The 230,000-nt window shown below is 44.6% G+C and overlaps 2 protein-coding genes across 3 annotated transcripts in view; one reads left to right on the forward strand and one right to left on the reverse strand.

Moving 5' to 3' along the window:
- The window catches only part of SCAMP1 (secretory carrier membrane protein 1), a 71,262-nt gene extending 43,870 nt beyond the window's left edge, over window positions 1-27,392 (forward strand). Inside the window, exons 2-9 of the mRNA XM_075325655.1 lie at window positions 3,088-3,165; window positions 4,106-4,207; window positions 6,815-6,926; window positions 8,616-8,744; window positions 13,200-13,359; window positions 14,925-15,026; window positions 16,272-16,389; window positions 22,133-27,392. Of these exons, the coding sequence (XP_075181770.1) occupies window positions 3,088-3,165; window positions 4,106-4,207; window positions 6,815-6,926; window positions 8,616-8,744; window positions 13,200-13,359; window positions 14,925-15,026; window positions 16,272-16,389; window positions 22,133-22,297 (966 nt within the window). The 3' untranslated portion in view covers window positions 22,298-27,392. The remainder of the gene's footprint in view (window positions 1-3,087; window positions 3,166-4,105; window positions 4,208-6,814; window positions 6,927-8,615; window positions 8,745-13,199; window positions 13,360-14,924; window positions 15,027-16,271; window positions 16,390-22,132) is intronic.
- A 31,278-nt stretch (window positions 27,393-58,670) lies between these two features.
- Window positions 58,671-200,330, reverse strand: LHFPL2 (LHFPL tetraspan subfamily member 2). Of its 2 annotated transcripts, XM_075325670.1 has the most exons (5): window positions 200,138-200,330; window positions 198,992-199,102; window positions 183,715-183,782; window positions 112,613-113,288; window positions 58,671-64,116 (listed from the first exon to the last, which is right to left on the reverse strand). In XM_075325670.1, the coding sequence occupies exons 4-5, from the start codon at window positions 113,043-113,045 to the stop codon at window positions 63,860-63,862; spliced, it is 690 nt and encodes a 229-aa protein (XP_075181785.1). In that variant the 5' UTR covers window positions 113,046-113,288; window positions 183,715-183,782; window positions 198,992-199,102; window positions 200,138-200,330; the 3' UTR covers window positions 58,671-63,859. The 2 variants fall into 2 exon arrangements, with proteins under 2 accessions (XP_075181785.1, XP_075181781.1); XM_075325666.1 differs by lacking the exon at window positions 198,992-199,102.
- Window positions 200,331-230,000: the final 29,670 nt, after the last annotated feature.

Consider the following 230,000-nt stretch of genomic DNA (forward strand, 5'->3'; position numbering starts at 1 on the left):
GCTGCATAGAGACTGCTTGGAGCACCTTGTTTACTCCTAATTCTGTGTAGTTACAGTCCCACCATGGTGCTCTGATACTGCAGAGACCAAGAGCTGTCTCATATATACCTGAATCAATCAGGAGCGCACTGCCCCCGGCAATCAGGAAGGCAGGAGGCTGGGGAGCTGTGTGCTCCAGAAGAGAGCATGGGGCAAACCACTTCAGGTAATCCGTACCTCACTGTTAAAGGAGTTGTCTGACATTAGCTTACCAAACATTTTTCAGTTTCTGTGCTGTATTGTCATATAAATCACCCCTACATTGTTAGTTTTTGTTTTCTAACTGTTGTTCCTCTTGAATTATCCCTTTATTCTCTGCAGATCTTTGTTTACATTCAGCTCCAGCAAACTGACCTCTTCCTGTGCCACTCCTCCCGGTCAGAGCTGGCACCGCCCGGCCTCAGTGTCTAGCCTCGCCCCCTGCCCGCCCCCTGCACACACACCTTCCCTGTCAGTATTCTGCCCCAGCACCTGACCTGTTATCACTCTAGCATTGGAAATAGCAGCCCCACATCGGCCTCTGCAACCCCCCCTCACATCGGCCTCTGCAACCCCCCCCCCACATCGGCCTCTGCAACCCCCCCCCCCCCACATCGGCCTCTGCAACTCCCCCCCCCCCCCCCACATCGGCCTCTGCAACCCCCCCCCCCCCCACATCGGCCTCTGCAACCCCCCCCCCCCACATCGGCCTCTGCAACCCCCCCCCCCCACATCGGCCTCTGCAACCCCCCCCCCCACATCGGCCTCTGCAACCCCCCCCACACATCGGCCTCTGCAACCCCCCCCCCCCCCACATCGGCCTCTGCAACCCCCCCCCACACATCGGCCTCTGCAACCCCCCCACACACATCGGCCTCTGCATCCCCCCCCCCCCCACACACACACACCTACACACACACACACACAGCGCTCTGTACCGAGCCCCCACTACCACCATCGTTCTGTACCGACCCCTACCCCCATAGGGAACACATGTAGGCTACGTTCACATGACCGTTCCGTTTTTGAGGTCCGCAAAAAAAGGTCCGTTTTTTTTTCACGTATGCATCCGTGTGCCTTCCGGGTTTTTTTGCGGACCGCAAAAAACGGAAGCAGCAAATAAGATAAATAGATGAGTAGATATATAGATAGATATAGAGACAGAGAGAGGGATGAATGAATGAATAGAGGAATAGATAGACAGACAGATAATGGATAGATAGATCCCCCTGCATATTCTAAGCTGGCACACTTTAGTGACTTTCATGTGGCACTAAAGGGTGCTTAGCCTTGTATTTAGCCAAAAAATAATTTTAAAAAAATGACGTGGGGTCTCCCCTTTCTTTTGTAGCCAGCTAGGGTAAAGCAGACGGCTGCAGCCTACAAACCACAGCTGGCAGCTTCACCTTGGCTGGTAATCCAAAACAGAGGGCACCTCACTCTGTTATTTTAAATTATATAAATAATTTAAAACAAAAAATGTGGGTCCCCCCCAAATTGGATCACCAGCCAAGGTAAAGCGGACAGCTGTGGTCTGGTATTCTCAGACTAGGGAGGTCCACTGTTATTTAACACTCCCCAGCCTAAAAATAGCAGGCTACAGCTGCCCCAGAAGTGGTGCATCCATTGGATGTGCCAATCCTGGCGCTTCGCCCCAACTCATCCCGTGCCCTGGTGCGGTGGCAAACGGGGTAATAAATAGGGTTGATGCCAGATGTGTAATGTCACCTGGCATTAAGCCCTGGCATTAGTGATGTCAAGCGTCTATCAGATACCTGACATCACCAACCCAGTTAGTAATAATAAAAAAAAAAAAAAAAATAGTCAACAAGAAAGTTTTATTTGAAAAAACACTCCCCAAAACATTCCCTCTTTCACCAATTTATTGAAAAGAACAATAAAATCAGGGTCCGGCGTAATCCAATAAGGGGGTCCCACGACATTCATACCATAGTCAATGTCCCAGTCAATGAAGAACAGAATGTTCCCCATTGTCTGGGAGAGTAATGCAGTGACCTGAGCTAACATCAATAGGTCAGCCCAGGTCACTGCAGGGGATGACGAGCACTGACGTCAGGAGGTTAGATGAGATCATTACCTACTGTGACGATCTCCTGCACTGCTGACGTCAGCGCCGTCACTGCCTTCTATGCCCGCTGCGTTCTCAGCAGTATCACGAGAGCCCGTGACGTCACCGCTAGTGACAGTCTCGGACTGCCCGCGAGACGTGGCGTGAGAACGCGGCGGGCATAGAAGGCAGTGACAGCGGTGACGTCGGCAGAGGAAGAGATCGTCACCGCAGGTAATTATTTCATCTAACTTCCTGCCAGCAGCGCTCGTCATCCCCGCGGCTGCACGCACTGTGAGAAGCTGCTGATATACTGCAGTGCGAGCAGCCGTGGGGCTAGAGTGGGACACAGACTGCACGGGCACTCCTGCTATCCTAAGCACTGTAAGCAGGGGGCCCGGTGTTGGCGGGGAGAGTACGGGGTGCGGGGGAATGTTTGGGAGGGTGCGGAGAATGGGGGTGGTGACTCCACGCACTGTACAGCCCAGCAGGGCGGCAACATGCTGTTCCAGATTTGCATGTCAACATGGTCCTGCCCATGTTGACATGAAATGACCGGAAGCAGCAAAATCACGGCAGGAGCTGTCACATGACCACTCTGAGCCGGGGGAGAGGGGCTGACAGCAGCGCAGGTAAGTGGTCTCTATTTACTTACCTGCCCCAATGTAGCCCAATAGGGAAATAATAAAAAAAGGTCAAAATAAGCCGGATAACCCCTTTAACTGGGAGTTATTTTTTTTTGTTTTGTTTTTGTTTTTTCCATCAGCCTCTATTGAGTACAAACAAAATTCCTGATTCTGCTTTTTCCTGATGACTTGGCAGACTGATACCCGCACTGCTAGCCGGAGCGACTGCTGGAGAATACGTTTATGGCTTCTACTAGTGATGTGCCAATTAATTTACCCGGCATGGGAATATAAATTCACTTCTGATAACTGCCTTGTATCGTTTTACCAAGATTGACATCCAGTGTATCACACTTTTTTTTTTATTTTTTACAGGATCCATCCGTCACACAGGTGACCAGAAATGCACCCCCCGGGTTAGAAGAATATAATCCCTTCTCAGACTCCAAAACAGTAAGTGTTTCCCTGGTATAGAATATGTAAAGCATTTATATTATTATATTTGGACATAAAAGAAATTTTTTTAAAGGGGTAGTCCATATTAGAAAATCCATATTCACAAAGGCCCGGTATAAGAAGTCTAAGGGGTACTTTGCACACTAGGACATCGCAAGCCGATGCTGCGATGCCGAGCTCGATAGTCCCCGCCCCCGTCGCACATGCGATCTCTTGTGATAGCTGCCGTAGCAAACATTATCGCTACGGTAGCTTCACATGCACTTACCTGCCTTGCGACGTCGTCCTGGCCGGCGACCCGCCTCCTTCCTAAGGGGGCGGGTTGTGCGCCGTCACAGCAACGTCACACGGCAGGCGGCCAATAGAAGCGGAGGGGCGGAGATGAGCGTGACGTAAACATCCCACCCATCTCCATCCTTCCGCATAGCCTCCGTGAGCCGCGGTAACGCAGGTAAGCTGATGTTCCTCGCTCCTGCGGCTTCATACACAGCGATGTGTGCTGCCGCAGGAACGAGGAACAACATCGTACCTGTCGCTGCAGCGAAATTATGGAAATGTTGGACACTACACCAATGATACGATTACGACGCTTTTGCACTCGTTAATCGTTTCAAAAAGGATTCACATACTCCGATATTGACAGCGAGGCCGGATGTGCATCACTTTCGATTTGACCCCACCGACATCGCACCTGCGATGTCATAGTGTGGAAAGTGCCCCTAAGGATAGCCCCATTGATGTGAATAGGCATTAATTTCTCCTGTTGGAGGCGCTGCAGGCAGATGAAACACTGGGTCCCAGGGTGCGCCCCACCTTGTGCAATCTTTATGTTGAATATACTGTGTTGACTTACGGTATATTGTTTTGTTGGCATAATTTAGACTTTAGGGCAGTTTTTTGGGGAAAAACTTCTTTGTCTTTTTTTTTTTTTCTTCAGCCGCAACCAGCAAAAGCGAAAATGCCGACGACTGCTCCCAGCACACAGCCGGCCATAATGAAGCCAACAGAGGAACCTCCTGCTTACACACAGATTGCAAAGGTAGTATGTGCTCTAATGAGGCAGGGAAATGTCAGCGCTCCTAGTAAATAATGCTGAAATAGCAAAGAGCCATGTGACTCTCTCGTGATCTATTATGTATGTATGTGAGCAGGCTAACCATGTCCGAGCGCAAACATCAACGGGCCCTTATATTACAAACACATAAAATAAATATAACTAAAATACAACATTGATCTCTGCGTTTGGACACTTTGTTCACTTTTCGAGGCGCAAACAAATGGAATTATGTCAACAACAGATCCATTGCGTAACTGATACAGAGAGACCCCACTGATTGTTGTGGGGTCCGTCTAGATTACATTATGACTGCTTTTATAACAGAGATAGAAAGCGAGCACATAAAGCAGAATTTTCTCTTCCATTTGAAAACTGACCCATATCAAAGCCTAGACATCCCCTGCCGTTATCAGTGTCGCTCCTCTGCTTTTGTTTGCATTAGTTATGTAGAATATCCTATGGGATATTTATTTTTTCTGCTCCTTAAAATAGAAAATAAATGGAGTATCTGAATGTAAGTCATGTATAGGAAACTTGTGGGTGACGTCAGATGGTGTGTGTTGAGCGCGCCCAGATCGACTAAAGTTAGTTGAACCCTCCAATTTCAGGCTATTGTCTATGGGGGCATCCTGACCCTAACCAACAGATGATGTTGGGAGACAAGAATCTGTCATGTTAGATTTCCAATAAACGATTATTTTCTCTGGGAGATAAACCAAGTGCTCCTGTCAATGGAGGAGTCAGGAAAGATGGCTGACGGCTGAACAATGGCTTATTATTACAGCAATCCAGGGCCGGCTCCAGGCTTTCATGGGCCCCAGGTGGCAGAGTCTCAGTGGGCCCCATGTACACACATTCACAAACATGTACACATACAGGCATATGTACATATTTGAAGACAAATTCACAAAAATAAATATAAACAGACAAATCCATACACAGGCATATACACTGACCTACATAGATTCACACGTCATACACAGACACATTAGAGATATTTTAATATGGGGAAGCCGGCAGCAGGCTCACTCACATCCTCGCTTGTTTCCCATTCAGCTCCCGCCAGGCATGTGACTGGTGTGTGTGTGTGTGTGTGTCTGTGTGTGTGTGTCTGTGTGTGTGTGTGTCTGTGTGTGTGTGTCTGTGTGTGTGTGTCTGTGTGTGTGTGTGTGTGTGTGTGTAATAAATTAAATAAATAAATAAATATATATATATATATATATATATATATATATATATATTATAATTTTTATTTATATGTTTGAGGTATATAGATATTTTTTTTAGGTAGATAGGGGATTAGATAGAGATATAGATGTATATATCTATCTATATCTATCTCTATCACAGGGGAGGCTGGGGGCATAGACATTACCGATGGTGCATACAGCACTGGAGGACACTGGCTGGCACTGTATCTCCTCTTTTCCTCTCTGTGCCAGGAGCACATCGCTCACTAAGGTTATGTGCGCACGTTGCGTAAATTCATGCAGTTACGCTGCGCTTTGCAGCGCAGCGTAACTGCATGCGTCCTGCGTCCCCTGCACAGTCTATGGAGATTGTGCAGGGGCCGTGCGCACGTGGCGTCTCAGAGCGCAGCGCTTCGGCTACTGCCGAAGCGCTGCGCAAAAAGAAGTGACATGTCACTTCTTCCGTGCGCTTTGCCGGCAGCTCCTGCTCTGTCTATGGGAGGAGCTGCAGGCAGAGCGCACGTTCTCGCCGGCACCATGCGCTTCAGAACGGAGCTTTTCAGCTGCGCTCTGAAGCGCACCTTACGGTGCTGGGCTAGTACGCAACGTGCGCACATACCCTAACTCTGGCCACAAGTGATCACCATCCCTCAGTGCATGTGCACGTAGTGTTCAGCAGTGTAAGTTTAATGTGTCGGCAGCCAGCAAAGGCCCGAGCACTGTGGTCTTTGGAAATCAGCTCTGGGGCCACAGAATAGATCAGCACCCTTTATGATGGCGAGTGGGCCTCCCCCATCTGTCCTGGGCTCCTGCACTTGCCCGGGTGCGGACGTCGGCCCTGCAGCTTTCGAATGTGTTTGGGGGCTTAAAATTTGTCCAGCATACATTTGAATTTGGTCTCTTGCATATGAATATACTCTGGACTAATTTGAAACCGTACAAGAGACGAGACTCCATAGATATGGATGACTCCTCCTCAGGCATTAGGGCAACCTCAGGGAGGTGCCATATTATCAGTATAGCCCCAAATTTTAATTGCTAAATTTGCTGCTGTCACTCGCCCACCGACACCCTGCAGCTTAGTCTGTGACTCCTATACGTTCTCTAAAGTGTGTACATGCAGGTAAATGTATAAATGCTACATAAAGGAAAATCCTATCTCTGTTGGTTCCTATTGCCATGTTTTTCGTTGTGGCTGAGTAACAACCACAAAATGTAATGTTGCGTGACCTCCACTCTTCCAGTCCATACACAGAGGTCTGTAGATGCTATAATGGTGACATTAATCGTTGCTGTCCTGTTTTATTAGTACAGAGACTTCTTAGATCATCTTTGGTGAAAGATTATGAAAGAGCAAATTTCATTAACTTTTTGTTTCTTAAATTCCATTTTTCTTAAGGAACATGCGATCACCCAGGCCGAGCTTCTGAAGCGCCAGGAAGAACTGGAAAGGAAAGCAGCAGAACTAGACCGCAGGGAGCGGGAGATTCAGAGCCTGAACCAGCCAGGAGGCGAGTGACCCTTATGGATGCCCACGTAGGGTTTTTGGTTAAAGAGCTTGTTCAGGATCAGAAAAATTATAGCTGAATTCTTGCCAAAATAGTGCCACACTTATCGTTGGGTGATGTCTGGTATCCCATGTAGCCTCCTTTCTTCTCATTGCAGCCAAACTGCTGTATGAGACACAACCCCTGGACCAGTGTGGCACGATCGCCAGAGAGCGGCCATGTTTTCTAATCCTGGTCAACTTTTTTTATTTCTATCATGACTGCTGATTGTACGTAAGGCACAAGTATCACAGAAAAAAGTAATATTATGGTTTTGCCAGGAGAACTATATGAATTTAGCTAAAAAGGTACAATCAAACCAAAAATTGGCAACTAGAATATTAAAACTACTGACAGAAAAAGTGAATAACATTAAAGGGATTATCTGGGACTTTAAACATTGCTGACCTGTCCTTAGGATAGATAATCAATGTCTGATTGGAGAAGGTGCTGCCCTTGGCACGCCGATCAGCTGGTCCTGGAGCTTCCGCCTCCAGCTGTAACTGCTCAGTTGTGGAGATGCTTCGTCGTCTGTATAGTGGCCTCGAGTGCTGCTTCACCCCCCCCAAATCAAATTAATAGGGGGTGGATGTGCAGTACTTGGTTGTGGCCACCATTCTGTCGATGCTGTATAGCTCCACATCCAAGTAGTTCAGGCCGACGGCGGTGGTGCCTGGTGTTACAACCTCATAGGTCATGCATTGATGACCTATCCTAACTACATACTGGACCTAAAATTAATTTTGCAAATTAGTTTGTGTGTCAAGTCTACTTACAAGGTAAGTTGGGGGCAAGTGAGAGCAGTGATGTGTCACATAGCCTGGTAATTTCATAGATTCCCTGTGTGATTGCACAAAGGTTCTAGCTTAAAGGGAACCTGTGAGATTTGGCGACTATAACCTGCGGCCACCAGCAGTGAGCTCTTATATACAGCATTGTAGAATACTTTATATAAGAGCCCAGGCCGCTCCTGTAGAATGTAAAAATCACTTTTATTATGCTCAACTAGGGGTGGTCTGATGGGCGTTGCTGCTCTCTGATCCGGCGCCTCCTCTCTGCAGCGATCGCCATCCACCTTCTTGGCAACCCAGTGTGGATGATATGTCCTACATCATCCACACAGGCCGGCATTGTGGTCCTGCGCATGCTCTCTTTGATCTCCCCTGCTCAGCGCAGATCAAAGTACTGTAATGCACAGGTGGGAGGTAAGGTTAAAGACCGCCCACACATGCGCATTACAATTCTTGAGAAGGGCAAATCCAAATGCACCTGCACAGGACTGCAATGCCAGCCTGTGTGGATGATGGAAGACACGTCATCCATACTGGGCTGGGTAGGAGGACGACGGCGATCACCGCAGAGCGGAGGCGCCGGACCGGAGAGCAGTGACACTCATCAGACCGGAGGTGAGTATAATAAAAGTGATTTTTGTGTTCTACAGCGCAGCCTGGTCTCTTATATAGAGTATTCTGGAATGCTGTATATAAGAGCTCACTGGTGGTGGCCGTAGTTTATAGTCGCCAAATCTAGTGACAGGTTCCCTTTAATCCACGGTTTGGAGACTCACTGTTTTCATGATCACATTAATCTCATTGCAGCTTTACTGAATATCAAATAACATCTTGTTTGTTCCTGTATTTTTTTATATTCCAGGAAGAAAGAACAATTGGCCTCCCCTACCGGCAAATTTTCCTGTTGGTCCATGTTTTTACCAAGATTTCTCAGTGGATATTCCTGTGGAATTTCAGAAAACTGTAAAGATTATGTACTATCTATGGATGTGTAAGTGCTGGCATGATACGGACACCCGCTAGTATGTCTCCTACAAACAATAGACACGAAGTTTTTCTAAAGTGGGTCTCCCGCCGAGATATATTGTTACACGCAGAATCCGATCTGAAAATAGAACAGTGCACCGAGGGGAATATTGGATGCTATAGACTATTAGATTAGGTAGAAACGCTTTGTCATTTCCAGTGGTATCTTTTTCATTTGGTAAACCCTAACATATAGTAACGTACAGAACTTTCTCATATTACAATGTTCAGTTCAGGACCATCATTTCCAATTGGAATTATAAGGGTATGTTCACACTGCAGAAAGTTGTAGTCAAATTTTAGCATGAATTTTGCGCAGACATGCACGTAACTACCATAGACCTTTCTATTTTGATATTGCCGTTCACTAAGTGGAGGCTTACAGTAAAATCCGTAGGAAAAAAAAAAGTAGTCACTTTTAAGATGAGAAAAGGTGTCAGATGCCCAATGAAATTGGGTTAATCTTCATGCAGATCTATGGCTTTTCAATATGCACATCCATGGCTCAAGTCTGAGCGCCCCTAGACACATTAGATAGCTGTCGTTTTGGCTGCCGGCTGCCTCCCCTGACTCTCCTATACACAGGAACGCTCACCTTGACTGAATACTCCTCTGTTTCTCCGGATGCCTCAGGCTTTTCTTCCAGAGAATTAAAGGAATGGCCACTAGAAACTCAACAAGACAGATTCTTTCCCTTCCGAGAATGTGTTGGAGAAGAGTCGGGAGACTTCAATACACATTAGACCGTGGCCAATGCTGCCGATATCCGTTGACTTTAGTATATGGGGACCTTTAGACTCTACCTCAGATTTCTGCTTTGGATGCTATGGAAAAACTGGTGTGTGAGATTTCTGTTTCGCCCCCTGTGAATTTTGTAAATCATTTCCTTTGTTGAGGACTACAGAGTCTTTAGGGTTAGGTACAGGACACAGTGTATCAGAGGACTTTCAAATGTAAAGACACATTTTATCTCCAGATATTGTGGCATATCACTTGTTTTTATCGTATGATTATAGGAAAGGTCCAACCACTGAGATCTCCACAGGTTAGGAGAATTGCTTCAGAAATTGTCTTTTGGATCCCCTCCTACAAACCCCCTCCACTCCTACATTTTCTGATGAGCACTAGATAATTTTTAACTTTTTGACTTTTATATGTTAAAAATTATTTGGAACCCTTGATGATCTCTAAGCTTACACTCAGATTATGTAAGGTGCTTAAAGTCCTGAACTTTTCTGAGGCATCGCAGGGTGCATTATTTACTGTTTTCCGTATTTTGGATGAGACTCACCCGTTCAAGTGTATAAGTGCACACAAAAAATCGGATCCTATACTGCATCCGATTGTCAGATACATTTCCACTACCTGGACAACCCCTCCTCATTCCCCATGTTTGCTCCTTTTAAAATAAAAAAAGCTTATAGTGCCCTCTGCTGGCGGCACAGTTCCAGTAGTCCCAGCACACATGTTCCCAGGGCTCACGTGAGGTTGTTACATCCCAGTCACTGCCGGCTTCTCTCTGTCCACCTTTAGATGTATGAGTAATCAACAAGAAATGAGATCTGCGGCTGCTGCTCACTAACTGTTGATTACCCATCTGTCCAAAGGTGGGGGAGAGATGCTGCAGTGGTTGGCCACAGGGCTCGCTTGATGTTGTAACCTCACGTGAGTCCTAGGAACGTGCGCACAGGGACTACTGGAACCACGCCGGAAGCAGAGCGAAGTACAGTGGAACCTTGGTTTACGAGAACAATCCGTTCTGGGAGTGTGCTTGTTTACCAAGTTACTCGTCTAGCAAAGCAAAATTTCCATAGGAAACCATGCAAGCTCAGACAATTCGTTCCACAACTTGTTCAGTGTCCTAGCCTGGTCCCCTATTGTGCCATTCCACACATTCACAAACACAAAGAAACACGTGTGTACACACACACACACACACACACACTATGCTCACCTTACCTTCCGTTCCATCGCCGGCCTCATGGTTCTTGTAGTTCGCCGGTACAGGATGTGTATCGGGTAACCATCGCACCCGATGCCGGAGCTTACGCTGCCAGAGCTTACGCTGCCAGAGCGCTGACGTCAAAGGCAGGAGCCGCTTGCCTCTGATTGTCCAGCGCACTGCCTTTGAGTAGCGACTGACAGCGGAAGTTCCTCCATCGTCGCGATGGTTACACGATACACATCCTGTACCTGCGAACTACAAGAACCATGAGGCCGGCGATAGAACGGAAGGTTAAGGTGAGCATAATATGTGTTTGTGCAGACTGCAAGAGCGAGTCAGAGCGCGGTTAAAGTACGGAACCGGAAGTGCGTGTCCGGTGAGTATTTGCTCGTACGGCAAAGCATTCTTCGTAAACGGAGTTACAAATTTACAACCAGCTCTGCTCGTATGGTGAAATACTCCTAAACCGAGGTTCCACTGTAGAAGGTTTTTTTATACTTGAGGCCATAGATGAGGGATGAGAAGGGATTGGACAACCCATTTAACGGAGAACATAGTGTTTTTTGTTTTTGTATAATTTGTTTTTTATTATTTAAAAATGGATATCACACAGATGTAAAAAATTAATGACAATACAGATTAACCCCTTAACGACCGCGGACCGTAAAATTACGTCCTAGCAGTCATAATGTTACTGCCCGCGGTCTGCCGGCAGCAGCATGCCGCGATCGGCGCACATCTCAGCTGATTTTCACAGCTGAGATGTGTGCCTGCTAGGCACGAGCAGAATCGTTATCTGCTCGTGCCGTTTAACCCCTTAAATGGCGCTGTCAATATGCGACAGCGCCATTATAAGCGCGATCGTGGTAAACTTTTACTTACCGCCCGATACCGGAAGTCACGTGACGCGATCACTTGACTTCCGATAGTTGTCATGGTAGCACAGGGTCATGTGATGACTCCTGTACTACACATGAATTGCTTTCGCTTTCGCTGTGCTAGCGGCACAGCAAAAGAGAAAGAGAGCGTATCTGCTGTTTACAGCTGTATAGCTGTGATCAGCAGATAGTGCAGAAATATCGGAATGCTGATCGCAATAGCCCCCTAAGGGGACTAGTAAAATAAAAAAAAAAAGTTAAAAAAAAAGTTTTAAATTAAAGAAAAACAAAAAAACCTAAAAGTTCAAATCACCCCCCATTCGCCCCATTGAAAATTAAAGGGTTAAAAAAATAAAAAATATACACACATTTGGTATTGCCGCGTTCAGAAACGCCCGATCTATCAAAATATAAAATCAATTAATCTGATCAGTATACGGCGTAGCGGCAAAAAATTCCAAACGCCAAAACGACGTTTTTTTCGTCGCCACAACTTTTGCGCAAAATGCTATAAGAGGCAATCAAAACGTAGCATCTGCGCAAAAATGGTACCGTTAAAAAGTCAGCTCGAGACGCAAAAAATTAGCCGTCACTGAGCCATAGATCCCGAAAAATGAGAACGCTACGAGTCACGGAATATGGTGTAAAACGTGCGCCACTTTTTTCGGTCAAACTTTCGTTTTTTTTTTAACCCCTTATATAAAAGTAAACCTATACATGTTTGGTGTCTACGAACTTGCACTAACCTGAGGCATCACACCCACACATCAGTTTTACCATATAGTGAACACAGTGAATAAAATATCTCAAAAACAATAGTGCTATCGCACTTTTTTTGAAATTTTTCTGCATTTGGATTTTTTTTGCCGTTTTCCAGTACACTATATGGTAAAACTTATGGTTTCATTTAAAAGTACAGCTCATTCCGCAAAAAATGAGACCTCACATGACCATATTGACTCAAAAATAAAAAAGTTACGTGTCTCAGAAAAAGAATGGCAAAAAAAAAAAAAACGGAAATCGAAAAATCGGCCGGTCGTGAAGGGGTTAAAAATAATCTGGTTTTTTTTCTTGATAAGAATCGGACTAGTTTTTGTATGCTCGTGTGAGCTTCGCCATGACAGGAGAGCTTCGCAGTGCCTGTGTATGAGTATAGGATCCTCCAAACGCCATTCAGTCTGTCTATGAATGTAGATGACGTGTATTGCTCTTCTTTCGAGGTGTTCCTGCTTTCAGAGCCCATATTACGGCACATTTTTAGGCATTTTTGAGCCAAGTCTAACACGTTTTATGGAGAATCCCGATCGTACAGATGGTTTGCATATGACTTTTTGCTCTGCCTTTGACTCATAAAAGTACATTTTTGGACCTTTTCATTTTGATTTAGTGATGTGTGTGTGTGTGTATATAAGAATAAAGCCTTTTGGCATACAGGGACTCAGCACATTTTTTAACTTTTGCCAAAGATGCCCATCTCTTAAAAATGTATTTTTTATTATACCATTCTTACATCTGGATGTAAAACGGCATGAAGTCGCCCTTGGCTAGAGTTAGTTCCTACCATCTTATATATTAACCCTGTTCTCTTTTCCCGCAGTCCATACGGTCACCCTCTTTGTAAATATCTTTGGCTGTCTGGCGTGGTTCTGCGTCGATACAAGTCGAGGCGTTGACTTTGGATTGGCCATCCTGTGGTTTTTGCTTTTCACACCATGCTCCTTTGTTTGCTGGTACAGACCACTATATGGAGCCTTCAGGTAACATCATGTTTTCTGCTGCTTGTTATAGGGGTTTTTCAAGATAACAAAAAAGCTGCATACAAGTAATAATTCAAAGGGTTGTCCAGTCTTCTGATAAGTCTTCAAGTCACTCTATTTGCCTGCAGATTTTTGGATTTGGATAGTATCCAGTGTGCACACTGTCAGGATTCACCTGAATTGCCGGAGACCACGTGGACTATCACGTGATCACACGTAACCAATTAGTCACATTCCAACTAGACATGACATGCTAGGCTTCTCATACTTCATTTATATTGAGATAAGCCAGGCACGTCTAGTCAGAATATGACCAGAATAATGCAAATTGTGGTCACGTGCCTGCCCACTCACTCACTGGCAATACAGGTGAATCCTGACAGTGTACGATGTGCACATAGAATAACTGTAGACTTATCAGAATATGGACAACTCCTTTAATAATCTTCTTTATACTTACAGTTTATCTCTGTGATTTCAGTGTTGCCTGCTAGGCTCCAGCCTTGATTGTGGAGGTTATGTCCCAAAAAACCCTTCATGACTGCTGCAGACAATCACTGGCCACAGCGCTTTTGTGCGTTGTAATACTTAGGGCAATGATTGGTTCCAGTGGTCCCTTGAGGTATACGAGATGTGTACTCAGAAATGAAGGCGTACTGGAGGGGAGCACTAGGGATACAGAGATACAGAGGGAAAGGAGAATACATATGTAATCTACATCTATGGCTGCCAGTGTGCAGCTTTTTTGCTCTTTTGGAAAGTTTTATCACTTTTTATTTCAATTTTTTTTTATAGTCACATCTGTCTATAAATCGGTTGCTTCCTTTGAGTAAATCTCGTGCTCAGCGTTAGTAGATGATTTCCAGTTCTGCCCATACCGCAGACAGACGGCACGCTGCCTTCAAACTGAAAACACATTTATTTTTTTCTTGGCTTGTGAATGTGATACATTTTTTTGCTTTATCACATGGCACAAATCCATGTATATACAGTGTTAAGGTTTCTGCATATATAGCAGAATATACTCTAGGGCTGCGCAATTTCTGGCTTCTTTAATATGGGCTGTGAGATTTACTAAACTTAAAGGGCTTCTCCTTTTTAGTAAATGCGTCCAATTATATAAGATTGTACTAGTAGCATCCATGATGTGCCCTGACGAAATTCTACCTCGCCAATAGGCCACTATGTTAAAGGCATGTTCCATATTGGCAAAGTCGTCATCGGTTTTCTATACAGCAAAAAATGACACCGACCGAGGCCAAAATGACAATCTTATCCCCTCAGTCAGGTTTTTTGACTGCATTTTGCATAAACTCATTTGTAGTGGCATTGCATTTTTGTTACTTGACTGCCCGGCTGGATATTTGCGCCTTAGGACTGGAGCTAAAAGATTTTGTTTTTATCATCATGACTTTGTGGCTGGATAGTCTACTCCTGTATCGTGGAAGGGAGGGCAGACTGGGAGGGGAAATGTTGACGGATTATCCCGTTCTCTTCTATGCACTCTTTGACGTTGAATTTTTTTTTTGTCGTGCTAATGGTCATATACTTGCTTGTTTTTACAGGAGCGACAGTTCCTTCAGGTTCTTTGTGTTCTTCTTTGTGTACATCTGTCAGTTTGCTGTGCACGTCCTACAGGCGGCGGGGTTTAAAGGATGGGGTAACTGGTAAGAAACACACTTTTTGTTCTGATTTATACAGATTAGTCCGATCTGATGTTGATGTGACCTGACACCCGGCGCTCTCAATGATCAGCTGATATCCGATCCAGAAATTCTATGAAGCAGAAGCAGCGCAGCTCCATACACCGTGTAATGACGCGAATTGCCGTTCTCGAAAAATGGACACTATACAGTGTATGGCTCTTTTACATCCAGTTGCTACTGGTGATCCCCAGCAATCGGATACTGGTGATCCCCAGCAATCGGATACTGGTGATCCCCAGCAATCGGATACTGGTGATCCCCAGCAATCGGATACTGGTGATCCCCAGCAATCGGATACTGGTGATCCCCAGCAATCGGATACTGGTGATCCCCAGCAATCGGATACTGGTGATCCCCAGCAATCGGATACTGGTGATCCCCAGCAATCGGATACTGGTGATCCCCAGCAATCGGATACTGGTGATCCCCAGCAATCGGATACTGGTGATCCCCAGCAATCGGATACTGGTGATCCCCAGCAATCGGATACTGGTGATCCCCAGCAATCGGATACTGGTGATCCCCAGCAATCGGATACTGGTGATCCCCAGCAATCGGATACTGGTGATCCCCAGCAATCGGATACTGGTGATCCCCAGCAATCGGATACTGGTGATCCCCAGCAATCGGATACTGGTGATCCCCAGCAATCGGATACTGGTGATCCCCAGCAATCGGATACTGGTGATCCCCAGCAATCGGATACTGGTGATCCCCAGCAATCGGATACTGGTGATCCCCAGCAATCGGATACTGGTGATCCCCAGCAATCGGATACTGGTGATCCCCAGCAATCGGATACTGGTGATCCCCAGCAATCGGATACTGGTGATCCCCAGCAATCGGATACTGGTGATCCCCAGCAATCGGATACTGGTGATCCCCAGCAATCGGATACTGGTGATCCCCAGCAATCGGATACTGGTGAACATCATAAAGGAATAACCTGAAATGCAGGATGACTTTTAGAGCTCTGTCTTTTATATCTGGCGCATACAGGTGCCGAGTATTGACCATCGACCTGTGTAAGATTAATGTAGTTGGGGAGAATTACAATAATTGTAATTCCCAATGTGAATATTTACTTCTCCGTTCATCTGATACGCCCTGGTTAGCGAGTAGATCAATAATGTCAGTAGAGCAGTGCCATTTCTAGCGGTGTAATGTGATGACTGGCGGCCTAATCGCTGCTGTTGTGTTTTGCAGCGGATGGATTTCTGCACTAACGGCTCTAAATGAAAATATTCCCGTGGGGATCATGATGATTCTGATTGCCGCCCTTTTCACGGGTTCTGCAGTAGTATCACTAGCGATGTTTAAAAAGGTATGTGTGCGACATAAAGGAATATGAATATACTTAACAAAATATTTCTGTATTAATCTACTTTTAAAAATTTGTTGCACTCACAAGGAATAAAAAGGATATTTCTTTGTCGCTCCATTGGGAGACCCAGACAATTGGGTGTATAGCTTCTGCCTCCGGAGGCCACACAAAGTATTACACTTAAAAGTGTAAAGCCCCTCCCCTTCTGCCTATACACCCCCCGTGCATCACGGGCTCCTCAGTTTTTATGCTTTGTGCGAAGGAGGCTGACATCCACGCATAGCTCCACATCTTAGTCAGCAGCAGCTGCTGACTATGTCGGATGGAAGAAAAGAGGGCCCATAACAGGGCCCCCAGCATGCTCCCTTCTCACCCCACTCTGGTCGGCGGTGCTGTTAAGGTTGAGGTACCCATTGCGGGTACATAGGCAGGAGCCACATGCTGTTTTCCTTCCCCATCCCTTAATGGGCAGTGGGTGAAGTGGGATCCTAATCGGTCTCAAGGCACTGGGACCGTGCTCCCTCCGCAGCCCCTGGGGAATCTGCTGGACAGGAGCCGGGTATCGTCAGGGACAAGGCCCTGCTACTGTGAGGTACTCTGTGTCCCCGTGGGGACCGCGCATGGAGCGCTTGTGCCATATACACTGCAGCACTGCTGGGTGTGTTAGTGCGCCGGGGACTACCGCGCCGGCCGCGCTTATATGCCGGCCGCGCTTCTAACTTTAGTCCCCGGCTTTTGCGGCCTAGTATCGCATATTCCCGCCCCCAGGCCTGTCAGTCAGGGGAAGGGCAGGACGCTGCACAGGACGTCAGCGCTGAGGGCTGGAGCATACTTTGTATCCTCCTCCCCCCTCACTGAGCACAGTGGGGCTCCAGATTCCCGCACTTTCTAGGGCACGCCCACGGCCCCCTCCTCCCCACAGAACACCGGCAGCCATTCCTGTCAGCACTTCTGACGCTGGAGAGGAGAGACAACAGGCTCTGGGAGGCCCAGGCAGGGAATCTGGTGATCACACAACCGCTTTGAGCGGTCGGTAAGCAGCACCTGAGGTGCTGGCCCCACTGAGTGACGGAGTGTTCATATATATATATGCTTATATGCTATACATTTACACTGTACGGTCGCACTGTTGATTTTTGGCTATATACCCTCCTGGATTGTACTCAGAGGAGACAACAGCATGTCGTCCGCAAAAAGCAAGGGTGCCAAAGCACAGGCTTACTTTGCAACCTGTACCTCATGTGCGGCTATACTACAGGCAGGTTCCACTGACCCTCATTGTGTGCAATGCTCGGCCCCTGTGGCACTTACTCAGCCGGAGCCTCTGCTACTGGTGGCCCAGGTGGAACCACCTGCTACCACTGTCCAGGTGACAGGGACGGAGTTTGCAGTGTTTGCTGACAAACTGTCTGAGAGTATGGATAAATGGTCTGCTAGGATACTAGAAGCCTTACAGTCCAGACCGGTGACTCAGGCCCCGGGCACTGTTCAATCATTGACCCCAGGCCCCCCTCAATTGGAGCAGCAAAGTGCTCCTGGGGTGACCCATGGGTCCCAGGGTGAGGTCTCTGACATGGACCGCAGTCCCAGGCCGCCTAAGCGGGCTCGCTGGGAAATTCACTCGACTTCATTACACTGTTCAGGGTCTCAGCAGGAGGACTCTCTGGATGATGAAGCGGAGGTAGCAGATCAGGATTCTGATCCTGAGACCGCTCTCAACCTGGATACACCTGATGGTGACGCCATAGTGAATGACCTTATAGCAACCATCAATCAGGTGTTGGATATTTCTCCACCAGCTCCTACAATTGAGGAGTCAGCTTCTCAGCAGGAGAAATTCCGTTTCAGGTCTCCCAAGCGTACATTGAGTATGTTTCTGGATCACTCTGACTTCAGAGAGGCAGTCCAGAAACACCGAGCTTGTCCAGATAAGCGTTTTTCCAAGCGCCTTAAGGATACACGTTATCCCTTCCCCCCTGACGTTGTCAAGGGCTGGGCTCAGTGTCCCAAGGTGGATCCTCCAGTCGCCAGACTGGCGGCTAGATCCATAGTAGCAGTGGAAGATGGGGCTTCACTCAAGGATGCCACTGACAGACAGATGGAGCTATGGTTGAAATCCATCTATGAAGCTATCGGCGCGTCTTTTGCTCCAGCATTTGCAGCCGTCTGGGCACTCCAAGCTATCTCAGCTTGTCATGCGCAGATTAATGCAGTCACACGTACATCTGCTCCGCAAGTGGTGTCCTTAACCTCTCAGGCGTCGGCGTTTGCGTCCTACGCCATTAATGCTGTCCTGGACTCTACGAGCCGTACGGCGGTAGCATCCGCCAATTCGGTGGCAGTCCGCAGGGCCATGTGGCTACGTGAATGGAAAGCAGACTCCGCTTCCAAAAAGTTCTTAACCGGTTTGCCATTTTCTGGCGACCGCCTGTTTGGTGAGCGATTGGATGAAATCATTAAACAATCCAAGGGAAAGGACTCATCCTTACCCCAGTCCAAACCAAACAGACCTCAACCACGGAAGGTACAATCGAGGTTTCGGTACTTTCGGCCCGCGGGAAGGTCTCAGTTCTCCTCGTCCAAAAGGCCTCAAAAGGATCAGAGGAACTCAGATTCATGGCGGTCTAAGTCACGTCCTAAAAAGACCGCCGGAGGAACCGCTCCCAAGGCGGCCTCCTCATGACTTTCGGCCTCCTCACACCGCATCCTCGGTCGGTGGCAGGCTTTCCCGCTTTTGCGACGCCTGGCTGCCACAGGTAAAAGACCGATGGGTGAGAGACATTCTATCCCACGGTTACAGGATAGAGTTCAGCTCTCGTCCTCCGACTCGATTTTTCAGAACATCTCCGCCCCCCGAGAGAGCCGATGCTCTTCTTCAGGCGGTGTGCACTCTGAAGGCGGAAGGAGTGGTGATCCCTGTTCCTCTTCAGCAACAGGGTCACGGTTTTTACTCCAACTTGTTTGTGGTACCGAAAAAGGACGGATCCTTCCGTCCTGTTCTGGACCTAAAACTGCTCACATAGTCCCTCCTTACAAGCGGCCGTTAGAACCCTGGGATCTGAACAGGGTGCTGATGGCTCTTCAGAAACCACCTTTCGAGCCAATGAAGGATATTTCTCTCTCACGCCTTTCGCAGAAAGTGGTCTTCCTAGTAGCAGTCACATCACTTCGGAGAGTGTCTGAGCTAGCGGCGCTGTCATGCAAAGCCCCCTTCCTGGTGTTTCACCAGGACAAGGTGGTTCTGCGTCCGGTTCCGGAATTTCTCCCTAAGGTGGTATCCCCCTTTCATCTCAATCAGGATATCTCCTTACCCTCTTTTTGTCCTCATCCAGTTCACCAGTGTGAAAAGGATTTGCACTTGTTAGATCTGGTGAGAGCACCCAGACTCTACATTTCTCGTACGGCGCCCCTGCGCCGCTCGGATGCACTCTTTGTCCTTGTCGCTGGCCAGCGTAAAGGGTCACAAGCTTCCAAATCAACCCTGGCTCGGTGGATCAAGGAACCAATTCTCGAAGCTTACCGATCTTCTGGGCTTCCGGTTCCCTCAGGGCTGAAAGCCCATTCTACCAGAGCCGTGGGTGCGTCCTGGGCTTTGCGGCACCAGGCTACGGCTCAGTAGGTGTGTCAGGCGGCTACCTGGTCGAGCCTGCACACTTTCACGAAACACTATCGGGTGCATACCTATGCTTCGGCGGATGCCATCCTAGGTAGGCAAGTCCTTCAGGCGGCGGTTGCCCACCTGTAGGAAAGGGACGTTTTACGGTTCTATTACGAGGTATTATTTTACCCACCCAGGGACTGCTTTTGGACGTCCCAATTGTCTGGTCTCCCAATGGAGCGACAAAGAAGAAGGGAATTTTGTTAACTTACCGTAAATTCCTTTTCTTCTAGCTCCAATTGGGAGACCCAGCACCCGCCCCTGTTCCCTTCGGGCTGTTGTTCTTTGTGTACACATGTTGTTCATGTTGAATGGTTTCAGTTCTCCGAAATTCCTTCGGATTGAATTTACTTTAAACCAATTTATAACTTTTCCTCCTTCTTGCTTTTGCACCAAAACTGAGGAGCCCGTGATGCACGGGGGGTGTATAGGCAGAAGGGGAGGGGCTTTACACTTTTAAGTGTAATACTTTGTGTGGCCTCCGGAGGCAGAAGCTATACACCCAATTGTCTGGGTCTCCCAATTGGAGCTAGAAGAAAAGGAATTTACGGTAAGTAAACAAAATTCCCTTCTTAGATATTAAAGTAGAATATCCGTAAGGATCAATATAACAGTTATGATGTCCTGTGGAATATATTTTCCTACAGGGTCCCATTAATACCCTAAGGACTGTTCCTGCCTCGCCGCGGAGGTTGGTACCCTAGTAGTGAACACAAATGGTGCCCCCGCTGGATGTCGGCTTTCCCTGGTTGACCCTGATAAACCCTGTCCTATAAGATAACCAGAAAGAGATTATTATTATTATGTTCTATTGGGATCACATTATATCCATAGAGATATCATACTAGTAGCTGTGTGTAATCATACAGTCTAACTGCAATTTATATGACTTCGTTTTCTTCGTCCATGAATATTTTCTAAGATGTATTAAAGTGGTTGTCCACTACTTTTAAATTGATAGGCTATCAATGTCAGATCGGCCGGGGTCTGACACCCCGGAACCCCCCCCCCTCCCCGATCAGCTGTTCTCGGTCCCGGCAGCAGGTAGCCTAGCCGGAAATGCTCAGTTCTGGAGCTGCTCCATCTTCTCATAGTGGCCATGGCCGGGTACTGCACATCCGCCTCCCATTTTAATCAATAGGGGGCAACTGTGCAGCACCCAGCCTCTATCAAAAGACGGAGCAGTACCGTAACTGAGCATTTCAGACTGCTGATCAGAACAGCTGATCAGTGGGGTGCGGGGTGTCGGACCCCGGCCGATCAGTCATTGATGACCTTTCCCAAGGATAGGCCATCATTGTAAAAGTAGTGGATAACTCCTTTAAATATCATGAACAATTGATTCACCTCTTACATTAGAGATTCCTCAGGAGTATGCCATGATAGTATGGTTGTATTCTATATCTGTAAAAGATGGAATAATAGAGCTTATTTCTCCTTTGTGATTATTAAAGGGAACCTGTCAAATAACACTTTTTTAACCTGCAGATATGGAGTTAATCTGCAGGTTAATAGGGTTCTGAAATTGTGCGGCCACGGCATTAAGAGCCCGGCCACCAGAAGGAAATGACCTTTATTCCTCCCAGCAGCCTACAGCATTCATAGAGGCGCAGCCGGAGCAGTTTCAGTTACCGCTCGTGGCGGCTGTAACTGCGCCCCGGCAGTGACTGACCGCCCACTCGGCAGTGCATCAGTACAGTGCCGGCTGTCAGTGAGTAATGGAGCGTGGTTACACGTACCACTCATTATGGATGGAAGCCGCACCTCCATGACTGAAAACAGGAATCTGTAAATATTCTCCCGGTAGCTGAACTTCAGAGTGGCGTCCGCCCGGCTAGAGAATGCTATTAACCTGCAATTTAACTTTAATATCCACAGGTTAATAGCAGCTTTTGACATGACCAGTTCACTTTAAAATGTGATACAAAGTTCCCTATGACGGTTGTGTAATAGATTCCAAGATCTTGGCCCTGCGCATTCCGGTCCCGTGCGGATTCACTGATTTCTGTTCTGAATGAATCCTCTTCTGTTGAATCTAACATCGTTTCCTAATTCTGACTCTCATGGCGTGGTTATGTCTTCCAGGTGCATGGACTGTACCGGACTACGGGTGCCAGCTTTGAGAAGGCCCAACAAGAGTTTGCTACAGGCGTGATGTCTAACAAAACCGTGCAGACTGCTGCAGCCAACGCGGCCTCGACAGCTGCCAGCAGCGCTGCCCAGAACGCCTTCAAGGGTAACCAGATGTAAAGGCTCCCGCTGAAGGCAACCATTCCCACCGCCATCTTCAGTCACGCTCTATTCCTCCAGCCGTGTTTGCAACACCCACTAAAGACTTTAAATTGCACTTGCCATGTGTATCTGTTACATTGAGCCCACTCTGTGCCAGGAATAAAAAACAAAACACAAAGGTTCTCCAGGCACGGTGTGGGTCTACTGGTTGTGCATGGTGAAAATAATGAAGCTGTTACTGGATCTCTTGTGCACTCCGGCCCCTTCTTCCCGGCCCTCCCCGTCCTTGAGCTCAGAATTCTCCGACCCAAACCCCGTCTAGATAAGTGGTGGGTAACCGTAGTGTGAGTTTGGCGTAACTAGATTGCAGTCGTCTTCAGGTTGTAAATGCAGAAAGTATTTGCGAACTCTTAATGCACATTTTTCCGTATTTTCGGATCCACTTTTTGTTGGTACTTTAGTCTCGTTAGTATAAAACACGGCATTAATCTCAGTCTGTGGACGCGCTCGCTCGGGACGCAGACGAGCTGGTGACCACCATCCATACCTGCACATAGTAAGTTGTTGGTGTCTGATTTTTTTTTTTTTTTTTTTTTTTTAAATGTCCATTTTTATGGATCAAGCACAAATGTTACCGTCATCTGATATAGTCCATAGATGTGACGCTGAAGGGGTGTTTTAACCCTTTATTCCTGGGGTGGTATCTAATCGGAGGATTGGTGTGTACTTTGCTTGGGGCTGATGAGAAGGGAGCTGTATCAGTGTTTGTGCTGTCTTCATAGCCTTTGTGTTGTGTGTTTGTGACGTTTCATCTCTATTTTGCGGTTTTGTTATTTAATGCAGTGCATTGTTCCTTTGCTTGGATATTTTTTGAAGTAACTTCTAGTAGAAGTCCATTTTTCTCTTTCACATTAGGAATCGGTCTTCACTGGAGCCAAGACTGTCTCTGATGGTGCAATTAATGTATTAGCCTGGCCGTCTGACTCTCTGTATTCCCGTGTCAGCAGGCTGGGCACATTAAGTCGCTTTTAATTGCATTAGGCTTTTTTCTTCCCTAAGTCGCTGTGCAGTAATGCACAGAATATTTTTAACTCTAAAGGTCACTACTGATAACAATGGGATCGGCGACCATCTGATATGTATGAGCGGGGGTCTCCCGACTTAACCCAACAGATGATGGGGATGATGAGGACCACGAAGTCTATATTTAAAGACCCTGATGCTTTTTAGGGTACGTGCCCATGATGAGGGTTCACAGCGTTTTGGACACAGCATGTTTCAGCTGTGTCCACAATGATGTTGTACAGCACGAGCACATTGGATGGATTTATAGAAATCCCATGCCCACTGTGCGTGTACAGCCCGCTGCGTAAACTGACCTGCGGTGCGGCTTTCCGAGCTGCACTATGTCAATTCTTTGCTCCTGAGTCGCAAGCGTCTTCCATCGGGAGAAGAGCGGGGAACCGCAACTGCCTGAGCCCGGATAGTGGGCACGGCAGCTGTAGTCTCCTGCAGAGGACACTCTCAGCTCCGCAGGTCAGGACTTAGCGGGTCCTGATTGTGTGCAAATACCCTTATTCTCCAGGAGGCATGTCACCTCCAAGATACTCTGATATTCCACTCTCCCCATTGAGAACACATGACCGCCCTCCTGAGCCAAATGTTGACCTTGTATTCGGGGAGTCGAGAGGGATAGAGACTTGTGTATGGCCAGTTTTAGGCTTGTATCCTGGACTTCCAATGGAAGACTTCGCTGACCTATTCGTAGGCAGGCCTGGAGGGACCCAGTTTTTAGCTGAAAGAGCAGCTAGGTTGGGACACCTTACACATGTAGGCAAGAAAATGGGGGGCACATGGTACAAAGTGCAGATGTTTTCACGTCCTTTCTGACCTGATTTTCTACCTAAAGTTAGTCGTAGAATTAGGAGAACATGAAGATGAGCATTTGACTATCCCGATACCCCCCGGCACCATGCAAGGTTGGCTACAATACACAGAGGCTGTGTAATGGGGAAGGGGGAGACAAGCAGTGCCCAAGGGGGTCTGCCAACCTATGTATACAGGATAAGCAGAGTCGTCCGGAATACATATATCCATGGCAGCCCTTGGGTGACTGATACATTTTATGGGTCTCAGCAAAAATGTAATGTTGAGCTTTTAGCTTCAGTTCCTTCCTTTATAGAAGGAGGTGTGGTATAACCTAGGGTGGGGTTATCCCAAAACCTAAATTTTACTAATTGTATTATTTGCAGTGATACGTATAGATGTAAAATGTCATGCTATAGGTACCATTTAGTTCGGAGTTAGGTCCTGTTAAGTCTTGGCTCCAATCTTGCGTATTATATATGAGCAGTGCCAGGAGGAAAGATTGCAGAACATAAAGGTAGGCGTACTAGATGAATATGGTGCCAGTCATTAGACGTGTGGAGTCATTGCTCTACTGTTTGCGGTGAGGGCTGCACCTTGGTGTATACAGTATGTATTGTATCTTAGCTGCCGTGAATGTGTAGAGGCAGACGGCCTGATGTGTGCAGGATCACTGAATCTAATATGACTCTGGTCATTTCTAAAGCCCTAGGTAGCCCTTATAATGCACTGCAGGAGGAATGCATTATAACATCCCATGTCATCCGCACATTATGTCCTGCTGCGGAGGCAAGGCTCAAAATGCGTGGGCAGGACAGACCCTGTGATGACGAATGCATGAATTGTTATGAAGTTCCAATTTTATTTTTTTCCCCAATTTTGGAACCACCCATGGACATAGTCATAAGATTTTCCAGGTCATTGCAAACCCATTGAACAACTATGCAAAGTATGCGCAACAATGTAGGATACACTGCACTCTGCAATGACTCCGGTGCAGTCGCATGCTCTTCATTTTCAGCTTGAATTTCATTAGGTTTATCTCCAAGGTCAGCTGAGCCCCACATGAGTGATATTGGGAGCATTTCATGGGCATTGTGCTGGGCCCGGTCATCGTCCTCATTAAAGGGAAATATGAATTTTATTAAAGTGACTGTCAGGGCAAAAGCTGCAAATTCCCCTCATTAAGCTCCCCAATAACTCACAGATCTGTGGAGCGCTTTTTATGGGGAGTAAAAGTCCCAGATCTCTAAACCGAAGTTATTTTGGACTTCCGTTTGCTCCATATTAGCTGGGATCCCGAGGGCAATCACTACAAATGCTCCAAGACGGTGCTGGCTGTGGTGGTACTGCCGGGTGATTTGCTTTATATACTGTGCTGAATACGAAGCATAATTCAGACTTATCATATTTGAGCTGCTTCGAAACGCGTCAGTTCAGCTGCAGCTGCCCATAAATATGATTTATCCATTGAGAACATTCAAGATCAAAAAAGTCCACAAAGTATACGGGGCTAAGGGCCCATAAGTTAATGCTTACAACTGTCATGTCTCACAAAAGTTAATTATGGGTCATCCCCTGTAATGCGGCCAATGCACATGTGGCTGATATGAGGACAGATTGGACTATTAATCTCTAAAAATATTCATACTAATCTGGTCCAGCCTCCAGTTCACTCCTCTGAGGAGTGTAAATATCGGTGCCAGCAATCTTCTGCCCAGCATCCTGGGTGCCTTTGCTGTTTACTAGGCCCCCACTCTGTCATGCCATCATAGCCAGGGTGCCATGTAGTGCATTACTTGTGCCAAGGTTCGCACTGCCCTGGTCTGACTGCCACAGGGAACCAAACTGGATGCCAGATCAGGGTAACTGGAATCTTTTTGCTATATTCTAGATCAGTGATGGCCAACCTCGGTGTGTCAAAATTTGTTTAAAAAAAAAAAGCATCACTTGGGTGGTGTCATTTATATAATTATTATATAATAATTCTTTACATTTTTGTTGTGAATTTCATTGGCTTAATTTTCAATTGAAGGTTGGTATTTTGTACACTGCAAGCCACCTCCCTCCCCCTAGCAGTCATTATCTCCTCCCCCCTTCCTCTCAGCAGTCATTATCTCCTCTCCTCCCTCCCCCTAGCAGTCATTATCTCCTCCCCCCTTCCTCTCAGCAGTCATTATCTCTTCTCTCCCACCCTTCCTCCCAGAAGTCATTATCTCCTCTCCTCCCTTCCTCTCAGCAGTCATTATCTCCTCTCCTCCTCCATTCCCCTCCTCAGCAGTCATTATCGCTTCCCACTAGCAGTCATTATCTCCTCCCTCTCTTCCTCTCAGCAGTCATTATCTCCTCCCCCCCCCCTTAGCAGTCATCCCCTCTCCCCCTCCCTTCCTCTCAGCAGTCATGATCTCCTTTCTCTCTATGCAGTTTTAGTTAAATCCCCAGCAGCTGCAGCTTGTCTTATAGATCGGGATGCTGCCGCCTACCCCTGCCGCATATTTCAGCAAAAATGGCTCGGCGTGTCCCCTCTGACACACACGTTATAGGTTAGCCATCACTGATCTAGATTCAATGTTATGTACCATGTGTTGTACTTGGCTACATTGGCTAAAAGGATCGTTTTAATTTTGCTTCATCTACTATGCTTCCTCCATAATGCATGATCATCTATCGAAATCTGAGGTTCCCGTGTTGAGATGACATCGGAGAGACCTCTCCACCCAATCCTACATTCTGCAATTCACAACTGACTGCTTGAATCAATGACTCATTAGTTGCATTGGAAGATTTTGGTTTTCTGCACTGAATGTTTATATTCTCCGTGTTACAGCGGCCCCCTGATTGCACACGGCGGCTGTCGCCTTTTAATGAATGGAGCCAATGTTGCCGAGTCGCTACCAATCACTACCACGGAAACTAGTGACACCGGTGCATTGGTTTTGTAGATAAGACGGCTGCTGTTGGGCAAATGGCGGGTCTCCTGTACACGACAACGATCCAATCTAAACACTGGAATGTCGGCACCCTCCAAAATGTCTGTATTGTAAAGCTTGGATTTTATTTATCTGAAGGATGTTTGTATATTTTGTAAATGACTAATATTGCGCCTCTCCCATCACAGTTAAATAAACCATCACCCTGTACAAACGTCCGCGCTCCCACTCTGTGTTGCATGTCTGAGTAGTTCAGATGTTTTGTATATTTATTGTATTAACACAGAGTGTCATAGAATAAAATGAATATTTACCAACCTGCGTCCTGTCTGCAGCGGAGCCGCACCACCATCCCCGGGCATTAAAAGCATTTGCTTTATCCCTTTAAGCAGGATCTGACCACCCTCCTGTTTATATCGAAGACATTCCATGCTGGGGCATCTTTTTTGGAACTCCTTTACGGTGTTCCTCTTTTACTGTTCTGGGAAATGTATGAATAAAGGTGGCGTTTTCTGGGAAATGTAAATTATTACTAAAAGACGTAGCAAAACTGTTGTGTGACTGTGAGCATTAACATCGTATCGTGTTGTAAATTGGAATTGCCTGCTTAATATGCTGTCCTGTGGAGGCCTGTTTCACACATCCGGCATTTCTCCGAATGTCGGATCTGGCACGCATGCAGTACAGTCCATTCATTTACAGCGGAAGCGCGACACCATGCGGACAAATTTGGTTGTACATGAAGCACACAAACGCATGGTGTCGCACTTCCACTGTAAATGAATGGACTGTACTGCATGCGTGTCTGATCCGACATACGGAGAAATGCTGGATGTGTGAAACGGGCCTTAAAGGGAACCTGTCAGCAGAAATTTTGCTCTAAACCTAAAAGTTTCCCCTTCTGCAGCTCCTGCGCTGCATTCTAGCAAGGTTCCTATAGTTTTGTGCCCCCTTTTAGACCAAATTAAATACTTTATAAAGTTGTACCTTTTTGGTATGCAAATCTTCTAAATTATCCATGGGGGCGGGCTGTCTGTTGTCCGTTACTGTCCCTCCTGCTGATTTTCGCCGTCCCTCCAACGCTCCATTTCATACCTCAGAACGCCACCCAGTGCGCCCTAGGTCCCGCGCATGCGCCGTGCGACTGTACCGGGACTGTGCACAGTGTGACCGCTGGTGACGTGTTGCTCGGGCATGAGATTATGGATGGCGCTGTGATTGTCATCAGCACAAGCGCTGGCCAGAACACCTGACGTCACCTCTCGTAACCGGTGGTGTCCTGCTCCGCACCTCCCATCTATTTCCTGCTCCAGGGCAAGATGGGAAAGCGGTGACGTCGGGTCTTCTGGCCAGCTCTTGTGCAGAACGCTGGAGGCAGAGGGGAAAGCGTGGGCACGAGATTATGGGCAGGCACTTGCTGATGACAATCACAGCGCCGCCCATAATCTCGTGCCTGCGCAACACGTCAAAAGGTACAACTTTATAAAGTATTTAATTTGGTCTAAAAGGGGGCACGAAAACTATAGGAACCTTGCTAGAATGCAGCCCAGGAGCTGCAGAAAGGGAATCTTTTAGGTTTAGTGCAAAATTTCTGCTGACAGGTTCCCTTTAATGAGACGTCTGTACTCCTAGTAGACAAAACAGCACAAAAAATAGCTAGTCGCCTTAGTCTACGAGAAGCACTGAAAACATACCCGTCGCATACATCGGACACCTAGTTTAGGAGTCTGGTGTATTCAGAACTAGAGGGGTTCCTCTGCCCTCCTCTTCACATTGATTGATGGGCCTCATGCAACCGGTTTTCAGTCCATGCACTCGGGATGGGGAGTACTCTCCTTATGAATACTAGGACTACACAGTATAGGAGTCTGTGTATTTGATTTATTGGGAGAGCGCTCCCCACAGTCCCTGAGGACATTTAATGGCTTCTGTGGATCTACACACACAACAGACCATCAGTCACTGTGAAGAAGGCTGGGGGAGGATGCCCTCATGAATATCCCGGACTCATAAGCTATGTTTCCACAGTATTCTTTGCAATCCTGGAAGCCGAACAAAACTTTTCTTGTGCCTGGTTATTAGATGTACAGACAGTACCGGCACCACGTTAAGCTGACAGACACCATTTTTTTCCTAATTTGCTTTTTGTAAATTTCTTTATCGCTCCTAATTGGGAGACCCAGACAATTGGGTGTATAGCTACTGCCTCCGGAGGCCACACAAAGCAGTACACTTAAAAGTGTAAGGCCCCTCCCCTTCTGCCTATACACCCCCCGTGGGATCACGGGCTCCTCAGTTTTCATGCTTTGTGCGAAGGAGGTCAGACATCCACGCATAGCTCCACTGTTTAGTCAGCAGCAGCTGCTGACTATGTCGGATGGAAGAAAAGAGGGCCCATACTAGGGCCCCCAGCATGCTCCCTTCTCACCCCACTTTATGTCGGCGGTGTTTGTTAAGGTTGAGGTACCCATTGCGGGTACGGAGGCTGGAGCCCACATGCTGCTTCCTTCCCCATCCCCCTTAGGGCTCTGGGTGAAGTGGGATTTTACCGGTCTCCAGGCACTGAGACCGTGCTCCATCCACAGCCGCTGAGGAATCTGCTGGATATGGAGCTGAGTATCGTCAGGGACATGGCCCTGCTACGTCAAGGTACTCTGTGTCCCCGTACAGACCGCGCGCAGACACACTGCAGCATTGCTGGGTGTGTTAGTGCGCCGGGGACAATAGCGCTGCGCGCTTGTGCCACTACTCACTACAGCTCTGCTGAGTGAGTTAATGTATTGTGAACTGCCGCGCCGGCCGCTGCTGTCAGTTTACACTGCGGCGCGGCTGGGACTTGTGGTGCGCCGGGGACTTCCGCGCTGGCCGTGCATATATGACGGCCGCGCTTATTACTCGAGTCCCCGGCTTTTGCGGCCTAGTTTCGCTTCGTTCCCGCCCCCAGGCCTGCCAGTCAGGGGAAGGGCGGGACGCTGTACAGAACATCAGCGCAGGGGGCTGGAGTCTATTTTACATACTCCAGCCCTCACACTGGACACAGTGGGACGCCAGTTTCCCGCACTTTGTCTGAGGCACGCCCACGGTCCGCCCCTCTTCACAGAACGCCGGCAGCCATTCCTGTATGCAGTCTGAGCTGGAGAGGGGAGACAAGTTCTGGCAGACCCAGACACGGGATTCTGGCGACCACACAGGGCGGTAAGCGGCACCTCTGGTGCTGACCCCACTAGTGCCGAAGTGTACATTTGTATTTTTATGCTTGCATGCTATACATTGCACTGTACGGTCGCTGGTGATTCTTGGCTATATACCCTATTAACCTACAATTTGGCCACCAACCAAAACAAGCCAGTACACATGCCAGTATAACCAGGTAAAATTTTTAACAACAATAAAATTTATATATTTCTACATACTTTTTTGTGTTTCTTTCTGGGTAGTAGTTTAGGTTTAAATATATACCCTCCTAGATTACTCAGAGGAGACAACAGCATGTCATCCGCAAAAAGCAAGGGTGCCAAGGCACAGGCTTTCTATGCTGCTTGTACCGCATGTGAGGCTACTCTACCTGCAGGTTCCACTGACCCCCATTGTGTGCAGTGCTCAGCCCCTGTGGCACTTGCTCAGCCGGGGCCTCTGCTAGAGGTGACCCAGGGAGAACCACCTGTGAATACTGTCCAGGTGACGGGGACGGAGTTTGCAGTTTTTGCGGATAGATTGTCTGTGACTATGACTAAAATTCTAGAAACTTTGCAGTCTAGACCAGTAACTCAGACCAGGGGCACTGTTGAATCATTGCTCCCTGGTCCCCCTCAGTTGGAACAGCTCCGGGCTCCGGGGGTGTCCCATGCATCCCAGGGTGAAGGCTCTGACACGGACGACAGTCCCAGACAGCCTAAGCGAGCTCGCTATGAGCGGCCCTCGACTTCATCACACTGGTCAGGGTCACAGCAGGAGGACTCTCTGTGTGATGAGGCGGAGGTAGCTGATCAGGATTCTGATCCTGAGACCGCTCTCAATCTGGATACTCCTGATGGTGACGCCATAGTGAATGATCTTATAGCGTCCATCAATAGAATGTTCGATATTTCTCCCCCAGCTCCTCCAGTGGAGGAGTCAGCTTCACAGCAGGAGAAATTCCATTTCAGGTATCCCAAGCGTAAATTGAGTACTTTTCTGGACCACTCTGACTTCAGAGAGTCAGTCCAGAAACACCACGCTTATCCAGATAAGCGTTTATCCAAACGGCTTAAGGATACACGTTATCCCTTTCCCCCTGACGTGGTCAAGGGCTGGACCCAGTGTCCCAAGGTGGATCCTCCAATCTCCAGGCTTGCGGCTAGATCCATAGTTGCAGTGGAAGATGGGGCTGCACTTAAAGATGCCACTGACAGACAGATGGAGCTCTGGTTGAAATCCATCTATGAAGCTATCGGCGCGTCGTTTGCTCCAGCATTCGCAGCCGTATGGGCACTCCAAGCTAATTCAGCTGGTCTTACACAGATTGACACGGTCACACGTACATCTGTTCCGCAGGTGGCATCCTTAACCTCTCAAATGTCTGCATTTGCGTCTTACGCGATTAATGCTGTCCTGGACTCTACGGGCCGTACGGCAGTGGCGTCAGCCAACTCCGTGGTTTTACGCAGAGCCTTGTGGTTAAGGGAATGGAAGGCAGATTCTGCTTCCAAAAAGTGCTTAACCAGTTTGCCATTCTCTGGTGACCGACTGTTTGGTGAGCGTTTGGATGAAATCATTAAACAGTCCAAGGGTAAGGATTCATCCTTACCTCAGCCCAGACAAAACAAACCCCAACAGAGGAGGGGACAGTCGGGGTTTCGGTCCTTTCGAGGCTCGGGCAGGTCCCGATTCTCCTCGTCCAAAAGGACTCAAAAGGATCAGAGGAGCTCAGATTCTTGGCGGGCTCAGTCACGCCCAAAAAAGACAGCCGGAAGACCCGCTACCAAGGCGGCTTCCTCATGACTTTCGGCCTCCTCTCTCCGCATCCTCGGTCGGTGGCAGGCTCTCCCGCTTTGGCGACATTTGGCTGCCACAGGTCAAAGACCGTTGGGTGAGAGACATTCTGTCTCACGGGTACAGGATAGAGTTCAGTTCTCGTCCTCCAACTCGATTCTTCAGAACTTCTCCACCTCCCGACCGAGCCGATGCTCTTCTGCAAGTGGTGTGCACTCTAAAGGCAGAAGGAGTGGTGACCCCTGTTCCTCTTCAGGAGCAAGGTCACGGTTTTTACTCCAATTTGTTTGTGGTGCCAAAAAAGGACGGGTCTTTCCGTCCCGTTCTGGATCTAAAACTGCTCAACAAGCACGTGAAAACCAGGCGGTTCCGGATGGAATCCCTCCGCTCCGTCATCGCCTCAATGTCTCAAGGAGATTTCCTAGCATCAATAGACATCAAGGATGCTTATCTCCACGTGCCGATTGCTCCAGAGCATCAGCGTTTTCTACGCTTCGTTATAGGAGACGAACACCTTCAGTTCGTAGCTCTGCCTTTCGGGCTGGCGACAGCCCCACGGGTCTTCACCAAGGTCATGGCAGCAGTAGTAGCAGTCCTGCACTCTCAAGGTCACTCTGTGATCCCGTATTTGGACGATCTACTGGTCAAGGCACCCTCTCAAGAGGCATGCCAACACAGCCTGAACGTTGCGCTGGAGACTCTCCAGAGTTTCGGGTGGATCATCAACTTTTCAAAGTCAAATCTGACCCCGACCCAATCGCTAACATATCTTGGCATGGAGTTTCATACTCTCTCAGCGATAGTGAAGCTTCCGCTGGACAAACAGCGTTCACTACAGACAGGGGTGCAATCTCTCCTTCAAGGCCAGTCACACCCCTTGAGACGCCTCATGCACTTCCTAGGGAAGATGGTAGCAACAATGGAGGCAGTCCCTTTCGCGCAGTTTCATCTGCGTCCACTACAATGGGACATTCTCCGCCAATGGGACGGGAAGTCGACGTCCCTCGACAGGAACGTCTCTCTTTCTCAGGCGGCCAAGGAATCTCTTCGGTGGTGGCTTCTTCCCACCTCATTGTCAAAAGGAAGGTTCTTTCTACCCCCATCCTGGGCGGTGGTTACGACAGACGCGAGTCTTTCAGGGTGGGGAGCAGTTTTTCTCCACCACAGGGCTCAAGGTACGTGGACTCAGCAAGAGTCCACCCTTCAGATCAATGTTCTGGAAATCAGAGCAGTGTATCTTGCCCTACAAGCCTTCCAGCAGTGGCTGGAAGGCAAGCAAATCCGAATTCAGTCGGACAACTCCACAGCGGTGGCATACATCAACCACCAAGGAGGAACACGCAGTCGGCAAGCCTTCCAGGAAGTCCGGCGGATTCTGACGTGGGTGGAAGACATGACATCCACCATATCCGCAGTTCACATCCCAGGCGTGGAAAACTGGGAAGCAGACTTCCTCAGTCGCCAGGGTATGGACGCAGGGGAATGGTCTCTTCACCCGGAGGTGTTTCAGGAGATCTGTCACCGCTGGGGGATGCCGGACGTCGACCTAATGGCGTCCCAGCACAACAACAAGGTCCCGGCTTTCATGGCACGCTCTCACGATCACCGAGCTCTGGCGGCGGACGCCTTAGTTCAAGATTGGTCGCAGTTCCGGCTACCTTATGTGTTCCCACCTCTGGCACTGTTGCCCAGAGTGCTACGCAAGATTAGGTCCGACTGCCGCCGCGCCATCCTCGTCGCTCCAGACTGGCCGAGGAGGTCGTGGTACCCGGATCTCTGGCACCTCACGGTAGGCCAACCGTGGGCACTTCCAGACCGACCAGACTTGTTGTCCCAAGGGCCGTTTTTCCATCAGAATTCTGCGGCCCTGAACCTGACTGTGTGGCCATTGAGTCCTGGATCCTAGCGTCTTCAGGATTATCTCAAGAGGTCATTGCCACCATGAGACAGGCTAGAAAACCATCTTCCGCCAAGATCTACCACAGGACGTGGAAGATTTTCTTATCTTGGTGCTCTGCTCAGGGAGTCTCTCCCTGGCCATTTGCATTGCCTACTCTTCTTTCCTTCCTGCAATCCGGTTTGGAATAAGGTTTGTCGCTAGGCTCTCTTAAAGGACAAGTCTCAGCGCTGTCTGTATTTTTTCAGAAACGCCTAGCACGACTTCCTCAGGTACGCACGTTCCTGCAAGGGGTTTGTCATATCGTCCCTCCTTACAAGCGGCCGTTAGAGCCCTGGGATCTGAACAAGGTTCTAATTGCTCTCCAGAAGCCGCCTTTCGAGCCTATGAGGGATGTTCCCCTTTCTCGCTTGTCACAGAAAGTGGTTTTTCTAGTAGCGGTCACGTCTCTTCGGAGAGTGTCCGAGCTAGCAGCGCTGTCATGCAAATCTCCCTTCCTGGTGTTCCACCAGGATAAGGTGGTTCTGCGCCCAATTCCGGAGTTTCTCCCTAAGGTGGTATCCCCCTTTCATCTCAATCAGGATATCGTCTTACCTTCTTTGTGTCCTCATCCAGTTCATCAATGTGAAAAGGATTTGCATTTGTTGGATCTGGTGAGAGCACTCAGAATCTACATTTCCCGCACGGCGCCTCTGCGCCGCTCGGATGCACTCTTTGTCCTTGTCGCTGGTCAGCGTAAAGGGTTGCAAGCTTCCAAATCCACCCTGGCTCGGTGGATCAAGGAACCAATTCTTGAAGCCTACCGTTCTGCTGGGATTCCGGTTCCCTCAGGGCTGAAGGCCCATTCTACCAGAGCCGTGGGTGCGTCCTGGGCATTACGGCACCAGGCTACGGCTCAGCAGGTGTGCCAGGCGGCTACCTGGTCGAGTCTGCACACTTTTACCAAGCATTATCAGGTGCATACCTACGCTTCGGCGGACGCCAGGCTAGGTAGACAAGTCCTTCAGGCGGCGGTTGCCCACCTGTAGGAAAGGGCTGTTTTTACGGCCCTATCACGAGGTGTTATTTTACCCACCCAGGGACTGCTTTTGGACGTCCCAATTGTCTGGGTCTCCCAATTAGGAGCGATAAAGAAGAAGGGAATTTTGTTTACTTACCGTAAATTCCTTTTCTTCTAGCTCCAATTGGGAGACCCAGCACCCGCCCTGTTTTCTTAGGGATTTTTGTTTTTTCGGGTACACATGTTGTTTCATGTTGAATGGTTTCAGTTCTCCGATGTTCCGTCGGATCGAATTTGTTTTTTAAACCAGTTATTGGCTTTCCTCCTTCTTGCTTTTGCACTAAAACTGAGGAGCCCGTGATCCCACGGGGGGTGTATAGGCAGAAGGGGAGGGGCCTTACACTTTTAAGTGTACTGCTTTGTGTGGCCTCCGGAGGCAGTAGCTATACACCCAATTGTCTGGGTCTCCCAATTGGAGCTAGAAGAAAAGGAATTTTCGGTAAGTAAACAAAATTCTCTTCTTTTGAAGGTACTCTCTAGCTTGGCCTTTGAATATTTACTACATTTGTAATATGTAGTCACCACCTGGTGCCCACTATGTGCCTCCCACTGCCTACTTCTCGAGCCTGGTGTTCCTGACCTCTTGCATCGTAGATAGCCCCTTATTGGGGAGTCTGAACCTAGGCTCTAGAGTGCAGTTCAGACTTACCAGTGCTCCCTATGCCTCTGCTTTTGATCACAAGAGGGCTGGAAATCTCTTCTCTGATTATATTGATCTGTTTATGACCTCACATAAACTTCTGAGTTAGCAGCTTGCCCAAAATACACAGGAAACTGCCAATTGACAGTGGGGGCGGGGTTACACGGATTAGCCTGACTGCAGTGCATGTGAGACCTAGTCCTCTAGTGATCATCTCCTGCTATTAAAAAAACTGCATTGAAACTACAATACCTCCTAATAAGTGACACATTCCTGGAATCAGGCTTTCTGACCCTATATTATAGTGCTCCCAGAAGGAAATAGTAAATATCTGCTGACAGATTCCCTATGGGACTTTTTTTTTTTTATTTCATGACTGTTTTGTGTATTGCAGTTGACCTCCACTAGGGACCGCTGCAGCGCACGGCTCAATCTTCTTTACATCTTGATAACATGAGTTGAATGTTTTTAGCTGCTCCCAGAAAAAGGGTGAAAAAAAAAAAAAACACAAACCAGAAACTAAAGTAGAAACTATTCTTGCACATCTGCAAATCTATTTTGACAAGTAATAAAATGTGAACAAAAATACAATTCTAAAGATGCCCATATATTAGGGCAAAGTCAGCAGACCCCGGTAATTTAGTGTGCACTGGCGAGGATGCTACAATTCAATGCCTGTTCCCTTTGCGTCATGTTTGATTGGAAACTCAACTCCTACATGTCCAGGTTCACCACAGTCCATTCTGTATCAGGTGGATTCTTTTGCGAAATTATGTTATGGACACAACCTCAATGGAAGGATATTTGAGAAATCATGACTCCTAGCTGAACTTTGTAAACTCATACGGTGGAAAATATAGGCTTCAGTTCTTACAAGTGTTGTGCTGCAAGGGCCATACCACCATCGATGAGAGCAATCATGTCGGAATTGCAATTTTTTTTTCTCTCTCCACCATTTCACTGCATGTTTTTGTTTTGTGAGGTTTTTTTTTTTTCCCCATTTTATTGAATTAATCGAAAAAGATCATTTGAAAGTACAACTTGTAACTCAGAAAAACAAGTCCTCATACGGCGGTGTCAAGAAAAAAAATTAAAGACCTATCAGTCTATGCTATGACAACAAAAGCAAGATTAAGCAATTGTGCAGGAACACAGGGGACTGCAGTGGCACAGAGCTGTTGTGGTTGTCGGCCACTATGTAACTCCTATATGTGACCACAGCCGCACAATGAGGCTAAGGCTGGACTCACACAAACGTATGTAAAAAAAATTGTCCCATTCTCGTCCAGGAGAGTAGGACGATTTTTTTCTCACTTGTCAACTGTGTGCAATCCATTTATTTCTCAGCTGCTATTAGTGATTTACAGGAGCATTTACAGTGTTCTGTGCTACATGATAGAATTGTATCCATAAAAATGGACATTATGAGGGTGGTCCGTGTGACGTCAGGTTTTTTTTTTCTTTCGCACCCATTGGCTTGTATTGGCGAGTCTCGAATATATTCTGGATCAAATCGCATGTTGCAACTTTTCTATCATCCAGATTCTGATGACTAACTGCTCTACCTCATTGACTATCATTGGTCAGAGTGTAATGTGAGATTTTCTCGCATTGCACTCGTCCGTTTTCATCCCTCGTGTGAGTGTAGCCTAAGAAGCTAAATCAGCAATTCTCACAAGCCCCTGCTCCGGCGCACGTATGACAGACCACCGCAATGACGTCACAATTACAAGGCACTGCAGAGAATCGCTGGGCTCAGCAACTCGCATCGTTTACATCAACATTATTGGCTGCAGCGCTTACATGAGCTATGGATGTGGTGTCACCGCTGCAATCTGTCAAACTCCAAAATCAAATATCAGGCTGTTGAGTATAGGAGGTCCAAGTGATAAAACAAATTATCGATGGGGAAAACTCTAAGTAAACAAGACAACCCAATGTTGGAGACAGTTGAGCTTTCTATAGGCTTCGCAATACTGGTCTTGTAGCTAGCTTGATAATATTTCACACCCATAAAGAGATTATACGGGAATCTTCACATTCTCCACACTCGGGGACGTTGTTTGCTTTCTGGGTTTGAACACAATCTTATCTATAGTGAATTAATCTCTCCTACCTGACAAAGAAAACATTGTTGTTTCTCGTACGTGTCATCCGTACATGTCGTCATCCGGATTTTCCAGCTTCTGTTTCACACCATCAGCCTCTCTGTGCAGAAACAGGATCAATAGATTTGGACTTTCTCAATTAGGCCAATTTCACAAGTCTGGTGTTTTGGGTGTTTTTGTATATGTGAAAAATTGAACTGCTTTTATCAATTTCCCGGTCCAGATTTTCAGTAGTGTTGGCCCGTGTGTCAGTTTTCATCATCAAAATTTTATCAGTTTTTCTTGTATAAAAAAAAAAAAACAAAAACCTGATGGCAGATTCATAAACATCTCGTGGCAAGTTGTCGGTTAAAAATGTACAGCACGTGCGTGGTCTGACTTATTTACAGATGAAGACTTGCATTGTGAGTTTCATCTGTGACTTAGAACAAAAACTGACATCATGTGAACAGTCCCCTATACTGTAATGGGGACATATTCCAGCAATGGAAAGCAAAGCTCTGTTGGGACTTGTGAGAAAATCAGATAGTTTAAGGGACCTAAATCAGGGGGGGGCTCATATAGAATTAGGATAAGATTTTGTTAAATATTATTGTATTAATATTAAAATATAGATTTAAAAAAACCTAGGTACACTGCATTAGTTATCATCTCTGACCTCGGTGCACATAGTGGCTGTTCAAAAGATAGAACACAAAAACAGACAGTATGCACTCTGAAAGGGTAAAGTATGAAAACCATGATTGTGTGAATATAGACACGCATCAATGTTAAGAGAAATCTAAGAAAAGTGAGATTAAGCATACAAAAATAGCATATATATATATATATATATATATATATATATATAAATTAATCAGGGTCCTACTTGCCCATACACAGGAGGCTTTTAAACCCCAGAGAGAGGCTTCAATATGGAGTAGGTACCCAGTTATGAGATGTGACGTGGCGACTGGGCAGCAGGTCTGTATTCACACAATCATGATTTTCATACTTCAGCATTTCAGAGTGCAAACTGTCCTTGTCTTTTTATGTCATGTTCAGTTATGCACCTGTTCACATTTCAGTTTGGTGAGTGCCGTCAGTCTTTTTTGTCTATATTCAAAAGATAGAGCAGACATAAGTTGACTCATAAACGCCCATACACATTAGATGGCTGTCAACCAAATGATGCTTTGGCCAATATCTTGGCCGTCTCTCCCATATTCAGGAGAACTCGCTCTGGCATTCTCTATAAATAAATAAATCTTTATTTTTATATAGCGCTAACATATTCTGCAGCGCTTTACATTCATCAAGAACACTGTCCCTGTTGGGGCGCACAATCTAAATTCCCTATCTGTATGTCTTTGGAGTGTGGGAGGAAACCGGAGAAAACCCACGCAAACACGGGGAGAACATACAAACTCCTTGTAGATGGTGTCCTTGGGGGGGATTTGAACCCAGGACCCCAGCGCTGCAAGGCTGCAGTGCTAACCACTGAGCCACCATGCCGCCCTTTCTATAAGAAAGCTGTCTGCAATCATTTCTGCTGGAGGATTATCTCAAGGCTACTGGTGGACACAGACAGAAGAGTACCCCTATGCATGAACAATATAGGGGCCCTTTGGAACTCAAGAGCGCATCAAAATACACAACTGCACCTGCTTTGGAGGTAAAAATTGGTCCCCTTACCTCTTTGTCGCTGCACCAATAGTATGTCCACCCTGCTCCAGGTGATCCAAGGAATCTGCATTGCGAAGTCAGACATACCAGATCAATATCACCCGGTGCCCCCATATACATTAGGGTGTTGGCTGAACCTATAAATATAGCCTAAAAGGGGCAAAACTTGTTGAATTTCTGAGAGGCATTTATAGACGTTTCTGTATGTACTCATGTTATATACCGATGGAAAGAAAGATTCCAGAACTTCAGATATCCCTAGAGCGATAGTTATAAAAAAAAAAATAAAATTGATAACTCATAACATCATCAAAAACCTTACATTATATATCTGGACCAGATGCAGACCCAGCAATCCTGAGTTTGATCTTTTGTTTTACCTTTTCTAGACACTTTTATACATAATCTGCAAGAACTATATACACAGCAGTGGCGTAATGGAACTGGTGCAAAGGGTGGAAAAGGCAGATGCCTTAAGTGCAAAATTTAAAAAAAAAAAAGACGCTGATGGCGTCGCTAGTAGAGATGATCGGTTCCATGGAGGATCAGTTTGCTAGCAGCCAAGGTTCCGAACCTCCACTGGTTCCAGCTTAACCTGAACCCCGGAGCAAGTAACTGGCAGTTAGAGTCTCCGACCACATACAGCCAGCCATAAGCAGATCACTTCCGGGGAAGGTGGGCTGGACTTTTTTCCCCAAAAAATTTTTGGGGTTGCACGCTACATCTAATCACGCTGTTGTTACCCCCAGTGTGAGCCATTCAAACACTGCAAGTGACTCACACTGGGCCGAGCGTATACCCGAGGACAGTGATGTTCACATGAGTGAAGTTCTCACGTAAAGCATTCGAACCTTGATTTTTTTTTTTAAGTTGGTGTTCAATTTGAAAACTGAACCTCAGGTTCGCTCATCTCTAGTCGCTAGTGCTGAAAATCTGGGGTAGAGCACTCTTTATACTGTATTGGCATGAAATTGTGGCTCCTGCCGTGGAGCATTAAGCCATAGACTCCCTGAATCACCACTCACCATTCTGTGATCCTCACTGTAGGCCTATAACACAATGGCGTTAAAGCCGGGCCACTCTGTGTGCAGAAGAGAATAGGATGTAGTTGTTTTCATTGGATGAGATTATATATATATATATATATATATATATATATATATATATATATATATATATATATATATTATATATATACAGCTCTGGCAAACATTAAGAGACCACTGCAACATTTTCAGTTTTTCTGATTTTTCTCTTTATAGGTATATTTTTGAGTGAAATGTAAATTGTTCTTTTATTCTATAAACTACTGACAACATGTCTTCAAATTTCCAAGCAATAAATTTTGTATTTATGTTCTGAAAATGAGAAAGGTCAAAATACAGAAATGCATTGCTTTCAGATCTCAAATAATGCAAAGAAAACAAGTTCATAATTATTTAGAAACAACAATACTAATGTTTTAATTCAGGAGGAGTTCAAAAATCAATATTTTGTGGAATAACCCTGATTTTTAATCACAGCTTTCATGCTTTCCACCAGTCTTTCACACTGCTTTTGGGTGACCGTATGCCACTCCTGGTGCAAAAATGTAAGCAATTCTTCTTTGTTTGATGGCTTGTGACTATCCATCTTCCTTTTGATTACATTCCAGAGGTTTTTAATGGGGTTCAGGTCTGGAGATTGGGCTGGCCATGACAGGGTTTTGTTGTGGTGGTTCTTCATCCACACATTGATTGACCTAGCTGTGTGGCATGGTGCATTGTCCTGCTGGAAAAAACAATCCTCAGAGTTGGGGAACATTGCCTGAGCAGAAGGAAGCAACTATTTTTTCAGAATAACCTTGTATGTGGCTTGATTCATACATCCTTCACAGTTTAATCTGTCCAATTCCAGCCTTGCTGAAACATCCCCAGATCATCACCGATTCTCCATCAAATTTCACAGTGGGTGCAAGACACTGGCTTGTAAACCTCTCCAGGTCTCCGTCTAACCATTAGACGATCAGGTGTTGGGCAAAGCTGAAAACTAGACTTATCAGAGTAGATTACCTTACTCCAAAAATTGGGCAGAATAAACTTTGCGAAGGACATATGAATCAAGCCGCATACAAGTTTATCCTGGAAAAACAGTTGCTTCCTTCTGCTCAGGCAATGTTCATCAACTCTGTTTTTTCCAGCAGGACAATGCACCATGCCACACAGCTAGGTCAATCAATTTGTGGATGAATGACCACCACATCAAAACCCTGTCATGGCCAGCTCAATCTCCAGACCTGAACCCCATTGAAAACCTCTGGAATAGAATCAAGAGGAAGATGGATAGTCACAAGCCATCAAAGAATAACTGCTTAAAGTTTTACACCAGGAGGGGCACAAGGTCACTCAAAAGCAGTGTGAAAGACTGGTGGAAAGCATGTCAAGACGCATGAAAACTGTGATTAAAAATCATGGTTATTCCACAAAATATTGATTTCTGAACTCTTCCTGAGTTAAAACATTAGTATTGTTGTTTCTAAATGATTCTGAACTTGTTTTCTTTGCATTATGTGAGGTCTGAGCAATGCATTTATTTGTTATTTTGACCATTTCTCATTTTCAGAAAATAAATGCAAAATGTATTGCTTGGAAATTCAGAGACATGTTGTCAGTAGTTTATAGAATAAAAGAACAACTTACATTTTATTCAAAAATATACCTATAAAGAGAAAAATCAGAAAAACTGAAAATTTTGCAGTGGTCACTTAATTTTTGCCAGAGCTGTATATATCACTTTTGGGGGGGGGGGGGGTGTCATGGTGACATTATTACTTTTGGAGGAGGCACTGAGGGTGCTTAATTACGTTTCTAGGGGGTATTAATAGATTGTACCAGTTTCACTTTTTTTTAAGGGGACATTATTATCGGCTTTGGGAGTGTAATACTTTCTTGCCCTGGACTCCAGCACCTCACTCTATATCGCAGCCTCCACCTAATCTAATCAACACAACTGAATAATAAACTCTTATTGTAAAGTGGTGTCCATGTCTCATGGTGTCACAGCTTGTAGATATTGCAGCGTGTGACCAGCTGGTACTGCTGTGAATTGTAGAGTACCACATTCTGAGAGTTTTATACCCATAAATGGCCTATAGGTGTCAGTGTTGTGCACTGCATTAGTGTTGTTCCATATGGTTCATTTTGCCCTAGTCTGCTTATCCAGATCCTCCTGGTGAAACTGCCACATTGCAAACCCATTATTTTATTTCAGCCACTTTAATGTAGATACTTTTATGCCCAAAAAGACATTTTGATGCAATAATTACATAAACATATACAGTAACTCCATGTACCATTGATACTTATTGTATAATCTGAATATTTATGTTCACCTCCATACACTGCAAAAATAATATTGCGCATAGGCGCAATACCTGAGTGTATACCAACATACTGGGGCCAAATAACCGCACCGTACACATACGATTGTCCCAGTGCTGTATCATGAACATCAACATATGTGGTGGTCACAATATTCGGGTACCAGGTGTCGATGGTGCGCCTTCAGTTGCCTTTTGATCACAGAGCCAGCATTGCTAATAGTAAATGAAATATAGTAATGTATAACAACATATGACATACTGGTAAGTCATATGCCACATCCCTGGCTTTGATGCAGAATCGCAAGCCGAGGCTGCATCTGTGCCAGCAGATGATGGCCGTGATATCCAGCCATCATCTGCCTTTAACATCCACGTGTGGAGAAGAGCTCTGCCCCCAGCTGTTAAATTTCTAACAGGCATTTATAGCGTGCCAGCAGGAGGGCTCGTTGTACTCTGCACCCATCGGCATGCCCCTGAAGTGATCACAGGTTTCCCATGATGGGTTGCCATGACAGACACGGGGGTCTTCAGACCCCCGTGTCTGTGATCACAGTACTCCTATGCAAACCAGCCTGTGACTACTGTTCTTAAGAAACCATGACTTTTCCTATATACAGCAAAGCTATGGTATTGCTGTATATAGCACAACGATCAAATTATGGCAGGTTCAAGTCCCCTAAGGGACTAACAAATACAGTAAAAAGTAAAAAAATAAAAAGTTTTAAAACAAATATATACCGTAAGTTCAAATCAACCCTCCTTTTCCCCCATTACAGTGCATTGCGAAAGTATTCGGCCCTCTTGAATTTTTCAACCTTTTCCCACATTTCAGGCTTCAAACATAAAAAATGTTAATGTTATGGTGAAGAATCAACAACAAGTGGGACACAATTGTGAAGGTGAATGAAATTTATTGCTTATTTTAAACTTTTTAAAAAAATAAATAACTGCAAAGTGGGGCGTGCAATATTATTCATCCCCTTTACTTTCAGTGCAGCAAACTCACTCCAGAAGGTCATTGAGGGTTTCTGACTGATCCAATGTTGTCCTAAATGACTGATGATGATAAATATAAGCCCCCTGTGTGTAATGAAGTCTCCGTATAAAGGCACCTGCTCTGTGATAGTCTGAGTGTACCCACGGATATTACCACAGGTTTCCCGCAGAAGCTCCGCGGAATCCGCAGATATACATAGCGGCAGGATTCCAGCGAAATATCTGCGGAAAACATGCGGACATTCATGCGACTTAGCTGCAAATTTCCACAGCAATAATTGACATGCAGTTACGTGCGGCTGCGGGATATCCGCAGCATGTTCCACAGCCACACATACCGCAGCGTGGACACAGACACTCCCCATGTCCCATAGGATAACATGGCGAGTGTCTGTACTTGCTGAAACTTGCGGATTTATCTAGAAAATCCAGATAAATGCGGAGGTTTTCCGCAGCAAAATCCATGGGTACAGAGTCCCGTGGGCACATAGCCTTAAAGTGCAGATCGCATCATGAAGACCAAGAAACACAACAGGCAGGTCCATGATGCTGTTGTGGAGAAGTTTAAAGCTGGATTTGGTTGCAAAAAGATTTTCAAAACTTTAACCCCTTCAGCCCCCAGCCTATTTTGACCCTAAAGACCAGGCCACTTTTTGCAATTTTGACCAGTGTCACTTTATGAGGTTATAACTCTGGAACGCTTCAACGAATCCCGGTGATTCTAAGATTGTTTTTTCATGACATATTGGGCTTCATGTTAGTGGTAAATTTAGGCCGATATTTTTTGCGTTTCTTTGTGAAAAAAACGGAAATTTCGCGGAAATTTTGTAATTTTCAATTTTGAATTTTTATGCTCTAAAACCAACGAGCCATATGACACAAAATAATTAATAAATAACATTTCCCACATGTCTACTTTACATCAGAACAATTTTGAAAGAGAAAAAAAATTAAGGAAGTTATAGGGGTTCAAAGTTTATAATCAATTTCTCATTTTTACAACAAAATATACAAAGCCACTTTTTTTAGGGACCACATCACATTTGAAGCGATTTTGAGAGGTCTACATGACACAAAACAACCAAAAGTGACACCATTCCAAAAACGGCACCCCTCAGGCTACTCAAAACCACATTCAAGAAGGTTATGAACCCTTCAGGTGCTTCACAGTAACTAAAGCAATGTGGAAGGAAAAAATGAACATTTTACTTTTTGCAACATAAATGTTAATTTAGCCTCAAATATTGCATATCACAAGGGTAGCAGGATTAAATGAACCCCCAAAATTTGTTGGGCAATTTCTTCTGAGCACGCAGATACCTCATATGTGGCGGAAAACTACTGTTTGGGCGCACGGCAGGACTTGGAAGGGAAGGAGCGTCATTTGACTTTTTGAACAGAAAATTAGCTGGAATCGTTAGCAGAACCATGTTGCGTTTGGAGAGCCCCTGAGGTGCCGAAACAGTGGAGCTCCCCCAAATGTGACCCCATTTTGGAAACTAGACCCTTCATGGAATTTATCTAGATGTTTATTGAGCACTTTCAACCTCTGGGGTCTTCACAAAAGTTAATAAAGTTGAGCCGTGAAAATAAAAAAAAAGGCGCATGCACGGATGTGCTGCAAAAAGGTGGGGACTAGGTGGGATGGAAAAAAGAAGTCCTGTCCAAAGTCGAGTACGGCTGCAGGACGCTTGCTGATTAGGTACCTAATTGTTCAAGTTTTGTATTTTTTTTTTATTTGGGGTGCACAAAAAAAAAGGAAAAACTCGAGCAACAATTACGTACCTGATCAGCCAATCACGTAGCTGATCAGCACTTGGCGGCAAGCTGGGTGGTGGGGGGGGGTTGGGTGGAAATAGGGAGTGGGAGTTGGGATTGGGGATAGTTAGAAAAGAGCCATGAACAATACTTACAGGATGGATCAGAACAGCAGCAGGATCACAGGAGAGATGGCAGCAGATGGGGGGGCAGCGGCAGATAAAGGGAGCATCGGTGGATGTGAGACGGCGGCGGCTGGGAGAGGGTGCTGCGGATGGGAGAGGGCGCAGTGAATGCAGGAGCAGCAGAGGATGGGGGGAAAAGGGGGGGACAGGGGGAAGGGGAGTGGGAGGTGAGATTGGGGATAGTTACCTTACAGGATGAATCTAGGCAGCAGGATCACAGGAGATGAAGGAGGCAGCAGATCGGGGAGGGGGCAGGAGATCATGAGGGTGAGAGGTGGGGAGAGAACGTACAGCAGATCACTGTGGTGAGAGGTGGGGAGAGAACGGACAGCAGATCACGGGGGTGAGAGGTGGGGAGAGAACGGACAGCAGATCACTGTGGTGAGAGGTGGGGAGAGAGCGGACAGCAGATCACAGGGGTGAGAGGTGGAAGGGGAGCGGGCAGCAGATCACGGAGGTGAGAGGGAGGGGTCAGGCAGCCGATCACGGAGGTGAGTGGTGAGGGAGCGGGCAGCCGATCACGGGGGTGAGAGGTGAGGGGGCAGGCAGCTGATCATGGAGGTGAGGGGGAGGGGGCGGGCAGCTGATCACGGAGGTGAGCTGGGGGAGGGTGATCCAGCTGAGGTCACCCAGCTCCAGCCAATGACCAGTGCTACAGCTGCACTGATTATGGCTGGATTTCAATGTTTCAACCATTTTCAATGGTTAAAACATTACAGTGGCTGTGATTGGCTGAGCGGCGTTCGTCAGCCAATCCCAGCCTCCGTAGGTCTGGGGTGGAGGCACCACCCTTCCTGAGGTCAGGCACAGGTCCCCTCCTTCCCGAATCTGCGGTTTGTGTGAAACGATCGCAGTCACCGGGGCTCCGGTGCTGCGATTTCGCCATGGGTCTTTAAGTACCAGGGCACCATGACGGATGTATATGTCAAAGGTCGTGAAGGGGTTAAACATCACAAGGAGCACTGTGCAAGTGATCATATTGAAATGGAAGAAGGATCATACCACTGCAAATCTACCAAGACCCGGCCGTACATCCAAACTTTCATCTCAAACAAGGAGAAGACTGATCAGAGATGTAGCCAAGAGGCCCATGATCACTCTGGATGAACTGCAGAGATCTACAGCTGAGGTGGGAGAGTCTGTTCATATTACAACAATCAGTCGTACACTGCACAAATCTGGCCTTTATGGAAGAGTGGCAAGGAGAAAGCAATTTCTCAAAGATATCCATAAAAAGTGTTGTTTAAAGTTTGCCACAAGCCACCTGGGAGACACCAAACATATGGAAGAAGGTGCTCTGGCCAGATGAAACCAAAATCAAACTATTTGGGCACAATGCCAAATGATATGTTTGGCTTAAAAGCTACACAGCTCATCACTCTGAACACACCATCCCCACTGTCAAACATGGTGGTGGCAGCATCATGGTTTGGGCCTGCTTTTCTTCAGCAGGGACAGGGAAGATGGTGAAAATTGATTGGAAGATGGATGGAGCCAAATACTGGACCATTCTTGAAGAAAACTTGTTGGAGTCTGCAAAAGACTTGAGACTGGGACGGAGATTTGTCTTCCAACAAGACAATGATCCCAAACATAAAGCAAAATCTACAATGGAATGGCTTACAAATAAAAGTATCCAGGTGTTAGGGGTACTTTGCACACTGCGACATCGCTAGCCGATGATAGCGATGCCGAGCGCGATAGCACCCGCCCCCATCGCACATGCGATATCTTGTGATAGCTGCCGTAGCGAACATTATTGCTATGGCAGCTTCACACGCACTTTCCTGCTTCACACGCTCTGGGCGGCGACCCGCCTCCTTCCTAAGGGGGAGGGTCGTGCGGCGTCACAGCGACGTCACACGGCAGGCGGCCAATAGAAGCGGAGGGGCGGAGATGAGTGGGACGTAAACATCCCACCCACCTCCTTCCTTCCGCATAGCCAGTGGAGGCAGGTAAGGAGAAGTTCCTCACTCCTGCGGCTTCACACATAGCGATGTGTGCTGCTGCAGAAACGAGGAACAACATCGTACCTGTCGCTGCAGCGAAATTATGAAAATGACCGACACTACACAGATCACCGATTTACGACGCTTTTGCGATCGTTTATCGGTGCTTCTAGGCTTTACATGTTGCAACGTCGTTACTGGCGCCGGATATGCGTCACTTTCGATTTCACCCCGACGACATAGCAGTAGCGATGTCACAACGTGCAAAGTACCCCTTAGAATGGCCAGTTCAAAGTCCAGACCTGAATCCAATCGAGAATCTGTGGAAAGAGCTGAAAACTGCTGTTCACAAACGCTCTCCATCCAACCTCACTCAGTTCCAGCTATTTGCAAAGGAAGAATGGGAAAGAATTTCAGTCTCTCGATGTTCAAAACTGATAGACACATACACCATTTATTTTTACACCACGATAGTGACCCGCAGACAGGGTCTGTGATTGTAAGCAGCCAGATGCTGTCACACAGGCTGGGGGCGGGTCTGACGGTAACCAATCACAGACGCCAGGACTGCCAGTGGGTGGGGAAAGCAGTGCATATGGATTAGCGATAATAAGCGGCCCCGGAAGAATGAGCAGTCGCAGGAGCAGTTACACCTGCGTCAGAGACTTGGTAAGTATAGCGCACTTGCTTCGTTCTTATTTTTTTTATTTTTCCTTTATTTTTTTTTCTTGCCGGATCCAGATCATTACCCGGAATTCCAGCACTTAAGTACATTTGAAACTGCGTGGATCTGGACTTTTACAGTTTGGGTCCGCTCATCACTAATCTCTATCGACTAAAAGAAAAAAAAGGAACATAGATCTTGAATCGCTATGAGAAGCCCACTAGGTCGGTTCTGCTATAGTGGCACATAAAAGTACACAAACATACACACAAAAAATAAATAAAATAAAATTACAATAAATTGAATTGATTATTTCCAAGCCCCGAGGTTGGTCAAAAAATGTAGGCCACTGCAAAGTGTTGTCTATCAGTGATTTGGGGCTCACCACCGGTCACCACTACTTTTCATGGAGGAAATATGAAGGCTACCTTGGTCCATGTCCCATTTACCTTCTCTGTTAACAATGGAGCACATTCAGTGCAGGACAACAAAGGTGCTTTCACTAATTACTACTGGGAGCATCGATGTGCTGGAACCAGAGTGAACTTTTGACTGTATAATTTTGGCTTCCACTATGGCCAAGAAAGGAAAATCTTAGCCCATTGTAGAATATAAAAGAGCAGAAGCGGATTACAAGAAAGATCTAATTATACTCCATACAAAGACGTCTTACTAGGACTTACAAGAAAGCCAAGCATTGTGATACAAATGAGTCTTTGTTGGAAAGCCCCACATAAAGGACCGATGATGTAATGAGAAGACGAAAAATATAATTCCACCAGTAGATGCCAATAATCAGTAATGAGACATTTTTACTTCCAGCAGTTTTAGTTTAGATGTGAGACATGCACAGTAATGCAGAAAAGAGCCATTAACCGTAGCACCCATGTGAGAAGGGTCACTTAAAGGAGTCATCCATGTTTGGTGTGGATTCAATCTCCAGGATCCCTGGTGATCAGTACATTGGAGGGGATCAACCATGGTGTCTTTATTGGGCCGATTGCTGGGTTTGGCCTTTCTCCTGATCAAGCATTGGTTACCTATCCTAAGTCCCCCAAATTTCAGGAACTGTTACGCCACCTCTGTTGGATTTTATACATGTGGATGTAGAGTTGCTTTACTTTTAGATCCTAATTTTAAAAATTAACCCAATGATATTGAATTTTACAAACACCTAAACAGCCTCGTCACCGCTCCTCGTTTGCCTATTTTAGTACATTCATTCTTGTAATCCCAATGAAATTCCAATTCTTGCCCTCTAGATTTTGCTGTCCCTCTGTTATTCATCCTGGAAATATTTAAATAAACTGGGTGTTACATTTGTTGAAACGGGAATGTCACAACACAGTCTGATGCTGATTGGACAGAGCATGTGTGGACACACCTACAACCGCTAACCCTCAACTGTCAATGATCTCAGGAGGATTTAGGGGGGACATAATGAGTACAGGGGGCTTGTGGAAGTAAACCCAATGCTCCATTACAGTATGCTACACAGGCCAGTGAGGGTCTATCATGCCTGCTGCCGGAGATTGATCTGATAAGCAGGATACTCGGAGGAGACCGGTGATGATCCATTCACTGAACCTGTAAATATTTGATTATTTTAGTATTGCAGTATAAATTATAATTACTGATCTCCCATGAAGCTCAGCCAAAGGTTTGATTTCATAGGAGCACCTAGATAGGGGCAAAGAGGGGTCTGATGAAGTGCTGGTTGTTTAATAGTCGTCAACTGCTGGTCTCCTCGATTAATAGCATTCTAAAGATGCTAGGCCACCGCACTCAAAGCCCGGCTACTGGGAGGAAATGAACCTTATCCCTCCCTGTAACCTCCAGCTTTTATGCACAGAGGCACGCCAAATGCGGCTTGAGTCACTGCTCAGTACATAGTGACATAGTGAGCAGTGGCTGTAACCGCGCCCCAGCACTGACTGACAACTCAGCACTGATACACTGCTGAGCCGGCTGTCAGCAAGTGTCGCTGCGTGGTTACAGCCGCCACTCACTATGTCACTATGTACTGAGCGGTGACTGAAGCCAAATCACCCATTATTACTGGAAGCCTAAAGCTGCTGGGAGGAATAAAGTTAATTTCCTCTCCGCAGCTGGGCTTTCAGTGCATTGGCTGTGCGTGCCATTTCTAATTACATTTCAAACTGAGGAAAGGGCAACATGAAAATACTTTCCTATCTTTTTATAACCATCTCCTGCTTTGTGGGCCTCTACCATTTTCATTTTCAGAGTGCTAGGCAGCTGCTTAGAAGAACCCATGGCTGGAGGAGGCTGGGTTTTTAAAAAGATGTAAAATGTTTTACATTGGCCCATTTTCCTTTTTGTAATTAGTGAGGTGAGGGACATCATACTTTGTATAGGGGAACGCAGGAGACATTATTAAATGTTAAGTGGGCAGTTAAGAACCATCGTTATAGGGGCACTCAGGGTATTGTGACCGTCAAAGGTGCACATGGGGCATTATAACTTTCTAAGAGCAAAATGTTGACACTTTTCTACGGCACTTGCAGAGGGCATTAATATTTTCTAGTGGGCAATTTTACCATCTAGAGGACACAAAGGATGCATTATTACTATGTAAGGGGCCCAGTGGTGGCATTATTATATGGGGCAGTAGGAGGAGCCCTGTTATTGTGCCACACAGCAGGTGCAGTAATAGGGACACATACAGCAGCAGGGGTTCAATATTGGGATGACAACAGGATGATGAGTTTGTGCAGATTAGGACCAAATGGCATTGGAGCTAGAAATGTGAGAAGTTAAATGTGTCTTTGTTGTAATCTCTCTAGAGGACTCATAGCTGGAGAAGTTGTCATGTTGGTCTGGGTGAGAAGGAAAGGATGTGAAAGTGAAGGACTCCATCAGAAAGAACGTCAGCTATAAGTCACCACCTATAACTGTACTGTAATTTCTTATATGTTATGCAGGACTGGCATCTACCACTATATAGTCACCATATAGCGGTAATATCGGTATTGGCCTCTGTATAGAGATTTATTTCTTGTAACAGCCTAGTTATTTGTACCCACGATTAGGCTGCGCCACCATAGTTGTTAACACGGTTACCTGCTTAGGAGCCCACGCAGAGGTTTTGCTCCTCCTCTGAGCTGAACCCCTACCCATGCCTCTGCCTGGACTACTTTGGACCTGCATGGGTGTTTTCTTTGTTTTGTAATAATTTAGTAAACCAGGGAAAGAGCTGGGAAGTGTTTTTTTTCATTAAAACATTTTGTGTTCTTTTTTCTCTTTTTACTTACTGGGTTAGTAATGGAGGTGTCTGATAGATGTCTCTCTATTACTAACCCCAGGGCTTGATGCCAGTTGACACTGCACAGCTGAAATCAACCCTATAAACCATTACCTTGATTGCTACCGCACCAGGGCAATCGTGAAGAGCCAGGTGAAGCGCCAGAATTAGCGCATCTAATGTGGTATGCCACTTCTGGGGTGGCTGATGGCTGGTATATTCAGGCTGGGAAGAGCCCAATAACCATGGACCTTTCCAGCCTGATAATATCAGCCCCCAGCTGTCTACTTTATCTTTTGTTAGTTATCAAAAATAGAGGGAACCCCATGTCATTTGTAAAATTATTTATTTATATGTCAAACCAGGCTAAACACCCTTTAGTGCCACATTAAAGGGACTAATAGGTGCAAGTATATAATATGTAGGGGGGAATTATATAGCTGCAGAATATCTATCAATCTAGTTTGTCTATGTAATATCTATCTATAGCTTTGTCTATATATTATTTCCTTAGAGATGTGTGTATAAACATTGGACACCACACGCATAGTCCATATGTTGTCCATCTTTTTTCGCACCCATTGATTTGCATTGGCGAGTATCATACAATATACGCGGTCAATTACAGCATGCTGCGATTTTTTTTCCCTCAATCAGATTATAGCAGAGGAAAAACTGACCGGCATCATTGACTAACATTGGTCAGAGTGCAATGTGATGTTTTCTTGCATTGCACTCCTCCATATTATACGCCAATGTGAGTGAGCCCTAATAGGGGGGAAATTCAGTAGCCATATACATCAACAAGGGGAATGCCAACACAGATGAATGAGGTCTCAGCAAGTCAGGCCAAAGGTTGCATGGACTTGACAAGTGACAACCACTTTTGGACACCAGATACGCTCTCAGTGTTGCTGATCCAGTGTCATTGACTATTTGCATCAGTCTTGCCGATAATATTGTAGCAGACATAACATCTTAACCACTGTGCCATGTGATCCCTATAACATGATATGGATTTCCAGTAAACCACATATCACTTTAACTATCTGACAGGCCCCGCTGTTCCTATTGACTGTATGAACAACATGACAAATGCTATAACATGGCACATTGATTAGTTTCCTGGAGGATTAAACAGATACGTTTGAGCTCCCAATTTCCACATTCCAGCCCGGAACTTTCTTTCCAGCCCATTGCTCAGCTGCACTACTCCAATCCCACCACCACCAGCGTCAATGGGCTGCACAAAGACCTCCACTACGACGAGGCACCGGAGCCCCACAGGAAACAGAAATCTAAGCTTTCGATTTTTCTACTTTACCACTTGGAAAACTGGAGGAAAGTATTAATATCTGCAGCGCTAGGATCACCGTCTGTTATAAATCACTGCCACATTGTATATGGATGACAAGCACTTCTCACAGACCTTTACCCCAAAGGGAAACTCTATCCGGTTACTCTTCAATTTAACCAAAACTGATGTGAGTGATGAGTAGCTCCGCCATTACATATATACTATTTGCTTCTAGACTCAAATATTTGCCATAAACAGAAATGTGGATGACATCTATCAGACACTTAAGGGTACGTTACCAGCAAAGCATCTCCCAGACTGTAAAAGAAATCATCACACTTTCCATTCTCCATGCTCGAGCTGTAAAATGAATTTCTCAGATTAAAGCCACAGCTGGACACGGCGGTGAGAGACTGGGGAAAGAATTTGAGGCGGACTGGTTAACCACAAACTCACAGAACATTAGGGGAAAAGTTTGTTTTTTCTTTTACATTAGAGTGAATGTGATAATAGGGCTGGAGACTGGAGGAAGTCGGCTTTTTAGGATTGGGACATTATAAAGCTGAGGACAAAGAGCGCAAAATACGGTCTTATCAGGTATTAAAGTTCAGTGTGCACTAAATAAAACTCTCCTATTGGGGTTGTGAGAGTCACAACCCCTATGAGGGCTTGAGATAATGGCGGCTGCCGCAGCACCGCGTATGTTCACCTTCAGTGCTGGAGAGGTCATGAGCAGGGCAGATTAAAGTGCGCCTGCACAGGACTTCAGTGCCGGCGAGTGTGTATGACGTAGGACGCGTCATGCTCACCGGCTTCAGAAGAAGGAAGAGCAAGATGGCCAAAAGAGGAGGTGCCGATCCTGGAGAACGTCGCCACCCATCTGACTGTTGTGCACCGGAGCGACCTTCTAGGTGAGTATTATAAAGTGTTTATTTATGTTCTACAGCACGACCTGCGCACTTATAAACAGCATGTTAGATTGCTGTATATAAGAGCCCAGTGGAGATGGCCGCAGATTATTGGCCCCAAAACTGTTGACAGGTTCCCTTCAATGCTGAGCTGCTGCCGCGTGAATAACCTGTTGATTATTAAAATATTCTTCTTTTATTTCATAGGTCTACGCGTTTCAAGGATCAAGTCCCTTTCTTCAGGACAAAGGAAGCAAATCAACAATACATATAATGCACTGAAGGATTGGGACATTGACATATCTAATATTTAAAGCTCAGTGTGTATGTGTGTGTGTGTTGTATGTTGTATGCATGCGTGTGTGTGTGTATGTATGTATGTATGTATGTATGTATGTATGTATGTGTGTGTGTGTGTGTGTGTGTGTGTGTGTATGTCCGCTAAAGGATTCTGTACCGTCGCATTTACAATCACGAAATTTTGCACAGATGCCTCATTTGACTCAGGGAACATCATAGACTATGTTTTGAGGGGAAAATTTAACTCAGAGAAAGAGGCAGACAGGAAAAGAGACAGACAGAGAGATAGGGAAAGAGACAGATAGGTAAAGAGATAGACAGAGACAGGGAGAGACACAGACAGGGAAAGATACAGACTGTGGCAGACAGGGAAAGAGACAGACAGAGAAAGAGACAGACGAGGAATGAAACAAACCGAGACAGACAGACATAGGCAGACAGGGAAAGAGACAGGAAGACAGGGAAAGAGGCAGACAGACAAAGACAGAGAAGGAAAGAGACAGACAGAGGCAGACAGGGAAAGAGACGAACCGGGAAAGAGACAGACAGGGAAAGAGGCAGACAGGCAAAGAGGCAGACAGGCAAAGAGGCAGACAGTGAAAGAGACAGACAGAGACAGATAAACAGGGAAAGAGACAGACAGGCAGAGACAGACAGGGAAAAATATAGACAAAGAGAAACACACACAGACAGGAAGACAGAGATATAGAGATAGACATAGAGACAGATACAGAGACATGGAGATAGAGAGACAGACAGGCAGAGACAGACACTCACATAGACAGACTGACAAAGACAGATACAGAAAGAGTAAGAGAGACAAAGAGATAGAAAGATAGACAGACACAGATAGGGAAAGAGACAGACAGACAAAGACAGACACACAGACAGACACAGATAGACAGAGACAGACAAAGACAGAGGCAGACAGGGAAAGAGACACAAACAGGGAAAGAGACAGACAGGTAAAGACAAGGAAAGATACAGATAGAGACAGACAGAGGCAGACAGAGAAAAAGACAGACACAGGAAAAGAGGCAGAGAGGGAAAGAGACAGACAGGGGAAGAGACAGCCAGAGACAGACAAAGACAGATAGAGACAGACAGGGAAAGATACAGACAGAGACAGACAAAGACAGACAGATAGAGACAGGCAGGGAAAGAGACAGAGAGAGAAAGACAGAGAGACAGAGAGATAGAGACAGACAGAGAGACAGATACAGAGAGAGATAGAGAGACAGACAGGCAGAGACAGACACACAGAAACAGACTGACAAAGGCAGAGACAGACAGACAAAGAGATAGAGAGACAGAGAAACAGACTGGGAAAGGAAAGAGACACAGAGACACAGACAGGTGAAGATAGACAGACAGACAAAGAGACAGACGGAGACAGCCAAAGAGACAGGGAGATAGAGAAGAGAGGCCTACAGAGAGTGGGAGACAGTTACTATCTTGGGCAACATCGGGTACTACAGCTAGTACATTATAATATAATATTCACTTATATAGCACAATTAAATCCATAGCGCTTTACATTTGTAACATATATTATTATATAACATATACAATGTGTCCACCCATATCCTGTCCACCGCCATTAACTTCAGAACGGCGGCAGCAATAGGCATAAAAGTGGTGCCTAGGTATAGTAAAGTAGCCATGCAATAAAACCACTTATAGCGCCACCTGGTGGAAAACAACGGTCGGGGTCCAGAAGTGTGAGTGTGCAAAATTTTGTGGATGTAGCTGCGACGGTGCAGATGCCAATCCCGGACATACATACATACATACACACATTCAGCTTTATATATTAGGTAACATTAATGCAGTTTAAATTTCAGATATTCTATGTCTGCATGTGTCTTAGCTCTTACAGACTGTTGCTGTATCCTTTTCGTTGTTTTGTGTAGCTATAGCAGCTGGTACCTGTTCACACTTGCGATGTTTTATTTATAGATGCCGTTTTTGATTTTTGCAATATATATTAGAGGTGTAGACAGCCTCCTATTCTGACTGTGATCTCAACCCATCAGCCACAGGGTGATTTTAATTAATGCCAAACCCTACATGCCCACAAATTTGTAGGCTTTTAGTCCAGGAAAGGCAGGACAATAGGATAGGGTCCCATCAAAGAAAAGTCACCTTGACGCGGTGGATGGGCTTACATGAATTGGCTACTATTTAAGATAAGAACTTTCATTTTTCTACGTAGATTCTATATAGCATTAATGCAGTTTCAATTTCATGTGTTCTATGTTTGCATATGTCTTGGTGCATACAGAGGGCTGCTGTATCCTCTTGTTTGTGTTTCGTGTAGTTATAGCAGCTGCACCTGTTCACACTTGCTATATTTTATTTCGAGATGCAGTCATTTGGATTTTTTTGCAATATATATTGGAGGTATAAACAGCCTTCTATTCTCTGCACTCTCCGTCAATCAGCCACAGAGTTGGTTTTAATTAACTGTGCCAGATCCTATTTGCCCATATACAGGGGAGAGGTGGGTGGGGGAGAGTATTTAGTTAGACACCAATTGTGCAAGTTCTCCCTCTTAAAAAGATGAGAGAGGCCTGTAATTGACATCATAGGGAGACCACAACTATGAGAGACAAAATGAGAAAACAAATCCAGAAAATCACCTTGAATGATTTTGCAAGATTTCATTTGCAAATTATGGTGGAAAATAAGTATGTCACCTAAAAACATGCAAGATTTCTGGCTCTTACAGACCTGTAACTTCTTCTTTAAGAGGCTCCTCTGTCCTCATTACCTGTAGTAATGGCACCTTTTTGAACTTGTTAACAGTATAAAAGACACCTGTCCACAACCTCAAACAGTCACACTCCAAACTCCACTATGGTGAAGACCAAAGAGCTGTCGAAGGACTCCAGAAACAAAATTGTAGCCCTTCACCAGGCTGGTAAGACTGATTCTGCAATAGGCAAGCAGCTTGGTGTGAGGAAGTCAACTGTGGGAGCAATAATAAGAAAAAGGAAGACATACAAGACCACTGAGAATCTCCCTCAATCTGAGGCTCCACGAAAATGATCACAAGAACGGTGAGCAAAATCCCAGAACCACACGGGGGACCTAGAGAATGACCTACATAGAGCTGGGACCACTGTAACAAAGGCTACCATCAGTGACACACGCCGCCAGGGACTCAGATCCTGCAGTGCCAGACGTGTTTTCCTCTGCTTAAGCCAGTACATGTCCGGGCCCGTCTGAAGTTTGCTAGAGAGCATTTGGATTATCCAGAAGAGTATTGGGAGAATGTCATATGGTCTGATGAAACCAAAGTAGAACTGTTTGGTAGAAACACAACTCGTGTTTGGAGGAGACAGAATGCAAAGCTGCATCCAAAAAACACAATACCTACTGTGAAGCATAGGGAGGTGGCAACACATGCTTTGGGGCTGTTTCTCTGCAAAGGGACCAGGACGTGTGATGCATGTACATGAAAGAATGAATGGGGGGCCATGTATTGTGAGATTTTGAGTGCAAACTTCCTATCAGCAAGGGCATTGAAGATGAAACGTGACTGGGTCTTTCAGCATGATAATGATCCCAAACACACCACCAAGGCAACAAAGGAGTGGCTTCGTAAGAAGCATATGAAGGTCCTGGTCTGGCCTAGTCAGTCTCCAGATCTCAACCCCATAGAAAACCTTTGGACGTAGTTGAAAGTCTGTGTTGCCCAGTAATAGGCCCAAAACACCACTGCTCTAGAGGAGATCTGCATGGAGGAATGGGCCAACATACCACCAACAGTGTGTGTCAAACTTGTGACCTCTGTCATTGCCAACAAAGGATATATAACAAAATATTCTTATTGACCAAATACTTATTTTCCACCATAATTTGCAAGTAAAATCTTGCAAAATCAGAGGTGATTTTTCTGGATTTGTTTTCTCATTTTGCCTCTCATATTTGTGGTCTACCTATGATGTCAATTACAGGCCTCTCTCATCTTTTTAGATGGGAAAACTTGCACAATTGGTGGCTGACTAAATACTTTTTGTCCCCACTGTATTTCTAGACTTTTAGTCCAGGAGAGGCATAACATTAGGATAGGGTCCCATCAAAGAAAAGTCATCTTGACGTGGTTGATGTGCACACAAGAATTGGCCAATTTTTGCACTAAGAACTTCCATTTTTCTAAGTATATTCTATATAGCATTAATGCAGTTGGAATTTTATATATTCTATGTTTGTATAAGTCTTGGGTCTTACAGAGTGCTGCTATATCATTTTCTTTGTGTTTTGTGTAGTTATAACAGCTGGCACCTGGTCACACTTGCGATGTTTTATTTGGAGATGTAGGGGTTTTTTTTATAGTAGATCAAGCCTAACAATTTTGGCAATTCCAGACCACCACCTAATGTGCGGGGGCCTCCTAACTTTAGGAGATAGGGGTCCTAATTTATTCATCAGCAGCGATTCACCTGACAGCAGCATTCTCACTCTCCATTGAGAACACATGACTGCTCTACCGAGTTATCTACAATATACGTGCACCTTCACAGCATCTTATCCATGAACTGATGAAATAAAGCCCAAACGCATACAAATGCGATCAACACTGATTTTTATTTGACACTTTTTTATTATTATTTTCTATTGTAAAGAGTCTCATTTTGCGTATTTCCAAGGACCCCAAACTCACAGTATCAAAAGCATAACATTTTGGTTGTGGCATTTTATAAAATGTTACAGGGTATGTACAAAAGTTTGTATTGAGCTTCTTAAAGGGGTTCTCTAGGAAGAAAGGAAGGAAAGAAGGAGACAGAAAGCAAAAAGGGACCCATTACTCTGACAGAAATCTGTCCTAGAATGTAATTCAGAAAGGAAAATGTGAGCATTTGCAAAGGAGGATCTGTTGTTATAACCTGCAGATGACCGTATGTTCTGTAGGATGTCTTCGGGTCACAGCAGCGGAGCGCCCTACTACACATGCTCATTGGCACCAACAGGTTTCTGTCAGAGTAACAATATGGCGGCCATCTTAATTCTATACTGATATCTTTATTTCTATTCATAGAGAACTCCTTCAAGAATGTTAAGGAACCTGTGTCAGAGGCATAGTAGAGGTGGCACGGGTGTGGGTCAGACCCTCTTCATAAGAATATATGGTATGAATATAAGCCAGGCATCACCAATGCCTTACAGTACAACATGGAGGCTTCTACTGTATTTAGGCCTTATGTGAACACTGAAGCCTGTCACTGCATAATACGGACTTCATACTGTATTGCACGTTCTTACACAAACCTAAACCTTTTCCTTTTAAATATGCTACAGATTAGTTAGAACAAGAAATCTTCTGGCACCAGACAATACATGGCTTGTGTACACAGATTCTCCAGACCACAGACATCCTGATAAACAGTTCCACAGTATAAGAACAAGCCTTTGGTCTGTTTAATGGCTTCATACTTTATTAAATGGGACAATTCACAGGGGATTAGATTGATCTGGAGATGACTGATAAGACAATACCATCAGAGATGGCGAGACTCGATGGTCATGTTTCATGATGCAATAGAGACACATTTGAGGTAACGGAAGATGAATACAGAAGCTCTAAAACCATGTAATTAATGGACCTCCTAGTCTGTAACTCTCTATATGACATATGAACATTGACAACTCCGTACAACTTAGACGTTGTATTGGGTTGTACCATAGCACCTCCATATACCAGAGCTTGCATTTCTCAGACATTGTATGAATTGGACAGAAAAAAAAAAAAATTGTATAAGTGTTGTAGCTCTTCAACGATGTTCCATAACACTTAACCATGGCTAAAGTGAACCTGTCAGGTGCAATATGCACCCAGAACCATGAGCAGTTCTGAGTGCATACTTCTAATCCCTGCCAAACTGCCCCTGTATCTAGTAGCATAGATAAAGGGATCTTTAGAAAAAGTATTTCTAAAGATCCCATATAATATGCTAATGAGGCCAGCGACTAGTCACAAAGGAGTTAGTTCCCTTAGCTAGTTGGCCCCCTTAGCATGTATGCTCGCCCCTGTGGGCGTGCTAACATGCTAATGAATGCTCAGTGTCAGAGGCATGATCACTCTCACCTCTGCTGCCATCGCTGGACTTTGGCTCAGTGCGCATGATTCTGGACTTCCGGTCATGCGTACTACATGAATTTGAAGCCAGGACGTGTACATCCGGTATCATAGTGCACATGACTGAAATCCTGGATCATGCGCACTGATCCAAAGTCCAGGAGTCGGATGCGATGGCCGACTAGCCAAGGGAACTAACGGCCTTGCGACTAGTCCCTGGCCTCATTAGCATATCATATGGGATCTTTCGAAATACGGTACTTTTTCTAAAGGTCCCTTTAAAGATCCCCTTTATCTATGCTACTTTAGGCTGGGACTGTTAGGCAGAGATTAGCAATATGCAACCAGAACTGCTCGTGGTTCTGGGTGCATATTACACCTGACAGGTTCCCTTTAAGGTGTTATGCTGAAATACATAGGTTTTTGCCTGTTGGTGTGGTGTTTGTAACCATGTTTTAATTAATTTGCTAGGATAAAAGTGAAGTTTTATGGAGAATCACTGGAGACTTACAACATTACAAGCTCAGGTCTCGGCAGCAGCACTTGACAGAGGCACCTCCGCGAGATATTCTAACACTCAAGCTGTGATACTTTATTCCATTATAGATAGAGAAAAAGAAAAGGGAGGAATCGGCTCAATCTATAAAAGAAAAAATGGTGGCATGTTCCACTGGCTGGCATGTGATGCAGATATCTACAGACCTAGTTGTGCTTTAGTCTATAGCAATATGGAATAATAATAATTGAAGGCCACAAAATATCAAAGTAAACATTTACAAGATTTGGCACATAACATTGTAAGCATTGAAGCCCATTATCTTACTTTTCTGTAACAGACAGGTTAATTTTATGATGTGTTTTATTATTTGGTTTCTTGTTCATTTTTCTTTTCTTGATTGAGTGGATAACCTTTAAAGGGGTGGCTCACCTCTTTTCATTATTGGCCACATCGATATTATGTTGAGAAACAAGGTTTCTCTCAAATACCTTGCATTGGCAATAGTGCCTGTGAGTGGACCTATTGCGGACTGCTGGACTGCTCTTCCTCATCGCGTGATCACCAGGGCTCCGGTGATGTCACGTCAACTTCCTGTTCAACTGACATCACTGCAGCCGGCCCCAGTCTCCGTGAGTGACTGGACTGTAGGTGGCATTTCATCGCTCGTCACAGCCCAGCATCTCCCTGCTCACTCCTCCCTCACTGCAGAGCGCTGTTGGACTGTGACGAGCGGTGAAACTCCGCCTACAGCCCAGTGACTCACGGAGACTAGGGCCGGCTGCGGTGATGTCAGATGAACAGGAAGTTGACGTGACCTTAACGCAACCTTGAGGTCACAGAGCCCAGAGGGGTCAGGCGATGGGGAAGAGTGGTCTGCAATAGCGCCGTTCACAAGCACTATTGCCAACGCAAGGTATTTGAGAGAAACATTGTATCTCAAGGTTATATGGATCTAGCAAATAATGAAAATGGGTGAACCACTCAAGGTTTGCATCTGCATACAAGTGGGGATGGGGACATCACATCTGATAAATGCCGGGTCATGTGTGTTTAATTGACATGAAGGGAAGTACTTAATGCTTCTGCATACTGAGACACTGGGCAACTGTAGCTTCGAACTTTGAGTGTACAGTTTGGGGAAGGTTCTATTCGATTCTCAATAACTGTTAACCAATGCACAAAGCAAGGTCAATAAAGACATGGTTGGGGAAGTTTAGTGTGAAAGAACAGAGCGCAGACCTCAACACCACCCAACACCTTTATGATGAACAAGAAAGGAGACAATAATCTAATCCCTCGCCAACATCAGTGTCTAACCTCAGTATTCTCTTCTGGATGTAAGACCAAATATTCCCAAAGACACCGCCAAAATCTTAGCCCTGAATGTGAGGACCAACTCCATAGTAATATCAATGGATTTAAAATGGGAGAACATAAAATCTCCTGTAGGTGAATATCATGAGATTTTCATGACATTAAAAAGATGCCATACTAGCTTATGAATGGCAGATGCCATTATTAGTTACCCACAGACTCCTCCATCTACCATATATTTCATGAAAAGCTATTAAAAAGCTTATGATGTATATACTTAAAGTGATACCTGTATAGGAGGGAGTACGACTGAATTGGACATGATAGTGAAGGTTACTTTATGGGAAAATGTGTGAAGGCTCAATCCTGTGTAAATGGTTGGTTATCGTTGCCCCCTAAACAGTGGAAAACTGTTGCCATTATCAGGGTCTTTTGCAAGAATGTATGTATATATGATTGTAAAAATCATGGTCAATGTAACATGACACTACGGTATTACTGTATGTGGTGAAGTCTAATGCCAAATGATAAATCCCAATGTGGTTTACAGCTCTGATATATTAAGACTGGCACCACAAACTCAGTTTTGAGGAAATTCTACTATGGTGAGGAGCCACATATAATCATTTCACAATGTAGTATAAATTACGGGCAGTTATTGGAAATATAAAGCACCACATATTTGGTCCCTGATAACACAATGGAAATATATGACGTGTGCTTTTAGGACCCACAGCGAATGAACCACATAACCATATACAATCATAGTTGGGAGTCCATCTCGTGCTGTTAGCATGGGTCAACGTTGTGCTGCTTTTATAGCTTAAGATGTGAACATATATATCGTAATGTAAGTACATTCATTAAAGTCTAAGTGATTTTATTTATGGCTGAACATACAGACCAGAAGCTGAGGTTCCTGCAGCCCATTATGGCCAATTCACTGAGACTATGGTGATCATGGCCATGGCACTTTGATGGATCCAAACGGACCTTACTGACGTTCAAGGTGGTCTGTCTGGGTTCTATCCAAGCCTTATGACTTCTAATGGCATTTTGCAGTTGAAAATTATGGTAAACCCTGCTGAGGCTTTGAAGAACAAGGACATGCTGTAATGGTTAATTCTAGACAACCTAGAGAAACAGGATAGCAAATTCAACCTCCTAAGACCTGTAGATGGTCTACCAATAGCTTAAGATGTACCAAATGATTTAGTAATATAAACTGAAGCGATGACTGATCTGCTGGATACTGCAGCAAAGGATAATATCCTTAGAGTGTTGTCACTACCCCAAGACTCTTAAAAGTCATTTCAAAATGGCTGTAATCAAATTATTAATGCAGTGGTTCTTTCCATACCTAACAATATTAATCCTATATGTATCTAAACATTCATTTGCACCACATAAGAACCACACGAGAAAAGTACAATGTTCCAGTTTACAATCACCAAGATTAGTGGCACGCACAATTCAACAAGCAGTGGCTTCAAATTAGAAAAACTGGAAATGATAAAAAAAAATCCTACTATATTAAAAAAAAAAAAATAGAAAAAAAATACAAGGTTAGCTTTCTAATATGTGAAAGGAGAAGATACAGTTTTAAAGTGACTTTCAGAAACTGATGGATCAGGACATTTGTACTGTACTCAAATCTTTGCACTTCATTTCCACGTGCCGAGAAGTACAATCACAACTCCCGGCTCATCTCCTGGTTTAGGATCCCTGTCCACAGGATGGAAAAAGAGGAAGATGCTGGAGCATGACAATACGTGTATCGTCCGATCATGCAAAAAGGAGGCCGTGTAAACATGATGATCCCTTAACGAAGTCTTTAAAGTGTTTGATGGCCATTCAATCTTTGCTCATTAAAGCAAACATATGAGGTTCTTCCCCTCTTCTATTTCTTCCTGAACTTTGTCACTAGAGGTGGCAATTTCGGCCTGTGCTGAGAAGACTGCGCAAATAAAGGTAAGGACGGTGCCTCCGATGGCTGTGTAGAAAGCCCACCCCAAGGAACACTCCCCAAGTTTGTATGCAGAGGCATAATGTCCACAGTAACCGATCACTTTCTGAGATCCCCATCCAGCAGGGTATAAGATTAGGCCAAGTATAAGAAAAAGACCTAGAAAACAAGAGCAAAGAAACAATTAGTATGAAGGAGAACCAACATTATAAACTTAAAACTAACACATATGTGACCTGAAAGTACTAATCAACCCTGGAAATGTCCTGCAAAGGTATACCAACATCTACTTAAAAGAGTAAGTACACTTTTGTATATTCTTTTACGTGTTTCAGGCCCTTTAATTCAAAGCAGATCAGTGGGGTCTGGGGTCCTGAGACCCCCACCAGTGGCTCAAAAGACCTTTAAGAAGTGCGTAGCTCAGAAGGCAGGGTCAACAACTCCTGCCTGAGAGCTTACACAGAGTGCGAGTCTTAGAATTCATACCCCCACTGATTGGATGAGAATTAAGTGAGCAAAACACATATATATATATGTACATACACACACACACACACACACACACACACACACACACATACATACATACATACATGTATATATATAAAAACGAAAATACAAATCCTTTTTTTAACCCGGTGGAAATGCCACTGTTCTCTTTAGGGTATGCTCAACACGAGCTTATTAATCGGACGAGTGCAATGTGAGAAAATCTTACATTGCACTCGGATTAATGTTATTCAAAGAGGGAGAGCGGATGGTAATCTTCTCTCTCATTCAGATTCTGGTTGAGCGAAAAGTCGCAGCATGCTGCGATTGTCAGCGATAGACATGTCACTCACACCCATACAAATCTATGGGTGCGAGTGAAACACTGGACTGCACTCAGATGACATCTGAGTGCAGGGCAATAATCGCATCAACTGATAATTGAGGAGATGGGGAGATGAACCCCTCCCTCTCCTGCGCAGCTGTGATCCGATCGCAGGATCAGATCACAGTTGCATGACACTTGGCTCAAGATGGCAGCAAAGCGGGAGCCGAGGGTCATTAGCATATCGCATCCGATGCACTCGCACTGGATGCTATATGATTGTTCATCTTTTGTCTCTGTGCCTCCCTGTTCCAGAGATATGGCCATCTCTTTCTTGTATAACAAACTGGGTGTGGTTCTTAAAAAATACTACCAGAGAGATGAGTTGAGAACCACTCCCACTTTGCTTAAAAAAAAATAAAATAAATAAAAAAACACTAATTTTACATAAGGGGATATCTCAGGAAAGGAGAGGCGCAGGAACAACACAAGGCCAGATTCTGAAGAACAGAGGCATTTACACAAAAAAATGACATCTTTAGTAAGGGATAGTTCATCTTTAAAAAAATGACTATAACCGTGAACTCTGCAGAGTAAATGTGGCAGGGCACAATTTCTAATAGTTTAACATAATGCTATATTTTTTGTCTTGTATATGTGATATATAAAAACATTTCATTTTGACAAGTTATGAACTCGATATTTGCAGCTAAAATATGGAGACAAACAACTTTCTGAGTATTAGTGTTTTTTCCGTCTGAATAAAGCCAAGACCATTGCTGTAGTCCCTGACCTCTCGGTTGGTTGACGCGCCCGGCCGGGGGTGGAACAGAGACAAACACTCAACTGTCCTAATGACACAAAGTTGGATTTCTTCCAATTTAATGCACACAGCGATTACATTGTCTCCCATTATACTGTAAAATCAGCCTTGCAGCCGTATATACATGTGGGGGAAAGAAATGTGTGCACACATGGGTCCTGAGATCTTAGGTGACTGAATGCAGCTGATAAGTGGCACTATATTTTAATACGTTAACATTCAAAGAGGACCAACCACCTGGATTTTCCTATATAAACTAAGCCAGTGCTATACTGACACTATCATGCTGATTCTATACATACCTTTAGTTGTGAGATCGGATGTATACTTTCTGAAATATCGGCAAGTAAAGTTTGTGAAATGCACAGTTACTTGATTGATAGGTGCTGCAGAAAATCTAACAGGTAGGTTAGGTTTCGCTAGTTATTCCCTCCCTTGTCTGTCCTTCCTCCCTCCTTCCTCCTCCTGTAATAGCAGAGACAGCGGGAGGAAGGACGGGCAGGAAGACAGGGGAGGGAATAACTAGCAAAACCCGATCCACCTATTAGATACTTTGTAGCACCTATCAATGAAGAAACAGTGCATTTCACAAATTTTACTTGCCTGTATTTCAGAAAGTATACATCCAATCTAACAACTACAGGTATGTATAGATTCAGCGTGATAGTGCCAGTACAGCACTGGCTTTAGTTTATATAGGAAAATCCTGGTTGTTGGTTCCCTTTAAATGGTTATACAAGCCTAGATGATCACAAAGGTGCACATTTACTCAGATTGAATTGCAAAAACAGATTTTTTGGGGGGACAGGGACCATAAATACAAAATCCAAACCCAGTCTGCTGTATAACTATAAGACAGAATACACATTTTTGGAAAATGATGGGAGAATTGACTATAAATGCAAATAGTAACTCAATACGTACTCTCCAGACAGCGGCATAACTTGAAACAGGTGGGCACAAAGTTCATATAAGATCAACTGAATTTGATGGAGTGAGATCAAGAACCTTTCTGCCCCTCTGTTGACTTAAATTTGGTCCTTTGATGCAAATATACATGAGCCATGATGCTTTTTGCGCTCATCATGAGAATGTGATAGTTGAATACCAATTGGTTAAAAGCCATTTCCCTTGACTTCACCATACACGTGTATACCAAGTGGATTGTACAGGTTTATTTCAATAGAAACAGGGGTCAAAACTGCTGGAAAAAACTGGTAGCACTGATTATTCAACATGCCCAGTCTTTCTTTCCCATGACGTCCACTGTCAGAGAATAGTCAGGCCACCTTCATATGCAAAAGACTTATCTAATGTGGGTGATCTGCTCTACTGTTGACAACTCAAATTGACCCACAGACAATCTCAACCCTTCCTGGCCCATAATCTTCACCCCTTCTGCACGAATATCTTATTTTTTTTCTTACTACGATATTTTTTTTTTTTAATAAGATTTCCATTTGGAAAAATCTGGTTCCAACAGAAAAAGTCATAAAAAGATAAGACCAAAAAAAGTACCTGGTAAATCTGGTTCCACCAAAAAAATGGTCTTAAACAAATAGAGGAAAAAAAAAGTACCTCAGTAAAGTTTGCTTTCTGGTCATTTTCCAAGGCTGCAAAATGGAAGTGAAACTGTGGAAATCATCTTTTGTTACACTTTCAGTGAGGTTTATTAGTCACAGATCCCCATGTAATTCTCTCCACAAGACCAGATGTCATTGGGCGGACTTCCAGTAATGAATAATCGCTTCTGAAATGTGACCTTTAATAAACACTGAACAATTGGGAGGCTGCAGTTACCCCCTTCTCTATGTGCCATAGGGAACAATATCAGATAATACAGAGAATAAACCAGCCATAAGACTGAGCACACACAGCGAGTAATACGGAGCGAGTGGAATGCGATAAAAAAATCCACTCGGACCAATGTTACTCTATGGGGCCGCTCCCATGAGAGATTGTTTTCTCAGCCCTAATCAGACCGAGAAAAGCATCGCAGCATGCTGCGGGTGCAACGCGACCCTGTTTCACTCACACCGATTCAAGTCTGTGGGGCGAGAGAAACATCGCATTGCACTCGCATTACAGTGGAGTGGAATGCGATTCTCAAATCGGCCGGCAACGGAGGAGATGGGAGATAAATCCCTCCCTCTCGCCGCAGCACCGGCCCTCCCCTCCGCAACTGTGGTCTAGTCGCACGATCGGACCACAGTCGCATGACACTCGGCTCCCGCTGTGCTGCGAGCATGTGCAGAGTGTCATGCGAGGACTCGCACTAATTCCCGTGTGGCCTCAGCCTAATTTCTTAACTACAATGTTTATTAATTCTGGAAAAAGAAGGTCTCTGGCAGCCAGAATCACACAGCACAATACCGTATTCTAAACCTGATGGACCAACAATAAGTCAAGAAGACTCATATCAATCTGCTGCAGAATGGCTGAGCCATGGCTCTGGTGAAAATGGACGTCATGACAGCAGTCAGGGCTGCCACCAGGAATTTAAGGGCTCCATACTGGGAAAATGTTTGGTCCCCATTGAGGCATTTCATACATTGTTCCATGGTTGTAGCTATACAACCCCAACCACATGAGCATACTATTCTACTGTAGTCTGTAACCGCACTGGTTAGACCCTACTGCGCCCGTCTCTCCTCCACTCATATTCTCGGCCTTCCAGTCTTGTCGGTTTTAGTGAATACTTGCATTCTCCCTAATATAGCATTACGGGAGCAGATTTTCTTAAATATCCGTATTGTGCATTCCTCTGGTTATTCCTCCTAAAAATCTATGAATAAATTGAAAACAGGGTGTGATTACGGTATTTGTGGCTTTATTTCTATCCTATCTCACATGGTCTAATCTGAAAGCATGAAACTGAATGGGGACATGACCCTCTGACAAATAACACCCAGTTGTCAATTTATTCATAAATGTATGGACATAGGAAATAACAGAGGAATGGCACAATCCAGAGATCTGACAAAAGATGATCTATGATTGCCATTTCATGACGAATACAATTCTTTAGATGTCAGGACAGTTGCTGGTTCTCTATAGGCAATAACTTGGCTATTTATGTTATGTAAGCAATTTTGGGATATTGTATATATTCATATAATAAAAAACAAAAAGAAAAGCTAATGTATAGAATGAGAGAATGTAAACATCTGGCACTTCTGAAGTGTATGCATTATCCTGAATCCTCCCTCTTATCTTCTCTTCCTGTAATCCCGCCATACTTAACTAGTCAGCACATTACTTTATAGCATCTTTAATGCAGATGCAGCAAATCCAGACACCGGCTCTACCTCTTCTGCGGATCAGATTTCACCATCGCTCTGAAACCTCTTGGACAAATGCTATTAAATCTCAGTATTTCTTAATGGGATGTCATTTTAAATTTATAGATCTACGTAGTATCATATAATTATAGATCATAATAGATAAACAGACTATTACTGCATCTGAGTTAAAAGTCCTAGAATCAATAATTGGTACATATCCGGTGTCTGACTGCTGGTAAGCTCTATTAAAAAAAAAAAAAAAAAAAAGGAAAAATCTTGTGCTTTAAAGGGATATTCCCATCTCCAAGATCCTATCCCAATATGTATTAGGGATAATAATAATAGCAAATACCTCCAATTATAAATGTAGTATTGTTCTCCTAATATACCGTATTTTTCGGATTATAAGATGCACTTTTTCCCCAAAAAATTTGGGAGGAAATGAGGGGTGCGTCTTCAAATCCGAATATAGTTTACCTGTTTGTTCTGCAATTGGGTGCGTTCGGGTGCCTGTGGCTGCGTGCGGGCAGCCGGGTGCCTGTCGGTGGTGGCTGCCTCTCTGTCCTGGAGGCCGGCTGGCTCTCTATGCGGGTGGGCGGCCTGCTGGCTGCTGGGCTGACACTCTGTGCGCGCGGGCGGGTGGCTGTGCGGCAGGTGTCCCAGTGTGTCCGCGGACCCAGTTTCAAATGATGGTGCTAGGAGTCAGTGCGTTCACAGATGGAGCCCTTTGATGAGAGCTCCATCTGCGCATGCGCCGCTCCAGGCGCCATCATTTGAACCGGGACTGCGGACAGACTGGGACACTCACCGCACCGGTCTGCTCCACCACTGACCCGCCGACCCGGAACTGCCACTACTGACCCACTGCTGCTAACGCCACGGACCCGCTGCCGCTGCCACCACGGACCCGTCACGACTGCCAGCACAACCTCTGCCTCCTGTGACCTCCCTTCACCACCACTGCTGCCCCCCTCCAATAAGACAACACCGGAGTATAAGGTGGAGCCCATTTTTAATTTTTTTTACCTTTTTTTCATCCCTAAATTTGTGGTGCATCTTATAATCCGGTGCGTCTTATAAAACGAAAGATATGGGAATCATGTTTCTTACCTCATGTGCAGGGCATTACAGCTTAGGTGTCCATGGTTACATCCACTGATATAATGCCACTTAGACCCCTTTCACACATCAGTTTTTTGCCATCAGTCACAATTTGTTTTCTCGACTGATCCGTCGCAGATTGTGGCTAAACTGCTGCGATGGATCCGACTAGCTGGGGGCTAAATAATAAATTGGAGCACGCTTAGTTAAAAAAAAAAATGGAATCCGTCACCGGATTCCATCATTTGCCGGATGATAACAGATCCTGTCCCCATAGGCTTCCATTCTACCAAATGACAGACGGCAACGGCTCCGTCACTGTCCATTTTTTCGACGTACACAAAAAAAGTTACTGTGGCTGTAGTCTCCGTCCGACGGACAAATATTTTTCGACCGATCCGTCAAACGATGGATAAAATGTGAGGCCATCTGTCGCAATCCGTCGTTAATACAAGTCTAAGAGAAAAAAAACAGATCTAGCGGCATCAGTTGCCGGATCCGTTTTTTTTTTTTTCGAAATTCGACGGACTGTGAATGATGGCAAAAAAGTGGTGTGAAAGGGGCCTTAGTTGCTGATAAATTGTAACCATGGATATCTGAGCTGCGATGCCCTGCACATGAGGCAAGAGACATGGCTATGTCATCAGAACTCTACTACATTTCTAATGGAAGGTATTTGCCAATATTATTACTACTACACCTACTACATATTAGAATAGAATCTTGGAGATGGGAATACCCCTTTAAGTATCCACTGAGCCTTCAAATTTGCGAGTGGTGGCTACCATTTTGGATTATGTTCCATTGAGGTCTACAAATAATTTTAATAAAAATACAGTTAAAAAAAAATTCTGCTAAAGGTCAGTAGTTGTATCTGTCCGTAGCGGCCATGGGGCCAAGTTTACTCCAACCCACCCATTTGGGGAGTTGGTGCCAGTGACTAAAACCTTGGGTCACTTTCAATTGTGAGCAATAAAATAAAAAAGGAGAAAAAAAATGGCAACAAGCCACCCCCAGATGAAAGGCGTGTTAGGACTGTCATCATTCCAGCAGGGGAGGACTATAATGGGCATGTGTACATCAATACACTTGTATATCTATTTTGGTTGTATCTTTTGTCATTAATTCATTATTTGCCTTTGTATATTATTTTATGCATACTAGATGTCCTCTCCTGTTGTGCCTGACACATTTTTGTATTGCTGTATTTATGCTTTGACATATACTGTTTTTATGTAATAACGTTCCCTTTTTTATATTATTATTATTATTATTATTATTAATTATTATTAATATCATCATAGGCTCATTCTCTTCATTTATTGTTTGTTTTTTGGTTTGTGCTATATTTAGTCCCTTACTAATTTAGTAATTTACCAATTACAATTTGATTATTCGTTACATACCACACACAATCTTCTTTATAGGCCATTTCTCCAGTGACGTTATTGGATTATTCACTTACAAACATGGCAGAATTAAAATAGCGGATTTACAGTTCTACCCTCTTTTTATTGTTAGCTTAATTGATCTGTGTAAAAATCTGAGGATGATAATGATGCTTTTTGTATTTCATTTGCAAACATCTTAATGAGTTTTATACTAGATTTCTCCCTTGCCAATGTATGTAAAGCGCTGTGGGATTAATAGCGCTATATAAATGAATAAAATTATTATTATTATTATTACTATATAAAACATGAAAGTTGCAGCAAAATCCGCTAGTTTTGAGCATACAAATCATAGTAAAATCAGCTGAACCTACCAACCAACAGTCTAAAGTGGGCTTTACACGCTACGATATCGTTAATGAATTATCGTCGACGCCCATCCGGCGTCATTAACGATATCGCAGTGTGTAAAACTTAAGAGCGATCTGAAACGATCGCAAAAGAGGGCAAAATCGTTTGCCGCGGAGAGGTCGTCCTGAAATAAAAAATCGTTTTCTGCTTTTTTAGCATTGTTGTTCCTTGTTCCTGCGGCACCAGACATCGCTGTGTGTGACACTGCAGGAGAGACAAACATCTCCTTACCTGCCTCCACCGGCAATGTGGAAGGAAGGAGGTGGGTGGGATGTTACGTCCCGCTCATCTCCGCCCCTCCGCTTCTATTGGACGGCTGCCGTGTGACGTCGCAGAGCAGGTATGTGCGTGTGATGCTGCTGTAGCGATAATGGTCGCTACGGCAGCGATCACCACATATTGGCCATACAACGGGGGCGGGTGTTATCGCGCTTGACATCGCTAGCAATTGCTAGCGATGTCGCAGCGTGTAAAGCCCGCTTAAGGCTGAGGCCAAATGGGGATTTGTGCGAGTCATTGCATGACACTCGGCTCATGCTCGCAGCACAGTGGGAGCAGAGTGTCATGCGACTGTGGTCCGATCGTGCGATCAGACGACAGTTGCAGAGGGGGGGGCTGGGGCTGTGGAGGGGAGTGCCCACGCAGCGGAGGAGAGGGATGGATTTATTTCCTTATCTCCTCCATTGCCAGCTGATGCGAGAATCGCACTGCTCTTGTGTTACACCAGTGTAATGCGAGAGCAATGCGATGTTTCTCTCGCCCCATAGACTTGGAACAGGATCGCATTCCACTCACAGCATGCTGCGACTGTTTTCTTGGTCCCAGTGGAATGCGATTCTTTATCGCATTCCACTCACACCATATTTCTTGTCGTGTGTCCTAGGCCTAATGTGTATAGAGGCTTCTACACTCTCCTCAGTAGATGATATCGGGGGGAGATAAGAATGCGGCGTGCTGGATTTCCAATGGCTGATTGTTTTGTGCTCCCAAAATCAGCAGTCTGGTAGCGGCTCTACCATAGAGAACACAAGAGTGTTCAGCCAAACTTAGCCTTCCTACGTATGGGGAATTTAGAGGTGAGAGCTGTGAGATTAATGAATGTTGTCCAACAGCTAGTGCATATGGGGTGGGGGGTGGAGTCTCAGGGCTGGATTTACACATTTCTACACTTTAGACCAAAGCACATAATTCTGCGCCCCCTGTCGTTGGCATCAATCACTACTACTAACCTTATCCCCTTATGTCTTCTGTCACAGATAGACATTGTGGGAGATGTGAGTGCTGCGCTGGCTCTCCGCTTCTATAACCCAAGACTCTTCAGAGGGGGCAGTGATACAACAAACTGTAGTAAGTAACTAAGTAAGTAACTACAGCGCTGCTCCCTTTGACTGAGCAACACAGTACAATCTGCAGGCTGGCGCTGCACTCACATCTCCCACAGCGTCTATCACCCAGGAAGTCTTCAGAGGGGGCAGCTCTGCAAGAAGCTGTAGTAATAAACTGCAGCACTGCCCCCTGTGACTGAGCAAGACAGCGCTAGCTGTAGAGATGGGCAACGTAAATGCACCTCTCAATTCCTTTAATGTATATGGATGTAAATTTAAAAAACAGCATTTTATATGGCCTTTTTAAAATAATACTGAAAAATGTATAAATATTTGGTTATTTATTCTGCATATATGCACCGCTGACAGTTGTGCCCGAGGCCATGGCTTAGGTTAGCCTCGTGGAAAATACAGTCCTAAGGCCCCTAAACTCCGAAGACAGGTAAAGCATTTAGTGGCTGATGGAACAGATGGCTGCCATTGACTAATATCAAAGTAGCACACTCATATTTTAGATACAAGAGGAGCGAGGAGCCGGAAAAGATGTACGGTACTCTCTCCTCAGCATAGCAATGGTGCCTAAATCTAAATAAATAACCATTCCCAAACACAAGAAAATAAAAATCTAAAAAACACAAGAAAAACAAAAACAAGGAACACATAAAAAATAAAAATCTAAACATTTTCTCTTTCCATATGACGCGGCTCAGTATGCTGCACAACAAATACAGAGATTAACTGAAGGAAAGCCTAAACTGTATATCTTGTGAAACCTGATTGCATTGGTGGGTGGCCTTGGTTTCAATCAACTAACACCATAAAAATACACCTACACAAACAGAAGATAATTACATTACTCATGTGGCATTAATAAACCGAGGTGAAATCATACAGTTGTGTGTAAGCTGATCGCACACAAAGGGAATGCACAAAGATTGCTGGATGGGTTTAACAGGCATTGTAACAGTAGTGTAAATCCAGGGCCACACGGACGGACACACACACACACACACACACACACACACACACACACACACACACACACAGTGATCTGCAAGAATCCCGATATAACAAGCCTAAAACAGCTCACCCGTATAGGAAATCACACTCATGACATTCAGAAGCTGCTTAAAGGGAACCTGCCACCAGGCTTTTCTCTTATTAGCAGTAGCCACCACTAGCAAGCCTCTTATGTACACTCTAGTATACTGTATATAAGATCCCAGGCAGCTCTGTATATCGTAAAAAACAACTTTATTATAGTTATATAGTGGTCGGGTCCGATGGGTGTCGCTGCTCTGCGGTCCGGCTCCTCCTCTCTGCCTTCCATCGCCATCCTCCTTCCCAGCTCCGTGTGGATGACGCGTCCCACATCATCCACACAGAGGTCTCCATTGCGGTCCTGCACATGCGCACTTTTATCTGCACTGCTGAGGGCAGAGCAAAGTACTGTAATGCGCAGGCGTGAGGAAAGGTCATAGACCGCCCTTGCATGAGCACAACACTTTGATCTGCCCTCAGCAGGGCAGATCAAAGTGAGCATGCGAAGGAATGCCATTGAGGACTCTGTGTTGGTGATGTCGGACACGTCATCCACACGGAACTGGGAAGGAGAACAGTGATGGACAGAAGACAGGAGGTGCCGGACCCGAGAGCAGCGACGCCTATCAGGTTGTACCACCTGCTAGGTGAGTATAATAAAGGTCTTTTTTAAGTTATACGGCGTGGCCTGGACACTTCTATACAACATTCTAGAATACCGACCTCACCTCTCTGCCAATCCCTTCACTGGCTCCCCATTGCCCAAAGATTCACGTTCAAAACACTAACGATGACATACAAAGCCACCCGCAACCTGTCTCCTCAATACATCTGGGACCTACCTGCACGCAACCTCAGATCCTCACAAGATCTCAAGATCCCACAATCGCGTACAAGATTTCTCCCGTGCCTCCCCTATACTCTAGAATGCTCTACCCCAGCATATTAGACTCTCGCCTACTATGGAAAGCTTCAAAAGGAACCTGAAGACCCATCTCTTCCGACAAGCCTACAACCTGCAGTAACCCTCTGACCAGTACATCACTGCGCAACCAGCTCTGTCTTCATCTATTGTACCATCCATCACCCATTCCCTGTAGACTGAGAGCCCTCGCGGGCAGGGTCCTCTCTCCGCCTCCTACCATTCTGTTTTTGTAATGTTCATGGTTGTTGTACTTGTTTTTTATGTATGCCCTTTTCACTTGTTAAGTACCATGGCATAGATGGCGTTATAATAATAAATAATAACAACAACAACAACAATAATAATACTGTATATAAGGGCTCACTGGTGGTGGCCAAAGCCTATGAGAAAAACCTAGTGACAGGTTCCCATTATAGATAACGATGCATTGGACTTTTAAAATTTACATGTTGTACCTCCTCCAAATACCGCTGCACTGATTCTGAAAGACTTTTTCAGTTATGCCCCTCTGTTCCAAAGTTACGTCCCCCTAAAAAAGATATGCAAATGTTCACATCAACAAACCGGGGGTATATCACAGCCACGGCCAAAGAGTAGTTATTTCTTATTTGGTATACACCCAGTTGGAAGAAGGAAAAATTTGCACCTTTATTACCGGGAGGCATAACTTTGGAGCGGAGTAGCACAGAAAAACATGAAAAACTGTTCAAGAATCAGAGACAGTGACAATTAGAGGAGAGACAATAATAATAATAATAATAATAATAATAATAATAATAATAATAATAATAATAAGTGAAAGGTCTTCTTTACAAAGGACCTGTCAGCAGTTCAAAAGTACTGTATCCAGTTTTTGTTCTTATTTTATGGCTTCCCTGAAAACTGGTTGTTTTTTTTTTGTTTTGTCTTTTAAATAGTTAATGAGATATAAGTTTTTCATTTAGTGCAAATTTTATGGTCTTTACAAAAGGGTTCAGCTTACAGGGTAATTATGCCGAGCAGCCTACAGACCCCCCCCCCCCCCACCCAAGAGTACGAATCAATGATCCCTTGATAATGATCATGAAAATTAGCACTAAATAAAGAAAGCGCATATGTCTAGAATTGTATGGTAGATAAAAAGAAAAAAAAAACCCCTCCAATGTGACTTTGGTGATATTTTTACCTCTGTACACCTGAGTAGTTCTTCTCCATGTAATTGTTATATGGTTATAAAAAACCTCAAAAATAACAAGTTGAAAAAAACCCCAAACCCCTCACCGAAGCAGCTTGAATAAAACAAGGAGCAAAAATTGCCCACTTTTGACCTGATGACAGGTTCTCTTTAAGGCTGCTTTCACACATCAGTTTTTTTGCCATCAGGCACAATACGGCAAAAACATGAAAAAACGGCCGCCGGATCAGTTTTTTCCCCCATAGACTTTCATTAGAACCGGATTGTGCCTGATGGCCTTGCGCTTCATCCGTTTTTTTGTTGGATCCGGCAAAATTTACTTGTCCGGCGGCCGGATGAAATGTTGAAGTGACAGTTTGTGTCCGGCAAAATAACGGATTGCGCCGGATCGTACGGCGTGTTTTATAATGGAAGCCTATGGACGCCGGATCCGGCGTAATGCGGCAAAAACCTGATCCGTTTTTTTGAACTGAACATGTTCAGTATCACACCGGATCGGTCAAAAAACTGAAGGAACTGATGGAAAAAACTGATGCAACTGATCTGTTTTTTCGCCGGATCCGTCGCATCAGTTTTTTGGCCGGATTGTGCCTTATGCCAAAAAACTGATGTGTGAAAGCAGCCTAAGACATAATGCCATATTTTACCTGGTATACATGCGGTCACGTGGCCTGAATCTCTGGCATAGCTAACCTTAATTTCCCAGTGTCTCTCCAATCCTAAGATTTCGCCCCTTCTTCCACGTATGTAAGTGTAGTTTTGTTAGTTTAAGGGTGTGATCCTCAAGGAGACACCTTCAGAGAGAGCTGAAGACCTCACCCACTTGGTAAAAAGATTAACATTGGGAAGGGTGGACATATCTCAGGAATGGAGAGATGCAAGAACAAAGGAACACCAGAAGATTCATGAGAACTGCATACCAGACACAAAAAATGACGTACTTCTGATAAGTGACGGGTTAGTAATCACTAATATTGGATATACATTTTTATGTTATAAAGGGCTTTCTATGAGTAGTAATGTTTTTCCATTGATGTTCAAAGAATACAGAAGTGTTAAAACGTCTTTACGTAGCTGACCATTAGCCAATGGATCAAGATATTTGCTTCTTGTTCCAAACTTTATGAATTATTTGAGGTCTGGATTGGTACGACTGGCACGTAACTGGTTTGCCTCAAGGCAGCCCCCTTTCCGGGCTGAAGCTGGCCTATCCATGTAACACCCGAACATTTGGGTACACCAAAATTGGGAGCCGCTCATTGTCTGTACCGTATGAGTAATATGGCCCTGATAGGTTATATGGAAAGAGGTATTTGGGGAAGACAACATATTTAATGTCTAAAGTTAGGTGTCCACCCCTGCAGCTTATGATATAGGCATAAAAAATAATTAACATTTTGGGTCCATATTGTTGATCAGCAACAGAGGGAGAAAGAAACAGTGACTCACGGAATATATACAGCTCTGGCAAAAAATTAAGAGACCACTTTCAAATTTTCAGTTTTTCTGATTTTTCTCTTTATAGGTATATTTTTGAGTAAAATGTAAATTGTTCTTTTATTCTATAAACTACTGACAACATGTCTCTGAATTGCCAAGCCGCATACAAGGTTATCCTGGAAAAACAGTTGCTTCCTTCTGCTCAGGCAATGTTCCCCAACTCTGAGGACTGGATTTTCCAGCAGGACAATGCACCATGCCACACAGCTAGGTCAATCAACGTGTGGATGAAGAACCACCACATCAAAACCTTGTCATGGCCAGCCCAATCTCCAGACCTGAACCCCATTGAAAACCTCTGGAATGGAATGAAGAGGAAGATGGATAGTCACAATTCATCAAAGAAGAACTGCACCAGGAGTGGCATAAGGTCACCCAAAAGCAGTGTGAAAGACTGGTGGAAAGCAGCCAAGACGCATGAAAGATGTGATTAAAAATCATGGTTATTCCACAAAATATTGATTTCTGAACTCTTCCTGGAGGTAAAACATTATTAGTATTGTTGTTTCTAAATTATTCTGAACTTGTTTTCTTTGCATTATTTGAAGTCTGAGCAATGCATTTTTTTTATTTTGACCATTTCTCATTTTTAGAAAATACAACATTTTTTGCTTGTAAATTCGGAGACATGTTGTCAGTAGTTTATAGAATAAAATAACATTTACATTTTACTTAAAAATATACCTATAAACAGAAAAATCAGAAAAACTGAAAATTTGGAAGTGTTCTCTTACTTTTTGCCAGAGCTGTATATCTGCTCAAAAAGTAAAAAAAAAAAAAAACAACCAAAAAAAAAAAAACAACCCACAAGCAAAAAAACAGAACAGTACATATTCACTCTAAAAAGAACGCATCATCAGAAAGTGACCTTTAGATTAAATGAGGCTTGTATATGTAAAAATACCACACAGACATTTTTCTTTTTTCACCCCTGGAGTGGTATCACTAATACATGTTCCCTGTACTTATCAGTCGCTGTCGTCTTCTGTTGTTGGCACTGCTCTGGTGTTGCTCTGCTAGTTGTGACCAGAAAAATCACTCCAGTGTTTGCTGGACGAGCTGGAGGTCACTTTCCAATGCAAGTCTATGAGAGCCAGAATGAGGCTCTCATAGACTTACATTGAGAGCTTACATTGTGACCATGGGAGAACAGGACAGAGCAACGCTGGCAAGAGCAAAAGACGGCACTGGTAAGTATTTTACTCCGGGCAGGGAAAAGACATTAGTGATAGCACTCAGATAGTGAAATTAACACTAAAAAACAAAACGCTGTAGTGGCGCTTTAAATGCTTTTCTTTTAAATTTTTATGTGATTTTTTTCTTTTTTTCATAAACACTATCCATATAAAAATAAACAAACCAAATACCAGAAATAGTGTCGTTTTCATACAGGCTTTTAGGCTGTGTGCACACGTTGCGTTTTTTACCGCGGAAACGCTGTGTTTTGAATCGCAGCGTTTCAGTGGCAAATTGCATGCGTTCAGCTTTCCCAGCAAAGTGTATGGGAAAGCTGAAAAATCAGTGCACACGCTGCGTTTCTAAACGCAGCGTTTTTGATGCCAAAAATCGGTGCGGAAAGAAAAGCAGCATGTCACTTCTTTTGTGCGTTGTGGCTGCGTTCTCTCCCCCATTGAAATCAATGATGTGGGGTCAGAATGCAGCTACGGCGCAGTGAGCTGCTTTTTTGTTGCGGTCCGCGGGCTTTGTCGGCACGCCAGAACGCAGGCATTTACCTGGAAGTGAGGTCAAGAGGTTTCCTGTTGACCTCACTTCCTGGCAAAGTTCAGGAAAGCCCCCGGTGTCGCCAAAGTGCCCGCCCCGACCCAACAAAATCCAACATGGCCGCGCGCACAGTAGCGCACCGGCCGCCCTGCTCCTATGTTATCTGTCGCATGTGCCTTGAGACATGCGACAGAAAAATGCACCCAGGCCCTGCCCGTTCACCCCAATTCCCCCCGGTGTCATACATACCTGTCCGGTCGCAGCGCTGATCCCCCGCGGCTCCCTCCTCCTTCACAGCAGACGCCGGCCGGTCACATGTGCAGAGCAGCTGACAGCCAGCACTGTGTTCAGTGTGAGCTGTGCTGGCTGCTCGGCAGTCTGCAGCTGTGACCCGGGGAGAGTGGGTGCAGATTTTTGCACCCACTCTCCTCAAATGGAGAGTCTGCCCTCCTAGAAAATGTTCCCTGAACGTGCCCCCATATTCTAGAAGGTCCAGAGCCGACGTGGGACATCCAAATGGATTTCTGCGGACCCATTTTTTTTATTAAATTGGAGAACAAGGGAATGATTTGGGGAGTGTTTTTTCTAATAAAAAAATTTTTGTTGTCTTTTTTTGCTTTTGTTTACTGTCAATTAGTTATATCGGGTGTCTGATAGACGCCGTGACATCACTAATTGCTGGGCTTGATGCCAGGTGACATTACACATCTGGTATCAACCCCATTTATTACCCCGTTTGCCAACGCACCAGGGCGCGGGATGAGTTGGGGCGAAGCGCCAGGATTGGCGCATCTAATGGATGCGCCACTTCTGGGGCGGCTGTGGCCTGCTATTTTTAGGCTGGGAAGAGTCCAATAACCATGGCTCTTCCCACCCTGAGAATACCAGACCTCAGCTGTCAGCTTCACCTTGGCTGGTGATCTAATTTGGGGGGACCCCATGTTATTTGTTTTTTATTATTTTTATTTATAAATAAAAAAAAAAAACCTGGGGAGCCCTCCAAATTGATCACCAGCCAAGATGAAGCTGCCAGCTGTGGTTTGCAGGCTATAGCGGTCTGCTTTACCCTGACTGGCTATCAAAAATAGGGGGGACCCCACGCCATTTTTTTTTGTTTTTGTGATAAAAACTAGGCTAGGCACCCTTTAGTGCCACATGAAAGGTACTAAAGGTGCCAGCTTAGAATATGCTGGGGGGGGTGGGACGTTGTATATATATTTGACCTCCATTGACGCTTTTTAGGCTGGATGCCCACAATCTGGGTTTGCAGCGTTTTGGGCGCAGAGTGTTTTCCCTGCGTCCATGACGCTGCGTTGTGCAGTAGAAGCACAGTGGAAGGATTTTTAGAAATCTCATGCCCACTGTGCTTCTTTTCTCTGCAGCATAAACCGACCTGTGGTGCTGCTTCCCGAGCCTCAGCATGTCAATTTATGCTGCGTAGATGAGTGTTCTCTGCAGGTAGCATAGAGCTCCACAGCAGCCTGAACCCAAATCGTGGGCATGGGCAGCTGCGTTCTCCCGTGGGAAACACTCACATCTCTACAGGAAGGCTGACACTGTGTACTGGACGCCGTGTCGCTGGATCATGGCCACATAGCCCAACAGTGAGAATATTGTTGCTACAGCTACATTTTGGGGGAAGTAGCTGTGGATTCAAAATGATTAATATACTCCTGAATAAAATCCTTGAGGGGTGCAGATTCCAAAATGGGGTCACTAGGTACCCAAGTCTTAAAAAACGCACCTAAAAAAACGCATGGAAAACGCATGAAAAACGCATGCGTTTTCGATGCGTTGTTTCTCAAAAAGCATTGTTTGCAATTCTCCCCTCTGCCAGAGGGTGTGTTTTTTTCCGCGCGGAAAAAAAAGCAACGTGTGCACATACCCTTAGGTGTTAGGCTATGTGCGCACGTTGCGTACAGTTCACTGCAGAAATTTCTGCAGCGATCTGAAGAGCACATGTGCGCTTCTAATCGCTGCAGAAAATGTCCGTAGTGAAAGCCGATTCCATGTGCTCTGCCTGCAGCTCCTCCCATAGACAGAGCAGGAGCTGCCGGCAAAGCGCAGGAAAGAAGTGACATGTCACTTCTTTTTACGCAGCGCTTCGGCAGTAGCCGAAGCACTGCGCTCTAAAGCGCCATGTGCGCACGGCCCCTGCACAATCTCCATAGATTGTGCAGGGGACGCAGGACGCATGCAATTACGCTGCGCTACAAAGCGCAGCGTAACTGCATGTATTTGCGCAACGTGCGCACATAGCCTTATACTTAAGACTCTCACTTTCTGATCTTTCCAGAAGACTGGTCAGCAGTTTCATTATAATCCCAGATAGAATTACAATGACCTCTATATACACTCGATAACACAGATTCCAACAGTGACAACAGGCAATGTCACAGCTTACCTCCTTCTCCTTCCTTCACAATGATTTTTGCCCATATTGGGAGCATGCTCAGTGCAGAAACTCAGTAAGCTTCTGTATAAAAGATAGGGTCTGAGTCAGCCACATGCTGCAAACATCAATGTGTCAAGCAGGAGATAGGAGCCTTAAAACGGCACTCCAGAAGTTTGATTATTTTTTTTCAGTGCTGGGATGATTCTTCAAGTCCAAGTCCCCTGCCCCTTGTATTATAACTTCTGGCTGGAAGACAGAAGTTAGCTCAGAAGATCTCAATAAAAGTCTATGAGAGCAAGAATGAGGCTCTCATAGACTTGTAGTGAGTTGTGACCTCTGGCGTGCTCCATGAAACACTGAAGCAGCCGGCAGGTCACAAATCGCCAGAGAATGTCCGGAGCAGCGATGATAGAAGATGAAGATAGAAGATGAAGCCACTGGAGGGTGAGCATATGACCGGGGGCAGTCTCCAGGGGTGAAATAAAAAAATACAAAAAACACTGGAGTGGTGATTTAAATTAGGCCTAGTGGTCAGTGTAAAGATACCAAGGTTTTTTATTTATTTCTTTTTATCATGATAAGGTGAGGTTTTAATATTAGTGATAGGGACAGTCCTGATTGGGGTACACCTTGTTGCGGTGTGATGGTTTTATGCCTTTTTTTTTTTTTAATCAAAAACAGTGTTACTAAGAACCCCATCTTATTTATATGTACTTTTACTATTTACACTTACTACAGGGTATATACTCATTTTCTCTCTACCTTAAGGCCCAGTCACACACAACGACTTACCAGCGATCCGACAACAATGTGACCTGATAGGGATCGCTGGTAAGTCGCTGGGAGGTTGCTGGTGAGATGTCACACAGTCAGATCTTACCAACGACGCAGTAACGATCAGCGACCTGTATAACGATCTCGGCGGTGGTGGGACCCTGTTAGGAGGTTGTTGGTAGGTGTCAAACACAGTGATGCCTCCTGCCCAGCAGGACATCACCTTTGAAGAAAATGGTCCAGACCATTCGGCAACGACTAGCGATCTCACAGCAGGGGCCTGATCGCTGGTAGGTGTCACACATAACGAGATCGCGGCGAGATCGTTCCTACATCACAGAAACTGTGACTTCGCAACGATCTCGTTAGCGATCTCGTTGTGTGTGACAGGGCCTTCAGGGTTTGTTTGTTAAATGGCCACAGTGTGAACATGATCCTATATATCACATGTATACAAACATATGCTCCGGCTCATGTCTTTGATTTCACATTGTTAAAGGTCAAAGGTACACGAGAAAATGTAGTTTCTGACCTTGTGATCGTTCACATTCCTTGATGCCTTTCTTACCGTGCTTATCTCTATACGTCAAAACTAACTTGAGGGACACATGAATGAATGATTAACCAGCCAAGCAAGAGTCCCATGTGCAGCCGTATTCTTCCATTTACAGGAAGAAGGTTCACAACACGCAACAAAGCGCCGCAAGCTGAAATAAAACTCCTAAAAACTGAACTGTCAAAATAAAAGGAACATTTACACTACAAGCACTTGTAAAAATACCCGAGGAGCGATAACTGGGAAACCACAAGCCATGTGAGACGACTGCCTTCATGTGGTTTGTCCTGTAGCATATAAAGTTGGCATGGGTATATGCAGACCCCCGGTGTTAGAGCAGACTCATCATCATGAGTAACACTTGCCTTTCCGCTCCATTACGATGGCCGAAATAAAGCAGGGCACACAGAATACTATAGACATTACAAAAAGACCACGAACATGCAAGTATCTGCATGTTCCTGTGGCTTAAAAGAATTGTCTGGTTGAGAAAACCCAGTACAGATAACGGGAATGTTAGTGATGACCGGAATGATACAGTACTTCTTAATAACTTCCTAATCATGAGACATGATAAAATCAGCAGAAAAATAAGTTCTAGACCAGTGTCTGCTGGTCACTAAGTCATGTGGGCGGTGCTTATGTGGTTAAGAGTCACGTTGTTAATGTGAAATCCTACTGTGTGTGAAGTCAGCAAAGAGGTGATCACTAATCAAGGCAGAATGAGCCTGCTAACAGATGGGGACACAGGACTTCACCACTATGGCTCCACCCATATGACTACACCGTTTTATGACTCGTAATGCTCTCTCAAAGTAAAATTGCATATGGAAACAGGGGCATGGTTAAAACATTATTAACAAACAATATATCATCACAAGGTCCTCAAATCGAGGAACATTTCACTGGCCACAAAGATATGTCTTGCACATAGTTTGGTCTTTTCTGTAGTAACTGGTGACGAAGATACATTTCGTACATAGTTTGGTCTTTTCTGTAGTAACATATGGATGCGAATCCTCGACGATAAAGGAACAAGAGAGAAGAAAAATCAACGCCTTTGAAATATGGTGCTGGAAAAGGATGCTATCAATACCATGGATGGCACGAAGAACAAACAAATCAATTTAGGAACAAATCAAACCAGACATGTCACGTCACCAAGCTACGACTTGCCTGCTTTGGACACATTACACAGAGAACAATCACTGGAGAAGGACATCATGGTAGGAAGAATAGAGGGAACAAGGTGAAGTGGAAGACCTGAAAGCTGATGGCTTGATACTATCAAGAAAAAAATGGAGAAGACCCTGGTGGACCTCTCCAGGCTGCACAAGATTGATGTTCCTACAGAGCATTAAGCCATCAAGTTGCCATGGCTCGAGCTTGAGCTGAAGGCCATTAAAAAAAATAAATAAAAATAACATCATGGATATTGGTAAATCACCAAAACACCACGGAAGCTTAGTTTTAATAAGTGGGATCCTTCTTTCAGTGGACATCAGCTACATGAACGTTTCAAGGACATTTATTTCAACGGTCATTATATGATGATTAGACAGTAACTAACTTTTCAAAAAAACTCTTGACATATTATTGAGACATCTCAGAAATTTTGATTGCTGTGGATTCGAGGGCTGAGACAGCCAAGAGCTCATCTCCAACAGTGAGGACAGGAATAATAGAAAATCTGCAGAGTCCAGTGTCCGAGGAGAATGGTGCTCCGCTGTGCACGTCTATGTCTGCATTTTAGCTCTCAATGGATGTCTCGGCACCTAGACCCCCACAATCAAAACTTCTGACGTGTCAATCAAGTGTTTCTTGGAATAATCGTTACGCTTTATTATTTCCTGTGAATGCATTGCAGGAGAATTAAACATGTGCTGCAACATTCCTCTGTAGATTAACAGGGGTCCTAGCAGTAGAAAACCCGATTATTAGCTTTTTGTCAATGCTCTCCACTAATAGCTGGTTAAAAAGTAATAATGAGAGTTAAAACTTAAAGGGAACCTGTTGTCAAAAAAACAAAAACAAAAAAAAACAAACAATTAATCTGCAAAAATGAATATCATTCTGACGCCACATACAGCCCCACCGCTGGGAGGAAATTAACTTTATTCCTCCTGCAGCCTTGGGCTTTCAGGCATAGAAGTTTCCGTCACCGCTCTGTGCACAGTGCTTTATCAGGGCCAGGGGCGCTGTACTACTGCTACTCAGAGTCAGCATTGCCCAAAGTGTAAAGCTGGCTGTCAGTCAGTGCTGGGGTGCAGTTACAGCTATTGTTCACTATGCACACAGAGGTGACTGAAACCGCTATGACTGAAAGCCCAAGGCTGCCAGGAGGAATAAAGTTAATTTTCTCCAGGCAGTGGAGCTGTGTAATGGCCGAATAGCATCAATATGCTAATAACCTGCAGATTAATCCCATATTAGCCTATGTGCACTGAGCTGATCACTAATTACATAGTTAGTTGAAAAAAGACCCCGGGTCCATCTAGTTCAACCTTCCGCCACCACTTATATATTTTGTCACTAAATTATTTATAACCGACAATGTTGTGTACTGAGGAGATCATCCAGCCCTTTTTTAAAGGCTGTTATAGTGTCTGCCATTACTACCTCTTGTGGTAGGGTATTCAACAGTCTGACTGCTCTAACTGTAAAGAACCCTTTCCTATTTAGCTAACGGAATCACTTTTCTTCCACTCGCAGTGAGTGCCCCCTGGTCCTTAGTACTGTCTTTGGAAGGAATAAGTCATGTGCCAGTCCTTTATATTGACCACACATGTATTTATACTTATAAGGCTATGTGCACACAGTGCGTTTTTCGCGGCGTTTTTGCGCGTTTTTGGCCTCAAAACTGCATGACTTTACTTCCCCAGCAAAGTCTATGAGTTTTCATTTTTGCTGTCCACACACAACTTTTTTTTTAAGCTGCGTTTTTTAGCTTAAAAAAAAAAAATGGACATGTCAATTCTTTTCTGCGTTTTTCTGTGTTTTCCCCGCATGCAATGCATTGAAAAAACGCAGAAAAACGCAGAGATCAAAAACGCAGCAAAACGCAGCCAAAAATGCACCAAATCGCAGTAAAAACGCATGTTTTTGCCGCAGGTGCGTTTTTAGCGGCCAAAACCGCACAAAAACGCAGCGTCATAAAAACGCAGCGTGTGCACATAGCCTAAATTAGATCTCCTCTGAGATGTTTTTTTTTCCAAGCTAAACAAATCCAACTTTTCCAACCTCTCATCATATGGGAGGCCTCCATTCCTTGCAATAATCTCTTTTCCACCTTTGAACTGCCTCTAACTTCTGAATGTCCTTTTTAAAATGTGGAGCCCAAAACGGTTTCCCATATTCTAGATGTGGCCTTACAAGTGATTTATAAAAGGGGTAACAATACTTTGGGATCACAGGATCTAATCTCTCTTTTTATACACCCTAAAATCTTGTTTGCTTTTGCAGCTGCTGCCTGACATTGAGAGCTGCTGCTCAGCTTAAGGCTGGAAACACACTTATGCGTGTAAAATCGGTCCGAGTTGCCTGAAAAAAACTCGGCCGAGTTTAGTTCACGTTAGGTCAGTGTGCAATGCAAGTGCGATGCTTTTTTTAAATTGTTTCCAGGCTAGCAGAGCGTGTGTAATGCGTGTGTGATCCTTTTATTTTCTCAGCAGCTGTCATCTGCCATTCAGCTCTGCTACATGGCCGCTGACAGCAGCCACAGACAGAGCCATGTAGCAGAGCTGAATGGCCGCTGACAGCAGCCACAGACAGAGCCATGTAGCAGAGCTGAATGGCCGCTGACAGCAGCCACAGACAGAGCCATGTAGCAGAGCTGAATGGCCTCTGACAGCAGCCACAGACAGAGCCATGTAGCAGAGCTGAATGGCCGCTGACAGCAGACACAGACAGAGCCGCACGATCAGAATGAAGTCGGATGAACGTCACCCGACTTCATTGTCATCCCGCGGCTCTGTCTGTGTTGTATGGCCTGATTTTCGATCACCGGTGAAGGTCTCACCGGTGACCACAAGTCCCCTGAGTGACCGCAGTGAGCCGCGCTATCAGCGGTGTCGTCACTGAGGTTACCCGCGGCCAGAGCAGAAGTCCACCCGCTGTGATCTGTGGCCGCGGGTAACCTGAGTGACGTCATCGCTGATGGCGCGACTCACTTCAGTCGCTGCGGGAAGCTCACAGAGAGCGGTCATGGTCTGTGACCGCTCTCTGTCAGCTTCTGATGTAGCAGAGCTGACAGCGTCAAGGGACCTCTGTGGATTACGTCGAACATGGAAGGGTATTTGGGGTCTTGAATAAAGTGGTGAAAGAGGTTGTTTTTTTTCCTTATTTATGTTTAATCTTTCTTTATTAAAGTAAACAAGAGAATTTACAGGAAGAAAAAAAAAAGAAGATTCAAATACGTGATTACTTCATGTCAACTTACAGAGAAGAGTATAAGCCACATCCTAACTAACACCCCTTCTCTTACTAACTATCATAAGGCACGCATGACATGTAACCACCTTTTATAATACAGACAATCTCCTTCCAATGGAGAACTATACCTCAAACAAAGTGAGGCTACTGCCGAAAACAAAAAAGAAAAGGAAAAAATTTGAAGATTTAACGAGAACTAGAGAGAAAGGAAAGTAGCAATGGGGAAAGATAAGGAAAAGAAGAGAAGGAAAAGGGGGAGAGAAGAGCAACAGAAAGAGAGGGAGGGAAGGCATGGTAGGGATTACTTCCCCAGTATTCGGGCCGCTACATTGGACTGACGTAACACGCGTCATGCGTTACCAATAAGGTTCTGAAATGGTAGAGAATCAAGAGCCAGGGTCCAGGGGGTCCAGATCCTAAGAAATGTATCCACTGAGTCATTGATTTCTGCCATTAGGGACTCCATCCTGTGGATGATGGCCATCTCCGCAAACCACTCCCTCACAGATGGCACCCCAGTCGATTTCCAGTATCTCAGGATCACCATGCGTGCCGCCGTAACACAGTATCTCAGAAGGCCCGCTTTCTGTGATTTAAGCGATCCCGGGAGAATTGAAAGCAGCGCCATCTGAGGGGAACCCACCAACTGCTCTCCGCAAATCACAGCGTATGCTTTGAACACGGACCTCCAGAAAGGTTGTATCAATGGGCAGTCCCACCAGATATGCAGCATTGTCCCCCTTCCCCTTTCGCACCTCCAGCAGCTATCTGAGACCCCGGGAAATATTGCGTGTAGAGTACCCGGGCACCTGTACCAACGGGTCAGAATCTTATAATTTTTTTCCTGTGCTGCACAGGCGATGGAAAATTTATGAGTGAGGATAAATGACTTTTTCCAGTCCTCCTCAGGAATGAAAGTCCCCAAATCTCTATTCCACATCTCGATATATTTAAGGTCTCCCATGTCCGCCTCTGTAATCAGGAAGGAGTAAACCAGAGACAAGAGATGCCCGGGAGAATCCTCCCGCAAAAACAATTGTTCAAATTTTGTGGGCTGAGCCTCAAAAAGCCCAAGTCTGTTGTCAACCATCAAGAAGGACCTAAGTTGAAGGTATTCCAGCCAAGCGGTTGGATGCCGACCCTCTGGGAGCAAAAGGGCCGAAAAGGGGGGTACTTCCAAACCGTGCAAAGTCTGGGCTATCCGTGTGACCTCACCACTCCTCCAACCTAAGAAACGCTCGACTCCCATCCCTGGGGGGAACTCCGGGTTAGAGAAAAGCGGTGAGAGTGGACCAGGACCCCTAGAGAGAGATCCCCACCTGCACTCAACATCCCAGACCCTCAGGGATGCCCTGAGAAACTCCGCCTCTCCATCTATCCGTCCCCTCCGCAGCGGTGTGATCCACGGGAGGAACCGCAGGTGCGTTTCGGACCAAACCTGCTCCAGACTCACCCATTGTTTAGTGCTCCTATTAAATTGCCAATCCATTAGTCTCAGCAGAAGAGACGCCTTGTGGTACTTTTTAAAGTCTGGCAACCCTGCCCCCCCCCCTCTCCCTTACCTCTACTCAACACTCTCCTCCCCACCCGAGAGCTCCTCCCTCCCCACACAAATTTGTTAATAATTGACTGTATTCTGGTGAAGAAAAACAATGGTAGTGCTATAGGGGCCGTTTGAAAGATATATAGAAAACGAGGGAGAACATCCATCTTCATGACATTAATACGTCCAAACCAGGACAGTTTCTGTCTATCGATTTGTTTAAGATCTCTCATAGTGCGTTCCAACAAAGGGAGGTAATTGAGGTGAAAAATCTTGGTACTGTCCCGTGGTACCGCCACCCCCAGATAAGTCAGGGCCGATGTCTGCCATCTAAAAGGAAAGTTGGATGCAATATGATCTACTTCCCTCTCCGGCAGAGTGAAATTCAAGGCTTCTGATTTATTCTAGTTAACTTTAAAGTTGCTTATATGTCCGAAGTTCTCAATTTCCTTAACCAAGGAGGGAAAGGATATGTGGGGCTGTGTAATGTATAGGAGGAGGTCATCTGCATATAAGGCCGCTTTACAATGATGCTCTCCCACCTCTATCCCTTTTATATCTGGGTTCTGTCTAATGGCCAAAGCCAAATTGCTCCATTACGAGAACAAATAGGAGGGGGGATAAGGGACAACCCTGTCTGGTACCATTTTTTATGCTAATTGGCGCGGACAAGAACCCATTTACCTTTATTCTGGCAGTCGGTGTACTATAAAGGGAGGCCACTCCTCTAAGGAACCTGTCACCTATCCCCACCTGTCTCAACGCTGCCAACATGAAACTCCAGCTGACCCGGTCGAAGGCTTTCTCCGCATCTATGGAAAGTAAACACATAGGTAGTGCCTTTGCCTTCGCCCGAGCCAGCAGAAGAAACGTCTTATTCGTGTTGTCTCTTGCCTCTCGGCCCCCCACAAAACCCACCTGGTCCGTGTGTATCACTTTTGGAAGCAAAGGTGGCAGTCTATTGGCGAGAGCTTTTGAAAAGAATTTGACATTATATTAATCAATGATATGGGACGGTAATTGGAGACATTAATGTTTTCCTTATTTATTTCAAATAAAGGATTTTTGGGTGTATGTCTTAATTTTCTTAATCTTACAGATTAATCATGGAAGGTATCTCGGGGAGACGCCTGCCATGATTAATCTAAGACTTAGTGGCAGCTATGGGCTGCTGCCATTAACTCCTTATTACCTCGATTGCCACTGCACCAGGGCAATTCGGGATGGTTGGGTACAGTCCCGGGACAGTCTCATCTAACGGATGCGGCTATTCCGGGCGGCTGCTGGCTGATATTGTTAGGGTGGGGGGCTCCCCATAATGTGAGGCTCCCCATCCTGAGAATACCAGCCTGCAGCCATGTGGCTTTACCCTGGCTGGTATTAAAATTGGGGGGAACCGCACGCCGTTTTTTTTTTTATTTAGTTTTTTTACTTCATTATATAGACTTTCCCACCGGCAGCTGTGATTGGTTGCAGTGAGACAGCAGTCACTCATCGTGGGGGCGTGTCTGACTGAAACCAATCATAGGCGCCGGTGGGCGGGGAAAGCAGGGAATACGAGATTGAATAATGAGCGGCCGGCTTTTTCAAAAGAGAAGCCGCCGGAGCAGTATGAACGCCGTGCAGCGCCGCGCCGGTGACCGGGGATCAGTGAGTATGAGAGAGGGGGGGGGGGGGAGGGATAGACCGACATGGACAGAGAAAGAGAGAGACCGACAGACAGAGACAGACTGGCAGACAGAGAATAGAGACCGAGAGGGAGAGACCGACTGACAATAATCGCATGTTTCTCAAAACACTGGAAATGAGTGAGGTCTCACAATGTCGGTCAATCTCTATGATCCAATTTGGACTGAGAAAAAAATACCAGATGGGAGCTGCCTCATTGTTTAATATGTGTTCGAGTGCAATGCGAGAATTTCTCGCATTGCACTACTGCGAGAAAATCGCAAGTGAGAAGCCGGCCTAATTGTAACCAGAATCCTGATTGTCCTTCTCCTGTTTTGTAGTCCCGAGTTTACTTCCATTTAATGTATATGCAGCTATAGGATTACTCCGTCCTAGGTGAATTATTTTACATTTATCAACATCAAATCTATTTGCCAAGTGTCTGCTCTTTCCGACATCTTATCCAGATAGCACAATATAACAAAACTATCAAGGTCAGTTTTTAATATCCTACATAGTTTGGTCTCGGCAGCAAAGACTGACACTTTAGTATCAATCTCATCCACAAGGTCATTAATAAAGAGATTAAAAATAATTGGTCCTAGCACAGATCCCTGCGCCACCCCACTGCTGACTATAGCCCATTAGAGAATGTACCATTTATGACTACTCTTTTTCCTATCTTTCAGCCAATTCCTTACCCAGTTGCATATAGTTTCCCCTAGTTCTTGCTTCTGGAGCTTTAGTATAAGACTATTATGTGGTACAGTATCAAATGCCTTTGCAAAGTCCAAATAAATTACATCAGCTGCATTACCAATATCCAGATTTCCACTTACCGTATTTTCAGGACTGTAAGATGCACTTTTTCCCCCAAATCTGAGGGTAAAATGGGGGTGCATCTTACAATGCAGATAAAGCTTACCAGGGCGGCGGTGGTGGAGCGGGATTATAGGAGGCATGGTCGGCGATATTGAGGGTGTCACACGTAGTGTCGCGGCGGCAGCAGCAGGCGCCTGATCTGACTGCGGGCTCTATTGAATCGCTAGCGGTTAACGAGATGAAGTTCAAGAAAATGGCTGTAAAGACAGCGAGTGTGCGCAGATTTAACGCAATAGACTTCAAGAAAATGGCCACGGAGGCCTTTCTGCGCATGTGCCGCCTCTGCGGCCATTTTCTTGAAGTCCATCGCATCAACCACGGGCGATCCAATAGAGCAAACAGTCAGATCAGGTGCCCACCGCTGCAGTGACACCCCAACACCCTGTCCTGTGACCCTCCTGAGTCACCCAACTGCAGTGACACTCCCCCACCAGCATGCCGTCAAATGGGCCCACCACTGCGACACCCCCGAGACTGTATTATTGCCGACTCTGCATCCACTGAACCTCCTGAGACACAACAATCCCTCCTCTGAGCCCGCAGCATCACTGACCCTTCCTCCAGTGACCTTCCTGAGCTCCATCACCACCGCTCCCCCCTGGTGTTAGGATTAACACACTAGGATAAAACGGACCCTCATTTTAACATTAAAAATGATTTTTTTTTTCCTATTTTCTTCCTCTAATTTTCGCGAGTGCGTCTTATAATCCAGTGCGTCTTATAAACTGAAAAATACGGTACCTTAATACTTTTAATAATAAACATTATATGGATTTTTTTTATTACATACTCCGCCTTCTTTATGACATTGCCATGCATAGGATGGGAGATCGTACTTCCACCCATACTGAGGCATGGCATTTATTGCATATTTAACCTGGTAGAACATCTACACAACTGCAAATATCGACCTGATTACGTTGCTGGCAACCTGGATTCTTCTTCTTAACCACATCAACAAGAATGTTGGCTCTTGCGCAATTATTTAGTTTATTTTCTACATACGTCATTGATACATCTGTGAAGGCTTTTATGAAAATGTGTCAGGGTGCAAGTTAGATCCTGCATCTGACAAATTCAAGATTTTTTTCTGTGCCCGGAGGTTAGATATTTTACAGAAGTGCTTCAAAATCTGGGAAAGTAAGCAACTGTTCCCAGCATTAGGAAATTAGCTCACGTCATACCTGATTCTGTTACCAGTTATATTCTTTCCAACAGAGAAAGCATGGTGACTGTGGTTAGGGCAAAGTGTCTACAAACTATGTAACTGCGCGCTAAAGTACTCGAAACAATGATGCACACCAATCTGCAAGCTAACATTTTCTTATATAAGGAAAAGAAAAAAAAAATCTGTCCAGAAAAACAGTACTGTGAATATGTTGGCACGATTCTAGAAGCGGAAAGTACTGTAAGGTCTAAAATACTGTAGTAAATCAGACCACAGCACACGGGCTGTACTCTACACGGGGCAAGAGCCAAGAGTAGCATTACACACGGCAATAAGAGTAGAAGTTGGCAGCGCAATTATTCAACCTACAAAGAAAGTCAAGAGTTAATAGGTAAAATTTGGGAACTTTCATGTGCAAATTGGCAATAACTGTGTGTTCATTATATTTGGACTTTAGCGGAAACTTTGGTAAGATACAGTTACTGGAATTGTGTGCATCATCGTGCAAAGAAATCCCCAGAAATAATCCTCTTTTTGTCCTTTCGGGCAGTGGCATCATCAGCAAAAAATGCTCCACTCCAGAACTTCTTGCACGGAACCACGGATCTCCATCAGCTGTCACAATGAACTGTTTCAGCTTCTAACACGACACTGATACAGTTCATTCCCTCGGCAAAGTAGGGAGCCAAAGGCTTACTTGCTCTATCACTCTGTGTCTTGTAGGCCACAAGCTTCTCTAAATCTGCAGCCTACAAAACATCAGCATTCTGGTGGAAGTCAGCGCAATTGCGTCACTGCATTGTGCCGTCAACGCTGGCCCACTGTTTATACAAGTCAGAATTGGAGGCTGTGTCCGACAGATTTAGAATTAGTTCAGTGTAAACGTTTTTGGTTTTCTATATTTGACTGGCGGAACATCATACATATACTGGAAGCCATCATACTTTGCTTACGGGGTTGTGGGGAGCATCATACTTTGCGTAGGGGGCTGTGGAGCCATCATATTTTGCATAGGGGGCTGTGGAGCAATCATACTTTGCATAGGGGGCAGTGGCGCCATCATATTTTGCGTAGGGGGCTGTGGAGCAATCATACTTTGCATAGTGGGCTGAGGGGCCAGCATACTTTACGTAGGGGGCTATGGGGCCACCATAGTTTTTGTGTAGGGGGCTTTGGGGCCATCATATTTTGTGTAGGGGGCTGTGCGGTTACCATACTATGTATGTGGGTATCCTACTGAGTGTAGAGGGCTGTGATGCCATCAGACAGTGTAGCTGAGGGACTGTAAGGGCATAACACTGTGGGAGGGAGGAAGATTATACTGTGACATCACACAAGGGATATGTGAAGATGGTACTAAAATGTGAAAAATCAAGGCTGTCTTTCTTTTACTGCTGTAAATGAATTGTGGTTAGAAAAAGTTGTCAGGGTCAAAATGAAGAGACATGTTAAGCGAATAACCAGAGAGAATATCATCTGTAATTCACTATATGGTATATAGCTGTACTGTGATCTGTTATGTGGTTGGCAGTACTGATATGTAATACTACCATGTATAGTTACTGTATGAGGGTAATAATCTTTTTACCTTTTGTTTTGTTACTTTTTTCATTATTTAATAACAGTTTGGTGACAAAGTCTAGTCATTGTGTAGCGGTAGGTGTATAGTGGCATTATTATTTTAATATCGGTCTTTGTATAGTGATTTTTGTTTTGTTGAGGTAACGGTCATTCGATTAATTTACGAAGCAGTAATTTTGGTCTTTGTATTTAGATATTTATTCCTGGTATAACAGCAACATTTCCTTTTAAATGGCAGAGGAAAGGGGTCATGTGGGCCTCATATTGGTTCCCTGATCTTTAAAGACCCTAGGAAGGTCTCTGGACTTCAGTGAGCATTGTTGCCCTTGCAGCGCTGGGGTCCTGGGTTCAAATCCCACCAAGGACAACATCTCCAAGGAGTTTGTATGTTCTCCTGGTGTTTGTGTGGGTTTACTGTCGGTTGTCTGGTTTTCTCCCACACTCCAAAGACATACGGATAGGGAATTTAGATTGTGAGGCCCGATGGGGACAGTGATAATTAAAAAAAAAAAAGTCACATGCAGGGCACATGCATGCCCAGCATGTACAGGCATCTCTCCATGATTTTTTTTTTAATCTAATGATGAATCACAATGGGGACAGTGATGAGGACAATGTCTGTAAAGTATAAGCAATGCATAATAAATAAATTAAAAAAAAAAGTCAGTAAACAATTGGCAGGAGAAGAGGCCATGAATAAGAATTCACCAAAAAACAAAGAATGTGTCTACATGAGGATGACAGCTGAACACTCTGATGTCAGCACATTTATCTATTGAGCCCCAAAGTCAACAAATGGCAGATGCTAGATAGGGCAAGTTCATTTCAAGATCTAATGTTCAGTTGACAAATAAGTTGCAACTAAGGGGCATTTACACTATGCGATCTGTGGCATTTAATGACCACCAATTTATACATATTTGGTGGTTCTGAACACATGCGCTGCCATCTCCTGTTTACACATGACTGTGTGCTGCCGAGAACAATGATCTTAAGCAAGCAAAAAAAAAATCATATCAGCATTTTGCTTGTTCGTTTGGTGATCAGCAGCCAGTTTACTGTGCACAATTACCAGAAGAAGCATTCCTGGGAACCCTTGTTCCCAATAATCATGCAGTGTAAATGCACCTTAATGGGAACTTGTCATCAGATGTGGCGACTATAAGCTGCAGCCACCACCAGTGAGCTCTTTATTATATATATATATATATATATATATATATATATATATATATATATATATACATAATATATGTATATATATATATATATATAATATATATAATATAATATATATATATATAATATATATAATATAATATATATATATATATATAATATATATAATATAATATATATATATATATATATATATATATAATATAATATATATATATATATAATATATATATATATAATATATATAATATAATATATAATATAATATATATATATATATATAATATAATATATATTATATATATATTATATTATATATATAATATATATATATATATATATATATATATATATATATATATATATATACATATATAATATAATATATATAATATATATATATATATAATATAATATATATATATATATATATTATATATATATTATAATATATATATATAAATATAATATATATATATATAATATATATAATATATAATGTAATATATATATAATATATATTATATAATATATCATATATATATAATATATATTATATAATATATCATATATATATATATATATATATATATATATATATATATATAATTGCCTTATTCTGTCTGTCTGTCTGTCTTGCTTCAAAATTGTGTCCCTCCGGTGACATTGTGTCCTTACGGTGACACAAAGCTGATTGGCCGCTGGGCTCGCCATGGCCCCGCCCCCCCACACCGATTGGCCGCTCGCCCAGGCTGCGCCCCCACACGGATTGGCCAGCCGCTCGCCCAGGCTCCGCCCCCCCCACAGATTGGCCTCTCGCCCCGGCACCCTGCAGGCATTGGCAACTCGGCCACGCCACGCCCCCGCCCCCCTCACGCAATGGACGTTAGCTCTGCCCCCCCCCGCGCATTCCCCGAACTGACACGGTCACGGCTCCCAGGTGAGTACTGTACAACCCCCCCCACCCCCCCCCCCACGGGAGCCCACATCAGCGTACGCCGCCAACCCAGCCGACACTTACCCTCGCATTGCTGGCCTTGCCGCCGTATGCTGGTGTGGGCTCCCGTGCGAGTGGGGGACGTGATGCGCTGGTAACCATCCTAGCATAGTTACCAGCACATCAAGGTCCTGCAGCGGCGGAAGATCCACACGCACACACATAACAGCACACACACATACACATACACACACATCAGATCACACTCACTCTCACAAACACCTCACACACACATCGCATCCACATACTCACAGCATCCGGCGATATCGCTTGCTTCTCGGCCTCGATACTGTGCTGTTGTGACCTTCCAGGACCTGACGGAGGATCACATGGCCAGAAGCATGTGGTATCTCCGGATGTTGTGAATGTGAGCGCGTATGTGCGATATCGTCAGTGTCTGTGTGTGTGAGTGTATGCGATCGGGTGTGTGTGAGTGTCGGGATCGGGTGTGAGTGTCGGGATCGGGTGTGTGTGAGTGTATGCGATCGTGTGTGTGAGTGTCGGCAGAGGAGCACGGCGTGCTGGAGGAGGCTGGGAGCAGAGAGGCTGATCTTGGGGAAGGCTGGGAGGGGGAGGCTGATGCTGAGGGAGGCTGGAAGGAGAGAGGTTGATGCTGGGGGAGGCTGGAAGGAGAGAGGCTGAGGCTGGGAGGAGAGAGGCTGATGCTGAGGGAGGCTGGGAGGGGAAAGCTGATGCTGGGGAAGGCTGGGAGGAAGGAGGCTGGGAGGAGAGAGGCTGATCCTGGGGAAGGCTGGGAGAGAGAGGCTGATGCTGAGGGAGGCTGGAAGGAGAGAGGCTGATGCTGCGGGAGGCTGGAAGGAGAGAGGCTGAGGCTGGGAGGAGAGAGGCTGATGCTGGGGAAGGCTGATGCTGAGGGAGGCTGGGAGGGGAAAGCTGATGCTGGGGAAGGCTGGGAGGACGGAGGCTGGGAGGAGAGAGGCTGATCCTGGGGAAGGCTGGGAGAGGGAGGCTGATGCTGGGGGAGGCTGGAAGGAGAGAGGCTGATGCTGGGGGAGGCTGGAAGAAGAGAGGCTGATGCTGGGGGAGGCTGATGCTGGGGGAGGCTGGGAGGAGAGAGGCTGATGCTGGGGGAGGCTGGGAGGAGAGAGGCTGATGCTGGGGGAGGCTGGGAGGAGAGAGGCTGATGCTGGGGACAGAGAGGAGAGGCTGATGCTGGGAGGAGAGAGGCTGATGCTGGGATGAGAGAGGCTGATGCTGGGAGGAGAGAGGCTGATGCTGGGGGAGGCTGGGAGGGGGAGGCTGATGCTGGGGGAGGCTGATGCTGGGGGAGGCTGGGACGAGGGAGGCTGATGCTGGGGGAGGCTGGAAGGAGAGAGGCTGATGCTGGTGGAGGCTGATGCTTGGGGAGGCTGATGCTGGGGGAGACTGGGAGGGGAAGGCTGATGCTGAGGGAGGCTGGAAGGGGGAGGCTGGGAGGAAGGAGGCTGGGAGGAGAGAGGCTGATCCTGGGGAAGGCTGGGAAGGGGAGGCTGATGCTGAGGGAGGCTGGAAGGAGAGAGGCTGATGCTGGGGGAGGCTGGAAGGAGAGAGGCTGAGGCTGGGAGGAGAGAGGCTGATGCTGGGGAAGGCTGATGCTGAGGGAGGCTGGGAGGGGAAAGCTGATGCTGGGGAAGGCTGGGAGGACGGAGGCTGGGAGGAGAGAGGCTGATCCTGGGGAAGGCTGGGAGAGGGAGGCTGATGCTGGGAGGAGAGAGGCTGATGCTGAGGGCAGAGAGGCTGATGCTGGTGCAGCATGGGGGATGGTGCACGATGGGGGGTGCGCAGCATGGGGGATGGAGCACGATGAGGAGTGCGCAGCATGGGGGATGGAGCACGTTTGGGAGTGCGCAGCATGGCGGATGGACCACGTTTGGGAGTGCGCAGCATGGCGGATGGACCACGTTTGGGAGTGCGCAGCATGGCGGATGGAGCACGTTTGGGAGTGCGCAGCATGGCGGATGGAGCACGTTTGGGAGTGCGCAGCATGGCGGATGGAGCACGTTTGGGAGTGCGCAGCATGGCGGATGGAGCACGTTTGGGAGTGCGCAGCATGGCGGATGGAGCACGTTTGGGAGTGCGCAGCATGGGGGATGGAGCACGTTTGGGAGTGCGCAGCATGGCGGATGGAGCACGTTTGGGAGTGCGCAGCATGGCGGATGGAGCACGTTTGGGAGTGCGCAGCATGGCGGATGGAGCACGATGGGGGGTGCGCAGCATGGCGGATGGAGCACGATGGGGGGTGCACACCTCCCCCAACACACACAACACACCACACACACACTGGGAACCACAAACACCGCCCTACACAGACACCCACACACACAGACAACGCTGCACACACACAACACCCAACACACAAACACCGCGCCATACATAAATATACGCACATATCATGCAACACACACATTGCACAAAACATACCTCCCCCAAAACACACCACACCCACACAAACCGTGCAACACATACACACACAACGCGACAGACACACAGCGCTCCACAAACAACGCAACACACGCAACACACACACACAACACCGCTCTCACCCCCCGCCACACCCAGAACATGTACAGCTCCTACACAAACACTTGGTAACTACACGCGACAACATCTATATTATATATATATATATATATATATATATATATATATATATAACAAAAATCATACATTAACTACACAATACGTAAATTCTAGAATACCCGATGCGTAGAATCGGGCCACCTGCTAGTATATATATATATATATATATATATATATATATATATATATATATATATATATATATATATATATATATATATATATATATATATATATATATATATATATATATATATATATATATATATGCGCCCAGGGTGCTGTATAGCACATCAAAGAGCACTATCTTTGAGATATTTTTCTATTGTCCCTTGCCGTACCGTTTGTGTTGCTTATCGCACTACTTCCATTGCTTTTTACCTTGTTTTTTAATCTATTCATTAATAAACTTTCATTATTTTATATTGTGTATTGGCAATTTTTTTGTTATAGGGGTATATATGTTTGTTTGTAATAGCATCTTTCCATATGATTGCATGGGGAATGTAATGATGCATTGTCACCTTTGAACACTACATTTTATATCTCCTTGTGTGACACAAGTTTGGTATTAACTGAATTTTCTGTGCAGATTTTCCCCATAGACTTGCATTAGATGTGGAAAACCAGCAGGTAAAAAATGCATGTTTTTAGTGTGTTCTTGCAGCGGAAATACATAAAAAAGGCATGTAGTCTGCACATAAATAGATTGATAAAGTTTTGTCAAAGCCAAATACTAGGAAGTATCAAAAACAAAGAAGCTTCATGACACCAAAAAGACAAGAAGCACAGCTTAAAAAAGTGAAAAAATGCATACAAAAAAGCAAAGAAAAAATGTAAGTAACCTAACTTACATAATAGGTGCAAAAATGGTGCAACATATAAAACTCACCAAAAGCTCATTGTGGGAACTAAAGTGGGCTTTACACGCTACGATGTATCTTACGATATGTTGTCGGGTTCATGTCGTGACGCACATCCGGCCTCGTTTTATATATCGTAGCGTGCGACAGCTACGAGCGACTGTGATCGAGCAAAAATACTCACCTTATCGTTGCACGTCGCTCATTTTCTAAATATCGAACGTCAGGTTGTTCATTGTTCCCGACGCAGCACACATCGCTACGTGTGACACCCCGGGAACGATGAACTGCAGCTTACCTGCGGCCGCCGGCAATGCTGAAGGAAGGAGGTGGGTGGAATGTTTATGTCCCGCACATCTCCGCCCCTCCGCTTCTATTGGCCGGCTGCCGCGTGACGTCGCTGTGACGCCGAACGTCCCTCCCCCTTCAGGAAGTGGATGTTAGCCGCCCACAGCGAGGTCGTATGGAAGGTAAGTACGTGTGACGGGGGTTACAACTTTGTGTGACACGGGCAAGAAATTGCCCGTGCTGCACAAACGATGGGGGCGGGTACGATCGCAAATGCGATCGCACGATTAACTGTAACGTGTAAAGAAGGCTTTAGCTTTAAAGGCCATTTCCATGGAGAGATGGTAAAATATTAGAATGTGAATAGACAAACGATCGACTTGCTTGGTTGTCAGTTGATGATCATTATGGGCAATTTATCTGCTTTTGTAAAAAATTATTTTGTCAATACTCATACTCATATTATTATATATATAATTATTTTGTATATATTTATTATATATATGTATATATTTATATATATATATATATGTATATATTTTGTATATATTTATTATATATATATATATAATTATTATTATATTATATATATATATATATAATTATTTTGTCAATACTCATTCATAGAAGGCTCCAGAAGTATGGCTGCCAAGCAACATATGTCTAAAGTCTATATGACATGTACAGTCAACACAAAGTGGGACGTGTAAAACCCAATAAATGCAGGCGACAGAACTACAGAACAAACTGTGGCTTACCCAATTCCGTAAATGCATAAAAGTCTCTATATCTGTCTGTTTCCTATGACATAAACCATCCCAAATACTTGATTTTCCCAAATAATAGAGCTCAAAACAGTCCCCATAAACTGCCAGATTCTAATATGATCATTGCATTGGGTCCAGAATGGCCAACAACACCGAATACACCTTTGAAGAAGTTAAATCTTTGAACATTTGTTTTTGCTAAATCCATAAATGTTAACAAGATTCCCCAGAATTGCTGTGCATTTTTTGAAAACAAACATTTATGGAAATTTTGGAAAGTCTTAAGCTGGTTTTACACGCTGCAACATCGCAAAGGACATCGCTGTAACATCACCGGTTTGGTGAGGCAATAGCGACCTCCCTAAGTCTCTGCTAAGTCTCTGGTGAGCGTTCAAACAGGCAAACCTGGCCAACAACTCAACAGCGATCCGGACCTGCAGAGCGACCTAGCTGGTTGTTGGGGACGTTGATAAGCAGCCTTTTGAAAGGGAAGTTGCTAACAAAGTCGCTGAAAAGGATTCACACACTGAAACTTCATGCTGCACAGCGGGAAACAAAGGACCTAGGAATGGTCCTGAACGATTTGTAACGATTACAACTTCACAGCAGGGGCCAGGTCGCTGATAGGATTCACACACTGCAACATCGCAAACAACATCGCTATTGCGTCACAAAACTGGTGACGTTACAGCGATGTCGTTTGAGATGTTGCAGTGTGTAAACCCAGCTTAAGTGCAAAAAGACTGGGTTGGAGTAAATCACAACTAGAAGTGGACAGCCATGGTCATTTTTGGGCATTGTTTTGGGCGTTCCTGGAAGACGGACAAACAATTTTACCAACTCAAAATGTTGGAAGTATGAAAATCTAAGGGACTGTTTACATTAGATGACAATATGATGTTACTCAACTGCTGATCGGCAGACGTCATTTAATCACCTACTTAGACAGACCATTCTAAAGCTGGGTTCACACTAAGCGACAGCGACAACGACGTCGCTGTTACGTCACCATTTTCTGTGACGTTGCAGCGACCTTGTAAGTCGCTGTTATGATCGCTGCTTAGCTGTCAAACACAGCAGAAGCAGCAGCGATCATAACGTCGCTACATGTGCAGAGAGCAGGGAGCCGCGCTTAGCGCTGGCTCCTTGCTCTCCTAGGTACAGTACACATCGGGTTAATTACCTGATGTGTGCTGCAGCTACATGTCACAGTGCAGAGAGCAGGGAGCCGCGCACACTGCTTAGCGCTGGCTCCTTGCTCTCCTTGCTACAGTACACATCGGGTTAATTACCCGATGTGTACTGCAGCCACATGTGCACAGAGCAGGAGCCGGCACTGGCAGCAAGGGCGGAGGCTGGTAACGAAGGTAAATATCGGGTAACCAGGGAAAGGGCTTCCCTTGGTTACCCGATGTTTACGCTGGTTACAGCTTACCGCAGCTGCCAGACGCCGGCTCCTGCTCTCTGCTCGCTTCATTTCGTCGCTCTCTCGCTGTCACACACAGCGATGTGTGTGTCACAGCGGGAGAGTGACGATCAAAAAATGAAGCTGGACATTCAGCAACGACCAGCGACCTCACAGCAGGGGCCAGGTCGTTGCTGGATGTCACACACAGCGACAGCGACGGGACGTCGCTGCAACGTCACAGAAAATGGTGACGTAGCAGCGACGTCGTTGTCGTTGTCGCTGTGTGTGACACCAGCTTTACAATTTGTGCACAAAATACATAATAGGTGCACAGGCTGTCATTGTTCTCAGCAGCACATTTACTGTTTACATAGGAAATAGGCTGCTGAGAACAATGAAGGTTTAAGCAAACATAAAAGATCATTTCATCTGACGAAGTACGATCGTCATCCCACTTACACTGTACGATTATCAGAAAAGGAGCGTTCTTAGAGATGCTTGTTGACAATATTTGTGTACCCTAACATTCATTCTTATAGATTAAATATGGACTTCTGAAAGTCATTGACAACATTTAGCTGCAGGTATAAGCATTTCAAAATTATTGCTTTCAAGTAAAGCAGAGCTATATTTGTTACACCAAAACATACCAATATACCTTAGAATACTGTCGGAAGAAAGTAACAACATAAAGAAACCACGGACGAGAGATACAGTATAGAAAGGAATCAACTATCTACAATGGTTGAGATAGCACCATCTGCTGTCCACTAAAGCTAGGCCTCCACTGCTTGAGCCTGCAGCTCTTGTCTACTGCACCAATTCCTACTGATATCACTGCTGATGTAGATATAATTACAGGATCCAGTTATAAAGGTTTCTAATGGAGTGTAATGGTCATGTCACACACAACGACAGCGACGACGACGACGCTGCTAAGTCACCATTTTCTGTGACGTAGCAGCGACCTTGCTAGCGATGTCGCTGTGTGTGACATCCAGCAATGACCTGGCCCCCTGCTGTGAGGTCGCCGGTCATTGCCGAATGTCCTGGACCATTTTTTTGGACGTTGCTGTCCCACTGTGAAGCACACATCGCTGTGTGTGACAGCGAGAGAGCGACTATTTGAATGTGCAGGGAGCAGGGAGACGGCTTCTGGCAGCCTGCGGTAAGCTGTAACCAAGGTAAACATCGGGTAACCAAGCGAAGTGCTTTGCTTGGTTACCCGATATTTACCTTGGTTACTAGCGTCCGCCGCTCTCAGGCTGCCAGTGCCGGCTCCCTGCACGTGTAGCCAGAGTACACATCGGGTAAATAAGCAAAGGTTTGCTTATTAACCCGATGGGTACTCTGGCTACGAGTGCAGGGAGCCAGCGCTAAGCGGTGTGCGCTGGTAACCAAGGTAAATATTGGGTAACCAGCGAAGCATTTTGCTTGGTTACCCGATATTTACCTTAGTTACCAAGCGCAGCATCGCTTCCACGCGTTGCTGCTGGCCGGGGGCTGGTCACTGGTGAGATCTGACAGCTCACCAGCGACCATGTAACGACGCAGCAGCGATCCTGATAAGGTCAGATTGTCGTCGTGATCGCTGCTGCGTCGCTACGTGTGACCCTAGCTTAAGACTCTAACCAATATTGCTATAACGCACCAAGTATTAAATGGTCTCTCTTAAAGGGAATCTGTCAGCAGGTTTTGCTACCACATCTGAGAGCAGCATGATGTTGACAATGAGGTCCTGAGTTCAATGATATGATTAGTGGCTGCAGCCATTCTGACACAGTGAAAGATTTTAGATTTTGTATGTAGCAGAGGTCTTAAAGCTGCCCCCACCCACACCAGGCTTTCAGTGTACATGTGCATAGACAAAAGCTGCTAATGACAGAAGGGGCGAGGTCAGACTACAACTCACAGGCTGCTGAGACCCACTAATGATAAAGATAACAGGCTTAAGCTAACATTGCAGGTAATAAAAAAAAAAGACTGAGATAACAGATGCAGGGCTGAAGTCTCTGTTTTAATACTTGCAGCATGCAGTCTTCAGGTTACATTGCAGAAATCTGGTGACAAAGTCCTTTTAATAACCACTTGCTATGACTAGAGGTAGGAGGGGAAATCAGATTGGGCCCACCGGTACAGCTCTTAACATTCTTGACATAATAAACAAACAGCCAAAGTCGCCAAGCGTAGTTCATTCATCAAGCCAGGAACCTCATCTGACATCCATATGCCCTAATAGGATATATAAAGGGATTATCATGATGACAGGACCCTTTAATAAAATATAGTCCATGCTAAATCTCATTTGCGGCAGCTGGCAGTGAGGGTGGGAACAAAGAAGGGGAGACAATGGACCAGCAGTTAAACATGTGGCCAACAGCCAAGTCAATACTAAAGGCACCAACATACATGAATATTGTACGTTGATGGCCTCACTACATCGGCCAATAGTGAATCTTTTTCAACCAATTTTGCAGACACATCAGCTGAAAAAAACCTGAAGGCTAATCGGGGGGTTTTGAACATTTTCGAACATTCGGCGGTCACAATGACAGATTGTTCTTTATAGTCCAAATTGTCCATTTAATTAGATTTTTATGCAATGTATATCGGTTCCCTAAAGCTGAAGTTCCCATGGGGCGATTACTTATTTATGAGTAATAAGAAGTTATCCTGGGAACTTCCTACACAGGCAAAGGCTTCATCACTTACTGGTATCTACACGATCCTTTGATTTGGTAAAATAATTACATAAATCAGTAAAACATAAAACTTTCCAGACGACTCACAAAGAACAAACTGTTTCTATAACGTGAGATGTCGAGAAGAATGAGCAGAGAGCCAAATGTGAAAATCCTACAAAGTCTCACAATGGTCTGGATGAAAACACTTCTGTGCTCCGCACATGGGAGATCCTACGGCTCAGCTGTGTTTACTCAGCGAGGGAAAACCTAGATAAATAGGATGGCGGCTGCCAGGATCCCGACGCTGGAATTGTGGGATCAAATTACAAATTAGTGGTCCTGTAATTTTCGTTTGCTCCAATAAAAGCTAATTAACCTTCATTCACCGAGTCAATTGAAGAACAGATTTCATGGTAATTTGACGGCTGTCACCCATTAATACTGACATATATGTGCCTAGACCTGCACAATAGAGACAATGTATTAAATACAGTTACAAGGTATACTTGAAAATTTAAGGTAAGGACACACGGCAAGTTAAATGGGCCGAGTGGAATGAGAAAAAAAGAAAAAAAAAAAATCGCATTCCACTCGGACCCATGTTACTCTATGGGGTCGCTCCCATCAGCAATTTTTTTTCTCAGCCCTAATCGGACCGAGAAAAGAGTGTAATCCGATCCGTAATCACTCGCACCCATACAAGTCTATGGGTGCGAGTGAAACATTGGACTGCACTCAGATGACACCAGAGTGCAGTGCGATAAATCGCATCAGCTGATAATGGAGGAGATGGGGAGATTAGTCCCTCCCTCGCCTTCGCAGCTGTGATCCGATCTCAGGGTCAGATCACAGTATGATTCTCTGCTCACTCTTGCAGCAGAGCAGGAGCAGAGGGTCATTAGCATATCACATCCAATGCACCCACATCACATGCCATACGCTTGTGTGGCCTCAGCCTTAAAGGCGCTTTCTGGACATTGAAAATAGGCCATCAATATCTGATCGTGGGGGTGCCACACCTCGGCTGATTAGTTGTTCTCGGCAGCAGTTGGATGTTCTGAGTTGTGGATCTGCACAGCACCGCCTAATCACATCTGCCCCCTATTCAATTCAATAAGACGTGCAGTTCACGGACAGGGCCATTATGCGGTTGACAAACGTGTGTAGCTCTGCAGCTCAACACATCTGGCTGGTCAGCGAGGGTGTGATACTCCCACCGATCAGATATTGATGACCTGCCCCAAGATAGGCCCATCAATGCAAAAGCACTGGACAACTCTTTAAAGATAACTTGTCACTAGCCATAAATTATATATATATATATACAGTGCTGGCCAAAAGTATTGGCACCCCTGCAATTCTGTCAGATAATACTCAATTTCTTCTTGAAAATGATTGCAATCACAAATTCTTTGGTATTATTATCTTCATTTATTTTGCTTGCAATAAAAAAAACACAAAAGAGAATGAAACAAAAATCAAATCATTGCTCATTTCACACAAAACTCCAAAAATGGGCCAGACAAAAGTATTGGCACCCTTAGCCTAATACTTGGTTGCACAACCTTTAGGCAAAATAACTGCGAACAACCGCTTCCGGTAACCATCAATGAGTTTCTTACAATGCTCTGCTGAAATTTTAGACCATTCTTCTTTGGCAAACTGCTCCAGGTCCCTGAGATTTGAAGGCTGCCTTCTCCAAACTGCCATTTCTCTGATCTCTCCACAGGTATTCTATGGGATTCAGGTCTGGACTCATTGCTGGCCACTTTAGTAGTCTCCAGTGCTTTCTCTGAAACCATTTTCTAGTGCTTTTTGAAGTGTGTTTTGGGTCATTGTCCTGCTGGAAGACCCATGACCTCTGAGGGAAACCCAGCTTTTTTTTCCTGTAAACTCTATGTTGATGGCTTTTCCCAAAAAGCTCTACTTTTGTCTCATCTGACCAGAGAACATTCTTCCAAAACGTTTTAGGCTTTCTCAGGTAAGTTTTGGCAAACTCCAGCCTGACTTTTTTATGTCTTGGGGTAAGAAGTGGGGTCTTCCTGGGTATCCTACCATACAGTCCCTTTTCATTCAGACGCCAACGGATAGTACAGGTCGACACTGTTGTACCCTCGGACTGCAGGGCAGCTTGAACTTGTTTGGATGTTAGTCGAGGTTCTTTATCCACCATCCGCGTATTCTTGCGCTGAAATCTCTCGTCAATTTTTCTTTTCCTTCCACATCTAGGGAGGTTAGCCACAGTGCCATGGGCTTTAAACTTCTTGATGACACTGCGCACCATAGACACAGGAACTTTCCTGTCTTTGGAGATGGACTTGTAGCCTTGAGATTGCTCATGCTTCCTCACAATTTGGATTCTCAAGTCCTCAGACAGTTCTTTGGTCTTCTTTCTTTTCTCCATGCTCAATGTGGTACACACAAGGACACAGCACAGAGGTTGAGTCCATTTTAATCCATGTCAACTGGCTGCAAGTGTGATTTAGTTATTGCCAACACCTGTTAGGTGCCACAGGTAAGTTACAGGTGCTGTTAATTACACAAATTAGAGAAGCATCACATGATTTTTCAAACAGTGCCAATACTTTTGTCCACCCCCTTTTTTATGTTTGGTGTGGAATTATATCCAATTTGGCTTTATGACAATTTTTTTTTTGTTCATTGATGACAAATTATATGAAGATAATAATACCAAAGAATTTGTGATTGCAATCATTTTCAGGAAGAATCTGAGTATTCTCTGACAGAATTGCAGGGGTGCCAATACTTTTGGCCAGCACTGTATATATTTTTTCTTTTTGGTTACCGTAAGGCTATGTGCGCACGTTGCGTGTTATCATGCTTTTACGCTGCGTTCTGCACCGCAGCGTAAAAGCATGCGTCCTGCGTCCCCAGCAATCTATGAAGATTGTGCAAATGCCATCCGCACGTTGCGTTTTAGAATGCAGCGTTTTGGCTTCTGCCAATACGCTGCATTCTAAAAAGCAACATGTCCCTTCTTTTGTGCATTTTGGTTGCATTTTCCACCCACTCTCTCTCTTTGTCTATCAATGTTGGTCTCTTTCTCTGTCTGTCGGTCTCTCTGTCTCCCTATCGGTCGGTCTCTCTCTGTCGATCTATCCCTCTCCCCCCCTCTCTCATACTCACCGATCACTGACCGATCACCGGCGCGGCGCTGCACGGCTGTTACACTGCGGCGGATTCTCCAGCTTTTGAAAATGCCGGCCACTCATTATTCCATCTTGTATTCACTGCTTCCCCGTCCACCGGCACCTATGATTGGTTGCATTCAGACGCGCCCTCATGCTGGGTGACAGCTGACTCACTGCAACCTATCACAGTCGCCGGTGGGCGGGTCTATATAATTCTATATATAGACTACTTCTATTCTATAGAATCCGCCGCAGTGTAACAGCCATGCAGCGCCGCGCCGGATTCTCCAGCTTTTGAAAATGCTGGCCACTCATTATTCCATCTTGTATTCACTGCTTCCCCGTCCACCGGCACCTATGATTGGTTGCATTCAGACGCGCCCTCATGCTGGGTGACAGCTGACTCACTGCAACCAATCACAGTCGCCGGTGGGCGGGTCTATATAGTGCAATAAAATAAATCAAAAACGGCGTTGTTACGTCACCACCGGAGTCCGCTCCAGCGACTTCTGCTCCGATCGCCAGGCGACACAGTGTTCCTGCCGTGGATGGTGCTGGTGATGGGAGAGGAGTCGATGCCAGCGGCACCGGTGGGCGCAGGCTCTGATCATTCACCGGGCTGGGTTATCTTGGGATCTGCAGTACCACTGGCTGACTGTGGGTGGCGTGTGTCTTCCAGCTGAAGTTGCCAGCGTTCAGCTACAGCCAATGGGAAGACACCACACCCTTCTTAGTTCCCCCTCCTGTCTGCTGACCTCTAACAGAGATAGTTCTGATTTCCTGGCTCCTGGTCTGCCCTATTCTGTTTAGTGATTCCTGTGTGCTGACTTCTGCGTGTTTTCTGACTACCCTTCTGCCTGCTGTTTTTGTACCTCGCTGCCCGATCCGGATTTGACCTTTGATATGTTTTCTGATTACGTCTTTGCCTGACGATTCTGTCCCTGTTCTGCTATTCCTGGTTTGACCCTGCATGACTACTACTCTCATCGGACTGCAGCCTTCCCACAGGTAGTGATCTCCAGGGCCCTGTGTAATTCCAAATCCATGTATAGGGGTTAAAGGGTTTCCGAGTTCTGGGGGTCCTGCTTGGTGAGTGGCTCCTCTAGCCTGTCCATTACATCCCATCTGAGTCTGTTGATCCAGGCAGGCATTACAGGCGTGCGGTCCCCCCAATTTTGATACCAGCCAAGATAAAGCCACACGCCTGAAGGCTGGTATTCTCAAGATGGGGAGCCCCACGTTATGATAAAAATATCAGCCAGCAGCCACCTGGAATTGCCGCATCGATTAGATGCAACAGTCTCGGTACTCTACCTGGCTCATCCAGAATTGCCCTGGTGCGGTGGCAATCTGTGTAATAAGGAGTTAATGGCAGCCCATAGCTGCCACTAAGTCCTACGTTAATCATTGCAGGCGTCTTTGAGACACCCCCAATGATTAACCTGTAAGTGAAAGTAAATAAACACATACACCCAAAAAAATCCTTTATTTGAAATAAAGGGGAGGTCCTCTGCTCAGGATCACACTATGACCCAGAACAAATGTATTACATGGGAAGCAAATCCATGTGAAGTCCAGATTGTCTTCTAACTGGCGATGTTCAAGTAAGCAACAACTTTGGATTTACAGAAGAAGACTATTAGTCCCACTGACGTTTGTAGGAATAAATAGTTGCATTCTCCATCAAAAAAAGATATTTGAAACATCAGCGTTGTATTTTTCCTTCACTTGAAAATGTGTAACTTAATTGATAACCATTTATCACCACTGGCCATGTTAAACGGACTACAATTCCTGGGTTGACCTAGGGTGTCCTGCCTTGAACCTTCATCCTCATAGGGTAAGGATACGTGTGATCGGTACAAGCCTTGTGCTCTGTCCTGAACAACTCCTTCAAAGCATGCCTTGAACAGATAACCTTGCTACTGATTTTTAGCAAAACTTCAATACCCCCTACCCAACATCAACAGGAAATGTTCATCTAACTTCTGGGTTTCTCAGGACACGTGAGCAGCAGAAACCACCGAGGTCTCTCCAATTATGTTACTAGAAGGAGAAAATGACTTGAAAAACAAAGCGGCTGCCTGTTATATGTCTCTTCACAGCTAGATAATGTCACATCCTTTGCCTTTGTGGATGTAATCTCGTTAGTCCCTGCCATGTGGTAAGCGCTGTGGAAAGCTCCTGCCCTCGATATGAATTTCCATAGGCATGCAGCGAAAATAGAACAAACTGCTTTTATTTAAACATGTCTGTCAACAGCTCGAGCCCACACCAAATCTCATTTCCTCCTGGTCCTCTGGCTTCCTTCAGCCCCAATGGCACCTGTCTGCGGAGAAAACGGTCTAGTGCATCGGGCATGTGTGTCTTCACATGTTCTAGAATAAGATCACAGGAATATTAGGAAACACTAATACAGACTCTGCCCTAATAGTACTCTGTGCTGCTCATACGTACACACCTGACGAGATTCACCAGTATTCAAAAGGTAGATAGATAGATAGATAAAGGAGCAAAAGTCCAATGTTTATGGTACATGTCCATCAGTTGTGAGTAGAGAAGAGCAGATTGATTTGTGCAACCTTGATCCATGGTACAGAGGTCTCTGGCCAAGGTCACTCGCTTTGCAAATTTCTTTACTTTCTGGCACCCCACTTTCAGCTTATGAATAGCCAGGCTGGCGAGACATCATCTGTATGCCACATGCTGCATAAATGACATCAGGTTGAGTCGGTAAATCAAGACGCCACACCGGGGAAGCCGGAAGTTCAGGAAATTTGAGTTCTCCTGTTGACGGTCAGACCGCACTAACCGGAATCATGCAGCGGGTTGGTGTGAAGCAATCCGCTTATCTCTAGACGTCACCCCAACAACTCATGGAATAGGAAAACCATACAGCTAGGCGGCACTCCAGATAAACCACAGTTGTTTTGCATCTGATTTATTTGCCAATGAACATTGTGGCAATATTTCGCCTCATTAACAATTGAACCTTTGACAATGGTTAATGAGTGGAAAAGTTGCCACCATTGACATTGCAGAACAAACCACAGTTTTGCGCCTGATTTATCTGGAGTGCTCCCTATAGTTTTTGGTTGTCCAGATAGAGAAGTCCAAAAAATAGGGGCAGCGCTCCAAAGTCAGATGGTGTGATAACAGATTTTAATTTTCAGCTCAAAATAGCGGAGCCTTTGGTGTCTCTGCCACTTTGAGTGAAAGCATTGAATGGACTGATTAAAATCTATTTTCGCACCACTGGACTTTGGAGCGCTGACCCTTTTGTTTAGATTTGCATACAAGAGGTTTTGGTGAAAACCTTGGTCCCGTTGCACCCATTTGTACATGAAAACTGAGGCTTATTTTATTTTTATATCACAATCTCTAGGCCATACAGGCCAATAAATTTCACCTTGTAAACAACAAATTTTAGTGTTGCCTCCATTTACCTTATTTTACCAAGTTGGACAATTTGGGTATATGTCCAAGAGGCCTTACGCTGCTTTTTTATATAAACAGACAGATAGACATACGTAGCCAAAAAGGTCACATATTGTGCAAAAGAAGCAATGTTGACCCCAACTTTACCGAAACCCTTATGAGTCTACAATGTAATGGTGTAAACCGGCTGTGGGTCAGCCAATTCCAGTGACTGGAGGAAATCTTACAAGAACACAGGAGATTACCATCTACAAATATTGACAAGCTCCTGACATGCAGCACCCGTTGCCATGTAATAGCCAAGGTGACCTTTGGGGTAGAGCAGGTAATAATCCATCTGGTTGAAAGTAATCCTCTGTCTACATGCAGAGATACAACCGGACATTCACTTACAGATCGAGGTGAGTTAGTTCATAAAATCACCAAACACGTTAATTGCCTTCACCTACTTAGTCCCATTGTACAGATCTATAAATCTAATATTTCTTCTCACATAACCAGCCCTTGGTAGCCATGACAGCCCTTAGTGGGCCACACAATGCATCTTCTGGAGGTCAATACAACATATTTTACCTCTCTGTGAAACACCAAGGCCCAAAAGACATATGTAAGTGAAAGACACAAGCCTTGGATACTTCCGGAGTAGAGGATTCCAACCTCCAGATTTCCAACTGTTGCCGAGATGTTTTGGAAGCTCCAGATTGGAGACGAGAGATATAGACAGACAGATATAAGTGATAAATGAGAATTACGGCATATAAAATACATAATATTCCCATTGATTACGTACCTGCAATTCCTTGTAGCAGCCCACATACATTGAATATACTTTTTTTCATTACACTTTGCACGCACATTGTAAAAACAGAGACAAAAGCTACGATACAGAGGATGGATATGCCCACGGCAAGGAAGATAGCTGTAGCCTGCCAGAAACCACTTGCTATCTCACTGAAATGCTCTGCATAAGGCCCACAAAGCGGGTCTCTTCTGAAGTACTGAACTTTAGGCACTTTGATACAACGTCCGTAGATGCCCAGTGTTGGCCGATAAGGCTCATGGTGACCGCCAGTCCTGTTATCAATATCTGTGCTTTTTGCTTTGCCAATCAGCCAGTCCTCACTCATAAAAGCTATAAGTTCTCCAAAGGCAACAACAATACTCAGGATGGTCCACAGCATAGATCGGCATGTTACTATGACATGACACATGGTGTAGACCATCAACTGTCCACAACCAGTGCTAAAATCCGATTTGGAATCCTGGACAAAAAAACAAAAAAAAGGAAAAAGATATCCGTCTGTTTGAGGCTTTATAATCCAGTGGTTTTGTAATCAATGAAGCAGCTCACTCCTCATCCGTCCTCGGCTTCACAATTCCTCTGCTCTAACAGTCATAGTGAAACATGATGCTTCAATGTTCCAAGGGAGCTCCCAAGCTCGGCCCACCGGGGTGACATCACAGGTCTGCGGAGAAAGGCAGAGACAGAAGAGATACCGTAAAGATTGATGACAGTTTCACATATGTAATCACTGCTACAATCTGTCAAAGTCAACACTGGAAACATTATAGCGCTCCATGAAGCCTATACTATCCATGTAAGGGCTATCAGGAATACGGCAAAGTTTATATACAGTACAGACCAAAAGTTTGGACACTCCTTATCATTCAAAGAGTTTTTTTTTTATTCTCATGACTCTAAAAATTGTAGATTCACATTGAAGCCATCAAAACTATGAATGAAAACATGTGGAATGAAATACTTTAAAATGTGTGAAACTGAAAATATGTCTTATATTCTAGGTTTTTCAAAGTAGCCACCTTTTGCTTTGATTACTGCTTTACACCCTCTTGGCATTCTCTTGATGAGCCTCAAGAGGTAGTCACCGGAAATGGTCTTCCAACAGTCTTGAAGGAGTTCCCACAAATGCTTAGCACTTGTTGACCCTTCTGCCATCACTCTGCGGTCCAGCTCACCCCAAACCATCTCGATTGGGTTCTGGTCTGGTGACTGTGGAGACCAGGTTATCTGGAGTAGCACCCCATCGCTCTCCTTCTTAGTCAAATAGTCCTTACATAGCCTGGAGGTGTGTTTGGGGTCATTGTCCTGTTCAAAAATAAATGATGGTCCAACTAAACGCAAACCGGATGGAATAGCACGCCGCTGCAAGATGCTGTGGTAGGCATGCTGGTTCAGTATGCCTTCAATTTTTAATAAATCCCCAACAGTGTCACCAGCAAAGCACCCTCACACCTCCTCCTCCATGCTTCACGGTGGGAACCAGGCATGTAGAGTCCATCCGTTCACCTTTTCTACAAAGACACAGTGGGTGGATCCAAAGATCTCAAATTTGGACTCATCAGACCAAAAGCATAGATTTCCACTGGTCTAATGTCCATTCCTTGTGTTGTTTAGCCCAAACAAGTCTCTTCTGCTTGTTGCCGGTGCTTAGCAGTGGTTTCCCAGCAGCTATTTTATCATGAAGGCCTGCTGCACAAAGTCTCCTCTTAATAGTTGTTCTACAGATGAGAAGGTGTGTCCAAACTTTTGGTCTGTACTATAAGTGAATCAATAAAGAAAATAGCACCATAGTGGAATATTTCTTAACCTTGATTTGATTTTGTTTACACTGAGAATATAAAACTATTTCACTTTTAGAAACTTTGAACCCTGAGAGGAAACGTTGGGAGCAAGGTCCTCCAGTCACCTTACAGGAAACTGAGTCAATCCATATTGAGCAACCATATTTTTCTGATAACCTTATTGTCTATACATTACAACGAGCAAGTTCTCTCCTTCAGAAGATAAAATATACAAACCTAATTTATTTTTTAAATACTTGCCATGAGTAGCCACAATGTCTCCAAGGTGGCCACACATTGCATATACTGGTGGAATACTCCATATTTTACCTTTCTGCTAAACACCAATTAGTATGGTTTGGGTGTTTTTTCAAAGATTGGAGGGGAAAAAGTTCCTGTTAAAACTCCTTTGACAGTGCTTTATGTCTCCTGGGACCAAGAAGATTGGCGTTAACGTATGAAACCGACAGGTTTGACTATATGTGTAGGAGCCATATAGGTATGTCAGAAGTTTTACATTTCTCAACAACACATTTTGACTTTAGGGGTCACCTTTAAGAAGGCAGCTTCAACATTCTAGATGTCATGCTTGAGAAAGGACCTCAGATGTTACAGCAGGCGCTGGTCCAGGGTCTGAGGACAGAGAACTATAGCGGTATATAAACACGGTAATGCTTTGTCATTTGATGATACAGTTGCATTGTTGTGTATATTGTGCATCATTGGATTTTATTCTTGAGCGGTGGATGGGTGTCTGCTGTAGCACATTAAATCTAACTGACTTGGCTGAATAACTGTAATAAAGTTAATTTTCTCCCTATAGGCACGTTTTCGGGAAGGTGGCCAGACAGCAATGTAACACTAATAATTTGCAGATTAACCCTATCTGCAGGTAATTAGCCTTTGGGGTCATTGGAGGTTCCCTTTAAAGAAGCCAAACCAACCAATAGCTTAATGTGTATAGGAGCCTACCAATACTCAACAGGGAAAGCAAAGCATCCGGCCTGTTAAATTTCAACAGCTGTCCCTTTTTTTTTTCTCTCTGGAGATAAACCACTGCCAGGGGAGTCTGGCAGCAGCTCTTTAATATAGAGCAGAGGACCATTCCTGTGTATGGGGCAGTCGGGAGAGATTATTGTCAGATGACTGATCCTTCAGCCTATTACTACCTAATGAGTATATGAATATGAGAAAGCCGCGGAGACACCATCACATGTTTCTCAACGCTGGCAGGAAACTAGCCAGGTCTTTCACCGGGAAGGAACAACCACGGGAAGGGCAGTCTCCAGTCAAGGAGACCACCTATACCAAACATGGTATCCATCCACAGACAGCCGTTTCGGGGTATTTGCCCCTCATCAGTGTGGAGTAGGAATCTGGCTAGTGGGGGCAATGCCTAGTAAAAGACTACTTAAGCAAGCATTGTTGACCTTAGGGAGATCAACATATCCACTGCGGAGACACCATCACGTGTTTCTCAACGCAGTGATTCTAGAGCAAAGCCCCCAGGGTGATGGTGTCTCCGCAGTGGATATGTTGATCTCCCTAAGGTCAACAATGCTTGCTTAATGAGTATATGAGACCTTTTACTTTGGACTTGATAGACAAGCAAATATCTCTCTGCCATTTTCAATGAGGTGTTGAACATTTAAAGGGGTTGTCAACTACTTTTACATTGATGGCTTATCTTTAGGATAGCTCATCAATGTCTGATCGGCTGGAGACTGACACCTCGTTCCCCCACTGATCAGCTGTTCTCGGTCCATGTGTGTGTTTTTCAGTGTGCAACTGTATGCATTTATAGTTACTATGTTTTTTCAGTTAGCACCTGTTCACATTTGTTGGATGTGCGGGTCAGTTTTTTGATATTTCTAGTGAGTCTCTTTCTGACTGAGCACTGCGCCCTAAGACCTGGCTGTTCATAACCATTATAGCAGGAGCCTAGCTGCCCATACATGGAGGTTTGCAGTCCAAATAGTGGCATTTTGCCCAGATACGGATCTTTTTAACCTAGATAGTGGCATTTAAGTTAGGTTCCCGGATTACAGAGATATACCTTGCCGTTGGTTTCCGGGCTTACATGCATTGGCCAATACATAAACTAAATATCTCTCTTTTGCAGTAATGCAGTGCCATATTTTCCCTAGTATATTTTTGGCTTTTTCAGTGTGCAGCTGTATGCATTTATAGTTACTATGTTTTTTCAGTTAGCACCTGTTCACATTTGTTGGATGTGCGGGTCAGTTTTTGTTATTTCTCGGTCCAGGTGGCAGCAGACAGCCAGAAATGCTCAGTTCCGGAGCTGCTCCGTCTTCCAATAGTGGCCACATCCGGATACTGCACATCCACCTCCTATTGACTAGAATAGGAGGCGGATGTGCAGTACCTGGTTGTGGCCACTATCAGAAGACGGATCAGCGCTGGAACTGAGCATTTCTGGCTGCCTGCTGCTGGGAGGGAGGACAGCTGATAGGCGGGAGTGCCGGGTGTCGTACCAGGACAATTGATGACCTATCCTAAGGATAGGCAATCAATGTAAAAGCAGTGGGCAACCTTTTTAAGATTGTTGCTTTTCCAGTGTTTGCACTGCAACTCTTGGCATCAAAACTTGGGACCAGAACTGATGTCCGTTAAGTCAATGTGGTGTATCAGGTGTTCTCTTTAAAACAGAAGGGACATACAGAAGACCTGGTTATTTTATATTCGGACACAACACTAGTATGAACAAAGCCCCACATATCAAATTATATATTGTACTAGAAAAAATATTAACTTTAGCCAACTAGCATGGGACAGAATGCCATCAGCAATGGTAATAGAAGGATGCACTACATTATATGTGAATTACTATTTTGATGGATGGAATCAGAGGGATGACACACACTTACATCTCACTTTTCCCTGGAGTTAGTCTTCAGCAATAGAGTGTGAATAATACAGTATCTCAGGCCGGGAACATATCACCAGGACAGGACATGGAGGGCTCTACAGACCAAACTGGACAGTGACAGATAGGTGCGATAATAGTCACCAGGGTGCAATTACCGTCAATTACAAGGAGAATGTAAACTATCCCTTCAATGTTTACTGCCGACATATAACACGTGGAAGGCAAATGACTAACAGAAACCCGTGACCGTACTGGTACTGTATATAAAGAATTTTTCCCCTAATATGGATCAATTAGCATCTGCCCCATGGGTTTTTTTTGCCTTCCTCTAAATAAACGTTCGGTTGTAGGCTAAACTCGATGGACTTATCTCTACCAACCTTCAACTTTAAAGCCAGCTTTACACCTTACAATTAGGTGTGCGATCTCGTATGCGATGTGACACGCCCAGGTCGCATATGTGATCTAATGAGATCGCACATAGGTCGTTCATTTGCTGTCACACATGCATTAGTAGTCTATGTTAAATTGATCAATTTTGTGTGCGATCTTTTAGATCATTTGTTCTGTGACGTATGCATTGGGCACCCTTTTTTTTTTTATTATTTTTTTTTTATTTATTGACGTGCCAAGCGTGTGTAATGTTTAGGGATGCGTTTTTACTATGTCATCTGCCATTGAGCTCTGCTACATGGCCGCTAACAGCAGACACAGACAGCCATGTAGCAGAGCTGAATGGCAGATGACAGCAGACACAGAAAGAGCCGCACGATCAGAATGAACTCGGGTTAACTTCACCCGACTTCATTCTCATGCTGCGGCTCTGTCTGTGTCGCGTCCTGATTAGTGGTCACCTGTGAAGGACTCACCGGTGACCGCTAAACTCCTGAGTAACTGAATTGAGCAGCCCTCTCTCATATACTCACCGATCCCTGGCGCGGCGCTGCACAGCATTCACACTGCTCCGGCGGCTTTTACTATTTTGAAAAAGCCGGCCGCCCATTAAACAATCTCGTATTCCCTGCTTTCCCCGCCCACCGGCGCCTATGATTGGTTACAATGAGACACGCCCCCACGCTGAGTGACAGCTGTCTCACTGCACCCAATCACAGCAGCCGGTGGGCGTGTCTATACTGTGCAGTGAAATTAAATAATTTAAAAAAAATGGCGTGCGGTCCTCCCCAATTTTAATACCAGCCAGATAAAGCCATACGGCTGAAGGCTGGTATTCTCAGGATGGGGAGCCCCACGTTATGGGGAGCCCCCCAGCCTAACAATATCAGCCAGCAGCCGCCCAGAATTGCCGCATACATTAGATGCGACAGTCCTGGGACTGCACCCGGCTCTTCCCGATTTGCCCTGGTGCGTTGGCAAATCGGGGTAATAAGGAGTTAATGGCAGCCCATAGCTGCCACTAAATCCTCGATTAATCATGTCAGGCGTCTCCCCGAGATACCTTCCATGATTAATCTGTAAGGGACAGTAAATAAACACACACACACACACACCTGAAAAAATCCTTTATTAGAAATAAAAAACACAAACATATACCCTGGTTCACCACTTTAATAAGCCCGAAAAAGCCCTCCATGTCCGGCGTAATTCAGGATGGTCCAGCGTCGCTTCCAGCTCTACTGCATGAAGGTGACCGGAGCTGCAGAAGACACAGCCGCCCCTGTCAGCTCCACGCAGCAACTGAAGACAGCCGCGCGATCAGCTGAGCTGTCACTGAGGTTACCCGCGGCCACCGCTGTATCCAGTGACAGCGGGTAACCTCAGTGACAGCTCAGCTAATCGCGCTATTCCCTTCATTAGCTGCGTGGAGCTGACAGGACCGGTCACCTTCATGCAGCAGAGCTGGAAGCGACGCTGGAGGTCCGTGGATTACGCCGGACATGGAGGGCTTTTTCGGGCTTATTAAAGTGGTGAACCAGGGTATATGTTTGTGTTTTTTATTTCTAATAAAGGATTTTTTCAGGTGTGTGTGTGTGTTTATTTACTGTCACTTACAGATTAATCATGGAAGGTATCTCGGGGAGACGCCTGACATGATTAATCTAGGATTTAGTGGCAGCTATGGGCTGCCATTAACTCCTTATTACCCCGATTTGCCAACGCACCAGGGCAAATCGGGAAGAGCCGGGTACAGTCCCAGAACTGTTGCATCTAATGGATGCGGCAATTCTGGGCGGCTGCTGGCTGATATTGTTAGGCTGGGGGGCTCCCCATAACGTGGCGCTCCCCATCCTGAGAATACCAGCCTTCAGCCGTATGGCTTCACCTGGCTGGTATTAAAATTGGGGGGGACCGCACGCCGTTTTTTTTTAATTATTTAATTATTTATTTCACTGCACAGTATAGACACGCCCACCAGCTGCTGTGATTGGGTGCAGTGAGACACCTGTCACTTAGCGTGGGGGCGTGTCTCACTGCAACCAATCATAGGCGCCGGTGGGCGGGGAAAGCAGGGAATACGAGATTGTTTAATGGGCGGCCGGCTTTTTCAAAAAAGTAAAAGCCGCCGGAGCAGTGAGAAAGCCGTGCAGCGCCGCGCCGGTGATCGGTGAGTATGAGAGAGGGGGTAAGAGGGATAGACTGACATGGACAGAGAGAGAGGGACAGAGATAGTGACCGACTGACAGAGATTAGTGAATGACAGACATTGTGAGGCGCTTCAGAACGCAGCTTTTCAGCTGCGCTCTGAAGCGGACCTTTTTTAAGCTGTGGTGCAGAGCGCACACCTGCGCACATAGCCTCAGACATCAAAATCGTATGAGGGATGTCCCACGTTTCAATTGACTAGGTTCATACAACAAAACGTCCAATGTATGAGGAATAAACGACATGTATGCGATCACCGTATTTGCGTTCAATCTTGATCGCACGTGTCACACGCAAATACGTCACGAACGATGCCGGATGTGCGTCACTTACAACTTGACCCCGATGACGGATTGAAAGATTTATTGAAGCGTGTAAAGCAGGCATAAAAGCTAAAACAACCAGTCCACATAATCTGATGTAATGTAGTTTTAAGGAAACGTCTTGTGGTTTTGTATATAAACGCCTTCATCCCCAAAATCTAGTGTGTAAAGAGGTCGCCCACTTTTGACAATAATCACTTTGTGTTTGATTAAGTTCATTGAAAGTTAAGGCCCAGTCACACACAACGACTTACCAGTGATCCCAAAAATGATGCGACCTGATAGGGATCGCAGGTAAGTCGCTGGGAGGTCGCTGGTGAGATGTCACACAGTCAGATCTTACCAGCGATGCAGGAACAATAAAATGGCCTGGACCATTGAGTAACGACTAGAGATCTCACAACAGGGGCCTGATCGCTGTGTCACACATAACAAGATCGCTAACGGGATCGCTACTGCGTCACGGAAACCGTGACTCAGCTGCGATCTCGCTAGCGATCTCGTTATGTGTGACAGTAACTTTACTGACTTTGAAAGCTGACTTCTGGTAAGATGGTGGAGCTGTTTGAGGACAAGCAGAATACGGTGCTGGTAAACATTTACTGGGGACAATGAACAAACAGTGATACCACTCTGGAGGTGAAAAAAAAAAACAAAAAAAAAAACAAAAACAAACCCAAACAACCTAAGGCACAGCTTTAATGCCAATAAAACCTATACGTATATGTTGCAATGTACAAAGAGGTAAACAATGCAAACAAGAGCAAAACACAATTTCTATGCATATACTGCTTTTGGTTAGAATGAACTGCAACACCCTAACGATGCAACATACAGACTGGTAACAGAAATCGATTTTGCCACACATTTTAGTTGATAGAAACTGTATACCGTAAATGTATGAAATTGTATATTTGCACTGGTCCAAAAAGGTGTTCCCTTTTATTTTCTTTTTTATTAGTGACATAAGTATATTATATATATTTGGTTTAGGGTGAAATGAATGGAAAACGTAAAAAAATCATGCTACAGTGATATTTTATCATGAAAGTCGGGTATTTAAGTTTTAACCCCTTAACGACCCATGACGTACTGGATACGTCATGGATCGTGTGCCGGTAAGCCCCGCCCCCTGCCGCCGGCGATCCGCGAACATATCAGCTGTTATCAACAGCTGACATGTGTGCCTGCTAGCCGCGGGTGGAATCGCTTCCACCCGCGGCCATTAACCCCTTACATTTCGCTGCCAAAATCTGGCAGCGATATGTATATGGGTGCCGCCATGACAGTCACTTACCCCGCCCCCACCAGAAGTCACGTGCCATGATCACGTGACTTTCGGTGGTTGCCATGGTAGCACAGGGTCATGTGATGACGCCTGTAGCTAACATGACACACTTCCTCTCAATGCCGGAATACAGCCGGCATTGAAAGTAAAGCAGCAAATCTGCAGTTCTCCGCTCTGTAGCTGAGATCTGCAGATAGTGCAGAGCAATCGGATTGCTGATCGCTATAGCCCCCTAGGGGGACTTGTAAAATAATAAAAAAAAAAAGTTTTAAAAAATTAAAAAAAAAATAAAACCTAAAAGTTCAAATCACCCCCCTTTCACCCCATTGAAAATTAAAGGGTTAAAAAAATAAAAAATACACACATATTTGGTATCGCCGCGTTCAGAAATGCCCAAGCTATCAAAATATAAAATCAATTAATCTGATCAGTAAACGGCGTAGCAGCAAAAATTTCCAAATGCCAAAATTACGTTTTTTGGTCGCCGCAAATTTTGCGCAAAATGCAATAACAGGCGATCAAAATGTAGCATCTGCACAAAAATGGTACCGTTAAAAACGTCAGGTCGAGACGCAAAAAAATAAGCCATCAGTGAGCCTCAGATCCCAAAAAATGAGAACGCTACGGGTTTTGGAAAATGGCGCAAAACGTGCGCCACTTTTTTTGGGCAAGCTTGTGAATTTTTTTTTAACTTCTTAGATACAAGTAAACCTATACATGTTTAGTGTCTACAAACTCGCACTGACCTGAGGCATCACATAGATACCTCAGTTTTACCATACAGTGAACACCGTGAATAAAATATCCCAAAAACTATTGTACGATCACACTTTTGCAATTTTTCCGCACTTGGAATTTTTTTGCCGTTGTCCAATACACTATATGGTAAAACTTATGGTTTCATTTAAAAGTACAACTCGTCCCGCAAAAAACAAGCCCTCATATGGCAAGATTGATGGAAAAATAAAAAAAAGTTACGCCTCTTGGAAGAAGGGGAGCAAAAAACAAAAATGCAAAAACGGAAAGTGCCCGGGGGCTGAAGGGGTTAAGTAGAATGTAATAGTGATTTCATCATCTCAAACAATTTATTGAAACAAAAGCCAACAACAGTGGTGGATATACCCCACCCCCAAAAAAACCAAAATGTCTCAATAACTTGTCATGTGGCCTTGAGCATCAATTACAGCTTGACAACGGCACCTCCTGCTGTTCATAAGTGGACTTATGGTCATTGCATCCCACTGTTCTTGAAGGAGGGCCCCGAGGTCACTGAGGTTCTGGGGTACAGAGTTACAGCCTCTACATGGCGACTAAGCTGATCCACTGGTTTTCTATAGGATTCAGATCTGGATAAAGTGCAGCCGATCTATTTGAGGTGCCGCAGTCTCCAGTAGCCGTTTCCTAATGATGTGACCTCGATGAGCTGGAGCATTGTCATCCATGAAGATAAAATTAGGCCTGTGTTGCTCATGCAGAGGCACAATGACTGGATTAATGATGTTATTCATGTAGAAGGTTCTTGTCACTATACCATTCACAAAAGTGTAGGGCACTTCTGTATTGACTAGACACATCCCCCAACACTAACACCACCACCACCGGCTTATCTGGTGAAAACAATGGCTGATACATAAGGTTCTCCTTGGCGTCTCCAACATTATTGGCAGCCATCATTTCTGCTCAGCATGAATGGACTTTCATCAGTGAACAGCACTGAGGCCCACTGGTCCCTCATCCAGTGCAGAGGACACCTGTGCCTGGTGTTATGGTTAGGTACCATCATAGGTCATCTAGCACGCAACGTACACTGATGTAAACAGTTTTGAATGGTCTGAAATAACACGAGCAGTGAGACTATGGAACTCTCTGCCGCATGATGTTGTAATGAGTGATTCACTACTAACATTTAAGCAGAGCCTGGACGCCTTTCTTGAAAAATTTAATATTACCAGTTATGTATATTAGATTTTATGACAGGGTATTGATCCAGGGAACTAGTCTGATTGCCGGATGTGGAGTCAGGAAGGAAATTTTTTCCCCATTGGAACTTGTTTGCCACATTGGGGTTTTTTTTGCCTTCCTCTGGATCAACATGTTAGGCTACGGGTTGAACTAGATGGACTTAGAGTCTCCCTTCAACCTTAAAAACTATGATACTATGATACTATGATACTTTGGGTGTCTCTCACCTACCTTAAATGTGCCTGTAGTTGTGGTGGATTCCTCATCCAGTTCTGAAGTGCATTATTCACAATGAAGTAGTCATCAGTGTACGATGTGGCTAAAGGATGTTCACTTCTCTGCCTCCTCCAGTCTCTCTATATCTCTGTTGCAACCAGCTGATGACACTCTGTGATACTCTAAGCTCGGTGACCATTTCTATCTTGAAGCCTCGCAATGGTGGGGTACTGCTGATCAATATTGGGTGTCGTCTTGGTCACATGATGTTAAATTGTGAATAGCATGTTAAAGGAGGACTGTTTAAATACCAATTCTAATTGAAACCACAAATTTATTGGGAGATTCATTGAACATGTGAATTTCACCATTAAACTCCTTGTTGTTCGAGAACAGCAAGTTGTGAAAAAAGTGCTGAAACATTGAACAGTTGGACATGTGCACTCAAATGGTTAGAGAAGGTCACATTAAGGTCACCTGAAAAGGTTAGAGGGCATTTTAGGATCAGCCTGAAATTTCACCTGACAGCCAAATAACCCTAACTTTTTAGGGAAAATATAAAGTTAATTCAGAAGACCCCTCAAAAACAGGCGTCCTTGGATGAACTATTAAAGCACGACACACTAGTCTGGTTATGTTATAGGCCAAGGAGCAGAACTTTGAGTTTACGCTACACAAAAAAAAAGGATTCTCTATGGTTAAGAAACAAAAACAGAATCCCTTTGTTGTAAAATGTTAACAGCCAACAGTGCTAGATACTATCAGTCTGTAAGCCAGGAGAGATAGCAGCAGATAAGGCACTGTACACAGGGACAGATTGCTTTGACAGTGCACAGGAACAAAGTCTGAGTTTACTTTTCCGGGTGGGAATCTTCTGATAAGACTGCAATGCCAAACAGCTCTGTTCACACTGTAAATGACGTACACACAACATGCTACAGCCATGCCCTGACAACACACATGAGAAGGATGAACACGTCACCGCGAGGCTGCAATGCCCAAGGTTTATATTACAAGTACAGCAGAAATAAACAGTGCGATGAGCTGTATCTGTAAGACCCTCAGGGTCACAATAATTAAATGGGAAGCAAACCAAAAATAATGATGCAGTACATTAGTTCATTTGGCAAATGTTTATATTAATAAATAATATTATCCAGAATATCAACTGAAAACATCACACTTTATAAACAGAGCCAAACTTAAACGGTTATTTCCAAGATACTAAAGCCCCACCAAGACATATTAGATAACAAGGGGGGGCTCTTAGGGGGCGCTGAACCAAGCCGAACATTCCTGTGCATAGCGGAGACAGGAGAGAGCTGTTCAGGTGACAGCAATGGGAACTGTTGGGCAATACCGAGAACGGGGCTCCGCACAGCCCTTTCATGAATGGAGCAGAGATGCGCATGCGCGAACTGCACTTCATTCATTGTCTATGGCACAAATAGGAATAACAGAGCGCTGTACTTTGCTTTCTCTTGGAGGTCTTAAAAGTGGTGGTCCAAAGTCCAGAGTAGATTACGGGACTTAACCTTTTCCTATTCAATACAATTTTTCTGTTTCGCCCATTGAAAACCTATTATAGGTCATCATCAGTTATATTTATTCCAGCATTAGGTAGTGAAAACGGAATCTGCTCAAACCCACTGGCAAAAGACGACATTCATTGCCACCCATCGGCATTGACCTCCGTACCCTCGTCATCTTCGTCGCTGACATCGGTAGAAAAAACGCTTTCAACATCACTCAGTTCCGACTCTACAACTATTACTACTTTCCCTAGTATCGATTACACGCTGCCTTACTTCATCTGGATTCATGCACCTTCGTTTCACTATCTCTAAAGCCTGCTTTACACGTATCAATTTATCGTGCGATCGCACCCGCCCCCATCGTTTGTGTGGCACAGGCAATTTCTTGCCCGTGTCGCACAATGTTGTTAACCCCCGTCACACGTACTTACCTTCCAAACGACCTCGCTGTGGACGGCGAACATCCACTTCCTGAAGGGGGAGGGATGTTTGGAGTCACCCTGACGTCACACAGCGGCCGGCCAATCGAAGCGGAGGGTCGCAGATGAGCAGGACGTAACATCCCGCCCACCTTCTTCCTTCCGCATTGCCGCCGGCCGCAGTTAAGCTGCAGTTCATCCTTCCCGGGGTGTCACATGGAGCGATGTGTGCTGCCTCGGGAACATTGAACAACCTGACGTTCGATATTTAGAAAATGAGCGACATGTCAACAATGAACGAGAAGGTGAGTATTTCTGCTTGTTCATAGCTGTCACACGCTACGATATAACTAACGAGGCCGGATGTGCGTCCCTTACGACGTGACCCCGCCGACATCTCGTTAGATATATCGTAGCGTGTAAAGCCCGCTTTAGCCATTTTCACTTGTAAAACAAGAAGAAAAACAAAACAGTATCGAATTTCTAAGTCACGTATACTAGAAAATAGTTTAGATTATGGCACTAAATAGATCGATATTTAGGAGGAAGATTACTTTGGACTTCAGATCACCACTTTATGGCTATAATCATAACCATGTGACATGTCCATTTTTTTTCTTGGACTCCACACAAACCCGTAGAGTTTCATGGATCTATACAGAACTGTTCCAATTATCTGACATGTCTCATAGACTTACTTTCAGTGATAAATTTGATTAATAACGTGACCTTTGAGGGATCTTATCAATCATCGATTTGGAAAAAAAACAAAACACTCATTCACTTGAAAAACAAACAAAAAAACAAAGCAAAAATGCAGTAAGGATGCCACGGGGATGAAATTAGGATTGCACCTAAAAAAAACAAACAGACAAAAAAAAAAAAAACCCCCCCAAACATTCTGTTCCTCATGGATGGTAAAAATCACATGGATGTGTGCATATAGACAATTAATGGAGCAGAAGTCAAACATGTGCGCTCCATTCAAGAGCCCAACTCTAGATCTCTGGGGTTCTTCATCTGCCCTGAGCTAGTGCGCCTGCGCGGGACCTCAATGCCGGCTAGTGTGGATGGCATAGGACGCGTCATGCACCCAGGCTTCAAAAGAAGGACAAATATGGCCAAAAGAGGAGGCACCGGTACCGTAGAACGGATACACCCATCCGACCAGTCTGCACTGCACTGCCCCTTGAGTATTATAAAATGATTTTTACGTTCTACACATCAGCCTGGGCTCTTATTTACAGCATGGTAGAATGCTGTATATAGGAACCCATTGGTGGTGGCTGAGAATTATAGTTGCCAAATCTGGTGACAGGTTCCCTTTAAGGTCTGGGCTGTGACTAGGTCAATCCAATACATTTATCCGTTTCCCCTTAACACTAGAAGTCCCAGGAATTTCGAGCTCTATGGATTCCAAAAGGTAGAAATGTTAAATGACCCCTCTCTGGGACTTCTAGTGTTAAACCACTAGAGTGTTGCTTTGCTTCATTGTCTTGCTGGAAGTTGAACTTTTGTCCTAGTCTCAAATCACTGACAAACTGATTTTGCTAAAGAATATCCCTGTTTTTCACACCATCCATCTTCACTCCAACTCGGATTATTTTCCTTGTCCCTGGTGCCGAAAAACATCTCCACATCATGATGCTGCCACCACCATCTTTCACTGTGAGAATAATGTTCTTATGGTGATGATTTGTGTTTGTTTGGCTCCAGACGTAACGTTTACCTTGGTGGCCAGAAAGATCAATTTTGGTCTCATCTAACTACAGCGCCTTCCTGCATACATTTTGGAAGTCTCTCTTTTGCTAAACTCAAAATGAGGCTTCCAATTTTTCTCTGTAAGTAAAGGCTTTTTTCTCTCCACTCTTCCATAAAGGCCAGATCTATGGAGTCAATAGCTTATTTTGGTTTTATGGACAGATACTCCAGTCTCTGCTTAGGAACTCTGCAGCTCCTTCCGGATTACCTTTGGTCTCTGTGCTGCCTCTGGTTAATGCCCTCCCTGCCCCGGCTGAGAGTTTTGGCAGGTTTGTGTGGGAACCATGCTCTTTCCATTCGATGATAATGGATTTGATGGTGCTACGGTGATCATCAGAGATTAGGATATTTTTTTAAAAAAACAACTTTGACTTGTACTTCTCAACAACATTGCTTCTGACGTGTTTGGAGATCTCCTTTGTCTTGTTTGGCTAGTGGTGCCTCTTGTTTTATGGTGTTGCAGCCTCTGTGGCCTTTCTGAAAAGGTGTGTATATAGTGACAGACCACGGGACACTTCGATTACACACAGGTGGACTTGCTTTCACTAAGCATGGGAATTATGAAGGTATTTTCTTGCACCAGAAATTTTTAGGCTCTTTAAAGTAAAAGGGGTGAATACATATGCACAAGGCAATTTTTATTTATTTTATTCCATACATTTTTTTCCTATATTTTTCTCACTTCACTTTCAACTTGGACTATTTAGTGCTGATGCATCACACACATATTGGATTACAACAATATTTACAGTCATATGAAAAAGTTTGGGCACCCCTATTAATGTTAACCTTTTTTCTTTACAACATTTTGAGTTTTTGCAACAGCTATTTCAGTTTCATATATCTAATAACTGATGGACTCAGTAATATTTCTAGATTGAAATGAGGTTTATCGTACTAACAGAAAATGTGCAATCCGCATTTAAACAAAATATGACCGGTGCAAAAGTATGGGCACCTCAACATAAAAGTGACATTAATATTTTGTAGATCCTCCTTTTGCAAAAATCACAGCCTCTAGTCGCTTCCTGTAGCTTTTAATGAGTTCCTGGATCCTGGATGAAGGTATATTTGACCATTCCGGTTTACAAAACAATTCCAGTTCAGTTAAGTTTGATGGTCGCCGAGCATGGACAGCACGCTTCAAATCATCCCACAGATGTTCAATGATATTCAGGTCTGGGGACTGGGATGGCCATTCCAGAACATTGTAATTGTTCCTCTGCATAAATACCTGAGTAGATTTGGAGCAGTGTTTTGGTCATTGTCTTGCTGAAGTATTAATCTTCTGCGTAACTTCAACTTCGTCACTGATTCTTGCACATTATTGTCAAGAATCTGCTGATACTGAGTTGAATCCATGCGACCCTCAACTTTAACAAGATTCCCGGTGCCGGCATTGGCCAAACAGCCCCAAAGCATGATGGAACCTCCACCAAATTTTACTGTGGGTAGCAAGCGCTTTTTTTGGAATGCCATGTTTTTTTGCCTTCATGCACAACGCCTTTTTGTATGACCAAACAACTCAATCTTTGTTTCATCAGTCCACAGGACCTTCTTCCAAAATGTAACTGGCTTGTCCAAATGTGCTTTTGCATACCTCAGGCGACTGTTTGTGGCGTGCTTGCAGAAACGGCTTCTTTCGCATCACTCTCCCATACAGCTTCTCCTCTTGCAAAGTGCACTGTATTGTTGACTGATGCACATTGACACCATCTGCAGCAAGATGATGCTGCAGGTCTTTGGATGTGGTCTGTGGATTGTCCTTGACTGTTCTCACCATTCTTCTTCTCTACCTTTCTGATATTTTTCTTGGCCTGCCACTTCTGGGCTTAACAAGAACTGTACCTGTGTTCTTCCATTTCCTTACTATGTTCCTCACAGTAGAAACTGACAATTTAAATCTCTTAGACAACTTTATGTATCCTTCCCCTGAACAACTATGTTGAATAATCTTTGTTTTCAGATCATTTGAGAGTTGTTTTGAGGAGCCCATCATGCCACTCTTCATAGGAGATTCAAATAGGAGAACAACTTGCAAGTGGCCACCTTAAATACCTTTTCTCATGATTGGATACACCTGCCTATGAAGTTCAAAGCTCAATGAGGTTACAAAACCAATTTAGTGCTTTAGTAAGTCAGTAAAAAGTAGTTAGGAGGGTTCAAATCAAGAAATTGATAAGGGTGCCCATACTTTTGCACCGGTCAAATTTTGATTAAATTTGGATTGCACATTTTCTGTTAGTACAATAAACCTCATTTCAATCCAGAAATATTACTCAGTCCATCAGTTATTAGATATATGAAACTGAAATAGCTGTTGCAAAAAACCCAAATTGTTATAAAGAAAAAAGTTAACATTAATAGGGGTGCCCAAAATTTTTCATATGACTGTAAACGCAGGTTGTAATGTAACAAAATAGGTAAAATGCGGGGTGAATACTTTCGCAAGTCACTGTATATTTACTATGCTGACCTCAGATTTCTACAGTTTTTATAGCAATCAGCTTATATGATTTAAATTCCTAGACTGCAGAAAGGAAAGCGCAATAGGGTATTAACCGATAAACACTTTAGGAAGAAAAATGTACTCACCTATAATGGTTGTGCCAGTCGCAACCACTATATGAGCCAAAATCCGGTGGCTAGCTGCAGCTCCCCAATATAACCAATAGTTTGTGTTCTGGAGAAAAGGGATATATGCCGCGCTCACACCACACAGCCCTCTTCATCAGGACAGCAGACCATGAGAACATAAATATCAATATCATATTTATGTTCTTTTGGTCTGCTGTCCTGATGAAGAGGGCTACGTCCCTCGAAACACGTTGACCTGTGCCTACAAAGAATAAAGAGGCATAAATTTATAACTAAACTACGTGGTGTGAGCATGGCATATATCCCTTTCTCCAGAACACACACTATCGATCATTTATATTCCTGGCAGTAATAAATGTTTAGATACAATCTGATAGGTTACTCTTGGCACCAACAGTTTGCATGGATAATGCTACCATGTTCAAAACGTGGTCCTCAAGCTTGGCGTTTCTCTGGTAGTTTGCTTTCTTCTCTCTTTAGAACGCTGAAGAAGATCTTTTGGATATATACCGAAAGCAAAAGAATTACCTGTCTGGATTGTGTGTAATATTTGTGTGAAAGGCAACCAAGAACACATAAGCTGGCCACGCACATTAGAACAACCCAGAGAATGTACTTTTGGCCGATATCACTGCAAAGGAGAAGACCCTGCCACCATCGGGCCCTTCTTCACCATCAGGAATATTGATTTTTGATGGTTTTCAGCCCCAATGTTCTACACTGTAAAACTCTTCCACAAACAATATCTAGCTGTTCATACGGTTTTCCCAAGACAGACATGGTCATCAGCATAAAATAATATTTCTGGATTTATTTCATAGTACAGAACGATCATCCTTATGACAAATATGTGCTGTGACCTCGATATGAGCTGAAGAGGAAACCAATCACTAACACTTGGAGAAACCACAGAATTCTGACGGAGAACAGGACTCACTACTGGGACCGGAGGATTGATGAGCAATCTGCTGCAGCTCAGTATGGGGGTAATGTTATATTATGCATATGTCAAAGTCGCTCTGGTTTCCAGGAAAGCAATGTGATGCTTTAACACAGGATCCTTTCATATCATGCACTACAAAGATGTTAATACAACTTGTCATTGATTCTGAATACCTCACACAGTGCTGAAATTACTTTCCTAATAGTCCTGAATATGTCCCAGTACTATTTTAGGAATAATGGTAAAAGGTTCTATTTCTTAGAAATACGGTATACATCATCATCGTCACATTTAATTTTCGTCCCTTTTACCAGAAATTACTTGCATGGAAAAAAAATTTGATTTTCTTTCGAGTCTTCTAGTTATCCATCCATATGGGTAGAAAAATGTATCTCTTAGATGGTTATTTTACAATCCAAACAACTTTGAGGTCCAAATATAATAAGATCGAACCTTTCCTCCACAAAGAAAAATTTAAAGGGAACCGGTCACCACTTTTTTGGCCTATAAGCTGCGGCCACCACTACCAGGCTCTTATATACAGCATTCTAACATGCTGTATAGAAGAGCCCAGGCCGGGGGTATAACATAAAGAAACACTTTATAATACGAATCTAACGGTCGTGCGGTGGGCCTTATGGGAGTCTCTGTTGCCCAGTGCCAGCGCCTCCTCTTTCGGCCATCTTCGTCCTCTTTCTGAAGCCTGGGTGCATGACGCGGCTACGTCATACACACTCACCGGTCCTGAGCAGGCGCACTACAATACTTTGATTTGCCCTGCTCAGGGCAGATCAAAGTGCGCCTGCTCAGGACCTGAACGGTGGCGAGTGTGTATGACATCGGACCCGTCATGCACCGCGGCTAGAGAAGGAGCACAAAGATGGCCAAAAGAGGTGGCGCCGGCACCGGACAACAGAGACGCCCATAAGGCCCACCGCGTGACCGTTAGGTAAGTATTATAAATAGTTTTTTTATGTTATACCATTCTAACATGCTTTATATAAGAGCCCCATGGTGGTGGCCGCAGCTTATAGCCAAAAAGAGTCGTGACAGGTTCCCTTTAAAACTTAGGAATAAATTATATTCGGAAGGGGGAACATTAGTGATGGCCCAATGGCTAAGGCCAATTATGACAATCCTATCTTCAGGCTACTACATCTGATTGAAGACCCTAAAGAAGTCAAGAAATCGAGGAAAGCTATTCTAATGCTCCCCCCCACACACTAAGATATTAGGTAGCTATCAGCAGAACAATGTTCAAGCATATCGTTCATCCAACAGTTCTCTTACCCGACTCTCCCATACACAGGAGCACTTAGTTGGCCAAGTGCTCCTGTGTTCTCGCCCCCCAGACTTCTCGCCCCCCAGACGTCTCTCAATGTTATTTATCAAAATTATAAAGCGTAAATTAAGTCCAAATGGTGACCCTCGAAATACTTTAAGTCTCCAAACTACGATGTGAAGAAAGTATTTATTGTCTGTATCAAACTGACTCATCACAGACAATGAATATTGGTAATTGTCAGCTTAGTGTGAGCAAATACGAAGAGGACAGTCAAATCTTCATACGTCTTCATTTAGTCTAGCGTCACCGTTACTTTGAATCATGTATACGCTTCACTCAACCCCATAGAGAATCAGTGTTGTATACACAGAACATAAGAGGCCAACTTGTCTTTATAACAAAGAGCCAACTATAATGGATGTGTTCTTAGACAGAAACGAGCTTCTGTAATTACCTTTCAATTCACGACTCATCCAACACCAATAAAGGAGACCAAAAGAAAGGTGGATTACCAAAACAATAGTCCTTGTGAGCATGACCAGTCCAGTCACTCATGGGCATAGGATGAAATACAAGGCATTGAAAAAAATAAAATCACAAGAGGTAATCCATTGTTCACGTATAATATACAATGGTGCTTCAAAGTTTAAGAAGTCTTCAGAATATTCCATATTTCTGCATAATTTTGACTAAAAACTACATGTGATTTTAGCACTAGTCCTAAATGTAGATAAAGAGAACCAAATCAAACTAATGAGTAAAAATCATTAGCATTTGTTCATTTTTTTATTACAAAAATTATTTAATATCACATCTGAGTGGCAAAAGTATGTGAACCTTTTGCTTTCAGTATTTGGGGTGGAAAACCAGCCTCAAGGTTCACGTACTTTGGCCACTCACAAACATGTGATGATTTTGGATAACTTTCCTTTAAAAAAAAAAATAAATAAATTACAGTTTGATTTTGTTCTTTTCATCAGATTTTAACACAACATAGTTTAGTTTCAGGTCAAATTAATGCAGAAATAAGGGCAATTCTTAAAGGGAACCTGTCACCAGTTTTATGGCCTATAAGTTGCGGTCACCACCAGTGGGCTCTTATATACCGCATTCTAGCATGCTGTAGATAAGAGCCCAGGCTGCTGTGTAGAATGTAAAAATCATTTTATACTACTTACCTAAGGGGCAGTGCAGACTGGTTGGGTGGGTGTCTCCGTTCTCCGGTACCGATGCCTCCTCTTTCGGCCATCTTTGTCCTTCTTCTGAAGCCTAGGTGCATGACGCGTCCTATGCCATCCACACTAGCCATCTACGTCATACACACTCGCCGGCATTGAGGTCCTAGGCAGGCGCACTTTAATCTGCCCTGCTCAGGGCAGATCAAAGTATTGTAGTACCCCTGCGCAGGACCTCAATACCGGCCTGTGTGTATGACGTAGATGCGTCATGCACACAGGCTTCGGAAGACGGAGGACGAAGATGGCCGAAAGAGGAGGCGCTGGTCCCGGATAACAGAGCCGCCCATCTGGCCAGACAGCACCGGAGCGACCTTCTAGGTGAGTATTATAAAGTGTTTTTTATGTTTTACATCGCGGCCTGCGCTCTTATATTCAGCATGTTAGAATGCTGTATATAAAAGCTCACTGGTGGTGGCCGAAGCTTGTAGGCCATAAAACTGGTGACAGGTTCCCTTTAAGTGTTCCCCAACTGTCAGGGAGCATTGTATAATTAAAAAGTCATAGAAAAAAAGTCAGTGCCGGTAGAAGGTGGCCAGAAATGCTCAGTTCCAGAGCTGCCCAGTTTTCTGATAACGGCACATCCACCTCTTACTCAAATCAATAGCAGGTGGATATGCAGTACCTGGGCACAACCACAGAAGATGGGTCAGTTCGGGAATTGATCATTTCCAGACGCCTGCTGCAGCCCCCGACACCAAAACAGCTGATCGGCGGGCGTGCCGGGTGTCAGACTCTGGCTGAAAAGACATTGATGACCTATTCCAAGGATAGGCCATCAATCTTAAAATAGTGGACAACCTCTTTAAACCATAAAAATAAAAATAGGCATGACAATAAGGGTCTGAAGCCAATTTCTTCCAGGTAACAAAAAAAAAAAAGTTTTCTAAAACTTTTCTGCAGCACAAATAAAATCTATTATTTCAACACGACACTCATAAAAACAAGGTCACTAACTGATTATGTCCAAGTTCTAATAAAAAAAAAAAAAAAAAGTATTAAAGAAAATCTTTATAGAGCGCAAACATTCTGCAGCGCCTTTAACAAATCAAGATTTATCACCACGGCTTTTCAAGGAGAAAGAGCTACTGAATAATGTAACACGACTAATAATAAAAGCTGCTTTATATCACAACCTTCTAGCCAGGAGATGATAAACAACGTTCTGCCAACTGAAGTACAAGCATAGTCATAAATCAGCACCATTTCCCACATTGTCAGCATACAGCGCAGGGTGGAGCCCAGAAACAATGTACTAACCTGAACTCAAATTCTAAACATCTGATTCAGCTGGGATTGTGCGTGAAGTGCAGATCATCCTGGGATCTATAGTGGGATCGGTCAAGGTTTCAAACTTAAGACAACCAGAAGATTAGATTTCTAGTTTGCAAAACATCAACTCTCCATTTCATAGGCGACTTAGGCAAGATTGGCCACTAATCCAATGTATGAGACCACTCGACTCTCCCTTAACAGATGATTTTTTTGGGGGGGAGGAGAGAAGCATCCAGCAGATGGAATTTTAACGGCCAATTCTTTTGCTCGGTACGGAGAAAGGCCGTTGCTAGAGTATTAAAAAGATTGTCAGTTGACATCAGAGTGTATAATGTGGTCTGTACAGGGACTTTTCAGCACCAAATTCTGTGAGCGAATTATGCTCCTTCTATGCCTCTGGAACTCCAAATTAATAAGATTTGTTTTAGAAGCGCTGGGGAAGTCAATAAAGCACACAATATGGTGTACTCAAAGAAATCTGCTTTATTAGTGGATGTAATCAGTTTATATAAGCTCACAGGCAAAGGCCTTGTCAATCTGAACTATGCACCAATAGAAACAATAGGGGCGTGAAGGGAAATGTGAAAGTTCCCCGCCTATCAGTGTCAGCAGAGCCCTCTGACATCATTAGCTATAGGACATGATGGAAACTATGAGAACAAAATAGAATCTATACTCTCACCGCTCGGTACGGAGAAAAGCCATTGCCAGAGTAGTCCGACAGCTGCTTTTATTAAGGGCTCATTACGGCGGTCCAATTAGAGAACAATAAAGCACGTGCTGGCCAGGACTATCCCTATCCTGACAGCTTCATATATTTCTATATATGGACTAGACACTGGCGGCCAGTCCATCCATTTTAGTCAGAAACTAGACCAAAACTCACGGATGTCTGAATGAGCCTGTAGGCCAAGTTCACGTGTCCAGTAATTTATGTTGGAAACTGATCTAGTAAGCAAAAAGAGATCCGATTGAAATGGATGGCGATTGATTGGATCCATTTTCCATAGGCTTCAATGTTAACTCAGCCAGGTATGTTTGGACTCTGAAATTCTAAAATGCTATGGCATTTTATAGAAAAACATACTTTTAATAGCAGTCAGGGAACGAGGCACACTGTGGACTCTATACACGCACAGTCCAGGGCAGTATGCGGTGAGAGCTACTAGGGACCCACCGAGAAGCCGCCTATCCAACTGGTCTACAACACATATCGGTCTCCAATGCCGGAGAGTTATGGTCATGTCACACACAACGACAGCGACATCGCTGCTAAGTCACCATTTTCTGTGACGTAGCAGCGACCTTGCTAGCGATGTCGCTGTGTGTGACATCTAGCAACGACCTGGCCCCTGCTGTGAGGTCACCAGTTGTTGCTGAATGTCTTGGACCATTTTTTTGGACGTTGCTCTCCCGCTGTGAAGCACACATCGCTGTGTGTGACAGCGAGATAGCAACGAACTGAATGTGTAGGGAGCAGGGAGCCGGCTTCTGGGGACGCTGGTAACCAAGGTAAATATCGGGTAACCAAGCAAAGGCTTGGTTACCCGATATTTACCTTGGTTACCAGCATCCACAGCTTCTTGAAGCCAGCTCCCTGCACATGTAGCCAAGGTACACATCGGGTAACTATAAGCAAAGCGGTTTGCTTATTAACCCGATGTGTACTCTGTCTACGAGTGCAGGGAGCCAGCACTAAGCGGTGTGCGCTGGTAACCAAGCTAAATATCGGGTAACCAAGCGAAGCACTTTGCTTGGTTACCCGATATTTACCTTAGTTACCAAGCGCAACATCGCTTCCACGCGCCGCTGCTGGCTGGGGGCTGGTCACTGGTTGCTGGTGAGATCTGCCTGTTTGCCAGCTCACCAGCGACCATGTAACGACGCAGCAGCGATCCTGACAAGGTCAGATCGTCGTCGTGATCGCTGCTGCGTCGCTACGTGTGACCTAGGCTTTACAGAGTCAGATATACCTGGCTGAGATAGTACAGCCGTGCCTGAAACTTGCTGCCCACGGACTGGCAGCACAAATCAAATGTCAGCTTCTTTTAAAGGACTTGGGATGAATAATGAAATAACAAGAATTTGATCAACAAGTACTTTGATAAATTTGGATCAATTAATATTTGATCAAATAATACATCCCATTCTTCTATGCCTTGCTTAGTGGTATAGTACTGTATATTTGTGGCTACAAATTGTACATCATATTTATAATATTTTTTTAATGTAATAAAAAAAAATTTGAAAAATGGAGTGTATTAAATATCAATTACTTTATTTAAAAGTCATCAACTAAATTTATGGCGCAGTTCAAGGATAAATCAAAAAGTATTACTTATTTTATTTCTGAAAGTTCCAGCACATATTCTCAACGTAGAAGAAATTACCTTCCACCACAGGAATTTAGCTCATTTTCATTACATAAGTGAATTATATTTAGGAAATGCACAGAATTAAATTTATGTCAGTCTCAAAACTTGCAAGTAGCTGTAAAACGTTTTGGCTTCATGAGAGTTGTGGCTGGCATGGTGTAACAGTTCAGGAATTCACAGGCTTGGAAAACCCTGCAAACTAACCTGAGAACTTTCGGAAGGTCAGGACCTGGCATGAATAGAGCCTTTTTTTCTGTCTACCCTTCATAAACCAAGACTCATTAATGGTTACTCTTTAACCTCCCTAATCCCCAAACCTATTGTCATGGGTACATTTCAAAGTCAAGATATTCTCATTTTAATAGAGGTTCTTTGAACACACATCCACTTAAAAGTTGGGTCTCCAACTTATGGCCCCACAAGAATTTGACCTGGAATGTAATATTGTAGGTCTCATGAAGTTTTTTTTCAGGACCAAACATTTCCTAAGATGCTTTATTTAAGGTATTAGTGAGATGCGTAAACCTCGGGTCTGCCACCTTCTAATATATTACGGTGACAAGCGCCTCAAATGTAAAATTCCCCAGCAAATTGAACACGTCTCATTAAATTTAAGTAGAGCTTCAAAAAGTGTTACAGTTGATGTGACCTTAGTTAAAAATTGGTAAGATTAAGATGACCAAGTAGTGTTAGGACAAACTATGAGTGGTGCTAATTTAGTCCCAGTTTAAGCCCTGAAGTCATTCTGCATTTTTTTTTTTACTATGTATACATAGTAAAACCCAAATTAAAAGAATTTAGTTTAGGTTTTTCCACTTCAATAGTCACTGAAGTAGAAAGAAAGTTAATAGAAAACAAGATCCCAGGTAAAATTACTACCGAAACACAAATATTGAAGTTACAATTTAGACAAGAGGTTTCCTAGTTGAAAAAAGAATATCCTTAAATGTGTCAAAATTAGTAAATTATACGACTCATAAATAGCCTTTAATGATCTAAGTTGCCTAGATCTTCAAATATCTGTTCCACTCTCAGCTAGAGTTGTTGTGAATCGATTAGCAGAGCCTGGACTATCAGCCTTGTCGGTAAACTACGGCCGTTGGACTGGTGCCCTAAAGCCACCTCCTACCTCCCGGCATCAGCGGCTCTTCTATAGATTAGCTAGTTTGGTGAGATATTTTTACGGAGTGATACACATTTGATGTTGCACCAGGCTGGTTAATCAAAAGAGATGTAGATGCCATCGGATAAGCATTGGTTCTCAGGGCTTGCATCCAGTAGACGTAGGTGGTTTACGTGGCCAATAGACCGAGTCCTTCATCTTGTGCCCTACTACTGATCTCATTAGGGGAACTGCACACATTCTCTGTCTATGCATCAGCTTTGACAGATGTTCAGCAATAAACTTTCAAAAAAAAGATTATCTAGCCATAACTATTCCCCAGTCTTCAGCAGTCCAATCCCTGTACTTTCCGCAAAGTTATTTTCTCTGATGAATCCCCCATCATCACACTATTTGGGATATCAGGAAGAATTACTGTTTGGGGAGAAAAAAGGTGAGCGCTACCATGAGAATCAAGTCAACAGTGTAGCATCCTGAAACCATTCATGTGTGGGGTCTTTTCATCCAAGATAGTGGGCTCACTCATGATTTTTTTTTTTTTTTTTTTAAGAACGCCACCATAAATTAAGAATGGGACCTCAACATTCTCCAAGAGCAACTTCTCCCAACCATCAAGGAGCTATTTTTTTCCAGCTTGATTGACACCATGTCAAAAGGTAAAAGTGATAACCTAGTGGCTCGGTGAACAAAACATTGAAGGTTTGGGTCCATGGCCAGAAAACTCCCCAGATCTCAATCCTATTGTGAACCTGTGGTCAATGCTTTGGGGTATGTCCACAAGCTGCAGTTTTGTCATAACCACAAAAATGCACCCTGTGGCCAAAAAAAAAAAAAAAAAGCATCTTGTGGCAAATAATTGCGTCAAAGATCGCATGCGTTTTTGGTTTGTTTTTCATGTGTGTTTTTAATCACCAATGGGTGAAAAATGCAGGGAAAAAACACAAAGAATTGACATCCTGCATTTTTCTGGTCATCACAAAAAGTGCAGGCCCCCCCCCCAAAAAAGCAATGTGCGCACAGCAAATCTGAAATCTCAGACTTTGCTGGGGAAGGGAAAGCATGCAGATTCTGGTGACGGATTTATTAAGAACGCAAGACAATATTTCATTACATATTTTCCGTTTTAGTTCCACATATTGAATATATTTATTAAGGAGCTAGAGTATCTAAATCTTGGGACCCACTCCCTTGGATGATCCTGTGGGTAGTCACAGGCTGTACTGACATCATATGGCTAAGCTGACTAACTTGTGATTAAGGAGTTTATAAAAATGTTGTCATATAGATTACTACCACAAAAGGGACCCATTCGCCTTAGCTTAGGTTCATCGCGAATGGTTAAAAAGCAAATAGGAAAAAGAGAAGATTTAAAGGGAATCTGTCAGCAGGTTTTGCTACCTCATCTGAGAGCAACATGATGTCGGCAAAGAGATTCTGAATCTAATGATGTATCACTTAGGTTACTGGGTGCAGCTGTTCTGACACAAATCAGAATTTTTTTTGTTTAGTCATGTAGCTGAGCTCAAGGAGCTTTCCTCGCCCACACTAGGCTCTCAGAGAATGTACATTAACTGTCGCTCACAGGAGGGGGAGTGTTGGACTTTTCTGCATGGAGTTTCTATTCCTGTAATAAGGGTCCAGCTGCTTAAACAAACATAGCAAATAAACAAAACATTGGACAATGAAAAGACAGGCATGCCTAAACTTTGTTTTAACCCTTGCAGCATGCTTTTTTCAGCTTACATAGCAAAAACCTGCTGACATATTCCCTTTAAACACATGACAGGCAATATATGGCCAAAATTCACCAATCAATGATTCACTGGGATGCAGCTTCTCACATGCAGAGCCGCTATGTAGGCCATGGCGACATGTAGGTTAATGACTACTGCAGAAGAAGACAATGTGAACGAGCTGAAGACATTTGTGCCTGAAACTGATATTTTTCTGCCTTGCTGAATCATAGACATCATAGACATGAACAGACGTTCCTGAAGACTAACAATCGCTGAGCAACAAAGTCATAGATGATCCGTACGCCTGTGGGGAAATCATCAGTCACAAGCGGGAAGATTTACTCGATGAAATCCTACGGGGCAATCATGACTCACACACTGCACAGCACAAACTGCAGACATCTCTCCGATAAGAAGCAGCAGACCGATGACTGCAGCTCACACCGCGTAACACAATCAGGTCTTCTTTAGTGATGTAATATGATTACTTTGGCAGAACATGGAAATTCAATATATACAGGCAGTGTCCGAAAAAGGGAAAAAAACAACAAAAAACAGGCACTATGAGAAGTCATCTCTGTTGATGTCTTTATGATTTAATAAAAATAAAAAAAAAAACTTGGACAGCTAGTTTATATGTTGTGTGTGAGGACTCTAGGTATAGGTATTACACACTTTATAGGCGCTATGGTGTTTCCAATGGTGAATATCCATCATAAAGTGCCACAAAATTGTATTTTTTGCATGAGAAAGGATAAAAAGTGGACTTGTTTTTCAAACTTGTTAAAGGGAGTTTGTCAGCAAAAAAATGACTGTTCAAACCAAGCATAACTTAGCGTGGACAAATAGTTCACTGCACATTATCATCTATTTGTTTTCTATGTATTTCTGAAGCCCCTTTCCTTGATTCACACCTCTACAGAGAAGGGAGTTGTCAATCAAGAAAGCAAGTAGGTAGGAAAGTGCACTGAACTGCTTAGCCCCGCCAAGAGAGTAACAAGTGTCTGTCATCCTTGGTTCCAATAGTCAATTTGTGCCGACATACTCCGCTACAATGTCCAATATAAACTCTTCACACTCACTCACAAAGCTCTCCACAGTCCTGCACTGCTCTATATGTCCTCCCTCATCTGTCTCCCTCCCTACTCGTGCCCCCCATTCCACTAATGATCTAAGGCCGGTGTCCCACTTGCGAGTGCCTCGCGTGTACTTCGCACGAGTTTCGCGGTGCATCACCCGGCACGGACTCACACTCTCCTCACAGGAGCGGGTCGGTTGCATGTATCGCTATGCAGCTGAGAAGCTCCTGTGAGGAGAGTGTGAGTCCGTGACGGGTGATGCACCGCGAAACTCATGCGAAGTACACGCGAGGCACTCGCAAGTGTGACACCGGCCTAGGACTGACATCCTCTATAATCCACACCTCCCACTCCTGTCTCCAAGACTTGTCACAAGCTGCGCCAATTCTCTGCACTAGCTAGGACAATTTGATTAATTCTCAATACCCACAGTTTTCAACGCATTTTATTTTTTTTTAGACTGGCCCATTGCCGTACCTCACTTATTTAGCTATTCCAGTTTTGCCCTTACAAATTTTTTCCCAAATCTGGGCACTTATATAATCTATTTACATACCCTTCATGCATTTAATAGCCCTCTGTCAGGGACGTATATAGAAATCATGGTGCCCCATAGCAGAAGTTCTAATAAACTCTCTAAATAATATATTGCACTCCCCATATTCCTCTATATATTATAATGCACCCCAATAGTACTCCATATAGTATAATGCACCCCATAGTCCTCCATACAGTATAATGCACGCACATAGTCCTCCATATAGTATAACACCCCCCCCATAGTCCTCCATATAGTATAATGCATCCCCATAGTACTCCATATATTATAAATGCATCCATAATCATCAAAATAGAATAAGGCATACCCCTTAGTCATCCATTTAGTGTTATGGCCACCAGTGTATTCACTGACTTCGTATAATGCATACCCCATAGCCTGCTGTATATTATAATGCACCCCCATAGTTGCCCAAATATTATGATGCCCCTCCCAATTCCCCATATATTATAATGCACTCCCATAGTGCTTCAAATAGTATAATGCACCCCCAGTGTCAGCCATATAGTATTACAGATAATGGTCACCAGTGTACTCCATGATTTAAAATAAATACTCATCTCCCCTCTTCTCCGCTGTTCTGGTCTCCTCAGTGTGTGTCCTACAGCTCTGCGCATCTTGGCACTGCGGGCGCGCAGTAGTGATGTCATATCACCTGCTGCACTGAGATTTCAGAACTCAGATGCCGAGGGAGCGGGTTACTACCTTTTTCATCAGTGTTTTCCTCTAGTGCCGATACAATTATTATTATTATTATTATTATTTATAGAGCACCATTAGTTCCATGGTGCTGTACATGAGAAGGGGTTACATACAGAATACATATACAAGTTACAATAGACAGACTAGTACAGAGGGAAGAGGACCCTGCCCTTGCGGGCTTACATTATAAAGGATTTTGGGTAGGAGACAGTAGGTGGGCAGTAGGTGGGGCGGCAGCTCCGCACGGTGGTGGGGCGGCAGCTCCGCACGGTGGTGGGGCAGTGGGGTCATTGAAAGTTATAGGCATTTCTGAACAGGTGGGTTTTCAGGTTCCGTTTGAAGTTTGCAAGGGTAGGGGATAGTCTGACGTGTTGAGGCAGCGAGTTCCAGGACCTGGGGCTGCTCGGGAGAAGTCTTGGAGTCGGTTGCATGAGGAGCGAATGAGAGAGGAGGAGAGAAGGAGATCTTGGGAGGACCGGAGATTACGTTTTGGAGTGTAGCAATGCCGAGCGGGGCACAGTGTCGACGCTGGCACTGATCCCCCCCCCTCAACTCATTGGCCCCATAGCAGCAGTGTGGTCTGCCGCCATTGTGCTCCGTACCTGTACACGTACTGACTGGAGACCGTTTCATGCAGCCTTATTGGAATTTATTATATTCATGGCTGGACCATACAATAAAAGCACTTTTTACTATCTACCTTTTGTGCCTCCCTTATTTCCATGTGAGCTTGTAAGCAGGACCCTCGCCCGTTTTTGTATTGTATTGTATTATATTGTATATCTCCCTTCTGAAATGTAAAGTGCTGCACAATGTGTTAGAACTATAAAAATAATTATGTAAAAGGAACTGGTCCTGTGAAAAAAAAAAAAAAAATGCTACTAACTTGACGATTTGAGGTTAATCTGCAGGTTGATAGCGTTTTGAACCTGTCGGGCCCCCACACTTACAGTCCCACAGCTGGTAGGAAATTAACTTTAAACAGTCAGCATTTGGATTTCAGTCAAAGGGGTGGCGCCGGCGCGGTTCTAGTCCCCACTCCATATATAGCGGCTGTAACTGTGCCCCCGGCATTCACTGATGTCCCTTTAATAACCATTTTTGCAATCACACAGGTGCAGTTACCCTGAGCCTCAGCTTTGCTGATTTACAGTATCATTCTCTGCCAGAATTGATCAGTCATTATCAAAATTCTCAATTCTGAGGTAAAATCTGTATTCAGTGAAGACTTTCCCATTACTGAGAGAGGAGATGGCAGGTGGTGCTGATGAGATTCTATGTAGATAGAAGAGCGAGGAGGGGCGGAGCTCTGCCTCTAGCTCCTCCTTTCATAGAATCTCATCGGCACCACCTGCCATCTCCTATCTCAGTAATGGGAAAGTCTTCACTGAATACAGATTTTACCTCAGAATTGAGAAATTTGATAATGACAGTGATCAATTCTGGGAGAGAAGAAGCAAAAATGTCTGATAAGATATATTATAAAGTCGCCTATTTTCATGTGTACTATTGATTTATGAAATAAAAATTAAAATGACGGTTACACTTTAAAGAAATCTCTGTTATACTCTGGATCTCAGTCATGCCCAGGCTCCACCTGTCCTTTGTCTGGCTGTAAGATAACTGACTACAGCAGAAGCCTTTCACCCTCTAAGGCTGCTTTCACACTACTTTTTTTAACATGCGTCATGAACGTTTTTTTAACGTAAAAACGGATCCAGTGCAAATGCGTTTTCATTTCAATGCATTTGCAATAGACTCGTATCAACATGCGTTTACATGCGTTTGCGTGCGGTATAGTGAGGATCCAGCGACTTGCAGTTTTTTAACTTTTTTCAAAAACGCTACTTGTAGCGTTTTTGAGCTGCGTCCAAATACTGTTTTTCACTGGATCCTGACTATACCTCATGCAAACGCATGTGAACGCTGGCATGCTGATAGACAGGATCCTGCTTGCTCTAATGAGCATGCCCAGAAACCAGCCTGGCGTGATCACTCTATCTCTCCCCCTCCCTCTCTCTCTCTCTCCCCCGCCTGAGAGCTACAGACGCTCGTAACAAAGGTAAATATCGGGTACCCCAACAAAGCGCTTCGCTTACTTACCCGATATTTACCTTGGTTACGTGTGCAGGGAGCAGGCAGCCCGGCTCCTAGCAGCTGCGGACGCTGGTAACCAAGGTAAATATCGGGTATCCAAGCAAAGCACTTCGCTTAGTTACCCGATGTTTACCTTGGTTACCAGGGTCCGCAGCTGTCAAATGCCGGCTCCCAGTCTATCACGTTCAGTTCCCCTCACTCCCGATCACATGACTCCAATGCCCGCCCATAAACTTCAAGTGACAGGATCCTGCAAAATAACACATGCGTTTGCATGCGTTTTTCTTTGTAAAAAAAGGATCCACTTTTACAGCAAAAAAATGTTCATGACACATGTTAAAAAAACGTAGTGTGAAAGCAGCCTTAGCTGTCTGTGATAGGAGAGAAAAAAAATGACTAAGTGAGGGCAACATTATTTCTTGTTTAATTTAAAAGTTAAATTTCTGGTGTTTTTTTAACTGAGGGTCAGTAAGCTTAGTTTTAGGGCTGAACATAGTGACAAATTTAATTGTGTTCCTAATTTAGTGCCAAATTTATATATAACAATTGTATATGTCGAAAGTTGCGAATACCAGTAAATATATTTACTGTTTCTTTAGGCAAAGCACAAAGACTCTCTCCAGATCTCCAAGACTTTGAAAAAACACATTGCTAGTCTTTATTGTCCTCAAGCTGGGGCAGTAAATCACAAGCAGATACTAAAGCTTCACTGGAGGTAAATCGCCAGGTCCTGGGTGCCGGCCCTCCTAGGATGAGTCACTTGGACTGGAGAGAACATCTGCTGTTATGTACCAAGCTTTGTTGGTCTATACTTTACTGGAGACAATTTTGTCGTCAAGTAGACAAAAGAAAAGAGGAGCGGCTGCTTGTGGCATTTACAACCTTACACTGGGGTTTAGGCTAGGTTCACAGAAGCTTTTGCAAATCCATTTTTTTATGTGCACATTTACATTCCAGTAAATGTTAAGAAGCCCTCCCAATAACTATTTTTTTTTTATTTTCAACTAAACATATGTAGGCGTTCGTGTAGTGTCACATATAGTCTCCGGTAGCCATTGCAATTTAGGTCCACGTGATGGCAAAATCAGAGTCTCCAGATCTCTTAGGCTGAGTCCGCACTTTGCGTTTTTACCTGCGTTTCCGCAGCGTTTTGAACTGCAGCGTTTTCATGCCAAAATGCATGCGTTTTGATTTTCCTGCAAAGTCTATGTGAAAAGTAGAATTCTTGCGCGCACTTTGCAGTTCAAAATGCTGCGTTTAATTTGCATAAATTTGGGCAAAAACTCTGCGTTCAAAGAAGCAGCATGTAATTGTTTTTGCCATTTGGGCTGCGTTTTGATAACATTGAAGTCAATGAGAAGTTGTAAAAAGCAAGAAACATCAAAATTCCAGCGTTTTATCTGCTTTTTAGCTGCAGAAAACATGCGCTTTGGACTACATAAAAGTATGCGTTTCTGACATCAAAATAATGGAATGATATGTCCCTTTACATACACACAGTCCGACAATTAAATTATTGAAAAATATTACTTTATTGCTATTTTAGCGATAAATAGTATAAAACCGCTATAATTATATGAAATATAACTATTTTCGTTATGTTTTCAATAATTATATATGTATTCCTTTTTTTCCCTTTTTTTCAGTGTTTGACTGTTCAAACTTTATTTAGCAGTGTCTTAAGCCTGCTTTACACCTTACGATATCACATACGATATCGTATGCGATGTGACACGCCCCCATCGTATGTGCGGCACGTTCAATTTGTTGACAGTGTCGCACAAACGATTAATCCCTGTCACACGTACTTACCCTTCCATACAACCTGGTTGTGGGCGGCGAACATCCACTTCCTGGAGTGGGAGGGACGTTCGGCGTCACATCGACGTCACACGGCAGCCGACCAATAGAAGTGGAGGGGCGGAGCTGAGCGGGACGTAAACATCACACCCACCTCTTCCTTCCGCATTGCAGGCCGGGAGCCGCGGGAGGCAGGTAAGGTCTGTTCATCATTCCCGGGGTGTCACACACTGCGATGTGTGGTACCTCGGGAACATTGAACAACCTGACGTGCAATTTTATGGAAATGAACGACGTGTACGCGATGAACGGTTTTACGTTCAATCACACGTACTGGTCGTTTTTTAGATGTCAACTGACGCAACGGATGTGTTTTTCACAGGATTCCTTTCACAGGAATCCTGTGAAAAAACTGATCCGTCGCGTCCGTTACATCCGCTGTGCGTCCGTTTTTTGACGGATCAGTCATGATCCGTTTGTGTTTGGGACAGCCCAGTGGGAGTGCCAAACATGCTGGGCATGCTCAGTAGAGCGCTGGATTCCGTTGTAAGACTGATTACGACGGAATCCAGCACCATAGGCAAACATTACAAGCGTGACGGATGGCGAAGGATTCCTGCGTGGCGCGTTAATTTTGACGGCCAAAAAAACCTTACATTCTGCGTTGCTGCCGCTTGGCGGTCAGTCAAAAAACGACTGACCGCGGCGCAGCACAAGGTAATCAGTTGCAATCCGCCACTAATACAAGTCTATGGGACACAACGGAATCCGCTAAACTGATTGCGTTGTTTACCAGAGCCGCGGATTGTGACTGATACATTTTAACGGAAATGTGAACCTAGCCTAACTGGAAAGTGAACATGTGAATCATGAAATTCATACCTGCCAAGACTATGAGGAAAAAAGAGATATTTAGCAATCGCATTGATCAATGTAACCGAGCCCCAATACCTCTATATTGGGGTCCCTAGCTCCGTGACCCTAACTCTGTGTCAGCTCCATCTCCTATATAAGCAAGTCCTTGCTTACCCCTTTCCACACAGCAGTTTTTAATTGCAATGAGATGACACAGAGTTAGGGTCACAGAGCTAGGGACCCCAATATAGAGATATACCTTGGCGAGGTATTAGGGCTCGGTTAACGAAATGATACAAAGTAACATAAAGGGGAATTTAACTGACATGTTGCTCTTTTTGAACGCACGGATTTGGGTCAAAATTTTAGCATGCAAATCGCTGCATTCAAAAATGCATTGTGTGCATGTATCATGCACAATCTTCATAGATTGTGTAGGTGACGCAGGACGCATGCATGCATGCAGTGCTAGATGCAGCGTAAATGCATGCAATAGGCACACAGCCTAATTTACGAACTGCCGGGAGCCTCAGGTGTCCCAAGACGTGAGCTCTGTAGGACCCCATCCACAATGGTGCAGAGGTGCGTCTACTGTACTTCCCTCCACTCCTTGTCTGAGACAGTGGGAAATATATCAGCACTGTGCTTGGCTCTTTTGTTATTGGGATTGTTGGCAGTCCCATCAATCAGCAAGTCTGCCCCATTTTATGGATAGGGATTAACTATAGATCCTGGAAATTCCCCTTTATGTTACTTTGTATCATTTCGTTCTTTGAATCTCAATAATAACCATAGCCTAAAATTAAAGTTGCAATTTATTTTTAACAGTTGCCTGTCTTATAAAATTGATATTTAAAGGGTTGTCTACTCTGGACAGTCCCCTTTGCTTGAAGGGTCCTTAGACAATCTCATCACAGGGTTTCCTGCTATAAATCTGTAAGGATAAGGGTAAGTTCACACAGTGCGTTTTTGCGCGTTTTTAAGGTGCGTTTTTGACCTCTAAACTGCATGACTTTGCTTCCCCAGCAAAGTCTATGAGTTTTCATTTTTGCTGTCTGCACACAACTTTTTTTTAAGCTGCGTTTTTGAGCTTAAAAAAAAACAAACCAGACATGTCAATTCTTTCCTGTGTTTTTCTCTTATGCAGTGCTTTGGAAAAACGCAGAGATCAAAAACGCAGCAAAACGCAACCAAAAACGCATCAAATCGCGGTAAAAACGCATGCGTTTTTGCCGCGGGTGTGTTTTTGTGCATTTTTAGCAGCCAAAAACCCAACGTCAAAAAAACGCAGCGTGTGCACAAAGCCTAAGGGTATGTCCGCATGCTGCAGTTTTGTCATACCCACAAAAATGCACCCTGTGGCCAAAAAAAACAAAACACATCTTGTGGCAAAACAACGCATCAAAAAGTTCAAGCGTTTTTGGTGCGTTTTCTGACCATGCATTTTTTTTTTTCACATGCTGCAATTTTGTGGTCACCACTAAAATGCAGCCCCCCCCCCCTCTCCCCAAAAAACAAGCAACATGCACACAGCAAATCTGTAATCTCAGTTTGCTGGGGAAGTAAAAGCATGCAGATTGTGGTGAATAAAGGGTACTTTACAACTTTCCACACTGCGATATCGGTACCGATATTGCTAGCGTGGGTACCCGCCCCCATCGGTTGTGCGACACGGGCAAATCGCTGCCCATGTCGCACAACATCGCCTGGACCCGTCACACGCACTTACCTGCCCTGCGACGTTGCTGTGACCGGTGAACCACCTCCTTTCTAAGGGGGCGGTTCGTTCAGCGTCACAGCGACATCACAGCAGCGTCACTGAACCGCCGCCCAATAGAAGCGAAGGGGCGGAGATGAGCGGGACATAACATCCCGCCCACCTCCTTCCTTCCTCATTGTGGCCGGGAGGCGGGTAAGAAGAGGTTCCTCGTTCCTGCAGTGTCACGCGGAGCGATGTGTGCTGCCACAGGAACAAGGAACAACTTCGTTACTGCTGCAGTAACGATATTTGAGAATGGACACCGATGAGCGATTTTGCACGTTTTTGCAACGATGCAAAATCGCTCATAGGTGTCACACGCAACGGCATCGCTAAAGCGACCGGATGTGCGTCACAAAATCCGTGACCCCAACGAGATCGCATTAGCGATGTCGTAGTGTGTAAAGCCACCTTAAAAAGGTCCACACAAACTCCACCAAAAACTGCAGCGTGTGCATGGGGTCGAAGAGCAAACATTCAGTTTCCCTACAGCGCCATCTCATAGGTAATGAAGTATTACAAGGTTGAAATAAATGGATTGCAATGTATGGAAGTTCAATTTCTGGATAATAGAAAAGTCTTCACAGGGGAACCCACTTTATCTGTGAAATCTCTAAGGCGTCATTTAATGGGTAAAAAGGTTAAAAGGGCGTTTTTTTTAAGGGCGCTGCTGATGAGTCGGTGATCAATCACTTTAATTGCACTACACGTTTCTGCCACAGTCTGTCCCCTTCATCAACTGCTACAATATAGCAGATACTCACAACCTTTATACACATTAAAAAAAACCTTTTTTTCCCCTTTTCTTTTATTCTTTCCTTTTTATAAAAACACATTTAAAACACATCAGATAAAATACAATACATAAAAAGCCTAACTAGAAAGTTAAAGAAGTTGTCCAGTCCCAAAACCTTTTTGTTTTTTTTCCCCTCATAAATCTTGCTAATATGTGCCTCTCTACACATCTATTATGTTATTTTAGCAATATTACCTTTTATTATGCTGTAGCAGCACATCCTCATTGATGGGGTTAATCTCTCTCCAGACTTCCTGGGTTCAGTTCCTACAACTTCCATGATCCTTTGCGGTGGCCAGATGCCCTTATGTACACACCCACTCAGAACTCCACCAACTCCTCCCTGTCATCTTTCCTGTGTCTGCACCTGCTTCAAGCTCTGCACAACTAGGGAAGAAAGTGTATCTTCCATTCAGTCTGATATAGTTCATAGTGTGTGTGTGTGTGTGTGTGTGTGTGTGTCACTGCTCTGCCGCTCCCGCACACTGCTCTGCCGCTCTCCCGCACACTGCTCTGCCGCTCTCCCGCACACTGCTCTGCCGCTCTCCCGCACACTGCTCTGATTCTCTCCCGCACACTGCTCTGCCGCTCTCCCGCACACTGCTCTGCCGCTCTCCCGCACACTGCTCTGCCGCTCTCCCGCACACTGCTCTGCCGCTCTCCCGCACACTGCTCTGCCGCTCTCCCGCACACTGCTCTGCCGCTCTCCCGCACACTGCTCTGCCGCTCTCCCGCACACTGCTCTGCCGCTCTCCCGCACACTGCTCTGCCGCTCTCCCGCACACTGCTCTGCCGCTCTCCCGCACACTGCTCTGCCGCTCTCCCGCACACTGCTCTGCCGCTCTCCCGCACACTGCTCTGCCGCTCTCCCGCACACTGCTCTGCCATAAGATACTCACACGTGACTCCTCCTCTTGATCCTGGCGTCGGCCTGTACCGCAGACAGCTGCATGATAGTATGTAAGCTCTCCTCTCCCACTCTTGGTGTTGGGTTGTGACGTACGGCAATCAACGCCCACAGCCCAGTCACTCAGGATGAGTGGCCGCTGCAGCTTCTGATGTGTAACATCAACTTTCAGAGCCCGGAAGTTGATGTGACATCAGCGAATGCCAGAGGCTGCAGCACCTGGGGGGTCATGTGATCGGCACTGAGCGAGCAGAATAGCGCCGCTCAGTGCCAGAACTGAAAAATAGAAGGGAATTTAGAAGATATGTGAAATAGCAAGATAAATGGATAGGGAAATTTAAATAAAAAAAAGACAGTATACATAAACATACACTTGCGCATTAGGAACGAAGGCACATCTGTAAGGATCAGTCGACTGCGACCACACACCGAAAATAAATAGTGAAAATAAATAAAAATTAAAATTACTGAAACATAGGTTGTAGACTTCATAGTCCCACAAACCAATTTAGTATATGTGTTCATTTCTAATGTTCAAACCTACCGGGGTGAGTGAGGCTAGCTCAAAAATCCAGAAATATTCTCTCAATATCCTATATCGATCCAGGATATTGTCATGGAAATTCATTTTCCGGCTGATAGAAGAGGCGTCACAGGGGAACCCACCTACAATATCTGAGAATTCTCTACGGCGTCATTCAGACATCAGTGTTGAATGTATGTGTTCTATCAATGTTTTCATGATTGGAACACATGGGAATCTGTCAGGTCCCCTCTGTTCTCCAACCTAGCAGCATTCATACCTATATGCCCAAATTATCTTCCTAACCAGCCCTGTATTCACTAATATGAATGTGTTAAAAAACAACTTATAAACCTCACTGTCCCTATGCTAATTAGGGCCTTGACTAGTCTATGATGCATTAGTTCCCTAGACTAGTTGGCCCTCTTTCCATGTAGTCACAACCCTGTGGGCATGATAGGAGCTCCTCAAGCCGGCTCATGGAAATCTTGCACATGTGCGCAGCTCATTTTGGCCCATTTTTGGGGGGTATGTGAAGAACACGTCTGACTGAGGCCTAACAGAGTAATTCTGAACTAAAAGGAGGAGGTCGGGGAGTTGCTTCCTTGAGCATGGTTATGGCACATGCCACGGGACGGTTCTGGGATCACACACAGCCCTGCTGATTAGTGGAGGTGCTTACATTGTCATCTAACACTATTAAACAATGATTATATTAGCTTGGATGGTTTACCATCATAAAGGACATGCAAAGAAGACTTTCTAGATATTGCTTTTGGTGGATTACAGGGGACAAGCCTGCTGACAGTTATATTTTAGGTTTCTGATTAGGTAGGAAACGCACAACAGGAAAAACAGACCTTGGACGGATTGCTTCAAGGATATGGTTTGATCTCATAGGGTCAAATAAAACAATACCATTAAGAGCACAAACACGCTCTGCGGTATTATCCGTGGCTTTTATTTTAGATGGTCTTTAACGAAAGGCCAAAATAAACACTCCTGGGACCAACTTACTGGTGCATTCGCTACTTCAACAGGAACTCTACAATTAAGAAGTCACAAAACCCTTTACTTATTGTTCAGAAATATGCCTGGATAAACAAACATTCAAAAGACAAATAATAGCCAAAAGCTAGCCGGTGAGCAGCTAAAAAGAAATAATTATGGATATACGTGGTGCTGCACTGTAGACTAGTAAGCATCAAAGTCACAACATCGCAGTATATGCTGCACTAAATGGGGGATTCCCACTGTAGATAAAGTGTCAGTCACAAGTTTAGATAGGTGGGGGTCCGGGTACTGAGGCCTCAGAGGACAGCTGCGAAGAACAGTCACTGAAGATGGGCTAAAATCTGGGACGGACATATCATTGGTGCAACCTGTGCTGCCGTACAGGGACGCAAGAGGTGAACGGGCTATTTCTACCTCTAAAGTCAGTGGAATTGTGCATTTTGAGGAGTTATTGGACTGAAATGGGTCAACAACTAAAATCAAAGTCTAATGAAGTCATTTTGTGATCAGTAAGTTCTCCGGTTCTGTCACAGAGGTGTACGGATGAAACAGGGGCTCCTAGGCTGACCCTAAATACTGGAGCCCCTGTGCTGTCCCTTGTCCCGAGGGTAGACTAGATGGTAGTCAGGCTCGAGCCTCCAACGTGCCCCTGTCTCCTGCCAAAGCCCTGATACTACTTCCCCCACCAGGGTGTGGGCCGTAAACCCAGTAACCCCACAAATAGTCACAGAAAAGGGTAAACAAAAACCCATGCACACTGCACTCAAACACAAAGGACAATATGTGAACTGGAGAGTAACGTAAAAAGGGTAGCAAATAACTTCACAACCAGAAGGACTCACACACTACGCTGAACCGCAACTTGTAGATCACCAAACAACTGGATAGCAACAGGAACCAGGAAGCAAAAAGCTATATCTGGCACTCAGCCCCAGAATCCAGAACCTTAAGGCTAGAGATGGTGATCAGCAACCTGAGCTCCCAGCAGCTGATCACAGGCAAGAAGAAATTAACTCTCGCTGTACTGGAGAGCAATGAAGCCAGAACCAGCCGATGCCCATTACAGGCTGTTCAACCAAAGAATACCAGGCAGTTTGTCGTACTCTGCAGTGTGAACAGAATCAGATGCTGCCATGACATCCAGCGAGTAACACAGAACACCGCACGACAGGTTTGTCCCATGGCCGGACACACAGGGCTACATTATGGCTATGTGGTCTTACCTTGTAGTGTCAGTGTAACGAGTGGGTCAGCACTTACTGCTTGAATGTATTCAATGAAAAGCTGAGCAGAAATGTAAAATAGTCGGCAGAGGATTGCTCCTTCAAACAACATTTATCTCCCTCGCAATACTAGACTAATCTATGGGTATGTATGGCCCCCAGTTTTCCAAAAGAAAACAAATGTCTTCTACAACTGACCATATGCATAAGACATATTGACAATCTCTCTTTTCACGGGTTTCAGCCTATACTTTGTTTGCTTTATATATTCTGTGATGTAGACCCATGTTTGGGATGTCTGAGTATCACCCCTCCTGCTCCTGTTATACATGTGTTGTATATACTTATTTTGCTAAATCTTATATTTTCATATATTATCATAGAATTTTGATGTGATTTCTGTTCACATCATTCTTATTTTCTGTTCTATGTTATCATTATGCAGATTAATACTGGATAAAGGCCCTAATAGGCCGAAACATTAAACATTATGCGACAGAAATAAAACTACTACGTTTAGCATTACTGTATTGTGTGTGCTTTAGAATTTTTTCATGATTCAAATCCATGGTAAAGCCATCGACCAAATATTTATTAGACAGCTACTCTTCCTGACTCAACCATAGAGATAAGCCCTCGTTATGGTGGAGCGTGCACATGTTTTTAACAAGGAAAAATGCAAATTGTCTCTTCAGGGAGGAAGGAGACAAACTCTAGTGCCACGTATCAGAGGTAGCAATCCTAGAAGTTAAAAGTGACCCTTTTGCAAGCCTTGTCAAATGACTTAGGGTTTTTCCCATATCAGACCCTCAATTTGCAGACATGATGTTTCGGGATGGCTGTCCCTCGTCAGTGCAAAGTATAAGATCTGATCTGGCTGTATGAGAGGCTAAGACGGGGTCTAAAGGGGAAACAAATCTGCTTGCGGAGACTGACACACCGTTCCAACATGCCAGTGCAGAGGAGACTTTGACAAGGAGAGAGACGCTGATAGACATCTCTAGCAGTGATCATCTCCGCTTTAAAAAAAAAAAAAAAAAAAAAAGAAGAAGTGTTGAATTTTCAACTACAGTATCTGATCTTTCTCTCAGCTGACATTATCTATGAGGGGAGAGTCAGGAGCCCTCCAAACACACCAGATCGATTCAGCCAACTTTCAGGTAATGGAGTAGGGAGGGCCATAACATTGTACAACTCCTATAACGGAGTTATCAACTCTTGAATGGTTCAGAATGATTAATAATGAAAAAAATACAGTCTATATACCGTACCTCACTGATTTGATTCCCTGCTGGTCTCAATGCTTTTTTTTGTTCAGCTCGGGACGAAGCAGCACTAGAAATTGAGCAGTGTATTGTAACTATACTGTATTGGAATACTTTTTGGTAAACCCCCCCCCCCCCCCCCCGTATATTCTATAATGGTATAATGTTATGCATGGGGTCCTTTGTTGTCCTGTGCAGACCACCCCCGCTATCTCTAGACGTCACCAGCTTTTTATCTGGTCACAAATAGTAGCGCACACTCAGCGCCGGTGAGCAGGTGTGGAGAGAGTGCAGCTATTCCATGAGCATCAGTAATTGCCCCAGTGTAAAACAAAACGCATTCACCCTTTGAAATCTAAAAACGTGAGGGTCTCAAATGTCCCAGGGCAAGACAAGACAGAAATCCCCAAAGTTATGTAAACAAGGCAACACACTTCACACCAATGTATCATGTAGCAACATTTGTAGTATAGAACATACGCAGCATAGCTGTGTACATTGTCCCGTCAACAAGCCCAGCAAATGGTGGTGAGAAGAGCACGGACAGCTGCTGGTAGAATGGCCCTCCTCGTCCCACCGCCAGCTCACCATCCATGTACTCATACCAGGTCTACAAACTACTGACAAACCATAGATGGAAATCAAAATCTTACAATGGACACTTGCAACAATTCATCATACATGTATTATTCATTGTGGCCTGAAATAAATTGTTATAAGCAATGGATGAGCAAAAATGTAGCAATTTAGTTATACATATACCTAAAAGGTGTCCATACACCTAAAGGTGCCCATAAAAATGAGAAAGTGCCTTACCCGACAGTGCTCTATATTAACTCAACAATACACAAGCATGCTCATGTCGGCCAAGCGTTCATGTGGTCAATAGGCAGAGGACTATAGGCCATGTTCACATTTCCAGTACAAATTGGGATGGGCAGAGGACTGTAGGCTATGTTCATATTTCCAGTACAAAATTAGGATGGGCAGAAGAGTGTAGGCCATGTTCACATTTCCATTAGAAATTGGGATGGGCAGAGGAATGTAGGCCATGTTCACATTTCCAGTAGAAATTGGGATGGGCAGAGGAGTGTAGGCCATGTTCACATTTCCAGTAGAAATTAGGATGGGCAGAGGAGTGTAGGCCATGTTCACATTTCCAGTAGAAATTGGGATGGGCAGAGGAGTGTAGGCCATGTTCACATTTCCAGTAGAAATTGGGATGGGCAGAGGAATGTAGGCCATGTTCACATTTCCAGTAGAAATTAGGATGGGCAGAGGAATGTAGGCCATGTTCACATTTCCAGTAGAAACTGGGATGGGCAGAGGAGTGTAGGCCATGTTCACATTTCCAGTAGAAACTGGGATGGGCAGAGGAGTGTAGGCCATGTTCACATTTCCAGTAGAAACTGGGATGGGCAGAGGAATGTAGGCCATGTTCAAATTTCCAGTAGAAATTAGGATGGGCAGAGGAGTGTAGGCTATGTTGACATTTCCAGTAGAAATTGGGATGGGCAGAGGACTGTAGGCTATGTTCACATTTCCAGTAGAAATTAGGATGGGCAGAGGACTGTAGGCTATGTTCACATTTCCAGTAGAAATTAGGATGGGCAAAAGGGTGTAGGCTATGTTCACATTTCCAGTAGAAATTAGGATGGGCAGAGGACTATAGGCTATGTTCACATTTCCAGTAGAAATTGGGATGGGCAGAGGGGTGTAGGCCATGTTCACATTTCCAGTAGAAATTAGGATGGGCAGAGGGGTGTAGGCCATGTTCACATTTCCAGTAGAAATTGGGATGGGCAGAGGAGTGTAGGCCATGTTCACATTTCCAGTAGAAATTAGGATGGGCAGAGGGGTGTAGGCTATGTTCACATTTCCAGTAGAAATTGGGATGGGCAGAGGAGTGTAGGCCATGTTCACATTTCCAGTAGAAATTGGGATGGGCAGAGGGGTGTAGGCCATGTTTACATTTCCAGTAGAAATTGGGATGGGCAGAGGGGTGTAGGCCATGTTTACATTTCCAGTAGAAATTGGGATGGGCAGAGGAGTGTAGGCCATGTTCACATTTCCAGTAGAAATTAGGATGGGCAGAGGGGTGTAGGCTATGTTCACATTTCCAGTGAAAACTGGGATGAAAAAAACAATGAAAATAAAATGACCCAGTACAATTCCATTCATTGGAATGAAAACAGAAATGTCCGCTTGACAAGTATTCGGTTACAATCTTGTTTTTTTTTTTAGTTGGATCAAAAAACGTAGTTTGCAAAACTTTTTGTTTAGCTCTCCCTCAATCCCCCCCAATGAAACTATGGAATCAGGATACTTATTTTAACACTGAAGTATATGGAAAACGGATGATAATGGATCATGGTTGACATGGCAGATGACTAACAGATCTGTTTTATAGCACTGCGAATGCCCAGAGAAAGGGGTGTTCGGAGAAACCTCTTGTATAAAACGGATCCAAAATATGCATATGTTTTTTTTCTCCGTTCATAATAGAATCCATTTCTTTCAATAATTGATCTATTACAGACGGATGACAACTAGACATGTAGTCTGAGCCAGTGCAGCTGTCAGACACTATTAGAGGCGACTAATCTCACAGGAAAACAGGATGGGCATCAGCTGCCTGATCCTGCTCTCCTAACATCATCTGTCCATGTGAGACCCAGGAGTCACCATGCAAATCAGGTCAGTCAGTACCTCTGGGATCAATGATTCATTCAACTTAAAGGAAACTTGTCATTGAAAAAATACTATTAACCTGTAGATATGGGTTAATCTGCAAAGTAATAGCATTCTTACACCATATGGATGTCCCACTGAAGGTTGGCTGCTGGGAGGAAATAATCTTTATTCTTCTGGGCAGCCTTCAGTTTTAGTCATAGAGGCATGGTTTCAGTTCCTGCTCTGTGCATAGTAAGTAGGGGCTGTAATCGTGCAAACGGCACTGACTGACAGCCGGCTATGTACTGATGCAATGCTGAGCTGGCTGTCAGTCAGTGCCAGGGTGTGGGCAGTTGCTGCTCATTATGCAAAGTGATGATTGGAACCACGCCTCTATGACTGAAAGCTAGAGGCTGCTGAGGGGAATGAAGATCATTTCTTCCAGCAGTGGGGCTCTCAGGGTAATGGCTGTACAAGGTCGAAACGCTATTAAGCTGTTGATCAACCTCATATTTGCAGATTAATAGCGTTTTTCTTTCCATGACAGGTTTCCTTTAATTCTAAAGCATATGGATGGACTGATCATCTAATGTGTATGGGCGGTGTACCAATTTCAACAGACCCAATCCTTTCTTCCCACAAGCACACACCACTATCAAATTTTTTTTGCAGATTTTTACTCTTCTCTCCTCATTGAGAAAACATGCATGCTCAGCAGAATGGACATTTAGGCGACAGCTGTCCAAGGTGTATGAACATCTTTGCCGTACATCCTCTTGTGGATTTAGACTACACTTCGCAAACTGCAGCGTAATACATACTGAAGAATAAATGAACATGCAGGTAGACCACGGCTGGACTACAAGGGAACAAACCTAGGTGTACAGACCCTAGAAGCAGGATTGAAGGCTGCTACTGGGGCCTTTTTGGCCACACACCTCTCGTTATTGATGAGAACCTGTGGAGGATATCTCTCCACAGAAGCATTGCAATAGAAGCAAAGAAAAAAAATGATTGTGCAAAGGTCAAAAGGGTCATATAAAATAAGTGTGTGGAGGGGGTGAGGGTTTTTCATTTGTGCCCAATTTATTCTAGCAACACTGTAATATTCAATGTTGATCGACTCTTGATCTGTGCCTTATTTTATCTTGGAGAAGATCCATTTTTATGTACAAGAGGCGTAATTATATTATATCATGTCTGGAAAACATGTTAAAAAAGTAACGCACCATTAAAGATTCACAGTTAGAATCCAGCATAACTGTACAAAAATACTGAGGGCATAACCTTTCCAGCAGAGAGATTTCATCCAGATAGATCATCTCCTGGCTTCCCGAGCAGCAGACACAATAACTGCAAACAATATCCATGAGTCAGCGTGTTGACTCTTCTCCAAGTTCCTCATCGATGTTCTCATCCAAAACACCATAGAGGAAGCAATCTCTTATCACACCGACACACATTCTGACTGCACACCATCATTACTTCATCAATTAGGTTATTATTGCCTTTTTGGAAAAGTTACGAACTCCAGAAAGAATATTCTATGTTCCATGTTCAACGTGTTAACAATAAAAACAGTTGGTAAGCTGTAGCTGAAGTTCTAGCGATTTTTACCTCTATTGTATATGTGGTCGGCAAACACAAGAACCAGCAGACTTATTATATACAGGGTGTCCATCCATATCCTGTCCACCGCCATTAACATGAGAACGGCGGCAGCTATAGGCATAGAAGTGGTGTCTAGGTATAGTAAAGTAGTCATGCGCTACGCAATGAAACCACCTATCGCTCCACCTGGTGGAAAACAACGCAGTTAGCATTTTTATCTCGAAAACGGAACGAGATAGAGAAAAAAGTGAATTAAAAAATTGTAGAGCATCATCAATTCAATACGAATTGACACCTTGCATACAGAAATGCTATGATATGAAACCCATGACCCCCCCGAAACATTGACTGCTGGTCACGCATATGGCGCTCATTTACCTTTGATGCTCAAAGTGGCCACCGTCAGCTGCAATGCACATCTGGACTCTGGACAGCATACTGTATCTTGCTGCACGTTGTGCAATATGGTAGGTGACACGTTTGCACAAGCATCTGTGATACGTCGTCGTAGGTCCTGCAATGTTGGTGGAGGGGGTCGCATACACCTGCTGTTTGATGTGACCTCACAGAAAGAAGTTCAATGGGGTCAGGTCAGGTGAGTATGGAGGCCTCTCCACGCAGCCACCATACCCAATGACTTGTAGGAAGGTCTCCATGAGGTATCGCTTCACGTCCGCAGCCTTGTGAGTGTTACACGTTCTAAATCATAGCATTTCTGTGTGCAAGGTGTCGATTCGTATTGAATTGATGATGCCCTACAACTTTATAATTCACTTCTTTTCTCTAACTCCGTTGTTTTCCACCAGGTGGCGCTATAGGTGGTTTCTTTGCGTAACGCTTGGATACTTTACTATACCTAGACACCACTTCTATGCCTATAGCTGCTGCCGTTTTCAAGTTAATGGTGGTGGACAGGATATGGGTGGACACGCTGTATACTTTAGCTACTATTTTATTGTTTTACCTGTTTAGTTTCTATCCGTTCCCAAGAGGCTGTTAACTGATCCTGGTTTCACCATCACAATGTTTTACGATCCATTGATGGGCCATAAAACATTGATCGGTGGGGGTGAAAGTACTTGACAGACTCTGCAATGCCGATCATTTGTAAGGGAAAGTCATGAATGCATGGTCTGCTTTAGCATTATAAAAAGTAGTAAAATGAACCTATTATCTGCATTAACGAGGACTTTAACCCTCAGCGATTTAGAAATCGTCCTATCGATCATTATTGTCGGAAACCCATTGATAGTGAAGTGGGCCATCAATATCTGATTGGTGAATAGGGGACATCTGAGTGGGACTGAGCTACAGTACCTGGCACAACCATAACCAAAAGTTACAGTGTGGTGTTTTGGAAAATAATGTGGTGCGGGAGAATCAGAGATCCTTCATACAACTGATCAGTAGGTGCGGTAGGAGCTCCACCAATCAGACATTCATAGCCTATCCCAATGAATAGTCATTTATTTTACAGCCCTCCCCCCCAAAAAAAAAGAAAAACATTATAGTGTTTGTGCAGATATGGGACAAAGGCCTATGGGACAAAGTCACTCTTTGCTGCTGCAGACTGATGAATCGTGACAGTCATGGCCAAACCAAAAATGTTGGCACCCTTGAAATTGTTCCAGAAAATGAAGTATTTCTCTCAGAAAATTACTGCAATTATTATTATAGCGCCATTTATTCCATGGCGCTTTACATGAGAAAAGGGGGGAGATACATAGACAAGTACAATATTCATGAACAATATAAGGCACAGACTGGTACAGGAGGAGAGTGGACCCTGCCCGCGAAGACTCACAATCCTAAAGTACATGTTTTATTATACACATGTTTATTTCCTTTGTGTATTAGACCAGCATACAAAAAAAACCTGAGAAAAAAAAAGTCAAATTGGACATAATTTTACACAAAACTCTAAAAATGGGCCCGGACAAAATTGTTGGCACCTTTCTAAAAATTGTGGCTAGAAAACCTATGCTTCAAACATCTGATGCTCATTCATCACTCACCCGTGGTTCATTCATAGGTGTGGGAAATATGAAAATCATTTCTGAAACAGATAAAAAGGGGAGAAGTTGACTCAATCTTTGCATTGTGTGTCTGTATATCCCACACTAAGCATGAAGAACAGAAAGAGGAGAAGAGAACTGTCTGAGGACTTGTAACATTAAGATTGTTGATATTTTTCAACAATATTGGTTCTCTAGTCCATCCTCAAAGAACCTGATGTTCCTTATAAACACCCCATGGCACTATAGCATGACCCCATGGCACCCCATGACAGAAAAATTGATGTTTAGCAGGATAGTCCAGATGGGGGATAAGCAGCCTCAGTCAATTTCCAAAGAAACTGAAGCTATTCTGCATGCTCAGGAATCATCAGTGTCAGTGCAAACTATCAGTCGACATTTCAATTAATTGAAACTCTACAGCAGAAGACCTAGGAAGATCCCACTGAGACCTAAAAAAAGCGAGACTGCAGTTTACCAAAATGTACGCAAGACAAAATCCTTCTGGGAAAGTGTCTTGTGGACAGATCAGACCAAGATAGAGCTTTTTGGTAAAGCACATCATTCTACTGTTTACCGAAAACTGAATGAGACCTACAAAGAAAACAACACAGTACCTAAAGTCAAATATGATGGAGGTTCAAAGATGTTTAGGGGTTGTTTTGCTGTCTCTGGCACATTGTTCCTTAACTATTTGCAAGGCATTATGAAATCTGAAGATTACCTTAGGATTTAAAGTTGCAATGTTGTGCCCAGTGTCAGATGTCAGAAAGCTGGGTTTGCGTCCTCGGTCATGGGTCTTCCAGCAGGACAATGACCCTGCACATACTTCAAGGAGCCCCGAGAAATGAATGGAAACAAAGCACTGGGGAGTTGTGAAGTGGCAGCCATGAGTCCGGATCTAAATCGCATTGAACACTGGTGGAGAGATCTTACAATTGCTGTTGGGAGAAGGCGCCTACAAATATGAGAGTCCTGGAACAGTTTGCAAAAGAAAAGCAGTCCAAAATTCCAGCTGAGAGGTGTAAGGCTATGTGCGCACATGTGCGTAATTCATCCAGTTACGCTGTGATCTGCACCGCAGCGTAACTGCATGCGTCCTGTGTCCCCTGCACAGTCTATGAAGATTGTGCAGGAGCCGTGCGCACGTGGCATATTAGAACGCAGCGATTCGGCTGCTGCCCGAATCGCTGAGTTCTAAGAAGTGACATGTCACTTCTTTCGTGCGGTTTGCATGCTGTCTATAGGGAGAGGCAGCATGCAGCGCGTACTAATCTGCCGACACCATGCGCTTCAGAACGCAGCTGCGCTCTGAAGCGGACCTTTTCTGTGCGGTGCAGAGCACACACGTGCGCACATAGCCTAAGAAGCTTGTTGATGGTTGTAGGGAAGCAATTGATTGCAGTTATTTAGTCTAAAGGATGTGCAAACAAATATTAAGTTTGAGGTGCCAACAATTTTGTCTGGTCCCTTTTTGGAGTTTTGTGTTAAATTATGTCCAATTTGGCCTTTTTTTTCCCAGTTTTTTTGTGTTGTTCCAAAACACACAAAAAATATAAACATGCAATTGCAATAATATTCAAGGACAAATACTTCATTTTCTGGAACAATTTCAAGAGTGCCAACACTTTGGGCCATGACTGAATGCTTGGGAGTACGCATTATATATATTTAATTCTAGTCTTTTTAGTCAAACGGGTGTGATACTCACTTTTAGGCTGGATTCACACAATCGTGAGCATCGGATGTGATATGCTAATGACCCTCGGCTCCCGTTGTGCTGCCCTCAGGAGCCAAGTGTCATGCAACTGTGATCTGATCACAGCCGCGGAGGAGAGGGAGGGATTAATCTCTCCATCTCCTCAATTGTCAGCAGAGGCAGCCCGATGTTTCACTCGCACCCATAGATTTGTATGGGTGCGTATGACATGTCTCTTGTTGACAATCGCAGCATGCTGCGACTTTTCATTCATCCAGAATCTGAATGAGAAAAAAAAAAAAAGCTGACCATCTGCTCTCCCTCATTGAACAACATTTGTCCTAGTGCAATGAGAGATTTTCTCACATTCTACTCGTCCCGATTCATACGCTCGTGTGAGCATACCCTTATTATCATACTCACCTTTACCACCTATGGTTAATTATAATTTTAGTACTATTCATTAAGTACCTGGGGGACCACAATTTACTATAACGTGTTATATTTTCAGCAATAACGAGCAGAACTATAAACTTTTCCTCCCCAACAATCCCTCCCCCTCCCCCCTCAGCGTACATATTACCCATATCAATATCCAAGATCTTACATTCTAACCCTTCAATAGCATATATTGGAATGTATAGAACTAACTATCTCTGCCCATAGTCCAACATCTCCCAACTCTAATATTTATCCATATTGCAACCACGGATTCCACAATCTATCAAAAAGTGCAAGTTGTTTCCTTTTCCCATATATGCTTCTCTCCATTCGAACATTATGATTAACATATGTGACAAATTCCCCTCTAGTCGGTGGGTCCCCCTGCATCCAGTGCTTGGCAATTACCTTCCTTGCCGCATACAGCAGTCTGGCTATCACTAGTTTAAAATTGTTGTCTACTCTAATTTCTTCCACGTAACCTAAAAGACATCCCAGGGGTAGTCTGGGAAGTTTACATCTATAAGCTCCTTTTATTCTATTAAGAACAGCTATCCAAAAGGGTGCCAACCTGGAGCACAGCCACATCATGTGGAAAATGCCGGCACCTTCTCCATTACATCTAGGACAGTCGGAGTTACTCCTCAATCCCATTTTACACATAATTAGCGGGGATCTATATGCCCTATGCACCACGTAGAGGTGGGATAATCTTGCTGGTTCACTCATTGATAATTTTGGTATGTATTCCAAAACACTTTCCCATACCTCATCAGTGATCCCGTCTATCTCTGCCTCCCATTTAGTCCTAGTGTTTACAGGGTGATCAAGCAAATATGTATGCAGTAGGTCCCTATATATAGTAGATATGATTCCTCTTGTGGGTCCACTACTACACACATACTTCAGTACTAGGTCTGCCTGTACCAGCAATGATTGCTTAACCCCCTGAGCCACCACTGCAGGCGCCAACCGTTTGTACTGGTACCACCCAAGTGGGGATATCCCAAACTCATCGTGTATTTGTGTAAATGATTTCAGACGTCCCTGGCTAAGAATTTGCCCCATATACCTTTACGTGCCCATTCCTTAATTTTGCCTATCTTGTATATCTCAGAGCAGTTTTCATTGTCCCACAACGGAGAGAATTCAGTTATTGCTGTAATCCCTCTTATTTGCTTGATCTTCCTCCAGATTCTATTCATCAGGCTAAGTGTGGGGCTCGTTTTTCCTACTCTCCCAAATGATCCGTCCTCCAGTCCGAACACTAAAGGTCCAGTCACACATAACGAGATCGTGAACGAGATCGCTACTACGTCACAGTTTCCGGATCGTTGCTGAGTCGTTGGTGAAATCGTATGTGAGGTGTCACACACCGACTTTAGGAACGAGCATGCGACCCGTATAACGATCTTGTAAATCGTCGGGACCTTGTCACACAACGGGGACGCAACTACACGCCACTCATCTAGGTCGTTAACGAAATCGTTAGCTAGGTGTCAAACATACAGATCCATCCTGCCCAGCAGGACTCCAACGAGCCAAAAATGGCCCAGGCTGTTCAGCATCGACCAACGACTTCACAGCAGGGGGCGGATCGTTGGTACATGTCAAACACGACGAGATCGCTAGTGAAGTTGTCGTTGCGTCACAGAAACTGTTACGTAGGAACGATCTCGATCTCATTATGTGTGAAGTGGCCTTAATGGTTTCCGATGTAGAACATGCAAAGATCATGCAATCTTTAGAGATCATGCAAAAACTCTGCTTACAACATGTCAACAGCAGAGGGAAGTCTGGAGCCACGGCACAGGCAGCTTTCATCTTTCCAGGGTGCACACAACTGGAGACAAGGTCCATAGTGTTAGCCAGATGGACCAAAAAATGAAAAGGAACTAAAATCAGAGCTCATCTGTAATGTAACGCCAAGATGCATCATTAACTCTGCAGCCAGAAGCTCCATTCATTCACTGATGAGCAATGAAGGACTGCGCCAGATGCAACAGAAATATGACCTAACAATGTAGTAATAAACTTTCTCCTTAATAGGGATAGCCTCACCTCGGGAATGCAGACACAGATTCGTTACTTACATTTAATTGTTTTGGATTAGGAGATTTCCATCTTGCAACAATAACCATTTATCCGTAACACAATCCCGGGGCCAATTAAAATATTTATATTTTGGATAAGAAAAGTCTTGTAGGAATAAGGAGACAGCAATCATTTTTATCTATTTGGACTGAATGTAGCCTGAAGATCAGTTTCTTTATTACTCAAGTGTTTAAAGCTTAGTCATCAAATAATGAGGAGAAAGGTTGGCCATAAACAGTAGAAAGCCGTCTCTCCTGACTCCGCTACCCCCACATATACATGAACGCTCGGCTCGTGCACGTGTTCTCAGTAGTACGAGGACAAAAAAAAAATGTACATTCACATTGAAAGATTATTGTGAATGAGTGTTCCTAGGAGCACATTTCATGATAACTTTGCAGTGTAAACAGCCTGTTAAGCACGCGAACGAGCAAAATGCTTGTTCGTTGGGTGAAATGATTTATTGTGCTGCACAAAATGATCACTGTTGTCAGCAGCATTGCTCAGTGTAAACTGTTAATAAGGTCAGGGTCACATGGGGACTACTGCGATCCTTGCATGACACTCTGCTCACGCTGGCAGCACAGCAGGAGCCGAGTGTCATGCGAGTGTCCCTGCGACTGAGGTCAGATTGTACGATCGGATCACAGCTGCGGGGGGTGGGCCGGCACTGAGGAGGGGAGGGAGGGATTTCTCTCCCTCTATTCTCCGTTGCCGGCTATTGCCATTCTCGCCCTGCACTCGCGGTACATCGGTGTACTGCAAGTGCAGTGTGATTTTTCTGTCGCCCCATAGACATGAAAGGGTGCAAGAGAAACAGGATCGCATTGCACCTGCAGCATGCTGCGACCGTTTTCTCGGTCCGTTTAGGGTTGAAAAAATAATTGCTCATGTGTGCTGGCACATGGAGTAATATTGGTCCGAGTGGAATGCAATGTTTTATCACATTCCACTAGCTCCGATTTTAATGCCGTGTGTCTTAGGCCTAAGAATGAAAGTCTATGGGCAAAGGTTGATCAGTGTGCATCAGTAATCGTGGACATTCAGCAGCCATTTAGCACAGCTTGTTGGTCCATGTAAACAGAGCTTAAAAGGGGTTGTCCAGGTTCAGCAAAATAGTCTGCAGTGACTATGTGACTGCAGACTTGGGAACATTCACACTGCGCACATTGTGTGCTGCCAGGATTCTTCATATCTGGCGGTGAGACAGGGCAGTCATGAGACCACAGATATAAGATATGCATTCTTCCAGCCACATTCTGACTAGACATGCATGGCCTCGCTCAACTCACTTGTGTTAAGTGAGACTGCGCACGTCTAGTCAGAATATGGTCAGGAGTAAGAAAATAATACAATTTGTGGTCACATAAATAACCCCTGTTTTGGAGAATCCTGACCGCACACAATATGGGTGCTGTGAGGATTCACAAGTCTGTGACTGCAGATTTTCATGCCAAACCTGGACAACCCCTTTAAAAAGGGGTTATTCTCAAGTTGTTTCTTGAGAAGCACACAGCTTTCCAGTCTTTTACTTCCTAGTTTCTGGCAGAGTGGGCTCTCCTCCTTAGGCTAAGTTCACACATCCTGTGTTTTCAATCCGTCAGGTCCGTCAGCAACGGATCAGTCATTTTCAAGATGTCAACTGATGCAACTGATGTGTTTTTCACAGGATTCCTTTCACAGGAATCCTGTGAAAAAACGGATCAGTTGCGTCCGTTACATCCGCTGTGCGTCCGTTTTTTGACGGATCAGTCATGATCCGTCTGTGTTTGGGACAGCCCAGTGGGCGTGCCAAGCATGCTGGGCATGCTCAGTAGAGCATGACGGAATCCTGCGCTGGATTCCGTTGTAAGACGGATTACGACGGAATCCAGCACCATAGACATGCATTACAAGCTTGACGGATGGCGACTGATTCCTGTGCGGCGCGTTAATTTTGACGGCCCGAAAAACGTTACATTCTGCGTTGCTCCCCGCTCGGCGGTCAGTCAAAAACGACGGACCGCGACGCAGCGGATGCAACGCAGGGTCATCAGTCGCAATCCGTCGCTAATAGAAGTCTATGGGGAAATACAGGATTCCTGCAAAATATTTTGCAGGTTACCGTAATTCCCCAAGGCGACGGATTGTGACTGATGCAAAACACAGGATGTGTGAACTTAGCCTTAAAGGGAACCTGTCAGCAGAAATTTCGACTTAGGCTAAGTTCACACATCCTGTGTTTTGCATCAGTCACAATCCGTAGCCTTGAGGAATTACGGAATCCTGCAAAATATTTTGCAGGAATCCTGTATTTCCCCATAGACTTCTATTAGTGACGGATTGCGACTGATGACCCTGCGTTGCATCCGCTGCGTCGCGGTCCGTCGTTTTTGACTGACCGCCGAGCGGGGAGCAACGCAGAATGTAACGTTTTTCGGGCCGTCAAAATTAACGCGCCGCGCAGGAATCCGTCGCCATCCGTCAAGCTTGTAATGCATGTCTATGGTGCTGGATTCCGTCGTAATCCGTCTTACAACGGAATCCAGCGCAGGATTCCGTCATGCTCTACTGAGCATGCCCAGCATGCTTGGCACGCCCACTGGGCTGTCCCAAACACAGACGGATCATGACTGATCCGTCAAAAAACGGACGCACAGCGGATGTAACGGACGCAACTGATCCGTTTTTTCACAGGATTCCTGTGAAAGGAATCCTGTGAAAAACACATCAGTTGCATCAGTTGACATCTTGAAAATGACTGATCCGTTGCTGACGGACCTGACGGATTGAAAACACAGGATGTGTGAACTTAGCCTTAAACCTAACAGATTCCCCCTCTGCAGCTCCTGGGCTGCATTCTAGCAAGGTCCCTGTTAGTATTGTGGCCCCTTTCTGACCCAAAAAAAGAGTTTATATCGAGGTACCTTTTTGGCTTCTGATTCTCTAAATGTGTCACGGGGGCGGGCAGCCTGATGGCCGTTATTCTGCCCCCTGGTCCTGTATGCCGCCCCCATCGCCGATTTCTATACTTCTGGACGCCGCCCACTGCTCCAGCCATCCCCGCGCATGCCCAGTGCTCATCTCTCGTGGATGAGCACTGTGCCCAGTGTCACCGGTGGTGACGTGCGCGCAGGGTTTAGATTATGGGCGGTGCTGTGATGTTAATTACCAAGCAACCGCCCATAATCCCGGGACCGCGCATTCCCCCTCGGCCTGCTTTCTGCGCAAGCGCGCTGCAGCTGAACTCACGTCACCTCCTTCCCATCTTGCCCTGAGGCAGGAAATAGATGGGAGGAGCGCGGAGCAGTGACTACACCGATCAGGAGGAGTTCAGCTGCAGCGCGCTTGCGCAGAAAGAAGCAGGCCGAGGGGGAATGCGCGGTCCCGCGATTATGGGCGGTTGCTTGGTAATTAACATCACAGCACCGCCCATAATCTAAACCCTGCGCGCACGTCACCACCGGTGACACTGGGCACAGTGCTCATCCACGAGAGATGAGCACTGGGCATGCGCGGGGATGGCTGGAGCAGTGGGCGGCGTCCAGAAGTATAGAAATCGGCGATGGGGGCGGCGTACAGGACCAGGGGGCAGAATAACGGCCATCAGGCAGCCCGCCCCCGTGACACATTTAGAGAATCAGAAGCCAAAAAGGTACCTCGATATAAACTCTTTTTTTGGGTCAGAAAGGGGCCACAATACTAACAGGGACCTTGCTAGAATGCAGCCCAGGAGCTGCAGAGGGGGAATCTGTTAGGTTTAAGTCGAAATTTCTGCTGACAGGTTCCCTTTAAGGCTATGTGCACACAGTGCGTCTTTTTGACGCTGCGTTTTTGTGCGTTTTTGGCCGCTAAAAACGCACAAAAACGCACCTGCGTCGAAAAAACGCAGCAAAAAACGCACGCGTTTTGCCGCGATTTGGTGCATTTTTTTTCTGCGTTTTGCTGTGTTTTTGCTCACTGCGTCTTTATGCGTTTTTTTTATCAGTGAACAAAAAAAAAAAGGTGTGTTCTTCATTCTCCACTAGTGTATGCAGAAGAGCAGACAGCTGCAGAACTACAAAGCTCAGCATCCTCCATCCAATAGTGTATGCAGGAGAGCAGACAGCAGCTGTCGAACTACAAGGCTCAGCATCCTCCTTCCAGGACTGTATGCAGGATTTTTTTGCCCCCCCAAACAAAAAAAATGACGTGGGCTTCGTCATATTTTTGTATGCTAGCCGGGTACAGCAGGCAGGTACGGGCTGCCCCCAACCCCCAGCTGCCTATTTGTACCCGGCTGGGAACCAAAAATATAGGGAAGCCCTTTTTTTTTTTAAATTATTTCATGAATTTCATGAAATAATTTTAAAAAAAAATGACGTGAGCTTCGCCCAATTTTTCAGTCCAGCCGGGTACAACTAGGCAGCTGGGGATTGGAATCCACAGTGCAGGGTGCCCATGCTTTCTGGGCACCCCCGCTGTGAATTGCAGTCCCGCAGCCACCCCAGAAAATGGCGCTTTCATAGAAGCTCCATCTTCTGGCGCTGTATCCAACTCTTCCAGCTGCCCTGAAGCCGGGTGGCTAGCTGGGTAATAATAATGGAGTTAGGGCTAGCTGTATATTATCAGCTGGCCCTAAGCCCGAAATTCATGGTGTCACGCCAATATTAGACATGGCCACCATGAATTTCTAGTAAAGATAAAAAAAAAAACAACACACAGAAAAATATTTTTATTAGAAATAAAACACAACACAATTAGTGACTCCATCTTTATTGAAATAAACCCCCCTCCGCAGTAATCCTGGGTCAGGGTCCCGCGCTGTCCAATCCGGATCCAATATCATCTGATCGGTTTGCTGGAAGGCAAAGTGATCAGATGATGTGTCAGGATCAAGTGCCTGAATCCCATCACACATCAGCTGATTGTATAAAAGCCGTTTATACAATCAGCAGATGCATCGGTGCAAAAAAAAAAAATAATACTCACTTATGTGCTGATTACCGGCAGCTCCTGCAGCGATGGGGCGGGAGTCTGATCCCGTCCGATCGCTGCAGCAGCTGCCGGTAATCAGGGATGAAGTCTCCTGAGGCATCCGCTGATACTGGCCGGGCGCCCGCGTCACCGCGATACTTACGATCACCTGATGCGTCAGGTGACTGCATCAGGTGATCCATCGCCAGGTCCTGCATCCATCGGAGCTTTCCCGGCCGTCTGCACACAGCCGGAGCGGGGGTGGCGATACCGTGAGAGGAGATGGGAGCGGGCATGGCACCGGGAGGCTGCAGACAGGTGAGTATAACTTTTTTTTTTTTTTTTTCTACTGTTAACTTTTGTTTTCGCAGCCGCTTCCACCTCCCGCCCAGACATGGCGCCGCACGGCAGCATACATGCACAGGACGGGAGATGGAAGCGACGGTGACGGTACCGGGAGGATTCACGCTTCTGTATATACTGACAGAAGGAATCCTCTTCCTTTACACGTCACTTTACTACCCACCTCCTGCGTTTATAGCTGCGTTTTTGGTCCTAGAAACGCACCAAAACGCACCAAAACGCAGCTATTTGCGTTTCTCATTGCGTCTTTCAACATCCCATTGAACTCAATGGATGAAAAGCGCAGTGAAAAACGCGGGAATAATTGACATGCTGCGCTTTTGTGGTCACCACAAAAACGCAGCTGAGAAAAAACGCTGTGTGGGGACAGCAAAAATGAAACCTCATAGACTTTGCTGGGGAAGCAAAGTCCTGCAGTTTTGAGGCCAAAAACGCACCCGAAAAACGCGCAAAAACGCCGAGAAAAACGCACTGTGTGCACATAGCCTAAGCCACAGGTTCTGGTTAACAGCAGAGCTGTAGTAATAGGGGGACTGTAAAGCTCAGCAAACGTTCTGCTGTACGACACTGAGCAGTGTAGACTCAAAACAAATCACTGAAATCTCTATCTGGATAGTGAGTGTGAGATTGTGATCTTGGGTACAGGATATTGTGATTCTGCAGGATTGACAAGACCAGCTCGTCAGGAGCTGAGAGCCAGGGAGGTGAAGGAGATGAGCAGCTAACTGCTCTATAGAAATCAGTGAGTTGGACAGAGGTGGTTGAGACATTAGGAGTCAACCCCTGTTCTGGAATGTAATTAAACAGGACCAACCCCCAGGATTTTCCTATATAAAGCCTGTGCTATACTGGCGCTATCATGCGGATTCTATATACACATTTAGTTGTGAGATCGGATGTATACTTTCTGAAATACAGGCAAGTAACGTTCGTAAAATGCGCTGTTGTGCATTTCACAAACTTTACTTGCCTGTATTTCAAAAAGTATACATCCGATCTCACAACTAAAGGTATGTATAGAATCAGTATGATAGCGCCAGTATAGCACTGGCTTTAGTTTATTTAGGTAAATCCTTGTGGTTTGTCCTCTTTAATGAGCACACTTAATCTGTTCAGGTTCACTGAAAGATAAAACCTGTCATTGCAAGAAAAAGACAGCAGATTGAAAAGCAAGTCAATTGCAAACTTTCTTATTTGCATGCCAACTATAGAAATGTAATAATTTGAGAATACACCTTTATGGCCTGTTAGTGTCTTGTAGTAACTTATGTCTCAGAAAAAGAATGAATCGGCCAGCTGAGATCAAACCCAATCCTTATCGCACCCCACTACTGGGGATGACGGGCCTGGCATACACATCAGGTAGCTGGTCAGTCCCACCAATGCCATCATGTAAACACTTTGCACGGTATATCTCCATTTAATGTGTAGAGTGGTGGTCCCCAATTTTTCGCACCTTGAGTGCTACATTTGGTTCCGAGAGATGTACGCAAGCCACATCCAGCATCTCCCTTTACCCCCGTAGTAACACCCATTTTACCCCATTCGGTAGTCTCACAGGAAGCACACTCACTACACTATTGCATCCAGTATCAAGCACTTTCTATACTTGTCAGCACAATACTATCTCCAGATTATCATATTTATATTTACCTCCCCCCCACTGAATCATTCAGAACATCTCAAGTGGATGCAATAGTGAACTGCTTGAATTAGACAAGTACTTTAAAACCGAACTATCACCAGATGAGACAGGTGTACTTATTAATAAAACACTCAGTTTAATATAAGCATTATAAAGCCTTGTTTTTCTGAGTCCAGTTATAGTGGTAGAGACCATGTGTTCAAGTGTTTTCAGCCTCTGCCCATCCACTCAGCCTGACAGCTGCAGCTTGTACTGAACAGAGTGAGATCAGCAGCATGGAGGAGGGACACTGAGGGCTTCTAAATCAGGGTGAATGAGCAGAGAAAGACATGGATTTTAAAAACAATTCAGCCTTTTCAGGTGTAACACATATTTAATATTTGTTGCAGTATGTATAGTGAAATGTGGTGACAGATCTGACATCTATGAACAACGAATAAGCAGAATTTGCAGTTAATGGCCTTTACCATGGCTAACTTGCAGACGTGGCAATATAGTGCCACTACCTTGACTGCTCCCAAGAAAGAAGCGAGCATTAGGTTTCCCCTGCCATAGAAAAAAACAGTATAAAAGTCATTTTCTTCTATATACTGGATGGAGCACAATTTCTGCAATGGATTTAGCCAAAGGAGATGTGAATTAATTCTCCTCCTCCTCCGGTTTCTCAGAATGGGGAGATGGAAACATTTACTAACACCAATATAATAGCGCTGCTCAATTCAACAGATGTTCTGGAGACAGTTAAGAAAACATTTCCCTCCCTCATTAGATCTGAAAGCCATTTGAAGAATTAATCTGTAAAGGTTTTGTTTCCGTTCAGAAGAGATGACAGTTTCTATGTTTTATTTTGGAGCCAGAATCCAAAGATCGGCTCCTTTCAAGGGCAGGATGTGAAGTCACTAGGATAGGCACCTACACGGATCATGTCCGCTGGCGAGGGTTAAAAGGCTCCATCTCTGGCCAAGATAATTCTTCTCAACCTAATCAGGTGTCTAAATGGGCATTAATCCATATAAGAAAACTGAAGACAAGTAGAAGAAACGAGTAGGAAGTGCATTAGCTATAATGTTCATCTGTTTCATCACTTTTTAAGTCAAAGTGCAGATTTACAGGAAAGGTGTGGAGGAGAGGAATACAAATCATTTTGACATCATTTGGAATAAAAGTTGGAGATTTAAAAAAAATAAAAAAAAAGATTTTTTTATTTTATTTTATTTTATTTTAAATTATAGTTGGCAAAATGGAAGAAACTACAGGAATATCCCCAGGCAACGTATGACACAGGACAATATGGTGGCTGCCATTACTCAAGATGCAGGGACACACAAAGATCAGCTTATGCTATGGTTCTCCACATAATAATAATAATAATAATAATAATAATAATAATAATAATAATAATAATAATAATAATAATAATAATAATAATAATAATAATAATAATAATTTAATACTATAATAATTTAATAATAATTAATACTTTAAAGGAAACGTTTCCAGTGAGGATCCTTCATTTTCTGGAACATTCAAAAATTCTCTGTCAACCTTGAATCTAGAAAGATATTAGCAGTACTAGACAATACTAAGTAAAGAATGTACGTCTGAAACATCAGTAGTGTGAATAGGGTGCAAAACTCAAAAAACATAACTATACAATAGGATAAAGAGTTGCACACAAGTCACAATGTATAGGGGAATAATGAAAAGCAAAACTGCTATGGGAATACTAGACTGAAAAATACAATGAAGTATCTGAAACATGGAATGGAATATGCATAACTGCTATGAATAATAGGAATATAAGAGATGTTTAGCCATTGTATTGATCAATGCAAAAGAGCCCCAAACCACGCCAAGGTAATCTCTATTTTTGGGGTCCCTAACCTACGTGTAACCTCACCTGCAGTTAAAAAACTTGCTCTGTATGGGAAGCAAAGGACCAAGCTATATATGTCTAGACAATACTAAGGACCACGGGGCACTCACTTCGAGTAGAAGGCAATTCCAGCAGCTAAATAGGAAAGGGTTCTTTACAGTTAGAGCAGTCAGATTGTGGAATGCCCTACTACAAGAGGTAATGATGGCAGATACTATAACAGCTTTTGAAAAAGGATCTGGATGATTTCCTCAGTACACACAACATTGTTGGTTATAAATGATTTAGTGACAAAATATATAATTGATGGAGGAAGGTTGAACTAGATGGACCTAGGTCTTTTGTTCAACCTATGTAACTATGTAACAATGCCGCATGCATGGAGCCACCCATTAACACATGATTTAGCGCCACAATTCAGAGCCAGATTCACTCCATAAAACGGTCATTCAGAAGCCCTTATAGACTGGTACATGGAGGTATGCACCCCTAGAAGTAATGCTTCTCTTCTGAATTAATGCTTCCCCGCAGGCTCAAGGACCTAAGAGGAAGAGGAAAGAGGATAAGAGGAAAGCTGGCAGTGTCTGTATTGACTACTGTACAGCAGATGCAGAGATCAGGGCTGTCTATTATTGCATGTGAAAGGAGAAAGCGTGTTCTTCTGATCTTCTGGGGGCGTGTTTTTTTCCCCTACATAATGCCTCCTCCTTACGATTGGTTAACTTCCTGTAGGGGATAAAGTACACACTCCCAGAGACAAATTTCTGGTAACGCTCCCTTGGACTTATATTCTCTTGTAAAGTTTAGGTTTTAATTGATATCTACAAAGGAAAGGAGAAATAAATAAGATAAAAACTATATATTTTTTGGCTTCGCAGCCCCTATTCCATGATGTGAGCAGCTTAACATGTTCAAACTGGTAAAATAATCAAAGCAGTAATAGTCGTCTTCGGACATGATAAAGCTTTCACGATAGGAGAAAGGAAATTCTATCAAAAGTCTTAAAAGTATCTATCCAGGGGCAAGAGAATCTCCTGAACTGGATGGAATGGCGCAATGCTTAACTTCCCCATGGCGGTGATATGGAATATCGAATACTTCCTGAAAGGTTCCTCAAAGAAGTGGGCTGCCAAGTGATCAGTTTATTTTGGGATGTCTTAAAATTAAGCCACTCATCCATGTACAGTATCAAAGTCCAGACATCCTGATCTACCCTATCTACATGACCTCAAATTTTTTATTATATATTATATAAAGCAAAGAATCAACAAAAATTCTAATATCTCACGCCACAAGCAACTTCAGGGTTTCCACATATGGTTTTTACTCTGTGCAATTTCAGCACTTTTTTTTCAGACCTGGCTATGCACACAGACATCACGAGTATTTAAGTTTAGCAAAGGGGAAAAAAAATGCTGAATGGAAACTAACTCACAACAGTTGTGCTGTGCGACGCCAAAAAGGGGGAAAAAAAAAAATCTTTAACATTTCTGAATTTTAGAGACTTTCAAAAGTAAGAACAACTTTTAAGTTAACACATAGTATAAACCAGAATATTTTAATGATTGGTCCCATAATGGATGTGGTTGCTAAAGTAGTGCCACACCTGTCTTTAGGATTTGCATGGTAGTGCATCTGAGCCCCTTCACTTCAATGGGAGTGCGCTGCAATACTCCAGCATAAAGACCAGTGTTTCTCAAATACTGTCCTCAACAGATTGTGTTTTCAGGATTTCCTTTGTATTGCACAGGTGATAATAATAATAATAATAATAATAATAATAATAATAATAATAATTTATTCATTTATATAGCGCTATTAATTCCACAGCGCTTTACATACATCAGCAATACTGTCCCCATTGGGGCTCACAATCTAAGGTCCCTATCAGTATATTTTTGAATTGTGGGAGGAAATCGGAGTACCCGGAGGAAACCCACGCAAACACGGGGAGAACATTCAAAACACCGTGCAGATAGTGTCCTTGGTGTTATTTGAACCGAGGAACCCAGCGCTGCAAGACTGCAGTGCTAACCACTGAGCCACCGTGCCGCCCATGGTGATGGAATATTCATTAAGACATCAGAGATTGCCAGAGGTTCGCTTACCTGTGCAATACAGAGGAAATCATGAAAACATGATCTGTTGGAAGGCAGGCCATGAGAACTGGATTTGGGAAATGCTAAGACAGGTTTTGGAAGATAGCAGCCATTGTTTTACAATACTGGAGACTCCTTTATTTTTTATTATTATGCGATTTTTTGTTTTGTTTTATTTTTAAGTGATTTTCTCATTATGTACTTTTTTTTTTTTTAGACATGACAAGCTTTTTAAGTATTGCAGAATGCCATCTACCTGACATTTCATAATGTTTGGAGCAATTCTAATTTATTAATCAGAGCCCCAGTTTAGATTAAAAAAGGTCTGACTGGATTGAAATCGGCTGTCTTGGCTGTGCACTTTACTTTAATTGATAGTTGGGAATAAGCCGGTGGTAGACAGCCCTTTCATGGCATAAGACACCGGTAGTCAGCTTCTACATGGAATAAGCCGGTGGTAGTCAGCCCTTTCATGGCATAAGACACCGGTAGTCAGCTTTTACATGGAATAAGCCGGTGGTAGACAGCCCTTTCATGGCATAAGACACTGGTAATCAACTAAACATGGAATAAGCCGGTGGTAGACAGCTCTTCATGGAATAAGGCGCCGGTAGACAGCTCCTACATGGAATAAGGCGCCGGTAGACAGCTCTTACATGAAATAAGGCGCCAGTAGACAGCTCTTCCATGGAATAAGCCGGGTGGCAGACAGCTCTTACATGGAATAAGGCGCCAGTAGAAAGCTCTTCTATGTAATAAGGCGCCGGTAGACAGCTCTTACATGGAATAAGGCGCCAGTAGACAGCTCTTCCATGGAATAAGCCGGGTGGCAGACAGCTCTTACATGGAATAAGGCGCCGGTAGAGAGCTCTTACATGGAATAAGGCGCCAGTAGACAGCTCTTCCATGGAATAAGCTGGGTGGCAGACAGCTCATCCATGGAATAAGCCGGGTGGCAGACAGCTCATCCATGGAATAAGCCGGGTGGCAGACAGCTCATCCATGGAATAAGCCAGTGGTAGACAGCTCTTCATGGAATAAGGCGCCGGTAGACAGCTATTGCATGGAATAAGGTGTCGGTAGACAGCTCTTCCATGGAATAAGCCGGTGGTAGACAGCTCTTCATGGAATAAGGCGCCGGTAGACAGCTCTTCCATGGAATAAGGTGTCGGTAGACAGATCTTACATGGAATAAGCCGGCGGTAGACAGCTTTTACATGGAATAAGCTGGCGGTAGACAGCTCTTACATCGGCAGGTCACCACTGAGGCATGTGGAAATCCAAGATGGCCATCCTTATTTAGACATCTGCTGTTGAGACACAGTAAACCTGCCATTATACACATAAGACTGGCAGCCCATCAAGTAGAAAATGGTAGGTTCCACTGACTTTCATCTAATGTGTGTGGCCAGTTTTGGTCTTGTACACTGCCACATTCAGACTTCATCTTGTATAAAATGTACCAAGAAATTTGCAACAAAGTTTAATGCAAGTGAATGGGTTTTTCCAAAGCCTCATGTGGAGGAAAAAGTTTAAGTAAATATGAGATCAAGCTGTGCTGACCCCTGACATCCAGTGAAAGCTTCAGAGGTCACATACTATATCAGTGTCAGGATGCCAGTGATAAGGCAAGTGGTAATGAAACCAATGGGGAGCACCAAGAAATATTGGCACAAGAGCTCATAAAAATGCAACATTGCACCGGCTTTGGAGGTAGAAATGGACCCCCCTAACCTCTTGGTATGTTTATGTATAAACATAACCCTTTTAACTTTGTGTTAAGGTTCAAAAACTTTTTTGTCTCTTTTGCAGAAGGTGATTTTTTTGGTAAAGTCTTCACGTATTCATAAAGATTTGTGGGCACATCGGTCTGATGCCTATTTTCCCTTATGGAAAGCCTCAGATCGGCCATTGTCACTAAAATTTAAGATCTTCATCAGAATGGCATCAATCTCTACATATTCCCATGCAGGCTAGTATGATCTGCCAACCCATCCTTTATAATCACAGCAGCAGAAAAAAAATATATAAAAAAAGGGCTAAGCAAGTCTTGTTATTAAAAGACAAAAGGACGCCCCGAGAAAATCCTCTCCAACAACAGCGGCCAAAGAACTACTAGCGGCTCCAGATCCGAGACTGGACAAACAAAGCTATCATATTGCTTTGTGCTGGTTATTAGGTCAGGAAAAATGCGCTCACACATTAATCCCCACCTACCAAGCTTTACCCCACGTCAGCAGGCCGCAGCCTTTGATGTGTCATGCGTGCATGATTTGTACTGTCCATCACACAGGGCTGCCCTTATCCTCATTCTTGGCCTCCACATAACTAGGGCCATGAACATAACACAAGGATTTATTAGAGGGGATTAAACAGATATCTGTGGGGCGCTCGCTCGCAGACAGACTGATCTGTTATGAGGCAATCTCTGATCTGAAATAACACTATAGGAACAGCAGGGCGCAGGGGTTTGTTACTATCTGTACAGATCGGAGTCTGTGCTACAAATTGTTGAGGGATTTTCATATTCCAGGCATTGTTCATCTGTGCGACTGGAAATGATCCCAAAAATATTGCAAATTAGGTCCATTGCAAAAGGAAGAAAACTACCCTGCAAGTAGGATAGGAGACTATAAGACCTCATTCAGACGTCCACGATTGTTCACGTGCGCAGAAAACCGGTCTGAGTATCATCAGTGTTTGGTCTAGATGTCAGTTTTTACCATTAGAAGGCCCTGTGCGCACTAGAAAAAGGATTTTTCTTAAGAAATTTCTTGAGTCTGAAAGATTAGCGCACTTGTATTAAAAAAAAACGCACCAATAACGCACCGAAAAACGCATGAGTTTTTACCACGTTTTTGGTGCAGTTTTCCCACAGGTTGGTCCCTGCGTTTTTTTTACCATTAGCTATGACAAAAAACGCAGGTACCTGCAGAAAATAAGTGACATCCTCATTCTTTTTCTCAAGAAATTCTGCAGAAAGAATGTTCTTGAGAAAAAAATGCCGTGTGCGCACAGCTATTTTGTTTTCCATAGGTTTTGCTGGGGAATGTCTGCAGAAAGGTTACAACCATTTTCTCAAGAAATTTCTGCAGCAAAAACACACAAAAAAAAAAACTGGGTAAAAACACAGTGTGCGCACAGGGCCTAAAGCTTCTTCTACTCATTTTAGTGTTCATCAAGGACACAGATTGTACACTGATGTCATCCGTGCTTTTCACAGACCCATAGACTTGTATTGGAACTTTTCATCCATGATGCCAGTAAAGGGGGCTTTACACGCTACGATATCGTTAATGTTTTGTCGTCGGGGTCAAGTTGTTAGTGACGCACATCCGGCGTCATTAACGATATCGCAGCGTGTGACACTGACCAGCGACCTTAAGCGACCTCAAAAATGGTGAAAATCGTTCACCATGGAGAGGTCGTCCCAAACTCAAAAATCGGTAAGGGTTGTTTATCCAGGTGGTTCATTGCTCATGCGGCAGCATACATCGCTGTGTGCGACACCGCAGGAGCGAGGAACGTCTCCTTACCTGCCACCGGCCACAATGCAGAAGGAAGGAGGTGGGCGGGATGTTACATCCTTCTCATCTCCGCCCCTCCGCTTTGATTGGCCAGCCGCTTAGTGACGTTGTGGTGACGTCGCCGTGATGCCGAACGTCCCTCCCCCTTGAAGGAGGGATTGTTCGGCAGTCACAGCAACGCCGCCGACCAGGTAAGTATGTGTGACGCTGTCGTAGCGATAATGTTCGCTACGGCAGCGATCACAAACAATCGCATGCGCGACAGGGGCGGGTACTTACACACTTGCCATCGCTACAAATTGCTAGCGATATCGCTACCGTGTAAAGCCCCCTTTAGGCTGGAAACAGATTTGTGCGTGTAAAATCGGTCCGAGTTTCATGCTAGAAAGTAGCATGAGCTCTGTTCACGTTATGATCAGTGTGCAATGCAACTGCAATGCGATCTTGGGATTTTTCTCATGATCGCAGTCCATGTACAATGCGTGTTTGATGCGTATGGGATCCGTTTTTACTATGTCATCTGCCACTCAGCTCTGCTACATGGCCGCTGACAGCAGACAGACAGAGCCGCACGATCAGAGTGAAGTCAGATAAACTTCGCCCCACTTCATTGTCATCCCGCGGCTCTGTCTGTGTGTCATGGCCTGATTTGTGGTCACCAGAGAAGGTCTTACCGGTGACCGCAAATCCCCTGAGTGACTGACGTGATCTCCGCTATCAGCGGTGCAGTCACTGAGGTTACCCGCGGCCACAGCAGAATTCCTCCCGCTGAGATATGTGGCCACGGGTAACTTGAGTGACGGCACCGCTGAGAGCGCGACTCAATTCAGTCGCTGCGTGGAGCTCACAGAGAGCGGTCATGGTCTGTGACCACTCTCTATCAGCTTCTGATGTAGCAGAGCTGAAAGCGTCGAGGGAACTCTGTGGATTATGTCGGACATGGAAGGGTATTTGGGGACTTGAATAAAGTGGTGAAAGAGGTTTTTTTTTTTTTGTTATTCATTTCAAATAAAGGATTTTTTGGTGTACGTCTTCATTTTCTTAACCTTACAGGTTAATCATGGAAGGTATCTCAGGGAGACACCTGCCATGATTAATCGAGGACTTAGTGGCAGCTATGGGCTGCTGCCATTAACTCCTTATTACCTCGATTGCCACCGCACCAGGGCAAATCGGGATGGCCGGATACAGTCCCGGGACTGTCGCATCTAATGGATGCGGCAATTCCGGGCGGCTGCTGGCTGATGTTGTTAGGGTGTGGGGCTCCCCATCCTGACAATACGAGCCTCCTGCCGTATGGCTTTATTCTGGCTGGTATCAAAATTGGGGAGAACCGCACGCAGTTTTTTTAAAATTTAATTTACTGCACGATATAGACACGCCCACCAGCGGCTGTGATTGGTTGCAGTGAGACAGATGTCGCTCAACGTGGGGGCGTGTCTGACTGCAACCAATCATAGGCGTCGGTGGGCGGGGAAAGCAGTGAATACTAGATAGAATAATGAGCGGCCGGCTTTTTCAAAAGAGGAAAAGCCGCCGGAGCAGTGTGAACGCCGTGCAGTGCCGCGCCGGTGAGTATGAGAGAGGGGGGAAGAGGGATAGACCGACATCGACAGACTCCTTTGCAGTGTTTTCTGCAACATGCGATAAATGTATTTATAAAAACGGATGTCACTAGGATGGTGTGTGTGTGCCGTCCGTGTGACATCGTTTTTTTTTTCACGCACCCATTGACTTTTATTGGAGTGACTCGCGCGTAAAGATATGATATTAGGGTGCTCGGTGCCTTCGAGTGCCCAAGAGGCTCAGTCCAACGTTTCACCCACTGGTTTTGCATGTCCTGACTCTTTTCTCGGTGACTGACAGCACTGGTTTGTCTAGAGTGAGCACGGTCTGCAGAAAAAGCTGAAGCAAACCAGTGCTGTCAATCACCAGTGAGGGAGGCGGAGACTTGCAAAACCAGTGGGTGTAACCGTGCGCTGAGCCTACTGGTCAAGGACCCCAATCAAAATATTTGACAAAAGGTCAGTTTCTGTAGAGGCAGTGATTAAAATTCTTTTCTAGGGTCTATATCCTTTACAAGGCTGTGCACTTAATTTATACCTGTAGTTAGGGGACACTGACTTCTTTAAGAAAAACAGTATTCCCCTCACATTGCATAAAAATGGAAAGTGCAACAATAATGATCACAATTATTTACGCTGAGCTTAAATTGATAGAATGAGCAAAACGATAGGAAGATCTCATCAGCCCCAGTAACCCCAAATCTATCATAGCGGAGCAGGACACCAGAACCGCAGACTTTGAAAGGACCAGCAAGACACATTCACAACTTGTGACTATTATATTGTGCACTGCCAGTCTTGAAGCCAAGAGACAATCAGCGGGAGTCCCAAGGGTGGCCCCCGCCCCCACCCCCACCTAAAAATTTTTACTTATCCAATAGACAGCTGAAATTATGCTTCCCTTTAAGCTGGGGCTATACAATGGCTTTGGCCATGACACAGGTTGTCAGCCAAAGATCACTGTATGACGCTGCAACATCGCAGTATAATGCAAAGGTGCTGTCGCGTTACAAGTCTCTAGATGCAGAGAGGCAATAGGATCTAGAACAGTATCTCTCTTTGCGATCTGAAACTCCTCCCATTAAACATAATTCCCTTCCTTTGGTGCTAAAAGGGGTTAATGCCAGTTTTACTTTCCAGCAGCTTCTCACTCCTGGCCTCAGGTGCTTCCGTTGGTGACCACTCCCTTCCCCTATATATGGTCACATCTACCAGTAGAGGGTGCTTGTCATTCTGAACCTTGGCCTACAGGTGGAAGGAGCTATTGGAGCCCTTGTTGCAGTGAAATGGTGTAGGCTGCAGTCCTGGTGTCTTGACTGCAGCTGTGAAGTTGGGCTTTATCCTTTGTTGTTTCCTCTGTCTGTTGTACCTTTCCTTCTTGTAGCATTAATGCAGCAGTAGGACTAGTGATCCTCACCTGCCAGCTCACTAGCCAGCATTATTACAAGGTCTCTCAGGGCTTTAGGTATCCTGCTCGGCAACAGGTGCAGAACCTGTATAGTAACTGGATAAGAGTGCAGACTGCAGGTAAGTGCAGGAAGTGTCCCATCATCCCTCTCCCTAGCACCAGGGTCCACCATTGTTAAAGTGTCCACGATATACCCCTTGTTTCTTGTGGTGAAACCCATTTTTTGTGTGTCTTGCTTCACGCCTGACCTTCCCAAGTCCATGCGCGACAGGCTCATTGTGAACAGAAAGGTACCACAATAAGGATATGTGCCCACGGGACTCTGTACCCGCAGATTTTGTTGTGGAAAACCTGCAGATTTATCTGGATTTTCTAGATAAATCCGCAGGTTTTAGCAAGTACAGACACTCCCCATGTTATCCTATGGTACATGGGGAGTGTCTCTGTTCATACTGCGGAATGTGCTGCTGCGGAACATGCTGCAGATGTCCCGCAGCCGCATGTAATTGCATGTCAATTATTTATGCGGAATTACCTGCGGAATTCCCGGCCCTCCACTATGGAGATAGAGGCTGGGACGTCCGCAGGTAAGTTGCATGAATGTCCGCAGGTTTACCGCAGCTATTTCGCTGTGGTTTCCGGGGAGCGGTAAACCTGTGGACGTACCTGCGGATATATCCACAGGTCCAAAGTCCCGTGGGCACATAGCCTAAGCAAGTCACAAAAAGTCAGAGACGGTTTGATTTATTGTGACTTTTTGCCGGTACATTGCAGGTGACAATGTGACCCCATTCACTTGCACTATGCCAAAATCGCTGTCTAGCCCTAGGCGTAATGCAATTTGAAACATATAATATGACATTAGATTGGTGGTTGAGCTCCTGAGGTTCCTGACAAAGAGCCGATTAGGCAGGACATATAGAGGGTAGCGGAGTTGTTGTCTGCGCTCATGTCTCTGTAGTATTATATGGCAGATCATATATTAAATTATCTGTCTGGGATGAGGCCACACCTTTAGTGTCATGAAGAACAGCCATCATAGAACGAGGACTCCGCTATACATAGTCAGTGAATCAGCAGCCATGTTGGTTAGCGGTTAGTGTCAATGCTGGAGCTAGAAAGGGTGCGAGCGGCAGGATACATCTTATATATCAGAAAGAAACAAAGAACAGTTCTTATGAGAAAATAATCATCATCTACAGCATATCACTTACCTTTCACATCACTCAGCAAAATATATTCATGGCTCCAGCCAGAGGAAGGAGAGCTGCATCAGGCATTCCTGGAATATAAAATGATAACTATAACTATCTTCTTATGTAGATGGGCCAGTTTACATTACAAAAAGATTACCAAATTTAAAGCAAATTGTTAACCTGGACAATTATTTTTTTTTCTTACATAAATGCATGCAATTGGGGCTCAAAATCATTTTTTGCATTTGGGTCTAATTAAAAATGTTGCACCTTTGCCTCCTATACACTGTATTACACTATGTCTGGCTGCAGAATGAGCGAACGGGGTCAGCCATATTGTCTTTATCTCCAGAGATGTGTTGGGGACATGTAACCAGACCTGTCCATCTGTCTCCTCCAATAGAAGTCCTCGCATGAGAAAACTCCTTTGCTATTGGAGGAGACAGATGGTCACATGTCCCCAAAATATCAGTGAAAATAAAGATAATGTGACAGACCCCGTTCACTAATTCTGCAGCCAGCAATAGTGTAATACAGTGTGTAGAGATAATATATATATATATATATATATATGGTATATACAAATGGTGCAAAATATTTAGTGAGACCCAATGGCAGAAATTGTTGTTTAGCCCAAATTGCATGCATTTAAGTCCCCTCTGCCCTCCAACCCAGCAGCATTGGTACTTGCTGTATATATCCAAATTCCCTCCCTAGCCAGTCCTGTATAATGCAAAATTGAAGTGAAGTTTATAAGTAGTTTTTTTTAAACATTAATATTAGTGAATTTTCACTAATATGAAGGTTTAAAAAAACTACTTGTAAACTTCACTTTGCCCTAATTAGGGCCTTGACTAGTCACAGGGGCATTAGTTCCCCAGAGTAGTCGGCCCTTTTTCCATTTTATCACACGCCTATGGACATGATAACAGGATTTGCACAAGCCGGTGTCAACAGCGGCTATTGGAAATCTTGCGCATGCGCACGGTTCATTTCGTGCGCTTGAGAAGCCAGGTGTATGCTTCCCGACTTAATTAGTAGCACTACACATGATCGGAAGAGTAAAAGGCAGCTCATGTCCATGTCCTCTGAACCTAATGAAGCCTGGAAGCGTATACCCGGCTTGTGAAGCGCACTGACGAAGCCAAAATGAACCGCGTGCATGCGCAAGATTTCCAATAGCTGCTGGTGATGACAGCTTGTGCAAATCACGTCCATAGAGAAAGCAAGGATAATAAATTGTTCTTTTGGTTTTTTTTTTAAACATTCATATTAGTTAATAGTGTTATACAGGGCGGGTTAAGGAGGGAATTTGAGCATACACTTATGAATGCTACTGGGTTGGAGGGCACAGGGGACTTGAAACATTCCCTTTAATAAAAATACAATTGTCCCCATAGGTGGGCAACACATTTAAAAACTTTTTCCCCCCCTTAGAAACAGCACCAGTCTTGTCCATGGTCTTTGTCTGATATTGCATCACCACCCAATCCCCCTAGAAGACTGAGCTGTCACACGACGCTTAGACCCCAGAATAAAGTGGCGTTGATTTTAGGGGTTATCCTAAATAACAAATGGCTTACAGCTTTCTGTAGCAGATTTATTGCTTATCAAATCTATAAAACAAACACACACACACACACACACACACACACACACACACACAGATAAAATATTAGACAAACACATACTATATCTGTATGCAAATATCCGACCCAGAAGTCACATTTATTTGCTCCAATCCGGTAACATAGGAGCGATCAGGCGGAGGCCGATCTGCCACGTATCACTGTGGAACCCTACCTAGATAATCCCGGGATTACGGGGAATGGGATGGCATGTGCAAACATCTCATTAAAAAGGTTGTATTACAGAAGTCAGCTACAGCGCATGGAAAAAGAGATTTCCTTTTTTGACAGCACGTCAAAAGCAACGTGTAAGGGAACACCTCTGCTTACAACTCCACCGTCCCGTGAACCGTCAAAGATTTGCTAATTAAACATTTTACCCTTTTTTCTGCATTATAACGATCAGCAGATTAATGCGGCTACTGGACAGATCCTAGGAGAGCACTTCATTGTAGGAAACGGAAACATGTAAAAGTGGCTGGAAAAAAGCAATGGCGAATAATCAGTGCATCCAGGATACAAAAACTACTGAGTATAACATTTTTATTAGATTTTCTTCGGTAAATAGCTTCTTCAAAGATGAAGAGGAGTAACTCTAGCGCCACCTGTCCAGTAAGGCTACTTTCACACACATCCGGTTTGAGCACTGCGGCTTAATCCGGCTGTGAAACCTATGCAACGGATGCAGCGAAAACACCGCATCCTTTACATAAGTTTTTACATGCGGCCTGTCCGTTTTTTTCCAGTTGCGGCATGCTACTGAGCATGCGCAGTGGAAGAAACCACATGCGGTGGACGGATGCGTTTTTTCCCGCATTGCGCTGCATCCGGCGTCCATAGGCATGCATTGAAAAATGTGCCGCAGCGGCCGGATGTGGCGCAATGCGTTTTTTTTTGCCGGAGCCAAAAACATGCCAGGGAACGTTCCATCCGGCCGCCGCATCGGCTAAATCTGCCGCATGCGGCAAAAACCGGACGGAACGCAAACCCATGCGGCACCAATGCAAGTCAATGCTGGAAAAAATGAAACCGGCGGCAAAAAAAAAAAAAAAAAAAAAAAAAAAAAGGTTTCGTTTTTTCAGCAGAGCGCCGGATTGTGCCGCACTGCTACAGCCGGATGTGTGAAAGCAGCCTAAATTTTAAAATCTGTTTCAAGATAACCTTGATCTTTAAAATCAATAAATATTTAGTATTCTGGTGACTGAAAAAAACAAAACAAAACACAAAAAGGCAAAACAAAATGACAAGAAATGGGTATGCTTAAAGGGGAATTCCCTTCTCCAAGATCCTATCCCAGTATGTTGTAGGTGTAGTAATAGTATTAGCAAATACCTCCAATTAGAAATATAGTACAGTTCTCTTGATTAGCTATGTCACCTACCTGATGTTCAGGGCATTGTAGGACCTTAGGTATCCATGGTTACAACCACGAGCAACGAACTAGCTAACTAACTGTGACTATATGCGTGGTCGTAACCATGGATACCTAAAGTCCTACAATGCCCTGAACATCAGGTAGGTGACAATGAATAAGATCTATACTACATTTTTAACTGGAAATATTTGCTAATATTATCATCACACCTACTACATATTGGGATAGAATCTTGGAGATGGGAGTACCCCTTTAAAGTTCATATATGGTCCCCCCCATCCTTGAATGTAATCCTACTATTTACTTACTGTTTTTACCAATTGGGTGTGGTCCTCAACTCTAGTCTATGAGTCTTTTTATTCAACGTGCACACATTGAGTATTTGGAGAGTTTTTACCTCCGTATTTGCAGCCAAAACCAGGAGTGGGTGATAAATCCAGAAGTGGTGGCCGTGTTTCTATTCTACATTTCCTCTGATTGTAGCCAAAACCAGGAATCCAACAATCAGAGGAAAATACATGCTTAGGCCTCATTCACACATCAGTAGTTTTGTATCAGTGTTTAATCAATGTTTACCAAAACCAGAAGTGTCTACAGTACACACAACAGGTGTCAATCTTTCAATTATTAGTTTTTCTCTGCAAATGCCACTCTTGACTTTGGCAAACACTTATGAAACACTGGTACAAAAATACTGCGTTAATGTGACCTTAAAGGGAACCTGTCAAGTGCAATAAGCACCCAGAACCACGAGCAGTTCTGGGTGCCTATTGCTAATCCCTGCCTAACTGTCCCTGTATACACTAGCATAAAGAGATCTTTAGAAAAAGTATTTCTAAACATCCTTTATGATATGTTAATGAGCAAGGGAATTAGTTCCCTGGACTAGTCCGCCTCTTAGCGTGTTAGCACACCCACAGAGGCCTGCTAAGATGCTATTCAATACCCATTGCCCAGCATCATCAGAGGTGATGCGCTTAACTGAATCCGTTTTCACCACCTCAGACGCCGGATGTAATCTAAGTGCCATGATCCGAAGTCACCGCACGTCCGGTCATGTGCACTATGAAGCCAGGTGTACACATCCTGGCTTCAGAGAGGTCTAGTGCGCATGACCGGAAGTGCCAGGACTTCTGATCATGTGCACTGACCCTAAACCGGTATTCTGAAGCGGTGACAACAGACACAGGTACACACATCACAGATGATGATGCTGGGCAATGGGCATTGAATAGCATGTTAGCACGCCCCTGTGTGTGGACTAGTCAGGGAAACAAATGCTCTTGTGAATAGTCCTGGCGCTCATTAGCATATCATAAAGGATCTCTAAAAATACTTTTTCTAAAGATCTCTTTATATATGCTACTAGATACAGGGACAGTTAAGTAGGGATTAGCAATATGCACCCAGCACTGCTCGTGGTTATGGGTGCATATTGCACCTGACAGGGTCCCTTTAACTGAAACGACAAGTCTTCTTTAAACACAGTGGCTAAGAAATGGTGTAAGCCAGTTTGTTAGTGAGGCACAGAAGTGATGACAAAAGCTAATTTTCTGCTATACAATCCCATCTATGGCTACAAACAACTTCCAACACAATTTTGTTCTTATTTTAATGTTTTCCTGGAAGTATGTGACAAATTTAGGCTAAAACGGAAGTAATAATTAACTTTTAGTATGCACTATGGCAAATGGTGAGGGGTAAGGCTTGATGGTGCCCTTATCAATCCCTCGTTGTCACCATTAAAAAAAATTGTGTTAAGTCCTTCTGTAACATTGCCAGTGATCGAAACAATACCTGCATTGCCTGATCACTTTTTGAAGGACTGAGAATTTCCCATTGAAACGATCGCCATTTCTGCTGTGCTCACAGCCATTTCCAATGAGGGTTGAAGCTGAGACACGAGGTTCATTCCATTTTGTGGTTTTTATTTCTTGTTTTATCCATTGCTTTTGTTGAACAGTCAATAGTTCGTCAGGCATAAACCTTCTGAACCATCTTTCTTGGAATTTATGTGTGTGCCTTTCCCAACTGTTTTTCCTGCAAAGATTGTTTTTCCTTCATTTTCTCAGGTACTAAAGCGGTATAACTGAACTCAACAACCCATGCTCGTCTTTTGAGGAAATGTACACAATGTATTGAAAAGCCCTAAAACGGCAGTCATTCTCTTTTGATATTGCAGATGATTTGTAACCCGCTGACACATAACATTTTATGATGTAGGATTAATGAGGCCGCTAAGCCCTCCTGCAAACCTTTGTGGACTTCACTCTCGTCTCATTCCATTAGAATTGGCACTATATAGATGTAACCATAGCTCCCTATGTCCATATGCCCATCGCTACCATACAGAAACCACTATTCCAATTGTACTTTGTTACAGAGAAAACTCCAGCACACTTGTGTGGGCGGCATAGCAGCCAAAGAGGACCATAAACATGGGACAGCTAGCGGCCAAATATTCACTCAGTAGATGACTATCCCTCCAGACTTCCCTATTCACCTGAGCGCTCAAGTTTGGGTAAGCATTCATGCGTTTTCAACTGGGAGATTGGAGAAAGCCAATGCCACAAGTGTCATCTTTGCTGAAAAGAAAACTTATGTACTGTAAGGGAATGTGCCCATGATTAGGACTCGCTGCGTTCAGAACGCAGCGAGTTCTGTTCGGGGGGCCGCGTGTCTCCTCCGCAGGAGAAAGCTGGAGACCACAGCTGTCAGTACCCACAATCAGGGTTCAGTGCGCTGCGGTATCTCGCTTGTGTTCTCCCTACGGAGGAAGCAGGAAATTCCGCAACAAACAATTGACATACTGCGGTTGGGAAAGCCGCTCCACAGGTCTGCGTTTGCTGCGGAAAAAACAAGCACAGTGGGCACAGGATTTCTAGGAATCCCATCCACTATGCTTGTACTGTACACCGCAGCGGTTTGGACGCAGCTGAGGTATGCTGCATCCAAACCGCTGCAAATACTGATCGTGGGCACGCACCCTTAAGCACAGGTGCGGGGAAAGGTCAAAGACCGCCCCCGCACACTACAATACTTTGATCTGCCTGCAGCAGAGCAGAGAGAAGTGCACATGTACAGGAGCTCTGTGTGGTCAACATAAAACACTATCCACACGGAGCAGGGAAGGAGTACGGCAATCGCAAGAAGATAAGAGGCGCAGGACCGAGACCAGGGACACCCATCGGATCAGACTGTCCTGCAGGAGAGTATGATAAAAGATGGGGGTTTTTTTAGGTTATACAGTTCGGCCTGGGCACTTATATACAGCCTTCTAGAATGCTGTATATAAGGGCTCACTGGTGGTTGCCGCAGCTTATAGGGGACAAATCTGGTGACAAGTTCCCTTTAAGCATGGGGGTGGATTAATCATGTTATGGGGTTGTGTTGCAACCAATGGCACAGGGAACATTTCACAGGTAAAAAGGGAAGAATGGATTTGGTGAAATTTCAATTACTGTAGTTTTTTTTTTTTTTTAAACATTTCATTTGATGTCAGCAAGCACATATCATCAACAAGAGAACATGTTGTTACATGCCATAAAATGTTTCAATGAATTCTTGATGCAAACATAACACCATCTGTAAAAAAGCTGAAGTTGAAAAGAGGATGGCTTCTACAAATGGATAAGGATCCTAAACACACATTAAAATTATTATTTATTTATATAGCACCATTGATTCCATGGTGCTGTACAAGAGAAGGGGCTACATACAAAATCCTCAATAGACGACCTCAAAAGGCACAAGCTGAAGGTTTTGCAATGGCCCTCAGTCTGATCTGAGAATCATTGAAAATCTGTGGCTAGACCTCAAAAGAGCAGTGCATGCAAGACGAGCCAGGAATCTCACAGAACTGGAAGACGAGCCAGGAATCTCACAGAACTGGAAGACGAGCCAGGAATCTCACAGAACTGGAAGACGAGCCAGGAATCTCACAGAACTGGAAGACGTCTCCAAGGAAGAATAGATGAAAATCCCTCAAACAAGAATTGAAAGATTCTTGACTGCTACAAAAAGCGTTTACAAGCTGTGTTACTTCTCAAAGGGGATGCTACAAGGTACTAACCATGCAGGGTGCCCACACTTTAGCATCAGCCCATTTTCATTTTTTGTTAATTTTAAAATGTAAATAGATAAAAATAAAACCTTTTTTTCCCAAAATACAAAAGGGAATGTGTCATCTTTTATTTTATGCCTTTTAGAGATCATTTGATCTTCAGCTTGCTTAGCTGTTAACTGTTTGGTGCCCAAAGGTTTACATGCCACTGTAGATAGCTATCTATAGGTTGCTAATGTGATCCTCCCCCACACTTTGGCATTGCATTTGATTTTTTTTCTCTGTAGGGAACATTAGGTTTGCAGATATGATTTTACAGTGACTTGTGGAGAGACGCAGTGTCATTGCAGCCTATAGCACTAATCGGGTTTTGAAGAGTCATCCCACTCATTAAAAGAACAAGCCGCATACAGAATAGACAGTGTGAAAACAAAATATGGATGAGATTTCTATAGTCCCAATGCTTTAACAACCTCACTGACTGGATAAACCACAATTAGTAATTACGCAAAAAAAAAAAAAGTTTATTTCTCAATAGCTTCCAGATGACTGTAACGGAAGTAGTGTTAAAATCCAATTACGCATGGCGGGTAGTGAGAGTGTTCAGAAAGAGCGAGCCATGAGATCTGACAAGGCTCAGATGACAAAACCAGTGGGAAGCAGACTGAGCCTCTGCTTAAAAGAAAGACAAGACTAATATACATGAAAAAAATTTAATTTTAGTATCTTTTTACAGACCAAAAGTTTGGACACACCTTCTCATTCAAAGCGTTTTCTTTATTTTCAGGTCTCTGAAAATTGTAGATTCACATTGAAGGCATCAAAACTATGAATTAACACATGTGGAATGAAATACTTAAAAAGTGTGAAACAACTGAAAATATATGTCTTATATTCTAGGTTCTTCAAAGTAGCCACCTTATGCTTTCATTACTACTTTGCACACTCTTGGCATTCTCTTGATGAGCCTCAAGAGGTAGTCACCGGAAGTGGATTTCCAACAGTCTTGAAGGAGTTCCCAGAGATGCTTAAGCACTTGTTGGCCCTTTTGCCTTCACTCTGCGGTCCAGCTCACCCCAAACCATCTCGATTGGGTTCAGGACTGGTGACTGTGGAGGCCAGGTCATCTGGAGTAGCACCCCATCACTCTCCTTCTTGGTGAAATAGCCCTCACACAGCCTGGAGGTGTGTTTGGGGTTATTGTCCTGTTGAAAAATAAATTATGGTCCAACTAAACGCAAACTGGATGGAATAGCACGCCGCTGCAAGATGCTGTGGTAGCCATGCTGGTTCTGTATGCCTTCAATTTTGAATAAATCCCCAACAGTGTCACCAGCAAAGCACCCCCACACACCATCACACCTCCTCCTCCATGCTTCACGGTGGGAATCAGCCATGTAGAGTCCATCCGTTCACCTTTTCTACAAAGACATGGTGGTTGGATCCAAAGATCTGAAATTTGGACTCATCAGACCAAAGCACAGATTTCCACTGGTCTAATGTCCATTCCTTGTGTTCTTCAGCCCAAACAAGTCTCTTCTGCTTGTTGCCTGTCCTTAGCAGTGGTTTCCTAGAAGCTATTTTACCATGAAGGCCTGCTGCAGTCTCCTCTTAACAGTTGTTCTAGAGATGGGAAGGTGTGTCCAAACGTTTGGTCTGAACTGTACATACATATACACACACCCTACTTTGAGTGTAGCAGTATGCACTAACTATCCTATATACAACTTTTTAAAGACTGTGAATGCTATACAGAGCACCATGGTTGCAAAACAAAAAGGAAAATGTCAGTTTTTCTTTAAAAAATTTTTTTAACGTGATTTTATTTATTTTCGTTATATGATTAAATTAAACAAAAAGTGATATTTTTCCACTGGCCAGAATATTAGACTCCTACTTCCTGTTCTTCACATGAACATTAGCAGCAACAGACTGATCCTAGTTGTTTGTAAGTACCATTTGAGCATCTTCAATCTGTTATATATTATTTACAAAAGTGTTATCTTGCAAGGTAATCCTGTCTGTGATGATCATGAGGCTACTGAATCATATACACAGAACAGGAAGTAAAAGTCTAGTATGAGGCCTGATGGTCATTGTGAAAATGACAAGGTTTGTAATATATAGGGGGCAGCACAGTGGCTCAGTGGTTAGCACTACAAACTTGCAGCACTGGGCCCCCAAGGGCAACATCTGCAAGGAGCTTATGTTTTCCCTGGGTTTGCGCGAGTTTCCTCCCATACTTCAAAAACATACTGAATTGGAAATGGTGAGCCCCAATGCGTACAGTGATGATGGGGACATGACCTAGGACGCACCCGTATGTTAAAGATCGTGAAGGGGTTTAGGGCATAAATGTTTGACAATGCATACATGTTCACTAAATTTCAGATATTTTCACAAATAAAACAAAAAAAAAAAATAAATAAAATTTCATCCTAAATTTCCCATCACCATTAAGTACAATGTGTCACGAAAAAAAGCATTGCAAACTTGCTGGCATCTTTTGAAGCGTTTCCGAGTTATCTAATAAAGTGACACTGGTCAGCATTGTAAAAATTGGCCTGGTCAGGAAGGTGAAAACAGGCTGTGTGATGAAGGGGTTAAATCAAGATTCTAGGTTTTGATATAATCCTTGTATTGAGGTTGGCTCGCACAATGAGCCTACATTTTTACTTGCATATTTTGGCTGATCTGATCATCTGACATGTGCCTATAGCTGCCGATTCGCCCACGGCGCTGATCAGACGGGAGAGCGGATTCCCTCTCCCAGCCTCCTAAATGTTGAGATTGACATCGATCATGGCATTTAAGGGGTTAAATAACCAGAACCAGTGCAGGCACAGCCCTAAGCTGTGATACCAGGTCTCGGCTGTCATGTAAGCCATGCTCTTGGCGCAGATTGTGCGTATACAGCTCCTGGGCAAGTACAATCGTCTGAACATATGTACGTCCAAGATCAGGAAGTCACTACAAAATAGGATGTATCGGTACGTCCAAGGTCAGGAAGGGGTTAAAGCTCCACCCCAGCGTTTGTTTTCTTTTTTCATTAGTAGCGTTTTAAATTTAAGTCCCCTGCCCCCGTTTCCATTTTTACAGTATACTTACCCCCTAGAGTTTCCATCCTTCTTTGATGCCTCTCCGGTCCCGTGGCGTCATCATGTGCCCATAATGTCACAAGCGCTCAATACAAAAAGTCTATGTGAACCAGAACAAGGCTTCCATAGACCTACATTAATTTATGAGCGTCAGCATGCTCCATGAAACCGTGGAGCTGCCAGTAGGTCACAAATTACCGGAAACCAACAGGAGCCATACAGGAAAAAGATGAAGATGGCGGCAGATGAGTATAAGACAGGGGACAGGGAACTTACATTTAAAGCACCACGTCACTAAAAAATGCTGCAGCGGTGCTTTAAAACACGACCTTTTCTGATGACATATTCCTTTTAAGGCTGTGTCCACGCTGCGGAAAATGTGCGGATTTTGCCGCGGATATCTGGTGGAAAAGCCGCGGATTTCCCGAAAATCTGCAGCTCAGGCACTTCCCAGCCATTTCTATGGCATTTTGGAAATGCTGTGCCCACGCTGCGGATTTTTCCGCTGCGGATTTCGTGCGGATTTTGATCCGGAAAAATCTGCAACATGTCAATTATTGTTGCGGATTTTCATCCGGATTTTGGCTTCAAAATTGGGAAGAAAAAAAAATCCGCACCAAAATCCGCGGTAAATCCGCGGTAAATCCGCGGCAAATCCGCGGCAAATCCGCACCTTTGAAAAGGTGCGGATTTTGCGGGAAAGCCGCAGATTTTGATGCAGAAAAATCCGCAGCTACGCTATGTGTCCACGGTAGAATGTACCTGCGGATTTTTCTGCATGAAAATCCGCGACTTTCGTGGCAAATCCGCACCTTATTTTTGCCGCGGATTACCGGGAATTTGCCGCGGATTTTGATGCGGATTCCCCCCCCCCCCCCATTCTATACCCAAAATCCGCAACAATAATTGACATGCTGCAGATTTTTCCATATCAAAATCCGCGGCAAATCCGCCGCGGAAAAATCCGCAGCAAGGACACAGCATTTTCAAAATGCCATTGAAATGGCTTGGAAGTGCCGCTGCTGCAGATTTTCGGAAAATCCGCGGTAAATCCGCTGCAAAATCCGCGGCAAAATCCGCAGCGTGGACACATAGCCATAGCCTTACAATCCAGATTTGTAAGCTATTAACAGCATAAACACAGTAATGGCTGCCGATCATTATCTGAAATCCCCAAATCTGTTAGACACGTCAGATCTCTTTATAATACACCATGTAATAAAACGGGAGAAGTGGATGCTAGTGGACCCCCAATAAAGCCCCTAAAACTTGGTAACCCCCAGTATTAGACTGGTAGGACTTCATCTACATGTCAGAGTCCCTTTTAGAGACCTCATATATGGAACTTGTATTTCCAGTTATTTTATGGGGAAACTATAGTGGACTTTTGTAAACCTTTAAAAACAGATTCTAAATTACAATCTCAATTAAACATATGGTCAATTATGGAGATTTAACTGCACTAATACCATCAGGATCAGAGACAAACATTGACAGATCTCATAAAAACTCCATTAAAACTGTTAGCTTGGACTTTGCTTTATTGTTCTATGCTTTTAAGGCGCACATATGGGATGTTCAATCTTCTAACATCACAAAGTCGAGCTTCCCTCACCATAAACCAGGCTATAAACACTTCCACATAACATTCCTTCCATGTTTACAAAGACCCAATGAAAACAATGCAGAGAAAACATTCCGCCTAATGGTGCACAGCATGGTCAACGCACAATACCAGGCTGCTCATCCAAAAAATAGAGCACAGTAAACTTTACTACACATTACAGAACAAACAATAGTGCTCAAATAATCAACCATGTTACAACTAGTACTGTTATAATTTACCATATCCAGCAATTAAGCACATGAATAGGGCAGTTTTAGAGTTTTTCCTAAAATAAACAGTCATGGCCAAAAGTATTGACACCCTTGAAATTGTTACAGAAATTAAGTTATTCTCCCAGAAAATTATTGCAATTACACGTTTTGTCATATAAATATTTATTTCCATTGTGTGTACTAGAACATTTAACAAGAAAAAAATTTAAAATACGGGTAGAGTGCAAAAGTGGACTCACAAAAATCCTCAAACCCTTATTAAAATGTAAATTTTATTAATAGTTATTCAAATAACCCCATAGACACCCAAACAGATAAACCAGGGTCAAATAACCCCTCAATTGGTTGATACAATTACAAAGGGACAGAGAGAGGGGGGGGGGGAGCCCTGATGACCCTCAATAATACCAGTATCCCTACCTAACAACGGAGGGTGTGACACTTTCCCTCGCCCTACAGATAAAAAAGGGGGGGGCAACTTTGTTTCAAGCATGTGATGCTCGTTCAAACTCCCTTGTGGCTAGTAACCAGTGTGGGCAATATGAAAATCACACCTGAAACAAGATAAAAAGGGGAGAAGTTGACTCAATGTTTGCATTGTATGTCCGTTTGTGCCATACTAATCATGGCAAACAGAGGAAAAAAAAAAAACTGTCTGAGGACTTGAGTACCAAAATTGTTGAAAAATATCAACAATCTCAAGGTTACAAATTCATCTCCAGAGATCTTGATGTTCCTTTGTCCACAGGATACAACATAATCAAGAAGTTTACAACCCATGGCATTGTAGATGATTTCCCTGGATGTGGACGTCAGAGAAAAATTGATTAAAAGTTGCAGCGCAGGATAGTCCAGATGGGGGATAAGCAGTCCCAATCAAGTTGCAAAGAAATTCAAGCCAACTGCTCACACTGCACAGATATACTGCACTAGTGCGTGCGTACAGCCGCCGTTCAATGCGTACACAGGGGAGAGGTCTCTCCGGCTGCGCCTCTATGACTGAATGATGGAGGCTCTTGGGTAGAGTGAAGCTCATTTTCTCCCGACAGCTGTAAGACAACCAGACAACATTTTAACATAATTAACCTGCCGATTGACCCCATATTTGCAGGTTATTAGTATTTAGGGATGTGACAAGCTTCCTTTGTTGGAGAACTCTTGTAGGATGAGCAATACATTTATTGCTTATTCTTCAGGTGAACATTAAAGTGGCCCTATCATTTCTCCTGATGTCTAAGTAAATATGTGTGTTCTCTATGAAATATCAGTGATTCCCTGAAAATAAGAAAAGGTCTTATATTATTTTCTGCTCTGAAAGATGCACTAGGGCTTAATTTCCAGGGGATGGTTTATATTTTCCCGTGAACAACAATCCACATTTATTCTTGTAGAAAAAAAATACATCATTTATTCAAATATAATAATGTAATCACATTCTGAAACATCAACATTTTGTATTAATCCGATTACTGATTCAAATGCACATTTTTTTTTATACAGGTAAAATATATCTTTGTACCGTGTTAGCCAGTAGAGATAAAAAAAAGTTTGTTTAAAAGAACTGAAGTCCTCAGTGGTTGATACCTTTTAATGGCTAACTGAATAGATGGTAATAATAGCAAGCTTTCCAGACTCTCAGGTCTCTACATCAGGCATGGTGACTCTTCAGATTTTGTGTTATACCATGCCTGATGGAGACCTGAGTAGTCTCGAAATCTTGCAATTATTACCATCTTTTCAGTTAGCCATTAGAAGGTATCAACTACTGAGGACTTTCAGTTTTTTTAAACAAACTTTTTTTATCATTTTTTTTATCTGATCTACCAGTCCTATTGTGGTAGTACATATTTAATATGGTTTAAATTACCTGCTTACATGTATTATTCGCTATGTACTGCCGAGTTTAATCCCACAAGAAAGCAGACAACCCCTAAACGAATTGCACTTACCAGTCCCCAAACAATTAGTGTTGGCAAGTGAATGGGCTCTCACATACAAATCTGCATCGCTGTCAGATCCCCCGTGTTCTACAGTGGTTAGCTCCCCCTGGTGATTGAAAGCAGTATCACTCGAGGAGTGATACTGGAACCCGATCTGTTTATGAGAGCTGCAGAGCAATGCAGCTAAAAAGGGAGGGACCTGACAGTGACGCAGATCTTTGTGTGTTGTGTGAGAGCCCATCCACCATTGAAACTTGCCAACTGTAATTGTTTGGGGTCTGGTGATTGCAATTATTTTTTTTATTTTTTTGGGATATCTCCTTTCTTTTGTGGGTGTCTGCTTTCTTTTTTTTATTTTTTTTTTTTTAACTGCTTGAACACTCCTTTACGCAATTGCAACTAGGGTTTATTTTTAAGGTAGGGCTTATTTTAAAGTGAACCTGTCAGGTGCAGTATGCACCCAGAATCACGAGCAGTTCTGGGTGAATAATTCTAATCCCTGGCTAACTGTCCCTGTATACACTAGCATAGATAAAGAGATCTATAGAAAAAAGTATTTCTAAAGATCTATTACCGTATACTAATGAGCAAGGGCACTAGTCCCCTGGGCGTTAGTTGCCCGGCCAGTCGCCCCCAGTAGCATATTAGTACGCCCCTGTGGGTGTACTAACATGCTAATGAATGTGCAGTCAGAGCATGATCTCACTCACCTCTCCTCTGCCTTCGCTGCCTAACACTCGATTTCGTCTCAGTGCGCATGACCCTGGAGTTTGGGTCATGCGCACTATAAAGCCGGGTGTACGCGTCCTGGCTTCAAACTGAAGTAGTGCGCATGACCCAAACTCCGGGATCATGCGCACTGAACCGAAATCCAGCATTGGGCAGCAGAGAGGTGAGTGAGATCATCCTGTGATGTTGCACATTCATTAGCATAATAGCACGCCCACAGGGGCATAGTGCAGTCGCTCATTAGCATACGGTAAAAGATCTTTAGAAATACTGTTTCTACAGATCTCTTTATCTATGCTAGTGTATACAGGGACGGTTAGGCCGGGATTAGTAATATGCACCCAGAACTGCTCGTGGTTCTAGGTGTATATTGTATCTGACAGGTTCCTTTTAAGCATATGCCAAAAAGCCCCAAAAAACCCTACTAGGGCTCATAGCGAAAAGCACAGGGGCCAAGGACTGTGAGGGATTAACAAGCTGTAAAATGTTGTAAAATGACCACATTGGTAAATATGGCAGAGCAGTGATTCGTTTGGGCATACGAGGGAGGGGTAAGAAGGGGTATAAAAGATTGTGGGGTACAGGTTCCCTCTTACCCCCTGGATTTAAGGATTAACACCCACCCTCCGCCAATTGGATGATATTTTGGTCCATACTGTTTCCAAGATATGTTGGTGGCACCGTTAGTTGGTATGTCAATCCATACTTGTTTTCTGAGGCAGGTTCTTTGGGCCCTGAAAGAATTACATGCTCACTGCCCAAGGCAGTGACTGGCATGGGGAAGGGAAGGGAAGGGAAGGGAAGGGAAGGGAGGAAGAAAAGAAGGAAGGGAGGAAGAAAAGAAGGAAGGGAGGAAGAAAAGAAGGAAGGGAGGAAGAAAAGAAGGAAGGGAGGAAGAAAGGAAGGAAGGGAGGAAGAAAGGAAGGAAGGGAGGAAGAAAAGAAGGAAGGGAGGAAGAAAAGAAGGAAGGGAGGAAGAAAGGAAGGAAGGGAGGAAGAAAGGAAGGAAGGGAGGAAGAAAAGAAGGAAGGGAGGAAGAAAAGAAGGAAGGGAGGAAGAAAGGGAGGGAGGAAGAAAGGGAGGGAGGAAGAAAGGGAGGGAGGAAGAAAGGGAGGGAGGAAGAAAGGGAGGGAGGAAGAAAGGGAGGGAGGAAGAAAGGGAGGGAGGAAGAAAGGGAGGGAGGAAGAAAGGGAGGGAGGAAGAAAGGGAGGGAGGAAGAAAGGGAGGGAGGAAGAAAGGGAGGGAGGAAGAAAGGGAGGGAGGAAGAAAGGGAGGGAGGAAGAAAGGGAGGGAGGAAGAAAGGGAGGGAGGAAGAAAGGGAGGGAGGGAGGAAGAAAGGGAGGGAGGGAGGGAGGGAGGGAGGAAGAAAGGGAGGAAGAAAGGGAGGAAGAAAGGGAGGAAGAAAGGGAGGAAGAAAGGGAGGAAGAAAGGGAGGAAGAAAGGGAGGAAGAAAGGGAGGAAGAAAGGGAGGGAGGGAGGGAGGGAGGGAGGGAGGGAGGAAGGAAGGAAGGAAGGAAGGAAGGAAGGAAGGAAGGAAGGAAGGAAGGAAGGAAGGAAGGAAGGAAGGAAGGAAGAAAGAAAGAAAGAAAGAAAGAAAGAAAGAAAGAAAGAAAGAAAGAAAGAAAGAAAGAAAGAAAAAGAAAGAAAAAGAAAGAAAAAGAAAGAAAAAGAAAGAAAAAGAAAGAAAGAAAGAAAGAAAAAGAAAGAAAAAGAAAGAAAAAGAAAGAAAAAGAAAGAAAGAAAGGAAAGGAAAGGAAAGAAGGTGCTTACCCAACATCTGGTCTGTGGTGTGAGTTACTTCATGTAAGTTTAAGAGTTAAAAGGTCATTGGCTTTGGCGCAGAGGATTTAAGGCTGGAAGCAGTCTGCACAATAGATAGCTGTTGGCCCATTGAGGACACTTGGCCGATCTCGGTCTCCTTCATACACGGAGCAGTCGGCTGCTTTCAGCAGGTTTTCAATATCAGACCTGGAGTAAGATTGTGCACTGATTAGTAATCGGAATAAAGTAGCTGCGTTGTTCATTTCCCCCTACAACCAGTCTGAAGCTACATACATATACATCTACCCACATGCAAACTATTACATACACACTTTGTTTGAAACCTATTTTCACATCTGCTACTCCACCGCTATTGGAAATGGAATGAAGCTTTCCGACAATGGTTTGCGGAGAATGTAATCACAAGCATCTGTAACAGTAGATCAGGCTGCAGCACATCACACCCTACGTCTTTCCTCCTGCCTTTAACAGTTAAAACTTTGAAAACTTTTCTTTTTTTCTCGTTTTGCGATTATTTATTTTTTTTCTCAAAAGGAAATGGAAGTCCGCAGATTAGATTTCCTTTTTGTAGTGGAAGAGAGAGGACTGATTGGTAAAGATGTGGATGTACGACTTCAGAAACCACGAGGTATAACAGACCCTGCTTTATGTTTTACCTCCCATAGATCACAAGAATACAGGGAGATGTCTTTAGGTCTTTTTACTAAAGTAATCCCTTTGTTCTAAAAGGATGGAAACCAAAGACCAGCTGATATTCAAGCTATTAAATCATAGAAGGGAGATACCACCGCTATGAAGAGACATACTTTAAAAAGGGAACTTTCAGAGCCAGGTGACTTTTCAGGCTTTGACTCACAAACTGAAAAATTAAGTTTTCAATGTGCTGAAAAATGTATGATAAATGGATGACACTGGTATTTCCTACCCTATTACTAAGCTCAATTCTTGGCCTGATGGTCTTATTAGCTAACGTAATACAAGGTCACTTGCTGATCAGCAACTAGCCATCGAACAATCTGCCTTGCACATTAACAGGTATTCCCATCTCATACACATAATTAATAATTTAATTCATTTATATAGCGCTATTAATTCCACAGCGCTTAACATACATTGGCAACACTGTCCCCATTGGGGCTCACAATCTAGAGTCCCTATCTGTAAGTCTTTGGAGTGTGGGAGGAAACCGGAGAACCCGGAGGAGAACACATATGACACATCCACTAGATAGGGCACAAAATTAAGGTAAATGTGACTCCCCCTTGTAAGACCAACATTAATCGCAAGAACAGGGCCCCAAAACACATCACCGTGGGTGAAGAGATGGTAGGAATTTCCATACAACCCTCTCCATGTATTTATATGGGAATTCCCACCACCTCTCCACTGACACAATGGTAGATGCAGATCCCACATCTATCTTGAGAACATTTATAGAAAGACAAACATTCAGTCTCTCACCAGGCTTGCAGCGTGCTCCTGCTTTTTGGCCTGCTGTGTAGAATACAGCAGAATTCTGTAAAAAAACTTCCAGTATTATTTAGGACATATAGGACAAATACCAATTTCACTTACAGGAGAATGCATTTCAAACTGTAAAGGCCACTTTACACACAGCAACATCGCTAGCAATGTCGCTGGTGAAAGCACCCACCCCCGTCGGTTGTGCGTCACGGGCAAATCGCTTGCCCGTGGCGCACAACATTGCTAGGACCCGTCACACGTACTTACCTGCCTAGAGACGTCGCTGTGGCCAGCGAACTACCTCCTTTCTAAGGCTACTTTCACACATCCGGATTTTTGCTCTGCGGCACAATACGGCGTTCTGCAGAAAAACCGCAACCGGCTTTTGTAACGCCGGTTGCGGGTTTTTTTGCATAGACTTACATTAGTGCCGTATTGTGCCGCAGGGGCTTGCGTTCGGTCCGGTTTTTGCCGCATGCGGCAGATTTAGCCGATGCCGCGGCCGGATCGAACGTTCCCTGCAACGTTTTTTGCTCCGGCAAAAAACACCGCATCGCGCCGCATCCGGCCGCTGCGGCGCATTTTTTAATGCATACCTATGGAGGCCGGATGCGGCGCGATGCGGAAAAAAACGCATCCGCTCGCCGCATGCGTTTTTTTCTACTGCGCATGCTCAGTAGCATGCCGCAACCGGAAAAAAAACGGACGGGCCGCATGTAAAAACTTATGCAAAGGATGCGGTGTTTTCGCCGCATCCGTTGCATAGTTTTCACAGCCGGATTGAGCCGCAGTGCTCAAACCGGATGTGTGAAAGTAGCCTAAGGGGGAAGTTCGTTCGGCGTCACAGCAGCGTCACTAAGCGGCCGCCCAATAGAAGCGGAGGGGCGGAGATGAGCGGCCGAAACATCCCGCCCACCTCCTTTCTTCCTCATTGCCGGCGGCCGCAGGTATGATGTGGTTCCCGATTCCTGGGGTGTCACACATAGCGATGTGTGCTGCCACAGGAACGACGAACAACCTGCGTCCTGCAACAGCAAAGATATTGAGATTAGAACGACGTGTCAACGATCAACGATATGGTGAGTAATTTAGATCATTAGCGGTCGTTCGTGCATTTCACACGCTACAACGTCGCTAACGAGGCCGGATGTGCGTCACGAATTCCGTGACCCCAACGACATCTCGTTAGCGATGTCGTTGCATGTAAAGCCCCCTTAAGCTCTTAAGTATGGCCATGAATAGTGATTGGTGAACCCTAACTGTAATGTTCGGGGTCCGGTAGTGTCCATGCATGGACTCCAAACATGGACTTCTTAGGGAAATCCATGATACTGTTCAGACACCTTGGATAAAAATAAAAAAAATAAAAGAAAAAGCAAAATGGAGATTAAAGCAGGGGATGATTATACTTACCGAGTTTCCGCGCACCTGTCACACTGCTTCCAGGTTTGCTCATTAAATCACATGAATATGCACTGCTTTCCCTACCCTCTGTGACAGTGTCTGTGATTGGTTGCAGTCAGACTGCAGTGTCTGATTGGTTGCCCTCACACTAGGTGACTGGATCCCTGAAATGGAGTGTAAAATAAAGCAGACAGCCAAGGGCTGGTATTCTCTGACTGGGGATGCCCATGGTTATTGGGTCCTCCCCAGCCTAAAAATAGCAGCCCGCAGCTGCCCCAGAATTGGCACATCCATTCGATGTGCCAATCCTGGCACTTTACCAGTCTCATGCCAATTGCCCTGGTGTGGTGGCAAGCAGGGTAATATAGCCACATGGGGTCACTTGTATTTTGAGATACAGCCAAGACAATGCAAAACAGCTGGGGGCTTCAGCCTTCCACTGTCTGCTTCATCTGCGCTGGGTGTCAAAACGCCATTTTTACCCAAATATTTATTGATTTTTACACTCCACTTCGGGATACAGACAGCTAGTGTGAGGGCAACCCATAACAGCTGCCGGCAGCCTGACTGCAACCAATGACAGATGCTGTCACAGAGGGTGGGCGGGAGAAGCCGTGCATATTCATGAGTTTTAATGAGCAGACAGAAGCAGTGTGACAGCCACATTAAAATTTGGTAAGTATAATTGTCCAGCTTTAATCCCCATTTTGCTTCCTTTTGCAGCCTCCTAGCCCTTACTAACACCTTTTTATATGGGGTTCGCCATCCGGGGTCAAGTCCGGTCCCGAACCTGACTTATTTTTATTTTTTTAAGCCAGATCGGCTGAATCCAAACATCTGTAGATTCGCCCATCTCTAGTCATGAATTAAAACATATAATTTGCAACATGATGTCCACTAAGTGGAACTGGTAGTTTTGTTGAATATCATAAATAAATCTGAAAGTTTAGGCTTTAGGCTATGTGCGCATTACATGCAGTTACGCTGCGATTTGCAGCGCAGCGTAACTGCATGCGTCCTGCGTCCCCTGCACAGTCTATGGAGATTGTGCAGGAGCCGTGCGCACGTGGCATATTAGAACGCAGCGATTCGGCTGCTGCCCGAATCGCTGCGTTCTAAGAAGTGACGTGTCACTTCTTCCGTGCGGTTTGCATGCTGTCTATAGGGAGAGGCAGCATGCAGAGCGCACGTTCTCTGCTGGCACCATGCGCTTCAGAACGGAGCTTTTCACAGCACAGCACAGCACAGTCTTCCACCGTAAGAACTTTCCATCTTGACATCTACCATAAATGTAAACACTCCTTTAATGCAAGAGTTCATATAAAAGATCCTCTAGAACGTACACTAGTTCAAAGTAGAAACAATCCTGACCTAATGGTGAAAAGAACAACGGTGATATGACATATCACACGACACAGCTAACTCCTTCTCAATGAAAGCTTTCGAGTAATAGCAGGAAGCGTGGGAGCTGCAGGAGAAGCGATTACCAGCACTCAACTCAATTAGGATGCAGGAGGTGGAAAAAAGCTCTGGTCAAGAGAGTAGACCGAGAACACAGAATTTATAGCAGTGATGTAACTGACCATTATCTACTTAGCTGTAATAGATTTCCGTATGGTAAATTACAATTGCGGTTGGATAAATTGCTTTAAAAAAGGTACCTGTCATGTTGTATATTTAGTCCTAAACAAGGGCAGCACATAATAGAGCAGGAAGAGATGAGCAGCCCAATATATAGTTTTGTAGGAAAAGATTCAGCATAGCTTGTATTTCATTAATGGCCAAGAAAATTTCCAAACTACCTCATATGAGTACCATGACACTTGGAAGAATATGAAATTAAGTTTGTCCATCCATTCAAAAGCCAAGAGATGGACGTCCAGGCAAAATATTGGAGTCAACAAGTCGGCTCATCACAAGGTCTATCAGTTATGGAGCGACAAACGACAGTGGAGGTGGCTCATATGCTTCGTAATAGTGAGATCTCAGACATCCATGCAAGCACCATGTGACACGTTACACAAATTTGGAATGGTGGACAGAAAAAAGGTGAAGAAGCCTCAACGTCAATACCGTCATAAGAAGCGTCGGCTAGAGTTTGCCAAAAAGTACAAAAGTGGACAGTAGAAGATTGGAAAAAGGTGATTTGGAGCAAGAAGACGAAAGTCAATAAACTAGACTACGATGTGTGGAAATGGGTCTGGAGAAACAAGGGGAGAAAAGGGACTAACTGATCGAGAGATTGAAGGAAGTGCCTAGTTCAGTGGCGGAAGCCTGACGATATGAGGCTGTTTCAAAGCAAAATGCGTTGGATACTGCACCAGGATCAATGATGGTCTCAGTGCTTAGCTGTTTGTGAGTATCCTACAAGACGAGTTACTTTGCACATTTAAGTACTCTGGGTATGAAAGAGATGACCGTTTCCCAGCACGACAATGACCAAAAGCACACGTCGAGAAAGTGAGGAATTGGTTCAATGACAATGAAGTAGAGGTGCTGCATTCTCCCCCACAGTACCCAGACCTCAACCCAATCAAATACTTGTGGGTAGAGTTGAAGAAAAAGCTGTATACATACCCAAGTGAGTCGACCAGTATTCACCAACATTGGGAACGTGTAGAAGAGACCTGGGATCAGATTTCGGCTGAGACATGCTTGAACATGATCGAGAAAGGTTTAAAAGCCAAAACGTGGATTTACAAAATACTAACAAAATAATAAAAATTAAGGCACTGTGCGCACACTGCGTTTTTTGTCGTAGTTTTTGCTGCACAAAAGGTGTGTTTTTTGTTCATAACCTTTCTGCATTCCTTCCCCATCAAAATCTATGGGAAAACCAAAATGCTGTGCGCACACTGCGTATTTTTTCCCTATAGGTTTTGCTGCAGAAGGAGTAGAAAGTGAAAAGACAGAAAAAGAGCTGCAGTGAGAACAGAGTGCTGTGAAAAGGAGAGAGAGGACCGTGAGGTGAGGAACCAGGAACTCCAGGACCCGTGGGCCCCCTGTGGAAGTACGAGACTCCAGGAACCGCAGCATGTCCGTGGAAGGACGGAACAGAGCTCACAGACCTCAGCAGAAGGCAGGGTGCAGATCCCTAGGACAGTGAGACCCTTTATGGACATTGTCAATTCTGCCAAGTAAAGGAATCTCCAGGGTTCTTCACCACCAAAAGAGTCTGAAGCATCAGCAGCAAAGAGGGGACCGGGGACTGAACCCCTTAAATGGTCCAGGCTGCCTGCAATAGGACCAAGGGAAACAGAGGGGTTCCCAAGTAGCTCTAGGCCACGGGAGCCCATCAACAACAAGTGTGCACGAAGGACAGCGATCCAAGGTCACAGCAGCTGGCACGGAGAACAAGGGGAGCGGATACACCTGGGAATGACACCTGCGGGTTCAGGTACCACTACAGCAAAGTAAATAAGGCAAGTTAAACTACAACACTGGTGTGGACTGTTTCCTTGACGGCGTGCTCTCCCATAGACTGTTTTCCCACTACAACCCCCATCATCCTCTGCTGGGGCCTGACCCTGCTTGTGGAGGGCTCTAACCATCCAGGCTGCATCTCTCCATCAGCCCCAGCAGCAACCTGCAGCGGCGGCCCCAAATAACCGTAGCCGACAAAAATTATTTTTGTTTTATTTTATTTAAAACCCCTTTTAATTTACTCCAAAAGACATCGCCAGGGTCACGGAACCGGACCCCGCCACGGCTGACACCCTCGGACTAGTCCGGCCCGGTTCAGAGTCCCCCAGCCCTGGGGTGGGCGTGTCATATACATACACGATTATTGTAGAGCAAAGGTGCAGCATATTGGCAGGACGTGATGCCCTCTCTTGCCTTCTCCACTTACAAATCAACAAGATACATGAATGTTTGGATTCACATTATGTCTATGAAACATGACAGGACGATTCCTCCTTCTGGTGCACTGAATTACATACAGATGCTTCCCACTTTCTACCTTAGGTAATATCAGATAATGTAAAAGTCTGAAACCTGCCAACTTCCTTGAAAAACAAGATCCAAACATTCACAGCTCATACAGGGAAGCCGACAGATATTTGTTTTGGATACTTCGCTAACATCTTGGCCTAGAATAATCCCTGAATCCCAGGAAATTATTTTAATTAAACTATTTGGTTATTTACTCAAAGGGAAGGGGTATTCTCATTATTTAATGTTATGGCATACCAGTAAAGTGTGCCGCAGTATGGTCAGTGAGAGATTAGAGTGCTTTACACGCTGCGACATCGCTAGCGATCTCATTAGCGATGTGCCACGCCAGATCGCACATACGATTTGCCATGACCAGTACTACAAACATAACCTATGTGTGATTTCGGCAAATCTTATCTGCGATCTGGCGTGTCACATCGCTAACGAGATCGCTAGCGATGTCGCAGCGTGTAAAGCACCCTATTTACTCTTAGGCTATGTTCACATTTCCATTGTTTTGCATCAGTCACCTGCGTTGCTTAACACTTGTGACCGATGCGTTGTACAACGGGTGACAAGAAATGGAATTTCTTGTCATGAGAAAGCGGATTCGGTTGAGAGAGAGAACGATCAGCTGATCGCTCTCAAAAGCCGGCCGCCGGGTGATCAGCTGATCGCTCTCAAAAGCCGGCCGCCGGGAGATCAGCTGATCGCTCTCAAAAGCCGGCCGCCGGGAGATCAGCTGATCGCTCTCAAAAGCCAGCAGCTGGGTGATCAGCTGATCGCTCTCAAAAGCCGGCCGCCGGGAGATCAGCTGATCGCTCTCAAAAGCCGGCCGCCGGGAGATCAGCTGATCGCTCTCAAAAGCCGGCCGCCGGGAGATCAGCTGATCGCTCTCAAAAGCCGGCCGCCGGGAGATCAGCTGAACGCTCTCAAAAGCCGGCCGCCGGGAGATCAGCTGAACGCTCTCAAAAGCCGGCCGCCGGGAGATCAGCTGATCGCTCTCAAAAGCCGACCAGCTGAACGCTCTCAAAAGCCGACCAGCTGAACTCTCTGAAAAGCTGATCATTTCAGTTTAAAACCTGCGTGGGGGGGGGGAAGGGGAGGGAGGTGGGAACTGGTTTTACATGATTTCGGACATTTTGCTGGACATGCTCAGCATGCTCAGTAAAACATGACTGGTTCCTGCACTGGAATCCGTTGCGTGACGCAGGATAACGGAATCCTGCACCATAGACTTACATTATGCCTCCTGACGGAGTCCAACGGAATCCTGCAGGGTGCGTTTTTTTGCCGCAACAAAAAACATTGCAGGCTGCATCCTTCCCGCCCGACGGTCAGTCAGTAAATGACTCATGCGCGGCGGGTGCAACGCAGGGTCATCAGTCACAATCCGCTGCTCATACAAGTCTATGGGAAACAACAGAATCCGCCAAACTGATTGCGTTGTTTATCAGAGCGGCGGATTGTGACTGATCCTAAAGAACGGAAATGTGAACATAGCCTTAGATCTGATATCGGCAAAAATTAAAGGTGGAAGGTCCCATCTTCCTTTTCTGCTGCACTCAGCCCTGCCTGTCACTGGTGTGTAGTGACGCTGCACACAGTGAATCTGGGTAGGATCATGTTGTATCTCTTTACTTATAGTTAAAAGACAAGACTGAAGCTGCTCATAGACCTACGAAAGCTACAGGAAAATGGAACGGCGCACCAAGAGGCACGGAGGGAAGCTTCATGTACGATTTATCATGAATATCTCATATCTATTAATCACATGACAGTAGGTACCGGTATAAACGGTGTAACATTTTGGCTAGAATAAGTTTCTTCAGGATTTAGGAAAGCCTCACCACAAATAGGACAGCAAGATCTACAGTTCGAGGTGGGTTTTCTTAAAAGATATAAAAAAAAAAAACACAACTATAAATCATGCACAAAATGTGTGCTGTACAGTGAAGGTTGGAGTGTTCAGTTTTGTACATTCATGTCTGCACATTTTAAAAAGGGATTCTACATTTTGGACAATAATTGCCTTTAGAAGGGTATCCTGACAAAAAGCTGACCAGAAATAATTCCCTACTGTGACTGGTAGCCATCCCTGTGGTTATTCAGCATTAAAGCGGTGGTTCACCCATATTTTTTATTTTCTAGATCGATATTATATTGCGAAACAATGTTTCTCTCAAATAATGTATGTTGGCAATAGTGCCTGTAAGAGGCGCTATTGCAGACCGCTGTTCCCCGCTCCGTGAGCCCCGGGCTCCGTGACCTTAGGGATCCGGTGACATCACGTCAAGTTCCTGACACTACGGCTGGCCGCAGTGTCCGTGAGTGATGGGCTGTGGGCGGAGTGTCACCGCTCGTCACAGCCCATCTGCTCCCTCCTCCCTCACAGCAGAGCGCTGCAAGCAGGAGGCACGCTGAGCTGTGACAAGCAGTGAAACACCGCCCACAGCTCAGCGAGTCAGGAAGAATGCGGCCGGCCGTAGGGATGTGACGTGTGCGGAACGTGACGTGACATCACCGGATCCCCGAGGTCACGGAGCCTGGGGGTCAGGCATGGGGAACAGCGGTCTGCAATAACGCCTCTTACAGGTACTATTGCCAACATAAGGTATTTGAGAGAAACATTGTTGTCTAGACAATGAAAAATATGGGTGAACAACCCTTTTAAGTGTTCAAAGTTTCAGAAGCACAACCACAGGGAAAATGAAGCATTGCAGGACACTCGTTGCAATAATTGGCCTATTTGTGTAGTGCAAAAGAGGAAAGGTCCTCCAGAATGAGAGGTTCTGGCCCAATGCTGAAAAATTTAAGAGGATCCCCCTCTCTTAACGGAGAATTCCTTAGAAAGGTAAAACTAAACAAGGTTTCTAAACTAAGCAAACACCTCTGAAATCCTCTGCTGCGTTATCCAATGGGATTACGAAAAAGATGGTCTACCCGATGATCATTTAATATTTCACTTATTCACTTTGGAGAAACATTTGCATTACAAGTGTATGAAATAAAATGAGCGGACTTTCTTATCTGCATTTACATTCATGCGGGTATTTTTTATGTGCCTTTAAGGTTTTTAGATAAAGGCGTAATAGAAATGTAATCCTCCAAGTACACTGCCGAGCAAAAGGGTAACAATGTTTTGACCGTTTGACTTTCAGGCTCCATATTTCACCATCACTGCATCTTCAAACATGAGGCTAACTTCATTTTATAGACAATCATCTTGGCTATCTCATACATAAATTTCACTGTCAACTATTTAGCATACGATTAGTTATACAGGTTCTTGTCATGTTACAGTTTTGTTCTTGGTGTTTAAAAAAATATTTTTCTTCCTGTATACTACAAATTACAACCTGTTCTCACAGTCCCTAATAGCTTAGTTGTTTTATTGGGAGGTTTCCCATGTGAAAGGGCACTGGTTCTCATCGAAGAGCAGCCATGAAGAAGATTTCCCAAGAAAAGAGAAACAGCATCATCCAGCTCATCAATAGCGGTCTCTCGGCCAAGAAAATTGCCAAACTGCATCATGCGAGTGCCATGAGAGTTGGAAGATTATGAAAAGTCCGTCCATTTAAAAGCCAAGAGGTGGACGTCTATAAAAAGAAAGTAGTCTCATGTTTGAAGCTTTAGTGGATGGTGAGATATGGAGCCTGAAAGTCAAAAGTTCAAAGCATTGTTACCTTTTTACTTGTTACTGCAGTATATGATACCTTTTAGGATTGGCTCGCTCATCCAGCATAATGCAGGAGTTTATTGCACACCCCGCAGCCTCTATTCTGCTTTCCACTGACTGTAAAAGGAAAAAATAATGGACAAGTAAACACAATGAGCATTTTGGCTCAGCGCATTCATTCCCTTCTTTCGCTTGTGGCAAAGAAATTGGAAAACGAAAATCCTCAGATTTAATTAAACTGGTACAAGTCACTAGAAGATTGTTTCCCAGTCCACAATGATAAGACCTACTTCTCCAATCTAATTAACTTACTAGATTTTGATAAATTTTCTTTGTGAAGTGCTGGGTTTAACGTTTTTCTGAATAAATGTTTCCCTGACTATGAAAATTAAAGTTACATTTATTGTTTATAGCCTATAGTCCATCTACAGAATTGTGATGGGCTTTTGACCAACACCATGCAATTTATTTTTGGGTGGAAAGGCAATTCCCTCCACAAAAGTTCTTTATCCTTATCAGGATCTGCATTATTTTCAGGCATTATTTGCCCTCTTGTTGTATAGTTCCAGTCAGTCAAGATTAAGGATATGTGCACACTAGAAAAAGGATTTTTCTTAAGAAATTTCTTAAGAAAATGTCTTGAGAGTGAAGGATTAGCGCACCTGCGTTTTTACCGCGATTTGGTGCGTTTTTGGTGCGTTTTTACCGCCGGTTGCTCCCTGCGCTATTGTGCCATTATCTATGGTAACTAACGCAGTTAGCTGCAGAAAAGAAGTGACATGCTCATTCTTTTTCTTAAAAAAATCTACAGAAAGAATTTTCTTAAGAAAAAAACGCAGTGTGCGCACAGCTAATTTTTTTTGCCATAGGTTTGGCTGGGGAAAGTCTGCAGAAAGGTCACAAGAATTTCTCAAGAAATTACTGCAGCAAAAACGCACCAAAAACGCAGGTCAATAACGCAGTGTGTGAACACAGTCTTAAGGTACCGACGCTCCAGCGATCCCACCAGTAACCTGACCTGGCAGGGATCGCTAGAGCGTCGCTACACGGGTTGCTGGTGAGCCGTCACACAGGCAGATCTCACCAGCAACCAGTGACCAGCCCCCAGCCAGCAGCGCCGCGTGGAAGCGATGCTGCGCTTGGTAACTATGGTAAATATCAGGTAACCAAGGAAAGGGCTTCTTGGTTACCCGATGTTTACCGTGGTTACCAGCGTCCGCAGAAGCCGGCTCCTGCTGCCTGCACATTCAGTTGTTGCTCTGTCGCTGTCACACACAGCGATGTGTACTTCACAGCAGGAAAGCAACAACTAAAAAATGGTCCAGGACATTCCGCAACAACCGGCGACCTCACAGCAGGGGCCAGGTTGTTGCTGGATGTCACACACAGCAACATCGCTAGCAACATCGCTGCTACGTCACAAAAGTTGTGCCTCAGCAGCGATGTTGCTAGCGATGTTGCTTAGTGTGACGTGGCCTTAACAGAAACTGTCTTTCTCAAAGCCTTTGCAGCTGTTTTCAACAACTGTTTTTTTGTTTTGTTTTTTTTTCCCCAATCGTAGCCAACATCTAACATTACCAGTCACCTCAATCCTGCCTCTGCTGATAAAGAGCCTGCTGAAAACGTTTCTTAAATGGGCAGAAAGTCTAATAAAGCCTCACTATCCAGTGTGGAAATTGCAACATTACTAATGTTATTTTTGGAATATAAGACGATAGTAGTAAAAAAATTCCAATAGAAGAAAGAAAAAGAAAACAAACATTTCATATAATATATATATATATATATATATATATATATATATATATATATATATATATATATATATATATATATATATATATATATATATATATATATATATATATATATATAGAGAGATAGATCTATCTATATCTCTATCTATCTATATGCATATACATACATACATACATATGTATGTATATATATATATATATATACACACATACACACACATACATATACACACATACATACATTATATAATATATATATATATATATATACACACACACACACACACATAATATATATATATATATACTGTACATACATACACACATATACATACATACATACATACACAGTGTAAGTATGTAAGTATATAGCTAAGGTGATACTTCCTTCTACTCTGGTTAGAGCCTGTTTGTGCTCTCCTCTGAAGGGAGTAGTACACACCGTTGTAGAAAATCTTCAGTTTCTTGGCAATATCTCGCATGGAATATCCTTAATTTCTAAGAACAAGAATAGACTGTCGAGTTTAACATGAAAGTTCTCTTTTTCTGGCCATTTTGAGAGTTAAATAGAACAAATGTAATGCTCCAATTCTTAACTAGCTCAAAGGAAGGTCAGTTTTATAGCTTCTCTAATCAGCAAAACTGTTTTCAGCTGTGCTAACATACTTGCTCAATGTTTTTCAAGGGGATTTCTAAACATCCATTAGCCTTCTAACACAGTTAGCAAACACTATGTACCATTAGAACACTGGAGTGATGGTTGTTGGACATGGTCCTCTATACACCTATGTAGATATTGCATTAAAAACAGACATTTGCAGCTAGAATAGTCATTTACCACATTAACAATGTGTAGGAGTGTATTTCTGTTTAATTTAATGTTAGCCTCATTGAGAAAGAAAAAGTGCTTTTCTTTTAAAAATAAGGAAATATCTAAGTGACTCTCCTAATCTTTTAAACTGTAGTGTATATATACATATAACACATACATACACGCACGCATAGATAATAGATACATACATACATGCACATACACAGACCGGCACAAAATTCTGATTTAAACAATAGGTCACTTTGTGATGATGGCTTCCCTCTAAGGGTCACTGCTTTTCAGGTCAGGAAGAGTTGAAAGGAAATTAAGCAAAGTCTAGGATCCAAATTTAAACAAATCATCGCCGTGCCCCAAAAGCTACATCCTGTAATCAGGGATAGGTCTCACCCTTTATTTCAGCAGGAGGTGCAAACCTACACCTTTTCCAAATATATAGTCAGGGCACTAGCAGTCGTCTTGCTAGAACACAGGATACCACCCTCAGAGAACACACGAGGTCATGATGGACAGGCAGCAGCTACATCAACAGGGAAATGTAGAAAAGGCTTGGAAACACAATATGGAAATACCTTAATCAAGAACGGGCCAAGTAAACAAAGCAACAATTTCAATAAAATGCATTGTAAAGCATATAAAGCATATTTTGTCTGAGAAAATAAATTATTAGCAGCAGACGGCACATCTTGTACTGATTGACAATAATATGTTTAGTATTATACATATTATTTATAGCTCATTATTTATAAAGGAGCAAATATAAGAATACAAAACAATGTATTCTTGTGGGCCCTAAATAAGGCCACAGACTTCTATTTTGGACCAGCTTATGGGATGAGCGAACCCAGACACACAGGAAAATAGTGTATTTGAATAAAGACTCCCGCACACCACCTCCTTCACTAATCTATTAATTAAAAAAAACAAACACTGATGTCTAAATGAGGCCATATGCAGGTAAAATAGAGTACATATCCACAGATTGCAGTAGGGTTCTTCCTTAGCTGCAGAGAGCTGCCTGTGTTGGGCACTATGCAGTAAATTACATAATATAAAAATGTGTTCTACTAGGTACAGGGAAGTACCAAGCGAACGGCGAAAGGGAAGAGAAAACCCTGTGTCTAGGGAAGGGGGAGATGGGGACCCCTGACTAAGCCTACCGCTGGGCCCTCACCATCCTAGATAGATTACGCACCTATGTGTTAAGCCAGGTACCTGACCCTGGCTGACCCTGAAGTGGGCCCTAGGAGCAGATGGGATGAGCGCCTAGTCAACCCCACTAAGCTCTAAAGAAGACAGAGATATATTGGGGGAAAGTAAACAAATAACATCTCCAGAGGAACTGCAACAACAACGTTTCTCCAGATGTATACAAGCTGACAGCTTGCACTGAAAACTTGCTAAAGGCCCAGTCATACACAACGACTTACCAGCGATCTCGACAACTATACGACCTGATAAGGATCGCTGGTAAGTTGATGGGAGGTCGCTGGTGAGATGTCACACAGTCAGACCTTACCAACAATGCAGTAACGATGAGCGACCTGTATAACGATCTCGGCGGTGGGACCCTGTTAGGAGGTCGTTGGTAGGCGTCAAACACAGTGATGCGTCCTGCCCAGCAGGACATCGCCTTTGAAGAAAATGGTCCGGACCATTCGGCAACGACTAGCGATCTCACAGCAGGGGCCTGATCGCTGGTAGGTGTCACATATAACGACATCGCTGGCGACATCATTGCTACGTCACAGAAACTGTGACTCCGCAACGATCTCATTAGCGATCTCGTTGTGTGTGACAGGGCCTTTAGGGTATAAGAGCTATCATCAACACAGAGTAAGTGGAAATGAGGGTATATAAAAGACACCAAGGGAACTGCTGATGAAAACAGCTGAAAAGGTAAGAAACTCCGCAGGGTCCTAAAGGGAAGGGGATGACAACCAAGCAGAGGAGATGCATAGGATACTAAATACATCAAGCATGAATAATAGGTCAGGAAGCAGTTTGCACAACCAAACGCCGTGACCTTCTATAACCGGACACCACAGGACTGTCACCAATGACACACCCGTGACAAAATGCAATTTTCTCGTGTACTGTAAATGCACACAACTGTCCCTTCACCAGTCTACATAGCCATTAATCTAATTTGCTAAAGTTGATATACATTCTCTACACACTGACTTGTTAATGAATGTACTAGAAAAAGCAACCCGGTGATTAGAGCTGATTTGCACTAAGACAGTAAAAAGTGTCAATCAATGATACTCAGCGCTAATTTACTGGACTGTTACACAGGCCGACAAGCAATGATAGGGACAGACCGAGCCCTAATAATGTACTGTATATGGGGACAGAGCAATTGTATCACCCAAAGAATTATTGTTTTGTTTGACAACTAATTGCCATCATGCCCACATTAGATAAACGTGACCATCTAATTTGTATAGGTATCTACCCTCGATGTCCCGCCAGATCATTTCAGGTAACATAAGGATCAGGCAGGTAGAAATCATTTGCCAGATCCTTTTGTTTGGGATGGAGATAAGCTGCTGATAGGCAATATATTGCTGCAGCTCTCTCATAGAAAGCAGTGTTCCTGTGAATGGGGGAGTCGGGAGAGACATCCGTCACCCCAATAACAGTTATCTAATATGTATGGACAGACTTTCACCAGCCGACAATTGGTGCAAGTGAAGGGCATACTTAACACCACCGCTTTCAGTGCTGTGAACGGTGACTGTAGCTGCATCGGCACATCTGTATAACTTAAATCCTTGAAAGCCTGAAGGATGTGTCTGCTCTCTTACTTACTCTGGATGTATGTGATGTGATTTGTACAACGTGAAGCCATTGATTGGTCACAGGGATAGTGTGACAATGTCACACAATCCCTGGGAGAGCGATTGCTGACACCAGTGTATGGGTGATATTATTTTACAAGGGGGAAACATAAGGATTGAGAAAGGGGTGTCTGAATAGTGGACAACCCCTTTATTAAAGTTAGGCAACTTGACAGGTTCCTAGAATTACAATAAGACCTGGAGACAGATGACTTTGGTAACCTATAGAACAGGTTATAAATTGTCAAAACAATAATTTATTTAAATTTTACTCGCTTATATAGAGCTATTAATTTCAGAGCGCTTTACAGACACGATCATCAAATATTAAATCTAAAATCTTAACACCGTGTAAAGGATTTTAGAAAAGTATATAAAATAGCTAGAGATCACATCTATAGGATGAGTGATGATGATGATGATGATGATGATGATGATGATGATGTATTTACACTCACAGACTAACATGTATCTGGGCGACTGGTGACCCCCGCTCCCCGCCTAGACGGCACAATAGGATTGGGAATTCCAGCAGCTTCCTGTTTTAAGTGTATAAACGACATTCCTCGCTCCAAGTTCACAGCCTCTCTAGGACACTATTAGAATATTTCTGGCTGAGGTAGAATAGGCTAAATAAGCATGGAAAGAGAAGAACAAAACTGTATTGTATTCCTATAGCTCCACCACATTCCAACGCGCTGTACAAAAAAAAGGCTGTAAGTATATTGTGGACCCAAGCTAAAATCTAAAAGGCAAATAACTGAAGATAAATTGGGGGGATAAAACATTTTGTTTTTACTGAATAACAAGTTTTAACTATTTAAATGACAAAGAAGTTGATTTTTTTTCCCTGTAGCAGAAGTCCTTACTATCTACAGTGCCTACAAGTAGTATTCAACCCCCTGCAGATTTAGCAGGTTTGATAAGATGCAAATAAGTTAGAGCCTGCAAACTTCAAACAAGAGCAGGATTTATTAACAGATGCATAAATCTTACAAACCAACAAGTTATGTTGCTCAGTTAATTTTTAATAAATTTTCAACATAAAAGTGTGGGTCAATTATTATTCAACCCCTAGGTTTAATATTTTGTGGAATAACCCTTGTTTGCAATTACAGCTAATAATCGTCTTTTATAAGACCTGATCAGGCCGGCACAGGTCTCTGGAGTTATCTTGGCCCACTCCTCCACGCAGATCTTCTCCAAGTTATCTAGGTTCTTTGGGTGTCTCATGTGGACTTTAATATTGAGCTCCTTCCACAAGTTTTCAATTGGGTTAAGGTCAGGAGACTGACTAGGCCACTGCAACACCTTGATTTTTTTCCCTCTTGAACCAGGCCTTGGTTTTCTTGGCTGTGTGCTTTGGGTCGTTGTCTTGTTGGAAGATGAAATAACGACCCATCTTAAGATCCTTGATGGAGGAGCGGAGGTTCTTGGCCAAAATCTCCAGGTAGGCCGTGCTATCCATCTTCCCATGGATGCGGACCAGATGGCCAGGCCCCTTGGCTGAGAAACAGCCCCACAGCATGATGCTGCCACCACCATGCTTGACTGTATGGATGGTATTCTTGGGATCGTATGCAGTGCCATCCAGTCTCCAAACGTCACGTGTGTGGTTGGCACCAAACATCTCGATCTTGGTCTCATCAGACCAGAGAACCTTGAACCAGTCTGTCTCAGAGTCCTCAAAGTGATCATGAGCAAACTGTAGATGAGCCTTGACATGACGCTTTGAAAGTAAAGGTACCTTACGGGCTCGTCTGGAACGGAGACCATTGCGGTGGAGTACGTTACTTATGGTATTGACTGAAACCAATGTCCCCACTGCCATGAGATCTTCCCGGAGCTCCTTCCTTGTTGTCCTTGGGTTAGCCTTGACTCTTCGGACAAGCCTGGCCTCGGCACGGGAGGAAACGTTCAAAGGCTGTCCAGGACGTGGAAGGCTAACAGTAGTTCCATAAGCCTTCCACTTCCGAATGATGCTCCCAACAGTGGAGACAGGTAGGCCCAACTCCTTGGAAAGGGTTTTGTACCCCTTGCCAGCCTTGTGACCCTCCACGATTTTGTCTCTGATGGCCTTGGAATGCTCCTTTGTCTTTCCCATGTTGACCAAGTATGAGTACTGTTTACAAGTTTGGGGAGGGTCTTAATTAGTCAGAAAAGGCTGGAAAAAGAGATAATTAATCCAAACATGTGAAGCTCATTGTTCTTTGTGCCTGAAATACTTCTTAATACTTTAGGGGAACCAAACAGAATTCTGGTGGTTTGAGGGGTTGAATAATAAATGACCCTCTGAATAAACTTTTCTCAATTTAAAAAAAAAAATAAAAAAAGAAATAACATTCTTTTTTGCTGCAGTGCATTTCACACTTCCAGGCTGATCTACAGTCCAAATGTCACAATGCCAAGTTAATTCCGAATGTGTAAAGGCCCCCTCACACTAAGCAACATCGCTAGCAACATCGCTGCTAACGAACAACTTTTGTGACGTTGCTAGCGATGTTGCTGTGTGTGACATTCAGCATCAACCTGGCCCCTGCTGTGAGGTCATTGGTTGTTGCTGAATGTCCTGGGCCATTTTTTAGTTGTTGCTGTCCCGCTGTGAAGCACAGATCGCTGTGTGTGACAGCGAGACAGCAACAACTAAATGTGCAGGCAGCAGGAGCCGGCTTCTGCGGAGGCTGGTAACCAATGTAAACATCGGGTAACCAAGAAGCCCTGTCCTTGGTTACCCGATATTTACCTTTGTTACCAGCCTCCGCCGCTCTCACTGTCAGTGCCGGCTCCTGCTCTGTGCACATGTAGCTGCAGCACACATCGGGTTAATTAACCCGATGTGTGCTGTAGCTAGGAGAGCAGGGAGCCAGCGCTAAGCAGTGTGCGCTGCTCCCTGCTCTGTGCACATGTAGCTGCAGCACACATCGGGTTAATTAACCCGATGTGTGCTGTAACTAGGAGAGCAAGGAGCCAGCGCTAAGCATTGTGCGCTGCTCCCTGCTCTGTGCACATGTAGCTGCAGCACACATCGGGTTAATTAACCCGATGTGTGCTGTAACTAGGAGAGCAAGGAGCCAGCGCTAAGCATTGTGCGCTGCTCCCTGCTCTGTGCACATTTAGCTGCAGCACACATCGAGTAATTAACCCGATGTGTGCTGTAACTAGGAGAGCAGGGAGCCAGCGCTCAGTGTGCGCTGCGCCCTGCTCTCTGCACGTGTAGCTCCGTGCGCTGGTAACCAAGGTAAATATCGGGTTGGTTACCCGATTTTTACCTTAGTTACCAAGCGCAGCATCTTCCACGCAGCGCTGGGGGCTTGTCACTGGTTGCTGGTGAGCTCACCAGCAACTCGTGTAGCCACGCTCCAGCGATCCCTGCCAGGTTAGGTTGCTGGTGGGATCGCTGGAGCGTCGCAGTGTGACGTCTCACCAGCAACCTCCTAGCAACTTACCAGCGATCCCTATCGTTGTTGGGATCGCTGGTAAGTTGCTTAGTGTGACTGGACCTTTAACCTGCTAAATCTGCAGGGGGTTGAATACTACTTGTAGGCACTGTACATCCCTCTATAGGACCAAATCCAAACTGATAGCATAAAGAAACACGGAACAAAAATATAAACACAACACTTGGTTTTGCTCCCATTTTTCATGAGGTGAACTAAAAGATATCAGAGTTTTTATATGTACAAAAGGCTTTTTTTTCTCTCAAATATTGTTCACAAATTTGTGTAAATCTGTGTTTGTTAGTGAGCGCTTCTTTACCGAGATGATCCATCCACCTCACAGGTGTGACATATCAAGATGCTGGTTACAAAGCATGATTATTGCACAGGTGTGCCTTAGGCTGGCCACAATAAAATGCCACTCTAAAATGTAATATAGAAAAAACTCCAGCTTACCATATAACTCTGTGCAGCAGGACTAGGCGTGCTCGTGATCCTTCAGGAGGCCAGGCTGTAGTCAGTCATAGTTCGAGAAAGGGTTGGATCCAGTATCAAATTCCATGGTTAAAAAATATCGCTTTATTGAAAAATAGGCATAAAAAAATATACAGAAGACGTATATATTAGCAGAGGGATGGGGCAGAGTGCATGAAACACCTTACGCGTTTCGGACGGTGAATTTAAAAGCAGTCCTTAGTCATAGGCCTATGACTAAGGACTGCTTTTAATTTCACCGTCCGAAACGCGTAAGGCCCCATCCCTCTGCTAATATATACGTCTTCTGTATATTTTGTTTATGCCTATTTTTCAATAAAGCAATATTTTTTAACCATGGTATTTGATGCTGGATCCAACCCTTTTGCTCACTCTAAAATGTGCAGTTTTATCACACAGCACAATACCACAGATGTCACACATTTTAAGGGAGTGTGCAGTTGGCATGGTGACAGCAGGGATGCCCACCAGAGCAGTTGCCCATTAATTGAATGTTCATTTCTCTATCATAAGCCATCTGCAAAGGTGTTTCAGAGAATTTAGCAGTACATCCAACCGGCCTCAACCGCAGACCACGTATAACCCCACCAGTCCAGGACCACAACATTCAGCATCTTCACCTACAAGATGGTCTGAGATCGGCCACCCGGACAGCTGCTGCAACAATCTGTGCAAAACCAAAGAATAATCTGTACAAACTGTCAGATACAGTCTCAGGGAAGCTCATCTGCTGCTCCTCGTCCTCATCGGGGTCTCCACCTCACTGCAGTATGGTGTTGTAACTGACTTGAGAGGGATCACATTCGATGGTGTCTGGCACGTTGAAGAGGCGTTGTCTTCATGGAATGAATCCTGGTTTTCACTGTACAGCGCAAATGGCAGACTGCGTGTATGGCAATGTGTGGGTGAGCAGTTTGCTCAGGTCAACGCTGTGAATCGAATTGCCCATGGTAGCGGTGGCTTTATGATATGGGCAGGCATAAGTATTGGACAATGAAAACAGGGGCATTTCATTGATGCCACGTTGAATAAAACTTCCTCCTGATAGCCGGGCTTTCAGTGCGGCGGCCAAGCAGCTCAAGAATACTATTGACCTACCGACTAACCCCATATTTGCAGGTTAATAGTGTTTTTTTTCTACATGACAGGTTCTCTTTAATTATCCAAAGATGACCTTGCTGCTGGCTGAGTGCTAGCTCTTCCTCAACTCTCCCCGTCCTCAGCATGAGAGTGAGAAATAATACCCCGCATGAGACTCTAAGGACATTAAGATCAGGCATTTTGAAATCCGACAAGCCCCTTTTCCTGACATCTGCCCTTGGAGAAGTGTTGGAAGACCACCAACTATATTAGCTGGTTGCTTGGTCGTCCCCAGCAAGTTTGCCAGATGTCATTTAATGTGATCATGCACCCTAAACAAAAATGGTGAGGCAATCTGAGCTTGGCAAGAAAATGGCCTGATAATAACAAGTTGCTCTCTCTCCTCACATCAGGATGGCTCTAGTTATGATCTGGATGAACTTCCAATTAACATATTGGTTGCTGAGTAGGGGGTCCTTTTTTCCCCCTATACTCCGGAAGGGTTGTTTTGCTTCTTTTTCACAAGCAATTAAATGGGTTTTCCCAAAATAAGTTATCGCCCATCCATAGGATAGAGAGCAACTTGACCGCTGCGGGTTCGATCACTGGGAACTCCAGCACCTCCTTCTCTTGATAGCTCAGACAATTAATGGAGCGGAGATCAGGTATACGCACCTCCTCTACGTTCAAGTTAGGATGCCCCATTCTCAGAATGGTTAGGCTTCTCAGTGGTTGGACCACCTGTAATAAGCACTTATCTCCCATAATGTGGATAAAGAATAACTGGTGTTTATAGGAAAATCCCTTTAGGGTGACACATATTAATGATACCAGCCAAGGACCCTTATTGTTCTTGTTCCATAGCCTTATTGTTTTCGCACGACCCTTCTCTGTAAAGACAAAAAGGTCCCTTTATAATATGTCTAGCAACATTTTGTCCTGGTATGGGATTGGCAGGCATACTGATACACAAACCTACAATCATAATGTTTTGCTTCCACTTATATCTAATAGTAAATCGTGGTCTACTGGTAGATCCCGGGACTTCCATTGGAATAGATAATATTGAAATTCAGTTCACAAGTGTGTATCCTGAGATTGGTGGCTGCAGGAAAAAGGATGAGTGTATTAAGGCACGGATCTGCGGTAGCTCAAGGGGCGTCTGGACCCAGGGGTCTCGCGGCCACTCGAATAGAAAAAGGGTTTTTTTTTTACAGGGGAGTACTGCATGGAGTAGTTTGTGATGCCACCCGTGGAGTGTGGTAAGGTGGAGTACCACCGCTGCGGCTGGGAGCAGGAGCACCCAGTGGCGATGTAGTGGGCAGCCAGGTGTTTAACCCCTCCACGGGTAGGGGGAATGGCCCGGGAATCTGTGGTGGTGACATGGATGTGCCGTTGGGGAGCTAAGGGTCACTTGCGTATTCACGGAGTTTAATAACACTGACACCGACAACTGTTGTAAACCAAAGTTCTGGACACAGCTGCCGCTGAGGGGGAGCACGGCTGGGTCCCGTTGCCGTTGGGTGTTGCCTGTTGATCTGTGACCTTTCCCTTGGCACCTCATTTTTTCCTGGTTCGTCCCTGTAGCCTGAAACTAGTCGGGTCCCGCTCCCCAGTGTGGCTAACTGAGGGAGCTTGCTCTCAAGGTTCACGCTTGGGATTTCTTGGACCATATTTGTGGAAAGTCCTATCCCTCTCGTTGCGCTAGTACCCAGATTTTGGAGTGGGTGGAGAACGGATCTTGAAGGCTCTGTTCTCGTCAGGTAAATTGACAGGTTGCCTGAAGCTACTCCCTGACCTAGGGTCCACGTACCCAGTCGTGCCCTAGTCCCAGCCCGGTGATGGTACAAAGCCGCCGGCTGTCCTCCAGGACAATGTCGTGCCCCTTGTCACGATCCCCTGCGACCGGAGGTCCAGCTCCTACCAGGCCCAGACCAACGTCTGCTACCTATTACTTAACGGAGCCCAGCTACTAACCTCCTCTCACTGACTGAACTGCTTCCGACACTCCTGACCCCCCCCTTAACCAAACCCCCAAGTGGGCGACCCTATTCCACTCAGGGGTCCACTGGTGTGTCTGGTGGGTGTGGTGCAGAGTGTTCCTAGGATTTTGATTAGCTGGTCTTGGCAACACCAAATGTTAGGGACCCGTAACCAAGGAGGTGGATATTGCACAGAAGGGCAGATTACACAATACCATGTGACGACCTGATAGGCCAGGGCGTCACACATTCAGATATCAACCACTTATTAGTTCTCCTTATATACACACTTGCCTCTCATCACTTATGTAAGAAAAGAAGAGGTCAGTCGCAGAATCCAAATAAACAAGTAATGGCAGATAAAAAAAAAACAAAAAAAACAATAATGTAAACTAGTGATCAAAACCAAAAGTGTTAGTGATTACTTTTATTGACAGCATTGATCCTTCCCGGGCTGGTTTGTGAGAGCACTTTACAATGGGCATGGGTTCATGTGTTGTGGAAAGAAATTGTCTCATGTGGAATAAGTCAGGATCTGGCTTAGGCTATGTGCGCACGTTGCGTATATACATGCAGTTACGCTGCGCTTTGTAGCGCAGCGTAACTGCATGCGTCCTGCGTCCCCTGCACAGTCTATGGAGATTGTGCAGGGGCCGTGCGCACGTGGCGTTTTAGAGCGCAGCGCTTCGGCTACTGTTGAAGCGCTGTGTAAAAAGAAGTGACATGTCACTTCTTCCGTGCGCTTTGCCGGCAGCTCCTGCTCTGTCTATGGCAGGAGCTGCAGGCAGAGCGCATATAATCGGCTTCACTACGGACATTTCTGCAGCGATTTAAAGCGCACATGTGCTCTTCAGATCGCTGCAGAAAGTTCTGCAGTGAACTGTACGCAACGTGCGCACATAGCCTTAGAGTCATGTATTCAATTAGCCTGGAATTGTAAAATGTGATAAATATACATACACTAGGGCCCAGAAATATTTGGACTGTGACACAAGTTTTAGCATTGTAGCTTTCTGTTTACCAAAACATATTCAAAATACAATAATATAATCAATATGGGCTTAAGGCCTAAGCCACACGGCATGAAAATCGGAGGAAGTGGAATGCGATAAAACATCGCATTCCACTCGGAACAATATTAGCCTGTGTGTCAGTGCCCATGAGCGATTCTTTTCAGCCCTAATCGGACCGAGAAAAAAAAAAAACAAAAACGCAGCATGCTGCTGGTGCAATGCGATCCTGCTTTCTCTCGCACCCATTCAAGTCTATGGGGCAAGAGAAGAATCGCACTGCACTCGTAGTACACCGGTGTACTGCGAGAGAAAGTCGAGAATGGCAATAGCCGGCTACGGAGGAGAGAGGGAGATAAATCCCTCCCTTCCTCCCCTCCACAGCACCTGCCCGCCCCTCCTCAGTGCCAGCCCGCCCCCCGCAGCTGAGGTCTGCGTTACGGGGGAACCGGCAGATTAGGACCAGGGGGTATATATCCCAATCGCCAGTCGGGGCCCACCGTGCTCCAGATGGTAATGGAGCTTCTGGCACCCTGTGGGTTAGACGGAGACTATAGAGCTGGATGGCTCTGAGATAACCCAGGGAACCAGTTACGTGTGTAGTGACACGTCAGACTGGACGACAACCCAGTTAGCGTTTCGGTGGAATTGGCGCAACCCCGACCACGTGTGCTGGGAACACGTCAGGCCGGAGGGTGACCAAGTAGCGTTGACCGAGAAGACCGCTGTGACAGCGCCCTGTCGGCCACGTGTGTCAGACACGACAGGCCGAGCGGTCCTTCGATTAGCGTTTCTGGTCACTACTCAAATGGCCACGTGTGTAGAGGACACGTCAGGCCAAGGGATCACACCAGTAGCGTTGACTGGGAAGCCAAGGAGGATAATAGGTTCACACACCCAATCCTGGAACACCCTGTTAACTCCACAGGGGTCCTGGGGTATGCTGTCCGTGCGCGTAGGAGGCACAACCAAACAGGTGGCGCAACAGGTGCGTTGTCAGTGTGCGTAGAGGGCACTCTCGGACAGGTGACGCAGCAGGTATGCTGTCCGTGTGCGTAGGAGGCACAACTGGACAGGTGACGCAGCAGCCGCAGCCCAGTTAACGCCACTGGACTGCTATAGCACAACAGGAACAGTAGCAAGGAAGCACGGCGCCTGACCCTCATGTGCTGAGTCACGAATCTCGGCGTGACAGGCACCGTTCACCTAGCCCTACCTACCGCTTCCAACAAGGCTTATGCCACCATGAATTCTAAGTGAATATGAGTAAAGACTGCGCACCTCCATGTTGTCTCCAGCCCCTTTTATAACCTAGATCCGCCCCAAACCCAGGATGGAACCACCAAGGTCCAATAGCAGGGTGCCATATCATCAGTGACGTCACCAGCGGCCTATCCGGAACCGCCACATCATTGATTATCTCATGGCAGCCACTCCCCAAACACTTCACCAGTCATCGTCTGATGACCAATGGTAAGGTGCCAGATCATAGGAGCAGGCCTCTGCGAGCCAGTCCGGAGTGGCCACGTCATCAGGACACCTGACACCCTCTGCCCTATCAGGGCCTGCCACCTCACGGTCATGCTCTGATGTACTAAGTGCCTGAGCATGCTCAGTAGCCTGAACAAGAGACTCAGAAATCAGACTATCTGCCTGGGCATGCTCAGTACGCACATCCCAGAACGTAGACACAGCACGAAGTCCAAGTACCTGTGTAAAGAGGCTGTTAGGATTAATTGTGGGAGCATGCTCAGTAGCCTGAACTGAGGACTGAAGGCTGCTTTACATGGTACGACAGATTGTGCGATTTCACAATCGATCGTACCCGCCCCCGTCCTTTTTGCGTCACGGGCAAATCGCTGCCCGTGGCGCACAAACTCGGTAACCCCCCATCACACGTACTTACCTCTCGTGCGACCTCGCTGTGGGGCGGCGAACGTCCACTTCCTGGAGTGGGAGGGACGTTCGGCGTCACAGCGACGTCACACGGCCACCGGCCAACAGAAGCGAAGGGGCGGAGATGAGCAGGATGTAAACATCCCGCCCACCTCCTTCCTTCCACATAGAGCCGGCGGCTGACGCGGGTGGCAGGTACGCGATGTTCATCGCTCCCGTGGTGTCACACGATGAGATGTGTGATGCCACGGGAACGATGAACAACCGACGCCCGATTTCAGAACCGATATTATGGAACCTAGCGAGCAGTACACGACTCACGATTTGTGAGCGATACTGCGTCGCTAGGAGGTGTCACACAGGCCGGCATCGCCAGCGATGCCAGATGTGCGTCACAAAAACTGTGACCCCGACGATCTATCGCACGATAGATTGTCTGGTGTAAAGCATCCTTGAGTCTCAGAAATGACACAATCAGGCTGAGCATGCTCACTAGGCAAAACACCAGGCTTAGACTCTGGCTGGGGTAAATTGGCGCACGCATGCGCACTAGCCGCCTCTCCACACTTAGACGTGGTGGAAGGACCAGCCAACTGGATGACCCGAGGCACGGCCAAGAACGGCAGCTGGCGCCTGGGTGCAACAGGAACCACAGCAGGCTGCTTGCGGCTATGGTGGCGCCGGTTCATAACAGTCTGCTCGCACGATCGGACCTCAGTTGCAGGGACACTCGCATGACACTCTGCTCTGCTGTACTGCCAGCGTGAGCCAAGTGTCATGCGAGGGGATCACAGTAATCCCCTTGTGGCCCCAGACTAAAGTGCAGACTCTCAGCTTAATTTGAAGGTATTCACATCCTAATTGAAGTAAGGGTTTAGGAATTACAGCTCTTTAATATGTAGCTGCCGCTTTTTCACCACTTATGCAGGTACAAGGTCTGGAGCTGATTCTAGGTGTGGCATTTTCAAACTTGTGAATCCACAACATGCGCTCAAAGGAGCTCTCAATGGAAGAGAAACAACTATCATTAGACATCAGAAATAAAATGTTAGGTGTGGCCAAATCAACAATTTAATACCTTCATCAATTAAATAAATTAAAAAAAAAAAAAAAAAGTTGTACATTGAAAGTCATCACTTCAATTATATCTCAGGCGTTTCACTTCAAAATAAAAAAAATAGTAGTATCTAGAGTCCAAGTTGCGAAGATTCAGCCACTGGCCAAATATTACTGAATCTAACTGAACATATAGAGTATACATAAGCTATATAAGCCTTTTTTTAAGTTCTACGGCTGTAACATTGCATGCGTAAATGATGGATTTTATTTATAATGCTGCATCCAATTCCGCTACACACAGGCAATGGAACGAATCGAATGAATGAATGAATGAATGAATGAATGAATGAATCGATCGAACTCTTTCAAGCCTTGTATTACTGCAATGTGAAAAAGAAAAACTGGACACAACTGCATTTCATGCTGAAATGTGCTCACAAATCGCCACATACTGTCCACCTACATTCATTATATAGAATCGCTCCATCGGTCCACGTCCAAATCCTGTTTTTGGAGGGTCAGACAGCGCTTCAGTTTGAGCCATGAATGTGTGGCATAAGAATAATGTGAACAGGCCTAAATGTATACAGAATAAATAGGGTACCTTTACTGGACACCAGATGGTAACATACAGAGGACAGACGTTAGGTGACAACATTCTGATAGTTATTTTATTAAAATCTGTAATACGATTTTTGGATCATCCCCAGAAGGTCATGAATAACTTAATTATCTGAAATCAATTCCCAATAATTGTTTGTGCAGATTACGGGCATTGATCATCCTGAAGTTTTCCATGGCTATCAACTACAGACTGTCAGGAAAAAAAAAGTGCACACACAACAGTGATCACTCATGTGCTGTCAGCGGGGGGGGGGGGGGGGGGGGGGGGATTCTGCCTGCCGATTGCACATCAAAGGCGGCTTCCATCACAGCTGCTGCAGAGGGAAGGCAAAGCCTACAGCAGGGCTGTATTTTGCCTTCGTGCTGCCCTAGGCACTTTAAGTGGTCGCGCCCCTTAGTGACAACGTAAAACTGAGTTTTCGCACACGACATCTGTTTAAGGCAGATCTACTCTGTAGCACACTTTAAAAAGTATCAATAAGAAACGAACCCCCCCCCCCAATGGGAATCACCACAGGCACATCAAAACATAGCATGAGTATAAAATATTCCCACCACATCGTCCCCACTTATATACTGTGACTGTGACACTGCCCCTAATAAACACCACACTGCCCTCCCTTATAAACTACTGTATATCCACCACACCTTCCTCGATTATGAAATATGATCTGTACATTGTGAGGAGGGAGCAGCATGATGTGAGGACAATGTCCCATGCATGCTGCCCCCTCCTCACAATGTCCCATGCATGCTGCCCCCTCCTCACAATGTCCCATGCATGCTGCCCCCTCCTCACAATGTCCCATGCATGCTGCTCCCTCGTCACAATGTCCCATGCATGCTGCTCCCTCCTCACAATGTCCCATGCTTGCTGCCCCCTCCTCACAATGTCCCATGCATGCTGCCCCCTCCTCACAATGTCCCATGAATGCTGCCCCCTCCTCACAATGTCCCTTGCATGCTGCCCCCTCCTCACAATGTCCCATGCATGCTGCCCCCTCCTCACAATGTCCCATGCATGCTGCTCCCTCCTCACAATGTCCCTTGCATGCTGCCCCCTCCTCACAATGTCCCTTGCATGCTGCCCCCTCCTCACAATGTCCCATGCATGCTGCCCCCTCCTCACAATGTCCCATGCATGCTGCCCCTCCTCACAATGTCTCATGCATGCTGCCCCCTCCTCACAATGTCTCATGTATGCTGCTCCCTCCTCACAATGTCCCATGAATGCTGCCCCCTCCTCACAATGTCTCATGTATGCTGCTCCCGCCTCACAATGTCCCATGCATGCTGCTCCCTCCTCACAATGTCCCATGCATGCTGCTCCCTCCGCACAATGTCTCATGCTTGATGCTCCCTCCTCACAATGTCCCATGCATGCTGCTCCTTCCTCACAATGTCCCATGCATGCTGCCCCCTCCTCACAATGTCTCATGCATGCTGCCCCCTCCTCAGTGTCCCATGCATGCTGCCCCCTTCTCACAATGTCCCATGCATGCTGTCCCTCTCCATGAGCTCCTAATGCTGCCTTCCTCTTTTCCATAATGAGACCTTCATGTTGCCCCACTCATGCTAAGACCACCACACTAACGCTTATGCTGAGACCCCCCACACACACACTACCCCACTCTTGATATTGACTCCCCTACATTGCTCCACTCCATACTGATCCCACACATGCTGCCCCTTCTTCACAATGAGCTCCCAATGCTGCCCCCTCTTATTCTGAGTCCTTACACTCCCCCCACCCAATCGATTTTGTCATTGCACTATCCCTCATCCCTTGTCCTCTGTCTCTAGCATTAGCCCCTCTCTCCCACTCCCCCAGCATCAGCCTCTCTCCCCCAGCATCAGCCTCTATCTTCCCTCAGCATCAGCCTCTCTTCCCCAGTCTCAGCCTTTGCCTCCCCCCAGCCTCAGCCTGCCCCAGTCTCCGCCTCAGCCTCCCTCCAGCCTCCCTCCAGTCTCAGCCTCAGCCTCCCTCAAGTCTCAGCCTCAGCCTCCCTCCAGTCTCAGCCTCCCTCCAGCCTCCCCCCAGTCTCTGCCTCCCTCCAGCCTCCCCCCAGTCTTTGCCTCTGCCTCCCTCCAGCCTCCCCCCAGTCTCAGCCTCAGCCTCCCTCCAGTCTCAGCCTCAGCCTCCCTCCAGCCTCCCCCCAGTCTCTGCCTCCCTCCAGCCTCCCCCCAGTCTCTGCCTCTGCCTCCCTCCAGCCTCCCCCCAGTCTCAGCCTCAGCCTCCCTCCAGTCTCAGCCTCCCTCCAGCCTCCCCCCAGTCTCAGCCTCAGTCTCCCTCCAGCCTCCCCCCAGTCTCAGCCTCAGTCTCCCTCCAGCCTCCCCCCAGTCTCAGCCTCCCTCC

This window comes from Anomaloglossus baeobatrachus, chromosome 1 (assembly GCF_048569485.1).
Source record: "Anomaloglossus baeobatrachus isolate aAnoBae1 chromosome 1, aAnoBae1.hap1, whole genome shotgun sequence".
Taxonomy (NCBI): Eukaryota; Metazoa; Chordata; class Amphibia; order Anura; family Aromobatidae; genus Anomaloglossus; species Anomaloglossus baeobatrachus.

Bases quoted from the DNA above. Each gene is read 5' to 3' on its own strand.
- LHFPL2 (XM_075325666.1), bottom strand. From the start codon at position 113,045: ATGGTCTACACCATGTGTCATGTCATAGTAACATGCCGATCTATGCTG. The intron at 64,117-112,612 runs GTACGTAATCAA...CTTGTTTTCTAG, and splicing joins GCTGCTACAAGGAATTGCAG to GTCTTTTTCTTATACTTGGC.